Source organism: Channa argus, chromosome 3 (assembly GCF_033026475.1).
Source record: "Channa argus isolate prfri chromosome 3, Channa argus male v1.0, whole genome shotgun sequence".
Lineage (NCBI taxonomy): Eukaryota > Metazoa > Chordata > Actinopteri > Anabantiformes > Channidae > Channa > Channa argus.
The window spans coordinates 27,784,594-28,072,951 of record NC_090199.1 but is presented as its reverse complement, the minus strand read 5'-3'; the positions used below and the strand labels follow the sequence as shown (position 1 = coordinate 28,072,951).

General features: G+C 38.9%; 1 protein-coding gene across 6 annotated transcripts; it reads left to right on the top strand.

Moving 5' to 3' along the window:
* Nucleotides 1–69,124: 69,124 nt before the first annotated feature.
* sorcs1 (sortilin-related VPS10 domain containing receptor 1) lies at nucleotides 69,125–238,466 on the top strand. 6 transcript variants are annotated; one of them, XM_067499044.1, is made up of 29 exons: nucleotides 69,125–69,967; nucleotides 128,873–128,893; nucleotides 140,558–140,625; nucleotides 151,925–152,024; nucleotides 174,100–174,258; nucleotides 189,273–189,346; nucleotides 192,550–192,614; nucleotides 194,713–194,831; nucleotides 195,027–195,116; nucleotides 196,861–197,040; nucleotides 198,092–198,238; nucleotides 199,686–199,788; nucleotides 205,965–206,041; nucleotides 209,147–209,238; nucleotides 209,597–209,704; nucleotides 211,667–211,784; nucleotides 213,938–214,071; nucleotides 217,594–217,707; nucleotides 218,726–218,897; nucleotides 220,198–220,384; nucleotides 221,252–221,385; nucleotides 222,306–222,429; nucleotides 223,961–224,073; nucleotides 227,337–227,471; nucleotides 230,061–230,160; nucleotides 230,583–230,688; nucleotides 231,553–231,710; nucleotides 232,050–232,096; nucleotides 234,460–238,466. In XM_067499044.1, the coding sequence occupies exons 1-28, from the start codon at nucleotides 69,263–69,265 to the stop codon at nucleotides 232,085–232,087; spliced, it is 3,741 nt and encodes a 1,246-aa protein (XP_067355145.1). In that variant the 5' UTR covers nucleotides 69,125–69,262; the 3' UTR covers nucleotides 232,088–232,096; nucleotides 234,460–238,466. The 6 variants fall into 6 exon arrangements, 3 of the variants coding, with proteins under 3 accessions (XP_067355145.1, XP_067355143.1, XP_067355144.1); XR_010913932.1 differs by lacking the exon at nucleotides 232,050–232,096 and having other exon boundaries at nucleotides 231,557–231,710; nucleotides 234,460–238,465; XR_010913933.1 differs by lacking the exon at nucleotides 234,460–238,466 and having other exon boundaries at nucleotides 231,557–231,710; nucleotides 232,050–232,093.
* Nucleotides 238,467–288,358: the final 49,892 nt, after the last annotated feature.

The window sequence follows — 288,358 nt, the reverse complement described above, 5'->3', positions numbered from 1 at the left end:
CCTATGCAACTGTGCAGCCACGCCACTGTATCCCCTAATGAAGCGCGGATAGAAATTGCTGAAGCCAAGGAAGCAATGGAGCTGCTTGCTTCCTGAAGGGAGTGGCCATTCGAGGACTGCTGTGACCTTGCGCTGATCCATCCCGATGTCCCCAGGGGAGACAACCAAGCCGAGAAATGTGGTTTGGGTGGTGTGAAACACACTTCTTAGCCTTGACAAAAAGTTGGTTCTTCAGGAGTCGCGGGAGGAAAGCTCTGATGTGTTGCACATGGCTCACTGGGTCTGGGCAGAAAGTAAGAATGTCTTCCAGGTAGACAAAAACAAAAAGATGGATCATGTCCTTGAGTACTTCATTAATTAGGTTTTGGAAAATGGCAGGAGCATTGGTGAGGCATCACCAAATATTCAAAATGCCCACTGTGAGTGTTGAATGCCATCTTCCACTCGTCTCCTTCTCTAATGTGCTTCTCTAATGGTAGGCACTGCATAGATCTAGTTTAGTGAATATCTTAGCCCCCTTTAACGAGTAAAAAGCAGTGTGTTAAGAGAGGTAGAAGGTATGTATTTCTTACAGTGACCTGGTCTAATCCACGATAGTCAATACAGGGGCGGAATCCTCCATCCTTCTTGCCCACAAAAAAGAAGCCAGCACTCGCGGGGGAGGAGGACGGGCAGATGATGCCCGCTTCCAGCCCCTCCCCGAGATACCGTTCCATTGTCATCGTTCAATCTCTGCACAACCTCCGAAGACATGAAATCAGGCTTTGTGAGGGGGTAGAGGTGGCCCTTCTGTGGCTGTGCACCACAAAGGGGTTCAATGTCGCAATCGTAGGGCTGGTGAAGAGGTAAGGATTGTGCTTTAGCTTTACTGAAGACGGCACCAAGGTCATGATACTCAGCAGGGACAGTAGAAAGGTCCGGAAGAGCTGGAGAAGACTTAGGCAAAGGAGAACACACAGTAGCAGCATGCAGACAGTTCGACAGTATGGGCTCTAGGAGAGTATTCTACTGGAGGACCAGTCGATGTGGGGGGAGTGTTTTCACAACCACGGGCACCCCAAGATTACCGAGGGCTGCACAGAATCGACCAAATAAACCTCTGAAGACTTGAAATCCCCATCAGACCGGAGTCTGAGTGTAAGGAACTGACATGTACGCTACTGGGAGACGCGGAGCCTCAAAGAACATCTTGAGGGCGACTTAAAGGTTGACATGCAGCTCGCCAGGCGCCCCCTCACTGGCGAGCCATGTCTTTTGCCATCAGGACTTGATAAGGTGTCCAAAATAAAAACAAAGACCTCCCTCCACACACCTCTGCCATTCCGATGCCGACAACTTGCCTGTGCCCAGCTGCATGGGTTCCGGTGGGGAAGGAGGCTCGGTTGCCGATCGATCCACGAGGCCAGCTCAATAAGACTCTCCAAATCCTTGGGAAACTCCCGACCGGCCAATTCATTCTTAATGGGGCCAGCCAGCCAGTCTGAGGAGCTGGGAGGCTTCGGTACAGTGGGTAGCCACCGGATCAAAAACACTAATTAATTGAGAGGAGAAGTCTTTGAAAGAGAGGTAGTGAGCTGCATCGCGTTACCACCAGTGTTTTGCTCTGCCCCTTAGTAAACTAAGTGCATAAGCAACTTTACTATGTTCGGAGGAAAAATCTCGGGGAATAAATTCAAATTGGAGCCTGCAAGCGGACAGAAAGCGACGACACTCCACAGCACAACCATAAAAAGGGTCTGGCTGCCCTAGTTTAACAGTTGTGGAAGTGGGCTCAGATTTCTGCTCCATAAGCGAGACACGGTTGGGGAGAGCATGCACTCCAGACAAACAAAAATTGAGCTGGTCACTAAACTCTGCGAGTGGCCCCTCCGAGGGCTGCGGGTTTTCGCAAGCGGGGGGAGATTCTGCTGGGCTATTATGATATCTAGTCAAAGCACATCTAGAATATTTTTAAAAATTGTTTTGCTGGAAATTTGTTCCAAAAGTCATCATCTGTAAAGAGATCCTGTCAACACCTCCCACGAGGTCAGACTCACAACAGTTCAGAGATCATGTTTTTCTAAAGCTGCGGCTCACCTATATGACATTTATTTAGTCAACAAGTTCTGCTTTATCAGTAACTTTGGCAGAATTCTCATTAATTCTAATTTGATTCTTATTAAAACCTTTAGTACTAATAAGAGCATGATGGACTTTAAAAGATGCAAGAGCACAGCAGAGCAGAGGGAAGGCACTGGGCAGATCAGAGTGGATTGATTTTGTGTGCCATGGGTTTAAGTTGCATGTTGAAATAAACCTTAATTTGGAATTACATTTGCACCACATGGTCCTTAAGCTATCCAGCTAATTAACTGATTCTCTCTCTGGAGCACAGGTGGCATTTTTAGTGTTTCTGCGAAGAAGTCCATCCATTTATCCTGTTAAGAGTCACAGGGCTACTGGAGCTAGTCCCAGCAGTCACCTGGTAAGGACCAAGGTACACCCAGGGCAGGTCTTTTATGAACAAGTGCTCCAACCTAAATGCCCCTCAAGGTTCTTTGTCCCTACCCTCTTATCAACCCATAGAAGGGAGATTTCTTAAAATAACATCCTTTTGGCAGCAGGTGTCTGTTGAAATTTCACCAAAAAAGCAGCTGGTGTATTGAGCCTTCCCGGTCATAGAAACTATCATAAATACTTAGTTACCACTGTGTTGTTGAGTGGTTAAACCGCATGTCACTTACCTAACCATCCACCCTGACCTCCTCACAATGTTGTATTTCAGACTATGTCATTTATTTTCTCATTTACTCCACTAAGAACTAGTGCAGTGCCTCATAGCGCCCACCTATTATATATCACTGTTTCTCATAGTAACCTGTACAAAAAACATATGGACTTGAGTTGTCTAGGAGGAATTAGGATCCTGAGGATTTGGAGAATCTTATTGAGCTGGCCTCGCGAATCGATCGGCGTATAAGAGAGCGAGTCCAGGAGCGCCGCAGCGGCCGTAATGTGGAACGTCGCTCTCATTTTTATACAATAGGTAAAGTTGACAATATTTTTAACGCCCTGATCTCCTTATACAGAAGAGGAAAAGATGGTGCCAACTGCAAGCTGCAGCTGTAGCCTTCGAACTGGCTCCAATGTAAACCAAAGGTCACACCTCACTATATGGACATCTTTAATTAACTCCCACACACACACATACATATACTTACTTGCTTTCATAGCACAATAGGAATATATTATGGATAATAATATTTTATGTTTTTTTAATCTCCTGTTCTAACTTATATTTTTATCCTTTTGATGTTTCTGCCTCTTGCCCTGAATAGTTTTATGTGTCTTCCTGTGTAGCTGAAACCAGAGTAATCAGATCAGTCTCATAAATACCAGCGTAATAAATGATTAATCATGATTTATGGGATATTAATGTATAATTAAAAACTTAAATAAATGACAACTGGTAAATTGATTGCAATTCACAGCTATTTTCTAGTTATAACACAATAGGATTTAAAATGACAATGAAAAAACTATGTAATGAAGACAAATGGAATACTCTGCTGGTCCGGGGTTAACATCAATCTGACTGTTCAATACTATTCAGTGAATATCTTAAGGAGTTCCATAAATGTGTGTGTTAAAACTAAGAATTTAAAAGTTTAACAAGGTGCTCACTTATGTTTGTGTTTTCTAAATTGAGTTGAGAACAATATGGTAAATATTAAGTGCCTATATTCGAATCAAAGTGTTTATTGTTATGTGCACAGTGAGGAAAACATGTTTCCCTGTACAATGAAATTCTCCCTTTGCTGTCAACAGTGAATGCCAAATACAAGCAGTTAAAATTAATTTAAACTAGATAATAGTGGAAATAGGAATAGAAATATGGACTATTTACAACTGTATGTGCATAGTAAGTGTGCAAATGACATGTGCAACAGACACTAATGTTCAAGCAGTAACTCCAGTGCAATTTGTAACACATGCAAGTTTAATGGAACAGCATTATAATACTAAAAAAGGAACAATAACGTTAACAAATGTGCAAACTGAGATGAAGCATTCAGTAAAATGTGCATATCGAGAGAGCATTCAGTCCATCTGCTCTACGGGATGGATGAGGCCAGACTGTGTCTACTGGCTACCTGTTTCAAAGTTGAATAGCTGAGGGGAAGATGTAGTTCCTTAATCTGAAGGTCCTGCCTTTTACTCCTGTACCTTCGGCCTGAGGATAGAAGTGTGAACAATCATTGTCGGAAATGGATGGGGTCCTTAAGGATGGAGGCAACTCTCCATCCAGAAGTCTTCAGCACTCTCTGCGGACCACCACGGTAGCGCAGCCATTCCACACGGTGATGCAGCTGGTCAAGATGTTCTCAACAGTACAGCTGTAGAAGTTGCTGAGGATCTTAACATACACCAATTAGGCATAACATTATGACCACCTGTGCAATTAAGTGCAATCCAATACAGTGTCTCTGCCATAATTCTCAGTCTTTAAACTGACATGGAACAAAAGGTGATAATTCTACTATGTGTTTATTGTAGAGGTCATAGTGGGTGGTGGAGTTGTACTAGAGGGGATTATAAGAAGAGGTGGTTTTAATGTTTTGGCCAGCTAATTCATTTAAAATTATTCTGACCAGCCTAGTCAGTGACACTGACCTGCTGTAGGAAATGTATGCAGGGATCAAAATAAGAAACAAGCAGGATTTGAGAAAGATATTCCTTATGAACCCTTCACCAAAGGTTCTGTATTTCTAACATCTGTGGTTAAATTACTGTGTAAGTGTACAATATACCAAACTTTATTACAACAGTCATGGGTAACATTCTTAAATACAAAATTCAAGTCTCCTAAACTTTTACTTTTCCAAATTTTTGTTCTATGAATTCCTTCTGTAGACCACACCTTTTGCTTACTGAGATAAGGTTTATCAGACATACCTGTGATATAAGACAGCAACCTATAATGGATAAAAGAACATGATTCATGGCTTCCAAACAGGTACTAGTGTCACAGAATGCAGCGAGTGAGATGGGGTAGTCTGATGGAAAGAAGATATTAGGGCTGAGCGATGTGTTGTTGGTAGACTCAGGCATCTGACGGGTCATTTGACAGCGATCCAGAGCCTCAGAGAGGCTTTCACAACATGCTGGATATTGCTGCTACCAATGCCTGTATGCTGTACTTGGATATGCACGGGTGAAAACATCCCCAGAAGGGCCCAGGAGCTGCACACTGAATGGATGGCATCCAAAGTGGCACCATGCGTGAATGAGGGCGCAATACAAGCGAGTAAAACTTTTGCTAAATGTGGCCACACACTAAAAGGGTGTTCAGCCGATTATGAATGTGATTTGGTTGTGTCGAATGGTTGCACATAGTTGATTCTGGTCAGTGCCAGTCTGGCTCAGTCGCTGTTGACAGTCGGCAGAGGAAATTATTAAGTGTGTGCTGTGTAGAGATTTTAGTTTTTAGGATCCAGTCGCTGTCAGTTGTTCTAACGTATCCTTGTTTTATTGTTATTTTCCCTTGATTTCCCTCTGTAGGCTCTTTAGTCCACATTGTTCTCTCCATCACATCGATGATTTTGCTGTATTTTTCATTTTTTGTTATTTAACACACAAATTAAACTACGTTAAAGAGGAAAAACGTGATATGGTGATGTCAGTGAAGGACTTCAGTTCACCAAGACTTAGAAAGGTTAGTTTAATGATTGCCTCTCCGAATCGAAATGTGAATAAAAAACAGCTGAACGCAGTGACAGAAAATGAATCAGTAGCTACAAGGCTGCTTATGAGCAAGGCATTAAACCTTCACGGCACAAAACAAGGACTTTTATTTCAGCAGGCTACTTTGCATTTCATGGAACTGGGCTGCAGTCATGACTCAGGAGGAACAGGTCATCCAGTAACTGCAGGAATAGATTTTTTCCACCAAAAAGTAAGACTTTTACTGCAACCCAAATGACACGTTTTATATTTGCAGAAGGGTTCATATTGTAGTATTTGCTGATCATTACCAGTGACTCAACAAGTGCTCGGTAATAACTTTCAAAGACGACTGTCAAACTCCTGAGTGTTTCAAACAAACACTGGCATTTGCAATTGCTCATCAATGCCATATCCTGCCATCAGTGTGAGACTAGTGATTCTAGCTACATAATAAAACTAATTTTCAAACCATTAAAATTAGATAGCTAAGTCCCTTTTTATTACACTCCCCATGCTGGGATGTTACCGCTTAGGAGACATTTCTGCAATTAGCCCGCTGCTCCTGAAAGTCTATTGTCTGAAATAAATACAGGCCTTTGTGAAAGGTAAAAGGGAAACTCAGCTTTCATTTCCTGGTATTTATACATGGATCAAATAAACAACCTACTGTAGAAGTTGATGCAATTTCTGTCAGATCACACAAATTTTAAACATTTTTTTCTGTGAAAATCACACTTAGATGATTCCTCTTGCTTTTAGCCTTAAGCTTTACCTGTGAAAGTTGTTTTTCCTACTAATAAGGTTACATCAACGTGACGACCATGGGCTACTTTTGGACAATACAGTTCATTTTAAATGTCCTGAAGCACTTTGAAAAAAATCTAGAAGACGACAGCCAGTTACATCAGGAGTAAGGGTATCACAGTACACAGTTTTTAAAGGACTTGTTTCTTTTGGATTTAGTTTGTCTAGTACATGTAAATGAACAGCATTAAACTTCTTTCTGACTTTGCTATTAAAATATCACTTGGAAATTGTTATCATGGTCAACCTGCTTTTCCAAAAATCCTTCATCTGACTTCCTAATGATGAAAAATGGCTTTAGTTTATGACTTACCCATATTAAAATATTTTTCTCTTTCTTGCTATAAAACTTCTCCAGATAACATCACCCAGAGTTTTATAGCTAGGAGAGAAATGTTTTAAACTAAACTAAAGCCATAGAAAGCAAGATAAAAATTGAAGTTGTCCTTTAAATCCAAATGTCCTCAGTATACAAGACACACAATAATTTTGCCTCCTGTCTTTGCAGTCCTTCTGGGGAAGAGTGTATATATTTTGATAAGTCTGGTTTTCTTTTTTCTGAATTATATAGTTTTCATAACTTTTTCCTTTTCAATTGGAATTACATTTGTGAACTCCACATTCCATGACAACTTCAAACACACATGTGCTTTATTTATTCTATTTTTTCAAATGTATAGCTTCTTCATACTAATTTTCAACAAGTGACCAAGGTTCAACAAAGTTTAAATTGTAATTATGATGTATTAATTAAAATGTATTAAATTCTCCTAAGAGCCTTGGTAGTCAGACAATACTTTGTTTTTATACTCAGAAGAAATATACAACTTAATGTTTCAGTTGTTCATATTTCCAGGTGTTTGTTCACAGGTGGCTTTGATTGACCGGTATCTGGATGACCAGCATGTTGAACAGCCTGTGGTGATGATGCCAAGCAGCATGGCTCACCTTCAGGATGTGAGAACAGAGTTTTTGCAGATGTTTTTTATGTTATTAAGAACTGTGTGCAGGTTACAAACTGCACATATCAGTGATGGGAGTTTCGGCTCTTTTAAAAGATTTGGCTCTTTTGTCTAAGCTCACTTGAAAAAGACACCTCTTACGGCTCCCAAACGGCTCTTAATTTAGTTATAATTATAGTTATAATTATGAATTATAATCATTTTTATGCATTTCTTTATTACAAAAAAAATACACAATTACTATCATTTAACATTTCGATAAACTATTAATGAACAAGTAAAACAGCAAACAAATAGAACAAATAAAGGGTAAAGTCTTAACATTATGATGTGTCTGCTCCTCTTTCTTCTTTTAAATAATGGTGTAATCTAACTCTGTCCTCCCATGTTATTGGCCGCATAGTGTGCCCATCAAAATAACGTCCCACTCCAGTCTATATGGGCGGCCGAAGGTTCAGCTCTCCCAGATGGGAGTTGGCTCTTCTCGTTCACTACGCAGAATCGGCTCTTTTGTTTCGTTTTTAATAAATAAATAAATCCCATGAAAGCCCTGGTCACGCCATTTAGAAATATTATGGGTAGTGTTCATAAAGACTCACCTTCATTTACATGTTAAATGCATAACGTGTACTGTGAGTGGTTTTAAAGTTGCTTAAAGACGCCATGTTATGCATAATTGTACGTTTTTGATTTTCACGAGCTCTACTCAAATTCTTTGCGATTATTCACCTTTTTTCTTATAATGGGGATTTACACGTTACTTCTTCAGCTCTGGTTGAAACAGTTCCTCATGGTGTTAATCCTATTGAGGTACTTACAGTATAGGTATGTGAAAAAATGTCTTGCCTGCTACAAGTGCGTCTTTTTGTTACACGTGCAGTAACTTAACGCGCTTCGACTAAGTAATCAAAGCAAAATGCACTGCCCTCCTTTCTTGCAAAAACGCAGTCAAATGTTCAGTTGAGACTTTAACAGTCCCACTAAATTGTGTCAAAGTTCCAGTGCAATATTTTCTACCAATTGTGTGAATGTTTGTCTCATGTGACCATGGCTCTTTCTTTAAATTGAAATTTGCAACATAGAAAACTTGGAAATGAGGACCCGCTGAATTATATTTGTGACAGTGTGACTTCTAAGTCCATTCCGAGTTTCACATGTTGTCTCCATTGGTTTGTTTTTTGCAGATATAAAACATGATTTGTGTTTGCATTTATCCAGGTCATTTTGAAAGTAACGAGTATGGGGTGAAAATGTTCCACATATTCCCCTTGAGAGCTCCTCAAAACTGAGACTAGGCTGTGTTAATAGCAGTCAAAGTGGATATAAATACACCTTTTGCCAAGACACAGTATGTGGAGCTATTTCTTAGAAGACAAATATACAGTGAGACAACCTATATTTTTATGCTTGTCACACAAAATCAAATCCAGATGTGAAGTACAACATTACGGTTTGTATCATGTTTTAACTGCATTTCTGATTGTAAGTTTGAAAGACACTGACTTGATTTAGCTGTTTAACTTAAGAGCAAGAACATGTTTACCTAGGACATCTTTTCACATATATTTCTGTAAATCAACACCCGCTTTAAAAACATGTTCTGTAGGACCCCCCTCAACCTGGGTGCACTCTGTTGGGCGCTGTCACAACCAGGCCTGTACACCATACCTGGTTTGTTCTACCCATAGGCAATAAAGAACTTTACAGCTTTTCTGTCTGCTAACTGATCAATGGAAGCTACTTGGAAATTACATATTATTTGTTGTGGTACATCTGGCCAATCTGGGGTCTGCTCTTGGGACAGTTTTTATACTGCATTGCTTATATTTATTCATAATTGTCCATTTCCTAATATACAGTAAGAATGTATGAATAGACCTATACACCTATAGTAGGGTGGAATTCGCATGTATCAATGTCTATAATTCCAAATCTGGTCATTGTTTTGCTTAGTTTTTTTGACATCTGTTGTGTCTCTCAATATTCCTCTATACCAGTCCTATAGCAAACTACCAGTGTGGATCAACAGTTAGACCAAACCTTAATGTAGTTTAGCTCAATAAGAGCTGCAAGAAGACTGTCAAGGCACAGACCCAAGATTGATTCCTGAGTCTCATGTTGGGTTTAGACAAGAAAACCACTAACATTAGGGTTAGAGAATAATCATGATCAATCACCAATTTAAAGAATCAATCCTCAATTGTTTAAAAGCAATTCAGCATCTATGTATCCATTATCTGTCACCGCTTAACCTATGTGGGTTGCGAGAGGGTTGGAGCCTATCCCAGCTGTCATCAGGCAAGAGCAGGGTTACAACCTGGACAAATCGCCAGTTTATTGTAGGGCCACAGAGAGACACACACAGACAGACAACCATTCACACCTACAGGCAATTTTAGATTCACCAATTAGCCTAACATGTAGGTTTTTGGACTGTAGGAGGAAATCCACAGAGGCACAGGGAGAAAGTGCAAACTCCGCACAGAATGGCTGACCGGGGTATCAACCCCAACCTTCTGGCTGTGAGGCGGCAGCGCTAACCACTCCACCAAACAGACAAAACACAAGCAAATTAAAAAAACGTTTTCAATTTGACAACACAGGCAGAACAGAAAGGCACTGCAAAAGCCACAACACAATGCAAATGGCTCCAAGAACAACTAAAAATATATTTACAAATCTAAATGTCCGTCACTCTTTAGTACCTCCTGGCAACATGACAGTTGTCTACAATTGTTCAGGGGGCAGCGCATTTCTGTTTGCGTTGTGGCTTTTTGCAGCACGTTTCTTGCCGTCAAACTGCCAAAGTAGTTTTTTTTCTTGTGTTTTGTCTATTTGTAAGTGTTTCCTCAGATTGCAGTGCTTTGAACTGTCAGGGCCATCGTATGTTACTGTCTAAACACAGCCATAAAATGTTTTAATAACCATAAAATATTTGAATAACAATAACAAACTGGACACTGTATTGCAGGATCACATTTTTCAGCAAAAAAGGAAAAACAGGATAATTTACTACAAGATTATCTTGGCAGACAAAAATACGCTGTCTAGTAACATTTATTATTCAGTATTAATGGATTCATCAATTGCTATTTATGTTACATGTCAACACATTCTCCTTATATTCACAGGAAACAGAATGTGGTGGTAATGATGTTCTGTGGTAAAACTAATTGCATTTGCTTTCTACTTGTATGGAAACATAACTTTAAGGACACACATTTTTAAAGTGGCCAGGGAATGTCTTTGTGAAAAGCATGGAAAGAACTGACAGAGGCACAAAATCTTACAATTGTATGTTTTTACTTTTTTCTTCAACAAATGTTTAAATATTGACAACAATTGTCACACAGTTCCAACCAAAATATCAACTGGCCTCTGAAACTGCACTGCACTGCACAAAATTAACATACACTATATTGCCAAGTATTCGCTCACCTGCCTTTAGACCCATATGAACTTCAGTGACATCCCATTCTTAATCCATAGGGTTTAATATGACGTCGGCCCACCCTTTGCAGCTATAACAGCTTCAACTCTTCTGGGAAGTGTGTTTATGAAATACATAATACACAGTGCTCGCAGTCTTCGCTCTAATTCATCCCAAAGGTTTTCTATTGGGTTGAGGTCAGGACTCTGTGCAGGCCAGTCAAGTTCTTCCACACCAAACTCACTCATCCATGTCTTTATGGACCTTGCTTTGTGCACCTGAATACATTTATTTGGATGGGTGAGTGAATACTTTTGGCAAGTGTATGTAATTGCATATGCTGTTCAGTAAACATTAGAGCTATTGCTTTAATGATGATTAATATAAACAATAATTAAAATTTACTTTTCCACATACTTGTTTTTAACTTCCCTAGAAGTATTAAATTCTGACTATGAATACTGTAGCATTACCCATTATTAGGGAGATCTGAGGCTGCAGGGTGCATAAAAGTTAAATCCTAACCACTAAATCCCATGTGGAGCTATTAAACACTCCATGCTTTACAAACATAGTTAAACAAACTTGAGTGCAGCTGAAAGTTTCCAAAAAAAAAAAAGCTGCCAGATCTGTTAGCCATTCTGAAGAAAATGTCAGCTTGTTGAGAATATATTTACCCAGTTGGGTTGCGTGTTACAAGCTGATTAATTAAAAGCATGTTTCTAAATCCCAAAGACTATGTTGTGATCGGTCAACAGGACTATTTTGGAGAGTTTGAAGGAAGAGGTCTTATATTGTCAACGTGTCCTTGTCCCAGCCAATGAAAGGATTAAGCAGAGGGATCAGGGAGTGTGTCTGTGCATGAATCAAAGCCTTGTTCAAATACAGATGCACTGTTCTGATTTCAAATGAGACATGAAAGTACCAACTACTTTGATAGTATAATGCACATCCCTCTTTTGTAGTTTTCCAAGGACCTTGTGGAAAAGCTAGCTGTCACCAAGCAACAGCAGGTGCAAATGGAATATCATGTCTTGTTTGAAAGTATGACTTAACAGATGATGAAGAAATGAACAGAGTCTGCATAGTCTAAATAAAAGATTGCTTTGATTCAAACAAGTCTGACACCAGAAAAGTACAACACAGGAGCGGCCTTGCATTACCTGCATACTTAATTTCTCACAGGTCAGTCAATTAAGTTTCATCTTACACAGAGTTCTGTGCTGGTGTATTTTTAGACAGGCAGAGTGTCCCTGTTGATGGATAAATTAACTTGACTGACTGACATTATTAACTTGTTAATGTATTAACTTAACCTACTGGTGATCACTCAAATTTGGAATCTTGGGGGAACCTTCAGTTCAGATTATGTCATCTTGTTGCTCATACTATGGAGGTCGTAATCATGGTCAACCTGCTTTGCCAGAGCTCGTCCAGATGACATCATCTGAACTCCTAATGATGAATAACTCCTCGGGGTGTTGTCTTCGGGAGGAGTTTTTTAGATAGAAGCTGAGAAATATTTTAGTATAAGGAGGAGGTTTAAAAGCATTAATATACATTTACACTCTAAACTAAAACTATAGAGAGCAAGTGAAAAATTGGGGAAGTTGCCCTTTAAGGTGTAGTGTTTGGTTTGATTTGGTTATATGTGCTGTTTCTCCATGGTGCTACATCTTTTTAAATCATTTGTGATAATTACCTCACTACAACACACTTGACATTACTGTAGTGTACTCCTACACACCTACAATTCAAGCTGAAAGGAGCTTTTGTGTGAACATTGGGTTGAATAATGACAAAATAGCTGTGGGCTGCTAATTGGTCTTGCAATTATAAAGCTATATTTTTTGGCTCTGGAGTGGTGCTTTGCTACTAATCCAGTGAGGGTTTAAACATGAGACATTTGTCAAAAATTGCTCCCTCAATTAAATTTGCCAATGACGTCAATAGTTTTCTTATGATTCTTCTCGACAATTTGTTTGTGACAGCTCGCTCCACCACCTGATTGGGTATTGACATGTGGTGATTAAAATGTCCGGTTTAGGTCTCATCTCGGTCCGTCAGTGTGGCTGGACGCCAGACCAGACCCTCCAACCCCCCCATGCAGAATGGACCATGGCTTTTCGATCAATTAACCACCCCTTTTAAGGGCATTATATGTAATTGCATGTAAATTGGGTTCAATCCCATTTGATGGCCACCCTATTTCACCTGACCCATGTACATCCAAATGAATCACATTTAAATTCTATGGCTTTATTTGACACTTCTATTTCCTTGGTGAATGAATCAATTACTAGCTGAGTGACCTTCCATGTGCAGTATGAACGTCTCACAATGAGACATTTACATGCATATTTTATTTACCTGTATAGTTTTATTGATGATACCCTGCATAGAGCAGAATCATCAGTAAACCACAGTGTTATTACTCCTACAGTATTGATCCTAAGCAATGTAACCTCATTGAACGGCTTAGTTAGGCATCTTAGAAAGTGTGAATCAGCAGAAAACTAAAAGTGTTATGGGGCAATGTAATTGTACAGAGGGAGCAGTCTGTCAGCTGCTTCGCCATGATTCTTACTTGTTTATGAATCCTCGGAGGTGTAAAGGTTAAGAACTGTCATCAGATTAGCCATTGATTTCAATTAGCACCGCTTGCTACTAAACAACCTTTGTCTGTCTGCGATCACTGACTAATATTGATCCCCAGACTTGTTCCATTACATTTGATTGCCACCGGCCCACTGTCAGTTGGGCAACCTGTTTACCAGTTCTGTGCAATTGTTCTATGGATGGGGCTCTGACACCATGTCCAATCAGATTCCTGTGAAAGAATGCTAATGATGTTAGGCCATACAAAGAAAAAGAGGGTGCTTCACAGGAATTTAAAATAAAAGGCCAATGCAGGTTAGCATTAATAATACAGCTGCCCATGCAGTTTATGAGGGCTGAACTATTATTTTCATTGTGGAGTAAACTGTTTATTAGATTTATTGTATGATCAACCAAATAACTATACCACCTAGAATGTAAAAGGCTTTTGGTTTACTTAGTGAACCCTTGGATTCTCATCCGCGTTGTTACTGTCTGACACTATAGTGACTTTCAAAAATGGAGATTCATGTGGCAGCTATAATTAAGCAATTGTGGATGTTTTAGGCTCCAAGCACCTGTCACATTCTAGGCCACTATGTTTTTGTGTGTCTGTGCTACAAATAATGTCAACTGAAATTGAGTGGACTGTCTTGAAAATGAGCTTGTAAATGTTAAACAGGAGCCAATTTTATTGAAATTACTGTAAGACGGAAGACATCAGAGATGATGGTCTATATGACCACTGAACCGATTGAGGGAGAAGGAAAGTCAATTTTTTGTGCTTGTTCAAAATCTGACCAATCACAGTTCTTGTCTGCATGTTGATTTGGCAAATTTTCCGGATGCAACCCTCCCCAATTTCTACTGGGCTTGGGACCGGCACTTCATGGCTGGGGATGGGCTGTTTCTTTCCCAGGGCCACAAACCTCTAGATCTCAGTTAATAATACAAACAATCACATGAGAACACTATGACAATTCTACTTATGTCTGAGCAGAAGGATTACTTTATATTGCAGCCTTGACTCAGCATTACTACTCTCAAAACATCCCCATCTGTACTGGTTTTAATGAAATACAAAGAGTTACAACACAATAGAATACAATTAATACCTTCAAATACCTTCAAAATGCCTCGTAATGGGGCCGTGGGAACCAAAATGAGTTAATAAAAGTCTCAGATTAGTTTATTGATTCCGTTAGAGTGACACCTATACGTATTCACTTTTATAAGGCTTTGTAAAGCACAATGTGGCTCTTCAGGTGGAAACCTTTATGAGCTTTTGCCTCTCTCCCAGTGTAGGGCTTATTGGACCTCTTGAATAGCTGTCACATTCTCAATCATGTTAGGAGATCATGAATCATTCAGTCCATGTTGATTGAATTTAAGAAATGTCTAGCAGGGTTATACGGAGTGCCACTCAGGGACATTTCTAGTGTTTTAATCTGGAACTGAGCCGTCATCCCCTGCCCCACCCACCATAGAGGAAAGGTTGGGTGGGAAAAGAAACTAATGTCAAGAGACCCAGGAGTAGCTCTTGTTCTGTGAAGAGATCTCTAAATATTCCCCACCATTGAAATCTGAAAGTATGAAAAAGCATCTTCCTATGGTGTTTAAAGGCTTAAGTTGCAGGGAGGTGTATGCTTTGTATTTCTAATACATTCAGGGGTACTATCATGTTGAAGGGAGACTGTGGGAATTCACCAAATTATAAAAAGGTAAACATAGACTATTATTAATATCTAGTTATGTATTTAGAATAACCTGTATGTTCCTAAGTCTCTAAAACAACATAAGCAAAAGGTTAAATTGATTTGTTTTAGTTGGAACTGCTGAAATTACTGAGTAGAGTATAGGTACCTGGATGTAACTCAAGTTCTGTGCATATCCTCTTATAGACATGGGGTGATCTCATAGCCAAATTGTTCATGTGCATCCTGGAGAATTAAGTGCCCCACACACACATCTTTAATTGAAATGGAAGAGAGAGGGAAACCTTGTACCTCAAAGCTGAAGTTTATTTAGCCACAACTGTCGTCACTACTAAACTATCTGAATAAACTTAATCCTAAGGATGGATCCATTTGAACTGATCCATTGTCTTTTTACATGACCTAATAGTCATAGAGACCAATTGTAGAAAAGCTGTAATTATGGAATAAAGTAAATAAATGTTGGTGAAGATGTGCAAAGTTGGGCTAAAATAAAAATGGCAAAGGGACCATTTTTTTGGCCTCTCAATGAAAAACTAAACAAAACATTTTAAAAATGAACAATAAAACTGAAACCATATGAACACTCTTTATGGAGATGCAGAATGTATAACGCTCAGTTACAGTAGCATATGTCATATGAAGTACATTCAACAATAATACTACAGAATATATATGTATTGATATATTTCTTTTTAACAATATAATAATGTGTAAAATTAAAGGAGTTGCTCATGGTGACATCCACATTGAATCAATCTTGTCTTTGCGCTCATTCTTTTGGTTCACTCACTAGCAGGAACCAGTGGTATATACTGTAGATTTTGCCATAGATGTCATAGTAGGATTGAGCTGTGGTAGCCTAGCTTATGTTCTCGAGGCTCTAGAACTATGACTCTGTTAGTGTAGGGATGTTGGTGTACTTTTCGAAACAGGTTGGTTTTTGGTAAAAAAAAAAAATGTTTTCAAAATTTTCATTATGTTTGTCTATGCCCTAAGGTGACAAACATAAAAGTCAAACTAGGAAATCCGAGAATGTCAGACAGTCGATACTCAAAGTTTGGTTTGGTACCATTCTTTGGTGCTGCTTGAAGAGTTGAAAAAAGGTCACAAAGCTTGTTCCTATTCCTGAAGAAGTAAAAAACTGCTGCTTTGTCCAGTCCCTTTGCGTTACATGTTAAGGCTTATGGTACCTGTTTGCATTGGTGACCAACATACAGAGCTTTTCGTGTAGTTCGATGATACTTTAAAACTTGAGCAATGATGTAGCAATGACCAGACACAGGACTTTTTCGCAGGATGTGTAGCTCATATGGGTACCATAGTGAAGAAGTACACTGTTGTCACGGTTTGTACTGGTTTGTTTTTTTAGTAGTTTGTCTTGGAACTGAACTTTACCCTGACGTTTTAGTGCCTAACCCTACCCCATGTTGTCTCTTAACATAACCTCACCCTGAAGTTCTTTTCCCTAAACCTAACGCAGCTTTTGTGTATATAGAAAGTAATTCCCCTGGCATCAAATAGTGGTGCACCTAAAGCGTCCAATAGTAACACCAAAGGGTACCTGTGGCATCAATTTGATATGCCAAAGGATGTAAAAAGCGATGCAGTGTGGGGTAGTTGGGGTAGAGTTACGCATCAGTGTAATCACTAACTCCAATCCTGTGACTGTGCGAGAGCTCTTCTCTTAAAACACAAAAAGCCACGTGGTAATGTTAGTATGCTCGGGGATGGATTGGTAAAGCTGAACAGGCCAAGAGGGGAACAATCATGCTCAAGCACAATAGAAGGCAACTTTGTGTAGTGTGATTAAGACTTTAATGGTCCCATTTCTGACTTGATTGTTTAAATGACTTTCAGCTGTCAGATTTGGAAATCGACGTGAGCTATGACGACAGTATGAGCAAGTGTTTGAAAAGATCATGAGGTGGGCATGGAGACCAATTAGTGTATTCATAATGAGAACCACACTCCTAATTGTGAGCTTTTTAAAACAATATTACATCCTCGTCTAGTAAACTTCTGACTTTCTCTTTTCATTTGTATGTTTCTGTTAAATGAAATGAACAGACCTTGCGGTAGCCAAGCCAAAGAGTGCAGAGCAAAGTGAAGGGAAACCCTGCCGTGACGTGGACCAAACAGAGCAGATGGAAGATTGGTAGACCTTTTTCACACTTTCGTATTTCTCAATAGGAAGAACCTGCGAACATTTTGCTTAACTTGATCTTTTCTAGCATGCCAAAATGGTGCAAAAACAAAAAAAACTTGTCCTTTCACTCGCTTCCAAACGATCAAAAACTTAGAAAAAAAGATGGGTGCAGGCGATCACGTGAGTTGAATGACATAGTTTTACGTTGTATGTTGATAGTCAGTACTTCCCTCTGGATCATTATATTAAAGCAGGCAGCACTTGGATAGAAATTGAAGTTGTCCCAAGCCGCTTTTCGTGGAACAACTTTGTCGCAACACAGAAAGAGCAGAAGTTCTACGAAGGGGAAAGTAAACATTTAGTCTCCGAGGAAACGTTCTACTCTTTGCCGCTGTGATTGTGGAAGCTGCCGCTGTGATTGTGGAAGCTGCCACTGACGCTACTCAACTGGACCATGAATATGTTTCCTACCCTCTGCAAGTAATAAATATTAACCTTAAATGATATATAACATTGGCAGTGATGGAATATAAATGGTTATCCTGGCAGAATTTTAATCTGTTTTCATTTTTAGTCTGTTTTTTGGGCTCTAATTTAAAACTAACCAACTTGTCCTGTAAGTTAAAGCCTGTAAGCTTCACATACTTCTACATAAGCTATTACTCATAACAGTAATTTTACAAAACAAAACATTACATAAAACATGTTTCTCTAAAATGCAATCTGTGTACAGGACAAATTAAGCGATTATAGTGGTGGTAGTTTTTATCAAGCATGTCTCATGAAATTATTCTGACATGGTGTTGAAATACATCAACCTGGCAAACTGTCCTGCTTTATAAATGTTTCTCCTCGTAACTATACAAATACAGTAATTTTATTCATTAACAGAGGACAATCCATTGTCACTGCGTTGCACAGTGTAGCCAAGCTAAGCTAAGCAGAGCCAAGCTACAGGTCAGTTGCCAAGAGTCCTTTGTAGCCTCTGGTCCCAGTGAATACTAAATATAGGAGGTACTTAAGCTCACTTATCTAGTTTAGTCCCACAGTTGAAAATACAGTATGTAAGACATCAAATATGACCTAGAGAAAAACAACCAAAATTTCAGATTCAGATTTATTCCCAAAAAGGGCAATTCATTAAATCGAATAAATAAATGAACATCACCACCATCTTAATAATAAAACAAGACCAAGCAAAGTACACAGCTCAGTGGCTACTTAAGGGGAAGAAGGCAGGTCCCCTGTTACAGCAAGGGGGCCTAGACAAATGTATGCTGGCCTTTGTTAACATTCAGTTGCCTGATAGCAGAAGCAATACAGGAATTTATGTATCTATTTGTTTTCCATGCTTGTGCATATTAATGGAGGCATAATTGTGAATCCCCCTCTGCCTTTAACTTACCTCCTGCAAAATTGTTTTTGTTGGACTCAAGTGATCTTGGTGCAGACCTTAACAATATTATGTAAGCAGTTTTTGACTTTCACAGAAAGCCCATTTTACTAAACCACAAATTAAATGGTTAAACAACTCTTTAAAAGGGTTTGATACAGTATAAGATGAAATTACCTTACGGACCCACAAACAGTTCAGTTTTCCTAAGTAGATGGATTCGATTATGATCCTCTTTGGCAATACTGTTAGTATTCTTTTTAAATTTCGGTTAAGAGTCAAACACTGTACCCAGATTCTAGGGGGGGTTGTACAGTTTGTACATCTCCACGTGTATGAGGCTTGGTATCAGTTTAACCCCAACCTTCTTCAAATCTATAATTAGTTCTTTTGTTTTAGCCACATTTCAAACTATTGTAATCGCACCATTTAACAAATTTGAGAAGAGTACAGCCCTGAAGGAGAGACAAGAGTGCTATCGTCCCGAGACGTCCTGTAACTATCTGTGTACAAGATAAAAGGCAGGGGAAAGAGGACAGAGGCTTGAATTGAGCCTGTGTTTGAAGTAATGCAATGTGTCTCTTCGAATATGCCTGCTGCAGTCTAATAAGAAATTGAAAAGAAACAATAAAATCTGATTAGGTGACTTTAAATGACAATGACTCAAAATGCAGTTGTATCTTATTAGAAGTTGAACTAAAATACACAAATAAAAGTCTTGGGGATAATTGTGGTTGTTCTAAATGTTGGTACACTCAAGGATGAAAAGCTTTTGCATCCTCTGGTTTATCAGCCCGGTTGGCAAATTGTAACAGATCCAATTTACCATCAATTATGGAGAGGATTTTATCTAAAAACAACCACGTTTTGAATTAATACCTTCATTTAAATCCAAGGTAGAATGGTGACCATGACAACATCCTTATTTTTAAAAGTAAATTTCTCAACCACATTGTGTCACTGTTTTAATAATTTTGTAAAATCATTTTAAAATAAAGAAATTACCCAATATAGATCCATGGCACCTATGACTTCAATATTGAACATATGTCAGGAATTTTACAGTAATACATTAATGATGTTTTTATTATACAGTATCTTAAAGAACATATACTGCTGAAACACTTCACAGCACTAACACAAACGGTGCATGAGAACAGGTTACTAGCTCAATATAGCAAGGTCAGCTGCCATTGTGTCTTGCAATGACACTGTTAAATGCCCGAGGTACCAAAACATTAGAAAGGTAGAAATGTGCTATGTAAGTGCAAAGCATAATGGTCCTTTCAGAGTGTTTCACCTTCTACAGGTTCATTTCCTGTGTCTGTTTATAGCATAAACCTTTTGATGAAATCTTTGATTGGCTGTGTAAGATACAAAATATATATACTTCCATTATTGGTATACACTTATCTTGTGTAGGATCATGGGGGGCTACGGGCAATTTAGAATCAACAGTTAATCTAATGTCTTTGGACTGTGGGAGGAAACCAGAGCACCTGGAGGAAACGTACACAGAAAGGCCACAGTTCATCAGGATTTGAACCATGAATCCTCTAGTTGTGAATCAGCAGCACTAACCACTCGACCATCACGCTGCCAGATACAAAAAATAAAAAAAACTAACCCCTAAATAAAAAAATAAGTAAAACTTAACTTGCATTTACTTTTGGCAGATTCCCATACGCCATACAAATACAGATTGTTACATTTGCCATTATGAAATAAGATGTACAAACTGTAACCTAAATTGAGAAAATCTGACACAATATTTCCCATTTTTACAAAGATATTGAAAATGACCAAGTGGTTCCCCTTCTGCAGCATAAAAAAATGCGCCCTGTGCATGTTTTGCATGGTTACAGCGGGTGGATCTCTAAACAATGCTTTTGAGATATATTTTGACATCGAAAGAGCAATTTAGAAGCGGAAGCAGAAAATGCTTTTTTGCAAACTTTACCCTGCAAAACAGAAGTATTAACTGTCAGGAACAAGTGTCTGAATGTTTGTCCGTCTTTGAGCAGAGAGAGAGATCAATCGAGAGCCACTAATTGGCTTGTATTTTCTGATGTCTTCCTCTGACATTTAGCTGCAGCATGTGCTCTCTTCTTTGCTCATCGGTGCTGCCATGATAGATGTATCTGTGCCACTTGTTTAGCCGCTTTGTCAGTGGACAGATGAAAGAGGGGGGGAAAAAAAGCAATAAAATAATGAAATAAATGGCTGGTGCATACAGAAATAGCCATCCTGCCTTAGTTCTTAGCTGAGTGCTCATTTGAAGCAATTATTCATTAAAAGAAGGCTGAGTGAGCCAGTGTAGAAATCAATTACAATATTTTTTTGCCTCTGCTTGTGTTCAGAAATACTACTAATGAGCCGCATGGATTCCATCTGACTCCAGTCTAGGCTACAGCTTAGTTTGCACTTTGACTCTCACTTTCTTCTTTTTTTTGCTGCCTCTTTTCCTGCATGTGTACACATGGACGCGCACATGCTCAAAGCTGTCAGGACTCAAAGCCATTTAGCAGCCAATACCAATGCAGAGAAATCCCAGTAATTAAAACCAGGAGGGCTAATCAGGGTTTTGTGACTTTGTGGAATGAACACACACAGATGGTGTAAGTCATACTAAAACGCAACCCCTTCACCACCACCTTTTACACATTACAAAATGCTGAGCAGGTACAACTTATCAACATTCTCATTAACCTAACCCCCCCCCCCAAAAAAACGTCAATACGAAGCTTTAATTAACCCTGCATTGTCGTAGAGCAGACGCACTCGGAATCCTATAGAATTCTCCTTGTTGATGCTGCAGCCCAGTGGACAGAAAATATGTGCAGATTTTTAAAGACATCGTCAGTATGACTGTCCATTCAGTTCTGCCAAAATGATATCCTTGGTATCCTCATGCAACACACACACACACAAGAAAGATGAATGTTTTCATCCATATTAAAGCCTTCTCAAAAGATCCCTTTGGGGGGAAATAGTTCACCTCTTCAACTCTGGTGGGGGAAAGTGGTTAGTATTCTCTATGATAGATTACAGGCTCTATCATCCTCCCCTTGAAAGCCAGGCACACAGCGTGGTAGGGGTGCCACCATATTAGATAAAGGCATCTTACCGTCTGGCTTTAATTTGAATATGCTTTTAACGCTTAAAAAGTGAGCGTGTGAGTGGTCTCTGAGTTGGCTAATGAGCATATCGGTAATGCTGGTCATTGCTGCATAGTAAATATGAAACATCCAGGCCTATTATTATGCACTGGGGTCAACAGGTCAAGCTTGTTATTCTATTACATGTTCATTATAAACTCTGACATTAACCTCCAATTAAAATCCTTATGTGACATAACATATAGCTAAATTGTGTTTACAAGACCTCATAGGACCATGAATTATTTTATTTATTTATTTGCATGCATGTGTCACAGGCTAAGAATAAAATGATAAATCTAAACTGGTGTAACACAGTTGATAACATCAGTACACTAAATATTTATGATGGGAGGCAGCAACACTTTTTATATTGTTGGTTCTTAGCATTTTTAGTTCTTGGTGACCAGGGTTTTGTAACCATACACTATGACAGCACACAAATGTTTCTTAATTAAAAGTGGAAATGCTTAAAAAATATTTACCTTATTTAACTATTTAGTACTTTTGATGCAGAATGGCACACTTTACATACATCGATGCTGTAATATTGCTTAACAGACTTTCCAACACATTCTCATTCCACAGCATCAGATATTGACGCTTCCTAAGGCGTCAAATTGTGTTGCATTTTTACATCCTTTGGCCTATCAGTTTGACGCCAGGTACACTTTGGAATTATTATTGGATGCTCCAAGTGCACCACTATTTGATGCCATGGGAACAATCGCATCTGATATTGATGCCACAGATACACTTTGGTGTTCATATTAGATGCTCCAGCAGCATCAACATTTCAAGCTACTGGAACAGTTAAAAGGAAAACAACTTCAGGGTAAGGTTACGTTAAGTGACAACAGTTAGAGTTAGATACAAAACCTTCAGGGCAAGATTATGTTAGAAGAAAAATTACATAAAAACAAAATGCTAAAAACAGTGAAAATGGCAGACACATACTTAGTAGTAACCACGTGCGCCATGTTGTGTAACAATCTCACATTTAAATTTATATTTGTATATCTTATTTTTATTCCGTTAGTTTTGGTTTAATTTTAATTGTAATTCATTTTATTCAAAGGATGATGAATGGATGTGTGTGAAGTTATTATTCAGAATTTTCATTGCACTTTTGTGCAGTGACAATAAAGTTGAAAGTTAGAATCGAACCCTGGTCTCCAGTGGAAAAGTCTTGTGTCTTGTTGAAGCATGAAGTACCGCATCCACCTCCCTATGAATATTTATCTCTTCATAAACTACTGCTTTGGGCATCAACTTTTCAAGCATCAGGGTTTCTAACTGCTCCAAGAGTTGATCAACAACGCAAACTGCCATTCATATATATAGTGTAAAAATTTACAAAAAAAGCTCTCTGTGATGCCAGAACAGCATATTATTCATCATTAATAGAAGAAAACAAGAACAACCCCCGGTTTTTGTTCAGCACTGTAGCCAGGCTGACTAAGAGCCATAGTTCTGTTGAGTCTAGTTTTCCCTTTATAGGAATAATTTGTATGACGGCTTTTAGTCAGGATTTAGAGAACCAATACTTTTTACTTTATATATGTCTCCTTTAGGCAACATTATTAGAAAACACTCCATAAATTTCCACTGTTATGCTGATGATACCCAACTATATTTATATATGGAACCAGATGAAAATAATCAGTTAATAAAGAATTTCCAAAGGTAGAATGGGAGGTAGAGCCTTTAGCTATCAAGCTCCTCTCCTGTGGAACCAGCTCCCAGTTCAGATTCGGGAAGCAGACACCCTCTCCACTTTTGTCTAGGCTTAAAACCTTCCTCTTTAATAAAGCATATAGTTAGTTATAGTTATGCTGCTATAGGCTTAGACTGGTGGGGAACGCACCCTCCGATGAGCTCCTTTCCTCCTCTTGACCCTCTCTCCTCTCCTCTCACCCCGCAATTGTCACTGTATGTCATTAACTCTGTGTGTTTTCTCCCGTAGTTGTCTTTGTCCTTCTCTGTCCTCCCTTCTCTGTCCCTTTCTGTAGGTGTCCCCGGCTTTGAAGCTGTGTGTCTTCCAGCGTGCAGCTACTGGTCCTACCAACCTGCCAGATGTTTTGTTGTTGCTTTTTGTTGATCTGTTCTTTTCTCTCTTCACTTTCCACTCACCCCAACCGGTCGAGGCAGATGGCCGTCCACCCTGAGCCTGGTTCTGGTGGAGGTTTCTTCTATTAAAGGGAGTTTTTCCTCTCCACTGTTGCCTATGGCTTGCTCCAGGGGGAATTGTTGGGTTCTCTTTATACATCTTTATAATCTTGACTTTATTCTGTAAAGTGTCCTGTGATGACTTTGTTGTGAATTGGCGCTATATAAATAAAGTTGAATTGAAGTTGAATTGCAAACTGGTATTCTAAGCACCGGCAAGTAACACAGGAGGGACTGGACAAAGCACTGTTTTTCAATGCGCCAGGAATTATACGAACTGGTTTTTCACACTGTGATCGATAGTTTTGTTATACTTTATTATATATAACTAATTCAATTCTTATAACTACCTAGTATAGTATCAAAGAAAGTGGAGTAAAAGTACAACACTTGCTTCTGAAATGAAGCAAATTTGAATTATGAAGTAGTAGCATAAAGTGAGTATTGTTCATATTTTTGGGACACTGGGTTTGTTAGTTTTAATGTAGTTGTTTCCAAAGAAATTAAGTTTTAAGATTTTCCAATATATGAATTATTCTTGTTTTTATGTTAAAATATAGGTTTTACAGATGCTTGCTAAGTAGAGTCATACACCATTCCAACAGGGATTAGCTTCAAGTTTCAACAACTGTCCTCGCTTACACCGTTTCTCCAGCCCTGCTTCCTTTTTCCCAGCTTTTATTTTGTAGTCCCTCAGCACCACTTCCTGTTTATAGTCACTTTACATACCTCATTAATCCTGTGGCCCTGTCTACTTTACCCTCCGCTAGAGTCACTCCCTGCCAGATCCTCATCAGAGCTCACCTGACTTAGATCTCATTTCCTGCACACAGCTACTCCACGTCATTGACTCTTGCTGTATAAAGATTAATTGTGAGTTGGTTTCGGCCTTTGGTTTAGTTTATCTATTGCTTCTTAGTTTTGACTACTCCCTGGCTGTTTTGTTCTCCTAGTATGCTTCTTGTTTTCTCTTCTCAGTGTACTAGATCACCCTTAATCTGTCTTTACGTGTACTTCGGGTTTTTGCCTTCTTTTATGTTTAGTACTTAGTGTGATGGAAATTATCCTTCTTGGAAGAATTATTATAGAACTCAGCGTGATGAACCATCTCAGTTTAATACATGCCGGCATGGAGAAGAACACATGGATGTTGGTGTCTTCTTCTGACTTGTATCTCTCAAACCCCTTCTATTTATACTCAAACCCAAGAAAGGAACCACCTTCACAAAACATGACTAAAGTAACCAGTTGCACGCAGTTGACAGTCATCACTCTTGCGCTTTCTAGGTTATCTGAAGATGTCAGTTGAGAAACAATAAAACCCTTACATTGCACCTTCTTGTAGCTCTTGTGAACCCAGGACTCACTATCTACCACATTGCTTTGGGCCTTGTAACAACAAAGTGCCTACTGTGATCTTAAGCCGTCCTCTAAACACGACCCACCCTGTGACCTCTTCAATAAGCCTATCTCGGTGGACTATTTGCTAATTATCTAACCATTATTTATCATTTATCAATTATCAAAACATTATTTTATTCCCCCACACTAGTCTGTTAGTCTTCTAGTTAATTTCACTCTGGTGTATGTTTAATCTCTAGTACGTCTGCCCGGTTCACGTTTAGATTGTTTGATTATTCTATTCAGTGAATTTCCCAATGTTTAGGTTTTGACTTCTTTGTTTTAGATTCATGTCATTCTGTCCTGACTGATTTTTAGTTACCAGCCATGAATAGCGAATAGCTCTGTAATTGTTCCGATGAGAAAAACCCTCATGCTTTCGTCACTTCTCTTGTACACTGATTCACTAATCCAAACAGACTATTACAATGGTCTCTCTCAGTACTGGTTGATGTTGAGTGCAACAACTATTGTTACAATTTGAATTAAGACAGACCCAAGTGAAGAGACCGTGAGGAGGAGTGAGCTAATAAACCAGTTTATTGAAAAGGATCACTAAAATGAACAAAGATGTCTCCTAAACGAAGGGTACAAAATACAACACAACAGATAACCGAACACTCTGAGCTAGACGGAAACTGTGAAATTAAACATAGAGCACAAACCAAAATGAATGCTAGAGAGAGATGACTAAGGAAGCAAAAAGCAACAGACCAAACATAGACAAGCAGTTACCCCATAAACCTAAATGAACACCCAGAAAAGTTACTAAGAACAAATTACCAAACAGACAAAACATGTACTACAGACAAAAACAACAAACCTTAAATAAACACTTGGGAGAATGAATGAAACAAATAAAGGACCCACCAGACCTCAGACCAAAAGTAACAGGGAAAACAGAGTTCAAATCTCAAGATGATCACGATCTAGGTGTGCAGTCAGTGAGTAAAACAAGTATCTGTGGGGGGAAGCTGGACCTAAATAGTGAGGGGAACAGATGCAAACAATAATGAGTGATAACGAAATGTAAAGCTAAAGGAAACGACTAGGAACAGGAAGCAGGGAAAGGGGGCTACAAAACACAAATGAAGGGCAGGAAGTAGAACTGAGAGCCAGATCATGACAGCTATGTTGACAGATGCTCAACAATGGTCCAACATTGGCCAGCAGCCATTAGCTTGGTATGTCACGTAAAGATGAGGTTCGAGGAATCAAAACAATTGTAGGTAGGTAAATATTAACATGTTTAACATGTAGTCAGTATTTATAGCAATGAATCAGAACTTTTGAGCATTTTCTTACAAAAATCACATTAAAAATAAAAATATGAGCAGACTGTTCTATGCTCTATTGTCTCCTTTGTTATTCATCTTCATCACATGGGTAACTACAGACAAGTATCTTACACTAGCCCTGCCAGTGCCATGCTTCACAGCCTTAAAGGACCCCCAACGCATTCTCAAATCTTGTGTCTCAAATATCTGAACAGAGATAATCAGTGGCCATTAATGTTGATGTGCCATGCTAAATCCTTATTTAGAGGTCATACAAGTCTGACACTCCCTCTGTAGACGATGCTGGTGTTTACTTTAGCTGTTCAATGACAATTAGTCCACTATGCCACATTGTGCTGCAAGTTTGTGATTTAAATACTGAACATGAGCAAAATTTGATTCTCACTCCCCCAAGTCTATCAAAAGATGTTTCCGCCTGGTTGCTTTTAATACATCAGCAATGTGGAGCTACAATGGGAGGATTTTTGTAGGTGTAGGGGAGGTCTAGATTTATGACTTATGCCCACCACATTCACTTCTTTCTCTAGGCCTGAGATTAAGTTCTAATGTAGCAGCTCAGACATGGCTGTGTCTGTATGGAATCAATATCTCCTAATTTGGTGAAATTGAGTTTTGGGAGCAAAGTGGAGAGATCAAAGCACTGGTGAACTTACTGTAACTCCAGCATCATTTCAACACAAAATTAAAATGGCCGTTGTCTCATTCTAGACTCTACAAACATCTGTTGTGCAGGATGCTAAGACATAACATATATAAAATGCACCAACAAGACTGACTTATTAAAGTATTTGCAAGTTGGCTGAATTTTTTTCAACCCAACCTGCTCAACATCAATTTCAGATCGGTCATGCTATATAACTATGTTCTCATAAAGTACAAGCTGAATTAACAGTTGCCGATGGTACTCTGTTGTTGTGTTCAGGGACAGTACAGAGTGTAGGTCATCTGTGTTGGAAGCATTCAGAGTGCAACATGCAATTCCTATACTGTAAGTAGGCCATACTTTTTGTTACTGTATCACAGCTCCTGGTGTTATACAATGTTCACAATGTATAAAAGGACAAGTAAAAGTATTTCAGCAATATTTATTTTCTGTGAAACTGGACTCTGCAGGGCTATATGCAATAATTAATTGATAAAATGATACAAAAATAAAATAAAAGTAAAAGCAAAGTAAATCTAACATTTAATTGAGATATATAAATAATAAGTACTGTAGTAGTAATAATGAATTTTAACATTTCAAGTAAAAAATAAAAATATAAACCTGAATAGGCTTAACCCGTGTAAAAGTAAATTTGAATATCTTTAAAGAACTGAATGTATCACAGTTGGCTTGGAGATAGCTTATTTTCTGAAGCAGAGTTGCTAAATTTAGTGTGTCAATTTTTTTTCAAATCTAATTTTGTGCTTTGTTTCACAGTGGCATTTTACATTCCCACTTTTAACCACTGCCACCATCTCCGAGCAGATGAGACACAGCAGTTTTGAGCTTCCTAAGGGAAGGGTGAACATGTACGCCTCAGTCCATTCCGGATTAGAAGCCCAGTTCAAAAGCCTTGTCTCCCCACTTCTCACTTTATAGTTTTCTCTTCCTATCACTGTCACAGCTGCTGTTTTCACTTGAAATACAGGTTTTCCGCGCCTCTATTCATAGTATGTATACTCTGCCTGTAATTGGCTGATGAGTACTACTTAATATGAAATGATTAATTTGTTGACTTTTATGGGAGTCTATACATTCCACATCAGGCTGAGGCAGGGATCCCTCTGTTGTGGTTCTTGAGGTTTCTTCCATTTGTGTCCTTAGTTGAGTTGAGGCTCTAAGGACAGAGGTTGTTCACCTTTGACATGAGGTGATTTGGACTTATTTGATATTACTTTATAATATTGATCAGTTTTCTTTCACGCTGATAGAAAGCACCTTAAATGGGCATGTTATAGGGAACAAATACAACTGACTGGGTTATTATCTTCTAAATACAATTTCCACATTAGCTGCACTAAATGTGCATTTCTGCCCTCTCTTCACTTTGTATCTCTGCATTGCAAATACCAATCCACAATTTCCAGCTGGATTTACATATAAAACTGTGCTGACTCCAAATACACAGAGGGAGTGTAACAAATGAAAAATTTTGCACTCTGTATAGACCCTGTGGATAACTGACCTGTTCCGATAAGCGTTCTCCCTGTATTTTCAAACAGGGCTTTGGGCAGAGTCTATCCTAGCTGTTCTCTAATCTTCCCTGCTAACACTGTCTGCACACTGAAAACATGTCGGCATTTGGATCAGCTCACAGGACTATGTGGCAGGCCCAGAACAGATCGAAGCGGTGCACACACACAATCATCAGTGCTGTTTGGTGTTTATTTGTTTTGCCCTGTTTCTAGCAGCTCTTTCACTTCTCGATGCACCTCGATAAAAAAAATAGACTTTCAACAATAGATACTTTTGTCTTTACCAGTAATTGATAAACTGATCCTCTTTCAGCTTCGTATTAGTGTATCCGAAGTTTTCTAGCTATATCCTTTCCAAAAAAGCAGTGAAGCACAAAAATTCCATTAAGAAAATTTTTGATTATTGGAAATCAAAGTCACGGGAGGTTAATAAGTGGATTTCTAAGTAGATTTCTAATAATGTCCACCAACTGGTCTGATAAACATCTGTCTTCTGTTTGACATTTTTGAAATCCTTCCTCCTTTCCTTCCCTATATCTACTACCTTTTAGGCCTTAAAGGTGCCTCTATATGGTTTTGAGCTGCAATGGAATGGAGTATTAACCTTGAATTCACAGTAGTTGCAATCTGTAAAAATGGTTTTCAATAGTAACCCAGACTCACAACATCAACAAGAAAAAACATATGACCTCCATAGCAACTTCACAAACAGCTTTAGTAGCATTGATCTGCATGCAGGCTCTGTGTTGCAAAACTTGATCAATACTACATTTGATTTGACATTTGATAACCCAGTGAGGACTCTTATTGCATTCATTTCATTTTGACTTTATTAAAGAATTGCTTTGTCTCCTGTAATTGCCTCAACCAGAGTGGTCGAAGTGTGTTCAAAATGTCAAATCTTGTTCTCTTTGGTTATCTGGTTATTGGAAGTTTCAATACATTTCCTATGAACCTGTGAGCACATCCTCACCCAAACTAAATGACTACCATGGCTGAAAAATAGCAATAACCTCACTTTTTTTTTTTTTTGTTCGTTCAGCTTATCCCATAAGTTCAGGCTGCCCACAGTGGATCATTAGTCTGGATGTTGATTTGGCAAAGTTTTTAGGCCGGATGCCCTTCCTGACACTACACTCACCAATTTCTGCTGTGCAGAAAAAAAAATGAAAACAGCAGCGCTACTTTTAAACTGTAGATGTCCCATTATTACTTCATTTCATTTGTTCAACAGTTCTGGAACTCCTTTGTATTATTTTTGGATTCATAATCCTCCAAATTTTTTCAGTAAGTTACAGGTCCAGACAGCAGACAGGTCAATTTATCACCTGGACTCTTTTACTGTGGAGCCATGCTGTTGTAATACATGCAGATTGTGCATTGTTGATTTTAGCATTGTGTTGCTAAATAAAAAAGCAATGCCTGCTCTACAAATATGCTGTTTGAATGATATTGGTCTGTCACCTTGTATCAGGATTCTCTGAATCCTACAAAATGAAGCTGCAATTTTATATTGAGAAACAATCTGAAGCTGAACAAGCCCACACGGCCTGATTAGTGAACACCGCCCCCATTCTTTACTTCTGAAAGACACAACCCAACTGGGATGTTTTTTTTTTATCCAACAAATTTCTATTTACTTAGTTATTTATTTATTTAGCATTTTTCCTGTCTTATGTTGTCGCTTTCCCATGTTTTTTAAATTAGTTGCTGGCATATATAATTTAAAATAAGTATATTAAGATAATGAATATATTTGAAGTTTTAACTATTACCTATTGCATTCTGTTTAAATTTACATTTGTACGGCATGAAAACCACAGTGTCTCTGCTGAAGCCATCCACCCCACTATTCACAAAAGCCACAGTATAAGACTCAGAATATTATTAAAATACTCTATCAAACTTATTTCAAAAATAATAGGGTCATACTTTACACACTGTACAATTGATAGAAACTTGGTTTATGTTCCTGCATTGAATCTACACAGAGGCTACTCCTTTGTGAGCGTTTATATTTGTGCCTTAGTGTGTTTCCTACAGATTGTTGGGGTTTTTCACCCACTGTAGACATTTTGATTTGTTATTTTAAAACAATGGTCACTGAAACTGAGCAGATAATGTTGAGTTGGAGCAGTTCTTGAACAGCAGTTACTTTAATTGAAATTACTACATGGCAGGACAGAGAGTAGGCATCGGACAAGAGGGTCTGTATGACCACTGAGTGTACTATGGTGTGTGAAACCATCAATGCATCAATAATAGAACAATATCATATTCATGGATGAAAAATGAGCCATTCTGCAAAAATACAACTTTTGATACTTTGAGCAAATACTTAGGTAACATTTAGAATGCAGGACATTTTCTTTTTACTTAAGTAAATAACATGAGTAACTTCTTTTATGACTAATCACAGAACCTGTATAGATTTTAGTTTTAACAGGCTGCAGAATTTAAAAGAATGCTGTTGTAACATACAGTACAGACACATCAAATACATCTGGCCTTGTAGGCACTTGACACGCTGTTAAAGGCATGTTACCATGTGCACTCAAATACTTCTTTCTCCTATATTTAAAAGCATATCTGTAGTGTCCATTTTCCTTGCAGCTCTTGTACATGTTGCTGAGTATTTGTTCTGGTAATCACAGGTACGACTCATTCATTCTTGCCTCTGGGACTCTACTGAAGGCCATTCATGAATGCTAGCATTGAAAAGAAGTGTTTGAAATTTCAATGGAAATCTAAAGCCTAACAGAAATGAAAAATCATAGTCTGCACGATAACACCGCAAACATTTCAAGGCAAATCTCATATCCTTTGAAGACGACACAGAGAAAAAAGATTGATATGCTGCTACATGCAGTAGTCCCTGAATAACCTTTATCTGATTTTCATTCAATTTCCCTTCACGATTACATACAAACTTAAGTATTGCAGAGCATCAGTCATTTTGTATCTTTCAAAATGCATCATCATATAAATTTCAGTGCACACAGATAATTCAAACATCTATCCATAGATCATCAGTAAACCACTTCCTCTTTGATAGATGATGACCCCACCACCACCCCCTCCTCCTTCCTCCTCTCCCATTTTGTTTGTTGTGTCCTCCTAATCCTGTTTAAAAGAATCCATTACCTCCTCTCCTCTTGCAACATCCCACATTCCTCTCAAGGCCCCTGACACTGACGACTGATGATGAATCAACAACACATTCTTCTGTAACCTTCCAAACACAAGCGGCTTGTTGAGTACAGTCTTCCTGTCTCCCTTCGCTTCCCTCTACCCTCCTCCTTGTGAACAGGACTGCCAGACAGGGAAAGGCATTTCATACACATCGACAACTCAAGCGCCCAATTTAAAGGGGAGATCTGGGAGTTGAGTTTGCAGCAAAGGTCCCATAATTGGCACCCTTCTCGTCTTATTAAAGGGAAAAGCAGTGTGGTGGATCCCCAGAGCTAGATTGTGGCCTTTATTAGAATTGTGTGTAAACAGAACCACACACAGAGATGTATAAGGACATTACTCATCACAGCGGTTTTGTTCTCAAGCAGCAAATTAAAGTAATTAACTGTTGTTAATGAAACTGATATGGGTTGCAACATAACTCACATGACAATTGCTTAGTTAAAACAGTGAGCGAAGTATAGAGCAAGTATAACATATAATAATTATAGGTTAAAGCAGCTGTTTCCCTTTGCTTACTATGTGTTTCTAAAGTGGAGATGATACACAAACCAGTTATCATAGGCATCACACAATGTGCTTCGAATGGTGCACAAATTTGTAATGAAGAAATGCAAAATCCCCAAAAATAAATTTGAAAGTTGTCCAACTACATAAAGAGAAGAGAAAAATAATGACCAAAAATGGAAACCAAATGACTTCAAACAATGTGAGGAGTGGCAGACCCTTTACCTGTCTACACCGGGCCCATTGTCTCATAACCTAAACATGCCTACCAGTAAATTCTCATGCTAGAACACAAATTCTGCTAAAGTCAAGTCATGAATATAATTACTGTATTAAAAAAACATTTAAGATTCCGATTATGTTTCGTGCCAAACGTTCAAGCTCTTTTTGTTTCTTGTTCAAATTTGCAAAGAACTCTATTTCTCATTAAACCATTTTTTTTTTATTTATGCTCAGCCTTGAAAACACTTAATGCAGAGTTCTGCGATGCCCCTGGACAGACAGGGTTGATAGATTCACAGCTCCTGTCAGCCGCCTCTTCTGCTTCAGTAAAGCGCGCTGGTTTAACAAGTTTGTGCCATTCAATGCTCAAGGACTTAATCCCCCAGGGGAGCCAACAAATTTACTTTCAAAAAAGAAAAAAAACGAAAAAGTGTTTTCACTTTGACCGTTCAGTGATTCTCTTGACTTGTCTGCATTGTTCTGAGCCACACTAGCGATGAAGAGGACTATTCAAGATCAGCCACCCCCACTAAACTCAAGCTCCCAGCAGTCCCACAGCCACTGCAGCCCCACCCCGACTACTTCTTGGTTGTGCTTGCAGCTGCTTTTTTCCCTTCATGAACCCTGTTGAGAATCTGCTGACATGTGAAAAAATTTGACAATTAGCAGTTTGCAGTTTGTTAAAGTAAGTGTGTTGCAGTAACAGCAAGTTAATATTTCCCTCACCAGCTGAGTACCAGGGTGGAGACCCTGAAAAGGCACTAGAGAGGGTTTGATGGAGATGGCACATGCGCAATTATCATGTTACCCATAGGGTTTTCTTTAAAAGCCTCTTTTTTAAACAGTGGCTATTAGCTCTGTGAGCAAATTGTCAGGCTCTAAACACTTATGCACTGTGTATATCACCTACTCTGTGTAAGCTCTGCAACCCTTTTGCACCAACACTAGTTTCTTTATAATGTATCACTGTATGGTGAATGGTTTATTTAAAATGTGCCTTTATTCTTTTGTGCCTTACAGTTGAGGATATTGTGAAACGCATCTTCGAGTGAAGTTGAGTCACTGCATTGTTAGAGAACCAGTGTTTGCATAATTCTGGCTGTCAGGCCTGCAAAGACTGCCAGCAGAGGCATAGAGTTATCTGGCAGAGTGACTGTATGTGATCACAGACAGCCAGAACAATGGGCCATGGTCTTTACAGGAGAAATCCATCACAAGTAACAGCTAAGTGTGTTTTCTGTGTGTCTGGATACTTGCTTTCTTTAGATGCTCTTCAGTAAAAAATAATTGAATCTGATCTTCAAAGCAGTTTATTGCAGTACTGTGCTCAATAAAGCTTTCCTATATATCGTGTAACCACATGATACAGTGGCTATTAGGAGCTGTTGCAGGTGTGATACGAGATGCTGATGATGATAAACTGATGTTAATGATCTCTGACAAACTTATGAGCTATCATTCAGCAAAGGAAAATATCCTGAAGTCATGCATTTAACTGCATTCAATAACTCATTTTTACAAAAGGAGCATATTCTATTTGAAGACTTCTGCTTATGCCGTGCAAGGTACAGTACATGATGCTTTTATACGAATGTACTGGCCACATTTATTTTTCATCCTTTTTCTCTCCTGTTTCTTTTTGTGAGCAAATGTAAGAAGGAGCAGGAAAACTCACTTTTGGCTTTCATTTTTTTTCTGTATCAGCCTGAATATGTTGGAACTAAAGTGGCTCTGAGGTGCAAAACACAACATTGCAGTGTACACAACATTTCCGAAGACAAAAACACATTTGATGCTACAAGGCCAAGTTTAAACTGCATTTGAAAGGATGATTCAAAATTATAAAAAGGTGTGTCAAAGAAGGGCAATTATATTATCCCACTCTTAATAACATGGCCACATATCAACATGCTGTCACCCTGACAACATGCTTGAAAGAAGCAGGAGTGCGTAGAAATAGCTGTTACGGTAAGTCTGACTTAGACCCAAAAACAGCCTAGGCGGGATTAAAAAGGCTACTGCCAATCAGTGACAAGAGCGAGCAGCCGTGCCTCCCTCCATAGCACCAATCCAGGATGAGGCAATGACAGGGAAGGAGGGCGGCCATTCTGCACAGAGGAAGACAGGGTTAGAACAACAATAACAAAAGCACAAAACTCCAAGACCTTGACATAGCCCCCCCTCTACATCCGGCTTCCAGACTGACGACAGGTCTGGTCAGGGTGATCCCGGTGAAACTGAGCGAGTGATTCCTTGTCAAGGATGTGATGCTCAGGAACCCACTGGCGCTCCTCTGGACCATAGCCCTCCCAGTCTACCAGGTACTGCAGTCCCCGACCCCTTCTCCTAGAGGGCTGTAGAGAGAGGCGGAACCTGTCCAAAAAACAGAGCCCACCTAGCCTGGCGAGGGTTAAGCCTTTTAGCAGTTCACATATATTCTAGATTCTTGTGGTCAGTCCAAACAAGGAACTGTTGTTCTTAGCTTGACTGCTAAGAGTTCCCTGTTCCCCGTGACGTAGTTCCTCTCCGCAGGAGTGAGCTTGCAGGAGAAATACACGCAGGGGTGTACCTTGTTATGGGATGCCCACTGAGATAACACCACCGCCACCCCGCATTACGACGAATCTACCTCCATAATAAACTGTTTGGAGGGATCGGGCTGCGTTAAGATGGGGGCGGTAGAGAAGCGTCGCTTAAGTTCTGAGAATGCCTTAGCAGCACTCTCATCCCAGACAAAACGTACCTTAGAGGAGGTGAGCCTATGCAACGGTGCAGCCACGTCACTGTAGCCCCTAATGAAGTGCCAGTAAAATTGGAGAAGCAAATGAAGCGCTGGAGCTGCTTGCTTCCTGCAGGGACCAGCCATTCGAGGACCGCTCTGATCTTGCGCTGATCCATCCCGATGGCCCTAGGGGAGACAACCAAGCTGAGAAATGTGGTTTGGGTGGTATGAAACTCACACTTCTCTGCTTTGACGAAAAGCTGGTTCTCCAGGAGTCGCTGCAGGACAGCTCTGACGTGTTGCACATGGCCCACCGGGTCTGGGGAGAAAATAAGAATGTCGTCCAGGTAGACAAAAACAAAGCGATGGATCATGTCCTTGAGTACATCATTAATTAGATTTTAGAAAACAGCAGGAGCATTGGTGAGGCCAAAAGGCATCACCAAATATTCAAAATGCCCACTGTGAGTGTTGAATGCCGTCTTCCACTCGTCTCCTTCTCTAATGTGCTTCTCTAATGGTAGGCACTGCAGAGATCTAGCTTAGTGAATATCTTAGCCCCCTTTAACAAGTCAAAAACAGTGTGTACGAGAGGTAGAAGATATGTATTCCTTACAGTGACCTGGTATAATCCACGATAGTCAATACATGGGCGGAGTCCTCCATCCTTCTTACCCACAAAAAAGAAGATACCTCCCCGAGATACCGTTCCATTGCCTCTCGCTCTGTCTTCGTAAAGGGGTAGAGGTGGCCCTTGGGCGGCTGTACACCAGGAAGGAGTTCGATGGCGCAGCCATAGGGCTTGTGACGTGGTAACAATTGTGCCTTACCTTTACTGAAGACGGCACCGAGGTCATGATACTCAGCAGGGACAGTAGAAAGGTTTGAAGGAGCTGGAGAAGACTTAGGCAAAGGAGAGCACACAGTAGCAGCATCCAGACAGTTTAATAGACAGCATGGGCTCCAGGAGAGAATTCTACCGGAGGACCAGTCTATGTGGGGGGAGTGTTTACACAACCACGGGAAGCCCAACATTACAGGTGGCTGCACAGAATCGACCACATAAAAGGAAGAAGTCTCACAGTGGTTTCCTGACAGAGTTATTTTAACAGCTACCGTGCGTGCAGAAATGTGGTGAATGAGGGACCCATTAATTGGGGTCGAGAGCGACATTCCACATTACGCCCGCTGCAGCGCTCCTGGACTGCTCTCTTATATGCCGAGTGATCCGTGAGGCCAGGTCAATAAGACTCTCCAAATCCTCGGGAATCTCCCAACCCGCCAATTCATCCTTAACGGGGCCAGCCAAACCGTCATAAAAGACATCAACTAACGCATCTCTGGTCCACCGGCTGCTGGCAGCCAGCGTGCAGAACTCAACCGCTTAGTCCGAGACAGTGCGAGTACCCTGGGACAGTCTGAGGAGCTGGTAGGCTGCAGTACGGTGGGTAGCCACCGGATCAAAAACGCTAATTAATTGAGAGGAGAAGTCTTTGAGGCAGTGAGCCGCCTCGCGTTCCCACCCTGCAAGCCCTTAGTGTTTCTCTCTGCGCCTTAGTAAACTAAGCGCATAAGCAACTTTACTACGTTCGGAGGAAAAATCTTGGGGATTAAATTCAAATTGGAGCCTGCAAGCGGACGACATTCTACAGCACAACCATCAATAGGCTCCTGCTGCTCTAGTCTAACAGTTAGGGAAGTGGGCTCAGGTTTATGCTCCATAAGCAAGACACAGTTGCGGAGAGCATGCACCCCAGTCAAACAAAACTAGAGCCGGTCCTTAAACTCTGGGAGCGGCCCCTCTGAGGGCAGTGGGGTTTTGCAAGCAACGTACGCAAGCAAACAAGACGTACCAAACTAGAGTGAGCCCCTAGGCAGGCTTAAAAAGGCTACTGCCAATCAGTGACACGTGCGGGCAGCTGTGCTTCCCTCCACAGGACCAATCAGGGATGAGGCAATGACAGGCAAGGAGGGCAGCCACAGAGGGAGACTGGGTTACAACAATAATAACAAAAGCACAAAACTCCAAGACCTTGACAATAGCAGCTTCACTTCAAAAAGTCTCAAAGCACCATGTGATCAGAGCTACTTCGACATGCCAGCTGATGGGAAACAGACCTGAAAGCAAAATGTGAACTGTGTTGACAGGGTCTTGTGGATGCTTGGCGAACTGAATCCATGTGGGACCCTTTCTTTCACATGTTGTAGATGTATATGACGAAAGTGGCGTTTTATTCTGCCACCCAACCCCAAAATCAGCAGCATCATTCGAATATGTGGATGAGCTGATGATGGAAGCCAAGACAGTTGAAGTGTTGTTTAATTATTAATTGTTGTTGAGTCAAATCAAATCAAATTGCCAATACTTAGCCTAGATCTCAAGTCAAAAATGGACCTCAGACATCGTCTGTCCATGGACCTGTAAATAAAATAAGGAAAAACTAAAGCCAAACAGAAAAAAAACCCCAAAGTGAAGCCCCGGAAAGAGCGACAGAGAAGGGATCCCTCTACCAAAGTACATTCTTTATTTAAAGAAAGAAATGTATGTCATAATGCATTACATTTACATGCTGAATTGACAAGAAGGCATGAAACATTAACGATTTGTTTTAGAGAGCCTTTCACAAACTCTTTGCAATCAATCAGAACTAAAAAGTCTGTAGCCATTTAATACAACTTCAGAATTCTGAAATTTTAAAAAAAAATGCAAAATCTCATAATTGTTAATTCCCTTAAATCTTTATTTTTCTTGCAAAAGAACAAATAAAATACTTTTAGTGTTATGCTGGGAAAAAATAGCATGGGGTCAAGAATTTCTCCAATTTTAATGCCCCAAAATGTTATGTATATCTTCTCTTTTGGCTCAATGAATTTGTTGAAATAGCGTGACCATGTGGCATCGCACACAGGAATCTTTTTAAATGTGCATCTTTATAACATCACACTACAAAATGGCAGATACCATTAATTGCGATTGAGGCAAAATAGTTCCAGTTTCACATCCATTTTTTAAATGCCCAAACACAGCACTTTGGTTAGTGGCACCAAAACATCATGGGTAGGTTAGGGTTAGGCACTAAATAAAGATGTTAGGGTTAGTAAAAAAAAGTCATGGTCTACCTTTAAAATTAGTAATCCCTCAACACAAATTTGCAAAGAATTCAGGTCTTTCACCATCTACAAAACATAATATTGGGAAAAGCTTCTGGAACTCTGTAGACATCTTAGTGTGTAATGGCCAAAACCAGAGACCAGAAATGCAAACTTCAAATTTCAAACTTCAAAAGACCATACAGACTGTCAGGCAAGGGTGAATTGAATATATTTGGACTAAGTGACAGCAAGGTCACCAAGAATGACCTGGATTATTGATCTCTTGCAACTGGATTCAGATGGTTTTTAGACCCCCCCCTTCACTTTTTTCCAATTTTATTAAACCTTAGGGGTCTACAGTTGTTTTTGATTTTAACATAATGTACAACATCAAAAGACGTTTCCCATTAATCTAATCTAAGTTGCAGCGTAATACTACAATTGTTTAAATTTCCATTTTTCTCTTTAATTTGCACTTAGTGCCCCAAAGTGACGAAGTAAAAACTGAATTTTAGAAATGTCTGTAAAATTATAAAAAGAAGACATGAAATCAGAAGACATCTTGGAAAATGTAATATACCTGTAACTGTAACATAAAGGGTACTTAGAGGTGTTACAAGTGTGTACTACATATAACAAACTGTTATGCACTTTTAAACTGCATTTAGGGCAAATATATTTTCATTCACAGTCTTGGCAAACTTCACTCCATCCATTAGAAAGATGACATAAAGACATAAAGAAAGCTGTTATGTTGTATAGTTTCACCACCTTCCTTTTAATCAACCCCCTGTTTAGCATCATAGTCAGTATATCTACTTTTAATTAATGGTTTAATCGACTAGAAATTAGCATGTATTGTAGTAGTAATAAGAGACTATAAAGGAAGTACTCATTTACATAACTATCCACTAGTGGACTCTTGAACTTAGAGTCAGATACATAATACATGATGAATAACAATATAGTAAAACACTCTTGTCAGTGCTGTACAACCTTTTAAAACCTGCAGAGCCACTAAAATGAACAAATATAGAATTGTTGAAATAAAAAAATCACATACAATTAAAGTCCTAAAAGTCAATAACGTTTTGTCATTCATTTTACTGAATGAGTGTAATTAAAGTGGTCCTCAGTTTTAATCAAGGAAGTGTTTTGTCAACCTGCAGCATGTACCAAATGTACTGTATAGTGCACCTTCGGGATTTAAAATTTATCGACCAGATGTTTTCATGTTGGCAAGCCACACCAGCCCTACATAGTACTTTTGGACATTAAAATTGTTATCATGCATGACAACTAATATCCATGCATCTTTACAAATGATTGGAGAGGAAAAAACACTGAGGCATGAGGCAGGTAATAGATGGACATAGAGAGAGAGAGACAAACAGAGATGGCAGTTGGAGGAAGTAGAGACGCAACTTCGTGGCCCTAGATTTTGTGCCAAAGGACGAGTGTCAGAAGCAGTGACATAAATGATGTATGTCTGCAGACCCATCAATAACATCCAAAGAGGTCCTAATGGAGGTATAAAACTGGACAGATAAGACGTTTCGCTTGGAGCTTTCATAAATCAGCCACTCAGAATGACCTACATAAAAGTGAGCGGCACTGACAGGCTGCATAAATTACAAATGGACGCGGGAGGAAGTATGACTGTTATTGTAATTATCATGAAACTCCTGGATACCTTAAGCACATGTACTAAATATCCTGGTAAAATGCATGAGGCTTTACGGGAGATGTGATGCATAAATCATTTATAGTCTTACTGTTGCATCTTTATAATACAGCAACACAGACCATGCAGGCAGCTCAACTCCTCACCAGTTGCTGTCAATGAATTTAAATTCTGCAAACCTGATCAAACAGTGAATCATAACAGATGTTAAATCTTGCACATGTGCAGTAGGTTTTTTCACCTGTATGTGTTTATGTGAGGGGTTGAGCTCTCATTCGACCTTGAGCTGGTAATAACTTTGCATCAGAGCTAAATATGAGTAGAGTCTATTCCATTTTGGAGGCTACTGCCATTTAAGGCAGAGAGCGATATTAGCACCAGTCACCTCAATCTAACGGCAAAATAACCTTTGAAGGCCCCAAACATTTCTACAATAAGCAAGAGGTTGAAGATGAATAGTGTTACTGCCTCATGTTGCCTGTAATGCCTTAAGTCACTATTTATTCTGCTCTCACGTCATGTTGGCAGAAAACTGAAGACTGGGAAGATCTCTTAATCTTCTAACATCAGAGCATTCACACATTACTTGAAGATGAAATAGTCACTTTGTCACAGCAGAGAAAAGCTGGTGATTTTCTACATGTTTAATAAAATCAACAAATCCCACAGTGTCTCCTCACCATAACGTCTGTAAATCCAGAACCTGCGTCACACAGATGGCATTGGGTGGCGTGTTCTTACTCATGAAAAATGGGACTGTAGTATTTTTACAACAAAGAGCTTGAAAGGCATGACAATACTTTTTACTTGATTCTTTCTTGTAGAAATCTATTTCAGAAACTGTAAAAAGTGATGATCATCCTGAGCCTTCCAAGCTGTTTTTTTGAGAAAATAAAATACCACAGTCACATTAAATATCTCACCTGGTGCAGTAATGTGACTCACTGATGTGTTAATACATTTTCAAATATGTCATGACCAGACATTATTAATTCCTAGTTTTAGTCATTTTATGTTTTTTTTTGACACTTAACCTTTTGAGCCTGAGAGATCAGTGTTAAAACAAGTTTATGTGTTGTAAGTGATACAGATCATGTGGTTATATTAGTTTTGAATGCTGCATTTTATTCAGATGATACTGCCGGTGACGATACTCATCTGTGCATTCATACAGACTGTAATTACAAAGCAGAAGAATGGGGCATAGGTTTGTGGCTGTGATTCAGTTATTGAGATATTAGACATTTATCCGATAAAATAAGGAAAAACTTAATAAATGTCTCCAAAGGTGACAACTTAAAGGAAAACCTAAGTGGAGAAACATGATGAAAGTGCCACCATGTACAGGACACAAAAGGGTAACTTAAGGGTTTGATGACTATGAAAATGATGTGAATCTTGTGGCTTTCACAGTCAACAGATCTCAACCAAATGAACACCTATAGGAGACTTTGGACTAATGTGTCGCTGTGTTGTTTTTAATGAAAAGCGCATTATAAGTTACATGTATTATTATTATTGACTTGTTTCTTGAAACAAGAGTTTTTTTTAACAGTATTGGGGCTTAGGTGGTTTCTCTTTTTTTAGAGAACCTCCCCGGCGTCATATGTAACATTACTAGCCTTGCCTGTTATTCTCCATTTAGTTTTGTCATACTGTTTTCTTTTTTAGAGACTTATATCTTGTTTTTATTTTATTGCAATGGCTGTTAGACACCTCAAGACTATTTTAGTTGTCTTTTGTACATTTTACCTAAACCTTGTTATTCACATAATACAGAAGAATTATTTAACTTCAGTGTTTTTCTTTTTATGCTGCTTCCTCTACTCGTAGCGAGACATCCAGATATGCAGAACGATCCAATTTTACCATTCTTATCTGGCAGTAGGTCATGTGTGAAACCTAACAATTCTAAATGAAGTGTAACATTTTATGTATACACTGTGTACAGTGCATTAGCCTTTAAATAACTGCAGAAGCAGCTGACTAAAGTCATCTTCCATCTATGGTTGTTAACGGCAACAAAGTTGCTACTTTAGAACTGTGCTGTTGTTTGGAAGTAATGAGCAGCCCCCCAGTCAGCCTATTAAGATACTATTAAGCTGTCCTGGCCTGGGATAACATGGTTCAGCAATATATGACTGCATATACAATATGTGGCTTCAGTTCCTAAAGATGCTATGGAAGACTTGCTATATGGAATTGAAACATTGGTTGGTCAGTTCATCACTGGCTAGGGATAAAAATGGTAGATCAATGGGTAGAGCAGCAGGATAAGAGGGAGAAGTTGTAGGATCAAAACTGAGCCTACCCACCATGTGTGTCCTTAAGCACCTCAGCGCCAGCTCCCCAGGTGCCGCCCCATGGCTGCCCACTGCTCCCCCAGGGGGATGTGTTAGATACAGAGAAATAATTTAATTGTACCTGTATGTGCTCAATGACAATAAAGGTTGTGTGTGAATGTGGCAATTATGTTTATTGTTAACAAAGTGTAGAAAAGATTCCTGAAGTAGCTTAAAATGTTGCTTATGTTTATAGAAGGTGCCTGAACCTTTTCCTTCAGTAGGTTATTTAACATTAACCTACAACAAGTATAGCTGAGCTGTGGTTAACGCTATTCAGTAACAAACACTTTTTTATCACTGCATCAAAGAAAACACAATGTACTATATTAAAAGGATTTTAAATATTAACAATAACCTAACTAGACGCAGAATTTTGCTTGCTAATGAGTAGAGCACAGCAGTTCTCCAAAACTGGATTTGATTTTAAAACCACCATTTTCTTCTAACCTTGACCAATTAAACTCAATTACAAATGTGGCCCAGGTTTGTGGAGTAACAATTCTGCCCACTTTATGATCACCATCTCCCCCAAGCACCTTCTACTTCTAGTATAAAATTTGACTTCGAGACCATATGGAGCTGTAATGTCAACAGTTTCTGTCAATTAAAAACTGAAACGCTTTGATGCAATTTTACTTTCAATTCCATTTAAGCAGGTAGTTAAACCAGCAACTCTGCACTCAGAATCCAGCTTCATTTGCAGCTGTGAAACTCAGAGGGAGTGCTGTCTCATCTCCCACAGCATTCATTTTTAACAGCACAGCTCATTTCCCAAAGAGGCTGGAGAAAAAGAAACGTCATGGATGTGCCCCCCCCCCCCCCCCAAAAAAAAACAAAAAAACGGTGACCTTCTTCTACATAAAGAGCTGGTGAAGTTATTTCTCTATAGCGAATGTCACCTTCCTCGCATCTCCTATTTCTGCTTTAACTTGAGCAATCGAGTGAAGCTGACTTGGAGAATTGTTTTGCACTAAACTTCTAAGAGGAGAAAGAGCTGTGCGCTCACGACAGCTTGGCTAAGAAGAAGTTTGTCCAGCTCCTTAACAAGATCTGTCCATGCCTGAGCAATTGGAGAGGCAGCTGTTCGTAGCCAGTCCGAGTGAGAGCCATGGCTTTTTACACCAAGAAATTAGAAGTGATGGAGGAAGGAGAGGGTAGAGAAGGAAAGGAGGAGATAATTAGAAAGCAAGACAGAGACTGAGGTGAGAGCAGGCAGTGACGAAAGGAAAGATGGAGGGGGAAAAAAGTCAGCAAGGGAGGAAGACAGAAACACATAAAGGAGGAGAGAGACCAATGGAGACAGTTTGAGCTAAAAACCATTTAGAGCTAAGCTAAATGCCAACTAAGAATAGACTTTGAATCAATCAAGTCCTGCTATCTGGCTGGAGAATTAATACATCCTCTAGAAAGCACGGCCTTCCCCCTAAAGCCTGAACTAAGGCATATTTTTTTTAGAAAGCTCTTAAAAAATTATCAAAACCCTGAGGAGAACTTGCTCAGGAAGACAGATTAGATTCAGATGACGTGCTACAAAGATCAATGTGTTCACAACAACATCTGATAAGAGAGGGACAATAAAAAATATTTGCAACCAAAAGTCACCTCTGACTAGGTTGCTTGAGCGGGGAAGTGCATTTAAAGCCAACTTGTTTCCTCATAAGCAAAGCACTTGCTTTCATGCACTTTCTTTGCAAGTATCGCACCTTCTCTGGAGGTTTGACAGCTTGGCTAGGTCCCTCTACATCTCCTCAGAGTTAGTCTGATCTTCTGTAAGAGAGGGATGATGTGAAAAAAGGAAGCCCCTGTAGGCATCCGTGCTCAGTAACAAAGGCTGCATTTGAGCAATCGAAGGAAATACATGGGCTGTCTATTTCTCTTCATGCATAGCTGCATTTAGAATTAACTCCAGTTTCTTGGCATATGCGAAGACAAACCAGCAGGGCTAAAAGACGTCTAACAGATAGTGCCCCATGCATTTCGCACAAAACTTCTGTGAGAACTAGTTCACTTCCTAATTGTCAGTCTAGGTAAAAACATTTTGCTTCTCATGCTTTTAAAAAATGTGACAAATTGTTGCCTAATTAGCTGAGAGTTTTTTTTTTTTTTACTCGATAAAACATTTATCATAGAGCTCTAATTGTCGGTGCAGGTTTTTTTTAAGATAATGGCTTCAAAGACAGTTACTTTCAGCCTGCTTCAAATATGCATGCAGGAAGAGTTTAAACAGATTTTTTAAGCTGTTGCCACCACATGCTTGAAAAAAAGCCCATTTTGTTTTTTTCTGCCATTGATAAAATAATGGATGTCACATGAAACTTGGCCCTGAAAAAAATCCAGTGTCTCATTTATCACTCTTAATCATTTCCTCCAGATTTCTCAAGACCACATTTATTGAATGCATCTATCTTTCTCTCATTGGGGCTGTGGACAAAGACAGATAGCTCCAGCTGGCAGATTTAAGGACTTCCCAGGCCTAACAGAGCACGACCGATGCTACTTAATTCTTTTAAATTTTACCACTTGTCCATCCAAGCTTACATTTTTCCAACCGCTTGAGTCATTTACAAAACATGCATAGATAGATGCATGCATGCATATAAATACAGACAGGGTTTTTGTTAAGACTTAAAAAATGAATTATATTTCATACTAGACAAGTAATTTTGATGACAGTATATATGATTATCTTTAAGGTTGAGCTGAGCTGTGAACTGCTTCCTATGTGGCCAGGAGGTACCTGCTCCACATGTCAGTAGGTCATTATCATGCAATATGATGCGCCAACATGGGGTTTGGGTTGTAGTACAGCAAATGCGTGACTATCATTATGACTGGGAGAGAAAACAAGAATGGTAGGGTTCATGAAAGATCATGGGGTGAGTTGCAATTCACAAACGGGATCGGAACCACGTCTGGACATTTTCCACATGTATAGCACACAGTAGGAAATTGTCCATGTTGGATGTGTTCTTAAACACTAGAAATATGATTTCTTTTGATGGGTGGGCCCAGGTAGACCATGCAGGAAGCAGGATTATAACACAAGTGTGCCATGGGAATCAGTATTTTGTTTACAGTACATCAAAGTGGCATCAGCTGCATTAAAAAAAAAAACTGTCAACACGCCCACTTGCACTCTGTGAATTCACTACTCTATTCATCCATGAGCTCAATTGGACATTTTACAGACTTTGTATTAGGGAGATAGTAGGGCAAAGTCTGTTTATTGTCTATGTTATCTGATTCAGACATCTCCATTCTCACATGCAGCTCCTCTGGGTGATGTCCAGAGCAGTTCGGGATTGCAGTGCACGTCTGCAAACAGCTTTAGACTAGGAAAAAAAATAAAAAACAAAGGCTGGTCTGTGACTTCTTTGAGTCTCTGCTGGTTCCCTGACAGTCTCAAAGTGGAGTGTCGAAATAGGGAACTGCTTCTATCCAAGTAACAATTCAAGCATGTAACCCCCCCATAAAGCCACAAATTGCCATTATTAGACCTTAGAGTGGTCTTGCATGATTACCTTAGACTGGCATCGCATAAGGTGTATATTCAGAAAATGTGCCTATCGCCTTAGTTAGTGCTTCAAGCCCTCCTAATTAGTTAATCCAGCCATAAATATTCAAGATTGACTTTGGATATTTAACAAATTGAAATTCATTATTTTTAATTTTTGTTCTGGCTGATTTCTTTTGTTATTCCCATGCTGTCAGTGGAGCACATCTTTGATGGTAAGTATGATGGAGTAAATACATTATACCTTTATACATATACAACCCAAAAAGTTGTAAAATGTAAATAAAGACAGAATGTGATGAGTTGCAAATATCATCTTCACATATTTTATTCACAATAGAACATAAACAACATATCATATGTTAAAAATGAGACATTTTACCATTTCATGGAAAATATTAGCTCATTTTGAATTTGATGGCAGCGACACATTTCCAAAATGTTAGAACAGGGGCAACAAAAGGCTGAAAAACAACTGGAGAAGCATTTGGCAACTAATTAGGTTAATTGACAGCCGGTCAGTAACATGACTGGGTATAAAAGGAACATTTCAGAGCGGCAGAGCCTCTGGAATGTAAAAATGGGCAGAGGTTCACAAATCTGCCAGAAACTGACGCTAAAAATTTTGAAATTTTAAGAAACAAAAATTGTTTCCTAAAAAAAAATATGAAGACTTTGAAGATCACACCATCTACAGTATATAATACAATTAAAAGATTCAGAGAATCAGGAGAAATCTCTTTATGCAAGTGACAAGGGCGAAGGTCTAAACTGAATGCGTGTGATCTTCGGGGCCTTAGGTGACACTGCATTAAAAACAGGCATGAGTCTCTACTGGACATCACTGCATGGGCTCAGGAACACTTCCACAAATCACTGTCATAGTGATTTCTGTACATAGAGGTTTTAGAGCAACATATGCTCCCATTAACACAGCATCTCTTTCAGGAAGGGCCTTGCACATTTCAGCAAGACAATGCTAAACTACATACTGCATCCATCACAACAGCATGGCTTCACAGGAGAAGAGTCTGGGTGCTGAACTGGCCTGCCTGCAGTCAGGACCTATCATCAATAGAAAACATTTGGTGCATCATAAAACAAAAAATTCAGGCAAGATTGAACCAGGACTGCTGAGCGGCTAGAATCCCGCTTCAGACAAGGATGGGACAACATTCATCCTCTAAAACTCCAGCAACTGGTCTCCTCACTTCCCAAACATTTGCAGATAGTTATTAAAATTAGAGGGGATGTTGCACAATGATAAACATCACCCTGTTCCAACTTTTTTGGGACGTGTTGATTCCATCAAATTCAAGATGAGCTAATATTTTCCATGAAATGGTAAAATGTCTCAGTTTCAACATCTGATTTGTTCTTTATGTTCTAATGTGAATAAAATATGGGTTGATCAGATTTGTGAATTATTCCATTCTGTTTTTGTTTATATTTTACACATTGTCACACATTCTTACAAATTCTCTTTTTACAATTTTGGAGAATTGGAGTTGTACAAACAAATGTGTACAAACTCCACAAAGTATAGGGGAACGGTGATCCATTTGCTTTTGCAGAATATGTTTTCAGAATTATCTTTTCAGCTTTTATTTGATGTTATTTACCCCTTGCAGAGCATGACTGATTTAAAGGATCCTCGCTACAGTACATGATAGGGGACAAAGAAAGACTAAACTTTATGAAAATATCCTCTGATGCAGTTCAGCTATAGGCAAAAGGTAATCACATCATCTTTAGTCCAACTGAAACAAAAGGAGATAATCAGTTTAAAAATGAGATAAAGCCTACTATGAATTAACATCAGAATCTGTAGCAGGATTTTTAAGTTTTGGCCCCAAAATGTCACTGTTTAGTTTCACTCTCACAGCTCTTAGGGTCACAGCAGGCAGCTGTTTAACAAAAAAAAAAATAAATAAAAAAAATAAAAAAAATCCTCTCTGCACAATATCTGGTGAACAAAGTGGAACATTTAGCGGCTAAAAAGCCAGATATTTCCCTCAAAAGTTGGTAGAAACAAAAGACAGCACAATTAAAACAATTACTGCAGGCTGACAACTAACCAAACATGTGTGTGTTCGTTCTGATTGTGGTCAAGTTTAATCATTTAGAATGTTTATAATACACAATCAACACTAAAATTACACTGACCAACAACATGGAGACAAAAATCTCTCTTATAAATATTTCGTATCCACCATGCATCTACACTGACCACCTTCGTACATAGACTTCGTGAGGAAAAGAATTTGGTTATGTCAGATAAACATACAATAACTGACAGTGGAATCACATTTAAAGTTGCCATGAACTCTTTTAACCCACATCATGAAGCATAACCCACAACAATTCTTCTCTTTTAGCTCTGTATTTAGTCTCTACCAACTCTTGAGGGAAATATCTGACTTTATAGCTGTTAAATGCCCCACTTTGTTCAGTTACTGTGTCTGTCAGCTTTTTGTTGACAGACAGCTGGTGTAGAGTGGATTTTTTTTTAGAACCTTTCTTTTCCCTCCCTTAAAAACAGATTCCTGCTGTGGCCCTAAAAGCTGTATAAGAGGGAAACTAAAAAGTGACATTTTGGGGCCAAAACTCAATAAAAAATGGTCTTAAACATGAGGAATGCTGCACATTCGGATGTGAATTCATTGTAGGTGAGCAACATCTGTCTCTGTTCTTACACTGTTGTCGTTGTCAGCATTTGATATTCAGATCAGAAACCATTTACACCTGAACGCTGCACGTACTGAAAACATAATTCATATTTTTATTATAAATATTTCTGGCTACTCTGATGTATCATTAGAGAAACTGCTAACAACACAAACATTGACCAAAAATAAGCTCTAGAATCAGGAATGACTCTGACCGGAGAATTTCAATCTGTGCTCCTGATCATAGACTACAGCAGGTTTTAATCCTTATCAACCATAAATATGAAAAAATGTTTCACTTGACTGCAAATCTCTATTATTCATGCATCACTCCCATAGTCCCCGTACACAAGTCTTTTCCTTCTGTATGTGGCCAGCCAGAGGTCAAAACCCTCATTACAAGATGTAACAGAAGGTTTGTGAGAAGGAAAGTTTTATGCCTTGTACTGAATTATAATATCTTTGATTTGATCTTTGATATTTTTTTAACATGTGGGGAAGTCCTCTGGTTCTTTTACCACAGTGCTGCTCATGCTGTGAAGAAATACTTTCCTGTTTTGCCTCTAGTACCATTTCACTATGTAATCACCTAGCTCATGAAAATTGCAAAGGTGGTGAATAATTTAAAGTGGCTGCGTTAAAAATGATGTGTTCTACGGTGTCATAACGATGGTGGTCCAGACACAGGGAAGAAGATAGTGAAGTAGATAAAAAGAATCTGGGTGCAACATTTTTCTTTGTCGCTCGTTTACAGCGTTCACATTACGCATTCCTCTGTTTCCAATATCTCTTTATTGTTCCTTAAGGGCACGCTTAAATTGAGATGACGACCAATTTACTGTTTTCAGTAGCAAAAGAATGGAACATACTCTACGTGTGGTATTACCAATTTTAATCTCATGTGCACATGTTCAGCACCAGAAATAAACTGAGAAATGTTCCACGATTGACCCAAAGTACGACAAACAAGCAGTTTGAAGTCACACCATTTGTCCTTGCAAGCTGTACAAAAAAACCCAAGTGAAGGACAGAATATTGAACTAAGCTGTTGAGCCACATGGGAGTCCTGCAGTGATTTTATTTGATTAACTGCAGCCATGAAAACACAAGTCACAAGGGTCTGCTCCAGTCAAACCCTTCATAAAGAAAACACCATGTATTAAATAAATATTGTTTTGTCTGGGGGAGAATAGAGAGTAATATTTCTGCTGATGTAATAGGCCGGTTGCTTTTTGTGTTGCATGGTAATCGAGCGGATAATGGTTGATTTTACAGCAGTTTATGTATTAGACATAATGTGTTAAGAGCAGATAATATAACCAGTGACGCATTGCAAAAATTAAGGGTTGATTAAAGGAAATACACTGAGAATGAAACGTGAAATCGTCCGCTTAAAAAAAATCAAAATCCATCTTAAAAACTAGTTTGCTTGCTGTTCCTACAGAAAGATCAAAGACTGGTGAAGCCTCATTAAGTCACTAATATACTTTACAGTTTATATTTCGCTTATAAAACATAGATAAAAACTGCCTTTCTGTGAAAAGTATCAATGAACCTAAAAATCCTAGACTGAAGAAATATAATGAAAAATCACAACGCACATTACTAAAAACCTCTCTTGAATATGTGACTCATTTCACTCCATTCAGTTGAGCAGAATTGCTATATTAATTGTGAATGTAAACTTGTTTATTTAAAGTGACTGAAAACTTTATTTTAAGGTAAAGTGCGTAATTTTAATCACTAAACATTGTGATATCTTTGGTTATGGCTCTAAGATGGTGGTGCTACTGTAGCAAACTGAGATTCAAAGATGTCTCTTTTTGATCGTCTTGGAACAAAACAGAGCCTGTGAAATATTTAGTGTAAAAAATTTAGACCTATGACTGCTGGTATGACTGGTGTCTTTTGACAACAAATAGGAAAATGAGCATGAAGTGACTCAAATATCAATGCAATATTTGGCACTAAGATGGTGGTAAACTGAAAAAAAAATTACTTTGAGCTCTTATTTTCAAGAGACAAGTTCACAGTCTTCTTCTCCTTGGATTGTTTTCTTGGATGAATACCACTACTGCAAGGCCTCAATTATAAGCTTTACTAGCTTGGCTTCAGTGTTTACATCTGTAGCAGAACATGTGGACACTGGTGTTCACCTTTCTGTTTGACTTGATTTGGACCCAAGTTGATTCTTAGCCAAGTTTATTCGATTCATTTGCACAGCGTGGCTTTCAATAAACTTAACAGGAGATTGCTGAAATGCAGACGGTCTATAGATGGCTTCAAGCATGCATAGCTAAATAGGCGACAATCAAATTTAAACCACGGAAAAAAAATTTGCGGGGTGTTATGTATTAAGATAAGCTCAGCTGACGTTTGGACTGATGGGTTGTGGTTTTGTGATATTTGACCTTATTGTATTTTTTATTTTATTTGGCTCTAATTTCATGGCATCCACACCTACATATGTTAATAAACATAGAACATAGCACCTTTTGTTGGGTGACCCAGGGTTGAAGGTATCGCAGTACACAATTTGAAAAGAAAGAAAACTTCATGAGCAGTAATACAGAGCCAATACCATAAGATGTAAACACACAGCAGTAAAAACGAGAAAGTGAGGTTGGAAGGGAAATGAGCCACAAAAGTTGTTGAATACTTTTGTTCCAATTAAAGATGCTATGTTTTATGTTACGTAATGTAGACCAACTTGATAAATTACAACTTATGAACATTTGCTTTATAGCCATCGTTTGATCTTACACTGAAATGTCTTTGGTGCTTTATTTATTTACAGTTTAAAATATTATATCAAGTGCTATAGTGAAAACACCACTGCACAGCTACTGTTCTGTCTCTGTAACTCTATGTAATCACATTGTTGACTGTTCTGTTATCTGTTATCTATGCATAAATTTATTTATTACATTTATTAGATAAATGAGCATCTTCTTTGAATGAGCACTTGACATTTAAGTTGAGATTGTTGAAGTTTTAAGAATACTAACCTGCTCCCAGTGGGTCGGGTGAGCACCTTTGGGGGCAGCCACTGCCACCTTTGTATGAATGGAGAAATGAGGAGCAACAATGAAAAGCACATAGGATAAAATTGCTATATAAGCAGCCATTTACCTTTTTTACCATGGTTCAGAAGCTTTAGATTTTAATAGGTTCAGTAGTTTCTTATCATGTACCATGTTCATGGTTACAACCCCCATCCCCGAAAAGGATTTTAGTTTTCAGACATATAGCTTACTGGCATTATGATAAAATGAAACTGTAAATGGGGATTTTGAAGGCCTGGTTTCAGATACATTGATATGATTGACATGATTTTTTTTGTCCACGGCTGCTTTACACTGTATGAAATTTTGTTCCATCTGAAAGCGGTGGGGCACATGCGCTGGTGCACACTGGGGTTGCGTGTGACCATTCACTGTGATTAAATCTCGGATTAAATCATGTGCAAATGCCACAATAATGCAACAAGAAAACCACATATCTTTCCACTCATGTTTACTACTTGTCAAAATATAAAAGTCTAAACATTTATTATAAGTTTGATGTGGGAAACTGAGTAGACAGAGTAAACTGAGTAAACATCAGAGTAGGACAATCTGCTGTACTTCCAATTGTCCTTTGGCAAAAAACAACTGAGGGTCTCACATGCATCAAAAAGCCCTGAAATACTCAATTTAAGACTATTACGATATTGTCAACAGTGTCCAAAGCTGTCATCACACCAAACAATGGCTACTATGAGGAACCTAAAACATATTTTGTTTACTCTTTACCTGCTAGATAATTCCATATCTGTTATGTAATAGTTTTAATGCCCTAAGGTACAAAATAAGAAATGACCGGAACAAAGCAAAAAACATTTAATCAGACGTTTTGTCGAAACTTCTAATTTGTACTTTATATTTGTGTGTCTTTGCTATTTACAGATTATGAGGTGTCTGTAAATTCATCCCATTCTTCTAAATTTAATATTTTAAGAAGGCTCGAGTGATTTTTTTACTAATTAGGTACAAGCATGCAGCTCTTTGAACAGATTTGATTTTTGGTGGTCAAAGGTCAAAGGTCACCATGACTTCACATCTATCCTAATCTTGTAAATGTTATGTTACAGGAACCTCTTGATTTTTTTTGTATTTTCTTTTTTGATATACAGCACTTTATTAATCCCCATGGTGGAAAAAGGTCAAGGTCACTGTGACAACCTGTCCTATTCCTTCATTACATATGGCAGAAACGTGCACTTAAGCTCTCTTCCCACATGCACTGCAACCCAGAACTTTTCTAGACATTACCCAGATGAGGTGCACGTGAGAATGCAAATAGCTGCATTATTATCCGACGTGTTCTAGCGAGTCCGCTATTACAATGTCTGGGTGCTGCTCAAATGAACCCATGTGTGGATATATTAACAAATAGTCCAGAGGATTTCAAGCAAGATAGCAGCCATGTTGATGATGTTTCTATGCATGTCACTGACATGGCTCCTTTCTTTTAATGTCCTTTTTTTAATTGCACAGCTTACATGTGATGTAAACAAAACACCCCTGAATGAAACCAAGCAACTTTCTCTACAAAATGTCCAGACCTGATTCTATTCTTTTTTTAAATAGGGCAGCTGACAAGTACACCTAAAAATGTACTGTAACTGTTTCTTTTATGTGATTGTAATTGTCAGTTGATTTGTTTTTTATTGCTTTTTTGCTGTATAGTTTTTGCATAATGTAGAGTATGCAAAGTATTTGGAACTGCCTCAGCGTATGTTTAGGTCTTGCAGCTGTGCAACATTAGCCCAGCACAGAGCCCTTTATTTATAGCTGGCACTTTAGGGGTATTATTCTGTGAGACTGTGAGATCTTGTGTACTTTAATGATGATCATTACACAAAGTGACATACATGGTTGCTGTAGTAAGGAAGTAGGTGTGTGACATTATTACCGCATGTAGCTTTTTATTGTAGTGTAATTTATGTTGTAACTTAACCTTACCTAAAACTTTTAGTGCCTAACTCTAACCTGTGTTATCCTGGCCTTAAAGTTGTTACCTCTAACCCTAACGCAGATTTGTGCGTAAAGTCGCTCCCGTGGCATCACGTGGCTGTACTCCTAGAGCCACCAATACTGTATCAGTATCCAAAATGATACGCCAAAGGATCTGACAAGACGTGTGTCAGTATTTGACACACAGAAAATCAGCCCAAAATGTAAAAGAGCTGATTGTGAAAGAAAAGGATCAATCCTAATATCATCAGGAAAAGGTTAAATTTAGATTAAAGGTTCAGAATAAACCTATTGTTCAGTTAAAAAAAGAACTACAATTTATCTTAGAATATGGACTTTAATTTACCTACTTGTTGGTGTTACTAAAGAGTCAGAACAGTTTGGGGTTCTCTGGCTTTGTTTTCCAGGATCTTCACTCATCACCAAGGATGCAAGCAGCTTTACAGCAGTTAGGAGTAGCGGGAGAAGCAGACTCAGCTAGCAGATAGGATTTTGCACTGTGAGAAAATTGCCTACACTTAATATTCAGGTGTGAAACTTGACACGTTTGTTTATAGAGATAATAAAATATACTAAACCAATAATGCTTTTCCATTGCTGGGGCAACATTGATGTGTTATGTCTCTATTTTTACAGTTAGGCTTTCAAGAGCCGGGCTCCTGTAAATTAGAGAACCCTTCTTCCCTCTTCTTGAAGACAGGTCGAAGCTTGTTACTGTGGTCAGGAATCTGTCTCTGCTCTCTGTGTGTGCTAACATTGCTGGACATAATTGCAAGGGGGGAAATGGTTTAAACTCCCAGCTGGAAAATGAATTAAAACAGCCCCACAGTTAGATCTGGGGGCTTGTTCAGCACCACTGAAACTGCCCAGTGACCAGTAGGTGGAGATACTTGGCGCTCAGCAGGCAGGTGTAAAAGTGTGTAACTGTGCAGAATTGAGTGTGAGGCAAAGTGTACACTGTCAGCAAAGCCCTGCACAATAGAAAAAACATGCCGAAAAGCTTTCAAAGCATTCTTAGCAGAAATTAAACCTATGAGGATAACTTATGTCATCAGTGTAATCAGCATAAGAAGTAGTTAGTGCTTGCAACAATTACAAGTTTCGTAATTATATCATGACCTTTTGACATTTCTTCCTGCGTGTTTTTTTTTTTTTTCACATCTCTGTGTCATTGTGAGGTTTCGACTGAAAACTCAGCAGACACTGCACTTCTCGCTCTGATCCAGTCACCGAGCCAGGGGTTGTAAAATGCCATCGCATTAACGATGCCTCCAGGGTATAGACAGGGCCCTGGATCTCGATGCAGCATGTTTGCTAAACACTGCCTGGTCACATCACTCCTGCCGCGTGCCGCTGGCTGCCCTGGTGTCATATCCAGGCTGGTTAATAGCCTTATAGCTACAGCATCACTTTAATTACTTTGATGTAATGAACTCAACAAATGAGCCTTCTATCAGTTCACCACCAAAGAAATCCTGCTTAGATGGGGAATGTAGCCACTTAGTTCAGTGGGACATCACAGATGCACACAAGGATTTATTTGACTTTTACAGCGAAGAGACAAGTGAAATATTGCAAGTGATATATTCTATGTGATGCACCATGCATTCAATATTTTTTAATGATTGGATTTCCTCCTGAATATGAGGTGTGTGTTTGCCTGTGCTGAATATTTCCTATAATATTCATGTTATCATCATCTTTCACCATAGACTAATTCAAAAACACACAGTACTAAGAATCTGAAATAAAGAGTAATATGGGTAAATTAGGCAAAGTTGCCTGTATGTAATCTTCAAATATACATCAATATGAGAGATCTGATGCCATTCTGCTCTTTATTAGAATGCAAAAATAGTCTAAGGAAGGTTTTCTGTTGTGTGTTGTTATATATCCATTAATTTCTACCCAAGGTTATTTTCCCTGAAGTTTCAAAATAATAGGTGTTCTGTTTAGTATTCTTCTCCATTGCCCTCTAGCACAGACGCATTCATCATCGTGCATTAGCTAAAAAAGAAAATTACGTATATGGTCTAATGATTAAAGCAGTATATCTATGTTTTATAATTAAACTGAAAACAGGTAGCATAAGAAAGGTAAAATATTAATTATGTTATTAAAAAACAAGTTTCCAGAGGAGTGGGGACACTGTGTAAAATGTGAATAAAGAGAATGATTTGATTTGCAAATCCTTTGAAAGTTATTTCTGATTGGAAATGTAAATATAAATAAATAAATAGATAGGTTTGATTGGATATTTTGTTGTTGTACTATTTGCTTTTTATTAATTTGATGCTAGAAACATATTTTTTAAAAGTGTTGGGTACGGGGACAACAAAAGACTGTAAATGTTGTGAATTGGCAATAGCACAGTATCTTAATTTCATGAGTCATTTCAGAAAGAAAGAATGGGGTGAGGTTTGTCACCCTTAGGAAAAAATTAATTCGGTTCCTTGAGAATAATGTTTCTCAATGTAATATGGCAAATAGTTTGGGGATTTTATCAGTTTATACAGTTTATAATATCATTAAAACATTTAGAATATCCAGAGGAATCTGTGTAGACAGGGGGCAAGGCCAAAACCTAGATTTGAATGGTCATTATCTACAGGCCCTAAGGCAGCACTGCATTAAAAACAGACATGAATCTTTAGTGGAAATCACTGCATAGGCTCAGGAACACCTCTAAAAACCACTGCCAGTAAACTAATGCGAATTAAAAAACTGCATGCAAAGAAATAACACTATGTAAACAAGGTCGAGGAGCACTGCTGCCATTATGATTTTGAGTTTATTCACTGTGGACTGAGGTAAAGTGGAAAACTGTCCAGTGACTTTGTTGAAAACCATGATTTTGTGTCTTCCACGCTAAAGAGGAAATGGAGCAACTAACTTATTATCAGCGTACAGATAGATAAAATTGGCAACCACTACACTATACAGTCAAGAAGCATGTTCACAACCACACTCCTGAGCTAGTTGCTGTGGTTGCTGTGCTGTGGTAACTTACTCATTTTCATTTCCTCATTTATACATCGCAGGACAGCAGTCAGATTAGGGTCAACCTGCATTCAAACTTTGACTATACATCACTGTGAGTTACAATAATCTTTACATTTAGAAATATAATGAGTAATTATGTATCGTAATGGGTTACATTGTTAAAACACTCTTATCATAATTTGCAAATCCTCTTGGACTAATGAGATGACGTGGAAATAGGAATGGCTTTATTGCAGCTGAACGTCTTTACGTTTGAATATTATTATTATAAAATTTTAGGCTAAATTGAACTAAAAGCACAATAGAACACCAGATGTTTCTCATTCTCCCATTTTACACCACAACATGAACCTGCTACTCTTAATTATAGACTTCTGACTTCATGGTATTGTGGAGTTGGGACGCTCTTGTACAAATACTGCAAACCTTTTACCTTTAACTAGTGCTTTAGTGTTCTTCCTTTTTACCCACAGTGCTCCTGTAGTGCATCAACATATTTTTCAACTGGGGATCAATAAAGTCAAATGTTTTATCTTAAAAACGAATTGGTGAATATAAGCCACTTATATAATCCTAAAGTTTTACATGATTGAATATTTAATAAATGAAGTTGAACAAGACCATTGAACATATACAATTTTACATTCTCTTTAAATTCAATGGCTTTTCAAATGCAAATCAGCAAAAACCATTAGTTATCAGACTACAGGATTTCAATTGGAGTGTCATTAAAGTGTTATTTTACTGACTGCTTTTCAATTCAGGTTTGCTCACAGCTTTGACATTTAAAGATAAATATACATTAATGTCACATATTAATATTTTTAGAGTCACTGCACAGAACCAGCTGTTATGCTCTTTATTTACTTGTTGCCATGGTGTTTCGTAGTTTCCAATCTCTGGTTTAATCAACACAGAGTTCAAGGTTATGTTCAGAGTTTGTTAAACCATTGATAGATCTGCTTTCTGAAATTGCCACCTCTCTTTCATAATCATTGTGGCAACAAAATTGTAAAAATCATGTTTTGACATGATTCGGGTTTGTTGAAATTTTTGTAATAAACTCGACACAAAAATCCCTTAACAGACTGTCGTATCACTGAAAAGCTCGGACATTCAGTAACTCAAATTCTTACAGCTGGAACTCAGGCAACTCAGAGTTCCTGATGTTGACAGTGAAAAGAGTGAAAAATGTTCACAAAACAATAATAGATAAAACAAAGATATCAAGGTAGGTGAAGATAATCTATCACCTGATGTAGACCAGAGACTGGACAAAAAAAAGAATAAATGTACATACAGTAAGAAGTTTGTTAAGATTATTGTTGTGTTTTGCTTGCACTTAATATGAATGTGTATCTAAATTGTGTCTATATGTAAATGGGGTGACGGTGATGGTGACGACCTCACAGCTGTTAGCCTTTCCTCAGATACCAGCACTCTACATAGGGAGGCAAGATGGAGCACTTATGCCATTATTCCTTTCCTTTTGCTTTTAATTGGTAACCCTTATTTTTGTTCGTAAAGTTTGTATTGTAGTTAGTAGCTTCTTAAGCATATTGATGGTTTAGCCTGGTGAAAGTTTGTGAGCTGCCATTTATGTTGATATTGGTTTGTCATATTTATTTTAGTTCTAGAATAGCACCTGTGGGATGGCAGCCAGTTTCATCAGCTTTCATTTTCTCTGTAGTGACCGAAATGGACTCACTGGGACTTCTGAACACGGTGTTTGTAAGTGACCTTTTTGAAGGCATGCAGTATTATTTGCACATGGCAACTGTTAGTACCCCTTCAAAATGCAGGTCTTGGGTTTCTTCCTTTATTATGGTGAATGTACGATCTGCTGCTAAAAATAGTAATAAGTTAGCATCTTCTGAGAAGGTTTTCTCCACCCTGAGATCTATTTTCTGCTCTAACATTTAACACATAGTGAATAAACACAATAGTAACTGTCTACAGTACGTAGCTTTTCTCACAGCTTGGCGCCCAACATGCAGTCGGTTGATGCACACAAATTATGCACATGAATAAAATAAATGTGCTTTTATTCCTGTATTTCGTTGGGCTCTGTTGATGCACTCAGCTATTCTGTTTGTACTTCAGCATTTCGTTAATGGTGATGACTTCGTTCCCAAAGATTGTTTAGAGCCCATGCCTACAAAAACTGCAAAGTGATCTGGTGACCTTAGCAACCTGCTGATATATCCCATCCTAATAGGAACGACAGATTGACTGTTTTGCTCGCAAAAGTCTTTTTTATAAAGTCATAGATTGCAGTGCAGAGCCACTGCCAAAACCACAACTCTCCCCAATAACTCGAGGGGCTGACAGGGGTGTCTGTTTAGTCATAAATATGCATAGTGAACTCAGTGTGTTATATGCACAGCCATCGTGGCTGTAGTTTACGGTGAACCTCTTTCAGAAACAAGCATGTAATTTATTTGACTCAGGTGAAGGAATCCGAGGCGCAGGGGTAATTGTCACCAGTTTTAGAGTGATTTGCTTTTGCTTATTTCAGTGCAGTGATGCGTTGGGCCATTTTGGTGACTGTAAACAATGGATTGTATTTCACAGAACAACACAGGACAACATGCACGTTTCCTTCATCAGTTCATTGATTAAATTATATTTCTCTTTTCCCTCACGACTCGCCAAGTGAGTCATGCACTGGTATAGAAATTCCCAGGAGCACTCGCCCCTTGATAGAACAGATGTGTCCTAATATCCAGGCCAGCATATTTTCAGTAATTGCAGCTAATATTTTGGATACAGCAGACATGGAAGATATGTAGGTTGTTCTGGAGACATGTCTCTGATGTTTAACAAGAGCCAGGGACATCAAATTTGAGCTCTTTAGCTGGAAGCAACCATGCACAGTAAATCTTAAACCTCCAGCCTTCCTCTCTAATTACATGTAAAACATATACCATACGTGTCTTAAAAAGGTGTTCTGACCACACATATTGACATAATGTTACCAATTAAATTCAGTAAACAACCTAATTTACAAACCCACTTTGCAGCAAGTTGGGAATTTTATATGCAATACAAACTAAGACCTGTGATTTTTAACTTGGCTTCTCACTTTATTTACATCAAAATGGGCAAAGAAAATGTTACCACTGAGTAATTACAGTTTGTAAACATAAGCACATTTAGAGTTTGATGTCAGTGTTTCTGTTGTAGGTGAGTGTAACATGATGGGGTATAAAAGAAACATCCACCAAAGGCTCAGTCTAGCCAAGCAAGATGGATTGTGCCAAACCTTCTGAGAGAATTGTCAGTGAAGATCACAAAAAAAAATGAGGTATTTCACCATCTACAGTTTATTATACTGTGATGAGAGCCAGGAACTCTGGGGAAAGTTCACTGCATAAAAGGTAGAAACCAGTTTTGAATGTGCATAAACTCTGAGCAATCAGGTGACACTGCATGAGAAACCATTACACACTGTGATGAACTACACTCACATAGGCTAAGAAGTACTTTGGAAAACTGTTACTTAACACTGTTAACTGCTGCATCCCGGAATGAAACCTTCAGCTCTATTATGCAATGAGGAAGCGGCACACGACAGCAGACTTCTCTGGGCCCAAGCTCATGACCAAGTGACCGAAACAGATGCCAGACGAGTCCACATTTCAGCTTGTTCTGAAGTTGTTGTTAAAAGTTCAAGGAAACTGAATCAGAGATTTTAGTTTTTACTGCATTTTAGAAAAAACTCCAACTTTTGCTTAAGTAGGATTTCTGCCTTTAAGCTTTGAAGACAAGCAGGATTCTGTTGCTTCTTCATGTGATTATTCAGCAACATCTCACATCATGGAATGGATGCTTATAGCTGGTGAGAAGAAAGGCAGACTTATTAAACATGCTCCAACTGAAATAAAAGACCACCCACCATCTTGCAATTATGCTGCGGTCTCTGCCTCAAATTACATCTTAATTGAACTTTTCAAAATCCTACCAATGCAAACTATTCCATGGGTCAAAGTTGACTGGGAAGCAAAGGGCACTGAAACTTAAAGGCATCATTAGCACAGTTGCTCTCATAATTATCCTCTTATGCTGGTGGCTCTGCCCAGATGTGAGTTGAATAACAAATGTTTTCATATGCATGGAGGTGCATGTTATTGAGTGGTGTGCAATTTGTGAATCAGTTATCTGCCAAAAAAAGTGTATAAATGACCAGAAAATGAATGTTGGCCCAAAAAAATCTAGACGTCAAGGTAAATTCAGTGAGATGATGTAATCACCAAAACTTGCTTTAACACAAAATTGTATTTACTGTATAATTTACTGTATATTGGTGTAGATAGTAATACACTATTGTATTGGTAATATTTATATACAAATTATGAGGCAGCAAAAACAGAAAAAAGAGTGAATGTTGTATTTATAGTACACAGATGCTGCTGCTTCAGCTAAAAACTGGCTTGATGAAAGTGAATTAAATTAAATTATTGCTGGCAAAATAAAATAATAAGCTGACTAAAGTTAGAACATAGAGCTGAGAAACTGCTGAGTTGGGCAACATGTTTGGATTTTCACCATGATACATGTCACATTACACATACTATATTCAGGTTTATTAATAACAATTTTATTCAGACCAGCTTTAAAGCTACTCAAGTGAAATTTGTAAAATTAAGGGAAGTTCTGTGTCCAATTGTCCAGCAACATTTCTAATCTCACAACAACTTTTTTTAGTCTCAGACTTCAAGCTTTCCTCAACAATGGCTCCGTGTGACAGGGAAGTGATGCTGGACGTTTCAAATAATGCTTCCTTCCTTGGTTTGAAGCATCAATGAGTAAAAAAAAGAGATTTGTCTATTTAGATAAAAGATTTTTCACATTTTCATGAATAAGTCATCTGGAGCACAACAGCTCAGGTAAACACAGAAGCAAGGCGAGCTCCAGCTGCAGTGGAAGAATTGTAACAGATTGTTCGTTTCTAGTCTACTGACTCCTGATCTGCTCGGCTTTCTCTCAGAGAAGTCTCAGGCACTTTGAACATTCAGCACAGTGGCCTGAAATGAAATTCATTAATAATAATTGTTGCTATACTCTAAGGATACTGGTAACCTTCCTGAGCAGCTAATATTAATATTTCAGCCATTGTGGGGAAGCTTTTAAAGCAGTCATTCATTTGGATTTTAAATGGATTAAGACAGATCTTGTTCACCCTCGTACCTGGCCTTTCAGTCGTGCACTTCTTATGACTAATGCTGATATGAGAACTAAAAGTGTTTCAGGAAACGGCAGCGACAGCCTTAGAAACTGCTCTTGCACCACACTGCCTCTATTCTTCTTGACGGAATGAACAGAAAAAAGTCACTAGGATGAATAGATGCTAATGGCATATCTGGGCTGAATAACTGTGGTGAATAAACAGCAGGTGGATTCAGTTTCTGCTCTAAATATTAGAAGCACAACTGATTATGTGTGTGTCCAATCACCAGCACTTTATGGAAGAGTTGTTACACCCTGGCAAGAGGGCGGGGGTGGCTGGTGGTGGGGGGGATTTCTAGAAAGGCAGAACACATCTCAGAAGAATCTGAATGCAGCTGGTGAGAGCTGGCTTTGTGTGTAAAATATGCACATTTCCTAAACTGTATGAATGAAGTCACTGTGTAGCGAAACGCCTCCTTTAGCAAAGAGAAAATCCGTCGTTCTCCTTCTGTTGTTTGCTGACTATTACAGTTTTAACAAGCCACAATAGCTGCTTCATTGGGTTGTTAGGTGCATTACAAAAAAAAAAAAAAAAAACCCAAAAAAACATCAATTTGTGTCTTTTATATTTGCCTTAAGTGAATTAAGGAGAGTGCAATAAGAATTGAGACTTGGCCCCAAATGTGCTTTAGGAACCTGGGCACTGGGGCATAAACTGCTCTAAGATAAAGCCCAGTGTGAGGGGAATGAATAAGAGCCACTCTTTGCTAACAAGAAGAGGAAAAAAGTGTGCTAGAAATGTCCGTGTGTGTGTGATGGAACACAGGTTTTTCACAGGATATTTACAAATGTCGTACATTTAGATTGACAGGTTACTGTACGTCTTGCTCGAGATTTACTCAGCAGCATCTACGTTCATTTATGGATATCCCTCGCTGCCATAATTTCCGGGGGCTTCATCTCCATCTTAAAAAAAGGATTATCCAATTACTGCCTTTCAAACGTTGTGACAGTATGGAGCAGAGCCGCGGTCCGTCTGGCTCAGCCAATTTGGGACACCACTTGAAATTCAATTGGAATTGGAAATGAAATCCCAACTATCCAATGGTCTATTTCTGTCGGCAGTTTTTTTTTTTCTTTTTTTTTTTTTTCTTTTTGGCCTTGTGAAGGATTGGCTTTGATTTAGGCTGCTGTCTGCATCTTAGAAACAGAAACTCATATTGTTATGGGTGGGTGGTTTTGCAATTAATGGCAGCCATAGACACAAACATGCCAAAAAAAAAAGTGTTGGAAATTGAAAGATGCTGAACTCAGATGCTGAACCCCTTTCCATGAGTCCACAACAAACTGATTGCTCCTGACCCCATGTCCGCTCTCTGCTGTGGATGAATACCAATAAACTATGTTACTGGGAAACCTTTTTTTTTTTTTTTTTTGAGTAACTTTCTATTTGAGTCGACCACAGGGAATATAAAAGACCCATTTACTTAATCCCCTTCTTCCGTCCTTTTGCTTTTGTTTTTTTCTTCTTTCTTTTCAACTCCCACTTGTTCACCTAGAACTCTTAAAACACAAACTCTGCTTTTACATTTATTGGGCTTCTTTTGACTCCGGCTCTCTTGTTAGGAACAGGAATGCTTTGGGTGGGAACAAAAGTACATGGCTGTTTGTTGCACAAGAGTCCAGCTCTTGTTTGTATTAATGCTCAAAAGCTTTTACTGGGCTGAGGTTTACTGGGAGCTGAGCAATGGAGGAGAAGCAATGTTGTAAAAGTTGCGACAAGAGAGTTTATGAGTCCGTGTCATGGTTCGATCGAATGACTTAAATAATATGAAGCCATGGCATTGAGGGAAATAAAAAAGTTACACAAGGACTGCAAGTTTGGAGGGTATTTTTTAAAATGTGTAGTATTTATCTGAACAACCAGACAAACTACAGACTCTAATGTGACTTCCTACAATGGCAATAAATACAAATGTGCAAACAGTATGCATAGGTATATTTTCAACTGTGTATCTAAAAAAGGTTTTTAATTATTCTCTCTTTAGCCTTTGTGATACTAGAGATCATACAGTGCCCAAAACAAATAGTTTTCCCCATTAATGTTTTTCCTGTCACTTTTTTTACGTCACTGAATCATGTTTTCTTTAATTTGGCTTATTTGTCTCTGATCAACAGAAAAAGAGTCTTTTATCTGGAAGTGAAAAAAAAAAAGAAAAGCTCTACAAAGTAATCTAAAAAAAGAAAAACTATGAACTACAATTAGCTATAATTCATTCATGTCTAATAGAAAGTCAACTAAATCATCACTGTTTGCACAATTTTGTTTGAAATGCTTTTAGTCTGAGGCCATTTAATTTATCTTAGATGTATTTAAAGCACAAATTCAAAATTACATTCAGGGTCCAAAATATAAATACACACATCTGGCATTTGAGTAAATGTCCCTAAGCAAATTTGACCTTTACTAGACACTTTACATGTGTATGTATCATTTTGATCCTTTGTTGATGTCAGAAGGCAAGAATTCCATCTGCATCTGGAAGGTAGAGTTACTGGTGAATCAGTAACCTGGCACCTCGAAGACAAAAGGACACTGAACGCAACTCTATGAAAAGATTTTTGAAAAAGAGAAGTCCTGGGTTGGAACATTAATTTGTAAATGCAGAGAAAAATTGTGTTGACTGTCACTGGCTTTCACATGAGTTACTGAGCCCATTCAGTCAGTTCCACCACAGAATCATGTCTGTTCTTAATGCAGTTCTGCAAAGATCCAAAGATCACCAACATTCAATTTTGTATGCCTATAGAGATTTCTCTGGACTCTCAGAATCAATGTTTTTTTTTCTTTTTTTGGGGGGGGGGGGCATTTTGATCATTTTACAGTTTTGCACCCAGGGACGAACACAGGGAATTTGAGGGGAAATATTACGTGTGGCATTTGTTCCTATATGACCCGAAGAACCATTTTTAAATATCACTCCCATGTACAGAGGCAGGCATCTACTGGTGTTTTTGTTGATTATACTAGATGAAGAGTTTAATTGAATATTTGGAGTGAGGTTGCTAAGTGTGCAGACTTTGGTAACTCATTTGACTATTATTGGGATTCTTTGCTGTGTGGTGAAGGGACCATCAGATGCCATTTGTTGGCAAAGCCCGGTGGGCGGGAGGGATTGTAGACCTGGATGATCGTGTTTAGGTAAAAAGCTGCTATTGAGTTGACCACTCTCTAAGTGCGATCTGAAGAATGGTGTGATATGTGTCATTTTTTCTTTTATCAAAAATAAGATGTGCTGCTGCATTTTTGATCATCTGGAGAGGTTTGATTGTACAGCTGGTCGCCCTCATCATTGCTTTGGACATCAAATATTCAAGTGTTGGGGTTTCCGTTGTACTACACTGAAAGCTCCGAGCATTGCTCAGCGAAGCAAACGGTACGCAAACGGAGCGTCAGCATATAATGCAAAGAAACTGGACAAAGTCGTGCTTTTTGACACCTTAAGAATGAGAACGGGCTAGTTTGTGAGAAGGCAAACCCTATCAGAGGTGACTCATTTCTGTCACAAGATGCTTTTACTGTAAATCAACCAAAAAGACCCCATGTTTGATGTTAACCATAAGTCATCACATCATCATAAGACACCATCCCCACCATGAAAGGACAGATCCCCAGAGCTTGATGCTGCCACCAACATGCATCTCTGCAGCAGGTCCTGGAAGGCTTGGTGCAGTCTTCAAGAGAACTGCAACTTGAGAGAAGTTTTATTTTTCAGCCAGACAAAGACCCCAAGCTTACAGCCGTAGCTACACAGAAATGGTTTAAAGATAACAGTGTTAATGCTGTGGAATGATCAAAGCTCAAACCTCAATCCAATTGAGAATTTGTGGCTCGACTTGAAAAGGGCTGTTTACTCTCCATACCTGTGCAACCTGAAAGAGCTTGAGTAATTGTTTTGTAAAGAAGAATGGGAACAATATTGCAGTGTCCAGATGTTCAAAGCTGCTTGGGAGCTATCACAAAGGCTCAATGCTGTAACTGCTGCCAAATGTCCATCTGCTAATTGCTGACTTGTACTTATGCAGTCACTTGCTATTACTTCGGAGAGATCTGTTTCATTTTACATGAAAGAGCCTTTTTCTGTTGATCAGTAAAGCTGTTATCTGACCTCATTTTTGCTTCCAAGAACATTTACCTCCAGTGCCTGAAACTCACCATGTTGTGTATTCATAGAGGGGGGTACATACAAATCAGACAACTCAGGCCTGCATATTGCCTCCTGCAACATCCTCAAAAATCCATTTCTGCTATTGGCAGGACATCGATTCCCTGTGAATGGATGGTGAGCTCAGGCGGGGACAAGAGATGATGTGGCGTGAGACTGTTACTGCAGGAGACACACACACACACAAACACACACACCAGAGAAGTGGTTGATAAGTGTCTGTGAGCCATGTGGGCCCTGTCCATTGCAGCACCATTAATCCAATACAATATGTCTGCTTAATGCTGTGTGCCATGAGGAAGGCAACACTTATCATCTTTAACGTCTCGGGTACGACACAGCTGGGGAGGATGGCTCCAAAAAAGGGAGAAAGAAGAAGTGTATAATCAGACTTTACTTTAAGTGTGTAATTTAAAGGGTCATTTCATCCAAATTACAAAAAAACATACATTTTTTCTCACCTCGAGTGCAATCTAACCCTGCAGACTGGCTTGCTCTCTGTATTTAGCTGTAAACATGCATTTTGAGGCAGGGCACTAGATTAAGGACCTACATTGGCTTTAGTTTCATTTCACACAAAGCCAAATATTATTTTGAACTAAGTGTGGTCCCTTAGTTCTGTTTCTTAACACATTCAGTACAAGATGTGATCATGTGGATCTTAATCCTCCTTTCACCCTTGGAGATTTGTTTTGTGCTTTTTTGTTTTTAAAGAACAACTCTTTTTGACTGGAGCTTTTGGTTTTGTTTTTTTTTTTTTTTTTTTTTTTTTGAATATATGCTGCAGCCTATGTAGATGTTCTCTCTCTATTTTGGAGTTGGTCAAGCAGATTCAACATCTTTGGATGTACTTGACTCAGATTTGGTTTTATACATGTCGAACTTAGCTAGCTTATTGTTGTAGATAAACGTAGGAGGAAATTGTCTGTATTATTATGATGAACTGAAGTGGTGAGTGTAATCTAGAAAAGTCTATCTAGAGACAAAGCAATTTCAATAAAGGAATATACTTCAAAACCCCAATACTAAACAAGAAGCCCAGTGTTTTGTTACCTACCTATCCACTCTGACTAAATGGACTTTCGATTATGTCACTAACTGCCATTTTTGCTCTCCTCATATTTACAATGGCTGCTAGATTAAGTTACCATATGTATTGATGATAATAAACCTACCGAACTACTGGTACAGTGTCGGTGACCTACTGGACCATGACAATGACTGATAACTGACCACTATATAGCATAATATGCCTCTGATGCCACTCAGGTTGACAGGTGAAGCACCAAGAACAGCTATGCATGATCAGAACCTTGGACAGCGCCTCATAATTTAACCTGACACTACAGGAACTACATGGTGTTTAACTTGTGGTGCTCGGTTTGGATGCCATTTGACATGTATTGAGCAGTGGAAAGGGGGGAGCTTAAGCTCGCCCTGGAAATGCTACCTTCCCACCTAAATCCTACCTACCTAGTATATATACTATTACTAATTAAGCTTCCCCAGCTTCCCCAGCCACAACCGTCTCTGAATGACACAACACTAATAGTAATAAAGAAATGAAAACATTTTTTATTTTTTATTTTATGGACGAGCAGCACTGAGCCATAATCACCACAGATGGGCCATTATCAACATAGGACTGTTTTAAAACCAATGTGTTTATGCGAACACATAAGGCAACATGTGTTAAGAGGAAACATGGTCTCAACAGACACACAAATAAGTACCCTTTGCTGGCGTTTGACACTAATTATATACTCTTCTATCATAATTGGTGGCAGCATAGAGATGTTTTCCTTGTGGTAAAATGAATCACCTCTCAAGGCACAATCTGCCCATTTTATTCTCTCGTGGCAGCATCCTCTGCTGTGAACTAGAAAGCAACCAGCTGTTTCAGTAGTCTGTAACCATTTCAATATCCTTTACGCTACTAAGTGCTCATATGCAATCACCATAACCTCTGGTCATTAGAGACAGTAAACTGCAGTGTCGAGGAGATGAACTTCCAGCGTCATTGTTTCCACTAGTTTACTCTCACTTTAGATGCTCTGAATTGTTGCTGTAAACAGTTAAACATGATGTCTTTCTTCAGAACATTGAAATATTCATGATTCAATCCAGGTTGCATGTGATACCTTGCATGTGATTCTCCAGCTCAGGCCCAAGCTGCTGCTTTGGTGCATATGCAATAAATGCAAAGCCATCATTTTCTCCAGTATGGAGGCAGGACCAGATGCAGAATCTGTTAAGTAAAAATCCCATGTTCCTATGTGGGCTGTTGAATTCTTTATTAGTGTTTAATAAGTCATAGGATCTGCCATCCCTGACACTGCACTTAATTGGGAACATATTAATATGTTCCAATTACCAGAAAGCCCTGCTGAGACTTATAAGTATTGAAACTAAACAGGTTCGTCACAGGTAAAATAATTCAGTTTCATTTGCTAAATTAAACGATTTACTTTCCTTGCAGGGAGACTGCTGAAAAAAATCTGCATCAGAAAAAAAGGTACCAGTAATAGCTTCTCAGAAAATGTGGCTGTGAGCAGAAATAAAAGAACAGCAGAACAAAATGACTGTATTACTGACTGCTTTAATTATAGCCGAGCATATGGTGGAAAATAACAAATATGCAGAAAGACAGTGGCAACATTATCCTCCATCTCTCAGTCTGGATCCACAGCTCCTCCCCCGTGTGTGCGGGGCTTCATTTGATCAAATCCTTCAACTTGGAGCACTTAAGCTCAGCCGCACTTTTTACAACACTGCATTTGGGCAACGCCACAACTTGCGCAGCAGTTCCTCTTCAACAGCCGAGCAGCAATTTACACCCCGACAAGGCAGAGAGAAGAGTGTGCGTGTGTGTGAGTGTGTGTGGGGGGGAGAAAGGATTTCTTGCATCTACAGCATCCTTCTCTGCCACCAGCAATGGAGAGGGGGGTCTTATTTTGCCCAAAGTGGCACAGTGCGCTTTGGTTTTTGATGATGCTGTGTTTATTTCACGCCGCCAAAGCTGAGATAACTTGCAGGTCATGCCAGCCTGGGAACAAGTGGCGTCCACGGGAATTACTGCTGAAATTTGACACAAGTGTGTCCGCAACAGGGTCGAAACGAGAAGTTTTTGGACACGGAGACGGGGCAGGGAGAATCGGGGCTGCAAGTGCCGAGAGTCGCCGGCTCCATTGTGCAGCTGGGTCCGCTGAATGCGCGTCAGATCGGGCAGAGGACAGGGAGCCAAGGCAGAAACGGAATACAGATAACATGCGCGCAAAAGATGACATTGGTGTGAACGACACTGCCAAGATTAAAGTTTCACATTTGAAAATGAGTGGTCAGAAGAAGAGCAGGGATGGTGCTGGTTTCACCAACCGGCACAGAAAACGCGCCAGAAGGAGCAGTGGCGACGGTAGAGTAAGAACACCAGTTCCAGCCCAGAGTCAAGCCCCGGGAGAGGACAGCAGCTCGGCGGCTGGACGCAGAGTGAAGCGCTCCGAATCGCGCTGGAGCGGAGAGGAGCGGAGAGCCGCCGGTCAGAGGCAGGAGGAGCCAAAACTTAATAGTTCGACGTTTGCTTTGACTGGGGATTCATCTCACAACCAGGCTATGGTACACTGGTCCGGCCAGAACAGCAGTGTAAGTGATTTATTCTGTTCACTTTAAGCATCATGTGCGTGAATCCACAGAGGAGGGAAATGTGCGCTTATGTGGGCCGTCAGGTGTACGCGCACCGCCCTCAGGAGAAGCACGTCTTTGTGGAAGATGAATGCGTTTGTGTGTCTGTGTGTCTGTGTGTGAGAGAGAGAGAGGCTGAGAGAGAGTCCAAAAGACATGCAGATTACTTGTGAGATTGAAATTTTACATCCAAGTTTTGAAATCAAACAACTGCCTGACATTAGGTTTCACCGGGGGCTTCTGTGTAATAATCGATTTTAGGATAGAATAATATCCAAAGAACCACCAGTCAGCTGTCTGTTTCTGTTATTTAGAAGATAATATGCCTCTTTTATTGGTAGTGGTGGTTTGGGGGTGAGTGGGTGGGGGCTTTGTCTCAGGAGCTTCTTCAGTCCAACCAACTGAATTGATGTCTGGGTAAAGCTGCTCATGTGAAGCACGGAGCATCTCTGACCAGAGGGCAGGATTTTCAAGTAGAGCTGCAGGTTGTGGGAGAGGTTAAGCAATTTCACTCTTCGTCCTTCCTTTTCTAAAGAGAGGTTTCCTGAGCCACAGGCCTAAAGCCCCTGCAAACTTTGGAGCTGACGAGTAATCTATCCTCTTTGCGTTTTTGCTTGTTAAGCGTCCATCTTTTTCATGTAATGGCAGGATCGAGAAGATCAGGGTTTTGTTGCGGGATGTGGGGATGGGGGATTCACAGGTGTTTCAGCAGGACTGGGGCACATTTCCAGATCAGATGACCAGAGCAAATGCACCAGGGCTGGGCACCAAACCTAACTAAAATAAAATGTATTCCGAATACTAAATAAAAACAGATTTATAAACACGTTATATATTCAAAATAATATATAGGTTTAACAAATTTTATTGGAATTGAAAATTATTTATTTTTTTATTCACTGTCTAATAATTAGGCCTGTGATAGTCTGGTAACCCAGTACAGAACATCCTCATCAACATCCATCAACGTAAAATCCAGAGAAATTTATATAAACATTCAGCAGCTGATCATATACAGTATTTGTGTGTGTTACTTTGCTGAATCAATACGTTACACAAGAGGACGAGGCTAAGTCAGAATTTATAGAAAAAAAAATCTGAATTGGGATAAAGGAGAGATTTTTTCATAGTGGCCCTAAACCGCCTTCTGAAATTCATCAGCTTGTTTAGCTCTAAATGATTGTTATTATATACGGCATAATTTATTCCAGTTATGCAGTTAGAATCCAATCAGTTATGTCCAATAATTTGAAAAGAAACATTTCAATCGTGTAATTCCAAATCCTTTAGGAGCCTCTGTTTGTTTAGAGCATTAATTTGTGTTGCTGTACTGTTGTACTAATGTTTTACTCCTGCTGAATGTGTACTTCTGCGTAGTGTCATCCATGGTGCTACACAATTTGAGTACTTGTGTAACCAGCTGCCTTTTATGCTTCATTTATGTTGCATCTTGAGAGACAACAAACAAGGAAAGTAGACACGGAAAAAGAGAGAGTGAAAAGAGTTTTCTGAATTTGAGCACAAATCTTTACAAAAACACTTTATATTCTAACCTCACTGATAATCTAAGCCTATAGATCGCTATAATCTTTTATTAACATAGTGAGAAGAAAGTATTTGTGAAGATTTACCAAACAAAAAAAAAAAAAAACCTCTGGGCCACAGTTCAAATATATTCATTTGCTTTGAGGGATGATGTCTTGAAATGACTGCTTATTCCTTTTCTACATTGAAAATGTAATTAGCATAGAGTGAGAATCGAAAGCAATAAAACATATGAAAAAATTATAAAATCAGCTTTGGTGAAAATGGTCTGCCTGGAAAAAAAAAAAGGAAAAAGAAAAAAACAACAACAACACAACCACCGCTCCCAAAATTAAGTTCTCAGGCTGGTTTTACATGAGCCCATGTCCTGACTGCTCTACAGCTCCACAGCTCGGTGTTACACCCACACCACTTAGCCCTGTCTAACAAAACCTATTACAGTCAAACACATATCAGCAGCTGCCATGCCCTCCACTTCGCTTCTGAAATTCCATCCTGTGCCCTAGGTGTTTCTGTGGGTTTGACAAACTACTGTGGTTCACCACAAAAAGTGACCTTACAGTGAAGGCAGGAAAGAAAACCCTGAAAATGTCAGAAACACTTAAGAGGATTTTTGTTTTTTCCATTTGCACCTCTTATTCTCGCTCTTCTACTTCTATCAATTTGTGTTTACCCCACAAACAAAACAGTCATTACTATTTAGCATCCCGACGTGACTACAAGCTCAACCATGAATCATGCCCTTATTTTTTCCAATTGAGGGAAAATACTTACTCGATGTGTGCGAGAATAGAGGATCCTGCATTAAATATGTAGAGTTGTTGCCATAAGCGGCAACAGACGTCCTTGGTCTTTACAATCCGAGGCGCTGTATAAATAAACAGATGAGTCAACAACATGCCACAGAGCTGAAGTAAAAAGGATACAGATTAGGGCTCTGCTGCTCTTAATATTTAACCTTTAAGGCATTTACAAAGCATGTCTTCTAACCATCCCACATTACTGGAAGCCTGGATGTCAGATTGATTAGAGGTTATAATTATGGCTCATGATGCATTTGGCCATAGAAGCGTATGAGCATAATACAGCAAATATAGAATAAAAAGACACGTATTATTAATAAAAAAGTACACACAAAGAAGGAGCAGCTGAATGGACTGTACTGGCTTTATTAAATGATGGCAGAATGTCATAATAAAAAGAGCAGATTGGAAAGACACCTCAGGCTGAAACCACTATGCCCTTGGTTTGTGCTCGCACATTAATTTGCAAAGAGTTATTAGCAGCGCTGTAAAAAGAAAAAAAGTGTGTTGTGTTTACATAAAGTTGCCTTCAATGCCAAAGGTTATTAATTCAAACTTTACTTTAAGCAAAGTTTTCATTATGATCAAGTCCGTGCCTCTGATCATGAACCGAGGTTTGTGCCACACTAGACAATGACCCGCGGCTTAACCTTCTGTGAACCGAAGCCCCCTCGAGAACAAGTCAACCCACAGTGTTTCATCAAGTGCTGTGCTGTTTTTGTCTTTTGTTTTTAATAGCAGTAGCATAGCGGTTTTAGGTTGTTGATTATAGATCAAGAGATTGTGTTGTTTCTGCAATGAGCAAAAAAATGGTGAAAAGATACATCTTGCTGCTTAGCGACATCTAGCTGTTGTAGTCAATGTGAGACTGTGATGTACTATTTCAAGTCTTGGGGTCGTGGACACAGGAGATGAGGGTTTGTGTTCAGTGTGAAACAACAGTTTTTTTTCTTCTTGCAAAAGTCACATGAAATCTTCCTTAATGTCGCATTATATGTCACATGACATGACATTAAGAAAGTACACATTCTTAGGGCACACTGACTTTTTTTGCCAACTGTAACATACTTTGTAGTACCTAACTCTAGCCTACACCTAGCCTCGATGAGTGATACTGTGTGCACATTGTAAATCCTGTTCTGAGTGGCGTAAAAGCTGTAAAGAACAGTATCTTCCATGTTGTAGTGGGATTTCGAAAAGGGGTGCAATTTCAACAGTTGCCTGCCTCCGTACACTATTTGAACAAATAGTTCATTGATTCTTTGGAGAGGGTAGGTGCAAAAAGACATCCGTGGGCCGTTAAAGTTGAAGGACGTGTGATAAAATAAACCGGGATTCAATGTAAAACAACGAAGAGGTTGCTCCAATCCATGCTTTCCGCTAAGTTCCCAATAATACATGTTAATGAATAACTGGAATGCTGATGTTTTGTGTGTCGAATGTGGATCAGAAAGGGCATCTGTGAGATCTACATCATGTAGTTTATTTCCTAAATGTTGCATATTGTAGCTTTAAAGTCCATTTGGTGCAGGTATCAAACATACTCTTTTTTTTTTTCAATGATTTGAGCATCAGTATGTCTGACTGTCATGTGACATAAAAGGTACTGTCCATGACTTTGGCTAAAGACAAATGCATCCCTGCATTCAGTACCTACAGCCCCCACAATTCATGCACGTGCATTGCCTTGGCGACAAAAAGCTCCGAGACAAGAGCTGGTCCAACACATGTCCATCATCACATCAGATACTTTTACCATGTCAAACTCAATGTAATATCAGAAATGAAGAAAGTGATTGACTTAATTAAAGCGCACAGTTAACAATGGGACCAAACTAATGGTCAAATTCAGAGGGACCAGCTCCAGAATGTTTTCCCACTACAACCTTCAGCTGCTAAAGCTTAAGTCACTAAAAAAGCATTTAGGTTTAAACTAGCTAGTCATCTGAATGTCTGTGGCAAAGAAATAACTGCCAGGTCTTGATTTATCATCATTTGGTGATTTACACCTGTTGGAATCTAGCTTTAAGTCGACAGCAGGCCTTTAAAAACACGGTTCGCAGTGAAATGCGAATGCGGCTTCTTGCACTGAGACCCACGCTGCTGAAGGCCACTTAGTGTATGTCCTGACGATCTGAATATAAAAGCTATCCTAAACACAGCTGCCGATCTTTGTCACCATTTTCACTCACATGAACAGACGCACAGTGGTTTTGTCACTATATAGGACGCCGCTCATTATCAGTACACACCTGTGCCTCAATCTGTAGCAAAATCGTATAGTAGCCCCTGAATGTCTGAGCCACCAAAAAAAAACCACCCAAATATTTCATCTATTTACATCAACATATTAGCATTATACACGCCAGCCTTTAACAATCAAACCTGATCTTCAATTACTGAAGCTGGGGGCAAGAAATACAAGCCTGCAAACAAATACCTGCTGAGTTTATGCTACTGGCAGAGCAGCACCGAGAGGAGAAAAAGGTTACAGGCAAAGAGCAGTCTCACCATGGGGTCTGGGGGTTATAGCTCACATAGGTGTAAAGGATGCCCAGGGAAAGCATCGTATGTCAGTCAGATGGATTTGAGCTGACACACTGTCTATCAGTTAAAGACGTTTACTCCTGGGCTTCCGGAGAGAGACACAGTGCATGTCCCTCTGGAATGGTTCCAACAAAAGGGAAGTGAGTAAATTATAACATGAAACCCTACAGAGACAACACTAATCTTAGTTTACTTGCATAGACACACGAGTAGTGTTTCAAGAGATTTTGCCACCGATTAATGAGGAGTCGGGTCACGTGACACATTTTGAAGCGTCGTGAGAAACTCACTCACCTATGCTGTCTCGCACTACTTCTCTAGGTGTTAGGGAATCTATTTATGGTTGTGTAGGCATTCTCGTGTCCATGGTAACACGCTTCATCTTCAACCCCAAAACTGATCTAATTAAACTCACATCTCTGATATAGACTGGCAAAATCTCTGCAACATCAAGTTGAGTCAGAGGTTAGATGACAGCATTGTGCATTGGCACATGACTCCAGAGTTGGGAATGTCTTTCACTTGGTTCACCACTTTGGTCGAGAGTGAAATACCAGTGTGAGGTGTATTTGCCATGTCTTTCGCAACTGACTTTTCCCAGTAGGCCAAAGTTTTTTTCTGTATAATATATTAACATTTACTGGATTGATTAATGCAGAAGCTGAGAACGGCTATGGGTGCTGTTATCTTTTTTTTTTTTGTGCTGTTATGTCAGGATAACGGAAGACTTATCTCGTTAGCTCAGGACAAAAACTTTGTTTTCTCATCACAACAAGAGAATTTAACAAAATCCAAAGAACTGTCCCAGCTTTTGTAGATCACATCTAACGCATTAGCCTTCAAAGTCTGTGTAATAAAATTGTTATGTTGCTATGGCTCAACAGTGAAATAAACCATACAGTTTTAAAAAAATTATATTTCAAGATGAAAGGGCTCAAGTCAAAGTAAACTCATGCGTAGAAATGTTGGATTAACTTGAAATTAATAGAACCATACTACACTGCGTTAAATAGAAAATCTTAGTTGATTTCACTGACATCCTCTATGATTCTTCACAGTGTGTGTTTATGCATGTAACCATGTGATGTATGTTTAAGTCTTCTTGCGTATGCGTCTTCCTGTGTAACCGTAGACAAACACTAGAGCTGCAAACTGTTCCTCACATAGTCGCTATGCCGCCTGTTTGGACATTTTGAAGGAGCTAATATTTTCCAGTTCAGTAAATGTTAACATTTTGTATTTATATGCACAGCATCATCAAGTAACATATGGCTACCTTAACCTTTAAAGGGGCAGTGGTGGCCTAATGGTAAGAGAGTTGAACTTGTGACCAGACAGTTGCAGTCCCTCAGATCAGCTGGATTAAACCTGGTTCTGACAAATAAGCTCTGTGGGGCCTTGAGCAACTGCTCCAGTTGAGAATGTAATCAGGACAAAAGAGAAGTAGCCTCTCAGTCAAACTACGGTGAATAAATAAAGGTTTAAAGCAGCATTTCTCTAAGAAAGAGAAGTTAAAACAGGAACCTCTGTTTTTCACAGGTTTGTCGACCAACTTCATCGAACGGAATCTGTACGTTTGCTCATCTTTCTTTGTAGCCTATTGTGTTAGTGGACTGAAGAAATGGCATTTATCAACTATCCCACGTATACAAATACTCAGATGTCAAAAACATTCAGATCAATTTCTTATGTAATGTAGTTTTAAAAAAGGCTGTTCTTCTTCAACGTGTGTGTGTAGCATTACAAAACACATCCAGATTTAAACAGCTGAACAATTTCACAGGTGTAAAAGCAGCTCTTCTAAAGAGAAACAGTTTTTCTTTCTTCTTTGCACTATGAAAGATTTGAGAGAAGGTTTACAGAGTAATTGACCTGCACATTACCTTTGCATTCGGTTTCTTCTCACCTTCAGCTTTTACTGTTCCATAATCTGAACAAACAAAAAAAAGTGTTCACTTTGAAGGTGAAAATTGGATCTCAGCTATGCTTATTATATATATCTATGCTTATATTCTGCAGATTGTTTTTCATGTAACTTAAAAATATAGACTTGCATGGCTGATCATTGCTTTTTCTTTGTTTTGTTTAGCTTTATCTTTGAGAAATATATACTCCTTCAAGAGTCTTCTCATTATGGAATTGTTGACTTTAAGCCTCAGTCTTACAAAGTTTGACTCATGAAACAAAAAATATGTCAGATTTGTCTGCTTTTATTTTCTTAAATGTTGGAAATTTTGAAAAACAAACTGTGCCTATTTGTTACAAAAAGTCATTCATTATATACTGTATAATAGTTGACGAAGAAAAGAGTTACATATAAGTACACAAATGTGACAATGTGGGTCTGATGAAGAAGTTTTAGTTACATAATCTGCCTATTCCTGTGCTTTTATTTTCTAAATGTATGTTATAAATGTATTGCCACATTTTCTCCATCTCTTCCAGTAGTTCCAGTGTCTTTGAAACATTAATCTTGCTCATAATGCTGCAATTACAACATACACTTCTTAATCACGCTGTGAACAACCAATTTCAATACTGACAGAATCTAATCTATCTATCTATCTATCTATCTATCTATCTATAAATTATATATGTATTAATGTATATTTATTATAACAATAATAATAGTTACAACAAGCATTGCTAAACCCACTGTATGGGCTAAGTGATCCTTCGGGTATGTGCCTGGGAGGGATCAGGCAGGCGGACGCTGTCACGGTCTGTTGAGCAGTGCTTACTTGCCATCAGGCTGCATATGTCCATAAACAAACTAGCTTCCCAGTCCCTCTCTCTTTCTTTCTAGAACAACAATCCCAGGTGAAATACTCACAAATAAGTCATTATTTCCTTTAGTCTTCCTGTAGGCAGGTTCTTGACAAAAAATATACACTTTGTGGGTAATACGTCAGGCCTATCTCAGTCGAGACCCGCAAGCCCTCAGGAACACACACTTTATTTCAGTAAGGACCCTCAGGCGCTCCTGAGAGTATTGCTCCGATTGCTCCCACCTTTCTGTTTCTGCCTCTTAAGTTCTTTTTCAATCATGCAACATTATTTCTACTTGTGTTTTTGCCCACTCAATTTGTGGCCCATTCAGTTTACAGTCAGTGGGGAGAATTTGGATTGTGGTTGTTGGAATCCATTCACACACAGCGTGGATCATGGCAGTGTTGAAAAGTAACAAAGTACATGTACCTTGTTATGATACACTAGTACATTTTTTGCTTATCTGTGCACTTAAGTAGCTTTAACTAAAGCTACTTTCAGCAAGTATCTCTGCTTTTTACTTCATTACATTTGTAATCAAAAGTTGTTTCGTTACAGTCACATTACTTTACACATTTCATAATTTATCACTTTTTCAGTTTTTTTTATAAAAAAAATTCAAAAGTGAGATAAAAACCCCTTCACTAAACCAGCCCCTCCTTTCATGACCTTATTTAAAAGAGTTATTTGAGAAATTAGCAGCACTCAGAGTGGGCCAGTATGCAGTAATTTTACTCTTCAGGTGCCAGTGTTGGGCCTGACTGCTGTGATCAGTACATCAGCGCATTCAGCTAAAGTGAAAACCCTTGGAATAATGGTCTATTTTCAGACATGAAGCTACTGAATTTATGGTAAAATGATCATTGAATACGGTGTCAAATTCACCCTTTCTTGTCAAAGTAGTAAATTAGCTTAACAACCAGTGCTTCAAATGCTTCCTAAGCGTAAAACTACCATTGTCCACCTGTCGTTCTCTTTGTGCCATGTGTGCAGGCAGAGGGAGATCATTTAAAGCAGTGGAAAGTGAGTTTTTGGTGTAACTGCACTGAGAAGTCAGGCAGAGTGTCCCTGTTGATTGGTAAATTATTATGATTGACTATCATCTTAACCTACTAGTGATCACTGGAATCTGGAATCTTGGAGGAACCTTCATTTCAGATTGTGTCATCGCATTGCTCATACTAAGGAGGTTGAAATCATGGTCAACCTGCTTTGCAAGAGCTCCCCCAGATGACATCACCTGGAGGTGTTTTTCAGCTAGAATCAGAGAAATATCCAAAATCTAAAATTTTTAAGTGGGAACCATTTGTAGGGAAACTACAGTAGGAAATACATTGATATATAGTCAGTGATTTTAGCAGAATAATCTGTAATCTTTAAAATAGCTCAATGCACTGAAAAGGAAAAGGGAGAAAAAGTCAAGCAAACGCTTCAAGTAAATTAGAAATTTACTTAATTATTGAGTATAGAGTAAATTTTGTTTGTGTATTTGTAATTTTACTTAAATACATTTTTGAGTATTTTATCCTGCAATGGATCATGGAGACCCTAATTACTTGGAGCTGATGGTTTATGGTAAACCCTTGTTATTTAGTTTCCTTTTTCTATACATTATTTATGTAGTAATACAGTATTTGTGTACTTTTTAACTTGCTCATGATAGTAGTTATTTTGCTTAGGAGAACAGTAGAATTTTATCCAGCTGAATCCATTTCTAGCATGAGAAATCTCTAAAACTCAACTGATAGGCGAAATTGTTTTTTTATTGGCTAAGAAGGCAGCGGTATTAAAACTTTTACTGGTCACCTAATTATTGTTCACTATTAATTTCAACCTGAGCTTTAGATGAGCAGCATTAAATGTTGATTGGGTTGAAAAATTGGCTGTAATTAACTGCTCCACCTCTAGTACTGGAGATTCTTAGTCTAAGTTGATTAACTCAGACTGTAAAAATAATATATATATATATAAACTGTGGTCATCATTGTGTGTACTTTTTACTTTTTTCAGTTTTTTTGTATATTACTCCTTTTATTTTATCCACTTTAAAGAAACTCCGTCTCTTTCAAACAAGACATATCAGTACTTCCATAATACGGAGGTTCTGACCCAGAAGCCCCGCTGCCCCTTTGATCCTGGACCTGGTAGGCTCCATCCATATATATGTAAAAGTTTAAATGGAAAGTTCCTTCAGAATGACTCAGCCCTCCATTGGTAGAGTAAATCTACAAAGAGAGGAGCTAGGCTGAGGCTGGTGTCCACATCCACATCATGGCAAACGTATGTCGTCGGCCCTGACTTGGAGCTTCAGCATTGCATGCCATCAGAAAGTAAAGGTATGCTATGGCGAGATGCACATCTTTCATGATCTCAAAATTAACATCTTTGAGTGTTTCCATGATTTTAGTTGATGCTGTGGAAAACCAAATGTTCACAAGGTAAAAAAAAATCTGTTTTTGGTCAGGGATGATTAGGCGCCAGTTTGTCCCCTAATTGACAACTTTTTAAATCCTCCAGAATTACACCAAGTGCGTGAACAAGTGATCAGGGTTGGTGCTTTATTTGTTGTCTGTCAGAAAGCATTTATATCCCCTGCTCTTATTGTCTCATAAAAAATAAAAAAATAAATAAATACAAATGTAGTATGAGGTTTAATAATTTTTGAGTAAATTTGTACGTTTCGTTCTAAAGAGATGACAGTTTCCAAAAGTGTAACCCACCACCTTAAAGTCAAACTACCATCCTGGAAAGAAGTGTATAGGATGAAAGAATTGGCAGAAAGTAAATATTGATTTACTTTCCTGAGACCTAGTGGTGATATGCTATATAATCCAGACTAGCTGTTTTCTTCTTATACCAACCATTATGTAATGCATGTAAATAAATGCTTCTTTAATTTTAATTGCAACTGCAAATATATTTTGTAGGGGACGTAACTGGAAATGTCAATCTCCTATTGACTGCAGGGTTAGTGGTTTGGAACCGATTCACCCTGGCTTTTGTCAAATTGACCCTGACCAAGACACTGAATTGCCAACTGCCAAACCCCAACTGTTAAGGTTCTGCAAGCCAGCTTACACCTGAGTAGTGGGACTAAAGCTGGCAAACCTAGATGCTGTTAGATTCTTGCATCAAAAGGAACGTCTGGCAGAAAAAACTTCTGCCAAATCAATGTGAAGACCACTTGATCCACTGTAGAAATCCCTAGTAATAAAAACATTTTATGATTACAAGTCTAAGACTTGAGACTGCAAAATACAAGGTCATTTGTACAAGTAGCACAAAAATTACAAAACAGCACGTTGATTTGGCACGAGTTTTTTCACCGGATGCCCTTCCTTTGGTAGCTTGCCACACCTGGTGGAGTGGGATTCAAGCCTGCAGCCTTCTGCATCCCAACCTGATGCTCTATCCATTAAATGACCGGCCCCCCCAAAAGCCGAATGACACATTGTTAGGTCTAGCAGCTACAAAAAACAAGACGTAATAAATACTATGTTTGGCGTGGGTTTTGGTTGGGCATATTGCATGCACCAGCATTTTTGACTGTTTAAGATTAAAAGTTGGTATCGATGTAAGAGATGACATCAGCCATTTTGGTGCCTGGTGCCAAAGAGGTGCCATTTCAATAGTCAACCATACCACCATGGGGCTGCTCTCTACACTTAGCTTTACATTTAGTCATTTAGCAGACTGTTGTATCCAAAGCGACTCATAAGTGAGGTACAAGGCAGCAAAAATCTAAGTAAGTTTTTTATTTTTCATAGATTTAAGTGCATAGGAAGTTACGCTTTCTCAACCAATGCTTCTGTACATTGGATGAGATATTATGGACCAACGACATACTGAATATGATGCTCTGGATCAAGTTCTTGTTAGTCTATTTGTCTTTCTCCAATCTCAAACTAAATGCTTTCCTATTTGTTGGCACCATCTTGATCTTTGTACACATACCCATCCACCCCACCATCATTGCTAGAAGCCATTGACAAATGCAGCGCTTCAAATATTGTTTGTCAGTTTACAGTAGTTGCATTGGATTGCAATGTTAAGGAGATGGGATTGACGATACTTAGAGTAGACTGAGTTCTGTTAAGATCAATCTGTCGCTCAAATCTTCAGTTTTTCAAAATCTTCCTGTTTCTTTAACAATGAACCACTTCTGACAACAACAGCCAAGTTTAACTCTGTCTTCGGGGCAAGTTATATATGCTGCACTCTATGTATCTCTGTATAGGCTAGAGTGCCATTATCTCTCCACAGACATCAGTGCACTGTATTTTGTGCTGTGGCTGCTGACATTACTCCAGCTGCCCCCACTACCCTATGATGTGATTGACACTTTGATGTGAATGATGGTGATCGAGGTGATTGGTGTGTGGGAGAGAGGAAACTCTGCACACTATTAGGATAGAACTGAAGCATGGCCAAGAGGCTGAGCTGTGAGCTGAAGCACACTCACAGATCAGATTTTGTCTGGACATTTCATGACAGTTAGGGGAGCAAATGTAATTTATACATGACACAGAGTGTATTAGTCAAGAGCAAGCAGTTAAAATGACACTGGAATATCTGAAAATAGTCAGATTTGCAGGATGCAGTTTATGGTAAAACCCTCTGATTAAAGATTTTCAGTCTGAGGCACAAGGATTCAATTGCTGGTCATGGTGTTTATATATTATCTGCCCCTTTAAAAACCTCTTCCTCCTCATAGCAATTCAGATCGACATGGATTATTCTCACAGCTGTTGCAAGGTGCTCAGAGGTCTTATTTCTGGAGGCTGAGTCCCATCTCACCCAGGGATCTGGTTCAGAATTGCACGGGACATTCCTGTGACACAAATTGAATCTGTGGCAATCTGTAAACCGCAGGAACATGTCTGAAAGTGAAGGGAAAAAAAAGGGTTTTCTTTTTTTGTTCTTTTTAGAGCTGATCACGTTGACTGAGAAAAGCAGATAAGATGGTGCCCGTCAAGTTAATTGACCAAATCTGATCAAATATGGAGACACGGGGAAGTAGAAACAGCCCAGAAAGAACTCGAATAACACAAAGAAAAATAATAAATGGATGATTCTTTCTTTTTGAACACGTTTTTGATAAGCAGATTTTTTTTCTCCTGTCTGTCTGTATGTGTAACAGAATAAGACTTTAAAAACAGACTTTATGTTGCCCACTCATGTTCTTGAAATTGACATGGTGCATACCAAACACTTTGTGTTCAAAAGTGAAAACAACTGAGCCTTTTTCTTTGTCTTTACAACAGCCCACACACTTCCTTGCTCTGCATGCACAGATGACCCAACGTAGCGATTCACAAATCTTTAATGAGTCCGTATCACATTGTTATTCCTGATGATCAATGTGTTTTCCTGCGTCCTTACACAAACGCTGCATAAAAAAAAAAAAAAAACTACAATAGAAAGAACGTTACTTAGAACTTATGCCGATTCATTTCATTTTTTACTCACATGTTTCTTATCTTGCTTGGTGGTGAAGTTCACAAAATTTTTCTCTTCTGTGCAAGCTGCCAAGTTTCTTAAGGGCTGGTGTAGGGCACACGTTGTGGGTGTGCATCCTTGTATGTGTTTATCTATACGTATGCGTATGCTGTATCAGCAGCAGCAGAACCCCTGAGCAAATCGCCTTCTGTCAGCCACTGAAGAATAAAAATTTAAGTTCACCATTTTTAAAAATTATTAAAGCCTTGTTTTTTGAAAATTCACAACTTTGTATTTATAAACGTTCTTACAAAGGTTACACAAAATTGTCCTTGATGTTCCTAACTGTGTAATTGCAATCCATGAAACATGACTGTAAATGAATCGAAAACATGGCATTTAAAATGCTTGCTTCAGTGTGACTAATTCCCGAGTTAACACCTCTGTTTTGCGAAAGTGCATAATCTCACATTAGAGCTGCAAATCAACACAATGAATTTTAATTGGTAATGCAGAAGTCAGACTACACACTACAATCCTAAATAGACACTTAAAGCCGATCCTGTAATTATTCTGTTTGTTGATGGAGAGATAATATACTGAGTCTTTGTAGAGAGGTTGAGCTGTCATACAGCTGTCATAAATATTCCCCACAGATTACAGACATGCAGCCCTTTATTAACTATCATGCTGGGAGTAGCAGGATTCGTATAAACAAATGTTGTTAGACAGACGGCAAGCATGCAGTTTGAAATTCTTTTGCCTGTGTGTCCAGTGGATTTCAACATTGATTATCAATCGATAAAAAAACAATTACCAGTTGTTAGGAGTTTTATATAGAATGTAAATCAAAATGATTTGCAATGATTTGGAAATAATTTGAAAGCTTTTTTATGTTACCCGTTTTATCAAATGTATTAAAATCAAATTGTATTTCTGGGCATAGAATTTGTATGTATCTTTAATTATCTCTAATTGAATGGGTAACTTGCATAAATAGAGGCGCAAAGAATATACGTTTTGGAGCATGATATTCTTCCATCCAAACAACATATTTTTGCGGCAGGAACTTGCTTATTTCAGCAGGTCAATTTTAATTCACCCAATGTTCCCATGAAGTACTGCACAGAAGAATGGGTCACAGGTTGAAATATTTAAAAGAAAACATTTTGGTTTCACTTTGTTAAGTTCATAGTGACAGTTAGATTGAAAGTAGCAGTTTGGTTGCTATGTATTTACTCTTTTCTGTGAGTTATTCCTTTTTTTAGTCTAAATCTCTTTACAAATTGGTTCATCGGCAGCAATATAAGTCACGCTCTGTAATTGGATAACTTGTGAAGCAACATATTACCGGGAGCATTTTCTTTACTTTGAGTCATAACATATGTGGTATTATAGACGTCAGCTCGTATTGACAACTCATCGATTTTGTGCTTTATTAGTTGGCCTGTTATTTATATTCACACAGAAAAAAACATGAATATTCAAATAAAAGTTTCAGTTAGTTTGAATATGGGAACTGCCAAAATGTGTTCATAGTTTTCACCAAAAAATGATTTGCACAGCTGAAAGCATATTTTGAAAGCCATTTGTCAGCACCTGCTGCCGTAGTTTTTGTAGCTGATATGTGTTGCTCTACAAATATCATCACTTTGGGCATATGTGACAAAAGATGTTGCACTTTTTGTGTTTCATAAGCTGTTCTTCTGTTTTTCTTTTCTTACTTTTATTTATTTATTTATTTCTTACTGAAGAACATAAGAAATAACAAATGGAAGAAAATAATAAGGACTTCGAAACATGTGGAGTTGAAATTTACCTCGTTGACTTTTGGCTCAAGTTCAGCATTTTTTCTGCCACTGGCAATGCTCTGTCTGAGATGTCCCTCTATATTAAGTATCAGCCATACTTTCCCAGACAAGGAAATCACGTCCTGCATTTTGGCAGACTCCATCTGTGTATAGAGTCATCCCTGAAAAGACGCACTGGGGACAGATGAAGACATCTGGAGATACAGTATTTGTCACATCTGCTAATGTCCAAACACATTTACCTCAACCCCGTCATTACCATATAAATTACCATATCCCTCAGATAATGCTTTGATCCGTCCAGGTCCTCAACACCGCGCTTCTTCCAGCCAGCTTTCAGCCATCACAGTCCATTAGACAGTACCAAAGTAAGGCTGTTGACACCGTTGCTAGACTAGCAGCACTGGATCATACCTAGAAAATTTCCATCTGCTTTTAACACCTTCGAAAGACTCGAAGAGAAGTTAGCATATACTTAAAATAATCTCAACTAACGGGTGAAAGTATTTGAGCAGCTGTTGAAGCTTGGCCTGCACAAACAGAACCCTGCAAAAAGCCTGCAAACATTTCTACAGCAATAGCTTTTTATATACTGTACCCTTTTTGCCCTTCAATGTGAAATGCCTGTGCAGAAAATGTTTAGTTTTTTTTTTTTTACATTGAGCTTTAATATTGATCAAAGAACAGCAACACAGGATGAATAGCAGAAAAGAGTGGAGTTGGTGCCTTGGAAATGTATATCATCTGGAAGATCCACATGATCATTCTCAACCTTTGGAGGTGTGTCCGACTTTGGGACTTCTAGCCTGTACTCGGCATAGATGTTTTGGTACACTATGCCAGCCACTTATTCATGACGTTCCATGTATGGCCTTCCTGCTAGCATCTTCCTCTCGCTGTTATGTGCCGGATTATCTAAGGGGCATATATATATAATTATATAAGGTCTTCTATGATGTTTAATGTATTTACACTTTAGGTGTAAATAACTAAATCTATGAGCCAGTTGTTTTCAGTCTACAGTAAAAACGTAATAATGAGTCTGCAGTGGTTACACATTTTTTCAGGTTTTTGATGTCTCTCTCTTTTTTCTTTATTCTACCATCTGTGATATGTGATAAATAAACAATATATATTTTGGTTAATTTTGATGTAAAGCAACAGACTACAGATAGTGTGATGATGTATTTGATAGGTGACAACATCAGACATTAGTTCATTAGTATTTCCGATCTTTCTGTTAGACATCAGTAACACTGGGGTCTAATTAATTCATCCCCTCAACAGTGAGACAGTCCAGGGGGCAACGAGGACTTCATAAAGCAGGAATATATTAAACCAGGAATCCTTCCCACTGATGAGATGGAGTGAAATGGAATCGGCCCACTCCAGGTTAGGAAAACGTGCGCCTGTCATGCCTAATTGAACAATTCCTCTGTGCGGCGTACCTTTCAAACTTTCTGCTGTCGAGGTAATGCACAGAGTGTCGAAAGAAAGCTCGAGTTCAACCATATGAGATAAGGGGAATCTCGATATGATTATCTTGTGAGCAGTGGTAGGCACTTCTTTGACTTACCTCTGGACCCAGTGGTGTGATGTGGAGCTGTATGACAGTGGGAGGCAGATGAGAGGAGTAGCTCAGTAAATCTGGGACACTGCCTTCATTATCCTGTATTTAATCACTTTAATTTCCAAAATGATTGTGTAGATCTGCTCAAGCAGCAGTGGTTTTGAGGCAGGAAGAATCAATGCTGATTAGTAGTTTCTTTGGTGGTAAAATTTCCTAATTGACCCCAGTCCTTTGTTAGACATGCCATTAGAAGCATTAGTGCAGTAACAAACACAAATATAACCCCACAATGGATTAGTATGATGCTAGTCTGCAAATATATTTTCCATCAATAAACTAATCCTTTTAATGAGGGTACCAAGTACCAAGTCTGGCATAGAGGGCTCTTTTTTTTTTCAGTTCGTGCAGGCCATTAGGAAACGTTATGACAGACTACAGTGGTTCATTCTTCACTACAGGTTGACAGCTCAGCTAGAAGGCTAATGTTGGCTGCGGTTCAAATATGTTGTAAATCTCTGTAGTCTAACTACTCTGTTTCAGCAGAGTAGTTAGACAACTCCTGGTCTCTCTACAGTTGGCACCAGTGGGACACATAGATTTTATAGGAGGGGATGGAGAAGCAGGTAAGGGAGGGTGGTGGTGATGGCTGGTTTGGTGACATGAGTGGCCAAAAAGAAAAATTCAACTAGTAGAAGTTGAATAGTCTCTGTGCATTTTTAGAACTTCTCTGTATAGGTACAAATGTTGTACAACAATCAGGCACAACATTGTGACCCCGTATGCAATTGAATGCAATTCAATACAGTGGCCCTGGCATATATTCTACTTTTACAAGGTTATACTTTCTCAGTTATAAGTTGAAGCTCTCAGTAAGTTGACATATAGTTATAAGCAGAAGGGGCTTGGATGTTTTGGTCCAAGTAGAATTCATTGCAGAGCCACTGTGTTGGATTGCATTCAATTGCACAGGGGGTCTTAATTGCATCTCTGATGGGTGTAGTGGTTGTTGTTGTTGTAGAAATGTCAGAAAGTAGTGAGGACTTGACATTGTTACTTTTGGTCTCTTCATGGAATTTGGTGAAAGTAGCAAACACACACAACAGCTTTTCGTTTAGGCCTTCAAAAGGCACTTTTTTACACTTTTTACGTGTATTTTCTTTGGTGTAAATTTGTTGTAGTGAATTATTCCAGATTCTTGGGGCCATCAATGTTACAAGCTTTTTATGAGCGTGAGATGCACAGGGGAATCCAGCAGAAAACTGCTCTTTGAACTTCCTTTGCTCTGTTTGGTAACCTTCCATCCAGAGGACCTTCATGCTGAGTGGGCCCATCCAAATCAAAGTGGTATCTTTCCATACTTGGCAAACTACCAAGGCATGCCTTGCCAGCTTTACCAGGTGCCTGTGGCCCCAGCATAGGGGCCGGATTCAGGTAGAGCTCTTCGGGCCAGATGGCCCTTCCATGGGGCTACATTACTCAGCCCTCCCACTGAGCCCTTCTGCAGACCACAGGCCGTAAAAATGAAGAATTTTAAAAAGGGCATAAATGCACGGCTACAAACAGAACTTAGATCAGGAACAAATACATGCTGTAGTCAAAATCACATATATCAAAATTCTCAGAAATATCCATCTTGTTAGATATTACTGTCTGCCCTCGTTGAAATGGAAATGGTAGCTATTCTTCACAGCAAATGGCCAATCAGAAGAGATTTAAATTCAAGGTCCATCTGTGCACTCAGCCAAAGCATTGGCCATGTAGTCCCTTTTCAACACGTCTTCCAGCGGTTGATTGCTGTAAATCAAGGAAGGGACAATCAATGGTCAAATGACAGACTGCACTGCAGCGTATCGTGCTGAGAGAAGTTGGGGCTCGGAGTGATCTGGCCACTCTCTCTACACTAAACACGCTCCCTCCGCAGGCCTCTACAAGGTCAAGGTTACAGGCAAAAGAAACTGTACAAGCATCAATTTACCCCGTATCTGTAAAAAGCATATCAGTCTGAGGCTCGTGTGAAACATCCCCAGGGCGGCACATGGCCGGTCTGTTAATAAAATGTTATCCGTCTCCAGATGGAGATGTGTGCTCAGATAGCAAGTTAAATGGTTTTTATTACAAGCATATACGATTTCTGAAATAGATTGCATTCATATATTTTTGTGTATTTTGTTTTGAACTACTAACTTAGGTCGATTCTAACTTTTTAACTTAGGCTGATTTTAAATTTGGTGAGTAGTTAATGAGGTGTTTTTCTTGATGTGGGAAGTTAAAAGCTTTTTCCTATTTTTGCTGTTTTTGTTGAGTTTTCCACCTCTTAAATTAAAAGTCGACCCTTTAAAAGAAGCCACTAACCACAACATGGCACCTCTCACATTTTCCTGTTAAAAAAAAAAATAACAGGAACATTGTTTGCTTTGTGTGGGGGTACTTCCTTACATCTCCCTCTCTCCCTCCTTCTACCCGTTCTTTTTTCCATCTCACTCTGCTGTCAGATGTTGACTGAATCAGGTTAGATAGGGAGATGGGAGGTGCAGAAAACAGAAGCATCACTGATGAAAATGACAATGCATCTGCCCCGTTTCAGATATTGAGATGCACAAACCTGCTTCCTTCCTCGGAAAAACATGGTCTTATGTAACCCATAAGAAAGAGGAAGAGAGAGAAACGTGCAAGTGTGCACTGCAGGTGTGCAGGAGTAATTGGGATGGGAAAGTGTTTTAACTATGGATTAAACCCTTACAAGCAGTGACTACTGAAATATTAATGCAAGTCAGAGAAATTCTAACAATTTCAAATCTAAGGATATTGCAATACAAATGTTTTCTGATTTGCTGGCAGCACTGACACAAAAGGTAATAAAGCACTTTGCAGATAGTGTTGCAATGACAGAACACTCTGCAGGCTTTATTTGATGTGACTGTGACATTTACTGATTTGTTATTCAAATAAAGACTGACACAATGAGCACAGATAGTCTTGACATTAAAGGAGCTCTATCCATCTGCCTGTTGTTGGCATTGCCAGAGTGTGTTTTCTCACCCACAATACCTTACCCTACCTGTTTGTAGCCAGTGTGCTCACCATGTACTTGAATCACCTCCCAGCATAAGATGATAATTAGTGGAGTGCAGAGCAGTAGGGATGACATGAATAGCCAGAGTGAGTAGTTATACATTAGTGGAAAAAAGCGACTGTAATCTATTTTCTTCTGATGACTGCACTCAAGGATTCTGAAATAGATTTAACATCCTTGGTTACACTGTGTTTTGACAATCCATTATTTTATCTTACTCAAGGTCACAGAGAGTAGGATGAGCAAACAGAAACAACATTTTGGTTTCCAAAAAGCTGAGGGAGTGAACCACACATCGAAAAAATGAAAAACTATACAGTATAATCCAAAAGAAATAGAATAGTATACAATGAGTATAATAGAATGTGTACTGTGCCAACCCTGTTTCCTAAAAGTTACTATGAATCTAAACTTGAAATGTAATTATGTTTGCGAAGGAAACAAAATCACTGGATGGATTTTGTACTGCAGCTTATTTATTGAATTATTAAAGTGCTAAATTTTTTAACAGAAAGTGAGGTAGGGTGGATGCTACAATGCACAGGGTGACTTTCACACAGCTAAGTATGACTCCTGACTATGTGTGGATTTAGGCAAGAACTTTGGTTATATGTGTTTATGCAGAATTCGATGAATATGACATTATGCGTCCATCGCCCTAATTTTGAAACTGGTAACAATGGAGCTGATTTTAAATGCATAACACGTAAACACACATTGAGTTATGTTTCTCGTAATTACGAGACACGGGACTTAGGGATCTCATAAATATAAGAAAAGAATTTCCTAGATTAATCCATGTTTTCAGGATGTCTTCAGTGACACAGTAGTTCTGTCAAAATTTTCAATACTTCCAAAACTCGATAGTAAAGCAGAACTGTCGATAGATAATTTGGTGGTTTTAGCTTTTCACAGTGTCAAAAAAATGGCTGTACACTTCACTTTAGACTGTAAAGCGAGATTCAATTTGCAGCCGACTCTTCGTCTACGTTACTTCCTCTTTCCTCTAATTGGTCCGTCTTTGAATCGCCTAAATAAAATTGAGATTAAAACCATAGTGTCATTGTCAAATAATGACAAATTAATAACCATTCTTACTTTTCTACACATTTTGATCTCTGGATCTTAAATTATTATTAGAAAAACGTGTCTCGTCGAAAGATAAGGTCGCATTTTTTTTTTTCCTTTGGTAGACGCAAAGCCCCTTCTATAATTGTACACTACTGAGTTAATTAACACAACTAAAATCATGGTGCATGCTGCTTGGCGACATCTAGCAGTTGTAGTAAATGTTAGACTGTCATCCAGTTTTTAGACCCAACATTTGTAAAGAGGCAGGCTGGGATGGTTCACAAAGTAAACCAGAGTTTGTGAAACAATTGGTATTGTCATTGTTGCAACCATCCACATGATGCACATCATGTTAGATCTTTATAGTCTTGAATTTATTCTGTAAAGTGCCTTGAGATGACTTTGTTTGTGAATTTGCGCTATATAAATAAAGTTATATTGAATTGAATTGAATTGAATTGAATTTACATTAAGGAAGTACTGATTTTTAAGGCAAACTGCAACTTTTTTACTTACCATAACATGATTTTTGTGCCTAACTCTAAGTAAACCTCTGTATATCTGCAGTTCAAATCACGCTTTTCTGAGGTTTTAGAGCAACCTGCTGGCCTACTGGGTAGAGCATCAAGGTTAGATGCAAAAGTCTGCAGGATTAAATACCAGCCCATGCATCAAGTGTGTCCTTAAGCCAGACATTCAGTGCTAGTTCCCTGGGCACCTCATGCGGCTGCCTATTGTTCCCCCCAAGGGGATGTTTTAAATGCATAGAAAACATTTCATGTATGTGCAACATGTTCATGTTTTCATTGACCACAATAAAGCTTCTGTAAACATAATTTCTTTCCACCGTTCTGTTGTATGATGCCTAAAGGGATGCAATTCAAACCGACAACTGCCTCTGTTGTGGCCCACAATAAAGGATGCAAACGGGTCTAGTCCGTCAGGTTTGTATCGAGACGAGGACCAACGAGTTCGATAGACCCATAACCAAGGTCTGTCTTCTCCAAGGATCCGAGTGAGACAGTGTGTAAAGACTGATCTCCTACAGGGTGTGTTAAGTGCTGGTAACCTCTGGCACCAGAAGAAAGAAGAAAGAACACCATAGAATATTAGTCAGGATGTTTGTGGGTTATTGTATGATTAGTTTTGTGTTTGTGCAGTAATTTAGTAATTGTTTCCAACATTAAATGTTTCTAATATTGGAGCACAATTAGGGGCCCGGGTATGTATGAGCCAACCAAGGGTCCAAAGACACATCACAAACACACATTACATAAAACAAATAACTAAACTATTTGTTTTATGTAATGTGTTTGTGATGTGTCTGTGTGCTGATAATGTCATTAGTGACATCATGTGACCTTGATAGTTTGCCTTGATGGTTGCCTTTGTAGTTTACCTTTAAGTTTAAGGAAACAATGCAATGCTAAGGGTTTGTTAAAGAGAGATGCAGTTCAGCTCAGCTACTGAAGGATGCAGACGTGACACAGTAACTACAGCAGAGGAACTCTGACTACAAGAAAGGTGTGGACCTCAACACGTTAGAAGAAAAGGGTTCTGTGTGGAGCTGTAGAGGCACACGGTTCCTTAACGAGTTCTGCGAGTCCTGTGAGTTCTATGAGTCCGGACATACTTTGAGAAACTTGTTTGATGAAACAGCTAGTGAACGGGGTTGTGAGCTCACTGTGCTTAAAGTTGTATGTACAATTGATCTGTCATCGGCTAAGTTGAGAAGCAAGTACAGTAACTATTCAGTGTTTGTCTAACAACGATCTCCGGAGTGAAGTATGTGCTGAAGCATCAGGAGCATCAGATTCGAGTAAGATCACCTCTACGGGCAGAATAGTTTGAAGACTTGCTATTTTGGCTTTTTATGCTGCCCCTGATTGGCTAAAAGAATCTACGGATGCAGTTAAAAAAAAATGTCACCAAGGTTTTAACATTGGCTGATTTTGTTAAATAGTGAATCATTAAATAAAAAGCCAGTTTACAGAACATTAAATAAATCTGTTATGGCTTCAGACTGCAAACTAGCTTCCAAACATTTAAATGTGTTAAATGGATAAAATATATGAAATTCGAACCGTATGGGTTTTAGTACCAAAAGTACTGCTAAACACTGAGCCTTCATACATCATGGCAAGAGTTTGAAAACTTCCAACACTCTCTGATTAACAGAAATACACAAGTTTAATTGAACGTTTACACATTTTTACAGATGAAAACATAAAGACAGTTGTTTATTGCCATTAGGATGACGCTGGCCTTGAAGAAAGTTCCAGAGCAATTATGCAGCACCGGCATTGACTCATAGAAAGGTTTTTTCCCCACTAAACAACTGAACAAGGTCTAGACTTGTTTGTAGCTATTCGAATCTATTTTTATCTCAGGGAAACTTTTTATTTCCCCTCTCTGTTATCTTGGGGAGACTTTTTTGTTGTTTTTATATGTGCTTTGCATGCAATAGCTTCCGCTTCTCCACCTGGGAATCTGAAATATTGCTGGTTCGAGCACTTTTACTTCATCTCTTGGCGGGAAATTTGCAGCTCGGCAGCTTTTTGTGTAAGAGTCTGTTTCAGTGCCACTGAGGCACATCAAGCAGAGCGGAATGTCTTGGTTTATTCAGGTTGTTACTTTTTTTTTTTCACTGTCCTTAAACTTGACTGTTGGGATTTCTTAAGCTCGACATTGTGATGGGGCAGGCGTTCAGAAAAAGTATTGTGCCTAATGAGATTTCCTTGTGCTTTTCCCTTTGCCTTGGGGCTTGCAAAAGTCTTACTTGGTTCAAGTGGAGGTTTTATTACCGTATTCCTCAATCGAAGTGCTTCTTCAAATTCACACCTGAAGCAAATTCCAGCCTGTTTGATCCTTCAGCGCTGCACTGATGAGTCGATCTGAGAGGGAAAAAAATAAAAAAATAAAGCGCTTCGCTCTCAGATGATGGAGCATTCTGTGTCTACCAGCACTTGGCAGGTTTTAATTGCAAGTGAAACTAGGATCAGGTCAGAATGATGTAAGCATTGTGTTTTTACATTGTGTAGCATAAGGAATTTTCTGTCTTGTCAACTATGATGCATATGGAAAAGATAATTAGAGCAGCTTTAATTAGTATACGACTTAATGACAGATGGCAGCGTCTTGCTATGTTGATAATATATTAAAAAGGATGATTTTTAAATCTTACCCCTCTGAAGGTTTCATTTGCTTCATAATAAAGTCTCAGCTATTGTTGCACTTTATTTTGTTTTTATTAATTTTTTTTTGCATTGTTATTTTGGCTTCTGGCTGTTTCACGGAGGACACAGAGAGCAGGTACATTGTGATGCATTTGGGAACACTTTGCCATTTGCACATGCAGTCATACTATATAACCCACCATAACTAGAGCCTATGCATGAGTTGTTCTGGTAATGACATCACAGATAAAACAGATATCTTCTTCAGCATCCATGAGATTATTGAACTTTTGGCTAATGAAATTCACACGGGAGGAGAATAGAAGCAGTTTTTTTTTCATGATCATCAATCATAAATCTGTTAATTTTCGTGATTAATGTTCATTCTTCATTCCTAGCTTCATTCTCCTTTCCTATTTCTGCCTGTCTTTATACATATACTTGGGATAGTTCCACCTAAAGCAATGTCACAGCAAGGATATATCAAGGCTGTATTTCTTTTATGACTATGAATGTAGCAGAAATTAATGCATATTTAGTAGCCTTTAATACTACAATTATTTTGTACTTAATGACATGAAATGTTGATTTAGAAACAGTTTATTGGCATGAGAAAGTGATGCCCTAATTCCCCACTTCACACAGGAACAGTTTAGTGAATGATCCTGGCAGTGGCTCAGTGTGAAGACAGACCACAGGTCTGGAGGGTGTCTGGACTGAAAAGCTGTTCTAAATTACAATGAAAGAGATGCTCTACTGTGGCAACACCAAACAGGATAAGGCAAAAACAATGGAGTACAAATTAGGCACAACGGAAGATAAATATGGGCGTTGCAGTTCACATACACTCATCGGGATCAGACTGTCATGGTAATACTGAGCTTCTTTTTCCTGAGGCAGAATGATACAACATACATCTTTAACAAATGCAAAACCCAAGAATCTAGAGCACAGGGTTGAATTTATTTGGGTTTTACTGACGAGACAATACAAAAATATATACAGTTCACCTTATAGGCATTGAAGGTGTTAGATATTTGACCAATTGTCCTAACAGATTTGGTAGAGTTTAAATCAATCTGTTGGTTTTGTGACACAGACCTTACTAAACATATTTGTGATAGGGTTGATGTCAGGACCATTCCAAAGGCTTTGGTGGCATTTTCCCAAGTGTCTCAAGTTTCAACCCTCTAGCAGATAGTTTGAAGTTATGAGGAATAGTTTTCTTCTTCATTATTTCACCTATTCTGTAAAATTGTAGTAAATTACCCTCAGATCGTGTGTGCTTCATAAGGAACAGTGTTCTTAGGATTGATTTTCTCACCTTTGCTCCTCCAAACATACATCTGGATATTGTGGCCAAATAACTCAATCTTTGTCCCGCCTGACCATAAAACATTTTTCTTTATGGAGCTGATATCGGAAGAGTATTTTTTTTGTTGTTGTTGGACAGCAACTTTTTCACTTAAGGGAGTTATACAACCCCAATTCAAAAGCAGTTGGATCAATGTGTAAAACATAAATAAAAACAGAATGTAATGGTTCGCAAATCTCATCAACCCATATTTTATTCGCAACAGAATATAAATGACATACGAGATGTTGAAACTGAGACATTTTATGGAAAATATTAGCTCATTTTGATTTTGATGGCAGACATACATTGCAACAAAGTTGGAAGAGGAGCAACAAAAGGTTGGAAAAGCAATTGCTGCAAATAAAAATCAAAAACAAATGGAGGAGCATTTGACAACTAATTAGATTAATTGGCAACAGGTCAGTAACATGACTATATGACTATAAAAGGAGCATTTCAGAGAGGCAGAGCCTCACGAGGAATCTCTTTGTGCAAGGGACAAGGCAGAATGTCAAAGCTGGCCGAAGGTAAAATTCGGGCCCTCAGGTGGCACTGCATTAAAAACAGGCCTGATTCTCCACTGGACATCACTGCATGGTCTCAGGACCACCGTGAAATCCACAAATGTAAGTTAAAGCTGTATCAAAGAATTTAAAATGGTCTATTACTACTCAAAACGCTTTACACTACTTCTCATTCATCCATTCACACTCGCACAGGGTAGCTGCTGTGCAGTTTCCCAACACACTTACAGGAGAAACTAAGTTTGGGTGATCGGAGGAGCCGGGGATCAAACCAGCAACTGTGCGTTTGATGGACGACTGCTCTACTTCTTGCACCACAGTCGCACTCATGTTAATTATGTTCTTTTGTGAGTAAAATAATGCGTTAATGAGATTTGCGAATTATTAAATTCAGTTTTTATTTACATTTTACACATCGTCCCAACTTTGAAATTTGGGGTTGTTGAACTTACATAACTGTAGACAGTGACACTGGTGTTCCAGCAGTAGCCTTTCATGACAGAACTGTAGAATTCCTGTGATGTTCATGACCATCCAATCAAACCAATGTCCTCTGAACTGAGCGACACAGTTTGAGTCTTCGTCCAGACTTTGGAAAGTGGCTCCACCTCCCAGTAACAACTTATGTACAGTTATTTGAACTGATGATCTTAGTATCTGCATGTCACACTTGTGTAAATCTCTTTCTATCCTCTTTCTTAGATCTGCACTCAGTTCCTTGGACTCCATAAATGTAAGCCTAAAGGGAAATATTGTAGCATCTTGCCATTCACAAACCCTCAAACTGTGGCTGGAACATAAAGCAATGTGGTTTTTTAATCATTTTTAGTTATTTTATTTTGCTGAGTGCGAAAAAAACAGAAAAGGTCTAGTTAATGAAGAGGATGTGTCTGTGTTGTTGCTGTGCTGATCAGCACCATGGACAGGAATCTCTACACCTTTCCCCTGCTGAGTTCTGCCTTCCTGCCCTGGTCTCCGCCCAGACTCACCTGTTCTGCATCCCCTGGAATCGCCTGCTGCATATGAGCTTGCTGATCCCCCCTCGCCTCTTATGAGATTTTCTTGTCAGCGCACACAAAATTGTACTTGATTCTCTGAGGAGAACCTCAATCCCTATTCCAACATTCAAGCCTTGTCTTCATTCTCACCCTGCCACTCAGGAACTTTCCTTTAAGATCTGGTCGGTTGTTGAATTATTAGTCTGCTCTTAGTTTTTGACATGAGTTTGCTTTAGCTTCACCCTGATTAACTTTTGTGTTCTGACCTGGCAAGGACAATTATGCACTATGTGAATATGGTTCTGGAGATTTTCACTACGTGGTTTTTACGTGAGATTATTAAAACATTGCCATTACTCATCCAAAATTATTATAGGTTGTCTTTCCAGAGTGACTTCCTGCTTTTGCTTGTGTAGTTCAAAAAAAGAGTATGTTTTGTATTTATTTTGTTTGCAGTGGCCGCAACATGCCGCCATATTTGATGGCAAGTTTAACCTACGCAAAATATATTAGAATGAAAAATATCGCGTTCTTGCTATACTGCATTTAAGTGACAGCTGATGTGATATAGAATGCCGTAGCATGACTTATGCATTAAGGCACCCTAGCTGCACCCTCAATCACCCAGTTGATGTTGTTGGCTGTAATTATGATGCAGCCGGATAATTTCTACGTTGATGTTCAATAGCTGTTTTATCTAAATTGAGAGGTCAAAGTAGGAGAAGGCGTCATCGAACTTACATGTAGACACATAGGTCCTCACTGAAACAGAGATGTGTGATTAGCGGCACTCTGTTCTGATTCACAATTACACACTGTGTGTGACAAATTGAAAAATTGGATACAATGGAAAATGAGAAAGTCCCAGTCTAACTTCATTTAGCTCTAAATTGGACTGACATCTGTTTGTCTTTTCTTTTATGTGAACTGGCATGATGCAGCTTCCCCCCCCTTTCCCCATGTGGGGATGATAATCCGGCTCTTTGCTGCCATTTAAATAGCATGTAGCACTGATCCCTGCAATGTGCAACTGTGTGATACTTTTCTCTGATCTTGTGCCTAGAGGGCCATAACTTTGTTTCTTTTTTCAGTAAGTCAGTGGCATTTTCTTATTCTGACTCCAGCTTGTACGTGCTCAAAAAAAAGAGAAAAGAGTGTGTATATTCATCAGTCATTGTGTGTGGTCATTACATCAAGTTAGACACCCAGAAGGTGCTGTTTTTTTCTTTTGTTTTGTTTTTTTCACACCACCTTGTTGCATTGGGGAAGATTTATCTTGTTCTGTAGTTCGGTTTTGACATTTTTTTTAATTACTTCGTGCAGAATTATGGGCAACTTCACTTCACACAAAACTTGGATTAAATCAGCATGTGGCACGTTTACTATGTCATAGTCAAATATACTGTGTCCCCATCGGGTGTCTGGTTTTAAAATACTAATTGAATTATTGTTTGTCACAGGTCTTAATAAAAGTAAAGCTATTTCTGTTTCTTTGATATGACTGTAACTGCCTAAAATATATACACATGAGTAAGTGACAACACTATGAAAAGGCATTAAGAGTAGTATAACCTTGAGTAAATGTATTTGACACTTGTTGAATAGAGGTTTCATTTAACCTCTATAGAGTGTGAATGGAAGTTGTTTTCTTTTGCTCATGACAACTAAATTTCTACGCACAGAAAATCTGTACTAGCTGTGTCCATTGTTTTAATGTTAGGGTCAGGGTAAAGTCCACATCCCCCTACCTGTACATGCATTTTAATGTAAGGGTCAAGGAGTGTATTTAGAAAAAAAAAGTTCTAATTTATATTCTACAATTTAATTTGTCCTTTTTGATAAATTAACTAAAATGAACTTTAATTGATTTCTGATGAAGGAACGTTCATACTAGCTAACCTTACATTAAATATTATATAAATAGTACATCAAGGTCGTTTGTGTCTACTCTCCTGTACAACAACTGCATCTCTTAAAGTAGCACCTAATGCCAGTTCGAAAGGTTTGGTCTGTGACAATTGCACAGTGCTAATTTAAAATTAATTGAAGCTATGCTTAACCTTGATGGGCTACCAAGTAGGCAAGTAACAGACCAAAGTGCTTTCTGTGGCACATAAAATGTTGTAGCATGCCACTAAATATACTATTGCTCTTGATGGGAAGAATACTGTGAGATTCTGCACCATTGCAACACATGTTCACTGAAAACGGGCATTGGGTCAGGTGTGGAGGAAGGCTTATTCCTGTCCAGTGGTCCAACAATTATCCACTTAAGAGGTCATTGTATGACAAATCACTGAACATTTATTGTTTGAAGGGTGCTTTCTCCAAGTTTCCACAGATGTTCAATATGATGTTTTGTTCTTAGCCATTTTTGCTTTTTTTTTTTAGCTGTGTGTTTTTGGTCATTATCCTGTTGGAGGACCAAGCTTTTTGACACTGGGCAGCACATTTGGCTCCATAATGCCTTGATAGTCTTGAGATTTCATTGCCCCCAGCACAGATACAAGACAAGTAGCCCCAGAACATAACTGACCCTCCTACATTGAATCCTTTGTTACTTAATTTTTCTGTCTGTGAACATAAAGCTGATGCTTGCGAAAAAAAATCCAGTTTTTTCTTTTAGCTGTCCAAAGGACATTCTCCCAGAAACTTTGTGGCTTGTGAATATGCATTTTGGCAAATTCCAGTGTCGCTTTTTATGACTTCCTTTTACCTGTGGAGTCCTCCTTGTCTTCCATTAAGTCCACTTTGGCCTAAACAGCGACGGATGGTGCAATCTGACACTGATGTACCTTGACTTTGGAGTTCATCTCTAATCTTTGTGGTCCAGTTGTTCTGGGCTCTATGGTTACCCTGCATATTGTCGGCCTCTTCAATTTGTCATCAATTTTTCCTCTTGCGGCCACATTCAGGGAGGTTGGCTTCAGTTCAGTGGACCTTAAACTACCGAATATGTGCAGCTGTAGTCCCGGGAACATCAAGCTGCTTGGAGATGGTCTTATAGCTTTAATAAGTTTTTCTAGAATGCTCTTTTGTAATATCCTGAGAGAACTCTCTCTCTTTAGTCTTCTGTGGTCCATGTTCAGTGTGGTACACACCACGATACCAAACAGCACAGTGACTCCTTTCACCCTCTAAATAGGAAGACTGACTGATTACAAGTATGAAGACCTCTGTGATGTTAATTACAGGAGATACAAAACAATGTCTGATTTTTATTAGTTAATTTTCAGTAAATTTACATTCTTACTTTGGTCAGTTTCAAGTTATCTCTGAGACCGGTATGGGATTTTCTCACTTTACCAACAGTTTTGTCCACATGTGTATCCAATATTTCACATAACAGACTGACAATCCCCAGCTCCACAAAAGTGGAGCTTTAATGAGAACTAGAACTACTAGAAGTATGGAGCAATATTCTAAAAAGATATTTAAAAGCTATCTTTGGTGTTTTAATGATGTGGTGCAATCCAAACTCTCTAACAGATGTTCAGTTGGTTTGAGATGGTTGTTAACAAATGGCTTACAACAATGTCATGTGCAAATGTGTGTGTCATGTGCCCCGTTGTAGCATTTTATAGATGGAGGCACTGTTATCCCGTCTCTTCACTCATTTCTTTAGATTTTCCCATCTGTACATTGATAACAGTAAAAGACTGTAATACACACTCATATGGCTCATGATTCTTAACCTAGTTCTACTGGTTTATGGCTGATGTTGCCACTATGAGAAGGCTCACAGCATCAAACATTTTTCTTATTTTTTTTATTCTTGTGTACTTTTCAGGAGAACGCTGGTCAAAAAACGTTTTGCAGTGGTTCAACAGGAGTTTGAATAGAGGCCCTTTGTCTGGACCAGCTGTTTAACGGGGATAACAGACAGCTCTGCGCTGAGCTGAAGCTGATTCCACTTTGGGTTTGTTTTCCCTATTTAAAAGCTGCAGAGACTAGAGCTTTATGGACAATTGCATTACTATGCATAATTACAACACATTATGCAGCATCATTTGTCATCCTGAGCTAAATAGCTCATCAGACAAATGTTTGGTCTCTCGGTTGTTACTTCATTTGTAGTAATATCAAGTTTTCTTTTCGGATGAGCAGCAAAGTCTGTCAAGTCATTTGTAAAGATTAGGCTGTGTTCACACCAAGGAGGTTGTGATGTTGTACTGTGCGTAAAGGTAGTTGATCTAAAGTATATTTGTTATATATTTTTATATATATTTGTAACCTTTTTAAAGATGCTTTTTAGGGCACTGAAATATTAACATTTTACTAGTTAAAAATAAAAGCCTGCATATTTCTTAAACTCTTTCTTCTCCTAAACAGGGATCAGGTGTTGGGAAATAGTTGATAAAAACAGCAGCTTTCTCAGATGTTTTTATTTTTTTATTTTATTATTTTTTTTAGAACACCTTGATTAAATATGAATGTGAATGTAGCATGAATGAAAAATTGCAGAGATCTGCCAACACTTTCCCTACACCATGTTAATATATTCATAAAGCTATCATATTTAAAGAAACATTTCATTATTTATAGTCCTGAGTTGCTGAAGCTTTTGAACTGTATTTTAAAACATTGTACCAGGCTGTTACAGACCTACTTCCTTTCTAAAGTCATGGTTTTTATAAAGTTATATTCCGCCAGAGATGTCCTGGGGAACATAAATAAAAAAAAAAATAATTGTAAAATCAAATCTGACAACTCATTCAAGACCTTGGACATGAAATGATCACAGCTTAGAGATACAATATACAACTTACAATCTGCCACACTCGGCAGTCTGCAGTCCTTCAGGTAGTCATAGTTATCAAATTACAAAAAATAACTAAGCAGAAATTGTTGCTGTTCTGCAGTTGGTCAGTCGAGTGAGCTCCGCTAAAATCACTCTAGAAGCAAATATCTCCGCTCTGCTGCCAGTGCTGTTTGGTGAGTCTGTGTCACAGGAGGATTCCACCACAAAACTCCACAGTAGGATTGGTGTTGTAGCCTAGTGAACAATGTAGCTTTAAGCTAGTAGTGAATTCCACTCTATTCTATAACTGCCTAAAACAAAATGTGTTGGTCCATCCATCTATAAAAGCAATACATAAATAGCCATTTAATACTAAAATTGCATATGCTAGTCCAGACTGTGGGATTGCTAACATTAATTAACGTTAACGTTAATTAAAGATCAAGGACTTTCAGCTTGTCCCTTTAGGGGTTGCCACAGTGGAATTTGGCATGAGATTTTATTTTTGTTTTTTTAAATTTATTTTTATATTATTTATGTCCTTGTTGCCGCAACCCTCCCATTTTTATCCGGGCCAGGTACCGACACCAAGTTGGCCTTTGGTGGCTGGATGGGGCCTCACCTGGTGGGGTGGGATTCAATCCCGTAGCCTTCTGTATCCCAACCCTTTAACATGGATAGAACAGATAAATAGATAGACACTATTTTTTTTATATGTTGATAAAACATTAAAGAATAAAAATAATACTTCTGCAATTCTTATTAAAATGTTTCAGTAAGTCGTCGTAGAGATTGTCTAGTATTTTATGTGCTAACAAAACTTCTTTAGTGAACTGAAGGACGAACTAATATTTTCCATGAAATGGTAAATTGTCTCACGTTCAACATCTGATATGTTGTTTATGTTCTATTCTGACTAAAATGTGTTTTGCAAATCATTGAATTTTTTATTTATTTATTTATATTTTCACATCTACCCAACCTTTTTGGAATTGGGGTTGTATTCAACATTATATCTTTCCATCTTTAAACGGCAAAAACATATTTCCTATACATGAGAAATAGCTGGTATTCATTTATCTTCCCGTCTGCTGGCATAATGTGTAGTTAGTGGCTTCATTAAAGATTTAAACCTTCTTTCAGTGAGCTGTTCCAAAAGACTCCAAATTTAACACAATGAGTTCATTTGGCTTAAACTAGCAGCCAGGTTTTGTTGTTTAGAGTAGTTTCCAAATACCATTTTGGAGGCTGGTGGCCAAACAATTGCTTTTCTCACTGACCTTTAAAATAGATGGAAGTGATGTTGCAGAAAACAGCCTTAAAAAAAAAAAAAAAAAAAAAAAAACACTGCCAGTTTTTACCCATGTTTTACACAGTTTTCACCTCCTGCCCTTCAACCACTTTTAGCAGGTAACTTGGGTGCTGATTGTGTTTAGAAAGGCAGTGAGGAAGTTAATAGTACACTGTCTGCAACACTGTACTCCAGCCTGCAATTAAGGGCTGAGTATAAGGAGACAACAAGAGAAAAACGAAGATTGTTGAAATGTGTTTATGTTCGGAGAACATTACGTTTTCATAAGCCAATTATATATTGTTATGTAATGTTACTTAAACTACACAATAACTATTGCGATTCTACTAATAACATTCTAAAGGTAATGTTGATTGGGTTTATGGTCTGTCCAAAATGTCTTCAATATTAGGTTTGGATGCAGAATAGTCAGCTGCAGATGAATTGCCCTAGATCCCCAGGCCCTTCATTTGTCAGCACTAATGACCACAGTTCCCTCCTTCCCACTCTGCTGTTGTTTTACCTGTAATAATGGATCGATTTGTGACTCTGAGGCAAAGCAGCTGTGAGTGAGAGAGAGAAAGTTTGCATTGAACTCATTAAAGTTTATATTATCCAGTGTTTAGCACACTGATTATAGCAAAAAGAGCCATCTGCTTGGGGGAGCGATGCTCCCATCACATCCCATTACTTTGTATAATTTACCAAACAAAGTTTGTAGCTCCTGTCAAAAATCACCAAGCCTGAAGGGGTAGGGTAGAGGTTTGTTCTCTTTGTGATGTATAAGTTGTAAGTGTACAAGTAAAACAATATTATGTAGATGTGGTTTCATGGGGTCCTCCTTGGTGCTCTCTGGTGCCCCAATTAATAGAATTAGCCATTTATCTGTGTTTCCAAATTGGATTGACATACTGAGAAATGAGATTGACTTGTTTCTCATTAAATGCCAGAATCGTAGGGCTGTCCTGGAGGGCCTGCTTCTTCCGGATGGAATTATCATAATTCTCTTTAGCTATGTAAGCATGGTTTTTAGGATTATAATGACAGCTGGTTGTTTTTAAACACAGTATTTACTCACCTCCTCTTTTAAGTTTTAGGTCATTCAAGCTTCCTAAACCTAACCAAACGTTAATGTAGCGAACATGCCAGTGACCTCACAGCAGTCTGTTAATCACTTGTCATAGTCCTCATCTTACTCTCCAATGCCTTGCTGTGTTTCTGCCTTCATCCCATGCAGCCTTTTGTCATTCAGTCTTGCTGAATGACTCCTGCTTCTCCTTCCCAGTTTCACCAAGCACTTCTGTGTTCTCTTTTCCTCTCTTTATCACCTGTTTGCGCCCTCCCCACCCACACTTATCAATTTCTCATCGATTCAATAACCACTAAGTATACAGTGTATACATGCCAGCATGCAGCATTCTGTATTTGTTAGAAGCTGTCACTGCATGGCTCTCCAGGTTGGCATTGCCTGTTTCCTTCTGGTCTTTGTCTCTTTCACTTGGGTATTTCTAACCGAACTGTTTCAGTTCTGTTTTCTCAGCATTCATTTCTAACGGCAATATCTGGATCTTTGGCTTCTAAATGCTCTGAAATCAGTTAGAACTTTGATCGTGTGGTGGTGGACAGGTCGCAAACAGGGAATTTATCAGTGCCCTTTTTCTAAAAGATGCTGTTGTTTTGTGGCAGAAACAGCTGATTAAATGGTGTACTAGGCAAAGACAATAACAGAAAAAAGGTCAAAACAGTAAAATTAACCATTAAACAAGACAATTTAAAATAAAGTCAAATTAACTTCTATTATAATTATTTTTAGACAAGAAGGGACATGAAACAAGGGCAATAAAACATAAGAGCATGATACCACTAAATAACATTTTTTTCAAAAGCCAGGCCAAAAAAGTGGGTTTAATTGTGCTTTTAAAGACCTCAGGACTTTCTGTTGTTCTCAGTGTTCCAGATATCTCACCAAAAGTTCTTGTCTTTTTACATGTCCTAAAACATGTCCTCAAGCCAGAGGATCTGAGAGCACAGGCGGGTTCATACACTGGAAGCATGTCAGACAATTAGGCTTGTGCAAGACCAGGAAGTGCTTTTAAAACAAGGAAAAAGTGGACAAGCAACCAGTGTAATGACTTTAAAACGGGTGTAATTTGTTCTCAACCAGTGAAAATGCTCATTTGAATTAATATTTTAACTGTTATTTTAGTTATTGTAGAGAGCAGTAAAAAAAAAAGCGAGTCATTCAGGTGTGAGGGCGTTTAACGTGCTTGGAAACGAAAAATCCCCCTGACAAAATAGCTTAAAGTCTGACACAGATTTGCATTAAAAAACGATTTAGATTCTTGAGTTCCCCAGCTGAACAAAATCTAATGGGCAGCAAACTGGCTGACTGTTATCCTTACCAGAAACAAGATTAACAATGAATTAGAGCTCCATTCTTCAAACGTCCTGCCTCAGTCTGAAGCAGCTGATGGTCTTACATCATTTCTGTCTTTGAGGAGACTTTGCACAGTGCTTAGGAATTAAGTTCTAGGATTTGAAAAAAAAAATTCAAATACGTTACCACTGTTTTTCCTACACATCTGGATTTACTGCAGAGCAGACTTTAAAGGCCTGTTGTGTTGTCAACCGCTTTATTTAGAAGTCAATATTGCTGTCTGATGTAAGTGCACGCTCCACTCGTTTCTGCTAATAAAGCCAGCAGCTTTGTAGGGATAAAAAATGTTCATTACCTTTCAAAGTTCAGTGGGTTTTTATCTGTCCTGTTAAGAGGGTTTTAAGTGCCTTGTTAAGTTGCCCATTAATTCAGGCCGTATTGATCTCTCATGGCCGCTGGACGGCACGCCAAATATCATATTTTTTAAAACTTCCACTTGACTCTGTAAAATGCTTACATGCTAATTGTTTTTGAAATGTTGGACCTCCTGTACCTCCTTCTAACCACAAATGATCAATATTGTGTGATATTTCTCTGCATGTGGTCATTATTTGTGCCGCCGTTGCTATCACTGCGTACTGGGTTTTGTTGCAAAGCTTTTGCTTGTCTCTGGGGTTTTACACTGTTAGTTAAATTTGCCACAGAAGAAGGGACAGTACTAAGTGACACTTTTTAACGCCTCGGAAATGAGAACAGACTGGCTATCCTGCTGAAAGTAACCCAAAGAGGACTGTGGTCATAAGGGGATGGACATGGTCAACAACAATTTTCAGGGAGGCTGTGGCATTTAAATAATAACCTCTTGTTAAAGGCCCAAACTGTGCCAGGAAAATACCCCCCACACATTAAACCAACACCATCAGGCTGAACCATTAATACAAGGCAGGATGGATCCATGCTTTTATTTTGTTTACACCAAATTCTACCATCTGAATGCCGCAGCAGAAATCAAAACTCATCAAACCAGTTTTTTCCAGTGTTCTTTTGGCCAAGTTTGGTGAGCCCATGCGAATTGTAGCCTCGGCTTTCTTGATCTTGGCTGATTGGGCTGCACCCAGTGTGGTCTTCATCTGCTTCAAGGTTTGACATTCAAAGATTCTCTTCTCTATACCTCAACTGTAATGATTGGTTATGTAAGTTGCTGTTGTCTGGCCATTCTCCTCATTTTCAACCAGAGACATGCCACTCACTGGATATTTTCCCTTTTACAGAGCCTTTTCTATAAACTCTAGACATGGTTGTGCGTGAAAATCCCATTACATCACCAGTTTCTGAAAGACTTGGACACAGCCCATCTGGCACCAGCAACCATGCCATGTTTAAAGAAACTTGAATCATTTTTTGGCTGATCCTGATGCTCATTTTAAACTTCAGCAGATTGACTTGACCATGTGAACATGCCTTATGCATTGCACTGCTGCCATGTGATTGGCTGATTAGATATTTTTTTAATGAGCAGTTAAACAGGTGTATCTAATTAAGTGTGTGGCACATTCAGTACATATACACATAGATAGTTAACTGAAACCTATAACAATAAATGGTAAATGGTCTGCACTTATATATCGCTTTTCTACCTATTGGCACTCAAAGTGCTTTACACTGCTGCTTATTCACCCATTCACACTCACAATCACACACACTCACACACCGATGGGGCAGCTGCTATGCAACACTCACCGGGAGCAACTAAGATGGGGTTCAGTGTCTTGCTCAAGGACACTTCAACACGTGACCGGAGGAGCTGGAGATTGAACCAACAACTGTGAGATTGTTGGACGACAGCTCTACCTTCCTAAATGTGATTTTCATTTTTCAGTCAGGCATCTGTACCGTTCCAGGTCTGTATATTATACAGTATATTGTCACTTCTGACCATGAGAATCCATAGAACACAAGTGCAATAGGCTGGGAGTCCTGCTGGATGAAAAAGGGGAAGCAGGCACTAACAGAGTTGGCTGCCCCCTTGGTATTTTAGTAATGCTCAGCTATTTGAAATATTTTTACAACTGTATCAAGTTGTCTTCCTTCCTTCCTTCCGTCCTTGAGTAGATTTGAAGTGCAGCATGTGGCAGCTTTTGTTCTGAGAGCCTCTTCTAAACCAAGACCTCTTTTCCTAAAATTAAATGAACTTTATCACAGCTGAATTAGCATATTCATTCACAAAAGTCTGCTCATTCTAAAAGTTTCTTGAATGAAGCACACAGAAGATATGATGATAATAAATAGTCTGCACTTACATAGCATTTTTCTACCTATTGGCACTCAAAGTGCTTTACACTGCTTCTTATTCACCCATTCACACTCACATACATCGATGGGGGAGCTGCTATGTAGCTGGCCAACACTCACCGGGAGCAACTAAGTTGGGGCTCAGTGTCTTTCTTAAGGACACTTCAACAAGTGACCAGAGGATCCAGGGCTTGAACCAACAACTGTGAGATTGGTGGACAACCGGTCTATCTTCCTGCGTCACAGTCGCCCTGAAGTGTAATACTCGATTCACATTGGTTTTGAATTTAATCAGCTAACTAAGAAGATGCTTCTCCATTAACTGGACACTTTGGGGACCAAGCTGTCCCTGTTGTAAAGCTTTGGCTAAATGATTACTACTATTACTTACTATTACCAACTATTTGTGATTGAACAAATTAGCTTTAAATTGTGACTGGTTGCTTATGTGCATCTACAGCATCTTGTTGTGACATAAGACTCCACACGACAGTGAGATATTAAATGTAAAGTGTAAGGTGTATAAAGCAAAATGATCTTATGAAAACACAATTTTATCTAGGTTGTTACTTTTGTTTGCAAGAGCAGAAATTTACATTACATGTTAATAAAAGATCTAAATATTTGTAAAAGATTAAACACTCTTTGTGGTATAGCATCATGATTAATCCAGGGGCACCGGGGGTCCGGCCAGCAGCCAAGGCTCTTGCCTGCAGCAGGAGGGACTTCAGGGATAGACCTGTCCTTTTTAACCACAAAGAAGAACAATGACCTGTCTAGAGTGATTGATTTGCCGGAACTGGCAGCTGGACGACATATTTCCATTTCTTCCCTCTCCTCCAGCTGAATGTGCAGGGGGGACTTGTGAAGGTCAGCCTGGCAGGCATCATTCACAAGTCACTGCCAGGAGTACTCTACACACACATCAGTAACACTTCTAAGCTTTTATTGACATAGAGACAAGTGTGTCTTCAGAATGTGCAGAATTAGTTTAACTTCAATGCAAGTATATCTCAGACAAAATTCAATTAGAGCACAGGAATGGTGGGTTTATTTTGAAATCATCTAAAGACTCCATCATTGTTCAAAGAACTGTTACTAGCTAGACACACCACTGCACTGGATGACATGTTTCTGCCTCTCAAAAAATGTGGAATCCATCTTAGTAAGTTTTTTCCCTAATTTCATTATGATGGAATATTTTGGAAATGCTGAACTCTTGACTATAAACCTATTCACTAATGAGGGACGGTTCAAACATCAGGACAAAAGCCTTTTGGACAAACTTTGTCAAAAAGACACAGGACTTTCCAGACGGAGACCAGGGTATGACACCAGTGCGCTTTAATGATGATCATTGCACAACATGATGCACATTTCTGTAGTAAGAGTGTGTGTGTGTGTGTGTGTGTGTGTGACATATTCGCTGTATGTAGTGTTTTATTTTTATGCAGTTTGTCTTCTAACTAAACTTAAGGTTAAGTTGCCCATGTCTCTTAGTGTGATGTTATCAAGTTGTTTTTCCTAAAACTAAAGCGATTTTGTGTAGATGTAAAGTTACTCCTACGACATCAAATGGCGTCCAATAGTGATGCCAAAGAGTATCTGCGGCATCAATATGATAAAAAGATATGTCAACAGCCAAGCAGCATAACGTCACGACAGTCTATAGGTGGTTATGATCTCAAACGGTGGTGTAACATGTACTGATTATAAACTAATTTTACATAAAATGTATACTCTCAGGAATTGCAGAGTTATGGATGCTTAAGTGTTGCTTTTCTATTCTGTTAGCAATAAATAGCAACAGTTAGGAAACTGATTCAGTCCAATCCCTTATTTTGAATGGGATTCACCATGCTGTCTTTGGTTGGCTAAACACTGGGCCTGGGAAAAACTCAAACACCAACATTTAGTGAAAAAAATATTGTGTTCATACATTGTTGATTGTAGACACGAGTGTAAAAATCAAAGCCTAATCGACAGGTTATATGATTTAGCACAGGAACAATTTAGAACATTTTGTCAGGCATTAAGACAAAAAATACATTTTTATTTTGTTCTGCCAAAAATATGCAGCTGTTGCCTCTGGACTTATAAACTTCTTTTGGAGGAAAATGACACTGAAACATGATCGTCCTTTGGTGGAAATGATTGATACCACACGTTGGAAGGAGCTAAATTGCCACAATTTGTTTAGATCCTCGGCAGAGAATATTTTGCATTAATAAAACATTATCAATCATTAGCATGGGACTGTGTGTGAGCCTGTGTGTAAATTAGTTTGCCATTTTTAGTCAGAGATGTGCCTCCCATGAAAACCAAAACACATATGTCTTGTCATTTACAATCTGCCCAAGTCTGGAAATTTGAATAAGCCAAATAAAACGTGTTAGCATGCTCGAGGCTCGGTGCTTATCATAATTCTAGGAGGAGTGCTGACAACATGGTTAAAAGCCCCCCCCCCCGGTATTACAGCTTATTACCACCGACTGTAAGTTTTTTTCATTTTTTATCATCACACTGTCAAGTGATGAGGCTACATGTTAAATATGTCATTACGTAAAAGACAAATAGGTGATGTGATTCTATGACCCCATTTTTATATGTCTCAATGGTACATCAGCTGTAGCTTTTCCTATTTTCAAACTTTCTCTTTCTGTTCCTCCCAAAAAATGATGACAACAGAAAGCACCATAAACAAACCCGAGGCAGGATACCAAAAAAAAGAGAGAAGAAAAACCCTTAGTTGAGAAGTGGATAAACATGGCATCGCTGTCATTCACACTGTTACTCAATTTTTGCTGTTCCCATCTGATAAATACAGAGAACAGGAGAAACTTGAGCAAATAATTAGTCTCTGTAAGGACAAGAGTAATAAAAGGAAATGTAAACTTAGGTGAGGACAGGAATGAGACAGTTTTTGTAAAGTTTTTTTTGTATTCAGAGAAAATAGGGCTTCTCCTACCTGTGGTATTTGCTTACATTTGCTTTCATTTAAGTATAACGCTCACATTTCCAGAAAAGTTGGGATATTGCGTAAAATGTAAATAAAAATATTGAAATGATGACTGAATGACTGAATTTTGAAATGGACTGTGTTCAATGTTTGACGTTAGGGGATTTTGTCGAATTTTTCTTTGTGGGCCTAAAAACTCAATTTTAAAAAACAAATATGCAGGTGTTTCCATTCTGCATTTGATCAAATTAAGTAAAATAGAATAAATTATGTTTTATTATAATATGATTTACTCTTGTTCATTGTATTACTAAAAGATGTTCATAACAGATTATGTTTTCTTGCACCTGCAAATTTTCTGACATTATGACTGGATATTGTTATAGATAGGTTTCAAATAATGTCCTAATTTTATTCTGTTTATTTATGTGCATTTTACACACTGTCCCGACTTTTCTGTAGATGGGGTTTGAATACAGTAATTAGTAGAACAGGTGGGTACCATGGTAAACTGTATTTCCTCTCTCTCTCTCGTTTTTAGATCATTTCTACTATATAGACTTATTGGTCTTTTAAAATGACTGACATGCATGAAAAACCCTTCATTTTTACTCTAAAATATTCTCCTAAATACTCTGCTACTTTCTCACTGAGTGACCGAAAATTTAACACAGTCTTTCAGCTGGAACACCTGCAAAGAAATCCCCCTCACACTTGTCTACACACAACATCCCAGAACTGGGAAAATATGCTTTTATTGATAATCTGCAGCATTAAAGATTCAACTCTCTGGCTGCAAAAAGGCAATGTTTACGTTCAGTCACTCGTCCAACTTCCTGTCTTCTTGAAGCAAGCAGTCTCCTCCCTTCATACTCTAGCTCATATGGAGAATGCTGCTTCCTGCATCTTGGCAGTCTCTGATGCTTCCCACATGCAAATTATATAGATGCTATGACATGTAGGTCATGCCGGTGTCATGCCAATGACTTTGACTTTACTCCTCCCAAGACTCTCACGTGGTCTTATCTTGGAAACGGATCCAAGCAGTGCTCACCATGAGGAGCTTAGGTGCTGTATTCTGCAGAGGAACACTATGCATCATTCACTTATGCCTCGACACTGAAAAGGTAAGAGCCTGCAATCTGGCTCAGTGAGGAAGAGATGTAGTCATGTCTGTATTTCAGTATTTGTAAAGGTGCCTCTTGTGGCAAATCACAAGACCTCATGCTGTCTCATTGAGTTCCCAGGGCTTTTAGAAAGCTCCCACTGAGCTGAAAGCCTTTTGCACAATTTATGGTCAGGTCACAGATGATTAAAGAAAATCGGGGGGTTTGGGGGGGAACTGAAATTTATTCTTACACCACAAATGAGAAGTTGTTAACTTTTTCAATCTTTGTTTTACTTGAGCTCCTCCAAGACATCTCTACAATAAAAGACGAGATCAGAAATGTCTAATAGTTTTCCGTCTTTAGGCATTTTTTATAGAATTTGAATGCTCTTCTTATTGAAGGCAATTTCACTGCAGCATATGAAAAATTTACAAGCCTCAACTGTGTAATGCAGGTTCATGTTGTGTAGAGTGTGAAGCTAACCACAGTCCTATCAACCCCAGAGAGACCCCTCTCATTGGAGCACTACTGACAGCTTCCAACAAGCCAGTGATTCCATCCACTTCAAGGTATTGTGTTTAAGATAAGGTCCGGGTAGAGATGAAAAGGGGGGGGGGGGGGGGGGGACAGAACATTTTCTTTTGTTATCAACCATGCCTGTGGCTGCATGGAATTTCCCGTGAGGACAGGAGTGTAAACAAAATGTAGGAGCTAACTGAGTGAATGAACTGGCTTCACATGGTATCATGGGACTTTAAACCAAAACCTTCCTTGGTGTCGGAAGCCATTCAGCCCTCAGAGGGCTTAATTCCATCAACACATGCAGAGTGTCCTCCATTTGTAAAGCTCTATAGTGTTACTTCCTGAATGGAAGACTTCTATCTATAAGTCTGCTCCCGTTAGACCTCATCATGGCTTTCAAATCAAATCATCCGGACAAAAATAATCCCTAGTTATGTTTAGGGTTCTGTGCTGATGTATGTAATGGGGCTACATTGTTTCCAAATTGGATCAGAGATTTCAGTCTTTCTTTGTGCTCCCTTAAGTCCTAGGGATATTGGAGAGGGCCTTAAGAAGCAGGCTAGAGTTAACGCCTTGTCAGCAGTAAAGGATTCCTTCTAATCTATTTGATCTCATTAAAATTCTCTATAGCAGACTGTCGTGCTACAGCTGGCCGTTTACAGCTGTCAGTCTTCAGAACATATTTACAGCATGTGTACCCCAGATTTTAAGTTAAAAGGGTTCATCTATGTGGAATAGAACAGTGAGGCCTGCAAATGCTTTCTTGTATTCCCAGAAAACAAGATTTAAGTTCCTTTACTAGGGGGGTAGACTGTGTATTGTTGTCTGCTGGTTTGTTTGACTTGCAATGATTTGCAAATCAGTCAAACAAATATGTTTGACTGTACAAACTCATCATATAAAATATGAAACTTTGACAGATTTTTTTAAATATATGCTCTTTTTGAATGTGATCATAGGAACAAATTTCATTAAAATTGAAGCATAGGCAACAAAAGATTTGAAAAGTTGTACAACTCATAGTTAATAGTGATCTGTTGCAAATGAAAACAATCATAAATGAGTAATAAAGAGCAGAAAAGAAACTTTCAGAAGTAGGGATGGGACGTTCATTAATTTACAAAAAAAAAAAAGCCTGTATTCTTAAGCTGTTGTTTTTTTTTTAAGGGTCGCCACAGCGGATCATTGTCCACATGTTGATTTGGCACAGTTTTTACACCGGACGCCCTTCCTGACGCAACCCTCCCCAATTTCTACCACTTCGACATATAGCCAGGGCCGGGGATCGAACCACTGACCCCGTGGTCGTGGGACGACTGCCTTCACCAACTGAGCTTAAAATCTAAAAAATGTATTCATTTAAGGTCCATAAGATCAATAAAAGGTTTAGTGAAATCTTTGTAGGCAAGGGACAAGACTAAAAATGAATAGTGAAGTGCAGTGAATACAAATTGTCACTGTATCCATACATGTACAATAACTCTATCATACAAAGAAACAACTGTATATAAACAAGATCCAAAAACATTGCTGCCTTTAACCCTAAACCACCAAGCCCCTAGTCCATTTTAACAAATCTAAGGCTGAAATAGATTAATGAAATGCAAAAGGCTGCAGGTTCAAATCCCACCTAGCCACCAATGGCCACCATGGTGCCAGTCCCGAGCCTGGATAAAAAATGGGAGGGTCAGCTTATACCTTGACTTCTAGGTCACCCTAGCGGATCATTGTCCGCATGTTGATTTGGCACCCTTTGTACACTGGATGCCCTTCCTGACAAAACTATCCCCAATTTCAACCTAGCTTGGACCGACATTGCACAGCTAGGGACTGGAATGGGCTGTTAGGGGTTCGGTGTCTTGCTCAGAGACACTTTGACATATAGCCGGGACAGGGGATCAAACCACTGACCCTGTGGTCCATGGACGACTGCCTTACTAAATTTTGGTTTATTACTAATTTTACATATTTGACTTACTCTAGAATGAATCGTACAAAGAACTATTTGCCTTTATATTGCAAAATAAGCTTAGTATATTTTCAGATTCTGTGTACATTGATGCAGATTCGAGTCTAGAGGCTGAATAAACATCTTCTCTTGATAGAACACCAAATTGTGGATCCATGATGGAGCTCTTCCTGCTCTAAGTCTTTTTCCATTTTAATATAAATTCTATATAAAGATACGTGGCCTTAGTTGTGCCCTGCTGGAAATCATGAGTGACTATATAAAGTATCTTTAAGGGTATTCTCATAAAATGTCTTTCAGGTAAGTTGCAAAGACAGCAGCTTGGTGCCAGTGGGGAGAGAATGACTTTGGTGTCTGGCAGAAGTCCCCACTCCCCCAGTGGGACAGGATAGAATTTACATAACTAACATCTTGATTTGCTGTAAAGTGAAATTAGGGCCTGCGCTATGTTCAATTAACTCCACGGATCTTCTTGTAATTAAAACTCGGCGGTCCCCCACTGTTCAATAACTCTGTGCCAGAAGAGAGAGACAGAAAGGTGGGGTGGAAGACTGAGAGAGTGCAGGTTGATAGAGAGCGAGGGGAAGAACGAAAGAGAGGGGGGAAAAAAGTGGAAAGATAAACTGCTGCTTCATCATGTTTTCATCAGATATGACCTTGGCAGTCATAATGGTGAAGCAGAAGATATCGCTGGACAAGAGCCACACTATCCATAAGTTGAAAGTTAATGTGAGGAGCATCAGGCACGCTGGCCCCTTTATAGCGCCCTTGCCAGCTGTTGTATGGAGATCAGTGACTGCTTTGCTGGCCCCTAATGAGATGTATCTCCCTAAACTGATTACATATGGGAGGGATTAAGTTTTGCCGCATAATGTTAAGTACTTCTGCTTTTAAGTTAACTAACTATTTACTATTCCATCACAAGTCCCTTGCTCTTTGGTAATTGCTGTTAAAGCATTTAAGAGGATATTGGACTAAATGTTGCATTTTGTTTTGTTATTTCCTATCTCTCTGTAGGGATTACAAAAAGACAAAGTGAGCCTGTTCTTCAATAATACCTCTTAGATCCCTGTTTTAGATTTTTGTCCAGTCATTAAGCATTACTCAGTTATGTTCCGGTGCTGTCTCATGACTAAGCTGTGATTCATTATACACATAAACTCCTGTGTCATGATGAGCTGCTATGCTAAACCTTGCAGCTTAGCTCCCCTTGCTTTTCTTTTATGCAACACATTCACCTTTGTTACACATTTGCCTGGAAATTGCAAAGTGACAGAAAGGCAGTGTCTGTAGTCTCTCCTTTTCCCATACGATGCATCTAAAGTGGCTGTTTTATGGGATCAGCTAGAGAATTTTAACTAAGCTATAGTCCCCAAATTGATAAAATTGCCTCCAAATGTACTGCAATGTTTAATTCATGAGCAATAATATGCTGGTAATAAATCTGAATATAAGAGAAAGAGCCCAGAAATTCAGCCGTATAACACTGCTCTATTTTTTTTACATTCTTTCACTCATTTCCAAAATTGTGCTTGTAAAAATATTTTGAACAGCATAGTTCTTATAAATTTAAAATAAAATGCACTGCATTACTTAAAAAAAAAAATGCATTTGAAAAATATATGTTGCACCTCTTTCATTATCACCAAAGATATTTTCCTTTTAAGTCCATGAACTTGCTGAAAAAAAATGTTTGAGTATGGAGCTAAAGACCAGCTCAGCCATGTTAATTTTGTGCATGTTCTGCTTACACCTGCAATTTCTGGTTCTCTGGTTCTCCGGCTTATTATAGAAGCTGGGTTGAGTGTGTGTGTACACATAGTGTGATGTGTGTGTGTGTAATATAAATATTTATATATATAATTATAAAAAATAAAAGATCAATGCTACATCCATCTCTGTTGGATCAGCAAAGCAAACACACAGCTGCTTGTGAGCTGTTTGTGCACTTAGGGAAATAATGAACATTTTGCCTTCTAAAGTCCATCTGCTGTATGTATGTAAGTCCATGACCTACATACATAATCAGATGTCTTAAAAATGTTTTAAAAATTACAATTATAGCCAAAAATGTATTAAAACATAGAGTCCGGTGTTTCAATCAGTTGAATCACATCAGATGTGAGTCTGGGTGTCGCCCTGCTTTAATTAAAGAAAAGTAATCTAGGATTTTCATTATTAAATTCCGATCTTGAGCGCTTTGACTCCCTAATTCAATAGATGATGTACAAATGGGGAACATTCAACACCATAGTCACTTCCCTCACCTCTGGTGATGGTAACAAACAGACACACCAAAATGTGCAATAGACCAGGAGGTCACAAGGAACCCAAGGATAACGTCTAGGATACTAAAGGCCACTTTTGCCGTGGCAGAGCTGAAAGGAGGAAGCCACTACTTTGCAAAAACTTAATTGCTAGCCATCTACAGCTTACTGAAGGCCAAGTCGATAAACTAGAAGGCAGCTGGAAAGCACTGTTATTTTGTCTCATTTAGTCAATGGGTTTCCCTTAATCTAGTTTCAGGGCTTGTGTGAAAATCTTATTACATTGTTTAGGCCCAAACAAACTATTCTCTATTTCTGCACATGTTGTTGTGTGTCCAGACATGATTCAATCACTGGTAGAAATAGGTTTAGGCTGCTAATGTGTATCAGACAGTATCTTCAAAAGGATTGTTAAAATCAGCTGTCTTGACAGCGTCTGTCCGCTTGGGACTGTCAGTAGAAGCAGAGTCCTGCCGTGAAGCCCTGCTCATGGATATCATAGATTTGCTGACAGTAATGGGGGGTGTGGGGGGTGGTGGTGGTGGGGGTGAGGAGCAAACTGCAAGATACAGCCTAATGGCCACAGTGAGGCATCCCTCTTTGAGTGTTTTTTCTTAATCACAAGAAAAGTTAATCCTCAATCAATGAAAATGTAAAGCAGCGGCTTTCTGTTCTATTTGTGCTGATAGCAGCTTAAAGCATTGCTATTGAGGGGCTCAGACCGCATTAGCAAGTGTCTGGCACGACTCCTAGTCATGTCTCACCCAGTGCACACACACAGGGGGGGGGAAAGCTTCCTTTTTTTCATTTTTGGACTCCCCTGGAATAGTGAGGAGGTGCATCTTTAAATGACCTACGTTTTCTCCAAATGCTACCTTGTGAAAGCTGTTAGAGACGACCTGATGTAATTTTGATGCATGTTTTTCTTTGTTATATTATTCAGGAGTTAACAATACATATTAGCATGTAATACATAATGAATGCTATTTCCAAGGTTCCTGTATCAAACTCCCCTGTCTTCTGTTTTCCCCTTTAATGTCTTATGATCGGGGGTGTGCATGTTGGTGTAGCAATATTTTGTTTTGCTGACACCAACAACTCTGCTAAGTCATGAAAATGCACTGCAGCTTGTTATGTTAATACTTTGTCAGCTGTAGCATGTCAGACCCTGATAAGGAAAGTTGGGACATTATTCACCCTTGAATCTTTATGGCTCTCACTAAGCAGCCCCCCTTTAGAGGTCTCTAAGAAAGGCATCATCAAAGGGAATCAGGCTGTGGAATAATACGCAACATTAAAGTTGCATTCTGCACTTCTCAGAGAGCATTGATGATAAACTGCAGCTTAAACTCATTTATGCTTGGATGATTTTCCCCCCGAGTCAGAAGGACTAGACACGGGGGAAAAAAAACTCCAAACATACGTATCATTGGAGCAACACTAAACCTTTAGTAACTCATGCTATGCACTGAAATGGCATTGTCCTGTTAGATGGCAGAGCATCTTGTTAATGCTGTGGCTCAGTGGGTTCATGTGAACACTGGTCATTTTTTCTGCTATAAATCAAATCTCCTCAAAGAATGTCTCAAAGCTAATACAGAGCCCCTCCACCTTGGCATCATCATAATCAGATTTGCCACCTGTTTGCGTAGCGGCTGGGACATTTTTTACCATTGCGACATCTAATTATGTGTCATCCGATGCTATTTTTTTGATAACATTATGGAATTGTTGGGAAGGCTTGCAGGATTTTCATTAAATTTAGGTTGGCATGCTCAGAGAATAATTCACTTCATTTGGGTAAAATTGACAGATACATTCCTTGTGTGGCTGAAAACCCTTTGAAGCATTTAACGGACATCTCTGTTGTTTTGCAGAGAATATTTTAGGTATTAATATCTTGGTAAAATATTTGTTGCATTTTACGGAGTTACTTAAAGTAATGATTTTGTTCAAGTTATGTCCCTGCTAGTTTCTAAACTAAACCATTTCATGCTGGTTTATTCCACAGTGTTAGCAATAAAAAACTAATAGATTCCATATAGCTGCAAGTCTGACTTAGGCCCCTTTGTTGCATCTCACCCTCCCACCCATTGAGCCATATTAACCTTTCTGTCTCCTCACTTTTTTGTCCTTTCGGCTTATCCGGTGAGTTCAGGGTCACCACAGTGGATCATTGTCCACATGTTGATTTGGCACAGTTCTTGCGCCAGATGCCCTTCCATGATGCAACCCTCCCCAATTTCTACCGGGCTTGCACCGGCATTGCACAGCTGGAGATGGGAAGGGGCTGTTGGGGGGATTCAGTGCCCAGAGAAACTTCAACATATGGTCGGGACCGGGGATTGAACCACTGACCCTGTGGTCTGTGGATGAATGCCTTACCAACTGAGCTCCTGTCTCCTCACTGATGACTAAAAATGCAAATATCCCCCCAAAATGTATTTTGATACGTTTATGCTGACGTTCCAATTGAATGGATTATCATGGCGTTTTCAAGTAAAATCAAAAGGCGGTTTGCTCCTGACAAATAGTATCTCTAACTATGGCAACCGGAGTTTGGTAAAATGGCAACAAAAGGACCTAGTTAGGATTGTGGAACCATCATGTTTAGTTACGTCAAGGAACAAAGACAATGGGTTAAGTTTAGGCACAAAAACTACCAGGTTAGGTTTAGTAAAACATAATTATTTCTGTGCTGGTACATAACTATTGTTGTTGTGGTTACAATACTAAACTGGTTTATTTTGCTGAAAGTAGTTGGGCTCGTGTTTTGCTAGAGGACATAGAACAGTCTCTCACATTTATTGGTGGAACCTACTGACTTTAGTGATCCCAAGAATTTTCTTCGTAAAATGTATATTTTAGTTTTGGGTTTTTAACTTTGGCAATGAGTTCATTTTTAAAAATGTGTGCGTAAATAAATGCAATGACATAAACCTCGGTAGCACTTTGTATTAATCAGTACAAACAAGCAAATGTTGGCATGGTTGGCATATTGGATGGGTCAACAAGACACAGAAGCCCACAGGAGTCCACGATTCGACTCTAGAGTGAGAAATTTTGGACTTTAATGATCATTGTATTACATTATGCACGTTTGTTATAGTAAGGAAATAAGTGTGTAACATGTATGTAGGTAGTTCATGTTTTTAGTCCATGTATTTTATCTTTTACTTAACCTTCCCCTGAAACCATGGTGCCACACTAAGCAAGTTGTGGTTGTACGTGAAAGTCAAGATGTTTCTACAACTGTAACAGCATTTTAAAAGGTCCAAGAGGCAAGTGTAATTGTTTTTATGTGGTGTCCAGTAGTGATGGCAAAGGGTACCTACAGTAAAACATGTTAATATTTAACATCTGAGGAAATGTTGGCACAGCCTCAAAGAGCTACTAACATGGCTATTTACTCTATTTTTTGATTTAGTTCTAAGAGGAAGGCTTGATAAACTCAATGTTGTCATTAAAACCTTTGCACCTTTAGGTAGTTGTCAGTTTAAATCCTTTCTTAAAGCTCAAAAAATGCCACTTGGTCAGTTGAAAAATGTAAATGCAAAAATGGATTATAACCTAAAATTATCATTAGAACAACTGTCAAAGGGCCCAAATAGAGTCAAAGTGGTAACATTTAGAATTTAGTAATTTAATGTAGAGTTAAACTATATTTTTGGCCAAGCTGTTGGTGGTAACACTTTTCAAAAAAACTATTTAATGGGTCAGCTTTTCAGATGTAGAATCCTCGTTGAGAGTCTGTCAGTGAGTGCATGCCAGCAGTGAAAAAAGAAAGGCGAGCTATAAATTGTTTTGGAAAAGCAGCCCGGGGAATGCTTCATCAGTGCCAGAGCTTGTTGAAAATTGAAGCAGACTGAATGTGTCTGAACTTAGACAGATGAGATATCAAATTGGCGGGCAGGAGTGTGATAATCAGGGAATTGGAGAGGGAAAATTGCATCAGAATGGAATCATAAGCCTGACCAGAAGTGAGGATTTGCTGATCCCTGACCTTCTGTTTCAGAACTGAGGATTTTAAGTAATGAGATCTATGCGGTGAAACAACTCCGATCAGACCACCGGGTTTTAGAGTGCTGGGAGGAGAGTGTCTGTCACTGCAAAAAAGCACAGCCAATGGATTTAACACATATGTGCTATGGCAGCACTGAAAGACAGGACGGGTTAAGGAGGAAGAATGAAAATAGGAAAGGCATTTTGCTGCAATAAATAGACCTTGCATGAAAGTATAATGCGCTGGAGTGAATGCACAGTGTTTGATGTGGAATATGTTATCCACTGACCTTCTGTCACAGGAAACAGCTGCTTGAAAAAGGGAAAAAGTAGAAATAAATGAGATTATTTTAGTGCATCTTACAGCTTCGTTAGATTTCACTAACTGCTGGGTCTTTCTTTCATCTCCCTCAGTATGTTGTCAGGTTTTTTTGTTTTTTCTTTCAAATAAACAGGTATTGTTTCCTCTCTAGTGAATCATTTAGAACACCGCAAGGTTGAAATTGTCATGCAGTGCAGACGCCACAATTAGCAGGTTGTGTTGGTAGTGATAAACAAGCCAACTGACGGATTCCTGTGAAGGCAAAGCTCCTCATTCCTTCACTTTCTAATATTATCTGTTTCATTTCATGGACACTGAGAGCAGCTTAGCAATATCATAGTAATAATAAGACTCCAAGTGTAAACCTCTAGTCGAACATCCGTCCTTTCTCTCCTAATCGCCTTCTAATTGGTCCTCAGATGTTATTTTGGCTGGAAATGATCCCGACTTAAAAAGAGAGAGTTTGTCAGCCAGACGCTGAACATCCTCACATTCATTCTGCCTTTATCAGTGGAGTGATTAGATCATGTTTGAAGAAAGTTGCAGCAGAATTAAACAGCTTGAGATGTAGAATTACAAATTGTCAGCAGTGCAGAGAAACCTTTTCACTGACATCATTTAGTTCATAATTAGTCTAAATAATTAACCTAATTGGACTAATTTGCCTCATTATCTCCCTTTCACAGGCTCTTTGTGGCTTGGTGGCACATGTTTTCTAATTTATGAGAAGGTACTTACAAATAATCTAACAAACAGTAACGTGGAGTATATCTGTTGACTGAATGTGTAGGTTACAATAATTTGTTACATTTTCTCTAAGACTTAATAATAACCCAGTACACCTCTAATCACAATAACGAAATATATTATTTGTATTAATTATCTTTTATAGCACAATTTTAAATTGTAATAAAATACATGGTAATAATTATTATAATGATTGTTATTATTATCACTTTTACATCCAGCTGACATCTTCTGCAGTCACTCTCCTTTTATCTCACAATTGGGAACGGAAAGATCTGTCCCTTTAGCTGCTAAATGCGCCACTATTTTTACTAGCTACAGTATTTAAGTCTGTCTGCCTCTAAGTGCTGAGCAGTTAGCCTATTCTGGTTTTATCTGACTATTTTTGTGCTGAAAACAACTGCATGCTGAAGCTGGAAGTGGTGCTGATGAGAGCAAAATGAAAAGGGTGAAGAAAAAAAAGGCTCAAAAAGCTCTGTACAGCTAAGAACTGCAGAGTTATGTGATATGTGAGTGTTTCTGTTTTGTTTTTGAGTTCACCAATATGAGCAAGACTTTTTACGTTACACATCATTCTAGCTCGCTTTAATATTAAAAAATAAAGACTCTTCAAAAGATCTCTACACTGTAAGGACTAATGTTATTTACCAATATTAATTAAGGTTACGGTGTGCAACACTTTTCACATATTGTTTAATAGAAGTATGTTCCAACACCTTGTTTTAATGTGGAGATGTGAAAGCCTCCAATTAATCACAAAACAGCACTGGAAGATTGGCAATAACATTCACTTCTAAAAGCATTTTGAGCGAGGCTCACCTTACTGACCAATTAGAAAAAAGCATTGTTTCTCTTTTTGATTAGTAAGTATTATAGTCTTGTCATTATTAATAAACTTAATTTGCACAATTTTAACTTAAATGGCGGCCTGGTGGTTCAATGGGTAAAACATCAGGTTGGGATGCAGAAGGCCGCTAGATCAAATCCCACCCCACCAGGTGTGGCCCCGCCCAGCCATCAAGGGCTACCTTGGTGCTGGTTCTGAGCCCCAGTAAAAAGGGGAGGGTTGCCGCAGGAAGGGCATCCAGCATAAAAAAAAGAACTCATGCCAAATCAACGTGTGGAACACTTTCTTGCTTTCACAACCCCTGAATGAGGTTAGGACTCATTCCTAGTTTACCAAGATATTCATAATTGCGATGTTGATTTGTGAATTAACAAATTAACATTGTTTTGTGTAAATCTAACTTAAACTACAAAGCCATGATGGTACTGCACCAGTGGGAGGTAGCAGTCCACTCAACTGTGCCTAGTCTAATAGACTAGACTAGACTAATAGAATACTATTAGTGACTTTATAAGCTGTGTCTCAATTCTCAAAGGCTGATTTTGAAGACTAATTGTGTCACTCTGCAACAAAATCTAGTTCAATCTGCAATCTAGTTCCCCAGGCAACCACCTGGCAACCAAGACTCCAAGGGTTGGGTCCTTCTCAACCCAACATATCCCACAATCTTTTTTAGGAGTTAGTTATGGATGTCAGAGGACAGACTATCTAATTTCAGTTAGGTATTTGCAATCTACATAGTCTGCAAAGACAACATGCCTACAATGTTTTATCATGTTTAGACGTCCAAAGGATGCAGCCCCCAAATATAGACACAGCTATAGTCTAGAGCTTGACTGATGGCTACTGGAAAACCAACCTTTGTTGGAATAGTTAAAAACACGCAGTAAAACATATGGAAGCATTAAGCTTACGTTGATACACAAACAATACATAACATAAGTTTAGGCATATATACAACATGGTTAGTGGTTAGTAAAAAGATGCAGGACCTTTGCGATCATGATTACAATCACAACACATAATTAATGTTATGAAAGGCTCATGAATTTTTAAAAAATTGCATAGTTCACCCTGGAATCAAACATTGTCTCCTGTGAGAAAAAGCCTTGGTTTCATGGTTCCCAACACATATTTTTTCTGATTGGATTTACAGATTTTCTCTATAGCTATTGATTGTTCATTCCATAATTACTAGAAGTTTCCTACCTACAACCTACAACATTACTATTACTGATAATATTGTCCTGGCAAAATTGACATGTGGCCTTGGTTTTTACACTCTCTTAAGCTTTAATACGGCAATATTTAAAAGACCATCTCCTCTACAGAAGAACAGCCTACTGAGTAAGTACACATTTAACTGAAGGACACGATGCCCAGATAACACCAAAGCAGTCCTAAAAGATTAAAACTTACGAGACACGTGTACATCTTGAGGCCTCTGATTTGGCCCCATCACATGCAGCCACCATAGAGACCAGTACTAGAGGTCCTTAAAACAATGACACTGTCCTGTGTTGACGGGCTGTGTTCTGCTTGCTCCAGTTAGCTCTTGCCTGCAGCTCACCACAGAAGTCTGTCAAACATCAGTGTACAAAACTGACTTGTCCTGCTATTGAATGTCTGCTTAAAGAGATGGGGATGATTGGAGGGAATGGTGGAAGACAGTAAAATGCTAGAAGACAAGAAACTGGCTAAAACAACCACAGGGAGGGGTTCTACCTTAAATGAAATTGGTTGGACGGAGAGCGAGGAGCCACACACTGTGAAGATTGACTCTAGATTGCAGAGCAGAGTGTAGACGTGGTAAGACAGGCAGATTGTGAGCACTGGAAAAAAGCTAAAAAAAAAAAAAAAAACAGACTTCCTAGCTGTTGAGCTACTGCTCACCAACCCAGTGAAGCACTGACTGATGTTAAGCCCTCACACCAGATGAGTCCTGTCTTCTGCACAAGCCTTCCGAACCATAAGTCTCCCCTGCTGCTAATGCATGTTTCAAAAAATGTAAAATAAATACACACATTAACAGATAAAAACTCAAACATTTTCCTCACCATAGCGATCCATCCTATCCTGACAGGATGAACTGTTACTTTACCAACGTACAGTTTCATCTGCAACCCATCCACTTTTTGTGTCAATAAGAGATTAGCTGTAGGTGTGTTTGTGTAAGTGTCAAAGTGATTTTGGACTCCAAACGATAACAACAGTGTTTGTTGTTATGTGTAAATAAACTGTTGTTTGCTAATACAATATCATGTACAATTCATATTTAAAATGACAATATGTCAAGCAGATTAAACACAAATGACTTAACTAAAAAAGTATCCCGGTGATGATGAAATTTACTGTTCTTGGCGTTTTATTGAATTTTTCAAAACTGTTCAAACAAATTAAATTCTCAAACCACAAAAACAAGCAATAGTGAATCAATATTACATGTTACAAGTACAGAGGATCTTCATCAAGAGACATTTTGATTTTTATAAATGGGCTAAACATTGTGACTGACCTGAATCCAAATCACAAATTTCTAGGACCACTTTTTCCTTTTATCAATCATAAACAATAAGTCATAGTGTTCTTATAACAACCTGTGCAGCTTCCCTGATCTTTACATGTTTCATTGTTGTTGCCATGTTTGTAGACACCATTCTTGGTCTGGTACAGGAGGATTCTATAATCATTTTCTACCAACAAAGCATGAATTGCTCTTTTTTTCTAGATCTATTTCAATCAGTGAACCAACTCGGAGATGATGCCAATGAAGCAGTGTGGTCAATGCTGTCTTCAAAAAATTCTGTTCCTATGCAACTTAACGGCAAAAGCAAAAAAAAAAAAGTTTATATAGGAAACATAATCACTTGATGGATCAACTTCCAATAGAATGTACTTGGACCAAATAAAGGGCTACAGTAACAGATATTGATGTAACCAGAAAGCCTCATTTAAACATTTCATTGTTATTGCTGCTTAGTTGCATAGAAACATCATTTAGAGAAGACGAGGTTGGACTGGGTGAAGCCAGGGTAATATTTAGGACTGATCCGCTGTGCTGGAACTGAGTCCTTTGAGGCGCAGTCATTCCAAAAGATGTACAGGGGCACACGCCGTCTCATTTCCTTGTGGGACAGTTTGCTCTCTCATGTTGTCTGTGTACCTTGTCAGATTTATGGAATCTTTCAACTTTTGACCAACCCATCACACCACCTTACCGATACATAAATAAATTCAATAGTTTGACTGCTATCGCACACTAGTTCTCATTTAACACACAGTATCACACATGAGTATTAATTACTGTCCCTCCTCAAGTGTTAAGACATTTTTTAATTATACAATGTAAATATGCAAACAGTGAAACTGACCAGTCCAAATATCTGTAAGTGCTAATAATGCATGTGTGGTAGGACAAGAAAACGAATTGAGCCCTTGCACTATTAGGTGCTTGTCCATCCTTTGCTAATCACAGTATCTTGTGGATACACAACAGTAATTACATTTCACTGAACACACAGAACATGAAGTACAATAAGGCCCCTTCATTCATTTTTCTCCAACCAGGGAGAACATTTGAAAATGTCATTTACTCAGCAGAAATGTGCAGATTTTCCAGGGCTCGTCAAAGCCCACAAATCAATCTGCTCATAACTATTTGACAAATTAGGCAATGACCTTTTCACAAACTCACGTTCTGATTTGATCATAGTCCGTTTCAAGTTTCGTTTCATTAAGTCTATATTGACACTGATGCTCCGGCTCCTGCTTTTCCAATGCAATAGTCCGAAAAAAGGGGTATTGTCTTTCAGAGCTTTAAGTCATTTTACATAAAAAAAAAAAAAAAAAAAAAAAACGCCCACAGGAGACAGATTTGGTTGTTCTGGAAACTATCAATATTCACTAAAGTTATCATCCACTCACTACTCCACTTTGTAAAAAAAAAATAAAAAACATAAATCAAATTACAGTTGCAAGGTCAGCATCCATTATTTTATTGTGGTTCTTATACCATATGACAAAGGCCAAAAAGTCATTTTTGATCAAAACTTACAGAGCTGTCAGTGATAATTCCTTTCACCATTATCGGCTTTTAGCTTACCTAAGGATGTAGCTGTTGGTTTTAGCTGACATCATACATTCCTACTCCTTCACTCTACTGTTTCTGGAGAGCAGAGCTTAGCTTTTGTTTTGTGGCTATAAGAAGTTACAGTAAGCAATAAATGTACTTGAAGATAACGGAGTGAGAAATGATGGTTTACCAATAAATTTGCGGTTTATTGCTTTCTACAGTGCAGCAGTATTTAGAGTTCGCTCCTGTGCTCCACATTCTCTCTGACATTCGCTCAGTCAGCCCCTTTTATTAATTTATATATTTACTTGGAACAGGGCCAGTTTAAAATTGTCCATTGGCTTCCACTTGTTAATGCAAGCTCAAATATCAAATTGAACAGTGTTGGAGCTTTCTATGTTTAATCATAGATCAACACATTTACTTCCTTTGAAGTTACCTTTAGTATGGATTTTATTTTACATGTGCCCAGTTCCTTAGCTTAATCTTCCAAACTCAAAACCTGCGGACCTTCTTCTTAAAGTCAGAACTAATCTTGCCAGTCTAACCTCACTCAGAGATTGTTGACACATTCCTAAAATCAGTGTGACTCCTTCCAGCATTAGGACTGTAGCAGGAACAGCCATTCTTTTCCCACACAGCAAGGGCTCTAAACTCAAATGCTATCTCATAGATATGGCACTGGTTTTCAGTGCAGTCACACTGACGCAATATGCCTGAACCCAACTCTTCACACTAGTCACCTGAACCAGACTTTGCATTGCTTGTGCACTGCACAGATTAGTAACTTTATTGTAGACAGGGTTGCTTCATTACTTGTTCATCATGGTTGGGGTTGGATGACACACATTAATAAACTAGACAGTCGGCAACATTGCAATGGGTAATACACTGGTTTTCGTTGTTTTGTCAAGCACGATATGTGCATAATTTGGCGTTAGTGGTAACAAATACTGAACATTTGTTTGCTGTTGCTGACAGTTATATTGAAAATATTGAGATATTATTATATTCAATTATAACTTGGCAGTTGAAGAAGACTGTAAGATATCCTCCACATAACTTCAACAGTGTGAGAAGCCCATCAGCTCTATTGAACTGAGGTTTACAGTAGGTCATTTACACCTTGCTGACAGACCACATCAGACAGACATTGATCATGTTTACTCATGTCCTCTACATTAACATGCAGGTAATGGCACCCATTCAGATCAATGGGTCTGACTGCACAGCCTACAAATGGATTCTGTGGTTAGAAGCCACTGAGCGTCCACAGATGATACTTAAAGAGAGAAACGACTCAATTCCTCTGATTCGCCTGCTTTCCTTCCACTTTCAGCTCTGCCAAGCTTGCTCATTTGTTGTTAGATTTATTCCTATAATAGGGAGCCAGCATGCCTTCTGCCACAGCTTGTACATGCACACTGCAGCCAAGGCCATGGCTGGCTCAACTGCCTGGCCTTGAATGACTTCCTGTGTGGGCTGGGTTGAATTCTCGGTTAGCACCAGTATCATGAGGAGATGGATGGATGCCGATGATAACTCAACCCAAGTGTGACAGTTTGTTTAGCCAGGTAGATCAAAACCAGTGCATCTCTTGAACCCACTAGCTGCAGGTCTGTAGATATGTTTGAGAGCAGCATATGCTGTCCAATTGTATCCTTCTGACAACCATGTTGCCAAAGATACAGCTGTCTACAGTGTGTACAGTGAATCCAGGCTCCTTGGAGACGGCGCTTGATCATCTAATTACCGTGGTGTTGAGACAAGGTCATGACCAGTGTGATTACAATTTACATTCCTGTACTACCCCTTTCTTTTAACAGACGTGTGAACTGCAGCCCTGAAAAGCCTGTTTACCCTTTGTTTTATTATCTATCTCATTTTCTATCTTCACTTTAAATGCTGTCGTTCTCTCTTAACGCTGATATCCAGCGCAAATGAATTACATGTATAATGTGAGTAATTTTCACAGTGCTTTGATGACAGAGAAGGAGCAGAAGACAAATAACAAAAGAAGCCACTGTCGGCTGTGCATTGTTGTCTGTGTTGATTAGGCTGTAGAGGAGGTAAGGTGAGCGACTCTGAAGTAGTGCTGCTTTTTTTTATCAACACACTCTTGTCTAATCACCTTTAATCAAATGCAAATGATGAGAATAGGGAATCTTTAATTCAGAATAATGGGAACAAAGGGAGAGATAGAAGGAAACATATGAGCTTGTTAGTTACCACCATTGGTTTGCTCTTCAGGCGGGTCCTGGGGGGCTTCTTTTAATCTAGCATTGCCTTGGGCAAAAGCAACGCAGCCCTAAAACATCGGAACTGGATGAAATTAAGCAAAATCAATGAGACTTAAATCTCTTTGAGAAAGTTGACAAATTCTTCCCCCCCCCTCCATCCCCCCCTCTGTTACCACAGTATCATGGCCGGGGATGGTGTTATTTTAAATTCTTTTATAGGCCTATTACACAATTAGCCAGCCAGTGGTACGCCCTGACAATGACAATTTGAATAATTAATCTCCTTTAGCAGCAAGATTCTTCTGCATCAGTTTATCATAATCTATCTACTGTACATGCATACGAAAACAGATTTTAAAGTAAGCGAAAATAATGATGTGACAGAGACCTCCCTGATGTTCTAAATGTTTTTTTTTTTTTTTTCAGGCTACAGCTGCATCTCCTCTGGTATTGTGCCTTCATTACATTATAACCCTGAACCCATTTCTGCAGTGATTGTCAGATTCAGACTCCTTCACTTTTGTACTTTTTACTGCATGCAATTGTATTATATAATAGTGGGGAAAAAAAGGCATTTTTTTGCTCAACAATCTATGCAGGATATTCCATGATGACAAAAACAAAATACTAATTTAAATAAGTTATAAAAAAGAGGCCTCTGGTAGTTTTTGCAGCTCATAATTATCTTGTGTAAGTTTATTGCAATTTTTTTCTGCCATATCTTTCAAAGATTAGAGCGGAAGTGTCGTTCTTTTGGTCGTTTTACAGATGTTCTCTGGGGTTTAAGAGATTTGCCCTAAAGACACTCCAGTACTGTGTTGACCATTGTTTTGGATCATGGCACAACTGGAAGATGAGCCACCACCCCAGTCTTGGATCTCGTGCACTCCGGAGCATGAGAGAGGAGAAAAAGCATGATGCTGCCACCGCCATCCTTCATCGTAGGGATGGCGTTGAAACAGAAGAGCAGTTCTTGGTGTATGCCAGACAAAGTGCTTGGAGTTCTGGCCAAAGACCACCGAACTGTTGTCCTTCAACGGTTGTTGTGTTGTGACAAACTCCAAACAGTCTGTGGCTTCTGTCTCATTACTTTACCACAAATGTCTGATTGATGAATTCTCCCTTTTGCCAGGCTCTCCCATCTCTACAGAAAAGTTCTGTGATGTTTGGATTTCTGGTCACTTTCCTGAGCATTGCTTCTTTCCCAATTACTCAGTTTGACAGGCAACTCTAGGAAAAGTCCTGACGGATCCAGACTTGTTATATTTCAGTATTTTTGAGAAGACTGTACTCCTGGGAACACTCAGAGCTATATAAATTGTTTTATACATATGCCCTATGCACACACACAGGAGTCTGAAGCCACGATATATATATGTTTGTTTCAATGATATTAATAGTGATATGGCTCTCAAACATTACATTTACTAGGTTAGTATCGCACTTTTTAGGTTGTTCAGCTTTTCATTCACTGCAGTGAGCACATTAGAGTGATGTTCTGTCTGTTATCAGCAGAATGACTTTCTTTTTAATAATTTTGTTAAGTGTTATCTCTCCCTTATGACAGACTGTAAAACTGATTTATTACCTAAATATACATTCTTTTCAGGCAGAGCTTTGAAAAGTTTTCACAAGCTAGATGTACATGGGAAAGTACATGACACAGAGGTCATACGTTTTAGGCCAACTATATTTTATTCAGGGCACTTGTGTGGTTGTCGAGTTTTGAAGTGAGAATATACCAATCAACTACGACATTAACACTCGGGGGCCTAATAATGTGATGGAGGACCATGGTCAGAACGGCCACTCTGAGAAGTCTGCAGCTACACAGCCCCATCCAGAGGTGGTAGAAGTACACAAACTGAGTTTTCAAGTAAAAGTGAAAGTATTGGCCTAAACCGTTCTTCACTTAGAGTATCACTTTAAATTACTTTTAATTAAGCCGATTATCTACAGTTTACTTAAAGTAAAAAACTAAACATACTCCAGTAACAAAACAGTACTGATTATGGTATTTATGGGAAAAAATATACAGTAATTAATAAAAATAAGGGTCAGGGGTCATTGTTGGTAAAGGTGAAGCTGATTTTAACGACTATATATGCTGATAGGTGGATAACCCATAATTACTGTTCAAAACCAACCCTGTCTCCTAAAACTAAACTACAAACATAATTTCAACAACATTCTGTTTCCTGTGAACATAATGAAAATATGTTCACATGCAAACTAAATGGCCAGTTGCAAATATGTTGTTACTGGTCATAGCAATAAAAGGTTTTCAGACAACATAATTTTAAGTGACTATGTATCGGACTAATATACAATCTTGCAGCAAAATGTCCGGTTTTATTTTTCTGCCATAATATGCGATCCTGCAGTACAATGTCTAGTTTCTGTGACTACAGTGTGGTATTTTATGGTTGTGAGTAGGTACTTAAAGCAGCTGGTTAGAGTCAGAGGAAGATCAAGAGCTGGTGGGCAAATATAAGTGTATGTGTTTTATCGCATTTAAACCTGTGACTGAAGGGTTTAGGCAAGAGAACATTAACTGCAGGGTTAAATAGATATCGTGGATAAGACTCTGGAACCACGCTCGGGCTTTTGGCTTGACGGTCCAGACCACCACCAGCTTTCACTTAATAAAAGCACAGTTTCATTCATTCAAAAAATACGTTGCATTAGAACATAACGTTTAAGTCATTATGTTTGCTACAAAAACATAATCGCGTTTGTAGTTTAGTTGTATATCAATGTAATTTTTATGCGACAGGGTTGTAAAAATACTTAGAAATGTGTTTCTTTTCATTTCTACTTTAAGTAGTTATGAAATGTGCAAAAGTTTAGACTTGGTTAGCACCTTCTTTGGCAAATATCACAGCTTGCAAACCATGTTTGAGTCCGTCTGTTCTTGATTTTAGAATTTTCATCCATCTGTTAAAGAGCAATTAGTTTATAGAGATGTTTAGGCTGTCTAGCAAACCTAGCATGTCCAAGATCTATTCAACGATTTTCAGTGATGTTCAAGTCAAGGGATTGTGAGGCCCATTCCACATGTGTATCCTGAAGGTATCATGATCTGGCTCTCAGTTCTACTTCCTGCCCTGGACATTTATTTTGTAGCCCCCTTCCCCCGCTTTCTGTTTCTTGTCCTTTCCTCTAGCTTTACCTTTCGTTATCACTCGTTGTGTGCACCTGTTCCCCTCACTATCTATGACCAGCTTTCCCTTCAGCTCCCTGTCAGATCATCATCTCACTCCTGGCACACCTAGCTCATGATGTACCTGACGTGTCATTATCTGTATAATCCCGTTTCTCTGCAACTTTGGTCTGAGTTTTGTTTTCATTTGTTTTCCCGAGGGTTCATTTAAGATGTGTGGTGTCTTTGTTTGTAGTTTAGGTTTAGAGGTTTCCCTATAATTTTTCTAGTATTCATTTTGGTTCGTGTTCTAAGTCGATTCCCTTGATTCCGTGAAGCTCAGTGTATTCTGTTACCTGTCATGTTTTTTTTTTTTGTACCCTCCTGTTAGGAGCGATTTCTGTTAATTATTAATTTGTAAAATAAACTTGTTCATTAGTGTTAATCTTTCCTGTTGTTGCCACAGAAAAATATGCATGCACCCCATGGTGGTTGTCATGGTGCTCTTGTCAACTGTTGCTGCTTTTTTTCCCCCAAAACAAATACTTGGTGTCTGTGACCAAAGAGCGCAGTTTAAACATCACCATTCATAATTCTTCTTTCTAAATTAAAAGTCAAATTCCTCAGTTTTAGGATGTGATATGTTTTCTTTGTACTATTAACAATCAATAACACTGTTAAAGTTGTTAATACTGTTAAAATCGTACGTACATTTTTACACAGCATCCCAACTTTTCTGGAAATAGGGTTTGTAGATATCTTTTTATCTGTATATATTTATTGATAGTGATAACTGTATGCAAGAGGCACAGAATAAATTATGGTTTGCACAGTCCCTCAGAAACAGACACATTTCCTTATGCACTGGCATATACACGCATTTGTTTCCCCTTTTATAATCCATAGTATGACAGGAGACTCTTGAAGTGACATCAACAAAACTAAATTTGCAGTAATTATAATTTATGTTTTCAAATTCCTCTTCATACTTTAATGCTTATTACTAGTAAGTATCCCCTTAATGTCTTGCTCAAGCCTTTCATGTCCCAAAATGCATCAGCATCTTCACATTGAAAGATTGGCCACTTAATTGGCAATAATTTCCATACACAGAATTCATATGATACTGTGGAAGAGACTGAACAAGTTGCAATGCGAGAGAAGAAGGAATTAGGAGCAGCAAATGGCTAAAGAACAAGGAAATAATTGATGTGAATTCATATCTTCATAAATCAACAAACAAAACAAAGGTGACAGGCCTGCATAGATCAAACAAGTAACACAAGAAACTGCAGGCAGTCACAGAAGCTCCAGGGTTCCTCAGTATTCTATTAGCATCTCTGCAAACATCACACATCCAAAAATAATCTGCTCCAATGGAATCGAAAATAGAAAATGTATATGTTTTCTCTTATCGCATGACTAAAACTGGAGAAATTAGATTTTATTGATGGCATAACACATTCCACAGTGTGGCTGTGTGTTTTAAAATATACTTGTACTGCATGTTCGAATAAAGACAGAAGGAAATTAGTCTAAATTAGGCCAGAGAGAAGACTGATTATTTGCTGACTAATAAGCAGCCCAGATTGAACATCAGCATGAAACTGCATATATAATCTCTGAGGGATATGCAGCTGACTTGCCTTGATCAATTTTGAATCCAATGAAGACATATTATTTTTAGATGTGTAACAAGTAGCTGTAAACCCTGTTTCCCAGGTATGTTTCACTTCTATATTAATGATAGGCACAAGTGGTGGAACTTCTAAAAGAGGATGTGACAGTCTAACCCACAGAGAAGAGTGCTCCTTGCTCAATGATCCCCCATGAGGGTGACAGTTTGAGGTTTTGCGAAATGTCGCCAGGTGAAGCCTGTTTACATCGTTACATGTGCATATCGCATTGTTTCCTCAATCCTGAGTCTTCCTGACAGAATGAACCTATTGATCAAAAAGAAACTATAAACAGTTCATTAAATGCATAGTCCTAGCAAGGAACTATTTTTGTTGCTATGAATATGCATCATCTTCAGTGCTCAGATCATTTCCTTTATTTCTTTTTTTTTTTTTTTTTTTTTTTTTTTTACCAGTAATGAAACTGTGCAAAAAAGATCTGTTCCCTGGAGAAATCTAGTCTCACGTGATTACAAAAATGAGATGTGAGAAAAACAAATAGCTTATAATGCCCTGCGGAACATGAACCCGGTGCATTTCCCAATTTTGGAAGCTTTAGAATGCGTGTTAATACTCTGCCTTTCATATTTGTTTATTCTGCCTTCTTATGCCCCAGGAAATGGTAATTGTTGTTTGTATATGCATCTTTGGGAATTTTGATCCATGATATTTTCTCTCCTCTATCCAAGGACAATTACCAAACAGTATATGAGATAACGGTGTTTGCTAGCAGCAAAGGCATACTTCTGATTAAAAAGAAATAGTGGGGAGATATTTCAAACACCTAAAGCTTTGCACAGACACAGTTGTTACTGATCCTCACCCAGAGCCCAGTCTTCCATTTGCATGACTAATAGCACGGCACTTTTTTCTTTTACATTTGAAAACCTAAAAAAAAAAAAAAAAAAATCTTTGTCTTTGAACTGTTCTCTGCACAACCATGTCCACTGTTGACTTTGTTGTTAAGGTTATGGTCTGAAAAATGAAAAAAAAAAAACAACCTCTAAAACTGTAGAGGTTTATATTCGCTGATGAAAATGACCATCTGTAATGAACAGGTACTATATTTGGGCAAAGTCTCGCAGCTAAACTGAACATGACAACCACGTAGGATGTATCCAAGGTTTTAAAGGGGGTTTGTTGTCTATAGCCATGCTTTGTTCCTAAACGTAACCATGTTTATTTAGTGCTAACCAGAAAGCTATGCACAATTGTAATGCAGCATTTGAGAATTTCTGGTGAAAAATAGTGGAGACACCATATGTCATTTTGGTGGCTGAGACCAAAGAGATGCGATTTCAATGCATGTCTGCTGGAATGGGGTGGGTGGGTTGGTGCTACTTTAACAACAGTGGTTCTGCAACATGACAAATATCAATCTACACCTTGAGATTGAACACAGCAGCTCAACAGAAGTTTTGTCAATTTGCATCGTGACAAATTGGAAGGCTCCATGTCCAGTGCCAAAAGAACAGAGAAACATATTGTAACCACCCACAAAATCACTACACAATTAAAAATACTATGCTTTGAAAACTTCAAACAACGAAGGTGATGATCTCTTCACAAAAAATGCATTGTGTGCAACTAGTGAGCTAAGTCAAAAGGAAACATAGAACGGTGAGCATACAAAGGATGCATGGATGCATTATGGGAACTGAATACACAATTAAATGTGGCACATGATTTGGGATAAAATGTCATAAAAATAATTAAATAATTTAATTAAATAATCCTGAGCCTGATCATAGACAGAGCAACTTGGAGGGTTTGTGATGCTCAGACATAATTCCACTGAAATATCAATGTCACAGCTTGCAAACCATGTTATGTCAATAATACCCTTGAAAGTTAAATAAATTAATAAATGTTCATCCAAAAACTGAGAAAAAGTATTAATCAAAAGCATACCCTCATCTCTGTGTAGTTTGGATTGCAGTTGATATAAGTTTAACCACTTAATAATTATGAGTTGTTATCCCCCATGGCTATGATTCAGTAGGCCACTACTACCTACCAGTAACCTAGTAGGTGTGGTTTTGGGTGGTTTGGGCGGATGGCTGGAAGACAAAATACAGGAGTTTTAACTAAGAGATACTAGTTTGTTTTCTGTTTCAAACTATATATTGCAACTTTAGTTAATGTTGCTAACCCCTTGTGGTGTTTATAAACAGAATGACTAGTGAATCGTGTGATTAAAATTTTTTTTTATCAACTTTTTTTTTTAAACATCACAGTACAGAAAGTACATTATGTTAATACTGTAGTTGGAACTACACACGGAGTCCTAACTATTAATTATGAAGTCTGGAACCTCCAGAGAACCTTTGCATTTTATATTGAGTTGTCAACCACACACTACAACCAACAACAAGCTGGAACAACTTTACATTACAACCAAATAAATGTGACACAAGCTGAGGTGTTTTGTCATTCGTGTTGTTGTTTTTGCAGAAAGTTACAGTTTGCTGCCCAACTTTTTTTTTTCCCAGCAACTTGCCACCAAGATAGCAATGGTTTTCCTGTATGTTTCTCTTGTTATCTTGACTTGAGCAGGCAAAGATGACTGGTGATCCTGAAACCACTGTTCCAAGTTAGATATCTTCTGACACGATGGCAGCCACTGTTTGATCAGTGGATATCAGTCTCAGTCTACAGGTTTCTGCCCGTTTTTTGGTGCATATACTGTACATTTTGGATGTCATCTCACTTTTCGTTCATGTAGCCTCCATGGCAACATTTTGACTCACTGTTGTCCAAAGTTGAGTGGGCAGGTGCTATACTGGTATAGCTTTACTTGAGACAAGGTTGCATGCTAGCTGAGTGGAGCTTATAACTGCAGAATTGTAAAGCATCTGTTAATTGCAGAAGTTCTATTCTGGAACTAACCAGCTAGATCCTCTGTCATTCGGATGCTTTCATGGTCTTCTGCACATCTCCAAACTGTCAGAAATGAATGTGTGTCCACCCAGGGTCTCTGCTGGCCCTAGTGGAGGGGAACCTTCCCTCATTGTAGTATTTACAGTAGGAGAAGCCCACGGGCCTAATTGGCATGGTCAGTGATGGAGCATATGCACTTTCCAGTGGGAACCCATCTGACAAGGCCACTCGCTGATGACTGCCCACATAGTCTCCATATGTGGCAGACAGAAGGGCCTGCACGCATGCTGCCCTTCAACTAATGAAGCCAAGTCACCCGGGTTCTACCTCTGCCTTTAATCTAGAGGCTGGACCCAAAATCGCTACCTTTTACTGTGTGTATGTGCACCTACAAATATGCACACACAAACAAGCCATTAGGTGGCAATTCAGTGTTGTAAAACCATCCCCTACATCCAAAGGGATACACTGACCCCCCCCCCCCCCCCCCCCCACACACACACACACACACACACACATAGAAACACAAACACAGAGTGACTCAGATGTTAAAAACATAATAGTACCATTAGCCTCACCTTCACCCCTCTCTCCCACATACTCCCCTACACACATGTAGACTCACAACAGACAAACTGGTGTGGAGATGTGATAAGAGAAAGAACTAAGTAATGTGTGGGGAAGAGAAAGAGGGAGAAGAGGCATGCTGTGAGTGTGAATTCAGCCTCCAGCTGGGCAGCTAAATGGACTTGGTCAGTCATTAGCATGCAAAGGTCTAGTCCGGACATTTAAGGTTATTCATTCCCCAGGCTAATTCTCATCATGCTGAAAACACCCAGCTACTTCCTCTTCTCTTCACTCTTGATCAATGTTTTTTTACTTTTGTGTGTGTGTGTGTGTGTGTGTGTGTGTGTGCTTCTTTGATGTTGTCCTGGTGGCTATTTTCCACAACACACCCTCGACTGCGCTCCAGAACCCTGCCGGCCACAGGTCGGCCGAGTGCACTGCACGTTTCGAGTGTTTCGAAGGGGGGCTGCAGATGTTGCCACATACTTAATAAGCCTGATCACAGGAGCCCCAACCTTGCAATGTAATTCCACTACCCAAGGTGCATCTGTTCCTGCTGCACTCAGTGGAACCCCGTGCTGGTGGAACTGTTTCACAAAGTCACACAAGTCATACAGTGGCTCAGCTGCTGCTTCAATAACAGCGAGTGATGGTATCGATGGCAGCCAGGCCAAGGGGAAACAGAAACTGAGATATTGGCCATGTGCAACAGGATGTATGACTTAAAGGCATCAAATATGATTTATATGGACTTAGGTTGTTTATTTTACGCCATGCACTGGAGAATTTCTGTTTTACCTGCCCTGTCCATACAGATGAATTCCCTTTAGCAATGCTGGGATATGGATGTAGCAGAGCATCACAAGCGAACTGATAACAGCATCTCCTGTCCACCCACAGCATATCACCTGACCATTGTGCTTAGGGGTCAGAACAAACTATCCCCCGGTGGTTTTCACATACCATTACAAAATGAAACATAACTCATGAGCAAGACAAGGAAGGACGCTACACAACTGTAAAGGCTAAGTTTGACACAAAACTGCTGCATTCCCTCTGAAGATTTTCTGGCCTGTTCTGCTTCTTCTGGAATATTATCCATTTTAAGAGTACACCTCGAGTCACAAAGTAAATAGATTGTGAGTTTCCATGCTGCTTAACTTTTTTCTTTTTACGCTTAGAGCGAAATGTGGTGTTTCTGCCTGTGTTTCTCCCCGGAGACTTTGGCTGACCCACTTTCCCTCATCCCGTGCACCTTGAGGATTTTAACGGAACAAGGAATATTTACAGTGGGTTATTTAAATACGTCTGATATGATTAAGTAATGACTTTGGAACAATTAGAGAGAGCTACATTAAGCGGTGTAATGTATAGTTTTAATGCAGCTTTCAGAAGCTCACATTGTGGTGTAGGTGTCGCTCTCTGGTGTTAAAGGAGTTCAGATTTGTTCCGGCAGAGATGCGTCTGTGTGGAAATACACTATTGCCTCAGCTTACACAGTTTCCAGTATTACAAAATTACAAAAAGTATTTAAAGTAGCTTGATAGAAGACAAAATTGCTAACACTGGCAAAAAAGAAAATCTTACTGTTTTTTTAGTTTAGGGATTGTTCTTCACTTGCACTTGCAGTTTAAACATTTGTTCAAACTTTTGAGCTCAGTACCTGCAGGCGAAACCGTGCTCCTGTAAAATATGACTTGGGAGGTCATTTGTAGAAGCAGTGGAAAACAACCAACGTTACCACAGGGTGACGCATAGTTATTGTAGTGAACATAACACAGTCGCCTAGTATTTGGATTCAAAAAAGCTTGCAAAGGGCAGCGGGTCGGGGTTGATGGCAGATCAGCAGCCTGTAAGTACAATGTGAAATGTCTGGTTTGTTGCTTTGTTATTATAGCAAGTCAAGTGATGTCAGTTGTTTAATGTGACAAATCCGTTATCTAAGCCTTGCAAGTTATAATAATAGTAATAGGTTTGTTGCCGTAGGCATATGCGATTAATTAGCAGGTCCTCACAAAACATTTAAAACTGATATACTTCATATCAAGTTTAAGAGTAGGAAGTCTCTCAATACATCACAGTTTCACTACATGTAATCTGATTTACAACTGCAAACATGAATTTTACAAAATAAAATGAACAGACCTGCTGCATATTAAGCAAATATTAGTGTTATTAAAAGTGCAGTGTGTGACATTTAACAGCTTTTTCAGTAGAAATTGCATAGAGTTTTTTTTTTTTTTTAACTTTAGCTTAGAATGAGCCTTTTGTATCTACAGAGAGAGCAAGTCCCCTTTCACAGAGGCTACAATGTTGTGCTGACATGTTTCTATAGTAGCACAAAACAGACAAAGCAAACACTCAGACAGGGAGTTGTAGTTTTTCCTGTTGAAGTAGCAGCTAGAATTTTCTAGCCAGCTTGGTGTCAGAAAGAAATTTATTTTACAGAACAAAGCATTTTTTAAAATGTATAATGTAAACCTAGGCTGGTGAAAAAAGTTAACTATTTCATGAGCAGTGATGATTAAGTAATACTTTTAAAAGGGTAAACTACAGTATTTACATTTGGAGTAGGAAATTCCCTCCAAATGAGTGCTGATAATTTGTCTCTTTTTCTGTATACTATGGAGTGATGCACATGTGTCGGCTTTTCCAGCAAGTTCAGGGTCGCCACAGCGGATGATTGGTCCGCACGGTGAATTGGGCAATTTTTACCCCAGCCGCAACCATCCCTAATTTTACCAGGCTTGGGACCAGCACTGCACGGCTGGGAATGGGGATGGGCTGTTGGGGGTTAGGTATCTTGCCCAGGGACACTTCAACATGTGGTCAAACCTCCGACCCTATGGTCTACCAACTAAGCTACTGGCGCAGCAATGTAATATTTATTTATTGTAACTTATATTCTTTTTATTTTATTCTTTTAGATATATCTAAAAAAAGCCTGAGCTATGATGTGCCACACTCAGATCACTATTGATAATTACACATGATATTTTGTCAAATTGATCGTAACCTCACATCTTCCGTATGTAAATCGAAATTTAACTTGCAGGAATAAAAATAAATCAAAAGTATAAACCTTCCAGAAAAGTTGGGCTTTTTCTAAAATGGAAATGTCATTTTCCTTGAACTTTCATCTGACAAAAGTACAAAGGGAAGACTATTATTCTTTTCACTGTCCAAATAAATTGTATTTTGTAATGATGAGCAAATGTAGAATTTGATGCCTGCAACCAAATCCAAAAGTAGTTATAATTTCACCAAATATTACAGTTCTGTGTGACTGCAAAAATGAGGTTACTTGGTAACAGAGAAGATTTTTGTAAATGGTTGAAGTTTTATATGGTTTTGTAAGACTGAGGCTGTGATGAATATGTGCTTAACAGTCTTTAACAGTGTCTGCCAGTGCATCCACAAATGCAACCATCCATTCATCCATTATCTGTAACCACTTATCCTGGGTGGCATGGGGCGTTGAACTTATTCCAGCTGTCATTAGGCCAGGGGCGGGATACACCCTGGACAGGTCAGAAATGCAAACTGAAACTCTTATTACACACGGAGTAAACTTTTAGAGTGAATAAAAATACGACAGATTTTAGTTTTGACTGCATTTTAGAAAAAGTCCCAACGTTTCTGGAAAAGGAGTTGTCATTCATGATTTTTTTCTGACCCTGACTGAGTACAAACTGAGGAAAATGGGTTTTCAAAGACCAAATTATGCAATGGTTTCCTCAAATGATCACTGCTTTATGTCCCGGATTGGCTCTGATGCTGTTTAATTTCCTCTCCATGTGATCATCGGGACTGTGTACTGATTGCACTGTTTTCCTTGTTCTGCAGGTGATTTTGATGCTGACCAAACTATTTGACTTCAACCTCAACAGCGTGACTGAGAGCTCATTATGGAGGTAAGCTTTTCATGCTACACGAGATCCTGACATTTTGAAAAAAAGCTTCAAAGCTTAAAAAGAGGCAACAGACACTGAAAGATTTTTCAAATGACGAGCCCAAAAAGCTGACTGTCCCCAATTGCTTTTTAATGTCTCTGGGCAGCAGAAATCTCTCAGATGAAAGTGGCTAATCAATGCCACAGGACATAGCAGTGTTATCCAGCAAATTACCTTAACCAGCCTTGAACACAGTGCAGCCTGGCTTGGAGCGTCAGCCTCGTATCTGCCTCAGTTCTCATGTAATTTTGGTAGATGCCTGCTAGGAAGGAAGACGGCTGCAACAATGTCTTGAAAAAAGTTGCCGTTAACCAAAGATCTGCTGCATTAATGATCATTATAAAACATATTTTTCATTATTGTTGGCTATGGAAGGTACAGAAGACATGAAAAGCTCTAAAGGTCTCAGATTGAGGAAGGATGACTATAAATGAAATAGAAAAATGCAAAGAATCAACATGGTGCTTTTCAGTGATCTTAATTCCACAAACCCTGTTTGTCAGCTCTGTGATGTTTCAAATTGAGATTGGAAATTTGAAAAGGCTACAGATGGAACTTATGTCTGAAAATGTGTCACACACACACACACACACATACAAATGAAATTCAACTGTGCAAATATTGACAACTGAAAGGTTAACTGAAGCTACAATTAAAAAAATAAAGTGTGATGGAAAATTCCATCTTCCTTTTCAGCTTTTAACTTGCTAAATGTTTCCAATTCCACCAGAGGCTTTGTGTTTACTGTGGTGTAATCGAGGCTGTGCTGTTTTGCAAGTTTTACTCAAACCCACCGAAGTGGATTATAAATTCTAGTGGAGGTCCCAAAGTTTGTAAACACACCACATATGTCAAGAAAAAAATACATAAAAAAAATATGCATAACACATTGAGACGATGATGGTCTGTTTGATGTAATGGTGCCGTTATAAAAAACATGGCATTTTGGATTAGTATGTTTCATTTGGCATGAGCATCATGCAGCTTCTGTGAAGTTCTGAAACAAACTCACACTGCATATGAGATTCTGAGTGTCAGTTAAAGAGGATATACTTTATACACTTAAAGAAGGTGAGAGGGGGATAGACATAAAACCAAGACTTTGAGAAGTTAATACCAGTTGAAATAGGTATTCATAAGTTGCATATAGTTTCATATAATGTGAGAAACCAGCTTGCTTAGAAAAGTTCCGCTGTGGTGACTCCTGAAGGGACAAGCTGAAATCCGTTGATCCATCAACCTGTACCTGTATATTAAAGTTTATACTGTACTTGCCAGCTTATGAAAGTACAGACATATGGTTCACTGCTTGAATTCTGCCTACATTCCCAGGCTGACAAGGGGAAAAACAAATACATTTCTGTGTCTGCCCATTAGAAGTCAGGTTAATACTGGGTGTGTGTTCTTCTTTAAAGAAAATATACGTATAATTATTAAAGATATATCTGCACTAAACAGGCTTATACTAACTTTACTCCCATTTTTTATGGGAGGGTTTGGCCTTCTGCAATTCTGATGCTGTACCAGTGAGTCACCAAGCCCCATTTGATTGATACTTAAAATACACAATTTAAAAATATGTTTCCAAACTGCAGATAGAGCTCAATTCTTTCTCTCAGCTGTTGCCATACTTTTATTTAACATGGATAACTAGAAAGCTGAACACAACATGCTGTTTAGTGTTGTAATTTTGTAAGTGTACTGTAAAATTATTACTAGAAGAAAATTCAATTATGTACTATAAAAGCCTTTATAGCAAAAGACTAAATTGTTAGAGTATTGGGTCAGGATGCAGAAGGTGGCGGCATCAAATCCCAACTCCCCCCATGTGTGGCCCCGTCCAGCGTACGGAGCACATTCTGCTGTAGTGACCCCTGAAGAGACAAGCCAATAGCCATTGATCCATCAGTACACATGGAAAACATTTGGGTTTGACATCATAAGACGAATAAGAAACGAGATCTAAATTTCAGTTTTTATTTCCAGACCTCAGAGAAAAAGCAAAATCAGTCAGCTGTTGAACGGGTAGACAGCATTTGAGAAATATTGTGAGAGCTGTAAAGAAAGACCCTAAAACAACTGTTAGTGACATCAGCAATTACCTCCAGAGGGCAGCAGTGGAGGTGTCACAATCTACTGTTCGCTGAAGACCTCATGAACAAAAGTACAGAGGCTACGCCAGAAGATAAAAACCACTCATCAGTGTGAAGAATAGGAAGGCCAGGCTGGAATATGAAAAAAACAAGTACAAAGATGCGTCTCAAAGTTTTATGGACAGATGAGATTAAGCGTAACCTATACCAAAGTGGTGAAAAGGATCTGCTCATGATCCCACACAAGCAAGCTCATCAGTGAAACACAGTGAAGGTAATGTCATGGCTTGGGTTGGCATTGCTTCTTCTGGGATGGGCTTATTAATCTTCATTCATATTGCAACACAGGATGGCAGCAGCAAAATGAAATTAGAAGTCTACAGAAACATTTAGTCTGCCAATTTAAAGAAAGATGCAAACAAACTGATTGGGAGATCCTTCACTATGCAGGAAGATAGTAACCAACACAAAAAAAAAACAAAACACAGGATTTCATCGGGGGGCAGGAAGTGGAAGGTTTAAGCCTGGCCATCAATCTACAGGCTTAAACCCTATGGAGTATTTTTTTTTACCTGCTAAAAAGGAGACTGAATGAAGCAAACACCCCAAAACAAACAAGTGAAAGAGGCTGTGGTGAAATCCTGGAAAAGCATGACAAAAGAAGAATGCAAACGTATAATGATGTCAATGGGTCACAAGCTTGATGCAGTTATTGCAAGCAAAACAATTGCAACTAGATATTGAGTCTTGGACTTAAAATACATTAAAGTGAAAAATGTGTGGGTTCAATCAAAATGTGCTGTCTTCTAAGCTGTGTATCTGATCCAGATGTAAATACCTGGAAATAAAAGCTGAAATGTAGATCTCTTGTCTCATATCAATCTTTGGATTTCAAACCTAAATGTTTTCAGTCTTCAGGAAAAATAAAGGAATTGGCCTCACTGTTTCAATACTTTGGGGGGGAGTGTAAGTTTACTTTCAGTACAGTTTGTTTGCTAGAGACAGAGACATAAAATGATCACATACAAATGTGTACAAAGAAGAATGATCAGAAGTCAAGAAGTGGGATTAGGGTTGGGATATTAAAATTATTATTATTATGCATTTTCTGAAAAACAGCTGTCAGTAATTCTGCCACACAATATTATCAGAGTTGATGAGGGTGGGTATATCCTTGAACTATGGACTCAAGCAGTCTACTGTAGCTTGCTGTCAACTAATTCTGTAATTTTATGTTTGTGTTTCTCTAAAAATAAAAACATTGCTAATACCTGAATTAATGTTACATAAGCAGATTGTTTGCACATATTGTGGAAAGTTGAATCCATAGATGTCTGGATTCCTTTGGTTTGAGACAAATTAACTAAAATTATGTGAATTAATTCCAAACTTATAAAAAAAAAAACATCTTGTGGGTTTTATATAGCTGTGCTGCCAGATTATCTCGAATATTGACTGTTGTTACTTGAGAAAAGTTATTTCCATTTTCTCTTTTGTCCTGTTCTCCATGAAGAAGAAAAAAAAGGCAGCAGGTTCACAGAGCAAACAATGTACAGCCTTTTCCACACAGACTGCCTCAAGGCTTAAGCTCTCACCCACAGCTGTGCTAAATGTACCATTATATGATACCTCTTGGAGGCCCAAGTGAGGCTATTGCTCTGTGTCTCTCATGATACCACATTACCCTCGTAATGGTGCATCTACTACTGACGTTTCACTCGCGCTATTATAAATCTGATGCCTTGAGAAAACAGAACTTCTAGTAATGGATGGATGATTAAAGGTGCATGTGGATAAGCAGACAGATTGACAGAAAGACAGATGAGTGAACAGATGATGTGCATTTTGAGACACTGAAGAGGATAATGAGAGTGCAGAACATTAGTGGGCAATTTACAGCCAGGAAGATAGACAGAGCAGCAAAGCAATAGATAAGTGCATTTAAGATTGGCCAATTGGTCTGCCAGAAACCCAGCACTCCACGGGGAGAGTTTGGAACTAAACTATACTCACCTCTGCTTGCCGAGGTCCCAAACAGCAGCTTAAGGTAACAGCTTTAAACTTTTATATCTACAAATCATGTGACATGATGTGAGCTTGTAGTGCCCACCTGTCTGCTACTGCTTTAAACTAAAGGACATGAGAAGCAACATTTTTCAACTTGGAATAGTTTTTTTTAATTTATCAGTCCATTGTGTTCGCCAGGGCCCAAACGTTAATACTTAAACTGGGCTTATACTTAAGTCTTAAGTCTCTAAGACTGGATTCAATTTCAATTCACACCAGCCAGGAAGTATTCTTTTTTTTTTTACTCATAAAGTCTCAATATGAAGAAATCTGCTCAAGTTGTTTCAAAGAATGAGATAAATGTGAGGTCACAGTGACTTGTGATGTGATGGATGTGATGGAAACTCCAACCTCCACAATCTATTCACCATTTCCAGTGGACATTTGTCCCAAATTTGAATAAATTCTATTGAGTTTTTATTTTTAATTTACAAGACAACCTAACAACCTGTTGATTTTGTGGCAGAGTAACAATGTAATTTGTGAAACAGTCAAGTCACACAGCTTCATTAAAAAAATGACAAGAAGCGTTTCCATTCATCCATGTCTCTGTTGTTAATCTCCAACCACATTGATAAGAATAGGATCTTGGACCCCATGCAAAAGTGGTCCACATATGATATGATTTATGGTAATTCGATTGGAATCACTTGAAAGCAAAAACATCACATTTGGGCCTTTTCATTTGTAATGTGAACATGGCAACACAACCAAATGTGAGGCCCCAGCCTAACAGAAAGTCTATATTTTGAGTATAATTCATCCATTTCTGATTGTTAGCTTTCAGGTTTCTCAGATTGAACGTTACACAAATTTTACAATATCTGAAAATTAAACTCTATAGTTCCATTTAATCAACCCCGTTTCCTTAAAAGGTGCATTTCTGTGCATACAAGCCTCAAATGCAACATTTGGTTTCTAAACTTAGCCACACAAAGTAGTCAAACTCAGGTCTGTAGTGTGACACGGCTGCATGCCAACCACCCACCCAAACTACCTACTTGTTACGTTCCACTTATAAAAGCACTTCATGCATTAAACGTGATCCATCCAGTGCATTATGTTCCTTACAAAAATTCTATTGCAGTTGCACGAATATCTTTTTTAAAAGACATTTTTGTTTGACAAAAGACAAAATAAGAAAAATAACCTCTACTGTCCAGTGCTGTCAACTGTGTGCGATGTTATAAATTCCATAAGACTTGAAATCAAGCTAAGCGTGACCCTAACTTGTTTTTGTCATCAATATGAAAAAAAATCGTAATCAATTCGCAACTGTAGAGGACCAACATCGGTATGAAAACTCACTCTTGTAGACATAAAATACCAAGGGTTTAAGATGAGTTTCTGAGACAAAGAAGATCAGTGATTGCTCATCAGGAACACAAATTCACAGCTCACTCATGTTTCTGCAGATTTTACTGAGGAAGTAACTTGTCTGTTCGGATAAAATGTAAGGATGCTCTTACAATCCTCAACCTAACATCTGACAACACACTCTACTCTAATGTAGCTTTAAGAATGGACGTTTGCCACCAAACCTGACAGGCAGGAAGATGATGGAAAGGGATTGCAAATCTAGGGAGGGAGAGAGGGTGGGAGGGAAGGGTATGATTTAGCCTGCTACTGAAGATATACTGTTGTAGTATGGTGAGGTTTTCATAAATTCATCCTGGAACACGCAGCACAGCTGCCATTTGTCTAGTGTCTTAAGCAGTACTGCTGGTGATGTCTGCACACTACCACAGACAGTCACATCCTGTTAACTATTTTAAGATACCTGTAGCTCTCACCCTGCAAACCATAATTAATCAAACTCCCCATGGATAATGTACATGCTGTGTAGCAGCTGCCTATCAATGTACAGTATAGTAGACTGTGGGAAATTTAATTGAAATTCCATTTTATAAGCCCTTAAAGAACTTACCATAGACATAATTCTAATCTACTGCAGAGCAACAGAAAGGGGACATTGAGTGAAGAAGGTTTTAGGCTTGTGAGTAGGTGAGTGAAATAGTGTTTCAGGATTTAATAGGAAATAGATCAATCAGTCCCCTAGCATGTACAGTATAGATTCCATTTCCTCAGTAAGCCACATCACTGCTAAAGTACTGATATTATTCTTGCATGTGTCTACAATGTTTAATTAAGTCCCCCCCTTGTTTAATCCAACATGTCCGCATGTCTGAAGAATTGGCTCACCTCAAGCCCCTGCAGAGCCAACATCATCAAATCGGATGAAATCACAGCAGTGTGGGTCAGAGCTTCATTTCACGCCCACACATAATCACCGAACAGCATTTCAAAAGCCGGTAGCAAGGTGGAGAAGTTTTACTCACTGTCATCGTCCTTGAGAAACTCAGTTTGCCATTTGATGCATCATCACCATCTCCCTGGGATTTGAAGGGGTCAGGCCATTTTACTGGTTCATGTTGAAAGTTTGCTACCGCTAAGAATAAGTCAATGGTCTCTAAATCAGATGATTCTGTGACAGGGACCCCTAAGGAGCTGATCAATTGCTTGATGATGTCATTGTCTGATGGTCTTGAGTGTTGATGATATAGGACCTATCCAGGAAAGGTTCAGGCAATGCTCACTACTGAAACCGTCCATTAATCAATTTTCTGCGACTTACCCAAAGTCAGGTCTGAGAGCAGCAGGTTCAGCCATGTAGTCCAGTTTCTACTGTGGGTCCCCAAGAGTACCCCAGGCCAGAATACGATATTTAATCTAACCAGTGTTTCTTGGGTTAGCGCTAGTACTCTCCAATCGGTAGAACTTGTTTAGTCAGGTTCAGTCAAAGTCTGGTTTGTTTTATTCAACATGTTCTTGCTCCGTTCCTAAACGAGATTTGTTTGTTTGTGGGGATAATGTGGTCCAGCCTCAGTCAGTCCAGGATTGGCAGGTTTTTATGTAAATAGCTGACTGACAGTACGTCCTCTTTGAAATTGTGTATTGGTGTTATGTTTTCAAAATGTTTTTCAAAGTGCATTCAGTACTCTGCTGGGATTTGTGTTTTACTCTTTTTGTATTGCCTTGAGGGTTATGAGGAAATGCAGATTGTATGATTGTTGTTTTGCTGCATGTCACAGTGCAGGTTTTTACTCATCGGGATATTTACTAGTCAAGAAATCAAGGACTCTCATTCTTTTGGTTCACTTCAATGTTTGTGCGTGAAAGGAAAATGGACCCAGTTAATAAACTGGTCCACTGATTAAGACCATAGCAAACAAGCCTTAGGAGAGAATGCCCTTAGAGAGGAAGGGGTCACGCAGCCCCCCCTTGACCAGAAGCTGCTTTAACTGCCTTTTTGATGCATAGGAGCAGTGGCTGTACTCAAAAATCCTTTCAGTTGTCTGAACTTCATGCCCTGTGTTTAAGGCTACCCTACACTTTACCCTACTCTTTTCTGCCATTTATATTCTTTCGGTCATTACCCAAACCTCACGACCTTAGGTGAAGGTAGGAACCTAGACTAACTATACTGAACTGACTGTTCTGTTGACACTTCAGTGATCTCTCTGTCAATCTTGCCTTCCATGTTACCTTAGAATCAAACCACGATAAATCTCAAAGGGCTAGTAAATGAGACAAAATTGCCAGTGTTGCCATGAATATTTTTTTATTTCCATGGCTGTTTGTACATTTTGTGTGAGGCTCCTTGAGAACTCTCATCCCATCAAATAAGGACATTAGTTTGGATTTAACAGCTACATGTAAAGAAGGTGAAGAGGGAGAGGGAGGGAAAAAAAATCATTCGATGTGAGTGATTGCTTCATTTGAAGTTGCTTGAGGGATTCTGCAGGCTCTGTGCTGCATTTTTAAATTTGCATGCTTTAGGCTTTTTCTCTATCTTCATGTGAAATTAGAATAGCTCCTTGATTGAGCCTCAGGCCACCCAAAATAAATTAGACCTGACAGCTCAGATAAGTTGCTCAAACTTTCAGAGACAGTCTGAAATCCTAAATTTCAATAGAACACAAATTTTGCATTAGGACTTTAAGCAACATTTCAATATTTCAGCACGCATTCAGAGATGGTCTTGATTTAACTGGTTGAAGCTGGTTTATCAGCTCTTTTTGATGTAAATTATGTGCCTCTGCTTGCCAGTCATAGCAGGAAAAAACACTACTCCAGTTTCCAATGAAAGTTATTATTGGAACACATAAATGGTCCTTAATCTTAAATTGTGACAAATAGTAATGTCAACATACAGTAAGCTGAAAATATTTACTTGGTGGAAAAATAAGGAATGTGACACAAAACCGTTGTCTTCAGACTTCATGACAAAAAAATCAAGAACATTATAATAAAATAAACATAAAAAAATAAAAATGACAGAATTGTACAGTACAGTAGTGGCATAAATTCCTCAGATTTCCATTGAATTAAATTTCAATTTGTTGAAATTAATTGCCTGTGCCTGTGGAACACATGTAATATACCTAAACAAGGGGTCACAGTATCAAGCTGGCAAAGAAAGTCTTTAAACATTCAGCATTTTCATAGATCTAAAGGATCTGTAACACAAAACAAGAGAAATGTTTGCAATAGAGCTGCAGCGATACAAGACATGGTCTGTTAATTTCTGTACTTCTTTTACGCAATGTTTATATGTCTTTCATCACAACTTTAACCTTTTAAACACCATCTTCCCTTTATAATAACCTTTAATAATTTAGGAATTAATAATTAATTAATTAATTAATTATTAATTCAAGCAATTCCCAGTGAATTCTGTGCAATGAAATTTAACAGATCATAAAAATGCTGCATCAGGTATTACAGTTGTTTGGTTTATGCTGCCATGCAATACTGTATTTTAGGCCACAATAATCACAAAACAATATCCACAAAATCATGAAGGGACTGAAAATTGTTGGATACATTGTGACATTTTACTTTGAGTTACAGGAGCGGCAAGCAACTGAAGAAAAAACAAATAGCTACAGTGTACAATACATGATTAAGATGGAATCCTATTCAGTTCTGCCATCAAATTTTATGTTTGGAGTTGAAAAGTACTCCCAACATAATAGAATAGTTTTGAATACGAGAAAATATTTCAATGCTGTTTCAAGATTTTAAATAAAGAAGATTTTTACAAGATTGGAAAAGATTTATTGTTAGTTTTGAAATTTAATGTCGCCACAATCTGTTGTCATCTCAGTTTGCTTTGTAAATTTTTAACTACATCAGATTTTTAACACTGTCCGATTAAGAAAATTTGTATTTTTTGTGCAGTTTTTTTACATGAAAAAACTTGCATAACTACCTTCATTAATATCGCATATGCTTAATATTGAAAATCAGAGCAGACAGCTACGAAATTTAGTAGTCAGTATTCAGGAGACAAAATGGGATAAAATTGAATAAAAATGTATATAACGTAGATTTTTTTCAAATGACTTTAGTGTGATGCAGTGTTGACACAAATTAAGTTATAAACTGAATGAGTTTATGATACTACAACAATTCAAATTTAAACATTTTAACGATGGTTCTCTCATCAATGGGCAAGGATATAAAGAATTAAAAATGTATCCTGTGAATCCCAATCTTATGTGTTTCTGGCATTTAAACACTGGAGTCTTCCACAGAAGACTGGGGTTCAACTATAGTGTGAGATTGTTTGACAATGTGGCACATGTGGTTACTATAGTAAGGAAGTACTTATGTGCCATTGTCACTGTTTTCTCTCATTTTTTTGGTTTTTGCCCCCATTATTCATTTTAAATAAGGTGGCCAAAACATTAGATCCACCTCTTTTGACAATGCACTCCAGTACGACTCCACTACCCACTTTGACCTCAATACCTAATAAGAGAGAATCCTAAAATCTAAAAAATGAGAAAAGAACCTTATAAAAGTAGAATTCATGGCAGACACACAGTGTTGGATTGCATTAAATTCCACATGTGCTCATAATGTTTTGATTGGTTAGGTGGGGAAAATGTGATTGGACCAGAAACAGGAAGTGACTGCAAAATAAAAGTCTTGAAGGGGGAAGTGAAGTAGGAATCCGGACAATTTTATGTTTATTTTGTATCCAAACATGGCAAAACAACTATTTTTGCAGATTCTATTTTTGTGCCAAGGACCAAAGGGGGGCAATTTCAACAGAAGCCTGCTGCCATGGGGGTCCTGTTTTAACAAACATGTCTAGAAGTTTAGTGTACTGTTGAGCTACCATACACAGTACAAAAGTATGTGTACAAAAGTAGAGAATATTTACCTGAATTTTTCTCTCTCATCAACTTTAAAGAACTTTATAGTGGGTTTTAAATACACACAAGTACTAATGCAGCTTGGAAATTATGTTTTTTGGCTCCAAACTAGGTAGTGAATACAAGCACACACACACGTGCGCATAAACACACACAAAACAGTTATTTTGAGCAAAAAAAATCTCAATGCCTCCATGTGATACATGTTGCTCTGTAACAGCTTGATGAGACCAATTGTTACCAATTTGCCCAGATCAACTCCGGAAGCAACGATGCCAATGTTCTGTTCACAACGTACCAAGTGGCCAGTTAAATCAGTTGTTTCAGTTCTCTTGCTTTTCTTACCAACTTTGAGAGTTTTTTACAGTGTAAACCTGTGTGTGTGTTCATGTGTTAATTTGGTTTAATTAACACATAATTTGGCCATAAAAATGTGTGTTTACAGTTTCCATATTTGCTTTACAAATTACTTAGTTACAAGTTACAAGTTTGTACCAAAAGTAGTAGATAGAGAATTTATTTTTGAGGCTGCTTGTTTTAATCCATGGCAACTGAAACAATGTATTTTGTTCTGTACTCAATATATTTTGGCATCACATCAATTCTTTTAGGTTTTGTATTGTCAAAGAAAATCACTTGTAATGATGCCTAAACTGCGCATGTGTTGCTTGTATTATAAATAAACCAGCTAAAGGTGGCACACGGTCATCCTAATGATGTGACCCCTGCGGTTCATGTTGCTGTGTTGAGAACAAAAGGAACTTAATTACGTCAGGGCTCTTTCACCCTCTCGCGCTGAATTCTCAAGAGGGACTTTTAATTGCAACAAGTCATTTATCAAGTGTTTATCAGACCTTTCTGATTAAATTTCAGGTCAACTGACTACGGAGCAACGTACCAGAAGCTGAATGACAAAGTAGGAGCAAAGACGATACTCAGTTATTTGTACGTGAGCCCTAACAACAAGAGGAAGGTAATACTTTCTTTTATTTCCCTTAAATGTGATAACTCTCCTGTGAAAATAATAATCAAACACTGCGTTAAGTTAAACACAGGCAGATACTGACGTTCTCTGACTCACTGCACAGTTTGATGTGTGGTTTTTCATCTGTCAGGACTATGTCACTAAGATGCATTGAACAGCAGTTCATTTGTCAACATGTGAAATCCACCTGGCTGACAGCAAACAATATACTTTCCAATTTCTAAAATGCATGGCTTGGCTAAAGCTTCTCTATTTCTTTCTGTCTTTCGGAGACCAAATCAATTACAAGCCAGATGAAAAGGGGTAAAATAAGAGGGTGGATTCATATTTGCAGCGATTCCTTCAGGCGGTGCCCTTGTATTTTCTTGAGGTTGGGTCAATTTATGGTCATAACCATCTGTCTGTGTTTACTTCATTTGTTCACCTTTTTTCCTTTACATGACTGTAATTAGGAAGGTTTGTTTAGTCTTAATTACCGTGCTGTGTAATAGTGAAAATGAATGTAGCCCCACCTCAGTTCAGAATCTGATCCAGGTAAGGGGTCTGCGATCCTGAGATCAGTAAAAGCTTTGGGGCCAACTGGTGATAGAGTGAGTGAAAAACACACAGTTTTTTTTTTTTTTGAAAGGGCCATATAGATTAATATTACAATTGTTTACAATATTAGATTGGACAGTGCAGTGTCATTGCATTCCAGCAAAAGTTAAGCCAGACTTAACACTTCCACTGGACGGTAATGTGTTCTTATCTTCTGGATTCCTCTGCATTACCACGTGTGGTGTTCTTCGATTGAACCCTCTCAAATGAAGAGCATAGTTTCTCTTTTGTGTTAATACATAATGTATTTGCATGTTTTATGTGATATCACTATGGAATAAATACAAACTTTAATAAAACTCACACCTAATTCCAAAACGAACCTGTAAATGGACGAGTTGAATAAAGAGCCAGTTAGTTTTTAATTAGTTTTCTCAGCCGGAACTGGAGTTGGATGAGGTTACAGAGACAAGCTCTGTGCAGGCTTTAAACAAATTAAAGGCAGCATATCAACAAATGGTGAGTGCTAACTAGTGTTTCTGTGCTCAGGTCCATTTGGGTCAATTTACTCAGATTCTATTACAGTTCTAATCCATTAGGGGTTTGGGAAATAGTTTTTTAAGAATAATCCTTTACCTATTTCCATTTCAGGGTTTGTGTAAAACCATAATGGTTCAAAACATATTTGACTGAGGATCTTTTTGTCATGGCTTTATTTGGTTTTTAGTGCAGCTGGAAACAATGTGCCAACAATGCCGAAAAAGAAACATCTCTCCTCTACCATTGTAATAGACATGTTAGACAACAGCCCAACAAATCCAGTAAAAATTCCTTGCTACTCGATTCTCTGGACGCTAATAACTCAGTGACATCATGTCGGGTTCCTCATCGCTTTTATGTTGCCTATTTTCAGCACATTCTCAGGTTCAATGTGATTTGTTTAGAGTTTTCATTGTCCATCTATTCTTTAAGTAAACTTGCTTAATCTTGGAGCCTCTGTGACTCTGGTATTATATTCAAATAAATGGCACCCATTGAATTGAGGTGAGGGATACAGGCAGAACTTCCTTATTCACTGTTTATTTCTTGCCTTTACTTGTAGATTGGATTAACAATTGCAAGTTCTGTGGGACCTTGGCAAAGCCAAACAAGGCAACTTTGAAGCTTTTCTAATGGGGCTCCACTGCAAATGGACAACAGAGAAGCACAATTGCCTTAGGGTGCAAGAAACCAGATAGCTCAACAACACCAGGCCCCTCAGTTCAATCATACAGAGTGACATGCAGATGAAGATGTGAAAAAAAAAAAAAATAATAACACTTGACGGGTTGTTAATTTATTTTCACACACAGAGAGATGCCAGTATGTCTTTCATGTATCCACTGGGGCGCAAACAAATTGACAGGCACACACACGCACTGTCAGACCCACAGATATACAAATGCACAGTATCTCAGTGTCACTCCCATCTACATACAAGCACTATACTCATTATCTTTGTCTTGCACATATTGGCAAATTCTCTGGGTCCTTTTTCTCACTCGCACTCATCCTCATCTGGCCAAAGTCACCTCATGAGGTCGTTGAAAAAAGTTGGATGCATAAAAATTTGAGAGAAAACTTAGCTTTTATCTGGTCATTGAAACGGGAACGGCAGGAGAGGAAATATTGTTAAATCAATAGGGTTTATCCGTCTGTCTTTTCCTATGCAACTAACCGCAAAAACATTTTTAAGGGACTGTATTCAGCGGGTAATTATGTTTCAATGCAACATGTTTAGTTTCAATCGATGAAACGTTACATTTATTAATAGAAAGGGAGTCATAAAGAGGTTGTTAAGAAGGATGTTGCATCTACAAAGCACCTGATTCTTACAATCCAGACACCAGTTAGATTTCAGAGCCCCGTGTGTGGTTAAGTCTACGCAAGAAGCCCTTAAGTTAAACGACATGGTTTTGTTTAAAGATAATAAACAAGTTGTGAGTGCGAAGTACTTTTTTCTCTGTTAAGCCAGAGCCAAATCTTTTTCTTTTTCAACTGTATGCTGTACATGAATACAAGCATAACATTGAATAACACTAGAAACTAGTAATGTTGTACTAATATGTTATTCTAATATGCTGATATAAAATAAAGTTAATTTCAGTTATATTTCCTATATAAACACAGTTGCAGTTTATTGTATAAAAACATAATTTTTTTAGGAAGCTTTTTGAAACGATGCTGAGACATTTGTTACGTTCAGTATCACATGGTCACACTGAGTATGAAGATGTCTAAATATAGTTAAGTTGCTAGAATAGGTTCTGTACTGTGTGTTTGTGTTTGAGGCTAAAAAAGAAAAAAGGTTAAACATGTCATGCAAACTTTCTTTTTCTTTTTTAATCAAGTAATTACCATCTCATCAATATGCATCTAAATTTAAAAAAAATTTATCTCCTATGTACGATGTGGAACTGAGGTAAAAAGAGATGCTCCAGGCACCGGAATAAACTCATTATTTTAAACTCTGTGTAGCCAGTGTTGAGAGAAAGTGAAAAACTTTAGAAATAAAATGTATTTTGTGGACAGAATGGGGATTAGTGGCTGGCTGTTGGGTACACACATTCACAACTCATTCATGTTTCTGTCAGGGTAATTACCGGTTGACTGAACGGGCTGCTGCTCTCTCCACTCACTGAACACATTGGGCCGAGACAGCCTCAGCAACACGAGAGCGCACACACTGCAGAATGTTGGAGAGAAAAGAGCTAAGGGCGGCTCAAAACCTCCCTAGGTTCCGTGCTAGGTGTTCTTTTAGCAAAAAGAAAGTTGGCGAAGGAGATTCAAAAGTTGCCAGATAAAGTAAGAAAGTCATAATCAGCCATTATTTCTTACATAATGACATAATGAATAATACATAATTTCGAATGCTGTTGCTGCACATATGTAGCCACCGGAAACAAGTAACTGGAGCTTCAATGTGAAGGCACCACTGAGAACTCAACACAATGTATCAGAACAGCAGGATTGTGTCTAAGAATGTTTTTAAACCTACCTCGTTTAGTTGGGTTGAATCATCCAAACTGAGCCCTTTTCTTTGCTGTTGTCTCAGTCTGGTCTCAAATAAACACTTGAGAGGTTCCTATAAGAATATGCTTCAACGTTGATTCGACCCAAAACAGCAAAAATCCCCTTTCGGCTCATCCCGTAAGTTCAGGGTCGCCACGTCGGATCATTGTCCGCATGTTGACTTGGCCTTTTTTCTTTTTACGCCGGATGCCCTGACGCAACCCTCCCCAATTTTCTACCAGGCTCGGACTGGCACTGCACAGCTGGGGATGGAAATGGGCATTCGATCCAAAACAACATGTTTTAGCTAAAAAGGTAGTTGACAACTCATGTTCTTTACATAATACATAATTACATAATTTGCAAAGGGCAGTCAAAGTAACAAACTAATCAAAAATCACCACGTTTATGAACAAATTTTAATTATGAAGGTGTCCCATTTTGTATAGAATTTGTTTTCTGTTTTTTTTTTTCATTTTCAGTTTTGGAGACCTTTTTTTAGATTTTTTTCTAAAAAATCTAAAAGATTTTCTACGAAATTATGATGCATGACTTCTAGAATACTTACGGCGACTGTGGTGCAGGAAGGTAGAGCGGTTGTCCACCAATCTCACAGTAGTTGGTTCAATCCCCGTCTCCTCTGGTCACATGTCAAAGTGTCCTTAAGCAAGACACTGAACCCCAACTTAGTTGCTACCGGTGAGTGTTGGCCAGCTGCATAGCAGCTCCCCCATCGGTGTATGAGTGTGTGTGTGATTGTGAGTGTGAATGGGTAAATAAGAAGCAGTGTAAAGCGCTTTGAGTGCCAATAGGTAGAAAAGCGATATATAAGTGCAGACCATTTACGATTTACCAGCAGTACAAAACAGCTTCTGCTTGCTTTCTTGTTCCTGCTGCAGATCTGTTTAACCAAAAAGCAGATAAGATCATTCCCACTCTAGAAATTTTGTTGGTTCGCTTAGATTTATTTCTATGTGTGACAGGAATTCAAATCAAAGGATAAATGGACAAAGTTTACAATCCAGTCCAATGATTCAGTCCAGAGCAAACAGACTACAGGTTTGAAAATGACCTAAGAATGCTAATGGATTCATTCATTTTTCAAACATAGCTGGAGGGAAGTGGCTTAGCTTTATCATAGACAAATTATATTTAAAACAATCTTCCAATATCCTGACCTACTCATCAACCGTACACAATGCAAACGCTAACTACTAGTTATGCTCTGTCCTACTTTGTTTACTAAACAGAGCTTAGCTTATCCCCGCACATCTGATTTCATGTTTGGGTATGACAACAATAATTTAATAGCAAACACTTTCACATTGATTCACACCAATTTTATCTTTTTCATACTCCTGGCTGATTAACTGAAGTAATGGGGAAAAAAAATCTATTTCAGCATTGTAATTTGAATAAATTGTCCACATATATAATGACAATATAGTTGATATCATTTTTCACCCTTAACTGAAATGTTTATCCTATTTCCCAGTAGTATTTTATGACAAAGAACAGTCGCCGCCCTGTCTCTGTATAGATGCAAAGCGCAGTTCATCGAACACAGGGAAGGAAAAATGTCTCATGTTTCCAGTCCATTCAGAGTATTAAGCAGTTTCTTTTCAACAGTTCTGAAGTTACCAAAACTAGTGCATTTTTTTGCAATAAAGTCCTTTCCAGAAACACGTTAAATAACATGCTTGCTTTATGTTATAAAAATTTTGGTGGCAACTTTTGCTACAAACATACACATCAAACCAACCAGCTGCAGCTGGAAGCGTTTGTGGCAGGTTTGCTTGTGTACAGATTGAAAGTGAATGCAAAGGAATTGCAATCAACACTGCTAGTGTGTCTAAAATGAAATGCATTAATAAAATAATACAGGGGGGGGGGGGGGGGGGGGGGGATAAGGAAAACAAACATGGATGAACTTTCTTTCTTACTCAAACTTGCAGACACAGTCTGTTCCTCCCTTCCACAAGCACTTAATTCCAAGCACACGCACAAACGCTTGTGTGGGAGGGAAGCAAAGAATGGAGGTTCGTCACTCTTGCTGTCACCCCCGGCATGGTGCCATGTGACCGCTGCTGGTGGCAGACAAAAGCCCCTCTCTTCACCCAGCAGTGCAAGTAAATCAGGCCTCTGTGGCTGCAGGGGGATAGATGGAGTAAAGCAGCGGGGGGACGGAGAGGGAGGAATAGAGAGAAACAGCACAGAGAGCGAAAGAGAGTGAGTGGAGGATATGAAAGGGGAGAAAGACGGCAAATAAACTGACAGAGTGCAAGTGAGCGTGGAAGAGTGGAGAAGGGAGGAAAATCTGGAAAAAGTGACAGAGCAAAAATAAAAATAGGGAGAGAGAGAGAGAGAGTGAGAGGGAGATGGCCCAGGGGTCACCCATGGAGAAACAGACTGACAACACAGCAATTACATCAATTTTCATATTGTGGCTTCATACTGAGCCTGTACGTGAGAGAACATGTCTCGAGCACACATTAGTGGAAATTTGGGGTTTTAGCCTGAGATTTTGTGAGAGGGCACATTATTATAGTAAATGGCTGGGGATGGTGAGTGCTGGTTAAAAAAAATAAATAAATAAATAAATAAAACCTCACAAATTGCAGCCTCATACAAAACAGTATTATCTCTAATGGTTTGAAAACAAAGAATTTGAGGGAATTTTCCCAGGAATGTGCATGAGTGTCAAATGAATTCAGTCTCTGCTCTCAGTCTGCGACTCCTCTTTAAAGAACACATAACTGTTTTTTTTTGTTTTTTGTTTTTTATGTACTGAACAATACAACCGAGGCCTTACTGTGAAAATACTTGAATCACCCTGCGATTGTTGTGTTTGTGTGTGTCTGTGCAAGCATGTGTTTGCATGCATAGCATTGCAAAAACAATTAGGGCCTTGTGTACACCCTGGTCTGCCACAACAGGAAGGTGGGTGGAATATGAATTCACCTCACATGAGACCTCTCCCACTGCGGAGCTTCAAAGACTTTTGTTCATTGTCTCCCTTTTGGATATAAGTACAGACATAAAAGTGAACATTAATGTTTCATAACCCTCGAACTGTCCTCAAAATGGCAATGTCAAACAGAATCCATAAACGATCAGACAAAAGGTCCACAGACTTGAAGCTTGATGCAAAAATGATAGGGGAATTTCATACATAAATACTCAACATTATGTAATATTGATGCATTTCTCCACAGTAGACAAGCGCTTCACCTTAGGGGAAGGTTAAGCTATATGGAACTTAAAAGTTAGTGAACCCTCAAGAATTTTCTCTATTTCTGCATAAATGTGTCATAAAACATAATCAGACTTTTATGGATTTGCAACAAAATGGAAGCCAATTAAAAAAGTAAAAAATGGTACACATACTGTATCCTGTTGATTTATATATTGTGGAAAATTATACAGTATTTAAGTTCTGCAGAATTACTTTATAGGGGATTTATGTTTGGTTTTAAATGGGAAATTAGAGTCACAAAAGAGATTTATTAAGACATTAGAAAAAGAGCTGGTGTTACTTCCAACAAAGTTTACACCAAGAGCAAGGTGTAGAATACCCTGGGAGATGACGAGGAATCCCAGGATAATGTCCAGCTAAAGGCATCTCTTGCAGTGGGTAAGATCAGTGCTCATGAGTGTAACATCAGGAGAACACGAAGCAACAATAGTGTAGAGCTGACAGGAGTAAGTTCCTACTCTTCAAGAAAATGATTTGCTACAATTTGCCGTTTACCAATTATTTCTTATGGAGTTTGGATGTGGGGTTCGTTCTTACGTAAGAAAAGAAGATGTCTCTCTCTCATCTAAGCAGATGTGTCAGAGAGATGGCAGAAATTTGCGATAAGACAGTGGAGTAATCTGATGGAACGGACAGGAAGAACTGTGTGTCGTCGGCATAGCAATGATAGAAAAAGACATGCGAGTGAATTTATTGAACCCAGAAGTTGTTAAATGGAGGAAAGTAGAGGACTAAAAACTTTTGCCCTACGTTACACCAGTGGAGAGGCAGTGAAAGATAGCTAAGACCTAAAGCAGGCCAAAGCTGTACCACAGATGCCCAAGTCTGAGTGCGAAACACACACTTGAAAGTGACTTTCATTAGGGATTGTTGCACAGATACAAAAGATTCTCTCTGCATTGATCCCTAACATGCCATGAATTTAGACTTACTGTCACAAGTACAATTTATATCAAGCCTCCAGTAGAGACTGCGACTTGTACTCACTACCTTTGCCTGCCTGACCGTCCTGACAAATATTTAAATATATATGTTTTGATAATTTTCACAAATACATGAATAAGTGTAATGTTTTGGTTTAACTGGATTGCGGAGTAACCTGGAGATTAACGCCTGATTTTATTTGTTCCTTTTGCCTGGACATTTTTATATAAATATAAATGTCATAATGGATGAGGAGGTGTTGTGTTGTAATGGGTCAGATTTGGGCATAATGTCATGTGTGGACTGCAGTAAATTATGCAATAAATGGAAAAATAATGAATAGAGTCAGAAAAATATGCATGATTTTGAATAGCTTTTAAACAGCCAAAGCATTTCATAGAAAATGGATTTAAAAGTAGCTCATGACATAATCAGCAATCACAAGACAGAGGAAAATACAATAGAACAACAAAAAAATAGCCTAAACCCTAATGCACTACATGAAGAAAAAGCAGAGAGCAATACAATCAAGTGATGCCTGTCCTATGTTACTTTTTTTGCTCTAGCTTAGAGCTGGTTTCTTGGCACTAGATGCTGATAGACACTCTTTTCTTCACAGCTCTCTGAAGATGGACAAGCTTCTTACTGTAACTGCAGCTAGATCATGCTATTAGGCATAAATGCAGAGCTGTCTCTCCCGAGCTTCTGGTGTTTTCCTCTGGTGCTGGGGGCTATTGCAGAGGGGAAGAGGGGGCGGTGTATCCCACTGTCTGATGCTGCGAACCAAACAAAGTTTGCTAAAGTTGCATAAGAATAAGTTGGTGGATTGGTATCATTGTAGCGCACACAAAGGTCATCTGCATGGTTTTAGGACACAGTCTTTGGATGACTTAAAGATTTTTGTAATGCAAGCAAACACCCCTTAAGGTGCTGATTTTGTATAAATGCAACAGGAGGACACACTAGTTTATTAGTTTAAAGTGCAACCCAACACGTTCTTTAACATAGACGTCAATAGTTGAGCATTTTCCATAATGCCAGGAGGAATCTCATTTCTTGACATTTTTCCACACGGCAGACACAGTCGAGTTTGCTACCTTCTTCAGGGGCTGGAGGTATGCACACTGTCACCTGCAGCACCTCATCTAACACCTTACTGTGGCTTCTCTTTCATGTTCAATTACTACCATGCTATATTGAAAATTGATCCACTGTCACAGAGATGGCAAATTGATGATGAATGATTAGTGTTAAACAGCTTTACAAATCCATTATGTCTAATCTGGTTTCTTCACCATAAAAGCGAGCCTGTGTTTTTCAAATTAAAAAAAAAAAAAAAGATCAATGGCTCTTGGCTTGTCCCTTCAGGGGTCGCTACAGCAGAACATGTTCCACACATTGATTTGTCATGAGTTTTTTATGCTGTATGCCCTTCCTGCCACAACGCTTCCATTTTTTCGAGGCTTGGGACTGGCGCCAAGGTGACCCTAGGTGGCTGGGAGGAGCCACACCTGGTGGGGTGGGATTGGAGCCTTCTGCCTTGTGCATCCCAACCCTATGCTCTACCCACTGAGCCATGGGCCCCTTGTTTTGCAAATTAAAGAGGCAATATACTTACATTTCCAAAATCAGCTTATTTTTCATGCAGTGCTACTTCTTTACCTTAGTATGAAACAGTTCATTTTTGCTCCTCTATTTTGTTAGCTTGCAGCCGGCCGGTGGGCTGGGCAGACCGATGAGCCATGCACGTAATGTGAGAACAGGTCAGAGAACAGCGCAACCTTGTGCTTTGTATGTGTGCAGACTCAAAGTTCTGTTTATGGACCAAAAATATTCAAATGTCGAACCATCAGGGCTCAGGAAGAATTTGAGAGGGTTCAGAGAAAGTTTCTGTGAGCTGCCAGAAAGCAATTGCAAAGTCTGGCAACAGTTAAAGAACCAGATTGTTTTTTTGTTTTGTTTTTTTGTTCTATAATACATATGAAACAGGAAAAGCATAATATGGTCTCTTTAAATGCTTTTATAGCGGAGGCAGTAGGACATGTTGGGCAGTAATGCTTCTCTGCATTATGGTAAAGGGAGTGAACAATGATCATCTAGGCTGTTTGCAAATTTAAATCGGAGTCATCAGTGGCAGACTGTGCTATTATTAATTCAAGATTCCAGATTCAAACAACTTTACTGATCCCATAGGGAAATTGTTAAAACTGCTCTCCACGTGAAAAGTAGGAAAGAAAACAAAATGTCTTCCAATAAACCAAGACAATAACAATAGACAAGTACATGTACAAGCTACTGATCAATACATAAGAAAAAACCCAGCTAGATGTGTAAACATAAATGAAATTAAAACAATACTATTTGTCCATTTTAACCTTTCAGTCCCTCTCGTTTTTACAGAAGAGGGATGAGTTGAACAGTTTAATGGCCACTGGGCATCTCCTGTGTTGTTCTGTAGAGCACTTGACTGTGATCAGTCTCTGGCTGAACGTGCTCCTCTGTGCAACCAGCACCCAGTGGAGTGGGTGGGAGGGACTGTCCAGGATTGAGAGGAGTTTGGACAACATTCTCCTCTCAGCCACAACATGCAGAGGGTCGAGCTTCTCCCCCAGAACAGAACCAGCCCTCTCTAGTTTGTCCAGTCTGTTAGTGTCTGCCACCTTCACATTGCTGCCTTAGCAAACCACAGCATAGAAAATGGAGCTGGCTACTACAGACTCATAGAACATCTGTAGCATAGTGCTGCAGATGGTGGCAGGACTCTGAGTTGTACCTGAAGTCAGAGATACACAGGGTGAAGAGAAAGGGAGCTAGAACTGTCCCCTGGGGAGCATCTGTGCTGCAAGTCACAGTGTCCAACAGTTCGGACATACTGGGGTCGGTCAGTGAGTTAGTCCAAAATCCAGGAAACCATGCACCCATGGTTCCCTGGATTTCAACAAGCATCTTTTATTTCTCCCCCAGCAGGACAGGCGGGATTGTGATCAAAGCACTGGAAAAGTCAAAGAACATAATGCTTACAGATACATCAGGCTTATCCAGGGTGGTGTAGATGTGGTTTTAGCAGGCACCTACCCCAGGTGAGGCTGATAAGAAAACTTGAGTGGGTCCAGAGATGGCTTCACCAGAGGCCAGAGGAATTCCAGGGAAAAAAAGGACTGCAAATAAAAATGTCCCACATTGAAACTATGTATTGGTAAGCAAACATATTTTAAGCATCAGCTGCTGAAAATTACTTATTTGGCTAACACTGGAATTGTTGCTGTGATCTTGATGAATTTGTGCAGTGTAAAAAGGGACAATGACAGCACCAAGGTGCAAAACAGTCTGCAACACTGCTCCCACAGGCCATAATTTTTTATACCCCTCAGGTATGTTTTTATAAAAGTGCACATGTTTATGTATTTTAGCAGAGCTATTAGTTTAAAATATATCCAACACACACATAAATTACATTAAACAATTGTGATCAGATTTTGAATAATTAACATAAAAATAATACCCCAGAAATTTAAATAATAATAAGGTATTATTAATTTAGGTTCAAATAAACTGCAGGCACAGTCTCAGTACAGTGGACTCAAGGAGAGCAAAGTGATATACAAACTATCTTTAGAGTGTAAGTGAAGTACTAGCAGCCTGTTTCTGCTGGTAAACATATCTGATGATATTTGGCAGTACTTTTCAAATTCTTACATAGTTTTTAAAATTTCATTGTTTACAAATTCAGGTGAAAGGAGAACAGACAGACCGTTGCTAAAATGATTGTAAACTTGTAGAATTTATAATTAATTTAATAGGGCCAGAGTATTGCTATGCCACGTCTATGCACACATGTTCAATGACCAAAAAGAAGCAGGAAGAAGGAAAAACATTATTATATACATTTTCATAAGCGGGAAATCATCAGTATCGTCACCAGCTTCACAATAACATGTCCACTTGCACTGGTCTTTAACAAACACTGTGTTTGAAGACGTGTTTCTGCATGAATGCACTCATCAGAGAAAAATGTCATTAGTTTCTCCATCACATCAACTACTGGAGCAGTTGTTGACTCTTTCTAGACTAAGATTTGTTCCTTTGATGACAGCTCCAAACTGAACAGATGTACTGTAACTTTTGGTCACAGCAGAAAAGGGGAGATATTCCCCCTGAGACTGCAAACATCTGAACATGAGTTACAGATTATTGATGGAAAAAGTGATATTTAGAAAGGGAGCATGAAACTTTAAATATACAAATCTCATTGCCAGAAAGTTTGGGACATGTAATATGTAAATAGAGTATATAATGACTTGCAAAACATTTGAAGCCTTTGTTTAAATAGTTCAAAGACACTATATCAAATATTAAAACTGATTTTTTTATTTATTTATTTTTTTTTGTTTTTTGTTGTTGTTTTTGTTTTTTTAAATGGTTGGGATTGGGCCAACAAAACGTGGATAAGTTCCTTAATACTAGAAAATAAGGTGAAATGACGGGTTAAACAGGTCAATATCAGGATTGGACATAAAAAGAACATCTCAAGGAAGTTGAGTCTTTAACACCTAAATATGAAAGACGTTCATCACTCTGTAAAAAAAAATGCATGTAAAACCCTAAGGAAATTTCTCAATGTAATATTGCAAAGAATTTTATCATCTACAATTTATAATTGTAACATTTCGGACAGAACAGAGAATCCAGAGAAATTTCTCTGGGAAGGGAAAAGGGAAGTGATGTGTCTTTTTTTGTCTCCTGGCCTTTTAAGGAAACAATGCATGCCAACTGAATCTCAGCGAATCAACCATGCTTTGCTGGCTGGAACGCCACGCACACAGCAGTAGTAATGCAATCAAGGACAAGCTAACGGATGAGGGTTTCGTTTGAGGTGGTGAGGAGTGGAGCCGGGGAGTGGAGGTGTGGGAGGGGTGGATGGTTGGTTGGCGGTACTGGAAAGGGACGCAACATCTGTCAGCCCTAAGGCGCAATCTCCAAATGGCTGCAGCGGGAGACAAACGCCCAGGAGCCTCTAAGAAGACACAGCGACAGAGGAGGAGAGACAGAAACACAGACAGAGAGATGGAGGGAGCTGGAGACAGGTTTGACAGAGTGTGAGACACAGAGGTAGAACAGGGGAGAGAAGGCGAGTTGTAAAGAAGATGGGATGGGTAGATCTCGCTGCGCTGTGGGATTCCATCAATATTCTTTCACGTGCCTTTACGGGACATTGGCCACATTTTCAGCATGGGAGTGAAACCCATACAATTCAAAGAGCCTGACACCATGATTAGGAAGCCAACATTGTTTTCTGAATAAAAGACTCCACCAAATGGCATATGTTGTTATGTGATTTATTGATGATCACTGTGAAGAATTCATTATTTCAACAGCTCAGCACAGATCAAGATGTCTAAACTGGGAACGCTCCTAGTTAATTATCTAAACGGATCTTGTTTGTCTTGTCTGCATTCATTCATACATAATGACGCCGTAGCTCTTCACTCCACTTCCATGCCCTCCAAATTGTGCATGGCCAAGGGGGGGGGGGGGGGGGGGGGGGGGGGGGAGCTACTGGAGCTGGCTATCTGAGATAGAAACCCAATTATACTGAAAAGCGGAAGCGGACACGCTTATTGTTTGTCAGGGTTTGGCAGAGGATCTCGTTGAGCTAAAATGTCAGGTACTTTTCAATTAGCCTGAGCTTAAATGCCTCCAGTTTAGAGACAAGAGTTTGGTTTAATAAGATGGATCAAACCGTTAAAAGCACCTGGTTGATGCGGTGGACAAGGCAGCCGAGAAAAAAGGAGTAATAATTATGAATATGTGCGTCAACTCTTTTTGCTTTCATGTCCTGCACTTAGAGCCATGCACATCAATAGAGTTTGATACCTAGTGTTTGTCATGAATATTCATGGCGGGAAGTAGCAAGAGTGATTTGATTTGCTAGGAACTGTCAGTGCACACAGTTTGCTAAGTTAACATCGTTCCACATGAATACATAGAGACCTAAGAGGTACTGTTAACTCATTAGTAGTACTGCCACTATCCCCTGATGTCTGTTAGCATCAGTGTTAGAACTATTTTATTAAGTGGCAACTGACAGTGAATGGCAGTGGCATATTAACTTAATCTATGACAAGTGCAAGCACTGATCATGATCCAGGTCATAATAGCTCAAGAGTCTACCAGGGGATGAAATACATATTTTTCAAATGTTTCATATTTTTCAGTTCAAATGTTTCACCAACTCATTTTTTAAAAAAAGCTTCCAATATAATAGGATTTACTAACACAATAACATTTTCAAATGTATGGTTGGAGGAAGATGGCTTACGATGCATTCAGAAAGATTCAGAGACTTTTAAACACTTTTAAATTAAATTCTACTTAATCTTAATTCCAATTTGCCTTATTCTTCCCCTAGCTGCCAATGGCTATGTTCCATACTGCTCTATACCAACTCTTAAACTGAAAGTCTAGATATAACCTTCTCAGGACCCAGAAGCAACGTCAGATCATGGCAAACACTTGGATGTGGGTAAAAATGGGTAATTCCAAATCCATGTGTTTTATGATCTGCCACCAATCTGGGTAAAACTGGAGTTATAGTTCTATATCACTAGATTATGTCTAGTTTTAGAGCCAACCCCAATTAAGAATTGGATACTGAGTACCTCATTGACCAAAATGACTTGCAGTTTTTGTGTCTTGAAAACAGATTTTTCACTGCGAACCATGAGTGAGCACACAATCTCAGCAGCACTGTATTCGTTTCTCATAACACACCCATGCCACTCACAAATCTTTCTCCAGTCTATTCAGGTGAGCATTTGCACATTTGATCCTTTTACTGGCTTTCAACACACATAAATGGGAATAGATCAGTCTAATTATATAGTTCTTTTAGATTTCAAATGTATAATTTTGGGGTTTGTTTGTGATGCTGAAATTTTTGCCCATTTTCTGTGACTTTTCAGTTTATTTTGGGGCGTTTATGTGATGAATGCAGAATTTACAATACCCCAAGTGATCACTATGTCATCCAGGTATAATTTTATTATTTTTGTTTAGTGCTGCAACTGCATTTCTGGAGAGGTCAGTTCAATTCCACTTTATTTATATAGTGCAAATTCACAATAAATCTCAATAATCACAGTAAGGTCCTTTTCACTAACAAACCCTGAAAGTCTTGAGTTTTGAATGAAGACTAAATTACCCCATGTTTCACATCATTGTGTAAGACATAAACTCAGTTATATTAATCTGGTGTCATAGGGAACTCAGGACTCACAGGACTGTAAATGGCTGCTGGTGACCCATTGCATTAAATATCAAATCGAGGCTACAAATTGAGTACATTTAGTTGGGGATAGAGAAAAAACTATTTTTTTTTGCTTAAAACAAATACTTGATCAAGTTTAGGGAGGCTCTCCTGTCATCGATGGTGGTCACAATGCTGAGTGTTGGCAGGGAACAGGAAATGAACAACAACAGTCTTTTTCTTCTGAAAATAGAACCTGCAGTTGTTTAGAGTTCAAGCAAATGACACAGAACATTGTATATTTCAACTACTTTTTGTAGTATTTGGCCACATAGACAGTTTTATGTACAGCTTTTTTTGAGAGATGCAGCTTTGTTACACGGTCTGTGGATAATACTGCCTAACCTCCAAAGACACCTTGCTCTTTGAGTGGTTTCTAATGTCTTTTTTATCAATGTTTGGAGCATCTCTGTGAAATTCCACTCCACCTCCACCTTCCACCTTTATTGTGTTTGGGTGACAGCCAAAATTGTAGAGGCAGGTATGTCAAAACCTTGGCACATAAAAATGAAACTATCTGCATAGCTGATGCCACAAGGGGCAAAAGAGAAATATTCTTTTCCCTTTTTTTGTGGGTGAACTGATCCTTTCTCTGGGTTCTGGCCCTGGCCAAGGGGAGATGTTGAGACCTTTAGCTGGTCCAGCACATGTTTACGACTGACATTTATCAACCCCTTGCGAATACTTTACTCTCTCCCCACTAGACCTTCTCCTCCTCTTCTCCTCTGACTGCCCTTTGGCTTCAGTTATGAGGCTCAGTACCTCAGGCTTAAGTACAACCTGAATCTAATGTTTGTTTGCCCTCAGCCTTGCATGATTTATATTTCTTCATAGTACATACATGGTGCTTCATCAAACGCAGAGAGCTGAAAAATAAGTAGAAACAATTTTCCAAAGTAATTTGTCTTTCTGTGGCTGGTTCTTTAAGAAACACCTTGAAGCACTTGCTTTGGAGAACAGCTTAAACATATAAGACGTTCACAAAGATAGGTTAGGACATTTTGCTGGGTAAAAAATGCTGTAAACACATTTGACTTCAACAGGAATTCTCAGACACACAGTCACATAGAAGCTGGCAGCCACCAAGAAGGCGCTTCTCACATAATAGGATAAATGTGAACCAGCCCTGACCACCAGTTTAGCTGTGCTCTGTCATGTAAAATTGATTTCAAATATAACACAGCAGCTGGCTCCTGGGTTCCTACTGACTCTGTCAATCTTAGTTTGAAATTCTAACCTCGGGTGCATCATTCTTTGTTGGTAAATTGCTATTTTTTGCAGAGAAATCAAACCAAACATGAAGTCAGTAAAACCAGCTGATTAACTTGTTTTAAATCCTTTCCCACCAAGTAGCATTGTCACTATAACACTAGAAAAGGACTTGTTCCAAACAGAATAAATCTTAAGCGCTTTTCTTTGTTGCCTGTTTTGAATGCTTTCCAATAAGAACCCTCCTAAAGTCTGACAGTCACAAAAAAAAGTCTATTTATTGCAGAGTATTGCAGCAAATTAGGCACAGATTTATAGAGAGCAGTCATAATCCCATTTACTGTGTGACTGTGTGAAATGGGAAATATGAAGCTAATTTCATTAATATTCTATCTCCCAGTATTTACAGTACTGCAGCAGAATTAACTCAAGTATTCCTTACACATATCTTAAATGTCCTCCAGTCTGCACATATACGCTTCATTAACCTTTGTCATTTTCAACCTTTTTGGCCACATAATTCGCAGCCTCTCGTGCACACACGTGCACGCACCCACACACATAAATTGCATTGTTGCACAGGGTGAAATGTTATTCTCATTCTGTAATTGTGCAAATGCAAATTACTTTATTTAAACACCGCTGATAAGAACAGTTTTAAGACTAGGACCTCTTTTTATTCACAAACCATTTCAGATTCATTAGTGGTACATTGTTAATGAGACATTGATAAGATTTGTTAGCAATGAGCCTACTATATGTGAAGATGGATACATATAAAGAGGTTCACAAACCTGATTGCAAGTTGAAATAATAGTGCAGAGATATTCACTTCTAAACGTTTATGATTCAGGCTCATGATTCTAACCAAAAAGAGAATTTCATGAATTTCTGTTTGGCTGGTTGACCCCACCAACATTCTTATTTACTGCAATAAAACAGATGTAAAATAAAATTAATAAACAATAACATATAAGACTAATATTTGAAGAAGATGCTAGCTGTCTTTCCTGGTGATGCTCTGCCAGGGCTTTACTGCAGCTCTCTTCACTTCCGGCTTGTTATTTGGCATGTTTTGCCTTCAGCAAGTGAAGCGCAGCTTGGTTGGATTCCAGTCAAGTGATAGACTTGGCCATTGCAAAACTGTTTTGCCTTAGCCTAGAGTTGCTGTTGCAGTATGGTGCAAGTTTGTCCATCTGTACTATGAAACTGAGTTTTGAAGCAGTTAGCTGAATCTTGGGAGATGATACAGACCTAAATAGTTGCATATGCATCCAAGATTACCTCGAAAAGAGGTTTAAGTGATCGGGTCACACTCTGTCTTGGTGGTCATTCAAATTTTAAAAGCTCAAATAGGGTCTAAGTGAGCTAACCTTTAAGATATTTATTTCTAACCCTTTTGGGGATTTGGGCACATAACAACTCTAACACAGTATCTAACAGGGTTCTGGCAAATCTGTTAATGTGCACAGACGTTGAACAACATTATTATGTCAAGTTTTGTGTGACTGGCCACCAGAGGAGGAGGTCTGAAGTAAAAAGTTGTTAATAGTCCAGAACACAATACATTGTTGTAAAAAGTTTTTACAGGAAATATTTGCATTTTACATTGGCAGCATTTACACTACATATTTATAAGTGTTAAAAGTACACGTTGCTTGCTGGTAATCTGAAAGTAATTAAAAATCAACATCTTATTAGTTTCTCTTTACCTGTTTAACAAAACAGGCGTTATAACTGCAACAAAAGAACTTGTAGTTTTACATAGCTTGGAGAGGCTTTTGCCCTTAAAACAATATTAATAGCTGCCTGCAGCTGGATCTGAGAATTCAATAACAATGATGCATATTGTAGATACAGATTGACAACAAAGGCTAAAAAGCACACTAACCACTTCAGAAATTGTTTTTATTATAAGTATTGATTGGTTGGCTTTTAAGTAATAGTTGCCCCTTAAATGTTTGTCCATGTCATTGCCAGTTAGTGAAAACAAAAAGCTTTCAATATACGGAGTTATGAAATATAGAAAAGAATGACATTTTCTTAGCTGATAAAGATGCGCTTTTTCCACCGGTATTTTCTTCTCGATCTGAACTCTGAAGTCCTTTTTTCTCAAGGTTTTTAAGATAGATTATTCCTTTATTTCATAAGATGAAATAAGATAAAGCTGGGCATTTAGCAAACATAATAGACTGTACAACATAAGTTAAGGGATCACAAATTTTGTTTTGAGCATCGACTGCAGGAAATCTGCAGATTGAGCATATATATATGTATATATATATATATATATATATATATACATATATATATATAGTGTCCCTTTAAGCATCCATTCACCAAATCAGTGGCCAATTATAAATATGTCTCAAATCTCAGATATTGTTTGCTGCAGTTCCAGAGAGTGAGCAAAACAGTAAGTGAGATTAGCAGTTTAGAGCTCATTGGAATGTACTGGTCAGCATGTGAGCTCACATATGAGGCATTATATCTGCCTTCTGTGATTAATGAACTGGTGTTAGTAGGTCCGCCCACAATGGCTGCTGTTACCCAAAAAAATGCTGACAAATGACTCAAAAGCATAAGAAACCAGCTGTAAGATGGAATACTGAGAAGGATGTTGACTGTGAAATGGTAGATTCTTATTGTCGCTGTCGTCTGACGGCACGATGGGTGCACAGAGACTGTCGTGCAAAAAGGCCAGGCCTAAACCAAATGTAAGCTTGTGTGTGATACAGTGCTTTCTCTGCACCTGCTCAACAACTTTTATTGACCATAAGGCGTCACACAAGCTCCTTTTGCACAGCCCATTACAGGTAGGATTATTCTGTCTTCTATGAAAGCCAGACAGCACAACCAGCACAGAGGGGTCATTGTTGAGATTGTGGTCAAATTGCTCTTAAGGAAGGGTCAACTTAACACCAAAACGCATCTCAATTTAAAAAAGGGTTGAAGACTTGCGGTGGCCCTGAGAGCTCAAAGCACAGCAATATGAGAAAACAGATGCAAATATACAATGTAAAAAACAACTTATTTAATTTGACAATACAGGCGCAGCATTTAGAAACGCGCAGCAAAAGCCGCAACACAACAGGAGCAACTAAAAATACATTTACAAATCTAAATGTCTATTACTTTTTAGTTTCCCCGGAAAACATTGCTGTGACAGTTGTCCAACGGTTCCAGGGGACAGTAAAAAGTGGTGGACGTTTAGTTGCACGTGTTTTCTCAGATTGTTGTGCTTTGAGCTCTCGGGGCCATCATATCCATGGGACTATGCAAGATAAGATAAGACGTTATTGATCCCACAGTAGGGAAATTCATCTATTCCAGCAACAAAAAAATAAAGCACCAGATATTACACCTCACATTAAAAAGAATATTGCAAAAGAGCACAAACGTTTCGTAACAGAGACAAAAGTTACTCCCATAACAACCATACATACACACACACACAAACATTGAACTCTCATTTGTGTATCACTGTATTACTGTGCTGTCCAGTCTAAAAGCTGCGATAGTGCTCCTTCTTACACTGGGGCTGTGTCAGTCTTGTGCTGAAGGAGCTGCTCAGAGCCTCCAACAGTGTGATGCAGGGGGTGGGAGGTGTTATCCATGGTGGTCACCAGGTCTGACATGCATGTTTTGCAATGATGGTACATTACCTGCACTACCTTTACTGAGAGATATGCTTTGCTTTGAGAAGCAGTGTAAAGCACTTTGAGTACCAATAGGTAGAAAAGCGTTGTATAAGTGCAGACCATTTATTATCTAAACAATCTGAATTCTACTCTATATATGATGTATAATGTGATTACTTCCTTTGCCGTAAGGAGATGGTTTTCAGACCTTTAATCTGATCATACAGTGATAACACAGCTTAAGTTAAAGCGTATGCTTATGCTAAAGTTTAAGATTTTATATTGTATAGTATGTTGTGAAAGATTATTGCTTCTCCTGCCAGGGGCACCTGCAGAAAATTCCGAATGGCCTTCCTAAGGGGTAGCCAATGATTTTTATAGGAGCTACATGATTAAATACCAAGTCAGAGATAAATACATAGGACCTATCTGCACAGTGACTATGTTTAAATGTAATGTATGATTTATCACACAGATTATGAAATAAAAATCTAATTTGATCTTGCCTCATAACCTCTGCTAAGACCAACAAAGAAATATTTGTTCTTTTACTAGAGGAAAAAGGCTTCTATAGATTATAGCCTGCCTGGTTATGAGGTACAATAATAAAGGGGGGTTTACTATTCATAGTCACAAACCTTAATTTTTCTCTATGTCATTATATACATTTGTTTAATTTGTTCCCTGCTTAGAATAAAAATGCTATTTTTTATATTGGATCTGTATATTTTAGTGAACATTTTAGTGAAGGCTTTTGGCTTGTCCCTTTAGGGGTCGCCATTTTTATTCCGGATGCCCTTCTGCCGCAACCCTCCCATTTTTACCGAGCCTTGCACCAAGGTGGCCCTCGGTGGCTGGGCGGAGGCAAATAAGGGATCAAACTGGACCATTGGACTGTAGACTTAAACGACAAGAGCAAAGAGCAGGTTCTTGCTGGATTCATATAGACATGAACTCTCACTTCATTCATTCGACTTGTAATTTCAATTCAAAATTTTGGCAAAGCAAATACTGTTGTACTCTTTGGCATAAAACCATATTGCTGCTCATGATTTGCATTTTTAATTTGGCATGTGTTTTTTGTCAGACGCCCTTCCTGACACAACCCTCTGCATTTATCCAGACTTGGGACTGGCACAAGAAGACACTGGTTTGTGCCCCCTTGTGGTTACATTCGATTTACATTTGATAGTTCCTGAACTTTCAGAAAATAATATCCATCTTGGCTCTTGTGGTAGAAGCCGAAGTAGATGATCCTTATCCCAGGAAAAAGTTGTTTTAGTGGGAAAGGGGCATTAGTTTACACGGGGTGTTTTTATTCCTGACAGTGTTGTTAGTAGACTTACTGTAAGAAAACACATGTATGTAGTTAAATGCAGCATCAGGCCTCATAAACATACATACACAGACCCACATGTGTGCATCTTCCAGGTCTATGCTACTGTTCACTGCCACTAATTATAAGCACGCGTGTGTCTTGAGGTTTGCTGTTACAATTATACTGTATTAGCATTTAATATTATCCAGGGATTTCTTTGTGATTTTCCTGGGGACTGTGCAAGAATTTAGCAAAAAAAAATAAATAAATGAATAAATAGTTGGACCTCTAAGACAAGAAAGAAGCTCATGGGAAATTTGTGCTTTCAAGGCCTGACTGAGCATAGCTGGTGAGAATGAAGACAGAGAGAGACCAACATCAGAAACCTCAATGATGGGCCACACACACACACACACACGCACACACACACACACAAACACATTTGCGTGATGCACTACACTAACACACTGAAATTATTATTTGAGATATGGGATCATCAGTGGAGAACTGACTGCTGATGACATGTTTAACATGCTAATCTACAGCCACAGTTGTAGTAATGTGCTTTGTAGCTCAGATATGCTAATCAGTCTTGATTGACTTGTCTCTGTGTTTCCTATCTTCTCAATACTGCAGACACACACATACACAAGTGGGTGAACTGCAGGGAAATAGGGAGTAATCCAGTAAAATGACTGAATAATAAATTTTTTTTTACTAAATCTGTTGCAGCGTCTTTCGTTTTTCTGAGGTGGCTAAAGTAGGCAGGAAATATTGTTCCTGCTGACAGTTTCCTAATTATATCCCTTTGTTCTCATCAGATCATGCTGCTTACTGATCCAGAAGTGGAGAGCAGTCTGCTGATCAGCTCAGATGAAGGAGCGACCTACCAAAAATACCGGCTGAACTTCTACATCCTTAGCCTGCTGTTTCACCCAGAGCAAGAGGACTGGATTCTGGCCTACAGCCACGATCAAAAGGTGAGAGAACAGGTGGAGGCTAGTCTAGTAGTTGGCTGTATCTCTGATAAGCTCAGTGTTGAGTCAGATGAGCAGCAAGAATTGGAGGATGCAGTGCCTGTGAGCTAGTTATATAAATGTGAGATCCTGTTGCACAAGAAAAAAGAAACATAAGTATGGATTGTATGATTCAGGTAGCTCAAAATTCACATATTATTTTCAGTTGGTAAGAAAAAAAAAGAGGGGAAAGTATGGTTTTGAATTTAAAAAATCTAAAGCTGGATCTAAAGTCTAACCTTTTACAACTAAATTCTTATAGCAAACAAAATTAACCTTTTTAAAATCCAAATGATAGATTGAAATAATTATTACTAAAACTGTTATTTAAGAATGTATTAGGGTGAAATTTTGTCAAAGTCCGTTATGCAAACATACTGTAGATCTGTGTTCTATGTTCTTACCCTCTTGTACGGGACCTTTTGTTAAAAAAAGTGCCCCTCACTAAGGTTGCAGCATTTGTGGTTTCTATTGTGCGGTTCTTATGGTCCCTGAATGCATCCCTTATAGACACGTCCACTTGAACCGTGACATAGACGGTGGATGAGGGAGAGCCGGATACTGACCAGAGTGAGGGAACATAAATCTGGCGAACGAAGCATTTGCTGCTCACATTCATGTTCTTCAGTCGCAAAATGATCAATTCAAATCACTAGTGGTGTCCACAGCTAAAAATAATCTTGGTAACATTTGATTTGTCTTTCCTATTTTTTGCTCATTGATACAAATTTTCAATCGACACTAGTTCCAGTTTTCCACACCAGAGAAAAGATTTGGAACAGCATTTCTCTTCTTGACTTTGGTGACATTGCCCGATATAAATATATGTAGCATCCATATATTTTGTATATTTTTATAAATAGTTGCCGGCTTGAAGCCAGACACATACACATGCTCCTGACTTTTCTGCTGTCTCTCCTTCTTACCCCAAATACTGCAGTAGTTCTTCTTACATTTGTTCAGCAAAGCTTCTCTGCAGTTCTGTACAAACCTTCCCCCATCAAATTTGGAGGAAACTGAATTCTGTTATCTTCTGTTGATAATTGTGAGAGCAACAGGTTTGTAAAAGTTCAGTGAATTTATGTTATTCATCAGTTTGCATCCTGGCAAATATTAAGATCATTTATGCGTTAAAATAAATATAAATATTTAATAAATAAATATTTTTAAGACAGTGGGTTGGAGCATCAAGAGGGTGAGGAAAGCAGTGAGGGAGGTAGAGAGAGAGAGAGAGAGACACTTTTATCACTAATAACAGTAATCCATCCTCCTGTATAGAATAAGTACATCTTCATTTTACAGAGTGCTATGGTTCACAGAAAAGCATGTCATAAGTGGTGGTCACATCACTTTAGTCGACCCTAAAGTGTGTAGGTAAGCTCAGGCAGACAGTCAGGAAAAGACTTAACTAATCCAGTCTGGACCTGAAAGAAAGACGAGAGAGATACGTTGTCTCCACCACCTACAAATTGATGAAAGGCACGTTATTATTATTAAGTTGTTATTAAAATAATTACTAATATGCTGATATTTAGACCAAATTTAGTATGATTATTTGTAAATTTTCAGTATTTTATAACCAGTGGTGATTCAGCTGTGAGATTGGCACTTATTTGACTATTCAGGGTCCCCACTACAATACACCATTCAACAAAACAAGATGGTGTTCAATGAACAGCATTCTTTCAACACGATCATGCACAACTCTGGTCATACATAGCGTTAGGATGATCAGTCAGGTGAAAAACAAGTAAAACAAATGTTTTTTCATCAAAGTATTTAATGCACATTTAGCCAGTACTAATGTATCTTTATCTTCACAAGTAACAAAATGGTCAACGAGTGTACAAAAACTTATAGTAAAATAACAACAATTATATTGGATTGGATATTGGTGCAAAGGTTTGCATCCCCTATTGATAAACTTTAAAAAAAAAAAAGAAAATAAAAAAGACTGTCAACACTCAGTGCTTGATGAGTGGCACCAGGTGTGTTAAATTAGGTTTGCACTTCAAATTTCCAAGTGGGAAGATCTCCAAGGTGACAGTTTGCTGAGAGCAACAAAAACAATGGGATCAGGGAAACATCTTTGAGATGACCTAACAAATAATTTGTTACCATAATCCAGAAATGTAAGAAACCTGGATACACTTAGACAATTTACTCTAAAATAACTAGAAGAAACTTTAGAAAACTTGGTGAAAAGCTATATAACAATTCAAAACAAACCTCAAGGGACCTTACAAAGTCCTTACAGCTAGCTGGAATAAAAGTCCACATCTCCATCAAGCAATCTGCCAAAGTTAGAACAATTCTAACGAGGTTCCTCGAGGTTATAAAAGTAAAGAGAGGCGATTCAAAGTATTAGAGAACCTCATATAAAGGAGAATGCAAACTTCAGGAATGATATTATTTGTAATTTTTTATAACTTATAATTTATTTATTATAACTTTTTAAACACTGCTTGACCATTTTGATTATGAAAGAACATTTGTACTAGCTGAATGTGCTTTGAATATTATGTTGATAGTGAAACAATGTTTGCTTTATTATCTTATTCTTTGACACATAATGATTAAAAAAAAACAAAAAACAAAAAAGTGACAACGGAGCTGCTTGTGTTTAGGCACAATGTTAAACATTTTTATTAAAAATCATGTTCATATTTCTAAGGGTATCAGATTTGTGTGTGTGTGTGCATGTGCGTGTTTGTGCGTGTGTTTGTGTTTGTGTATGGCAAATACCAATAGAGTATTTTATAGGCACTACAAAACACCTGCAGTTGTATTAGTTATTCTTCAAACGTTTTTTTATGAACTATACTTTTGAAATCACTCTTCTACAGCTTAGAGAGTGTTTAAATGGTTTTCAAACACCGTTCCAATATAGGAGGTGATGTGCGAGCCAAAATACAGTAATTTCATATGGGGATGGTTAGACAGAGAAAGAAATGAGACAGGTGCAATTTGCATGTATTTTAAAATGACTGTTTGATTTAAGAAAATGCTTTCAGTTTTTTTTTCAGCTGTGATGAATGATGAAGGCATTCTTCATTGCTGAAGTGGATTTGTGTTTGTGTGTGTGTTTCCCCTGCCTTTAAGTGAACTTCCTCGAATGAACATCACATTTTTGCTGTGTATTGAGCACAATCCTGCATACAGCACACACATATACACTTTTACCACGTAGCCCCACAGTTCACTGTGCGATGATTCCAAGACACCCGAAGCTGCTAAACAACATCACATTTGTAATTCATTTTCAAGTTAAGTTCTCACTTTAGTTGAACTTCTTTAAAATTCATCTATGACTCCAAATTACTGACTGTACGTTATCCTGGGGAAATGTAGTGCAGTGAGTTAGTGTAGATATGAATCTGGGCTTTTATTCCTCCCTTTAAAAAATGATGATCATTTTACATATAAACAAATATAGAAAAGAATTTTAACTTGGCATTTGAGTCAACCTTTCATACTGATTCTTTGGACCATGTCTACATTCGTACATACTGCCTCCAGCAAATAGCCATATGCTTGCTCTCTCATTTCGACACTAACCAAGGCTTTTGCCTTCTACCGCCTACTGGGCTTTTATAAGCTACAAAACTAAGTGCCAGCAATCAGATTGAAAGCAATATATCCTAAAACTGTTAACATTTCTTGAGGACTGTGTGAAAGAGATTAGCATGCTTTAAGCAGTGCGGGTGGTGACTGACACGTTTCCCCCCTTAGGGGCCCAGTGCAGCTGTGGGTCTGCTCACTGCTGAGACAGTTCAGCACGAACCCGTATGCTCTACTTGACCTCGCTCCGCTCGGCCTCTGCTGGTACTGGCTTCTGTACAAACCCGCTGTCCTCGACTCTTCTCGTACAGGCTCCTTGTGTGCTGGAGAATACCAAGAAGACCACACGGGGACTTTGGGCCCTGGCAGATTTGTTCATGTACCGGGTCAAACATTTCACTGAGTGTCTGGGTAGCCCTTTACTATACCTGGTCACTTGTGTCGTTTATTAATTCTAAGTCATTCCTTATTTTATATCAGCACATTTATGACAAATATAACAGTAAAACATGTCCTGATATCATATGTTGTCAGTATTATGTTGATTGTAGCCTGATCATTTAGGACAGAGTAATACTTTGGATAATAAAGCAGCCTGGACCTAGCAACACTACAAGAAATAAGCATGAGTTCTGAGTTTTTAAATGAATTAGGTTTTAGAATCATGCTAATAAAAGCAGTATTTTGTTCTGAACCATTGGGGGCTTGCTGAGGGAAGTCTGATTGGGTATTCATGTCTTCTTAACATGGTTTTGTCAAAATTTGTAAAACTCAAAAACTTTCTTTTCTGAAGTCACTATTCCAATGCTTTGCCTGCTCTCTGTCATGCACATGTGTCTGAACTTGTCTGAAGCTGTGAACCCTTGACTTGCTCTTGGGTTCCCCTCTTCTGACGAGCAGTGCACTTGAAAACCTAAGTCTCATGGGAAATTATGTTACTTAAAGGCTGTGACAAACCAAAATATTAGGTAAACAAAAAGTCAATTTTTCAAAAACCTTTAGACATCAAGAGAGTAACACAAAATATTGTCAAAAATGCTCCGTTCTGAGGCTGGATTTTTAGTTATTAGCAATGTTTCCTTTTTGTTTCAACACTGCACAAAAAATTGGCTAAAACATCTGGGTCTAGACAGGGTTTTTTACCTGATAGGCCTGTGGTACATAGCCTGTTTCTAAAGACAGATTGATGATATCTAATACGAATGTATCTATTAAGGGTAAAGCTTCCTTGAGCAGTTTAGTTGAAATAGGGTCTAGCAGACAGGTTGTTATTTTAGATGAGATAATAATTGAAGTTAGCTAATGCATGTTCTCTTTGCGCTTGCATGGGTTCCTCCTGCAGTCTAAGGATGTATGCATGTGAATAGTTGTCTCTCTCTCTGTGTGTTGGCCCTGAGATAGACTGGCAACCTGATAGATTGGAGAGTAGGGGAAGATTGGGAGCCCCCCTGTGACTCTAAAAGGATAAGTAGCTACAGATAATGGATGAATGCAGCCAAATATAGAGAACTTCTTGAAGAAAACCTGCTGCAGACTGCATGAAACCTGAGCCTGGGGCGGTGGTTCACTGTTTAACCTGGCAACGACCTGAAACAAGCAGCCAAGGCAACACTGGAGTGGCTGTATCCATCCATCCATCCAGTGGTTACAGGACTACTCTCCTTGAATGGTCCAACCAAATCTGATGACAACCGATGCCAACAAGACTTAGAACTGAATTTGCATCTGGGAGATTTGACTAGTTGATTTAATTAGATTGAAATATATTGATACGTTTCTAAAGATTGATGAAAACAGTACAATTTCTTCAATTTAAAAACAGATTTACAACAGTAAAATGTGCAAAAAATTAAGGGAAATAAATACTTTCTGAATCAAATGCATAGTACAAGCAACCAGAGGTGCTCCATGCCAGCAGGCAAGGCAGGCAGCTGCTTGGGGCCCTAGGCCAGTAGGGGGCCCCCGAGGGCTGACAAAAGTTAAACTATGTACAGCACTAAATATGTGCGAAGTTTGCAATAACACTACCAGTCTCAGACCACTCTTAAAAGACCCCAACTCTCACTCTGTTGCAAGTAGCACATGATTCAGTGTAAATAAATAGGTCTGATTAAACAACGAAAACCAGCTGACAAAAATGAGGAGGAGTCATTAGGAGACAAGTGGAGCAGCGGACACAATAACAATTAAATATAATGCTAGGTTATGGAATTTAGATGCAAAGAAATTTAGACAAGTTTACTATAAATTACTGATGTACTACTGTAAGTGAAGTTATTGGGGTGGCAGTGGCGCAGTTGGTAGAGTGGCTGCCTACTGACTATAGGGTCAGAGGTTGATTCCCCACTCCCCACAACCCCATGACGAAGTTTCCCAGGGCAAGACGCTGAACCCCCAACAGCCCATCGCCAGCATCGCGCAGTGCCGGGCCCAGGCCCGTTAGAAACTGGGGAGCGCTGTGTTAAGACGGGCATGCGGCCTAAAGACTGTGCCAAATCAACATGCAGACAAATGATCCGCTGTGACGAGCCTCAACGTACGGGATAAGCCCAAAGGACAAAAAAAAAAAAGAAATTACTGTAAGTTATTGTGCTATGTGCAGTGGTATATGTTTTATTGTATTTTTCCGAATTTTAGGCAATGTGGATTTATGAGGCATACATTTTTGCCTAGGGCTCCAGCAGACTCTAGGATTGCCACTGCAAGCAACATATGTAGAGTGAAGGAGAAGAAAACTCCTCACAGGCCTTGGAGCAGGAAAATAAAAAAATCCAGAAGCTCTTATAGACATTCTATAAAACTATTTTCATGTTACATTGAAGGGCTTTCAAGGAAAAATGGAATACGAGTCTCTTGAGTCTCTTATTTTTTATATAAAACCAACAGTTGAAAGATTCTGTTTCAAAAAGGATTTTTGGTACTTGGTCTGAAGGATACATATTTTTCAGCAAATCTAGTTTAATTTACCAACATTGACACACAAGGCCTTTAAAAGTTTATTCATTTCACAGCAACAAGAGCAGATGAGTTAGCACAGGTCATCTGTTAATCGCAAGGTTGGTGTTTCAATCCCTGTCTCCCCATGTATACATGTTGCAGTGTCCTTGGGCAAGACATAATGCAATGCACCTGTGTGTGTGTGTGTGTGTGTGTGTGTGTGTGTGTGTGTGTGTGTGAGATTATGTATGGGTGTAATAGGAAAAACTTGATGGATGTCTAAAATGTAGACCTGTCTAATACCAGATACACATTGGCTTAACAAAAAATTATATTTGAGTGAGGACAAAGAAGAAAAAAAAACAAAACACAAGCCCTTTACACATTTTATTTATTAAAGGCGGGTTTACTACGCCACACACTGTCTCGACATTCTGTATATAAGGTACCAAACCTTTAACCCTAAAAAGGAATGTGAAGTTCTGATGACATTTTAAAATGTATAATATTTAGATTTTATCGTAAGACCAGCTACCAGGGTTGCAATAAAGTCTCTCACTTGCACACTGGAAGACAATCAGCATTTTGGGCCATGATTCCGTGCTTCCGAAACAAGGGATGATGCTATGCTGTAGGAAAATACCATGCACAAGCAGTTGGTTGAATGCAGCCGAAGAAGGTGGTTGGTTTTTAAGTGACATACCCCAGTGTCTTACTACCTCTGCCTATTCCTGAGCTGCAGGTCATATTAGTCCCAGAGAGTCTCCCTGTTTCCCCTCCACTTTGTTTGAGTCAGAATCAAGTTGTACAATGTGCAAAACTAGTTAGAGCACATCACAGTTTAACCACCCATATTGTTGTTACAGTGACCTATATCAGACCCACACACTATGAAGCTGATACCGGAGAGCTGGTACCTGTTTAAAATAAACACTTTTTTTAAAACTTAGTAAAATCTGACAGAGGTGGCTTACAGAACAGCCAGCTGAAGACCAGTACGATGGGGTTTCTGTGTAAAAAGGACTATACAGTCAATGGATGTTTCAGGTCTTAGGTTACCCTTCCTTTTTCTGCAGCTTTGGCAATGGTCTCAGTGGCTTCTCCTTTTTGCACTTCTTTGATTACTTAAAGAGTGAGTGATCCCGAGACTGGCCTGTAAAGACCCCGCAGCCCACCTCAGTGGGCCCACAGCAGGCCTTCTACCCATTCCTTCTACATTCTCTATTTGAGATGCTTGCACTCATGTGCCACCTCTATCAAGTATTTCTAGGGGACGGTAATTTCCAACATGACCACCAGCTTGAAACAGTCAATTGATCCGAAGGTTGTCCTTGCGGTGTGTACCGGAAACATAAGTTGGTTCCTTAGGTCAATGTTCAGCTGCCAGTCACGAGCCAAGAGCAACAGCCCAGATAAGGCACTGAGCTGTGCCTTAAGTGTTCCTCCGGCCCTAATAAGAATTTAGTTTTATAGATTTTACAAACATTTTTTTCAACATTATTAAAGCAAAAGAGTGGCACTTAATGCTCTGAGTTCCGTATGTCAGGCAGCAGTTTTTCAGGCAGCAGTTACTCAGGCAGTAGTCTCTCTTAAGCTTTGACTGATTCAGACTGTGGCAACAGAAGCTTAAACTTTACATTTACTTTAGTTTTTGTTCTAGGTACCGGACAAGTCAAATCCAGTGCAGTAATTTCCAGAAAGTCTCAAATATGCAAATCCTTATTATGGTGTATAAACAAAGCATATTTGAGCATATTTTAATTTTGTACTGTTCAATAAGTGGAATGTAGCAATGCAATACTTTGCAGATACAGTTATGGGGCGACTGTGGCGCAGGAAGGTCGAGCAGTTGTCTACCAATCTCAGTTGTTGGTTCAATGTTGTTGGTTCACATGTCAAAGTGTCCTTGAGCAACACACTGAACCCCAACTTAGTTACTCCTGGCGAGCATTGGCCATGTGCATAACCACTCCCCCATCGGTGTATGAGTGGTGTGTGTGTGTGTGTGAGTGCAAATGGGTGAATAAAAAGCAGTGTAAAGTGCTATATAAGTGCAGACCAATTTAAATTCAGACATATAGAATTTACAAGCAACAGCATACTTAATAAAGGTTCAATAATTGAAAAAAATCTCATAGTACTGTAAGGGATCCCCAAGAAATATAAATGTATAAAGAGAAAATTCATGTTTTTCCCTTGTGAGCTATTGTAACCAGCCACTAGCGGCTCCTAGCATTAGTACAAACACAAAGACAAGCTGTTTCTTTTTAAAGTTGAAACATTATAGAGGCCTCAAGAGGAAATAAGAAAAAAAAACAAGTCTATATAATCAACATACTTAAGTGTTGTTAATTATCTTCAATTTCTGACCCCAGTGGGAACCATAGGCCATCTGTACAAGATTACGTTAGACTAAGCAGGCTGCATTTTATCTGTGGGCGTAGGTGTCTTGTTTCATGTACCAGTCAGAAAATGAAATGCACTTATGGAAGTCAAGTCGGAAGAAGGGAGTGTGTATTTAAAGCTTATTAGATGCTTAAACACAGCACAGGATTTTATAACTGGAACAATTTCCCAGCAGCAGCAGTTTTATCTTTGGTTGTGATGATTTCGAGGTGTACAGCAGAAAAACTGTGGTCACATTAAAAAGCAATGGATCGTTCACTTGTTTAAATCCAAAACACTAGGCCAGCGACAGGTGCAATTCATTGTCAGCGAGACCTGGGTATGTGAGCAAAAGTCAGATGGAGGCTAAACAAGATCATTTTGTATGGAAAACAACCATGCAGTCAGAAGAGAGAATGTAAAATGAGCTTAACTAAACGCGCCTCCAGAACTACACATCTTAGTTCACAGGTACTGTACATCCCAGGTCTTTTATGAGCTTCATCGTTTTTCTAATTTGAATCTTTTTCTTGATCTCAGACTCTCCCACTGAACACGTGACGGGAAAGAAAAGTAGGGAACGTGTTTTTAGAGGCATGAGAAGTACCCTAAACCATCTTCTGATGAAGACAGCTCAGCCAGATCCGCTATAATTCAGTTTTTAGTTATGTGGTAGCTTTTATTTGAATTTTGCATTTGCTCTTATGCACGCTATCCATATATTAATTATAGTGGGTCACACATTTACCCCCCTTTGCAGTTTTTTCCAATCTGCTTTCGAACTTTGACAAATGTATATTTATTAATTTAGAAATTAACCATATGTGGACATGCTGTTTACTATTAGAAGCTGAAGGCATATGCGCACTCGAAAAACAACAAACCATCGTAGAGTCTGACGGCCTCAGTCAAAGTACAGTAGCTAGAAGCCCTTAATCTTCACATGGTTATCAACTGTGGTTATCAACTGAAGGGCCCCAACTTAGGGTGCATTTGGGGAAACTGCTGTGCAATGTATACTGCTTTTGTGGGAAGTTTAAGGGAGGGGTTAGTTGCAATTGCAAAATCTGTCAAAATTCACTGGAGTCTAGCTTTTCCCTCATTTTTGAGGGGACCCAAAATTTGCCTGCTTTTCATCTCCTAACAGATAGTTTCTCAGCAATGCAATTTTTGTTATTTACTTCCACATTTATTCACATTCTTTTTGAAAATTCAATATGCAGTAGTCAGAAAATAGTTTGTGAGTATGTTTCATCGTTTTGTATAAATTATTAGATGTTTTAGATTTATGTAAATATACAGTAAACATTTTGCATTGAAATATTTCTAACCAGCAAACAGTGATTTCCAGCCTCATCGGACGACATGTAGGAATGGGTTTCCAATAAAACTGTCTCTGTCAGGTAAAAGACTTCTGGAAAGCGGGTCTTGTGTGTGCTTGGTTTTCTATTCTTAAACACTGCGAGAGGCACCTGGCTGTGGATAAAGAGCAGAAAGGCTGAGAAGATAAACAACTTTTAACATTAGCCAGAAGTTTGTGAGCTTTTCCCACTGGTTAGTGTTTTCAGGCTGTTCCTTAGAACTATTGCCTAACACTAACTACTCAACCTTATTGTCTGACCCTAAGCATCTTCATCTCATGGTGCAACTCCTGTCTAATATCTAATACTTCCTGCTGAGGTTGATACTCTACTATCCAGATCGTCCTGAACATTGCTACTCTCCTCTTGATTCTTACACCTCAGAATGATATAAGAGGCTTTTGAATGTTAGTCTTTAGAAGTACCCCACAAACACTTAAATGCATGTCACCTTCCCAGCTAACATTATTATGTCAGCAAACGTTGAACCAAATCAGCCCCTGTGGAGTCAGTTCCTGCTGTGTTATAAACACACTCCCCTGTTGAAATGACTAAAAGGGAGCTGCATTTTTGTTCCACACCTAAAAAAGCACTGCCTGAATGTGGCCTGAGAACATGACCTCATACACACAGCTGTTCACCCGCATACTCACCCCCTTCCCCTCAATCACATACATCCCCCCAACATGTTCCAATTGCCTCACCTCCCTTTTGTCATTTTTTGATTGAGGGATCATAGGAGGTTGCAGAGGCTGCACCAGCCCCTCCACCTCTATTCAACTCCCAGGTCTCTTACTCTCTGCCTTTTCACTGTCACTTGCTTGGCTACGTACTAACTTGCTGTGGAAGGATAATTAGTCAAAGTGATTTCCGGCCCCCCTCTCTGACCCCCCCCCCCCCACACACACACACACACACACACACACACACTTGCATCTGCTTAGTGCAGCTTGCCGTGGAAGTCATGGAAATGTCATCGCCTGTGCCGTTTGTCTTTCCTGTTTTAATGTGAGAATATACACATACCAGATGCAGCAGTCGCAGTAAATATATAGTAAGCGCTGTGGAGCGGTCCAATGAACCGAATAGGAATTGAGAACAATGAACTGTATCATCCTCAAGATGCAGGAAAGTCTAATAAAATCTAATAGTGTAATAAAAAAATTGACAGAAAAGCACTCTCTGTATAAAAAAAAAAGGATTATTGATTTGACAGCAGAGATCCTCTATGGCAGGTGCTCTCCTGGATGCTTTTTAAATGCAGTCCTACACTTCACTCTCTGGGAAAGAGTAAATAAATACAATTAGAAAACAAATTAATATAAACAAACAGAGTCACATTTTTTTGTTACCCGCTAATAAATTATTGTTTACACACTATGCATGGCTGCTCATGCTTAAAATGGAAAAATTCCAGAGCAAAGCACTGAAATACATTTAATGCCTCATTAAACAACAGCTGTAAGCTACAGAATAAACAGCTTTGCCTTTGTGCTCTGTCAGAGAATGCAGGTGTTATCAGAGACAAAAGGACCCCAGTAAGGATATATCCCTGTGTCGAAGCTCTTCATTTAGAGAGCAACAGAATATACAGGGAAAAAAAAACACACTCAGCCTATTTTATTTGATTAGAACCAGCACTTGAAGTGGTAGATAATTCAAGTTAGTTTCTCATTGTCTTAACGGTACAACATGCAGTCAAGCAGGTAGTTTTACTTTTAAGTAGTTAGAGGAACAGCAATCAGCCATAACATTAATACCACCTGCTGCTTTGAATATATAAATATTGTTTTTATAAAAATATTCTGAGGTTTTTCAACAGGGTTAACCACATGTCAACACATAAAGTGGTTAAAATTAGCTCCAGCTTTACCAACAGTGATCTTCATTTTCATTATGTATTTTACATGTTCTGCCATAAATACCATAATCTGTATTGTTCATTAGTGGAGTCCTTTTACTGTTGTACTAATAAAATATAGGTGTTCTACTTAAGTAAAACATTGCACTTGTAGTAGACATTTGTTTTAGGCCAATACTAGTGAGTTTGTGTACTTGCCCTCACAGTGTGTAGCTGCAGAGTGGCCATGCTGACCCTGGTTCTGTGTAATTGTAGAGGTGATCTTACTCGAATCTGACGCTCCTGATGCTTCAGAACACACTTCACTCCGGAGATCGTTGTTAGACAAACACTGAACATTTATTGTACTTGCTTCTCAACCAATGACAGATCAATTGTACATACAACTTCAAGCACAGTGATCTCACAAGCACGTTCACTAGCAGTTTCATCAAACAAGTTTCTCAAAGTATGTCTGAACTCACAGAACTCACAGAACTCGTTAAGAAACCGTGTGCCTCTACAGCTACACACAGAACCTTTTTCTTCTACCTTGTTGAGATCCACACCTTTCTTGTAGTCAGTTCCTCTGCTCCAGCTCCCGTGTCACATCTGCACCCTTCAGTAGCTGAGCTGAACTGTCCCTCTCAATGACAAACCCCTTAGCATTGCAAGCTTAAGGCAACCATCAAAGGCAACATATGATGTCACTAATGACATCATAAGTACACAGACACATATCACAAACACACATTACATAAAACAATTACATTACACACAGAAACGCATTACATAAAACCAATAACTAAACTGTGGACCCTTGGTTGGCTCATTCAGTAATATTATTAAAACTGCCAGCATTAATGATATGGCTGATCAGTGTAATTATGATTTTGTCTCCAACCTAATACTATGGTAAATTAAATTTGTGTTTTTGAAAAAAGAAATCTAAACCTCCAATAAAGCTATTCTGTTTGACTTTTGTTTTCAGTCCGGAAAAACCTGAATGTCACATATTTGTTATATTGTTCTAATAATTATGTTCGTATACTGTTTTAGTTAGTAGTGTATTTCTAGTATTATTCTTTCTGAATTGACTGGTATAAAGCAATGCTGATTAATGGTCTGTTATCGGTTGATACTATGCCCATGCCCATGGGTCAGTAGGCCCCCTACTACCCACCAGTAGACCAGTAGGTTTATTATCACTGAAACATGTGGTAGGATCTAGTAAATATAAGTGGCAGTTGGTGTCCTCATAGAACGGTGTGCATAGGTAGGTTAAAAAAAACTTTTTCAATCAGGAATTAACATCAGAATAAATTTGTAATGTTTTAGCAAAAAAAAAAAAAGGCTCTTGGTCTTGTGGTGCCATAGTCTGTCATGTGTTGCTTTTCTGTAAACTTTTGCTATGTTCTCATTGATTATTACATTTTTATTACACTTAGCCTTAAAGTACCTAATAATTAGTGTTTATGTGTTGTGTGGCTTTTAGCTAATAATTTATGGTATTGTTGGTAATCACAGATACCTCGTATAATAAATACTTTACAGAATAATGTTGGTAAAAATAAAAAAATAAAAATGTTTTTTTAAATAGTTTTTAACAATGTAGGTCCAATTGTATATATCAGTGGGGCATTGTAAAATCTGTCCAAGAACTGCAGATGAAAATTATCTTAGATGAACTTTTGCACATTTACAGAAATGTTTTCCTATTTACTGTTAGTCCCTTTTGTAATTCAATTTGAACCCAAATCACAATGTTTTTCATAACTGTAAATATTTTAATTGAGAATTTGGGAATTTATTCAAATGTAAAACATCCACTTGGATTCAAAGATGAACTGATCAAAATTGGACAGTCAAAGGTCAAGCGTACTGTGGCCACACGTCTTTGCCATTCGTTGTAACGCAATATCTCATATCTTACAATTTGGTACAAATATCTACTTGGCCTGAAAAATGAACTAATTAGATTTTGGTGGCCAAAGATCACTGTCCATTATGTAAACATGATCTCTCAGGGTGGCCTCGAGGAAAATGTGGCACATTTGGCACAAACGTCCAATTGGACGTCACGTTCACATTTTTTGAGTCAGAGGTTTAATGCATTCAACTTAAATCAACAGAGAAAGGACCATCTGATATCTCAATGGAACAATCATGGGAACAAATTAAGACACTTGGGGTATCATTTTATGGATAGTTAGTTCCATTACACAGAGGTTTCACATGTTTTCCCCAGCCTCTCTGTGTGCCAGGGTAGAATCTCAGCAATCCAGTAACGTTCTTCCTAGTCAACAATGGCTGTATTGAGACCATCCACCAGACTCTGTGTCCTCCCCTCTTCTCTCTCTGCCAGTTACAGAGAAAGAAGAGTTAAAATATGGCACATTTTTCTAGTAAAGGAAGACTTGCAGCTTCAACATCTTTACAGTCCCATTCTGTGTTCATTGTGTGTGTGTTTGGTCTTTGTGAGGTCCCTGCTGCAATGGATAGTCATGTGAGAAAACAGAGAGTGCTTGTATTTCTAAATGTCCTTAAAGTCATGTTATTCCTCTGCAGTTTGAATCCTATTGGATACATTTTATTATAATTTAGTGGTCTCAAATTGACAAAAGCTTGTAAATATTCTTTGCTGTGTCTGTACGTGTATAAGACATGTGAGAGGGAGCTGTTCTCCCACACCTTGTTACACTGCTGTTAAAGGATGACTAAGGTACGAAGTTAATAGATATGTGTCCAGAGCAAAATCCTGTACAAATGCATATTACTTGGAAAGCACCATAATATATGTTGGATGGCTGCTTTTGCACAAAATGCAAAATGTGATCTGCTGTTAAGATGATATATGAGCAAACAATTACTCAAGCCTGGTTCTTTTGTTACAGCTCTACAGCTCGGTGGAGTTTGGGAGAAGGTGGCAACTGGTGCATGAGAGAGTGGCTCCTAATCGTTTCTACTGGTGAGTACAGAGTTTTGGGTGCAGTTAAATTCTGGGCAATAATAAAACAAAAACTATCCACATGTGTACTTCAGACCTAGTATGTACTGGAATATGTTACTGTATATGCTAGTTGTTAAATGTAACTGATATTGTTTTATATATACATATATGAAAACTAAAAGATTTTCAAAGACAGGATACAGTTTACACATTAAAAATGTTTTTACCAACATATTTCAAATTTTTTGATAGTCTGGGAGAAGCACACGTAGTGAATGAGAAAACTGTAGGCAACACACTTACATCCTGTGCATAAACAAATAAAGCAGCAACCACAAACTTTTCCTTTTTATCTTAACAATTTGCACATAAAAGAACAAAAGACAAAACAAGTGTGTATGTGTAAGGCGAGGTAAGATGTCAAAAAAAGTACTTTCAGGTATTGCACCATTATTGGAAGATCAGTCCATACAAATAGTTCTCAGTTCTCGTAGTTCTCAGACAAAAGTGTATGTTAACTGTAGCAAACTGCCGTTTAGGCCAACTTGCAGTTTATCGTTCACTTTTCAGATGAACCCACACTTTTAAGGTGAAAACTTTTTTAAACAAATACTTATAAAACCTTTACATTTTATAAGGTTTAGCTGAGAAAATCAGTAATTAAAATGAGTAACCAGCAACTATCATTATCCTTATCGTGTTTTTTCTATCTGATACCTTTATTATTAGGGGTTGGTCTGATACTTTACATTTACTTTGCCTCAATGTTCAGTGTGCAGTATCTGACATTTGAAACGTTGGTTATAACACCTTAAGTGTCAGTAAAGGTGCTCCAGACCAGCATTGACATGTATTGGTTGCTTTAAATATTGTGGTAAACATAAAGGGAATAATCTATAATCATAACAATGTGCCTAGTATTTAAGATGTACAGTGACACTGGAAGAAAACTGTTTGTAAGATCTTTGTTAACACGTAATTATCGATAAATTATTACCTCAACGTTTCCTCAATGGATGTAGCTATTATCAGTATCTATGCAGCAAAAAGTGATCACTTAAAACAGATATTTAATTTCTAGATAGTATATATTTAAACTTGGACCATTACCAACATAAACCTTAGATGACTACAATTGAAACTTAAACTAATGAGTAATAGAAAAGGACTTTAAAAAAAAAATGGACTTAAGTACTTTCTTAGAAAGTGCACAAATACATTATCACTAACCTAAAATGGTTACAATTATGGATAATGGATAACGGATTTGATCTTTAACTGAGCATTAGTTGTACAGTTGCAGCAAAACAAGTAAACCTGCTGGGACACATCAACATGGACATTCGATAGTTGTATTTTTACGCAGTGTGATAATGTTCTCAGTTGAACCCAAATGAAAAGTTTTGACATTGCAAATGTCCTGGACAGATGATGTCACTGCCTCTCCAAAAAGCGAGCAGCAGATGAGCCACGGAGGTTTTTAAGATTTTCATTATTCATGTGTCTGACATGCCTGATCTTCTTCTGTGGCAGACGATTACATTATCTGACCAACAGTGTTCAGCTTTGGAAGGCAGCTTCAAATCAGTTGTAGGTGCAATCTAAGACTGTATTGTATTACCATGACATGAAATAAACAACAGGAAGGTCAGAGACTCTAATATTGTAGTTTCTCACTGTGACACTATGTTCCCATCTCAACTGTTAAATATTCAGTTAAGACTTTCCTTTAATTATTACATTGAATATCCGTGTTGTCTTCCGTGTTTTCTTCAGCTTAACACTTTCACCACCATCGCACAGGTGCCATCCAACTCAGTGGTACTGTATCTAGTATATCTCACAGTAACTAATACGTAACAAAAAGCTTTCACCTCACCAAACTGCGAAGAAGCTGACAGGGTAGTAACAAGCTGGGCAGCCAGGAGTGAAGTGAGCCTGGAGGGCTGATGCTGCAGAAACCATCAGAGTTCTATTTTGGGACGCACACTGTGCGGTAGATTTGTGGTGCTAGCCCTTGTAATAGGGCTGCAGATGGAGCTTAAGTTTGCTGTACACGTGGACACCAACATGTAAGGAAGATGAAGAGTCGAAGCTCATTTACAATTTGGTCAATCAGAGCTGTACTCGGTCACACACTGCTCTAAAATTCCACCACATTCTGCTATAATCAGTTTGCGAGCTCAGTGCAGCCGTGAAATGTTTTGCATATGACATTAGAAATCTTTACCAAAACATCTGGAGCTGTCTGCATTGTACAGTATGTTATACGTTTGCAAGGCAACAGCTCCATCTCATGACATGGAGTGCTATTTTTTCCCATTCGTTCTCATGTCGAGACCCCTCAGCTGTCCAAACCAGTATCATACACCCACAGAAGAAAATACTCAAGGCCCAAACTTTCAATCTGAGCTTTGCCTTCCATCGACAAGTGGTTTAAACATAGGAGGTTAAACAAACCATCTCACTCCACTAACTCTAAAAGTTATTCTTTGCCTGCCTATTGGGTACCTGAAGGGATCATTCAAAGATAATGCAAATGTACTTCGGATAGTATTCTGGAAGTAGGCCGTCCTATTTACAGTTGTGTTTCATCCGGCAAATCACCAATAAGTGTAATAATTTGAACCTACGTTGGTCTTTGTCTTTCACAGTGTCTGCTACACACAGACCCACTTATTTCTCTTCCGGTGTATGTGCGTGCTACCAGTCGACATATTCTCTCCGTTTCTTTCTCTCCCCAGTCACTCCCTACCTTCCACATGTGCTGCCTTCGCTTCTCTTCTGATCCCCCAGTCTTTTTAATACATATTTAATGCCATAATGATTATATGCTACTCTGTCTGCGGGCATTCCTACTGTAGCCCGGAAATCAATTGCTTTCCCTTTTCTAATGATGTCGGGAAACGTCCTCCCCCATCTTTCCGGGGTAAAAAAGGACCTTCTGTGGGCTCTGGACAATTAGATCACATAGTCCTTTTTTTACATGACACAAATTGCCATCAACAAAGACGGAGAAACAGTAATACCCGGAGCCAATTCCTTCTGATGTTTACCACACCTGTCATAGCACTTGACTTAACCTCTCTGTAGTTATAAATGTGTCTGACTTTGCAGCATGCAATCTCCCAGGGCAGACAGTAACTATAGAGTAGTTGGCTTCTGCCTGGAGGCAAAAGACCAATGGTGATGTTCCTGAAACACATTTGTCTGCCTTTCAGGTCGAAAATGGGTCTGGACAAAGAGCCTGGTTTAATTCACCTGGAAACCAGCATCTCTGAAGGACGTGAGTAATTGAATTCCGAGTTCAGCGCTCCATTTTCTGGTGTCTTTGTACTGTATCGTAAATGTTGTGCTAAAGCAGAGAGGAATTGGAAGTTGTGTGGACAATTCTGCTGATGGCTAATGCAAAAGGAAAGGAGAAATGGCCGAGTCTGGGGACACACAATGACAACGGAGAGAAAAGTAATGCATATATTAGAAGGTTTTTAAAAGCAGGCGATTTAGTGACATGCTCGTGTGTGGAGAAATAGTTCTCAGTTCGCGTTTGCCTGAATGACAGCGATCACTTCGATATTGTGTGTTGAAGTATTTACCATCTCACTTGATTTGCTTACTGAAACTGTCAGAATCCTTTAAAAAAAAGTTTTACTTTATTTCACTATATATATTATTCTGTCCAGGCAATTTAGTGCTTGCATTTGCAATCAGTGCACAGTAAAAAGATCCTGAAATTCTGTTTTAAAGGCGAGTTCTCTTCTAAAACTAACACACAAAACAAATATATATGACTCAATAGGTACAGTGTGTATGATTTATATGGATCTGTTAGCAGAAATGAATCATGGTGTTCACAATCATGTTTTTATTAATGTGTTATCACCCGAAAATAGAAATTGCTCGTCTTTTTTAAATTACAATGGATATAAGTCCCCTTTCACAGACTGAGCCATGTTGCACCATCATCTTTCCACAGTAGATCAGATTAGACAAACACATGGCTTTAACATTTTGTGTTTTCACATTAACTTAGAATATGTTGGCTATGCATAATAAGGAGACCAAACAAACAAACAAACAAAAAAACAACAACACTGGTTTTGTTTCTTTGTTTGTTGTTTGGTTGGTTGGTTGGTTTGCACAGATTATATAATTATATAATATAGTAATTCTATATATAAAAACCTATACTGCTTCCTGTCTCTGTCTTTATATTGATATGAAAAAATCCTAGGTATTGTTAACTACAAAATGCTTCCATTATGCTGGGTAACGGTAATATTTACAATTTTACATAGAGGCTATGACCTAAACTTTCAAACACTTAATAGGCAAAAAATATTTGAATTTCTAAAAATATAGGTCCCTAAGTAAGCTCATCACTTAACATATTCTCACACTTTGGATAAGCACAGGTGGAGTGTGGACAGTATTCAGATGGTTGCAATTGACAACCTCACACCTGGATGCCCATGTGTTAGACATTGCACCTTTAACCTGTAAAAACATCTCCTGATTGTAGGCTGATGAAGTCACCAGAGGGTGTAGCAACGGTAACTTCTGCCCAATCCCAATTCCTTTTGTAGGCCTACCCCTTCCTTTTGAGTGGTACGGAAAATTGGAATTTTGCCTTGGTTTGGCATGGAGTTGCAAAAAGACATGGGTATTAACCAGACAGTGTTTAAAAAAATATAGTAATTGGGGAATTATGGGAAATGTACAGTAGTAGTACCTAGTATTTCTGAAGCTTAGCCCAAACTTCTTGTTAAAACTAAGAATATCTTCGCTTCGGCTACTATAATTTTAACCATTATTGTTGTCATATGTCTCTTTTGATCCCTTTAACTTTATAAAGGCATTATACAACATTGAAAGAGAGCACCTTTACTATGATAATATATTAGATATTATATAATATGCTTTCCATTTGACTTAGCTTTCAAAAAGCCTTTAATGTATTTGTGCTGCCTTTCTGTTGGAAAACTGTTAGAGGCCAACACAATTGTGAATAGACAATCATACAAACCCACATAGCAAAGATCTGTCACATCAGATGCTACAGTCACGTAGCTAAAGACTATCACTATTGATCATGTGCGTTTGGAGAAAGCCGTCACATATTTGGCAGAGGGTAACATGTGGTGACAGGCTCTCTCCAAGTGTTGCGATTGAAGGCAAAGAAAGCAATTGGCCTCTGTGGCCATCTGTCTTCCCCTCTGCCCGCCGCCGCCCGTACTGGGACCACTTTATTGACACAAGTAATGTAGGAACCAAAAGAGGCCGCCTGGCTCTGGGTGAAGGCTGCCTTTCTTCATTGGCTAATGCCAATGCTGATGCCATGGCTTGATGTGTGTGTGTGTGTGTGTGTGTTTGTGTGGGAGCAGAGGCACTGTACGTCACCTGCAAGCTGCAGAACTGCACAGATGCCAACAAGGGCAAACCATTCCCCGGCTACATTGACCCCAATTCTCTGGTGGTGCAAGATGAGTATGTGTTTGTCCAGGTAGGTAATTGTTCAGTTTGTTCAGTGAAAAACATTAAAGCAGAAAGTGTGAGGATTTTATTGGAGTTTTTTCAAGGTTATTTTTGAGAGGCGTTATTAGCACAGCCTTATGTGTCCTTCTGCTGTGAAAAATGCTTTATCTGTTTTTCTATGTGTCTCCAAAATGTTTTCACTCAACGTCTTCGTCACCTTAAGGTGTCAACTGCGGGGAGGCCAATCTATTATGTGTCTGCTAAAAGAGATGTCTTCACTCCAATGAAGCTGCCCAAGTACACTCTCCCCAAGGTAACACAGACACCACCAGGTTGAACATATGTTAAAAATGAACAAATCCACATGAGATTTTGATTAGGAAATAATTAATCCTCTGTAAAGTTCCTTATCTTATCACTGGTGAGAATATGTGAGACAAATTTCAAATTTAATTGCTAGTGCTGTAGCTTGTGGAAGGTTTCTGCAATCAAAGGCACACAGATACAGGCTTCCGGCTCCGTTTGCTACGTGGGCTAAAATTACAGTAAAGCGTCGGTTCATCTCTGGCTCTGCATGAGACTCACTTTGTTATTTCTGGACAAATCAAGGCCAAAATTAGCTCACACAGTGTTCGCACAATTGTTATTCCGTGCTGCTACTTGTGCACATGGCCTTTCTTGTCACGCCCCCCTTGACAATTAAACATGTTTTATTCAATCAAGCCATAGGCTCCCCCCCCCCCGGTTGCCATCGGCTCGCTGCAAGGTGTTATTGGCACAGTCAGAGGTAGATGAAGCATACAACCAAACAGCATGGTCTCAGTTGCACAATCTCTGCCCGTTAAGCCTGTCAGAGTGTTAATGATTGCTGTATCCTCTTTAAAAGTTAAAGTACAGGAATAGAAGATGTAGCAGTGTAGCAGTGATTATTTAATGTGTTTAAGCTCGATCGGGTATTTTAACAAAATAAGACGAGAACATTTTAGTAACACTTAAATAAAAGGTTACATTATTTAACAATAGTTAATGCAGTAATAAGAATTATTGCCCTATAGAATAGTGTTCATATGCATTGGAACGGCAGTCAGATGCATCAACCCAGGCATTCGTGAACGGCAAATGCCTTTTGCAACATCTATAAACGATGCCTGGCAAGGTAAAATGTAATTAAACAGGGACTGAACACCAAACAGACTCATGAAATCATAAAATATTTGGCTTTTGATAAATAGGTTTGAGGATTGAGACAAAAATGTAGGCAATCATTACTCTTGAACAAACATTTATACAAACAGCTTTTCTCTTAATAAAGTTGTATAACATTAATAACATTAACTAATGTTACTAAACCTTAATTTTAGGTTTGCTAGTTACTAAACTTTAATCAACATTTGTTAGTTAGTTACATTACTTAACTGTTGATAATACTTACTACCATATTCATTAATAGGGTTATAGTCTGTTAAATTATGTATAATGTAACATCTTTTTAATGTTAACACCGTTAGTAAGTCATTATTGGGCAAGTATTTATTGCTAACTATTAATTCATGCTTATTACTGCATTGGTTCCTGGTAATTGACCGTCAATATACATTGTTACAAGTGTCCTTTTTTCCTTTTGCATACTGTATGGGATCATTCTTTTGGTTTTTGAAGTTTTAAACACTGCACCTGTGTCTGGCCACAAAAAAAAATTGTATTCTTGTATTCCTGTGCCATGACAGATCAAACTTGCATATCTGTCTCTTAACCCAGTTTTTTTAGTTTGTAATAAGAAGTTTTTCTAAACTTTGAGCAACTTCGGTGATGTATTTTCCTCCACAGTCAGCCCTATCTTGCACCTTGTCATCAGACATTGACTTTTACTTATTATTACTGCGTATTCCTGTTTCTTTGTATAATCATATACAAAGTCAACATATCTGGATAAAACAGTTCTTATTACATAAAGTACTGAACTACAGCACAGAGGTAAACACATATATTGTAACAAGACAGATACTGTATATTATACAGCATATTACTGTAATCTCATAATGGTCTTCCTTTGTCAGGACCTCCATGTGATCAGTACGGATGAAAACCGTGTTGTGGCAGCTGTACAGGAGTGGAACCAGAATGAAACCTACAACCTGTACGTGTCAGACACATCGGGGGTTTACTACACTCTGGCTCTGGAGAACGTGGTCAGCAGCATGGGTCCGGAGGGCAATGTCATGGTTGACTTGTATGAGGTAAACAACAATCATCTAGTAATCTAATATAAACAAATCTAATCCCTGCTTTAAGTAGCACCATGTCAAGCCGAGCTGGAAGTAGAACGAGTCTGACTTCGGTTTGATTGGTATGCTAAACACTAGGCCTATTTTTACCCTCTACGTCTGCAGTATTCATTTTGGCCAATTTCTTCTTTTTAAATAACAGCAAAAGAATGGCATCAAATAAAGCCGTGCTTGATGAGTGCCCAGCCTGCAAGTTTATTATGAATGCTGATCAATATTTTAGAGCTAGGAGGCAGAAATGATGAAATGGACTTGTTTTGTCATTTTAGAAACGAACCCTGCTGCTGTAGGCCTACAGTTTTCAGAGCACATTGTGTGAATACAAAGCAGCTTCAAAGTGCTGACATCAACAGAGGCATAAGGGGATTGTGCCAGGGTTATAGATTTTTTGGGGGGAGCCTGAGATTATTTCTTTCTTTGATGAATAACTGCAGATATTACTTCACAACATGCACTCATTCTATAAAGATGGGGAAAAATTGGATGTTATAAGGGCTAAGTTCTGGAATTTAGGTTGGATTTTTTAAGACATTTCAGCAGCGAATGTAGGCTAAAACTATTTGTGAATAAAATGATGAAGTTATCGATGATCATGCTCATGTCTATGGCCTCTGCAGTAGAATTAAATGACCTGATCTTGATTGTGGCCACCACCCACAATGTGGGATATGTTAAATCTCTCCTCCAAATGAGATTGAAGTGTCTGTCAGTTTCTAAAATGTTGAGTTTCATTGCATGATGTGACCTGTCACTTAATGCAGTGTCCCTGAGCTGCTCTTTGAAGGCTCCAACACTGAGTCAGATTCATTTAAGACAAACATTAATTACTCACAAATCCCCAGACAGTCGATCATTTCCCACCTATTGTTTGTGGCTATATTTGGTTTTGCTTGGAGTACAGAACAGGTAAGCTGTGTTGCTCCCGGGGGCATGTGATTTACTTTTGCACGTGACTTGAAGATATCAAAATGAACAGTGAGCTGTTGTTTTTCTAATTTCCCAGGTAGCAGGAATAAAAGGGATGTTCCTAGCCAACAAGAAGACAGATAACCAAGTGAAGACGCACATCACCTACAACAGAGGCAGAGACTGGAGGTTACTGCAGGCTCCCAGCAAAGACCTGAGGGGCAACAGTATTCACTGTTTGCTGGTGAGAGTCTTGGCATCTGCAAGCATTCATACATGTTTTTAGAAATGTGCACTTCCATCAAAGGCAGGCCTTGACAGGAGTTGACTGATCCCAGCAGCAATGAGAAGCTGAACTCAGAAAGAGCAGCGCCCGTCAAAGCCGAGTGCTCTGAGGCTGCTGAGCTGAAAGGTCAGCCATTTTGATTCAGTCCAATAAGCTGACCTCTCATTTAAGATACACAGAGAGAAAGAGGTGTCAGACAGAAAAGCAGAGCTTTCCTTTTTTCTTTTTTCTCATTTTTACTTCAACTCCGAAAAGTTGGGGGCTTTCTACAAATCTAGTTGAATTGAGCTTTCATTCCTTAGCTCCAAATTTAAAATAAAGAATCAAATTTTCTACTTGTTTCTTTTACTGTAGCAACTTATATATGTGTTGTTCACTATTTACTTAAATTTGCAGTGTGCAGTAAAAAAATAATAATAACATAATAGAGACATGATATAATATTACATTTTTTGTTTATATATTTTTATCTTATTATTGTTTTACATTATTTGCCTGGTAAACATTTAACCTGTGCCTTATAGTCACAAGTCCATTTACTCAGAGAGTGACTTCAAGAATTTTCAACTTGTGTCCTGTGGCTCTACTTTGGGGAATACATGTATGTATGAAGACAAAAGTTCTGATAAACAAATCTGTAATTATGATTTTGGTGTTTCTGTAATCAGAAATTTAAAGAGGAAACTGAAGAGTCCCATTGGACCCTGATCTATCGGGAAGCATTCCAGGCCATAAGGGTTTACTTTTAGCAAGTAAATTGTAGTTTTAATGTAGAAACATTTAAATCTGAGAGGTCTGTAAAATAAATTGAGTAAAAGCATAACTTTCTGCTTTGAATAGTGGTGGTATAGTATCAGGTATCAAGCTACTGTACATGACTTGGAAATATTGAAGTATATTTATATTAAAAAAAATGACCGCAGTACTTATTTATAGTCTACCTCTTTTGTATTTTAGCACATTATCTGCAAGGTACAGTAGCACATTAATTCTTAACATCACCTTAAATGAAAAAAAACGTAAGAAAAGATCATCTGTTTTTGATGAACCAGTTAGTAATTCTTTGTCATGCTTTGCCTTCTACTCATATTATACAGTCATTTGTCAGGAAATGTCACTTTTAATAAACCCCTAAACAGCCCGTCACAACATGGCCTGCAACACTGGCATTTTCTGGGTTGTAATGAGAATTGTGTCGGTAAAGGTTAACCCAATCAAAATTAATGGTGAGCCCGGCCAATGGGGAAATGGTGTTTGTGATCAAACTTATGACTAGGGAGAGGTGCTGAATCCAAGTTGATGTCATTTTTATTCCACAGCATCTTTTGAAGGCTTTCACTGATGATGTTGGCTCAGTTTGATAAATGAGTTTGCAATTTGTTATTTTTTATTTTTTTTCTTGCAGCCATACTGCTCGTTACATCTCCATCTTCATGTGTCTGCAAACCCCTACACATCTGGAAACATTGCCAGCAGGGACTCTGCACCGGGAATCATTGTCGCATCAGGTGGGTGAGAAAGAATCTCATTTAGTGGCACGTTATTTCTATTTGTTTCTCTTTCTTTTAACAATTCTCAATTATCGTTATTTAGTTTTTCTATATTATCTTATAGGTAAATGTTTTTTTTTGATTAAAATTAAGTTACAGATGCTGCACAAAGGAAGTCAAAAATGCTAAATTAGTCCCATAATGTGTGGTTTCAAATAGTACAAGACAACAAAGATGACATGGAAAGACCTATGTGGTTTTCTACAAGTCATTTTTTATCAGCAGTGCCAGTCACAATCGAGTCATGTATCTCCTTTTTTTGGAATCCCTCTCTTCCACCCATGGATGCATTAGATATCAGTACGTTAACTCGAAGAGACAAAGACCACGGAAATCACTAAGACAGACAAAGCCAAAAGAGATCTGCCTCCTTCAGTTAACTATAAATCTTGGCACTTAACATTTCTATTTAGTGATGTTTCCAATATGGCTCTGCAGTTTTGAATGCTGTGCTCTTCTATGAAATTATAAATGGCTGTTTTTAGTTCTTTTTAACTTGTCTGTGTTCAGTGTTTTCAATGTGTCGTCAGCTCACCTTTGAACGGGGCAAATGACAAGACAACAGACAGTTAGAGCACTAAGAACTATAATGGACATTGTTTAGCCCTCTGAGCATCAATATTTCCAAGCACACAGGAGACAAAACAATGATTCTCATTGACTCAGTGTGGAGAAAAGAAAGACATGGAAGACTATGAGATCAGCAGCCCCTTGGGTGAATTCACACCTCAGTGATATTTACTCCTGCATGGACCAGCACTGTCAGCAACACATCAGCACATGCCTCAGGTGTGTGGAGAAGGCCAAGCTCACACCAGAAGTGTGCGGTTTTTGACCTGTTATGAAACATAAATTAAGCAGATTTTAAGAGTGTGGGAATAAAAAAAGATTTCCCTTTGATCGCATGTCAGTATTTAAGAATCAAACAAAAAAAAGGACAACAAAGGTAAAAAGAGCAAATGTTTGAGGTTGTAAATTAACCAACAACAGTCGGTGTAGCAGTGGGTTACAATACTAGTGAGAAGTATATATTTTTTTGCCTCCCAAAGTTGGCCACGATAGCAGTATAACACAATTTATAGCTTTTTCCTGAAATCCGAGGATACACTGGACATTGGAAGTTCAAGAGGATAATAATCTTAGATATATGATCAGCCTGGTTGTAAACAGCTATGATCGATTAGCTGAATGTTTGACTTTGACCTAATAGCAGCAAGTGTACACTGGCTTGCATAAAGTAACTTGGAATTCAATTTTTTTATATTTACCTTTAAAAAATGTGGTTTCTAAGAGTTTCCATTGTAAAATTAGCACCTCAATGTGAGTATAAACTAGACAAGTGTGATGGTTTGATTGTGGTTTACTTCTGAGAGCAGTCTTCTACTGTGGACATTTTTTAGTCAAGTCAAGTCAAGTCAAGTGGCTTTTATTGTCATTTCTACTATACACAGTGGTACACAGTACACAGTAGAAACGAGATAACGTTCCTCCAAGAACCAAGGTGCTACAAACAACACAAGCTATAATAAAGTGCATCGAGTGCAACCAAGTGCAAACAGTGCAGACGAAAAAACAGTACAGACGGACAGTGTAGACAGACAACACAAGTAACACAGGACAGGACACAAGACACAAGACCCAAGACAGTGCCGACCAGTAAACCTACTGTATACTATTTTACAGTACAGTACAGTTCAGTTAAGTGTGCTAGGGGTGTTAAAAAAAAGAGCAGCATGTAAACGGTATAGTGCATTTAAATGTCCAGCATGTAAAAAAAGTGCAATTGCATTGGAATGTGCAAAAAAAAAAAACAGCAGGTAAACAGTGTAGTGCAGTAAATGTAGAATGATAAAAGTAAATAAATAATAAATAAGTGGTGGTGGAATGAGATGAGTAGTGAGTGATGAGAATGTGCTGAGTTCGGTTTGTAGTGTGTTTAAGTTCTATTTCAGTTCTGTGTGTTGAGGAGCCTGATGGCTTGTGGGAAAAAACTGTTGCATAGTCTGGATGTGGTGGCCCGAATGCTTCGGAACCTCTTTCCTGATGGCAGGAGTGTGAAGAGTGTGTGTGATGGGTGTGTGGGGTCGTCCACAATGCTGTTGGCTTTGCGGATGCAGCGTGTGGTGTAAATGTGCATGATAGAGGGCAGAGAGACTCCGATGATCTTCTCAGCTGTCCTCACTATCCTCTGTAGGGTCTTGCGATCCGCGACGGTGCAGTTCCCAAACCAGGCAGTGATGCAGCTGCTCAGGATGCTCTCAATGGTCCCTCTGTAGAACATGGTCAGGATGGGGGGAGGGAGATGGGCTTTCCTCAGCCTTCTCAGGAAGTAGAGACGCTGCTGGGCCTTCTTGGTGATGGAGCTGGTGTTGACTGACCAGGTGAGGTTGTCCGCCAGATGAACACCAAGGAATTTGGTGCTCTTGACCACCTCCACTGAGGATCCATCGATGATCAATGGAGAATGGTCACCCTGTGCTCTCCTGAAGTCCACAACCATCTCTTTAGTTTTGTCAACGTTCAGAGACAGGTTGTTTGCTCCACACCAGGCTGTTAATCGTTGCACCTCCTCTCTGTAGGCTGACTCGTCGTTCTTGCTGATTAGACCCACCACGGTCGTGTCATCAGCAAACTTGACTATGTGGTTTGAGCTGTGCATTGCTACACAGTCGTGCGTCAGCAGAGTGAACAGCAGAGGGCTGAGCACACAGCCCTGAGGGGCTCCAGTGCTCAGTGTGGTGGTGCTGGAGATGTTGTTCCCGATCCGGACTGACTGGGGTCTCCCTGTCAGGAAGTCCAGAATCCAGTTGCAGAGGGAGGTGTTCAGGCCCAGTATGCTCAATTTCTCAGTCAGGTGCTGAGGGATGATTGTGTTGAATGCTGAGCTGAAGTCAATGAACAGCATTCGTACGTATGAGTCCTTACTGTCCAGGTGGGTGAGGGCCAGATGGAGGGTCGTGGAGAGGGCATCGTCCGTGGAACGATTTGGACGATACGCAAACTGCATGGGGTCCAGGGAGGTTGGGAGTTGGGTCTTAATGTGCCTCATGACGAGCCTCTCGAAGCACTTCATCACGATGGGTGTGAGCGCGACGGGACGGTAGTCATTGAGGCAGGAGACAGTAGACTTCTTAGGCACAGGCACGATGGTCGTTGCCTTGAGGCACGTAGGAACAACGTTGCTGCTCAGGGAGATGTTGAAGATGTCTGTGAAGACATCCGCTAGCTGTTCTGCGCACTCCCTGAGCACTCTGCCAGGAATGTTGTCTGGTCCAGCAGACTTCCGTGGGTTAACTCTGCATAGAGTTTTCCTCACTTCAGCTGTGGTTAGACAGAGCACCTGGTCACTGGGAGGTGGAGTGGACTTCCTCGCCTTCACGTTGTTCTGTGCCTCAAACCGGGCGTAGAAGTGGTTCAGCGCATCTGGGAGGGAGGCGTCACGGTCACAATCAGGTGAAGTTGTCTTGTAGTTCGTGATCGCCTGGATGCCCTGCCACATGCGCCGGGTGTCTCCCAGTCTTCGACTTATGTTGCTGATCTTCATACTTAGGAATGCGTGATTTTCAGCAACAATACAAAGTTAATGAAAGTTTACATATAGTGATGTTGGCCACATTTTTAAGTTTGCTGAAAGATAAAGCCAAATTATGTTTGTCCTAATCAGCTTGACAAACTCTAGTAGTAAAAAAAATTCGTCACTGCTGCCTACAGACAACAATCATGCCCACTGTTTCTGCAGACAGGCAGTGGAAATTAAACACTACTCACACACACACACAGACACATGCGCGCACGCACGTGCACACACCCGACTGCTGTCAACACGTCAACACAACTCAAGAAACAGCTTGCATTCAAACACAGTCATTCCAATAATACACATTTTAGTAAAAAGCGATACGGTTCTAGTGTCGCTATTTCATGCAACACTACATTTTCCTCTTCACATTTTCATCTTACTACAATTCATATCATAATTGTGAATAAATACATTAAGTTGAAGATTTTAATATACCGATTGAAAGATAATACAATCAGAGGGGATAAAACAAAGTAAAGTCTAAACTGTCCATTATAGTTCTTAATGTAGCAGTTGCAGCTTCAAATTAATAACACAAAATATATTCAATACAGAGAATGTAAAATTAACATAATTCAGTGTAAATTGTTCAGGGACACAGGCACCATCTCGTGAGGATTTTGGACTTTCTGCCATGATTCTAAACAAAGTTGCCCCAGAGCAGTTGGTGTGTCTTACTGCCATAGTAGGTCAGTAAAGAAATGCCACCTTACCTTTGGGAGTAAAACTGTACTTAAATTACCAGGTCTTGCATTAAGGCAATGAAAAACTCTTCCTGTATATATAGTTATTTCTAGTTATTAGTTTCCAAACATTGCTGCTATTGCCAACTCCATTAAATTTTAATGGATTTAAACAACTTTTTATCCAAACAAAAGATACTTAACCCCTTCTAACCACTGTAGCAAGCACAGGTGAACACACCACATAGATCATATGATGGTGGCAGCATCCCCCAACAATTTAAACTATTTTCTACAAGTAATGTAAAGGAAAAACTGTATTTGTATAATACTACACACTGCATACGGTATGTACTGTATTATCTAAATAAAATTTGTACCATTACTTTTTGTACTTTGTGTGGGGGTGGCAGAGGCTCCACGCCTACCAACCATAGGGTTGGAAGTTTGCTCCCGCTCTTCCCGACCACAAATTGAAGTGTCCCTGGGCGAGACACTGAACCCCTAACAGCCCATCCTCATCCCCAGCCGAGCAGTGCAGGTGCCAAACCCGGTAGAAATTGGGAAGGGTTCTCAGGAAGGGCATCTGGCGTAATAAAAACTGTGCCACATCAACATTCAGACAAATGATCCGCTGTCGCAACCCTGAACTCACAGGATAAGCTGAAGCTTTCTGTACTTTGTATATATTTTAAAGCTCATACAGCACAAAAGCACTTTTTCCTTTGAAATGTCCATTGAGAATAAATTTATTTGAGTTACAATAATGTATAACCAGTTCATTATCTTAGCAATTCTGTTCTCTTCTTCTTATTGCAACTGAACTGTAGTTCTTTTCTTTTCCAGAGAAAATCAAATATTTCTGTCATCTAGACCAAAAGAACAGAGTTAGCGAGTCTGTGACACTGCTTTGCTCAGGGGGGTTTGAGGCAATTTTACAAACTCTCTTCCACTCATTCACATCCCATATTTCTCACTCTCTGTTGCCTTTGCTGGATCTGCTGAAGTCTCCCTAAGTTAGTACTTCAAACAAGTTTGGCTCTAAACCACAATCTTGGCCACCATTGGAAGCAGAAGACTCCAGGGGACTAGAGTAATTCTCACATCTTTCAGTGTCTGTTGGTAAAAAAGACACAGAGATGAAATGCCAGGCAGCACATGCAAGATTTAGTAATCATCATCCTGTGCCATTTCAATGACAGCTACAGTACACTGGATTTATATTTACACAATTGGGGAGAAAGATATCAGGACACTGCAGCAATGCATGCGTTGCTTTTAATAGAACCCTTTAACATCAGGCTGGTAGTTTTAGTGAGCTTGACCCTGCATGAAAGTTTTAAATGTCTTGGGCTATGGCCACATGTGACATGTACACAAAATAGAGTTTTTCAACTGCAGTTCTGTGACTCTCTAAATGTTGGGATTATGAACCAAAATGTGTTTCACTGTGAGCGTGAAATATGGGATGGCCGTGCCTCTGATAGACTCACAGTGCTTTCCAGTCTTGTTTCGAACCACCTGGCACCAATTATAGGCTAAATTAAAGCAATTACTGCAGCCTTCACAGCATTAGGAAAGTGCGTCTTAATATGGTCAGAATTACTGGAAGATAAATACAGCAATCTGGATTTATTGGTTAATTTAGGAGTATGGGCAAATGTCGCACTGCACAGTAGATCTTGCAGAGCACTGTAATTATAGCCCCAGTCTGCAGCTGCAGGCTGGAGCCTTCTTTGTCACCAGTGCTGCTCCAATGGCGCTTTATAAAATTCGGAGCTTTATTTCATCTCGATGAGAATTCATTTCCCACGTCTGTATTATGCAGTGTTCCTACCTCAAACACTGTTGTTTGTCTGTCATACTTGTAGGCTCGATTGGTGCAGAGCTGACCACCAGCAATGTCAGTGTGTTCATCACCTCAGATGCAGGAAACACATGGAGACAGGTGAGGATGCTCCTTTATATAATATAGTAGGAGAGAATATTCTTGTCTCCTTGTTTAAGAATGCAAACTATGACAACACTGCAGCCATTGTGCTTATTTTCCTTTATTTTTCATAAGATGAATCAACAGTATTAGTAGAAACAGCATTTGCCTTTAAGCTTCAAGTCAGTGAATGGACGTTTCACATGGCAGCAGCTGACTGACATTTGACAGCTGCCGTTGCTAGGAGCCATGCTGTCAATGTCGGTGGTGTACTGACTGAAGAATCTCAGACTATAATGTCTATATGCTAACAACACTGACAGAAGACATTTTTCCCTTTGATTAGTTGTTGTTAAATGGTCAGTTATCAGTCATAATGTAATTATTATTCAGTAGGCCACCTACCAGCTACCAGAAGGCCAGTATGTTCACTGTTATGTGTAATTAATGTAATTCGTCAACACGTATGATGTTTTCATCATGAAACACACCGTTTTCCCACAGAACTGTCGCGTTCAGTTCCGTCAGCTTTCTATTTCTACAGCAGCCCTGCTGTGTGCTGTTGTGGTGGGTCCATAGCACCCACCACAGTGTCAGAGAGCAACAATGGCAATAAGAGCAGGGCTCTCACGAGTATGAACACAGTGATTGTTTCGGTCAGACTGCAGACACCCACAGCGTACACAGCATAAAGTATATGACTATATCTTATTATTTGTAGTACAGATTCATAGTGGCCGGCTTAATCTTGAACAACCCAAAACTGTCATTCAGCATATGGGGAACCATGTTCTGCATTATTGTCCTCACCTGCTATTTAATAACTGCACACTAGTCAGTGTATAATTATTAAATGGTGATTATAAAATAAAATCTTAATTTCATTCAGCACCTGCTTGCAGTGCATGTCGGTGGTTACTACCTTACTTACAATTTATCCATTCTCCCAGTCCCACACCTTTCCAAAAACCTTAGAACATCCTAATAGCAAAAAAATCGAGTGCACTTAACTGACTTTTAGATCTTAATTTATTAATAATCCTACACGTACCAGTTTGGGAGCAACCTGTTTTGTATGATATGCAACAGTCTCCTGGTTCAAATACCAGGTGTGTCCTTGAATGAGACACTTGTGGTCATACAATTTCTTATTTTTTTGATCCCATGTTTCCTACCTGTATGTGGATGATAAAAAATCTTAGTTTAAATGAATTTTAATAATACAACCATATTGTAGCAGCTATTGTCCAGAGCATCTAACTGTGGGAGCTAAGGCTGAGTTAATTTAACTAATCTAGGCTACGTGCCTAGCTTGGGTGCTAGCAGGATACAATGGGAGCGAACTTCCAAAAAGAGCAGGCGGAAGAGAGAACACTCGTGCCCAATATACAACACGACCCCAAGTGTGTCCAGCTGATTAGCATGAGTCAGAACATTGCATTTTTACACATTTTACAGCTGCCGAGATCGCTGACTTTATTTTGGAATTACCAAACTGGGGCCCATCACCGCAAGGGTCCCTCCTATACACAACACTTTTTCCCATGGAGCCGGCCAACACAGACACCACGTATGACGTAACAAAGACAACTAACAGAACCAAAACATGTAAACACATCTTGAATTTTTAAAGTAATGCAAACTACACACATTCAACACTTTAAACACACAGAACTATTTACATGTCTCTACCCATAGTGCTCCGGGGCCCACTATGCCAGTCCACTAGCTGGTTAGCTAGCCGGGCCGTTACACAGCCCACCTAACAGGGTTCAGTCTCCCCACAACCCTCAGTCATTCTATAGTCCCGCAATGAAGTCCCTTAAATGTCTTTATAGCGGTCCACCCTCGGTGCCAGGCTACATCCTGAGTCCGTCATTGTCCATCTTGCCACTAGGGGTGGACTGCTATAAAGACATTTAAGGGACATGTTCAGTCTCCAGGTTTGGGGACATGGGATGGTACGGTGCAAACCGATCACTGTGCTGCACCATCCTTCAGCTCCGGCCCGGCGAGCGTCTTCCTAGGACCCTGGAGGCAGCTGATTGATCACACCAAGGCGCCCCTTACTCTGGGCCGCAACCAATCTCAGGCTCTAGGTTGGACCAAAACCCCAGTGGACCAAAGTCCACCCTCCTAAACATCAGTGAGCATGTTTTCACCCTGGCCGGTGCAGGGTCTTGTGGTCTTATTCCTGAAAGACACACACAGTCTCTCTGTGGAATGTCCATCAGCCACTCAAAAGTGGTGGGGGCATTGCATAGTCCAAAAGCCTTACCTTGAACTGCAAGAGTCCTAACTCTATGGTAAAAGCAGTCTTTGGCTGGGCCTCCAGTGCTAGCTCTACTTGCCAGTACTCTGCACAAGTCCAAGGAGCACATAGTCCAAGGCATCATCAATGCGGGGAAGCAGCCCCGCCTTCCCCCGCAGGAAGGTGTGGAGGCTCAGCTCATCTTGTGCCGTGGCCGGGAAAGTGGGCTTGCCGCGCTGGGTGTAGAGCTGCACTACTTACACAACACTCCACTCCCCCACAGTGCCGGCCAACACATACGTATGACATAACAAAAACAACTAACAGAACCAAAACATCTAAACACACCTTGAATTGTCAAAGTATTGAAAACTACACACATTGATCTGTGGCCCCGGGGCCCATTATGCCAGTCCACTAGCTGGTTAGCGTTATAATATATTTTAAAAGTGATTTGTGTTTTGTAAGATGCTGAATCCTTTGCACATGACTGTATTCAAAATGCTTTGCTCGTAGACAGGTACATGTGTGATAATTCATTAATTAATAATCCTAAAGTCCATTTGGCTGCACTTGAAGTTTTGGTTTTAAAGATTTAGTATTTTCCTGCTCTAGTCTTGTACCCTGTGTTGGTGAGTGCACCGCTGTCTACAGAATTATCATCTTTTGATTCATTAAAACTTTTTGTCTTGCTCTGTTGCTAATTAAAATGTGGCATATTAAAGCAAGAAATAGCAAATTGTAACCATGATGTATACTGTGTGTGTTTGTGTGTGATGTGTTGTTTGTTTACTTCAATGATGCAGCACGGTAGTGTGTATGTAACAAGCCACTGCAGAGCGAATGATCTCTCTGTGTTTTTCTGCCTGCAGATCTTTGATGAGGAGTATGCAGTTCTTTATCTCGACCAAGGAGGAGCCTTCGTCGCAATAAGACACACTCCTCTTCCCATCCGTCACCTGTGGTGAGTCATTATGACAGAGATGGCATTTGTCACAGCGTGACTAATTCCCTCGGAGGAAGTTCTAAGTTTTAAGTTAGTCAAACAAAGGCAAATGAGTTTGTCTTCAGACTGGGGGATGATATTACTCGGGCTAGAAAAACCTGCCAGCCATGGAAAAATCTGCTTTCACAATTGTCATTTAGTTTCACCTTTCTGTGTTTGAAGCCATAATGAGTGTGGCTTCCACTGATCAGTGTTCACACAGCAGAGTACCTTCAGCGTTGCACTGAATACAAAATAAAGTTGTTAGACAACTCTCAGGGCCATTAGCTTGTGCACACAGTCTGGTCCCTTGTGCAACAGCTGTTTGTGTTCCCAGGTTGAGCTTTGACGAAGGACGGCAGTGGAACAAGTATGGCTTCACCAACACACCTCTGTTTGTGGACGGGGTGCTGGGAGAGCCTGGGGAAGAGACCCTTATCATGACGTGAGTGATTTGTCAATGCTGAAATATATCAGTGAACCTGAAAAATCAAAGTTACAATAAATGAACTTGCTGTGTGTGTGTGTGTGTGTGTGTGTGTGTGTGTATGCATGCTGCTCTATTTGCATCTACACCCGAGCATGCTTGACCTCCTTTCCATCCATCCAATATCTGTGGTTTGCGGGGGGGCTGGAGCATATTCCAGGCAAAGTACATCCTGAAAAGGTTGACAGTCTATCTAATGGCCAACACAGAGAAACAGACACAGACAGACAATCACCCATTAACCTAACATGCATGTCTTTGGACTGTGGTAGGAAAGTGAAGTACCTAAAGGAAACCCACGGAAGCACAAGAACGGGCACTCCACGCAGAGAGGCGACTGTTTTTCTTGAAAAAAAAAAAAAAAATCTCTCAAGGTCGGTCCAACATCAAATCTGTCTGTCTCCAGATTATGAACACAGGAGATCAGTGCTTTAATAGTGTGACTGTCCATTTAAAGAACACGAAGAAAAAAATGGTTGGACATTCTTGAGAAAATAGAGAAATAACTTTGTTTTTAAAAAAAAAAGTTTTGACAGCATTGAAAAGTTGGAAGAGCAGCCAGGCTGATATGCCATGTCCTAAGAAAGCACATTTATGAAGATTCCTTTTGTGTTCTTTCACATTTATTATTAGATGAACCCAGAGGTGAAGAGCGTGCAAACATTATGACACAGCACTAGCACTTTATTGCAGCTACAATGTAGGACTTTGAGATGTGTTACCTACAGGTTTCCACAGCCATTACTTCAATGTTTCATGACACCTGTCATAAATGACAGAGTGACAGTAAGCTCTGTAGTCAGCTCTGCAGGAGAGTGAAAGGGCACAGCTGGAAAGACAGAGAGAGAGAGAGAGAGAATTTGAAAACACAGAGAAACAGTCTCAACCGGACGAAAAGAAGCAGCGGGGAACAGGGCGACGCTGACAGTCCAACTTCTCTAAGATGGAGCCTCTCCGCTGGCAGACAACCCATTAGTTTTCATAACACTATCATGCACTGTTTTCTTATCAGTTTGTACTCATTTTACTGTAAGTGCCTGTCACGGTTCGGCGCCCACAGAGCTAATTGACAGATTGATTGTGATAAATATGCTGTGGTAAGAATAGAGGGGAGGGGTCGGTGCAGAGAAACACACCCATTCAATTTAGCAGGAGATGGAAAATTTATTTGGTTAGTTTCATAACCTTGGATTCTGTTTTGTTTGTAATCAGTGGGAAAAAAAGTAGACATTCATTCTGATTACACTTTCAGAAGAAATAAGTTGATGACCTATTGCAAAAATGTCTAAAAGTTTGATTTTAACTTTGTATTCCTTTAGAATATTTTAATTTCAACGTGACTCATTTTGTATCTCTCATTTTGTGTTTGTAGTGGGTCTCTGAAGTCTTTTAAGTCATTTTGACTCTATTTGTAGTCATTTTATGTCCTTGTGTCTTTTTATTTTTTTGGTAATTTCAAGTCCCTTTATAGTTTCGAGTCCCTATGCAACCGTTTAATGTCTAATTTTTTGGATTTTTGTGTCTCTTTGTGTGTATTTTTCCTGTCTCAATTGTGAACCATAATGAGTTTTATGGTTTCAAACAGGAGATATATTAGATTTATAGACATTGTGCCCAATAGAGTGTGTGTGTATGTGTGAATATACACACACCAATTGGCCATTTCATTACGTACACCTGTCCAATCTAAAACAATTCAACACGGCAGCTCTTACAAGGTTCTAATTTCTCAGGTTTTGAGTTGAAACTGCCATAAAGGTATTAATTCTACCCTTCGTTTTTTTTTGGTTTGGTTTTTTGGTAAGATACTGTACAAAAACAAATTGCAAGTCTGCCTTTATCCTTAAACACTGTTTCTTCGTGACTATTATCTGTAGGATGTTTTGGATGTAACAAGCAGCATGCGTGGCTATTTTCCAGGATATTCGGCCACGTCAGTCATCGCTCAGAGTGGCAGCTGGTGAAAATAGACTTCAGATCCATCTTTAACAAGAGGTGCACAGAGGCGGATTATCAGACGTGGCATCTACATGATCAGGTACAGATCCCGTGCCAGCACCAAAATTGAAGACTTCACTTGTTTATCACACATGCTAAAAGTGTTGTTGCCAAGCTTAAATTAAAGGAACATTTTATTTTTTATAGAAGCTGAAGGATCGATGTGCATTTTATATAATATTTTTGTCAGTGTACTCAATTTTTTTATGGTTTGTAGTTATTAATAAATTGCAGATTTTTATTTAAAATCAATATTTACTATAAAAGTGATTCATTCAGTATTTCCAACATATTATTGTATTTACTCTGTTGTGACTCATACATTTAAGATACTTGCGGTACAAAGCTCCATCACTAACAATGTCTGCAATTCCTTAGACAGAGGACAAGGCTGCCTATGCTTATAATGTCTCTGTGATTGTTGAGTAATGTGTTAATCTTGTTTTATTACTGTGCTCAACAACTGGCATAGACGGAGAGTGGGTCAGAGTGAGCCCAAGGCACCAGCACGTGCCCTGGGCTCAGTCCTCACTCCTTTTTGTAGCTGGAGCAGCAGACCCCTATGAGATTGCTGGTTATTTCAGATCTGTTTCAGTGACATTTTGCAGGTTAAGCAGAGCAATTGTTGCTGTTGGTTGGACACTGGAAATTCCTGACATGTACAGAGTTGTGAATGATTAATATCAAATTATCACCTAATAGATACTTAATATTTCAGTCTACAATAAAGGCAACCTTACGATGGGGGAATGATTTTCCCTTTGCCTCAATACATCACATTTTAATGCCTATTCTATAACCAGTGTGCACTGCATAGTAAACAGGGAGTGACACAGCCTTTATTAAACACATCTATCAACACATATTATAAGAAATTATTGGTTTATGCCATGTACACCACAGTTTTTATTGCAGACACTTAAAAGTGCAGAAAGTATGCAAGGAGTGATTTTGAGTTGCGTCTCCATTCTGCTGCATAAACAAAAGCCCTGAGCTTCATGAGCTGTTATTTTGAAATAAGACGTCAATCCCTCCACTGAATATCAAATCATGGAAAGTCTGTTGAGCGTTGCTTCTTAAACTTTAGTTTGTAGAGAGTTTAGCTCAACTGGGGCCTAGTCATCAAACACTAGGCTTCATAGTCAGGATGATGTGCAATCACCAGCTGACCAGCTCTGCTTTTAAGCCTGGCTGTGCAGCGGGTGAACATAAAGCTGGACGTCTCTCAGCTCCCAGAGCACTTATGCAGATCCTTTACTGTTTTCTCTACTGAAGCTCTGAGTGAACCCACCCCATACTAATGCATAAAAAAAACCCCAACCTGGCTGAGCCTGAACTGGAGCCAGAGACAGACTGTGCCTTCATTCATGGGTCCAGTGCTGTAATTGGTTTAGACACCCATATGCTCAGAGCAGGCTAGTGATCAAAACACATAGCACAGAAGACGACAAGAGCCCAAGCCAACGTCAGGGCTAACCTGCGTAAGTGTTGATGTACTGCAGGTCCAAGACGGCTGCAGAGATAAAACCTTCAGAACACAGGAAACTTTTTGTGTTTTAAGACTACTGGAGAAGTTAGGGACATTTCAGGAGCTGGAAGTCTGTTTTTAGGCATCTCACTACTGACACCTAATGCACAAGGACAGAATTTTCTGGTTTTAAAAAATAACAGAGCAGGAGTGTAGGATGGAGGTTGCAGAAAAGTAGGCTGGTGTTATCCTCTCATCTTTTATTTTTTTTTTAACTCCAACTGATTTCCTGTTCACTTCCTCTGCATAGATCTGTGGCTAAAAATGGATGGGAAGCTGGCAGGTTTTTGTGTCTGAAGCTGCTTCTTATTCATGTATTTCAATATCCTCTCCCCCATAAGAAAAAAAAAAAAAAAAGACCCTAAAAAAAGAAGTCAAGCATTACATTCTGCAGAGAGACACTTGCAATGAAGTAACAGTTGTTGAGTTTAGCAAACCACACAGCTCGAGCCCTGTAAATACCCGCTGAACAGGAAAGCACAACGAGCTGAAATGAAGCTAAGGCAACGCTGCTTTTCACACACCAGTGTGATACACACATGGTTGGTTGCATTGTGTAAATTATTTATGGTGGCCAATGTTACAAAAGCAGCTTGTTTATTTCTTTTTTTTTAAGCTCCCTGTGACTTTTTTTCCCTGATTCTCTTATGAATTTGGGTCTGCAGGGTGAGCCGTGCCTCATGGGCGTGAAAAGAATCTACCGGAAGCTAAAGCCTACGTCCAGGTGTGTTATGGGTAAGACATACTCTGTGTCGATGACATCAGGCCCCTGCGACTGCACGGAGGCTGACTTTGAATGGTAATTACATGTTTCTTTAACAATCTCATTCCCATCTTCATTCTCACCGTGTGCAACGGATGTAAAAGTAAAATTCCACCAAGTTTTAAAAAGCCAAGTTGAGATCTCCAAGTGTGTAATGTTTTTGTCAGCTCTGGAGGGAGCATTTCTGAAAGTATAAATAGGATGTCAAAGAGGTTATCTCAGTTTGGGTTTGGAGAATGAAAACTTTAAATGTAAAGTTTTGGGGTTGGAAACTGGGGCACAGAATTTACGATGCAGGTGTTGTCAAGACAGAGAACGTCTAATATAAAGATGTACTTTAGCTGCGTCATGCGCTACATAAAATGTACAGTTTTCGTATTTTGATCAAAAGTAGAGACGAAAAGTCAGGATATCTCACCCTCTGTTGTTTCAACTTTGAAGTGCAATATTTCAAATTAAATATTTCGTTTAAATGCTTTACTAAGGGATTTAAGGCTTTGGATGGAAATTCTGAGGTAATATCAAGAATAGGGTAGCTATTCGTAACAAGCTATAAAAGATGACTGAGGTCTGTTTGTGCCCAAATGCAGCTTAAAGTTACTGTACGTAACTTGTTTTAAATATATCTTACTGTGGAGAGGTGCTGTTGCTTCCTGTGAAGTCAGACTCACAGAACAGCACACTAGAGGCAGTGCAGATATTTACTTCAAAAGGTTTTTGAGTAAACACTTTATAAGTGAATCCATTATGTAAAAAAGACAAGAACATTAACTTACAAAATATTCATAACCCACTGAACCATAAAATAAACAAACAAAAGTACAAATAAACAACATACTTAACTTTGTGGCATTTGATTTGTATTTTAAGCATTACTTCATTTGTATTTTTGATTTTCTTTTGTTTTTTACGTCAAAATAATATTTTCAATGTAATAATATTGGATGCATTAGTCATATTTTCAATGTGTTTATCATCCAGTTTAATTGTTTGTGGTCATATATAAAGGAATAGATTAATCATTGCTTGGTTCCTCCCCACAAAACAAAAACATGATTGTGGGCAGGATTGCATAAAACAATTTTAATTGAAATAATTTATACACCTGTCTCTAAGAAAGTGATATTAAATTTCAAGTAAACTGTTTTCCTTTAATAACATCACCTGGTAGTTTTAACGTACTGTAAAAACTTACATTTGATTTGTTTTTCATGCGTTTATAATGAAGCCACTTATACTTTTATAAAAACAAAAAACACACACATGATTTTTCCCCCATTTATTCTGACCTGTTTATGTGCATATTGCAGCTGGCATCTCAGTCTTAATAAATCCTAAGCAAAATTACCAGTAAAGCATATTTTATAAGTAAAAGCATTAAAAAATATGCTTTTAAATTAAATGTTTCCCAAAAAAGTACGTGAAGCGTTTTACCAAATTGTGAGAATTACAGTAAATAATATGATTTGTTGTAAAATGTTCTCTTCTGTATTAGGTGAAATATACTGAAAATTCATGAATTACATTGTTGAAGAAAGGAGACAATTGTTACATTATTGAATATGACCAAAATCAACTTTTTAAATACTGAGAAAGGGGAACACTTAATAGTTAAACAACAAGGTAGGTAAAAACATAGAAAAAAAATTTAAATGCCACAATGTTACTTTATATTGATAATAAAGATTTCCAGTGATCTTGTTTTCTCTTGCAACCATAAGAGAAGTTTAACAATTTTTGCTTTATCAGTAAGTTTTGCAGCTTTCTTACTTATTGTCATCTGAAAATTCAACATTCAAGATTAAGAGAACTTTATTGATCCCATGGGGAAATTGTGTTGCCTTGTTACAGCTGCTCTTAAAAGTCGAAAAATAAAGAAAGGAAAGGATAATGATTAATACCTGAAAGGCTGAGTTTGGTAAAACGAGAGTTTAGAAAAAGTTTCTGCATCAAAATCCATTAGAATCCGTTTGAAATTGTACTAATTTGATTTCCATTTTCAGTTCAGGGCGATAATCATAAGTAAACCCAGGTTTTCCCAATTACTACATTCTAATAGTACACAGTAAAATGCATTAGAATTACAGTCAGTACAGCATAGTTACAGTACAGGGACACAACATCCATCAGGATTTAGAGAATCAAAAGTTAAGTGAATAAAGTGTAAATATCTTTAGGCTGTAAGAGGAAAATAGACAAGTCACATAAATTATTTAGTTTTTAAAAAGTTAGAGTGATCAGAAACTCAACAGCTGATGTCCACACTGTGGATCATCATTTGGTGGGCACATAACAAAAGTGTGATCAACAAATGACTGAAGCTAAGTTTTAACCATGGTATTTCTTACTCATTTACCACTAGCGCTTAGCTTTTATCAATTGTAGAAATGCATTTGCCAGGCTTCAAGGAAACTGGGTTTAAGCAAGGGATTAAAAGATAAGAGCTCACCGTCATGGAAAACCTCCTCCAGATTATAATTGCAGAGCAGCACTGGCAGATTCTCTCGCTGGCTGCTGCTGTTAAATGAAAACCAGTCAAACATGTACCTGTGTGTGTGTGTGTGTGTGTGTGTGCGCGTGTGTGGCTACAGTTGTAAGTGGCAGTTTGAGTTTTACACCATGGGGATCTTTACAGGATACTCCTCACTTTCTGACAAACCTTTAAAGCACTGTTTTGAGGCTGGTTGGTTTTAAAAATACTGTTGAAGTAGAAGTTAGGAGGTAGGTGAGAGTTGGGCTTAAGCTTATTTGTGTGGATTGATGTAAATTTGTTAAAAAGTCAGGGCATGCATAATATCAGTGAGAGCAATCAGTCATTTGGTGTCTTACATATTTAATTCATCGAGAATACTTTAGAGAATCTGTTTTGACTTTGACGTGAGGAGGCTTTTTTTTTTTCTGTCGATCGAAGTAAAGAAAAGCCAAAATAAATCGATCATAAATTCATGTTCAAACCTTCAGAGGGGATATATAATTTATATAGATACTTTGTGAGTAATTCGCAGCTGCTTCTGACACTTTTTATCACAGCTGCAGCTACAGAAATCATTTTTCAACCCGCTTTCTTTGAGTTATTAGCAATATTAAGGTTGCTTTTTTTCCCCCTTTGCTTTGGTTCCAAATCTGTGGGTCTCTTGAGTGAATCCACTCTTGGAATAAGCACCATCAAAACTATAAATCACCAAGCCTAATAGCTTTCATTAACAATCACAACACTTTTGCATCTGTGTGCATGTCCCACTAATTGGGACAATTTGTCCCTATCATTTTGGGGACACGGCGCTGCTCTGCTTTCTAATTTGTAGGACAAACAACTCATGGGCTGCATTTAAAGAAGCATCTCCAGTGGTACAGAGCAGTCTCTGTATAGCTACTGTGTAGTCAATACAAAAGTGACTCCAAAAAACTTTTAACTTCAAAAATGTCTTAAATACAATGGAGGTATTTTCAGGTCAGTGTATCCAGATTTGTCCTCTTGTAATAATAAAAAAGAATGTGTGCACTGAACTAGTTTGCCTGTTTATTATTATTATTTGTTTTTTTTTTGGACAACCACAGTGATTATGGCTATGAGAGACGAACTGACGGCAGGTGCACCCCAGCCTTTTGGTTCCATCCGTCATCGATGTCCAGGAGTTGTACCACAGGAATGAGTTTCCTCAACAGCACAGGGTAAACAGGACACGGCAAAAGCAGCAACAATACACAGTGTCAGTAGTCACCAGGCATGTGAAGAAGGGAGGGCGCTGGGGGCTCAAGCCCTGGTCTTTTTCCAAAGTTGCTCCTTCAAGCACTGATTAACCTTTGGGATTTTTGCGTTTTCTTCCTATTAGTTATGCCTCAATTGATTTGGCACAAAAACATTTGTATAATTTCAGTATTACAAGGTACAAACAAATAATTTATATCTGTAATTTAAGCACAAGAGTTGTTTAAATATGCTGATGTATGCTTTTATCACGGAACGTCATGCATTTGTCTTTATCTCACTGCTCTCGTGTTTCTATGTATTAGAATATTTGTGCAAATGTTAATTTGCAAATGTTAATTCAAATTCATCAGTTTTTGTCACTGGAATTTAATTTTTTAGTTTATCAAAATCCTCCGGCCCCTCCCAAATTGTGAGGATATAGACCTGACTTTGGGGACTTATTTGATGACCATCATAACCAGTAAGTCTAGGATTTCACAGACATTTTTTTGTATGTAAGCAAGCTCTGACCGACACCTCTGGTCAGGACTTCAAGGCCATTACAGAGTGTAGGTCCCATTTGCAGATTAGTTGTGGTAATTGAAAAAAAGTTCCTGCAAGTTCTGCAAGTTTCTGGAGGAGCTGGATGACAGTTGATGTGAGTTGACAGGGAAGTTGGCCAATAGGGACACACTTCCATAAATCACTTTGTAGAATTATCTGGAAACAGCTTTTTACGATTCCCTGACATCTGCCATTATGGTGCTGTGTCTGGCTACCATGTAACACCTGCCCCCATTTTGTGATTCTTGGGACAGGGCTTCCTGTTAAGTGGCAGGAATTTTGTGCAAAAAGCTGCAACTTTTGAAATCCACTTCATGAGATCAATTTGAAAGGCTGAATCCTTATTTTGTCTTCAGGTAGATATTTGAATGCATTGTTGCTTTTTTATGTGTCACATATATACATCTGTAATCTTTTTGGGTTTTCCACCTTCAGCTACAGGAAAGTGGTCTCTAATAACTGTTCGGCTGGAGTCAGTGTGGAGTACACAGCCAGAAAGCAGCAGTGTCCCCTTCAAGCCCCGAAAGGTCTCCACCTGGTCACCAGTGAGGGCACGCTGACAGCTACATTAGGCACCAATGTCACTTTCCTTGTTTTTCTGGAGGAGGTAAGATGTTTCCTGTATTCCTCAAAAAGCCTCATGGACTGACACAGTAGTGTCTCTATGGAGACAAAAAGCAGTAATGCTCAGCTCTGGTCGTATTATACACTTAGCTTGCATTTTGTCTGTTGGCTTACAAACATATACAAAAATAGAGTAATTACAGTATTTACTATTAAGATTTAAGACAGATTTTTGTCCAAAGCCCCACTAGTGCCCTTTATGTTCACAAGGACATAAATGTTTTAATGTGACACAAAAGCTTAGATGAGAATGATCTAAAAATTGTGCTATGTGTAGAGCAATTAACCCCTAAGATAATTCCCCCTTAGTAACCATAACCCTAGTGTGTGATGTTATGCAAATCATTTGAAACCTGTTTGTGATTGCAAAAAGTACATGGATACATTTAAAATAAATTTGCAAATTTTCAGTTAGATGCCAGCAACATGTTTGTTTGTTATTTGTTGTTGTTTTTTAAGTTGCAACAAGGCAACAAACAATTACAGATAGTGACAGTGGCAACAAAGACTGGAATTAATGAGTATTGCTAAAAACAAACCAACTGGTGGAACATCTTGCAGTTAATGAGGTTAATTGGCAACAGGTTAGTATATTATAGCTATAGCTTAAGTAACACAATGTAAATTTAAATTGCAGCCCACACGGTTTTGCAATATATGACGAAAGGGTCAATAAAATTGGCAAAAGGCTATAAAACATTACTGATAAACTAAAAATGTTGTTTCATTGATAATGTAAATCTGTTTTCAATCATCTGTTTTTTCCAGCTTAGTTGATTTGACCAGGTTAAACAAAAATTATAGAAAATAAAGTTCTTTGTAATTTTTGACCAAAAAAACCTTTGTTTAACTTAAACATCGTGGATGCAGAGTCCTACACTGGTGGCCCCCAAACCTGTGCAGGACTCTATTGGTGGACACATCTACTGTATGAGTTGACAACACTCTTTGCTTTGAAAGTGTTAGGCTTTAGCTATGAAGTAATGTCTTCACATTATCTTTCTCTGTAATATTCAAAAAATATTAAAAAGAAACTGCTGAAAACAGAACTCTTCCGCATCTTCCTATGCACTTAAATCTCTTAAAAAAAATAAAAAAATTTCTGCTCTTGCATCTCTTGAACTGTGAACACTTTTCTGATAGGACTTTGCTTTGATGTTTTCTCCTTGACTTAGATTTTTGCTGCTTTGTACCTCACTTGTAAGTCGCTTTGGATAAAAGCTAAATGACTAAATGTAAATGTAAATGTAATTGTGATTTCCTGAACGTCTTTCTCTGCACAGGGTGACGGGGCGAGGACGAGCATCACGCTGGACTTCGGAGATGGCCGTGCACAGACCTATTCCAACGTGAGCTCCATTGAAGACGGAATCAAACACATCTATAAAGACGTGGGAATCTACAGGGTCACTGCCACAGGGGAGAACAGTCTCGGCTCGGAGACTGCTGTGCTCTACCTGCACGTAACATGTGAGATACTGCTGAAGTTCTAAGATCTGTGTCTACAAACACAGTGGCCTGTAGATGCAAAACAGAATATTTCCCCAAAACACAATGACATTTCAGATTACAGAAGAACACAACACTACTCGCTCCTGATTGGACACAACTGTTCACAGTTATTCTGTCCAATCAGAAAGCAGCAGTTTTATCCTTCCCTACCTGCCCTGTAATCTCACAGTTGTTGAGTTCTCTGAAATGTTGTTCTTTTCCAATTCTGTTATGTAGAAATCATTGTGTTTTGCATCTACACTGTAAAGCTTCCTCCATGTCTGTGCTTACTTGGTCCCTCTGCTTTCCACTTTTTATCACACTGAGTGTACATGCGGCTGTCAGCTCGTACACGAGCGCGCAGCACGTTGTCTACTTTATCTCCTCGCCCCCGCCCCCTCCCATAACCACGCAAACAAGTGAGTTAGAACAAATCCCATCACACTTCAACTCAAGTCAGCTTATGCCTCACAGCCACTCAAGCCCACGCGAGCCTCACATGTAACAGGGCTGACCACCCCCGGTGTATTCAGGGAGTGACAGATGCAACGGAGCTGACTTATTGATCAGGGAGCACCACAGCTCACGCCAATCTGTCAATCCTATGTGCCAGCCATACAAATAGACACACCACAGGCTCAGGAGTGCCATGGATGAAAAATAACACACAGATGGCAGCTAGCACTGGAGAGAAATCTGAACAAACTCACTGCCCCCACCCCCCCCATAGAACGCCTTATTTTTTTGTCATTTGAAACAATAAAGTTTTTATTTCTCTCCTTTTTTTTACACATTCTGCTTCAGTACATTGAGTTCACTCTGTGATGTATATATGTGCCTGAGTAGGTCAGCTGGAGTATATCCATCTCTCAGCTCCCTTTGTGGCGGTGAGGAGTAAGGAAGTGAACCTGACTGCTGTGCTCTGGCCCAGCCAAGTGGGAACGGTCACCTACATCTGGTGGATCGGAAATAACACTGAGGTACTGTACTGTACCCTTTCCCACTTCTCTCCGAGCTCTTACTTCTGTTACACCTATGCACATCTGCATTTAAGTAGGTTGCTGAGTCTTCTGCACCAAAATGTGAGAATCGTTATTTTGCTGAGATATTTTTTGTTCACCCAGGTTACAAAAAGTGTGGCTTTATTAATCAGCTTTGATAATAAAACATTTCAAAGCGGACAAATGGGAGCCATCTAAGGTGTGAAGCTGCAAGTTGGAATTGATCAATCTCACCCAGGTGAAGGGTCACAAAAGCAGTGTTATGGGTCCAAAATTAAAACATCTGCCTTTAAAACTTTTGCTGTAAGCAGAAGTAAGCAGAATTTCTTTTGTGCAAGACACACACAAAAAAAACCCCGTCTTTCATCGATCTGGACCAACAGAAAGCAGTGTATGCCAGAAGCTCTGTCTGTGGAAATGCTCCACTCCCCCTTATCTGTCTCCATAATTGTAGCTGTGTAAATGTGTTTGTTCAGCACCAACAGGGGCCTTCCACAAGGACAGCCAGTTATGTCAGCTGGTAATAAACCGCAGCAGTATTAGCATTTTATAGTTATTTGAAGAACAAATGGAGACGTGAGTAATGACAGCAAGGAGCTACCGGTGTCACACAGGGAACTCTCAGCGGGGCCACACTACTGTGCGCACAGATACACAAACACACACACAGAACAGATTGTTCCAAAGTGCTGTGTGTGTGTGTGTGTGTGTGTGTGTGTGTGTGTGTGTGTGTGTGTGTGTGTGTGTGTGTGTCTTTTAGAACGCTGACACCTCTGTAGTGTAAATAACAGCAGTGTGAGATGTTAACCAGCCATTGATAAGGAAACCTCTCTGGAAGCCACTGACTCTGACACTCTCTCTCTCTCTCTCTCTCTCCCTCTCTCTCTCTCCCCCACCAGCCAGTAATCACCCTGGAAGGAAGTGTAGCATGCACATTCTCCCGGGAAGGCATCAATACAGTAACTGTGCAGGTGTCTGCAGGGAATACTATTCTGCAGGACAGAAAAAGCATCGCCGTCCACGGTGAGCCCACTGTCTGACTCCATCTCCACTGGGATGCTGCAGCTCTGTTAACACACTGACAATTGTCAGAGTATCACTTTACCTTATAAGATACAAATAAACATCATTATTACAGATTAATTCAACTCAGTTGCAATTCCTATATCTAAATAACAGCTATCCAAATGCTACAAAAAATGCCAGATAGAATATATTTTAGATTATATATTTAAAATAAGCTTTTGTAGTGTGAGAGTGGAAGCATATGGTACAGTACTGCAGAAATATTTCACTTCTAAGAGCACTTTAAGTGAGGCTCATCCCACTGACCAATCATAGACTAGCAAAGATTTCTGCTTGATTAGTAAGTTCATTAGCAAAGTACACCTATATCAGTAGCTCAGTGGCAGTGGCTGACCACAGGGCCCGTGGTTCAATCCCCGGTCCCGGCTATATGTCGAAGTGTCTCCCGGCAAGACCCTGAAGGGTTGCGTCAGGAAGGGCATCCGGTGTAAAAAAACTGCCAAATCAACATGCAGACAATGAACCAATGTGGTGACCCTGAACTCACAGTATAAGCCAAAAGGACAAAAAAAAAAAAAACAGCATCCAGGAATATGGCAATGTAACTACAACTACGAATCTGGTGCAAAGCATCTTGTCTTAATCTAGTTAACTAAACTAAATTGTATCCTGTCAACTGTAGAAGTAAATCATAGATTATATATTGATTTTGTGTAGAAACTTTAACCTACTGTGGTTAAATTACTATTATTCAACATTCTTATCACTATTGTTGTTTGTTGAAGCACCGTCCTATTTACATTAGAAAGCCAGTGCATCCCCCAAAATCCTCAGCGGGTTTCAGCAACTTGACAGGGAAACTATCTGAGAAACACAAAAAAGGGAATTTTATACTAGAAAGACCCAGATCACTACCAGTGTAAGGACTGGAGGAAAGGAATCTTCACAGGAGTAACGGCTTACAGCTTGAAAAACCTCTTTCAAACCCAGTATTTATATTAGCACCCAACTGATGTTTAAAGACAGACAAATTGTGAACCTCTCCTTTAAAGCTGTGATATGCAAATTACCCTAGTCATAGTGTAATACTCTAATCAGTCCACTCTTCTGAGTGCAGCCCTCCCTCTGCCTGCTCCACTATTCTCTTCTACCATCTGCGACACATTGCCAAGCTCTGCACATCATTGTCATTATCGCAGTACAATAAATAGTAGGCTGCAAAACTTATTAATCAAGCAAGCTGAAACTGTTGAAATTCTTTTTTAGAAGCAAATATCTCTGTGATGCTGCTACTCCTGTTAAATAAGTCTGACTCTTCCGCATGGAACAACTTGAATAGTTAAACAAGAGTGAAGCACGTTCTGTGTGTATAAATGCCATCAGGGGCAAATTCAGCAATTTTGTTTAAAACTACTACTCAGTCCTTTTTTACAAAGTAGATTTCTGGGACGGAATATAAGGTGACTGTTACTGCTTTAGATCAGCTGCATTTAGTGGTAGATCTCACACTTTATTTTCCTCCCTGCAGAATATTTCCGTTCTCATCTGCTCGCCTTTTCTTCCAACCTGGACGACCACAATCCAGATGTTGCAGAATGGAGGCTGGATGTGAGCCGGGTCATCAAGAACTCTCTGATCCAGGTAAAGTTCTCTCAGGTCTCACAGAAACCATGGTGTTTAATCTTGACGCCTGACTGGACCTCTGCCAGTGTATGAGCGGAAAGCAACCTTCCCAAGGCTTTGAGACATGAATCTGACTTTTATGATGATAAATGACAAGACAAGAGGGCGAAGAGGGGGAAAAATATAGTTCAAGAGCATGCTGATTGCAGTGTCTTGCACACAGTCTGTGAGTTCAGGGACATACAGTAGCAAGGTTTTGGATGTTGAAGTGTACAGAAGAATAAATGTCAATATGAGCCTAATGTGTGTTCGGAACTGACCTGAAGGGAGGCTTGGAGTTTAATGTTTTGTGACCTGTCAAGTGTAAAACATAATTCAAATCCACACAGATCATATCGGGAACAGATTTTGCCTCATTATCTCGGCATCTTTTACATCATTCCAGGAACGTCCTGATTCCTTGGAGGAAGCGATCTGCTCCTTGCATCATATTTTCACACCTTTTTTTTTTCTTCTTTTTCATCCTGCAAAATCTAAATTGATGCCAGAAATACACCCGACTCTTCAATCTTCAGTGAACATGTCTGTTTTGTTATTTGTTACTGACATCATTTCTTCATGACAACCTCACCAGCCTGGAAGGCAGGACACGAAAAATAAATAAAAAATAAATAAATAAAAGCTATCAGATGAAAATCTGACATGATAGCTTCAATCATTCACACTCACAGCCTTCACTGCAGAAAAATCTATGCAAAAGTTGGGCCGAAAAGCCAGAGGATCTGGCCAAATTCATTAAAACAACTGAGGACATTGCATGCTGTCTATTTGTTGTCTATTTCTGTCATCTTATATGCCCCAAAATCCATAATGATGCAGCTACGTGATTCTGTTATTATTGTTAATGAGCTTAGGTTTAACGTTTTGTGATATCCTGGTCCACTGCCACACAAAATGCCACTCGAACCAGGGAGCAACACTTTTTTTTTCACAATGTTACCGATAATGTAGTACAAATACTAATATTGCTCACTATTTATTATATTACTATATAATGGCAGGCAAACCTAAATGAGTTGTAAGCATTTTCTGGTACACTAGCAGTGATTTTGCCGAGCAGTTGATGATGATAAATTCATCTGTTTTCCTAAATCCTAAAAATCTTTTCTATCCTAAAAGCTTAGTTTTATCTTTCCTAGATGTCTCCTGTCAACTCTATCTGCTATAAATGATGTTACTATACCACAGAGCTTCAGCCACACAGTTTTGTGGAGCGTGTGGTGTTGATAGAGAATGTGAAGTTAGGTTACGCCATGTTAATTGCTGGAAATGGGCACAGTCTTGTGATGTACGTGGTCTGTTTACCTGTGCTTGCTACAAGGTTAGAATGGATTACCCACATATCTTTTTTTGGCTACATTTGATGGAAATCCGAACACATGCAGAGGAAGAAGAGGTTTCCTATCTGGAGAAGATGCAATAGCAAGTAATTGAATTGTGAATTGTGAATTGTGACGACCATTTTTTTGTCTAGAGGTTCAAAGTTGAGGAGGAGCACAGATTGACAGTGAACCGATGTCGCCTTATTTGGTAATAGGAGGATGTGTGTGGACAGTGCAATCAGCGCACCTGACTTTGTCTTCTCTTACTAACTCTTACTTGTGCAAATTTTTTTTTAAATAATGGCTCAGTAGCCATTCAAAATGGCTTAAGGTTTTGATTTAGGGGGTGGGCGTTAGTGGGTTTATCTAAATAATCACTAAGATAATTAATGTGTTGGGCTAACATTTCCTCTCCTTACTCACTCACTACACACTGCTGCTTTCATTTGCACTTGATCAGCCAGGGAGGACGGAGCCACTAAATAGTGTGTTTAGGCACGGTAATGGACAAACAGAAACTAAGTCAACTAGTTATGAGGAACTTCTTGTAAAAGGAAGTGAGAGTGGACGTAGGACAGGCAGTGAATATTAGATTTATGTAATAATAATTAGATTAATTTAAAAGAACAGGTAAGTAGGACTCACTAGTTTTTATTCTTTCACACAAAAAATGTGGTTCTTTTTTAACTTAACATCACGAGAATAATTTTTTCCATATACGCGTAAATATTGTGTGTGGATTAGATGTTGATTCAGCAAATCTCACAGCTGGCCTGGTTGCAGCGTGGTGTGCTATCAAATAATTAGATCACTTAGCAATAAGCAAGTACCTGACAAGAACAGCAATATGTAATGTATTTCATTCTTAGAACTAAGGTAAAAACATAAAAAATAAACAATTATATACATGTATATAATTCATATATATGTGTGTGTGTATAGCATACTATTTAATAGACTAATTAATTCATGGCTTCTTGGGAAAAAAAACACATTATTCCTCTCGACAAATTCTAAGCAAAACACTATAAGAGGCTGTAAAGGTACCTGTTAGACAAGATGCAGTATCATATCAACAGTTTTTGGCAAAGACGACTTTGCTAATATTTATTTGTGCTTTTCTGCAGCCACACGACAGTAAATTTTTATATAAAAGTCTGTATTCAAAAAAAGAAGGTATCACGAACAAAAGAACAGGACTTTTCACCAGGGATAACACAAACCTAATTCAGGCACCAATTCTGGCACCCCTGGGCTATCTAGCCTAGTTAAGCAATCCAACTATAGAACCAATATAATCTGAAATTTGGCACTCCTATAAAATACTTGGAGGAATAATAATAATAATTTAAATAAAACGATAGTCATTTTGGGAAATGTGCACCCTGTAGCTTCTGGGTTTTTTTTGCCAACTGCTCCCAGCCAAGAAACAATCTGCGTGTGTGATATAGCTAATTTAGGTTTTTCAGTGTTTCTATGTTTCTAACAATGTAAGCTGTTAGTCAGTGAGCTTTAGACCAGCCAGTCAGTTTTTTTTCTGTTAATGTGCCAAACTAACATGGGGATAAATGATGCTCTGTGGTGACCCTGAACTCACAGGATAAGCTGAAAGGACAAAGAAGGACAAAGAAAAACGAAAAAAACTGTGAACAAGACTAAAAGGAGAAAACATATTGCCCAAAATGCTCAACCGTTTCTTTAACAAACAAACTAAAACTTCAAATTCTGTCTAAATAATTCTGAATTTGACCAAGTATTTAGTGTCATCTGATGGTACTTGACAGTTTTTAAAACATGGTGCTATGAAAACATTTCAGTCAGAACCAGGGAAGTTTTGAGCTTGCATGTCCAGCCCAGCCGGTAACTGTTCTTTCTTTTTGTCCCCCCCACCCACCACAGGCAACAGGCGTGAGAGAGGATCAGCTTTTGGTCACCGTCCTACCAGGTTTACCCACCACAGCAGAGTTTTTTCTCCTGCCTGACAAACAGTTAACTGAGGGGAAACCGGTAAAGAACTCTGCTCATTTAGATCAGGTGAGACAACATCTGCTCCATCTGTACATTATTTGTATAGGTGGATTGATTTCACCCTGTCATCTTGACACAAAGCCCATTTTTTGACATATTCTTTCAGCTTTATGAGTCATGGCTTTTTTTTTTTTTTTTGAGCAACAGTTTGTCCTGTAATTGCTTCCTGGCAAAACAAATTCATGTTCCTCCTTCCTCCAGCAGATGTCAGTATCGATCTACAGAAGTGTTTCCAGGTTTTTCCATGGGTCTAATTCTAGAACATGCCTGAGGAACCACTGCAATAGACTCATCAATAAGCTTGACAAGTATTAACAAGTTATCATGGGGAATGACTCTGAAAGTCCCTCAAGTCACATCCTGTGGGGTGTTGAGGGGTGGTGGGGGTGATGGTGGGATGCCGGAGTCTTGAAAGAGCCTGAAAAGCCAGACAAAGAAGTTGTCGCGGTTGATCAGTTCATTAAATCATCTGCGTATCAAGATGGACCAAATTAGCTCTGAGCCTCACATATTAGACAATGACTGATAATAATGCCGGGTCCGATCCCCATGGGAAGAAATCCAGGGGCATGTGTACGGTAGGAAACTGTAAAGGAAATCAATTAGATTTGCATCTTCTCTCTCTTCAAACGCACCTGGTTGATCACCCGCAAAGATCCTCTCCCCTACAAGTCAGTGATAAATCTTCATTCAAGGTTGGCATCTTAAAAAGTGCAGAGCACACTCGGCTTATTAGAATGTATAATAGATTTACTGACCCTGGTATACAGTGGGAAAAAGTAATTAGTCATAGCATAGTCTAAATTTAAACTACTAAGATTATAAAGGGAGATGAAGGACTAAAGAAATTACTCATATCACACTTAATTTGGCAAATGAGGCAGATAAGATAAATGAAGCTTCTGCAGAGCAAAAAAAAAAAGAGCTCTGCAGAAAAATTAAGGGTTTTTGTTTAATTTTGTTTTATGTACATGTGCAGATAAACTAGAGAAACAGTTTTATGAAAATGGAAAATCACTTTCTTACAGAGAGACATTTAATTTTTAGTCTTAGGGTAGAGATTTATAATTTTGTGAATGAAGGAATCCATGTGAGGAAATGGATTGAGAGTAAGTGAAATTGGATTCCGGATTTCTATAGTTTTGCTTCAGGTCAAAGTAATCTACCTGATTTATATCAAAGGTAGATGTTCTCAGTGCAGAGGGTTGCCAGTCTGGAAAGCAGAGATCAAATGAGGCTGCATTGTATGCATTATGCAGCACAGTGGGAAGGTCCTACACGCAAAGACTTACATAAACAGGAAGGCTCAGATGGGGTTAGTGGTTGAGGCAGTGAGGTTTTATTGGGTCAGGGGCACTTAGAAATAAGTTAGTTCGACTGCCCTGAAATAAATGCTACTCAATGTTTTTACATAACATTGGATTGAATAACTGGGTAACGTAAAGGGTGTCACTCGCAGTGTCTCACCCTAAGCCACAGAATACGGCATTAACCGCATAGAACAAAAGATTACTTAAAAGTATTTTAGCTATCATTTCAGTCTTCATTAAAAATCCACTGACCTACACCAAGGAGCAGGTGTAAACAAAGCAGAGCATTTTAGCTGCTAACATGTGGTTTTTTTTTTTTATGTGTTGCTTTACATCAACACAGACATACAATACAAGGAAACAAAGGCCAAATGTCTCTTTTGAAAATAGGGATTTTCCATTTCCACATTAGGGATAAAGCCTGTGGAAAATTAAGCAAATTAGCCCAAAGACCAAATGTGTAATGATTGGTTGCTTTTTATCCCATTACCATATATCCATTTCACTGTTGGTCCATTGCTACCTACTACTTTTCTTTTTGTACTTAGTAACTCTACATGTGTTTCTACTGAATGAACAAGAGTCTATCTTGAGGTCCAAGATGTAGTTCTACCACGTCAAAGTCTTTGGTGCCAGTTCCTGAACCATCACACTTCTATCGAACTGGGTGGGGCCTGCAGTGTTGAATTTCACTGAAAGGTCAAATACCACCCAGCAATTTAGCACATAAAGCAACTGACTGTTGATTATAGCTTTCAAGTACAAATTAAGATAGTAGGAAGTAAATGTCAGAAGTGGGAAGAGTGTGTTCAACCCTCCCAGGGCATTGGCACTACTGGGGAAATACAAATTATAATTAACTTTTACCCCAGAGAAGGTTCCTGATACAGAAGTAGAGGAACTAAATTCCTTAAATTGTTACTTTACTCCTTTCACAAAATAGTAAAAAAAAAACTACTTTCAGTACTGACAGTCTCAGCAATCATTCGCATACTGACTCCACAGTCATTCACACCAGAGCACTTTCAGAAATGCTGTCAAGGGCAGGTGATATTTGGAATCAATTATTTGTCAGTCTGACATTAAAAAAAATGACTGAATGCGTACAAAGATTGATCAGGCCTACAAACAAATTTGCTTTCAAATGTCAGAATGACAAGTAATAAATGACAAGTCAAAACCAAAGCCGCTCCATAATCTTGGTTGCTGCCTTTCTCGCCAGCTGTTGCTTGTTTTGTAAAACATAAAATCATGTTGAAATAATTCTTCATCTGTGTCCCAACAGCTCTCTGAGGTTTTGCTCAGCGCCTTGAATCAAAACCTTGTCCAGTTCACTCTGCGGCCGGGGGTCCAAGTCACCGTATATGCGGCACACCTCTCAGCAGGTAAACAAAGCTCAGGAGGTACTTCCTGTAGTAAGTGGGACAGAAAATAAAGTATGTATAGACTTTCAGTAGACAGACACAGAGGACAGTCAGGTATATTTTCTTATATTTGCTGCCCCCATCAACTAATAACCAAAACCCTGTGTCTGATTGGCTCCCACCATGTAGCTACACAGAGACATTCAGAGAGTGAGCATCGTTACAAGTATGTGTGCCTCTTCCTAATGGGGATGCTGCTACTGTCCTAAAGGGGCTTATAAGATAAAGAGTAAGAAGTCCATACTACTGTGTATTAAAATGACTTACATAGGTGTCATTTTTCCTGTGCACTGCTGACTGCATGATTCAGCTGGGTGAAAATACAGGTTGCATTTTTTTATGTTGTTTATGTCATATGGCTCTTGTCTTTCCTGTCTTTGCAGCACCGCTAGTGGACACCAGTGAGAACCACAGTGGCTCTGCCATGTTAATGCTGCTATCAGTAGTGGTTTTGGGCTTGGCTGTATTTGTCATCTATAAATTCAAGAGGTAAAGTGCTCATGAAATGTCATGTCTTATATAGTCGTCACACTGTAGGTGTTAGGTGTTGAAAGCATAAAGCATGCGGAAGCATCCTGACAGCACACTAAACAAAAGCTGCCTGCAAGGCTACACAGAAGGTTGATAGCTGCCTGTCAAACATTTTTGCCGGCGTACCCAGTGCTCCTCGGTGGAGGATTGGCTTTCCCATACAGACATCTGTGGGGGATGCTGTGGAAATTCTATTCTCAGGTCATTCTTTGCAATGGAAATGTCAGTCAGCCTTCAGCTGCTATCAATATTGAGCCCTTTGAAAGTAGGCAGTTGACCTTTCTGAAATGTTAAATTATGTCTCCTCGCCAAGGTGCAGTTTCATAGGAAAAGGGCATCGAGGGGTCATGAAAATTTGCAGACAAGCAGAGACAGAATGAAACTTCAGATTTGAAGACTTTTTGTCTGAATGCACAGATAGAAAATCAGTACCAGGGGGGCCTGGGGGCTCAATGGGTAGAGGATTGGGTTGGGATCCAAAGAGGCGTAGGATCGAATCCCACCACACCAGGTGTGGCCCTGCCCGGCTATTTAGGGCTACCTTGGTGCTGATCCCAAGCCTGGATAAAATGGGTTGGGAGGGTTGCGGCAGGAAGGGCATCCGGCGTAAAAACATGCCAAATCGACGTGTGGGGAACATGTTCCGCCGTGGTGATCCTTGAAGGGACAAAGCCGTTGATTGACAGGGGCAAAGCCGTTGATTGACAGGCAGAAAGCCACTAGGTAAACAAGTTATGATGCGTTCTAGTTAGATGCCCTAACTGTGCCTTTGCTGTCTTTGTTACCTTTATTCCTTTGCCTCACTGTAAATCTTTTCTCAAGGAAGATCCCAGGCCTCAACGTCTATGCGCAGATGCAGAACGAAAAAGAACAAGAAATGATGAGTCCAGCTAATCCAACAGAAGCCACGCCCAGCTCACAGCAGGACTTGGTGCATTCTTTGGAGATTCTGGACACGGAGTTTAACTCACGGCCCGGCGGTAAATATTAACTGCATCTTGAGTCTCATCTGTGGTTTGCATTAAAATGCATTTTCCTCCACTGTTTTTTTCATAGCTAAGACTTTTAGGGCCACTATAAAAACTTTTAAATGATCTATTCCCCTCAGAATTAAGAGTTGTCTCATATTTATGACTTTAATACATTTTATCTTTAATGTCAAGATTCAGAGTTTAAAGTTTCAAATCAATCAAAAAAAAAAAGAAACTAATCAGAAAGCAAACATTTGTGTGGCCCTAATCTGCTTCCATACATGTCGTTATTGTCACTTGTTGTTTTATGAGGTTCATCGTGTGCTTCTTTGTGTTTTTTTTTCTCAGAAGTTAAGTGGTCCGGGCAAGGGGTGAATGACAGCTAAACTAAATGAGTATGATGAAAAAAAAATACAATTACTCCTCAGCAGTACAAATAACACATTGTTCTGTGAGCTGCATTTTAATCTTCTGAGAATAGTGACAAATGTGACAAATGAAAGGCAACAATTTACAGTGGGCTAGAATGGTGATGTTACACCAAAGCCCCTGAAACATCTCAAGTTTACACAGAATACATTTCAGCATGTGTCACTAAGGCCATATGATTTATATCATTTTCATATTAATAAATCTTCATATCAAACTATTCATAAAACGACATACATTTCTACATCTCATCTCAGTATTATTTAGCTTATTCAGGATATTCCTCTCATTTGTTGCATGTCTGTATATTCTCATAATATGTCACTGAAATAAACTAATATAACATGTATTTCCATTAGGAAGTATAGATATTAGGACTGACCAATATTGGAAAATATTTAATTCCGCTCTCTTTTTTTAATTTATTAAAAAAAAAAAACTCTGTATACACAAACTCAATACAAACGATGTTTAAAAGATGTATTTAAATGATATGCTGTTCCCCAGTAACTAGGGCCATGTGTGCCATGTTGACAAGGACAAATATTACTAGAAAAACTTCTCTGTTACATATTGCATACATCTAAAAATAATATTCGGAGCAGCTCTGCAACAATAATAAAAATGCCCAACCATAATCATTGCATATTGGACTTAAAATGTTCTCAAAACACAGGTGGCCCACACTCAATGTTCCGTCAGGGCACCGTCACACAGTTGCTAGCAGGTAGCTAATGCTACGGTTTCAATAGAGACAGTGTTTTACCGTCTTTTAGCGTCTCCGAGGAATCTAAGACAGCTGACATCACTGGCATAACTCTAGAGGAATGTTGCCGCTGCTGCCTTTTAAGTGACAGCAGAGCGGCGAGTGGTAATACAGAGTTTTTGAGTAGGCATTTTTCCCATCATTCAAAAAAACAATTCTGATCAAATTTTTTCAACATATCAGCCAACCCTGATAGAAACTGATATAAGGCCAGTAGGGTATGCTAGCTAAAATGTATATTATGTACCTGTCATTTTGCTGATTTGATAATTCTTCTTAGCTAATTTTAGAGTATGTTTTAACATTTACCTTAGCATGTTGGAATTTTCACATGTGGTTGCATTGGTTTTGCAACTGTACATTGTCTCACTTTAGTATCTGCTTTTCATTTCCTATTTTCTTCTGTTTATCCATAATATTTTTCATTGTCTTTACTAACTAAAATTTGCATGAGTGTTGCAGAAACTATTTTGAAGTTAAACAAGCTTGAATGCTGCACTAATCAGTAGCTTTTTTGGGTTTACATTGTCTGAAATTAATATTAGCCCTTTTCCACTGAAGCAGTTTAAAGGCTGGTTCAGAGCCAGTTCCTGATTACGAACCAGATTTTCACATTTTGACAAACAAAAATCTGGAAAACTGGTTCCAGAGGGGCATCCAGAGGGGCATCTGTTTGCTGGTCTACAACCAAGAACCATTAACATACAACATTAAGTTGTTCCTGTGATTCATTCACGAGAATCGAAAGGACGTGAGGTTGCAGTAACCCTGACCTTTGCATCAACACCTTGGTGTTCCTGTGATTGTATTTATTAGACAGACACAAAGGTCACCGTGACCTTGACGTTTGACCTGTGAGTCTAAAAGTTCATCCTCATCCTGATATTTAACCTCAAGGCAATCCTACAGTGTCTCGTTCACAAGAATGGGACAAGACATGATGCCATGGTGACATTGACCTTTGGCCACCAAACCTGAAGCTTGTTTTAAATATGAAGAAATTCCCTCAAGGCTACTTGTGATAGTGTTTACACAAAAATGAGACAAGCAACCAGACAACATAAACCTCTGGCTACAACTAGTGCCGTCATGGAGGTTAACGTTGACATAATACTTTGTTAAGGAGTAGTATCAAACCCTAAATAACAATAAAAATAATAAGATTATCAATAGCAGTAGTCTTCCATGATGTGCCACTACTTTATCCTGGAGAAAAGCAGGTTCTTGGAAGGTTAGGAAGTTGAACTAATTACAAACTGTCCCTATAGCACCTACCAAGAACTTGCACCTAGTTGGCATTGCCTGAAAAGATGTACAATAGCCACGAAACCACAGTGAACTGGTAGCGATCAGTTCTATATTCTACGTTCTATTTTGTCACATGTTATGTCCTGGCAGTTGGACAGATCTTATTAGGGATTCATGCCCTCAGATGTCCCCCAAAATGGTTTTATAAAGATATTATTTAAAGAAAAGATGAAAGTATGTTTGCTAGTGTATTTGAAATGCAATCATCTAAATTTTCTTGTAGATTTACTGTTCTCTTTTGTATTTTTCTTTTAGGATGTATGAAACCTCATGTACATGTGAAATTCTCCACAGAACTCCCCACATACATCGTCTGAACTCTGGACTGGACTACCACTCCATCTGCGTCATGGATATTTTTTTTACCATTTGGAACACAATGGTTTGAAGCTTTATACCTGTGCATGTTGGACCCTGCTGACACATACTGTGCTCTGTTCAAACCAGAAGAAACTGTGTACAGGTTTTTCCTTTTCTTTGAACATTACATCAGAAAGATTAAGACGTTTTAAAAAAAAGTTTAATTTATTTCTAAAAGTCATAATCCAGAGAGAACGCCAGCATGAGAGGGAAAAAAAAACGTAATAAAGCATCAATGTTTTGGTTTTGCTTACATATTTGAGATTGGTTTGCTGTTCTATGAGGCTAACAGCAGTAGTGTATTATTTATTCATATGAATATACTTTAACAAAGTATGTTATTGAAGTGAATTACACATTTATTTTGTAAATCATGAATGTCTATGTTAGAAATTTGTGTATTTTAATAACAAATGTCATACTAAACAGAAATGCTGTAAAATATGAATAGGGTACTTCGAAGCTTTTGGTCCATTGTCTCTTGGAAAGCTGATTTATGGCACAATATACATTTTCTACTGAAATGTTTTTCTTTTCTTATTTTCATTTATTAACAACAGTGCAGGGTTTGCTTTGGGGGATTAATTGAAACTTTGGCATAATTAAATGCTTCTGACACTATTTATGATACATACCAGTTTGTAAAATGTTTTGTGCTTCAGAATATGAGACCACTTGATTGCTAAGGTGCTAGAATCCACCTTCTGATTGCAAGTGATACCCAAATATTACCAGAGCTTTTGAGGAATATGCTAAGAAAGGAAGGGATGACACGAGTACCATCCCACTAAGAAAAAAGTATTTCTAAGTCCCTGATTACAGCCAGCATCCCTGGAGGCACAGTACATTTTTAAAAAGGCAAATATTTATGGTGACACTTGGAATGAGATACGGCCGTGGCAGAATCCAAAGACCATGGCAGTGAGAACGAGAGAGAGAGAGGTTAAGAGAGATGGAGATGTGCTTTTTGGAGATGTGATACATTAGGAGCATTCTACGGGACAGAATAAGAAGAGGGTGATTTCTTGAATCCTTAATGTGGTCAGTCAAGCTCAAGCTCAAGACCGGCTGGGGCTGGTGACACATTTAGGCTAATGTCCTCACCCACTCTCGAGCAGCAGCCATCTTCGATCCAGCTCATTATACTGCACATCCTGTAGGAGCAGGAGAACTAGAGCGCAGATGCTACAAAGCTATACAGCTGGTTAGATTTTTCAGAGAAAAGCTCTGTGGTACTTTATGTACAAAATCTGACAGATGTAAATGTCAGATTGATGCCTTTCAATTTTTTATTTTTATTTTTTAACCGTGTGGAAATACAGAGGGAGTGTGGATATTTTCTACACGTTCAGTCCTAGCTGTGCAGACCTTGCAACAGTAGATGGACCACTTGCACTGGACCACGCATTCAAAGAGCTGAGAATGTAAGTGGACCATATGGAAGAGCAATGATTACATTCTGACATGCAACACACACCAGCTGCTTTGTGTAGCATTGCTTTGTTTAACCTGCAAAACTGTGGGGGCAGCTGGGAGTCAGGTGGTAGAGCACGTTTTCCACCAACTGCAGGGCCAACAGTTCAAATTCCACCTCCTCCAAACCACAGGTCCACATGTGTCCTTGAATCCCATGTTGCTCATGTGCATGTCCCAATTACGATGCACTGGATAAAAGCATGTATCAAATGACCAATGGAATTTTGTGTCGAGTAAGAAATTAAACACAATTCATTTTCAATGGGACGCAATGATAAAACAATAGAAAGGGGTCAAAAGTTGAACACTTTTTCAATTGTAACCTTACTTATAAATGGGAGTGAACTTCCCGGAGAGTGATTTGATCTGATAGAAAACAAAATACTTCTGATATCTGATGAGAATCTGATTATACCTACTGGGGAACTATTTACAAAGGCAGCGTTGGGAATGACATTTGAGAAAATTTTTATCCAGGTTATTGATTTATTCATATAGTCATAGTTAAGTCATAGTTATTAGAAGTCCACCATTATGTAAAGACACAAGGTGGGATGCAAGGTGGGATTTAACCGTGAATTGAATAACACTGCTGTTTTTCTGGAGCGTTGATGCACATCAGCTCAGTGAAATAGGTTGGTGGCATACTGTATAAATACAAAGGCGTGTTCACTCAATGGGCAAATGTCTGTGGAGATTCCCAGAGATCCAGGTCATGGTTTTCCGAACGGTGCTACTCAATGGTAACTAGACTGGCTTGAGGTTCTTAGAGACATTAAGTCTGTCATTATGTGGAAAAGCATCTTCAATCATGACTGACTGGTTGGGAGGTATTCCAGCTCTAGGGTTGTTTACACCTTGAGGATTGTTGAGGTCAATGTTTGACGACCCTCCCTTAACGAAGGTCACTTATGATCCCTTCCTAGACTACACTTGCGTGATTGGAATAAGCGCCTTCAATGACCCTCAAGATGTCAAAGACTTCATGACTTCACCATGAGGGTAAACACCTGGAACTGCCAACCAGTGGATCAGGGCTGAAGAACCTTTTCAAATGAGAAGCAAGACCTTAAGCAAATCCAGTTGTCATTAAGTAGCACTTTTAGGAGTTTGTGTGGACATTCATTACCTGCTGTAGTCACTACACTGTACCACAACAAAGGAGTTCATTTTGCCAACATGTCCTAATGTGTTTCTTGCTTCGTTGTTCATAACTAAGTCCTAGTGGATTATTAAAGAACTGGGAATCCAACGCCCATGATGATCAGCTTTTTAGCTACTTCTAACAAATATACATGATTCAGTTTTACTATGGTCTTCAGACCGTCTAGTTGTTGCTCCCAGTTTGCACAAGTACAAATCCATGGTGAGTTTCTGGCTGCCCTTTTAGCCCTGTGTGTTGCTCTTAAAGAGTGAAATTTACGTAAGGACTTAACTATGATCTGTTGTAGCAATTCGATTTTTTTTAGAACACCTGTCATAAATCATATTAAAGGAACATGTTTCTATTTCCCAGCTGCACGCTGAAATGATTTTGATGATTCAGCTTCCATCTTCATTCCCATTGTAGCTGTGTGTTTGTTGCAGGACAGAATTTGCACTCAGCTATGAGGTGATTTATCTTGTGCGATTCAGTGGTACTGTAAGGGTGATTTAACATGCTGGATTTTTGTGAATCAGCACCATAAATTCCCAACACCAAAGGAAATTTCTTTTCAAGCTTTGCAAAGTAATGAAGCAAACTTGTTTCCTGGGAGGCTTAGTTAATGATTTGGACTCCGAAAATGAATTCCCACCTCTCTCTGCCCGCCTCTGATTGATAGAGACATACAGTACAGTAGCCTGTGACTGCAGCACAGACCCATGGTCAAAAACAACAGAGCGCTAATCCCAACCCCAGGGAACATGAAGTGACCCTGGCTAGAAAAGATCAGGAGGTCTGTCATAAAAAGAGCACCTTCTGCTTTGGAGTTTCACTGGGAGAAGGACAGATTGGACAGACAGGAAGTCCTGCTAACAAGAGGGATATCTGGCCTCGGGCTAAAGATGAGCTGTCATGTGACAGCACCCAGGGCTGTGGGAAACACGATGAAGTTGCAGACTGGCTTTTAAGCTACACTCTCCCCCTCTATCTTCTCATCCCCGCAGAATTAGCAAGATTATTATTTTTGTAGAGAAATATTAATAAAGATTAAAAAAAGAGTTTTACTACTGTACAGTTTTTGTATAAGAACAGACAGTAAAGTGTTAGTGTTTTTGTTTGACCTCAACTGTGCTGTGTGTAATTGTTTTATGCATTTACAATCATATTTATTAAATGGAAAGAAGTCTGTTAATTGTGTTCCCAATTTCTTACAATATTTATAAAGAAGTACTGTGTACAGTATTTGCAAAAATAATCAACTTATAAAGGAAATAAATCAAGTATGAGTTGTTATTTTTCCTGCACATGCTTTTACATGTATTTCCACAGTGTCACTAAGTAAACAAACAACAAAAAAAACAAATGCAACCATCTTTACAAACAGATCTAAGTACCCAAAACTGAAGAGAGAACAAATAAATGCATCGCTGTAATTTGTCATTTGACATTTGGTTTTCAGGTGCTGGTATGTTGCATTTCCATGTCAACTTAGCTTTAGAGACCTGAACTAAATTGGCACAGGTGAAGTGGTTTAGAATATGTTCTGTCTGCAATTCATTATACACAGTAAAAAAAATAATTACAGTCTAATTAGCATGTTTTACTCTTGCATGTATTCATTTAGCCCGTATGGCAAGTTTGTGTACTGCCCCAAGCAATATACTGTACATATGCAAAATGTGTTTTATACAAAAGAATATTTAAAACAAAAATACTTTATTAAGACACTTTAATTATGCTAGGTTTGCTTTATTTAATTAAATCTACAGGTTGCACCGTGATTACTAAAGAACAGATATCAGATATCAGTGTGTTTCTTAGGCCTACATTTTGTGAATGCATTCAGGTCAGATTTTGTTGACTTGGTATGTGTGGTGACAAGCAGTGTAGGACAGCAGCCGGGCTATATGTTATTATGACGTTAACAACAGAATAAAGTTGTTTCTCATAATAACAGGAAACCATCTCGTAATAAAAATAAACTGTTGTTTATTGCAATAATCTATAAAATATCTCGTTAAATCATGAAAGTATCTTGTAAAAATAAGTATCTTGGTATAACAAGAGTGAGCAGAGTTTGGTTTTCTCAGGGTGGAAACAGATCTGAAGATGACAGTTAATAGACACTTAAAATTCAATGCCATAGAACATCATAATCCAATTGTGACCTTGTGAGCTTCTAGAGACAGTACCCAGGGAGAACCAATGCTGCAACTGCTGCTGAAGGGGCTTCTTCAAAATATTCTACAAAATATTAAATAAAGTGACGCTTAATATTTATGTACATTTTACATTTCTTTTATTTGTATTTTGTACATGGTTTAAGTGAGATATTATACGTTATGTGTAGACTCATTGGTAAAAATGGCATTATTTCCATTTTCAAATAAATCTACAACAAAACATAGTAAAATGATGTATGGTGAAACATCTGCAAACTCATGGAAGATGCACCACGTCTTTTTTTTTAACCTGATAGTGTTAGGATTCACGGTCAATCCTTCACAGTGTAGCAAGTATTTATTCACAACAGCAAACAAACCACTGAAACTGCTCATCATTTACTTTAGCTTCACCTCTGGTATTGGCAGCTCACCAATACCAGGTGGCCACTAAATAGCGCCCAGATGAACTACATTTACATTTACATTTAGACGCTTTTATCCAAAGCGACTTACAAGTGAGTTACAAAGCAGCGAAAATCTAAGTCAAGGAAAAAAACATCAAAGCAAAGTCCTATCAGAAAAGTTTTTACATTTCACGAGATGCAAGTGCGAGAAAGAGCAGAAAGGAAGTTTCCAAAAGTTTTATATAGATTTAAGTGCATAGGAAGATTCTGTTTTCAGCAGTTTTTTGAATGTTGGGAGTGAGTTTGTTGAGTGCGCACCAACCATTGTGGGATCATTGCGCTAAAAAGTTTTGCTTAGTGTCTTCTGTGCGGTGCTGGGACCACCAGACGTCGTTCGTTGGCAGACCGCAGCGGACGGGAAGGATTGTAGACTTGAATGAGTGAGTTGAGGTCCAGCGATTAACTACAGATTAACTATAGCGATTAAATTCCAATAGTTTCCAAATACCTTGCTCAGTCATTTGCCCGACAATGTCAAAATGTCCAATGTTACTGCATTTTAGCCAAATTGAGAAACATATTTTATCTGCTACAAACAAGCTACATGGATGTATTAACTGTTAATAACAGAGGGAAACTTTGAGGGAAACTTTACTCTAGAACTGATAGGTTTTAGCTAAGTGTCATTGTTCCAGCAGGGGGCAGCACAGTGTGGAGTGGTTAGCGCTGCTGCCTCACAACTTGAATGTCCCCAGTTCAAATCATCGGCAGGCTGTGTGGAGTTTGCATGTTGTTCCTGTGTTTGCGTGGTGCTTGCATGTTAACCTAACATGCATGTTAGGTTAACTGGTAACTAGGTTAATTGGTAACCCGTGTGAATGTGAGTGTGTGGTGTGAGATAGACTGGCCACCTTTCCAGGGAGCAGCCCACCTCTTGCCCTTTAACAGCTGGCATAGGCTCCGGCACCCCATAACCCTAAACAGGATAAGAGGTTGCAGATAATGGATGGATGGATGCTGTTGCAGGTGAAGGTTTTGCAGGTGTCCATTGGTGTCATTGGTAAGACGTGAGGAGATTCCATGGTTTGCACTGAACAGGATCTGTGTAACATCCCCAGCCATCTTCATACCCTTTCTGATACCCTGGAATAGATACAACTAAGAATATTTTACATTTTATTCACTACTTTCATGAAACCCGAAGGAAAATTTGCCCCTAAAATTTTTAGTATATAAAATCTATGAGTGATTTGAATAATTTAAACAAACAAAAAAATAAATGATGGCCCACCATTTAATTTTGTCATAGACAATAAATCTGTAATTAAGCCTTAACCACAAAATACAGAAAAAACATTTTTTTAAATAAAAAATAAGTCAAAATTAAGTACAACTGTTTATCATCATATGTTCAGCATATGTGTCAGTCTAGTCATGTGTCATCATCTAGTGTGTCAGTGCTCTCTAATACATAGTTCTCAATGATGTAGAGCATTGATTGTACACATCAGAAATTAATGCTACGCATACACAGGATGCAATCACGCCAATTGCTGGTAGGCCACTTTCAAAATATCTCATCTGAAGCTTCAAGTCACAAGCTGACGTTCTCCACACCTGCATCCGCATGCCCATCATTTCTTTTGTTATTCCCCGTTTCTCTGCCATGATCTCAAAATTAAACTCTTTGAACATTGCCATGGCTTCTATTGAAGTTTATGAGGGGATGATTGGGTCAGAGTGTGCCCCCCTGTGGCTAAGCTATTAAATCCTGCAGACACACACAGACTTCGCAAGGGGGTATGTAAAGAATGAAAAAGCGAAGGTTGCGTTCATGCATCGTGCCTTTCAGTCTATAAGGCATGATGATGGTATTGCAGGTTAGTGTTGTCCTGTTTTCACAGCTGTTAGGTTTAGAGGTAAATGGTCTTCACTTATATAGAGCTTTTCTACCTCATTAGTTCTCAAAAAGCTTTGCACCGCTTTTCATTCACCCATTCGCAATCACAATCATAATCACACACACACACACACCAACACTCACCGGGCTCAGTGTCTTGCACAAGGACACTGACATTTGACTGGAGGAGCCGGGGTTCAAAACCAACAACCCTGGGGTTGGTGGACAACTCTTACCTCCTAAATCGCAGTTACCCTACGTTGTAATGTTAATTTAGGTTTACGCAAAGCACCCAGGTGTGATAGTCCATTATGTGCTAAGCAACGAGTGTATTTCCTCTTGTTTATTTCCCCAACTGTACTACTGGAGCATCCAAAAGTAATGCAAAAAGGTATCCATGGCGTCAAAAGGATATGTGAAAGGATGGAAAGAAGCGATGCAATTTGATACCTTAGGAAGCCTCATTATCTGACACTGAGGGATGAGAATGTGTCGATTAAACCTGAACCGAGTCCAAGTTTGTCACAAATTGCTTCAGGAAATATGACCACAACTAAAACTGACAAAAATCTGGGAGCAGTTTTAAGTGTAAGTCTAACATAGCTTTTACACATAGGGATAAAAAAAAGTGTAGGCCAGTGAAAAGTGTCCATTGTGTGTTAATAGCCAACAATGCCTCCATGTTACCCATAGAGAGCACTACCGACTCAGCAGATACAGCCCAGATACTTAACATAATTTCATTTGAATGTAAAAAATAAATAAAACAAGTTGTGCTCCTCTCTCACCTGCTCTCCTGATGCTAGTTTAGACTTTGTTAGGCAGAAAGGATATGCTCATAAATAGGCATAATTGAGATAGAATCATTAAAGATGAAGATGTTAATTTCAGCATGGATATAACCTTACCAAGTTTCAGTGGAGAATATAATGATGCTGAAGTGAGTGATGTTGCAGAAAGGATAGGAGTAATCACGGCAGTTTTTTTTTATATGTTTCCTAAAATAGCTGTGGTTGGAGAGAGGCAGCAGTGATAATGATGATGGCTACAGCAATGGCAAAACTAATACAGCCTGATTGTTTGACTGATTCATATCAATGCTGCTAGTGCAGAGTGCATAGCTCTGCTGAGGCATTCAGGGAACATATATCATTTGTATAACAGTGAGGATGAATGTGTTACTCACTGAGAAGGGTCATGGTATTTTGCATGATGCACATTTCCAAAGGGTTTTGTTGTCCTTAACCACAAAGAAGAGAGACAGGCCACAGGGCAGCGTCATCACTGATGTTTACTGATGCTATTTTTGCTGACGAGAAGGGGGACTGCATTAGGAATCGGAGCATTGGAAATGGGAGGTGGGGGTGGGGGTGGGGGTGGTTGACCGCCTCTTTAATCGTTCTCAGTCAGAAGAAGCCCGAGTGCCCAGGGGAGAGAGAAGATTACCAAGAGATCAATTCCTAAACGGAGCTGGCTGTGCTGACATCTCAAGGTAGTGCAGCGTAGTGGCCCCGTGGGACCTGGCTGCCAATACAGACTGGTATTACTGCAGATTTAGTGTGAAGGAGACTCAGAGAGAGGCGAGGAGACGCTTTTGGTCAACATAAATAGCAGGAGGATTACATCAGGTTTTATGGAGTTAACAAGGTTGGGACTCAAAGAGGTGAGTTCCTGCTAGATCAGGTGAGTTTTACCGTCAAAAAATAATAAAGAAATTATTGGGTCTTGCTGTACGTATGTACAAGTATGAATGAGAAGAAATAAAGAAATTAGTGCACTGTTCTCGCTATTATTTATTTGTATCTAGTAAAATATTAAAAACAATGCAACAGAACCCATATATTCCTCCAAATATGAAGCTATTAGTTTTCAGGACTATAGTTAAATCTGTTATTAACATCATTTACCTTATTTAAATTGTGTTTTTATCCAACATAACAACTTACAAGATGATATCTTAAGATACATTTTAAGCTTTTTTGACTTTGGGACTGAACCATTATCTGGATCCTCATAGTTGTGAAACAACTACATAAATCCTACAGCACAAAGCAGTTTTAGCAGCAAACAAAAAACGACAGTTGGGCCCTACATGTAATAGTTTACACACAGATACACTGCATGAAAAGTGGGATTTTCATCAGTAAAAGGCACTGTAAATTTAAAGTTAGGGTTAATCCATGTTCACAGGAATTTGTAGGCAGCACAGAAAACTGCCAAGAACTGATGCAGAGGTTGAAATTCTGGCAGTTTTATGAGTGAGAGGCTTGGTAGCTGACAGACCAGCATCTAGGTCTAAAGGCAGAATTATACTTCTACGTAAACCTTGAGATGCACCTATTATGGGAAACTGCAGACCGCAGAACCCATCATACATACCTCCCAAACATGTTGTACAGAGATGTGTGCTAAACAAGCTGATCGAATAATGATGGGAGTCGGGATCAAAACGGGAATCGAACCAGAAAGAAGAAGAAAGGAAGAGTAGAAGAAACAACTTACCCGTTCATACCGGTCTAGATGTTTACACTGATTTTGTGCTCTCTACTTCTGTGAAATTTAGTTAAGTAGACCACACACAGCAGAGCATCGTGTCAAGGAACCGTTCTCGCAGAGGTCGGGAGAAAGCTCATCAGATCCTTTCCATATTATTGTTGAAATCTACGGTTACCTGTGCAGACACTGAGCGCTGTGGATTGTGGAACACGCCAATTTATTTTTTGTTTCAGGATTGTTTCTTCATTTTCAGCAAATTAAGGTTAGTAAATGCAATACTGCCCAGTTGTGGACATCTGCATATTTCATGTAGAGTAAGTATAAAAGAAACACGTGCAAACATTTCCAGCATCAACATCGACGTTGACATTTATCAACAAAGAAGCATAATTCAGTCTTAAGGGGCATGTTTCACATGTAGGGGGATTGTGGGTGGTCAGGAGGTTACACCTTATTCCAAAAGGTACTACCCCAGGTTTAATAAAACAAAGCTTAAATAGATTAGCAATAGTCAATGATTTTATTAAAAAACAATATTCACAAAACACAAGATATTTAAATAATGCAGAAGTAGCAACTGCTGTGGGATAACTGAGGAACTGGAATGAAGAAGAACTGAGGCAGGGGTAGCAATACTTTGAAAAAATACAAATTGAAAATAAGGTGTAGTATGAAGGATAACAGTTTATTTTTAATTTTGGGGGACAATAATTTGGTTGATAAGTTGTCCTGAGTCACACTCCTGTTCAGAAGGTGGCGGTAATGCGCCCTCTGTGACTTGCAAACCACCGAAAAGAAGAAGGAGTTGAAGAAAACCAGCGTATACTCAGCTATATCTGTCTATGGAACCAGATGAAAAAAAATCAGTTAATAAAGCTTCAAGCATGCCAACAAGACATTAAGGCCTGGATGTCCCACAATCATTTACTTCTAAACTCAGACAAAACTGAAGTCATGGTCAACTTTATATAAATAAAGTTGAGTTGAATTGAAAAAGATGAATTGAAAAGAAGAAAACTACAACAAAGAAGAAGACGAAAGACAAAGAAAAAGAAGAAGACAACAACAAAGACAAAGAATCTGAATCCAATTTATGCAGACATGACTCAACAAATCCAGAAAACAGAGGACAGGATGGCTGCTTTGGAAACCAGAGTTAACTGTAGCCCAAGTTTGGAGGAAATTAAGAGGGAAAGCTTGGAGCAAAATCCCCAAATCACTGTAAGAAACTATTCTGTGACATTTGTATTATTGCTTAAGGAGGCAGAGGAAACGCTAAGAGACAGTAGGAGTCAAAGAGAAGAGAGGAAGTTCCTAGGAAAGTTATACATGCTATCAGATGAACGTTCATAGGCATTTTGTGGTATCGATCCTCACAGCGCAACTTGCACAACTGTCAAGGCTCCACTAAGTTTCTTGTTTCAGCGAAACAATGCCAAACCACAGTCTGAAACAGTTTGGCTTCACAGTAAAAGATTCTAAGCGTGAAAATGATCAACATGCAGAGAAATATTAGCCCACCATGCTACCACAGTTTAAAAGTTGGAATCTATCTGCTGGCTTTGCTCTTTTTAGGTTTCCTTCAGCTACTCCAGTTTCCTCCCACAGTTCAAAGACCTACATGACAGGTTAATTGGTGACCCTAAATTGCCCATACATAGCTGCGAATTGTCTGTCTGTGTATGTCTCTCAGTGTTGGTCTTGGACTGGAGATCTGTCCAGGGTGTACCCGCCTTTCACCCAGCGACAGCTGGCATAGGCTCCAGCCACCCACCTCCTCCCATTGTTTCACTATTACACATCAACTATATTGACCTTTTTAGCAAATGAAGAGTCTGTTGTCCTTTTGTATGCAGGCATAATTGTAATTGTTCCCATTTGTTTCAAGTAGTTCATTTTTTGACGTCAAGTCCAATTAAAAGCTGATAATGACGAGGACACATTACATTTTAGGTCCATGTAGAAAATAGACCCAGTTAGCTCAAGACTGGGTGTTTGTAGTTTGGTGCTGGTGATAGAATGTGATTGTGTATGTACTCAGAGACCAGCTTGAGACATGCTCTCTCTTACTTTGCTCTAAGCAGGTTCAGTGTTTGGGCATCAAGGCAGCCTGTTGTCATTCCCAAGGCATCAAAAAATTTCACTTTGTCCTCTTCTTTTGCAATATATGCTGATGCTTAAGCAAATTAAACTAAGAAAGGGACGAAACTGATGCCCTGTCCCAGTGTGGTAGCATTGCAGTGTAACTTTGCATATCATCATATCAAAATTCTTGTTTTTTGCCACAGTTAGCTCAAGATCACAGCGACTACTAATCATTTCTCAGTGCAAATGTTCAGCTGCAGAAATACATGTAAATGGGGAAATATGTTTTGTGGAAAATGATAGAAACGATAGAACAATTGTAAATGATGACATTACCTTGCAGAACCCTTTTTAAAGTTTGTTATTTTGCTTTTTTGTCGTGCAAAATTTTTGTATGGGTTCAGTCTCATAGCGTCATTCGCTATATTTTTAGATTGCAGCTCTTTTCATAATGAAGCTTAAATTGGCACTACACCCTAAAGTCATCACTGTACACACAAGTTTCTACAAAAATAATTTTTCAGGTTACATTTTGCTTTTTTTGTCAGTTTGGACTTTCAAGTTTAGTTCAGCTGAATCCTGTGATGACTCCTTAAACAGGAGAGATGACTCTGAGGACATGACTCTGGTAACAAAAAATTGCAGTCAGGAAAGGTATAGGTATTAGTGATTGTAAGACCTGCTATTTTGTTCTAGATTTTGGAAGATAACATCTAAAAATCATAATTCTTATTGTTGTTCAATCATGCTTTTATTCTGTGAACAGCACTGATGCTGCTCTAGTCAAAGTTATAAATGACTTGCTGCTGCTGGAATTTGTTATACTTGGAGATTCTACCCCCATGTGCTCCTGTTTTGTGGCATCTATTCTCAGGCCTGTCTTTGTGTGCCCTGATAAAGTTAGGACCATTGATGTCATGCTATATGAAAAAGATCCAGAAGGAAACTTTAGATAACAGTGAGACAAAATGGGGATTCCAGAGACCCTCACCAAAGGATTTAAAATTTCTTTGAGACATGACATGTTCAAAATCTGGGGGGAAATCGCCACAGGACAGTGATGTTAAGACTGGTTAAACTATCTGACCTGGCCTATTAAAATGCTTTTTAAAAATCAAGTGGGCATCAAGCTCCCTGGAGTTGGCGGCTTCACTTATCTCAGCACATTAGTGGGGATAAGGGTGAGTCTGCAGGTGTTTCTTTTTAAATCTTAGAAAACTAACTTCACTTGAGTAATGTCCTCTTTGGGCTTTGAAAGTACATTTTAACATGTCTGTTGCATAGATGTGATGGAATGGGGCGGCTGTGGCTCAGGGGGGAAGACGGGTCGTCCACTAATTACACTGTGATTTAATAATGGTCTTAACCCCAAATTATCCCTAATAGGCTCAAAGGAAAGCCATTTTGCTTACCACGGTCTTCTCTTTGTCATCTAAGATGTAAATCACATTTTGAGCTTAGTGAAGTTTTTGCTAAACCTGCCTTAAAGTGAAAATTGGAACCACAGCAAACCTGAAATAATTTGTTCTTGAAATAATGTATTGCAGATAGAGCCATATAAACATGGAAAGATGATTAAGTCACTGGTTTTAAATATAATTATATATAATTTATATATAATTGAATATAAGTACATTTTGTTTTAATGGTTAGTCTGAAAGTTTTAGTTCATGTTTCTATTTTTGGCACCTGCACAAAGACATACTTTGTCTCATTAAGACAGTGTTAAGCAGCTGATTGGCCGAGGCTGAGAGTGGACTGGTTTCCATTAAAACAGATCGAAATCAGCTGATGGGTGTGTTTGTGTCTTTTAAAAGTAAAAAAAAAACCCCAAATGTTGCTTTGTTAAAGGTTCTGGGCAGTGTTGGAAGCTTTAGCTTGAACTTTGTCCCAACACTGTAAATTCTCATTCAGGAATGTTGTGGAATCTATACTGTCTATACTTTTTAAATTAACAAATAGCTGTATTTTTTAAGCTATATTGACTTTACACTTTTAGATTTAACAGCAGAATTTATAAATGAGTTGTTCGACTTTTAGTCTTAACATAAAATAAGTTAAATGAACAATTTTGTTTTTATAAAAAATCACTGTGATAAAGTTGGTGTTTAATTTAGTTGCTTAACATCTTAGCATTATTTTATTTTTTGTTATTATTTTTTATTTGATTATTTTTTTATTGCTGACTAACAAAAATGTGGGTCACACACATTAAGTTATTATATTATAAGTATAAGTTCTTAACTACCAGAACTATGGTAGTTAAGAACTACCATACTTAGTTTTATGGGTCATTAAATCCATGTTCACGTCCATCCAACATAGAAATGATTCTGGACATTGACTCCCCCATCTGTCCAGTGTCTGGTTTAGTTACTAACACATGATCATTAAACAATTCAACACAGGCAGCGGATGGAGCTGGTAGTTTATTTTAAACTAATCTAATCATGTTTTACAGAATGATCTCTGGTTAATAAACAGTTCTAAACAACACTGAACTACATTTACATTTAGTCATTTAGTCATTTAGCAGACGCTTTTATCCAAAGCGACTTACAAGTGAGGTACAAGGCAGAAAAAATCTAAGTCAAGGAGAAAATATCAAAGCAAAGTCCTATCAGAAAAGTGTTCACAGTTCACGAGGTGCAAGTGCGAGAAGGAGCAGAAATTTTATTTTAAGAGTAGAGTCCACGTTGGATACACAGTAGCCGATGATGAAGCCAGGCTCTAGCGTAACTCTCATAGCCTCTCTACCGGTGTGCCGCAGGGTTCAGTTCTTGGTCCTCTTCTTTTTTCTGTCTATACTGCATCCCTGGCTTCTATCATTCAATCACATGGTCTTTCCTATCACTGCTATGGTGATGACACACAGCTCCTCCTGTCCTTTCCACCAGATGACTCCACTGCCTCATCATGCATTTCTGACTATCTCTTAGACATCTCTGCCTGGATGAGAGAGAGACATCTTCAGCTCAACCTCTCCAAGACTGAAGTCCTCGTCTTCCCAGCCAGATAGCCAATTTTTATAAATGTAGCCAGCCATCTCTGTCATCGTCTTTTTCCAGCTTTGAACTTGACCTGTTTGAACTGGGTCGCTCTCAACCTGTGCTGTGTGCAGTTATTTATCCACCCAAATACAATAAGGACTTTTTTAATGTAAGTAATCTGTATGATCGAGACCTTATTATTGATTTTAATGTGCAGGTGTGCTGTCCAAACAAAACAATGTCCAAGGACTTTTTAAGCCTTTTTGACTTTTTTAATTTTCTTCAGCAAGTTTCAGATGAGCCCAGCTCCTGGTTTTATTCCACCTGCCAAACAGCACTAGATGCTTTGGCTCCATTAAAATCCAGGCAGCCTAAAGTTAAAGCTGAGCTGTGGCTGAATCATCCAACTCGGGCTGTCAGACGCCAGTGCCGAAAAGCTGAACGAAAGGGGAAGAAGGACAAGCTGCAGGTGTCATTCCAAATTTTAAAGGACTGTCGTTATCAGGCAATTGTAAAAGAGGCAAAAAGGGAACACTTTTCAAATATCATCCTGTCCAACTGTCACAAGCCTCATGTTTTGTTTAACACCATAGATGTTGTTCTTAATGCCCCTGTGAAAAGTTTCTTAAGTTTTTTGTAAATAGGTGAATAATGTGAGGGCTCTTATATCAAAACCTGCTTCTGACCCATCAGTGTCAGTGTTGTGCCCTGTAACTTTTCACCAGTTTGAGCCTGTGACTTTGTCTTTTTTATATGAGACTGTTAGACATCTGAAGCCCTCAGGTTCCACCACTGATGTGGTTCCACCACAGTTTTTTATAGAAGTTACCACTACTCGGGGGCTTTCTGTTCTTGGTTTTAATAACAGCCTTGCCTCCGGTGTCTTCCCAAGACACTGCAAACGTGCTACAGTACAGCCACTGATTACAAATCCAGGCCTGAATTCCTCTATGTGGCCCATTTCTAAACTTTTATATGTCCAATTGAAGGAATTTTAGAGGAAAACAGCATTCTTGAGGTTTTCCAGTCTGGCTTTAAATCGTTTCACAGCACTGAATCTGCACGACTGAGGGTTTCTAAGGAAATCCTCTTAGCTAAAGACGCTGGGGAATCTGCGGTCTTGGTGCTACTGGATATTACTGCTGCTTTTGACACAGTAGATCATAGCATTTTGATTTCTCATTAAGAGCAATGGATAGGCCTTCTTGGCACTACTCTGGAGTGGCTTAGGTCAGACTTGGCAGAGAGAACTTTTTGTGTACAAATTGATAATGTCCAGTCCTCTTCTGGGCGACTGTGGTGCAGGAAGGTAGAGTGGTTGTCCACCAATCTCGCAGTTGGTGGTTCAATCCCTGGCACCTCCGGTCACAGGTTGAAGTGTCCTTCAGCAAGACACTGAACTCCAACTTTGTTGTTCCTGGTGAGTGTTGGCCAGCTGCATAGCAGCTCCCCCATCGGTGTATGAGTGTTTGTGTGATTGTTTGTGTAAATGGGTAAATAAGAAGCAGTGTAAAGTGCCTTGAGTGCCAATAGGTAGAAAAGCGCTATATAAGTGCAGTGCAGACCATTTACCGTTCTGTTCCTCTGTTGTATGGGGTTTGGCAGGGCTAAATTCTTGGGCCTCTGCTTTTTTCCCTCTATCTGCTTCCCCTTGGCTCCATTCTAAGAAATCATAATTGTCCTTTCCACTGGTATGCAGATGACATTCGGATATATGTGCCACTGAGGCAGAAAGAATGGAGTGTCTTGAGGAATTAGGAGTCTGGATGGCTCCTATTTCCTCCATTTGAATGAAAAAATGACAGAGGTTATTGTCTTTGTTTCCAAACACCAGCAATGGGCTTATAGACCTGGGCCCTTTGACACAATTTGTTAAACCTACTGTCACAAATTTGGGTGTTGAGGTGGACAAGGGTTTTAGCTTGGACGGGCAGGTTAGTGCAGTGGTGAAATCCAGCTTCTTTCATTTAAGACCATTGGCAAAAGTTAAATCATATTTGTCAAAAAGCACTTTGAGACAGTGATTAATGCTTTTGTCACAACTCGGCTGGATTAGTGTAATTCTCTGTATTTTGGTGTCTCTCACTTGTCCCTGGCATAATCTGGTACAAAATGCAGCTGCAAATTTAACTGGAACAAGGAAGAGAGAGCACATCACCCCGGTTTTAGCATCGCTGCACTGGCTGCCTGTTCATCTTAGAGTTCATTTTAAAATTATTTTATTTGTTTTTAAGTCCTTAAATGTACTTGCCCCGCCCCACCTTTCTGAACTAATATATCTGCACTCCCCACCGGGTCGCTCAGGTCTGCTGACCAGCTGCTCCTGGACGTGCCAAGGACACAGCAGAAGCTCAGGGGAGACGGAGCATTTGCTGTTGCAGGCCCCAATTTGTGGAATGCACTGCCTTTGCAAGTTAGACAGGTCTCCTCACTGTCTATTTTTAAAATCAAAGCTGAAAACTCAAAAAACTCACACACATATATATATATATATATATATATATATATATATATATATATATACACACACATATATACATATATACATATACATACACATACACACACACACGCATTATATATATATATATATATATACATACACATACACACACACACACGCATTATATATATATATATATAATGCGTGTGTGTGTATGTGTATGTATATGTATATATGTATATATGTGTGTGTATTTGTATTTATTTTGGCTTTACCATTTTGAACTGTTAGGCACTTTGGTCAGTTTTTGCTGTTTTTTAAAGTGCTTTATAAATAAAGTCGGCTTGGCTTGGATTAAAATATTGCAGATATGCACACCAACAAATTTAAGATGCAGACAAGGCTAAAGAATAGATCACAGCATTTGATATGGAAATGCAGCATAAGCACAGTGTATTAGCTTTGCATTTGCATTCTGCTGATCACCCCTTAATTCATAGCAGAGGCGGTTTCTGTAAGTTTTCCTTTTTGGCATGCACCAGGCAGCTGTAAAGGATCTTTTGTTTTGACTGCAAAGGGCAGATTTGTCTCTTGGCTTTAGCATAAATAGGAGCTGACAATAAAATATAGCCTACAGGAAAATTAAGCATTGACTGAGAATGAGAAGAAGCATTGCTAGTGTATCGCTGTAGGCTGATTTACATAAAAAAATGTGTGTGTTTGTTTGTGTGTGTATGTGTGTGTACAGTTTGTGGTTGTTACGGTGCAGACAAGACAATGCCTGTCAAATTGTAACATCATTTCTTTTTCTTTATGGGGGGTGGGGGAGTACATTTAGATCTGCAAGCATGCTTTATGCCGACCTTCTCTTTGTCTGGAGTAAGATTTGACCTCGGCCCAGAAACATTAGCATACCCTGCCCAGGACTCCAGCTGGCTTTTCTTAATGGTTCTCTTCAAATGAATCTCACCAAGCTAAATCTTCAGCTCCATGGACCTGATGAAGTTATAATTCCTTCTGCCATTAATTCCGGTCATAACGATGGAACACAGGCACGCACACCAAGTCTTTCATTTGAAACACCTCAGTCAGTCTGTGTTTGGTTTCACGGTAGATGTGCCTGGCGATGCAAACAATGCAAATACGTACAGTGACAGTGTTTAATTAAAATCCCCATCAGAGGTTCATTCTCTGATACAGGTAGGTACATTCTCATCTGTGTTTGTGAATGAACTGTGGAAGGTGAGCATCTCTAATCTAAAGGTGTGAGAGCCACTATTACATAGTTTATCATGGATGCATAGTAACATGCACACAATGATTGTTTGGATTATTCTGAGACTGATCAAATATTGTAACTGGCTGAATATATAGCAATATATACTTGATTATATTGCTTATGCTATGATAGGGTGGCACAAATGCACCCAATTAAAGTGAAGAATTCAGGAGCTTTAATGGCTGAATTGTCACTTATTTCTCTTATTTTACACAACCTTCTTGAAGTCATGACCACTGTTTTTTTTTGCAACTGGCTTCAAAATGCACCAATTTTTTACTTTCTTTGGTGCCACAGGTGCCCTTTTGCCATTACTATTGGACAGTAGTGTCACCATTTGATGGCCCACGAATGACTTTATATCCACACAAATACTGCGTTAGTAATAGGTATGAAAACTTCTGGGTTAGATGAAGATAAGAGATATATGACAAAAACAAAACGCTACAATTTATGTTTTGTATTGTAACCTCCTGTGGCACATTGTGTTACGATCACCATTAAAGTACACAACGACTCTGTCCTGTGTCTTGTACCATCTACCATGAAACTTTTTCACTTTATTTATTACCTTATTGTTTTAGTCTTAAAATGTTGAAGTGTCACAGATTTTTATAGTACTACACTGAGACGTCGATCACAGACACAAAGAAGTACCTTTAATTGAGCCATCAATACTAAGCCGAAGTAACACTTAGTAAGACCAACTGCGAAATCAGATATGCAAGAATAAGCCCATCTCTGAGTTTATCTATAGTTTATATTTTAGCTAGGTGAAGAGTAAGGCGGGATGTTGGAATGGAAATGTACTTTAAATAGTCCCTCCACAAAATTGCAATGTTGCGATCCCTACAATTAGTTCAACCAGTCGCCCTGTGAGTGAAAGATCTCCACAGCCATCATGGGTTTTTAGAAAAGCTGTTGTGAAATGAGGCAACAATCACAAAAGTCTAAACACTGTGTGATGAAGCTGTAAAACAGGTACACTTGTAACCATGTTTCTTGCTATTGCTCAGTTTTAAACATCAGTTCAAAAGTGAAGCATCAATGATGCAAATATCACTGCCCTTAAATGAGAAGCAATGACATGTATGGACCCAAGTGGTAAAGTGCTGAATAATGAGTTTAGCTATTTCCACAAGGGTAAAAATTTGGCCTTCTAGAGGGAACAGCCCCGAAGACAAGTCGCTGTACCCTAAAGCTACAATAATCTTTTCTAGCTACTTCTAATGTTTTAATAATTTTCTGAGAGTGCAGCATTTATGTTAAACAATCCAGCAGGAACATGTGTTTATATGCACATGGATGGCCATAACAGATCACTGTTGGTGGGGTCATGTCTTTTTTTTTTAACTCTGTCTCAATGCGGCCTTAGTAGCAGCGAACCCCCTGAAGGGTTTTATACAGTGTATTTTATAGCTTCTGAATTTAACTTTATTTTTATCTGTAAAAAAATAAATATATATGTAGTTCTTGGATATGTGACACCTTGAGCTGTCCATGAATAGTTGCTCACATGTCAAATACATCAGTGATTTTGACCTTAAAATGATGTCAAAAAGCCACACGTAGCTTTAAATCTGATTTGTAGCGTCTTGCTTAGCAGACTTAACACTGTCACCTGCCTCCGCCAAAGTTTGTGACATCACATGCAGAGATCTGACAAGCAGTATACCTTTCCCTCAACAGGGGGAGATGTGGCTCTGTCATGTTCGGCTCAGTCCTGTGTCAGCGGAGGCAGCATCTCTCTGAAGCGCCTCAGCTCCACTGTGATGAATACAGACGCTCTGCCACACGCTCACGAACACACACAGGCTGCAGATCTGGTTTGAACTTGGCGTTTCTTTATATATTTAATAGGTTTTTCAACAGCTAGGTTGAATTCCCTTCAGTTTGCCACTTCCACTGACTGAGTTCATACACAGTGCATCATGGTTGTCTAAACAGGAAACACCTCATGACACCATGGGTTAAAGATCAAAAAAGGAAATTAAGAAAAAACTATAGCAACCAGGTTAATTGTTTTTAGAGTTGTACATTAGCTGAATATCATTGCATTGCCCACACAGAGCACATGTCAACGAGCCCATGAAGCCTTGGAGCTCTTTATAAATCAATTCAAAATTAGCAGGAGGAATTGTCATCTGTGATTTACCTGCACTGACATTATTAGGCTTTTAATGCTTCATTTATTCATGTCTCGTTTTGCTCAAACACTGGCCTCAGATAATGTTGCATACATTGACCCAGATTTACCTGAAACCCTTTTAGAATCAAACACTGCACCCTCTGCTGGATTGAAAGATGGCTCTGAAAATCTTGGTTTGCTACGTCTCAGTAGACAACAGTAAGAAGAATCAAACTATTTGTGGAAACTTAAAAGTAACTTAAAGCATCACTTTTATCTTTTTTCTTCCACTGGGTTGTTAATCCTCAACCCTTTCTCCTACAAATACAAACCATGAATAACACGGTATTTTAACTAAGCGAGAGAACTGCCAGTGGGGTGGTCGGTGTACAGTGCACAGGACTGTTAACCCAACGACATGGCTTTGCATCCCAAGTCCGCCCCGTGTCTGGCAAGGCTTAGACAAGAAAACCGCTGACTTTAGGGTTAGAGCAAGATCGTGGATGTGTTTAAAAGTGGAAAAACAGGATTTTGTGTAAAACGACTGTTCGATTTTTCTCTATTACACCAGCCCTCAACCTTCCTCTGAACCTAACCAGCTCCTGTTCCTGCCTAATCACAACCAGAAAATGCTTTAATAATGCTGTAGTACAAACAAACTGGATATTGTACTGCAGGATCACATGTTACTGCAGAAAATGAAACGAGATATTTTAGCGGCCAAACCTCAAACATTTACATTACATGACAACATATTGTCATTACGTTCACAGGAAACGGGAGATGTTAAATCCACCTTTGCTTCTCATCTGCCTCTGTTACAAACCTTTCTATCTGAGCCGTTTGTCATTTTGGTGCAGTTTGTCATTGGCGTGGCTCGCTGTTAGCATTCGATTCAGTTGTATCCAACAAGTTGTACGTTTCATGACTTTAATGGATGACTTGGCAGCTGGGAAACACCCATTGCAAAAAAAAAAAAAAACAAAAAAAAAAAAAACGATTTTTGCAGCATAATATTGTTAAAACTGCATTTGGAGCAGACAACACATAATGAATTGCTCTCTTACTCCCACAGCATGCCTCACTCTACCCTCTCTTACCTGTGACTTCATTCTCACCATTTTCTCTGCAGGTGTACAGATGTGTGGTCACACATCCACCCTTTTTCCATGCAGCTGTCCCTTTGGTGTCTGGGTTGGGTTTGTCCTGGGTCTAATGATGTTTGGATAGTCTTTTCAAGTCATCTGTCCTTGTCCTACCATTACTACCGCTCAACCTCTAGATTTAGCTAAATAGAAACAATGTAAATACTGAAACTGAGGCAATTTTAGTTGTTGGTTACACAGAGAACCTGAACCATTTTTTAAAACCAATGAGAATATTTACCTGTACAAATTAGGGTCATCTTCCTGTGTTTATTTTCTTGTTCTTGCTGCCGATCCATCTAACTATGGAGTACACAAGACAAATCATGAAAATGATATATCTATACATGAAAGAAAACAAATCAAGGTAAAAAAACAGACAAAACAATCTAAATCAGGCCTGAACAAAACAACTATGTGTTTGAAAATAAAACTATGGCCTAAACTAACGGCAGCATACAGACCCCTCATTTCTGTATCGGATGACAAGGTGAATGAAACTTCATATTTGGTTGGAAATCCCTTGTTTGCTGTAACTTTGTGGTGCTTGTGGCAAACTGACATATTCTTCAAATACCATCAAATAAAATTGTGAAATTCTGAACTTTTGTCATATCCATCTTTGGATCTTAAACCCAAATAACTTGAGTGTGCAGTAAAAACTAATGGATTGACCAGGCCATTCCAACATTTTTAAGGGCATTGTTCATTTATACTAACATACTAAAACCAGTATTGGAACTCTATCTATTATTAACTCGCTCCATTAAGCCCCATACACATCAAGATGTGATGTGCTCTTTGTTGTAACTAGCCAGTCTTAAATATAGTAGCTGTCCTTACAAACACCTTACAAGACCTGCTACTTTGGACGTGCTCTGACCCAGTCATCTAGCCTTCAAAATGTGGTCCCATGGTGGTACATTGATATATTTATGCTGGTGTTTAAAATAATCAATAAATGAATAAACTAAGTTGATTGTCTTTCTTTTTTTCAATATTGAAAATTTTACTACCACATGATATTAGATATTTAAAATAAAACTAGTACAACTAACGCACATTATTACTTTTCATTATATAGAAGACCTACAACATGGTTGCCAGCACTCCAGCAGTGAACCACACTCTGCATCATGCCCTGTAGCTGTGTTCTACAATTTTGGGAGCAAGCCAGCGTTCACCCTGCGCACCAAAAATCCACATGATAAGACAAAAGCTGTACTCTCTGCCTATGCATGCACAGCCTCATAAATGTGATAACCGCATTAGAGAGGTGGAACACTGACATAGATGCATTACTCAACACGGAGAACAGAGTTTTGCGGCCGTGTAGTTTACACTGCTCTCTGATAAACTGCTTCTCACTACCGCAGAAGCTCTACGAGAGAAAAGGAAGGAAAAGAACATGGTTTCAATGATGATGAGTGCTCAGCTTTCATCTCTTCTTAATAGAAACCAGCCAGATGAACCAATCAGCAGGTCACAAGAGGTCTGTCCTCCTTTCTGTCTCCTTGCTATCTCTGTCCATTTTTTATTTGTATTTTTTATTTTTGATGCTAAGTTTAGCCCTGCAAGGTGACAGACAGGAGACTATGAGCTGCCTTTCACTATTGTAGAAAAAAAAAACAGCATACGTAGATCATGGGTCAGGCACTAATTGTTTGGTATCGAAAAATGAAGCTGGATAATGGAGGGAGATGGACAGCTTGTGCAGGAACAGATCTTCAGTTTTACTTGTTGTTTTGACACTGCCCTGCAGGCTTAGGCAATGAGGAGAACTAAATATAGATTTAGATGACTGACACTGACATAGTGACACACACAGTTTTAACTTTTCTTTATATATATTTTTTTGGGGGGGGACTGTGTTGAGTATAATTGGGAAGTAATGTAAATCCACCATTTCACATCCTTCACATAGGCAGTTGTTTCCACCTCCCAATGTTTGTGTACAATGTATGCAACACAACATGGGTGTATCTGTATTGTGTATGCAACAAAATGTACTTTCAGAAGTCCAAATGTGTTCCAGCTTAGTGCATTAGATGGCACTGTGCACATGTGCTGTGAGAACTACCACAGCACTATGCCGGGATCAAACTCCACAAATATCATTTATGATCAGTTATTGACTGTGTTGTGTATTTAGACTTCAACGCATCAGGCGAGCTTTGTTGCCCAGGGAACAGGTCTAAAAACAGGCTGCACAATTGCACACGGTGTAATTTGCTCCCTATTCAATGTCTCTTAAGGCGAGTCACTAATGCATACAGCAGCTGAGTTGAGTCAGCAAAGGTCACCAAAGATGACACTACACTCTGAGTGAATTAACGCAGGGTCCCTGCCAGGGCCAGGTGCTGAGCCGTTAGCCCTTGTTGGCTTGCTGCCAGACAATAAAAGTCAAGTCTTGGGAACTGATTTCCGGTAAAAGCCAAGTCTTACTTAAACACTGTGCTGACCAGGTAATGCAGCGGTTGAATAAAATGTGAGCCTGATTAGACATTCTCAGCACACCTGTTTGCCACGATCTGTGTGGTACAGCTGGACCAGGACCTCAGAGATCCATCCAGACTGAGTTATGGTCCATTTTATGGCTTTAAAATGTTGGTTTACCCAATTTAAATAAAAATATAAGAAACAAAATTCTCTAATTTCTCTCACTTATCTAGCCAGGCAAAAAAAGACCTGAGCTCTTCATGTGCTGCTGGCCAGCATTTGGCTCTTATCTCAGATAGCACTTGCTGTGATGACTGTATTATATAATAATACTGTAGTACATAACCATAGCTAAAACGTATGTACATACATGGTTACAGAATAAACATGTGCAGAATTCACTGATACCTCTCACTTTACATTTGTCTGTAATGGAAATGGCACTTACTAACAATAGTACTGGTGAGACAGTTGGGCACTGCTACAAGCACCCTAAAAAATGTTGCAAATGTATAATTTGCATGTGTAATATTAATGTAATGTATAGTATAGTGTATAGTAATGTTAATGTATTATTTTATTGAAGTTGTTCCTAAAATTATGAGAGAATAGTCAAATTCCTTTTTTCAATGGAAGTACTGTCTTCCAAATAAAGTTGACAGTTTTAAACGTCTAAACAATGTACTGTAGTATTGCAATTGCATGACCCTGGAGAACTAGCAAGGCCAAACTATTCATACTTTTTAGCCCACAGTTTTTTTTCATATGAAGTTTCCTCATATCATGTTAACTATCAGGAGAACTACTGACATTAACAACACATTTACATTTAGTCATTGGGTAAAAGCGACTCACACACAACTTGGGCTTCAGTGTTTTGCCCAAGGACACTATAATGTGTACACTAGAGGATTAAATCACAGATGCTGTGATAAGCAGATAATCTGCTAACCTCCTGAGCCATAGCTGTCACAAAACAGCTTGACATAATAAAGCATAAATATCAATGCAAATTCCAACGCTTCATTTTACTATGGGATTTGTTTGGAAATTTTGTAGTTGATCTAAAACAACCCTGATGATGTCAATGAACAGATGACATCTTGATGATGAACAGATGATGTCAATGAACAGATGACATCATCATTCTCAAACTTTTCTCAGTGTGGCAGTGTGTTGCATGATAAAGCTCATTCTAAATTGTTTTGATTCATGTAAGTTAAGGTAAGTTCTGTAAGTTTACACAAATAAATGTTTCTGTCCACCTCTTAATTCAAAATGCTACCATCATGCGTTAGATCATCAATAATTATGAGTAGGCCTGTTCCAGATGCAGCCATGCAGCCCAAACCATGACACTATACCTCCACTGTGCTTCACAGATGGGCTCATGACTGGTTTATGTGACATTTTTAACTAGACTGTAATACTCCACTCCTGCTCTTTTTGCTGATGTCATTTAATGCTTTTTCTTAGCTCTTACACAGAACAGGTGAGAAAAGGAAAACAATACCTGCTGAGGACAGAAACTTTGTAGGTTGCTCAGTACACAAGTGGTTTCTTTCTTTTTTTTAGTACCTTACAAATTGTTGCATTCGCTGTGCCCAATATGCTTCTTAATGTTTTTCCTCTTTTGTTAGATTAAACTTTTTTTTTTCTCCCATAGACAGCTCCCTAGCCTTCATGGTGATTTATCCTTTTTAAACAAACAGTTGTCATGGGTATAATTCAAGGCCAAATCCAACAGTAGTAGTTGTTTTGAAAAATCAATCTCACAGGACACACTTGAGCAACATGAACCATCTGTCAGTTAAGTGTTCCAATACTTTTGCTTATCTGATACAAGTGGTTGCCATCTATAACCGATTAATGTGTAGAGATGTTAATATAGCAGAGGTGAGCATATCTCAATGTTTAACTTATCAAAATCACATCATATAAAACAGTTAAATGTGACTGATGCATTCATAGATAATGGCTGCATGTCACTGAATATGCCTCATTTTATGCGGCACACTTCCTTTTAATGTCTGGCACTGAGTTTTACAGATGATTGTCTCACATGTAATAAATAGGAATATCAGGAAAATGACTCTTATACCATCCAGAGCTTGGGCTTGATCTTTTTAAACGAGCTCTGTCAAGTAGCCAGCGCTTGCGGCTGTGCACTCATGAATAAAAAGAGAAAATGGAAAGAGTTCTTTAAGCATTCAGGAGCTTTCCCGTATCGCGGTGGTAGGAGTATACATTTCATAGGCTTGAAAACGGCTGGTGTGAGTTCAATGACGCCATTGAATACTTGTCTTGAGAATAATAAAGCAGTGGCTTCCTGTTCAGTACATCTGTGATATTGCTCCAGACTTCATATGTTCAAAATAAGGGTTCATCCTCATATCAGCGACTCCATCTGTCTGTGCAGCCGCTCTGCACACACACACACACACACACACACACCATCATCAATGGAGTGGGCAGCTTAACAAAACCTATCCAAACAAGTTTGTGGAGCAGCTGAATTTGTTGACAATCCACATCAGGACTGTGTTTAAAGAAAAATGTCTGAAATCTCTCAGCCACACATGTTTTTGTGCCCTTTCATTCAACTGAGGCTTCTTATCTTTTATCATGAAGCTATGGTTATGAAAGTCTTAATATAAGCTGGGGCTTCATCAGAAATCTCACAAAAGGATCTTATTATCCTACTGAAATTGTAATGTCTAACATGTCTGTCTGCTTCCTCCTGTTTCTTGTTCAGTGGGTTAAAAAAAACAAACAGGACCAGAGGAGAGTAACAGTACAATTAAGACATCAAAAATAAAATTTCTTCTGAAGTTCAGAAGAGACCAATTTAAAATTCACCACTTAAAAACACATATTTAATAACAAAATGGCAGCCAAATGTTGATTCAGCTTCTTGTTGGTAAATGCTGTCAAGGGTTTCCTCCTCAACTCTGAAGATGAATTCATTTACAAATGAACTCTTCCACGTGCTCCTGTGCAGCTTGTGTTTTCTGTGTGTGTTTAATGGAAAAGAGCAAACAATCAAACACAAAAGATTAAATACTTGACACACCGGTCAAGCTGCACTTACTGTACATTTCCCTCGTAAACATGCTGGCCCTGAGCCATTACATCTCAGTAATGCCCAGAAGAACATGTCACGCTGTCTTGTTTGTATCTTAACCTTTCTTATACACTTCATGTGCAGACAGATGTATTTACACGTGCCAGCGTGGTGCACAATTTATCTTCATGCTGCAAAAGAGTGGGAAAACAGCTTTGTCCGTGGATGTGTTTGCACACCGTATAGATTAAAAGATGAGCGTTTGCACACAAACACAGCGCTCCTCCCTCACTTCTCTCTCATCAAAGCATTGTCAGTACACTGGTGTCAGAACTGTTTGCTTTTATTTGGAAGAGGAGTGGAAAATAGCACCGAACATCTTGTGCATTTATTTAGCAGTTTTAAGGCGAAGAATCCTGGCTGCTTTTGACAGTGAGCATAATAAAAAGACATGCTGCCACAGCAACTGGGACTAACAGGCTATTGCACATTTCCTCCACTGTGCAACAGAGAGTAATTATCTTTCTCTCTGGGAAATCAATTCCATATCATGGAGGGGTTTCCAGAGACTAGCTTGCCCCCCGAGTTTAAGCTGAGCATGATAATCACCACTGTACTACAGATCAGACTGTCCTACTTGCTCCTGCAGCCTCCCCTGACCCCCTGAACCTCCTTGGTAATGACATGTGCTGTAACAAAACTAGAGTCTACAGCCATGTTATCTGCTCTGAGTTGGGTAAATACTAACATCAGTGTGATCAACATGTTCTCATCCCACAATGTCAGATATCGGCGGTTCCAAATTGTGTTGCTTTGTACGTCCTTTGGCCTCTGGTTAAGATCATCGTTAATGGCACAACATCTCACAGTAGAGTCAAACCCTGGTCTCCTGTGGAAAAGTCCTATGTCTTGACATATTATGAGATTGAGAAGATGGCATTTTTTGGGTGTCTATTTATGGACTGATGATCACACTTAGCTCTGTTAAAAACACTTTGGGGAGAAATTGGGGAGGGTTGCATCAGGAAGGTCATCCGGCGTTGAAAAAAAAATGTGCCAAATTGACATCGACAAAACCTTGTTAGGCACTGATAAGAAGCTCTAGACCAGGGGTTTACCTGGGGGCCCAAAGGAGGCAGAGTCTGGGTGTGACTGGGCAACATCAGGTATTCCACAAAAAAAGCTTTGTTAAAAAAATCTAATTTTCTCAAACATCACTACTAACAGTTCTTTAATTTAAATGGGTTATTATGAACATGAACATGAACAGTTCTTCTGAACATGGCTTCTCTTGCTTACTTCTTGCTGCCAGCTCTTCCTCTCACATAGCTGAGCCACATTTGGCTTGAGGGAGGAACCAGTTGAGACCCTCAGTATGGCTTGAAGATGGGGTTAGCTTGTCTGCTTTTCCACTCACCTCCCTGAACTTGGCTTTGCACTGCAGGTCAATGAGCTCCATTTGAAGCACAGGAGGGGCATCTTCGACATTAAAGAAGAAGGGGTCATGTCTTTCATGATGACATGAACATCATAACATTCGTAGATGGTAGAAAGTACCAGGATAGCGAGAGCAAAAAATGCCACTGCTACCGGACCCCGTAGATTCAGCGGTACGTCCTAGCCAACACCAATGTTCCGTTGACTATATAACAAAGGCGGGTAAGCCCCCATTGAGGCTCCAGCCTGACTTTGAAACGGGACGGTGGGCGGGAGCTGGCTGAGTGGCCCCATCGGAGGTCCACTCCCCTCGGTGACATCGTCAACGGAACATCGGTGTTGGTCGTTAACGTCGGTAACATGGACTTCATCCAGCTCGAAGTCAAGAAGTAGTAATTCTATGACGGTTATGTGATGTTACATGGCGCTTCCATAGTTGTGCAATGTTTCTCTGCTTGCGTTAAGGCCAGTCGATGGCCCGCCCCCAGGAGCCATATACTACGTTGTGATTGGTAGGTTCGTTCAACTCCAGCTTGCACAGAAAAGGAACCTTCCACACACAACGTGCTAAAGTGCCACTCATACAAAATTTGCGGGCTGCACTAACATTAAGCTTTCATATCGTCCTGCGGGCGACCTGCAGGCAACTTTGAACTGCATTACATTTTGCATTACATATTTGCATAACTGCATTACATTACCACAACTGTGTGCTCCTCCGGTCACATGTCGAAGTTTCCTTGAGCAAAACACTGAACCCCAAATTACTCCCTGTGAGTCGTTGGCCAGTTGCATAGCAGTTCCCCCATCGGTGTATGAGTGTGTGTGTGATTGTGAGTGTGAATGGGTGAATAAGAAGCAGTGTAAAGCGCTTTGATTGCCAATAGGTAGAAAAGTGCAGACCATTTACCATTTATGTCCAGGCACAGTTAAGAACACTACTATAACAGTACCAGAGCCTCTTGCCACAAGGGAGGGGCTGAAAAAGTTCCGGGATGAGAGAGGTCGGTTTCAATGTTGGCTGCTCTTCTTCTGGTCCTGGGGATGCACAGCTCCTGGAGAGATGGGAAGTATGCGGCCTCGGGGGAATCCAGTGCTGATGGCCATTGAGAGATGTGCTTCCCCAGCCTCACAAACTGCCAACTGTCTGTCAGAGAAAGGAAGTCTGTAATCCACCTGCAAATGGTGTCAGGCATGTTTAGCTGGGACGGCTTGTCTCGGAGCAGAGCTGGAACGATTGTATTGAAAGCAAAATTGAAGTCCACAAACAGTATCCTGGCGTAAGATCCTGGGGAGTGCAGATGCTGGAGAATGAAGTGGAGGACCATGTTTACAGCATCATCTATAGATCTGTAGGCGAACTGCCCAGAAGGGGGTCTGTTACGTCGTTGAGGTGGGATAAGACTAGGTGCTCAAAAGGCTTCATGACCACAGAAGTCAGGGCAACAGGTCTGTAATCATTAAGTCCCATAATCCTTACCTTTTTAGGGGCTGGCAGGATTGGTGAGGTCTTAAAGCAGAGTGGCACATGGCAGAACTCCAGGTAGGTGTTTTTAAAATGTCTGTGAACACTGGAGACAACTGCTTGGCACAGTGCTTCAGGGTGAAGCGGGAGACACAGTTGGGGCCCGCAGTTTTATGAGGGGTCAGCCATTTAAACAGTCTATTCACATCTCCCTCTTTGACGGAGAGAGGTGGGCAGAGGGGAGGGGGACACTGAGGTGTGAAGCTAGGTGGGTGATCCAGGTGTTCCAGTGGTGGGGGGGCGGCTGCTGATCAGTGGTTGGTGGGGAGTATCATGTCTGTCCCATTGTCTTTCAAAGGGGAAGCAAAACTTATTCAGACTGTTGGCCTGGGGTGAATAAAATGCCTTTGTAGTTAACGATGAAGGCCTGCAGGTCCGGGGAGCAGTGCAAAGATGGTACTGAAACATCTTTGCACCAGCCACTGTTGATATAAAAACAGGTTCCACCTCCCTAGGTTTTGCCAGAAAGCTCTGAGTGTCTGTCCGCCCTGTAAATTTGAATTTCACTCAGCTGTAGCGCAAAGTCTGTATAGATCACACAGCAATGATGGTTGACATTTCTGGCAATTAGAAAATAGAATGTAGAAAAATACTGGATTGATAGCATTGCAATATGGTACATACGGCATAATGTATGCATGCATGTATGAGATCATTGATTCCCAGACCCTTTCCTTATGGCAAAGGTTAAACAGTTTTCTAGGGATTTTGTTTGTTTTTTGTTCCTAAGGAACAGGTTGTGGTGCTTGGGGAATTTGGACCAAAAATAAAAGAAATCAATAAATGGATGGATGGATAGTATATATCATACAGTACATCTGTAACCACTTATCCTGTTCAGGATTGCTTGGGGCTGGAGTCTATCCCCTGTCAAGGAAAGATTTAACTGAAAAATACCATTTTATGAAATGTTTATCTAGTCTTGAATTACTGAATTTGTCTTCAGACTTAAGAATTTGTATTAAAGGATAAATATAGGTAGTTTTGTATCTGTTTTTTTCTGTTGATTAAGAAGGCAGAAACACTAGTGCTACAGTGAGGCATGGTTACTTATCACAAAATAAATAGGATAAAAAATAAAATGTTACCTAAAGCTGTATCTGACACACTGATAACATCTGTAGTCTGACTTTAACAAGCTAATTGAGCTATTTTTGAGTCAGGCCATATGATTTTAAGTTTTGCAGCTCAAAACATTGAAATGACATCAAAGGAGTCTTTAAAAATGCACAGTATAATACATATAGGCAGAAGTCTCTTACCACATGTTTATTAATTCAGAAATGAATGACATACCCATGACACTGAATTTACAGAGGAATGTTACTGAATTTTTGTTGTTTGTGAACTATCACTTTTTTTAGGTGGAGTTGAGACAGATCATGTTTTAGAGAATTGTTATCACATTGAGGCAAACGTCTGAGTTAAAATGTACGAGTTAGGATACTAATACTTATTTTTACAACATTAAAAGGATGATAGAGTATTATTTATTCAAGGCGAGAAACAACATATATCTAATAACTCTATGAAATACTCAAAAAAAGAAAAATCAAGCAGCTTCTTTCAACTGCATTAGCGTTTGAACTTTTAGAGGAATGAATACAGTCTCTCTAACTTAGGGACAGAGATGCACCTCTCAGTCCTGCTGGTACAGCTGCTGTCTGTCTCAGCTACAGTCCAGTATCAAGTCCTCACTCGGTCCCCACCTCTGCTTTTTCTGAAGAACAATTCACACATACAGCTACAGTGTGATTCTTCTGCAAGGGAGTAGGCAGAGCATAGTCAAGGTTCTTCATTGTCTTCATTGGCCTAGCTTTTCTAGTCAACCTCCTGCCTGAGGGGAGGAGTTCAACTAGCTTATGGCCAGATGGGTGGGGTCCCCCATAATGCAGGCTTCGCTCCTGTATCTGCTGATGTAAGTGTCTTCAATGAAAGGGAGGCTGCTGCAAGTGATCTTCTGAGTGGCTTTCACCACTACTTGTCAGCAGCAGAGCAGTTCCCGTACCAAATGATGATGGAGAAGACCACCACTCACTGCTAGAAGCCTGAGGTGCTCCGGCCTGCCTCAACCTCCTGAGGAAATAAAGGCATTGATGGAGACTCTTTATGATGTTGGAGGTGTTAATGGTTCACATGCTATTAACTGTTTCCTGGATATATGGACTCCAAGATATTTGTAGCTGTGGAAATGGTCCACAGCTCCTGCTCCTATAAAAAAAAGCAGAGGAGGTGTGACTCAGTGTGTATTATAAGACCCACTACTGCTGTTTCACCTGCAAATTTCACAATACGGCTGCCCATGTATTTAAGCAAGCAGTCATATGTGAGTAACGTGTATATGTTTATGTTAAGAGTTGTTGTGGAAGTGACCATGTGGCTGGTTTATCAGAAAGTACAGGACCCAGTTGCAGAGAGAAGGTGTTAACCTGAGCAGTATTAGTTTGTTGAATAGGAGACACTAAATATCACGCTTTGTATTAAAGTGGACCCAAGTAAAGAGACGGTCAGAGGTAGTAAACTCATAAACCAGTTTATTGTAAAGAGAAAATCCAAGGATTAAAATATATTGCTCCTAAGAGGAGGCTATAAAAACGTATACGACAGGTAGCAAAACACTGAACTAAAATGCTAAACAGACTATAACCCCAACTAAACACAAGGGAAAATAAATAAGAAAACAAGATGAAAAAACAGACCGAAAATTAACCCTAAAAATTAAATTAACACTAGGGAACAAAACAAGACACGGACCAAATTTTGATACAAACAGAGATACCAAATTAACACTCGGGGAAAAAATGGGAGACAAAACTAGGGAGACATAATGAACAGAAACACCCCAAACCACAGACCAAAGTTGCCAGTAAACAGTGTCCAAATCACAGGAATGAACTTAGCAGGAGTGATGTAGCTCACGAGTTCAGTGTGTAGTGATGACTGATAACGAAAGGTGAAGCTGGTGAAAAGGACTGGGACAGGAAGGTGGAGTAAAGGGGCTACAAAATCCAGGGCAGGACACTAAAGTCCAGAAAGAACTACACAAGAATTCCTGCTCTCTAAGTGGGTGAGTTTAGAGTGGATGACATCTGACACTGTGTCTAATGCGTTATGTTTTTTTTTTCTATAGACTTATTAGTGTGGGTCTACTTTGATGTCAATGTTTATGTAGGACATTTAATGGACTATCTGAATGAAAGTCACAGGGCGATAGTCATTCATGCTTTTAGCTGCTGCAGTCTTTGGCACAGGCATAATTGTAGAAGTCTTAAGACACAACAGCACCACATGCTGAACTCCTGTGAGTTCATAAGCAAAGTCCCTCAAAACACCTTTTAGAATATAGGGCCTGCTTCTTTCTGGGGATAGATGTTTGAAATGTTCTCCCCAATTCCTCAGCAGATACTCTGAGAGGCAGCTCGACAAGGAGCGTCGGGCTGGGAGTGGAATTAGATGTGTCGAAACATGCATAGAATAGAGATGGATACCAGGGACACTCAACATCTCTTTTACTGTAATCAATGATGGTTCTTATGCCCTTACACATGCTGTGAGTGTCATTGGTGGAGAAGTGACCTGAATTCTAAGAGCATACTCTGCTGCTGCTCTATTAGCCTTCAGAGCAGGAGTCACAGGGGCACTGAGAACAACAAGAAGGAGTCTTGTGGCTGAAGTTGTGTCTCACGCTGTCAGGCGACACCACACTTTTTAATTTAGCCAGGATTTCTAGTTGGGGCGAATAACTATCCCCCGCGTGGTGGTGGGATTACATGTGACTTTCCATAGCTGTTACCTAAATTAAATCCAGTGCAAATGACAAAGGAACGATACAACATAGCTACAAACACTTCTCTAACACCAAGTCTTATGTAGAGATTTATATAAGTCCCCATGACCTGTTCTAAAATCCTGTTCAGGGTCGTGGGAAGCTGGAGCCTATTTCGGCTGTCATTGGTCGAAAGGGGGGTACAAATAGATATACTGTAAACAGGTCTACAGACTATCTTGGGGGAAACACAGAATGACATACACAGACAGACAACCATTCATACTCCCATTCACACCTACGGGCATGTTAGAGTTACCAGAAGTTACCAGTAAGCTGAAGTGCAATAGCAGCAAGATAGCAGGATATTCAGTTTTTGCATAAATAAATAAGTTAGTATTGTACAGTATTTTGCAGATGGATATGTACATAAACAGAAATTTAAAGAAAATGGATATATACAATGATGTACAAGGCTGTGGTGAGCTATAAACAGAAGTAATAAATAGATAATATACAACGATAAATAAGGCTAAGGTGGGCAGTAGTGCAATGGATATAGTACAAATAAATTATGAACAGAGGCTTTAAAGTAATAGTAGTGCAGTGTAAGTTATTGCATGTTTTGTAAGCTGCAGTAGTCCCTGTAAATGAACAGTTGGCAGTGCAAATGAGCAGTTTTGTGGTTCAGTAACATAAAAGTTATGTGTAAACAGTCCAGTAGTGAAATTGACATTGGGAAGGGGGGTGTCCAATGGGGGGGAGCAGTATGGGTCAGAGGGATCAGCGGGGTGCAGAGTTTAAAAAAGAGACAGCTCTGGGGAAAAAACTGTTCTTCAGTCTGCTAATCCTTATTTTGAGGCACCTGAAGTACCTGCCGGAGGGCAACAGAGAGAACAGTCTATGGGCGGGATGAGAGGAGTCCTTATAGATGCTGCGAACTTGACGCAGGCAGCGTTTCCTCTGGACGTCTTCCATGGCTGGAAGAGTAGTCCCTGTGATGCGCTGGGCGGTTTCACCACCTGCTGCAGTGCCTTGCGCTCTGCAACAGAGCAGTTCCCATACCAGACTGTGACACAGTTGATCAGGATACTTTCTATTGCACAGCGATAGAAGTTCACCAGAATATCCGAGGACAGCGGATTCTTCTTTAGTGTCCTCAAGAAGAAGAGGCGCAGGATCCTTCTTAACTAGACTGGAGGTGTTTATAGTCCTCAGAGATGTGGATCCTTAGGAACTTGTAACTGGAGACACTCTCAACAGCCGTTCCATTAATGTGGATGGTGTCATGTGTATCTCTTGACTCTTTACTGAAGTCCACAATGAGCTCCTTCATCTTGGAGGTGTTCAGGAGCACGTTGTCACTGCACAGTGTGGCCAGGTGCTGAATCTCCTCCCTGTAGGCAGTCTCATCGTTGTTGCTGATGAGACCAATCACCATTGTGTCATCTGCGAACTTGATGATGGTGTTAGATCCGTTTACAGGCTTGCAGTCAGAGGTGAAGAGGGAGTAGAGGAAGGGGCTCAGTACACAGCCCTGTGGTACACCAGTGTTGATTGTGGTAGTGTTGGAGCAGATGGATACGGATCGGACTTGCTGGGGTCTGTTGGTCAGGACCAGTTGCAGAGGGAGGTGTTGATGCCCAGGTCTACAAGTTTAGCTTATTAGCTTGGATGGAATGACCGTGTTGAAAGCTGAACTGAAGTCAACAAACAGCATATGTGCGTAAGTGTTCTTATTGTCCAGATGTGTTAGCACAGAGTGCAGTGCCATGGAAACGGCATCCTCTGTGCTCCTATTGCTGCAGTAGGCAAACTGGTGAGAGTCCAGTGTGGATGGCAGAGAGTCCTTCAGGTAGTTGTTCAGACACTTTGGGGTGGAGTGTTTTGGCACAGGCACGATGGAGGTGCTTTTAAAGCTTGTCGGCACAGCTGCTTGGGCAAAAGACGGGTTGAAAATGTCTGTGAAAACCCCAGCAACTGCTCAGCATATGCCTTGAGTACACGACCAGGAGAGCCACTGGTGGCCTGAGAAGCAAATGTACTCCAGTCTGTGTGTAGAAACCTTTCCTGGAGTGTGAAACCTACCCCCACAGGCCACACTTTGATGGTCCTTACTGATGGCTTCACACGATTGATGAGGGGTGCATATTTGGGGGTGAGGAACAAAGAATGATGATCTGACTGTCCTAGGTGGGGAAGGGGGGTTGTAATGTAAGCTCCAGACAAACTAGGGTTTTGCTCATGCTGGTGAAATTTGGGAAGCACTGCCTTTAGGTTTCAGTGATTAAAATTGTCCGCAACATTAAACGCAGCATCTGGGTGAGCGGTCTGTTGTTTACTGATGGCTGCGTGAAGTTCTTTCATAGCAAGCTTGGCATCAGCATCCGGGGGAACATAGGCTGCTGTTATAATGTTCGAAGTGAAGTCCCACGGCAGATAAAATGGTCTGCATTTAAACATGAGAAACTCAAGGTTGGCCAAACAATGACTCATGACAATAACAGAGTTTGTGCACCAAGCTTTGTTAACATAAATGCACAATCCACCACCACTGGTCTTGCCGGAGCCATCTTGTGTTCTGTCCTCCCGGAGTGTGTGGCATCCTGCTAGCTCGATGGTATTGTCCGGTATACCGCTGTGTAGCCATGTTTCTGTGAAGATAAAAACATTGCAGTTCGAAAGTCTCTTACTGTCGAATCTCCTCCATTTTGTTCACCCATTTTGCTTAGCTCTCATTCCTCCGCGCTCCCCCGTCTTTGTTTATGATCTTCCGCCCGGCAGGGTAGAGTGAATCGCCTCAGGTGTTCTGGCGATCTCAGGCAGGGGTTGAAGGTTTTCGAAAAAAAAAGTCTGGAATTCGCAAACCAATATCCAAAAGCTCAAATCGGATGTACGATGTTAAGGTACAGCTGTTCTGCACAAACAGAGCCAAGATGAGCAAGAGAAGTTCCGCAAAATTGCAAAATCTGGAGCGACCCCAGGCCTCGCAATTTGCTCGCGCCGCCATCTTGAGTCACAGAGCCACATTAAGAAGTGTCAGAAGAGTCAGAAAATACCCTCTACACACATATTTTTTCAGAGTTTACTCTCTGAAAATGATGAATAACTAAAATGACAAAAGACTGCAGTATCTTTCTTCTATCAATTTTGTAGGTATTACTGCTTTAACCTTTGCAGATAAAATGATCTGTCTAATTAATACGTCTGCTTATGTCCACTAAGTGACACTAACCCTGCATCAAGTAATTAGCCAACAAAAAAGCATGGTGACAGCAACCGTTCTGTTCATTGTCACTTGCTAGTTAATCAAGAAACCCTTCCATCATTTAGTCTAAAGCCCTTAAAAACACCTTCAGACTCTACTTGTTGTCATATAACAAGAGTTGAAATACATAACATTTGTGCTTGTGAGGAGAAAAAACACTTCCTTATCAAATGCCATATATTATGTCTCATGAGCATAGTTGAGATGGTTTGGTCTTAGAGAAACATTTTGGGATCATAAAACAGAGTCAAACCTGCTCCTGTATTGCAAATAAACTTGCTTTTAACACCTCAAGAAAACTGTGTCACATTTTTACAGCCAACTCCCAATTCCCATTGAGAGAAAAGAAGTCAAACTTCTTTCAAAGAAAATTTTTGGCCCTATGATTGAGTCAAAGCTGAACCGAGGTTGTCTTACACGTGGTGGTATGCAAAATCTGCATGCTATGTTGTATGCTATGTGCATCAACTTCAACTGCTCAATTTGTTGGATCTTTTGGAGATAAAGTCAGAGAGGCCAGATTGAGGTGGTCTGGACATGTTCAGAGGAGAAACTGTGAATATATCAGTAGAAGGACACTGAGGTTGGAGCTGCCAGGCAGGAGGTCTAGAGGAAGACCAAAGAGGAGGTTTATGGATATACTGAGAGAGGACATGAAGTTAGATGGTGTGAGTGAAGAGGATGCAGAGGACAGAGTTAGATGGAGGCACATGATTCACTGTGGCGACCCCTGAAAGGAAACAGCCGAAAGGAAAAGAAGAAGAGCCATGTTACCATCTATCACTTAGTAACAGTAAATAAAATGTAGTCCCTGTTATCCATTTTCCTGAGGTGCAAACTGGGGAGGGTCCAGCTTTTTCTCAACACAGAACAAAAAACTAAGCAGTGCTGCTTAGGAATACTGTAAAACATCATCTTACAACGCAAGACAAAATAAATTTTTATGAGAAGCCTTGGCCTCATGAGACTATTCATTTCCAGACACCAGAGCCACGAAGAAAAATGTCATACGACTCAATCAAGTTTGAAATTTATTGTATTAACCCTAGTCACTGAAGTTCTATTTCACTACTTTACAACCTGATAGTGAGATCAGTTTAAATTTAAGAATTGTTAAATCTTCTCAGTATCCAAACTATAAATAAATACACTATAAGTTATATGCCAGCTAAAGACATCAAATCTTGACACATTAACAACCTACTCACTTTGTTACATCTTATTTTCCAACAGCTATCTGGTTTACATAGTGAAGCACCTGATTTAAAAATTAAAGGTTGATGCTTGATTTATGCGCTTGTATAAATAAAAAATTAAACTGCTGAAAACGATGAGCTCAGCTGATGGTTTTACTATAGAAGATCTCGCATAGGTTCAGAGCTGAGACCCAATAAGTACAGAGACCTAGATTAACCCTTGTGTTATGTTCATATTTTGGTTACCTGCTCACTGGTTGCAGGTCTCAGGATTGAGGGGGACAACTAAGCAACAAAAATATAAGTATTCATATTATTATTAAGTATTAAAATGGATTTATAAATTGTTAGGCCATATTAATATGTTTTGGCAAAAAAAGCTATTTAGTTTGAAAAATGGTACAATCAAAGATTGTTCTTTATTTTTCAGTATTTGCCTTGAATAGACAGAAAATATATACAGAAATGCTCAGTACATATTGGCATAGATAAATTAGACTTCCAAACCTGTTATAGCATCCTATAGACATACCACCATTGCCCCCTAAACACCTCATGAGTGACAGACTTTGAGTGTGTGTTGAATAATTAACTTTAATGGACTTGACACATCTGTACTGGTCATTCTAGACCCACTAGATCTGAGCACCCTAGAGGGTCCCAAAGGGGACCCAAGCGAATAGAAGAGCCCCACGGTGTGCTTGGAAATCAGTTTCTTTAATCTCTCTCCTCCTCTCTCCATAAACAGATTTCTCTTCCAGATTATTGCAGTCCAGAATGACTTTCTCAATGGTCTCTGAAAATGAAAAGTTCAAATATGGTTTTCACTATCCTTATTTGAATCCTTTCTGGCTGCAGACAGTCTGGTTCTGTGTACAGACTCATTGAGAGTCTCTCATCCTCTTCATCAAATTTCCTGTCACACTTTGAATTTAAATAAACACAATCGTCATTTTGAAAATAGTCATGAGCTTCCAAAGCAGACATCCCTCTATACCAGCTTGCCCAAAAACAATTCTCTGGCCCTCTGAACATAAAATCTGTTTGCCATTACTCTACCTAACCCTTACCTTAATGATCACTAGTGATACAGTGCCACACATTGAGAAGCAACACACAAATATGCAAGGGGAAATGTGGAATCATGCTGGAAATGTAACATTTGTCACCTGTTGCTGTCAGTGACTATTCAATCACATAAATATATCCATCCCTTATCTGTAATTGTTTATCCTATTCAAGGTGACAGAGGTGGCTGGGGCCTATCCCAGCTGTCAATGGGCAAAGGCAGGGTCACCCTATGGACCACTCTAGGGATCGACTCTAATGTGATATGTAAGCTGTAATACTTATCATAACACTGATATTTTTCTTTTGATGTATGATACTTGATACTGTTGCCCCTCTGAAGAAAGCAATGTATCAGACGACGTGAGCCCCATGGTACAATTTACAAACCAGCAGATTAAAGGAGAAATCAAAACTTTTCTGATGCCTGCTTTAGGCAGCTTTTAGCTACATAAAATTCCATTGCTACAAAGGTGACACCCAACTATATTTGTCTATATATTTATTAACCAAACAGAAGCTTACTTAAAATATGTAAAGGTCTGACTCCCTCTATAATTTACTACTTCAGACTAATTTACTAAATTCAGACAAAACTGAAGTTATATTATTTGTGCCAGAAATATCTCTGAAATACACTGTCTAAACATATAATAAGGGGGGCGACTGTGGCACAGGAGGCTGAGCCCTCGTCCACCAATCCCACAGTTGTTGGTCCTCCGGTTACATGTCAAAGTGACCTTGACCAAGACTATGTACCACACCTTAGTTGCTCCTGGTGAGTGTAGGCCATCTGCATAGCAGCTTCCTGAACGGTGTGTGAGTGTGAATGGGTGAACGAAAAGCAGTGTAAAGGGCTTTGAGGGCCAATAGGTAGAAAAGCTCTATATAACTACAGACCATTTACCATAGTTATTTTAGAGAGCATAGCTTTGGTCCCTAGTACTACTGTGTGGAACCTGGGGGTTATTTTCGAGCAGGACATGTCTTTACCTCACACATAAAACAAATGTGTAGATCAGTATTTTTCCACCTTCAGAATGTTGCCAAAATAAGAGCATTCTGTCTCAAAGTGATGCTGAAAATCAAGTCTATACCTTTGTTACTTAATAATAATAATAATTATTATAATTATTATTATTATTAGTAGTAGTAGTAGTAAAAGTAGCAGTAGTATTAGTATTATTATTTAATACTCTTGTTTTGTGGGGCATGTTGTCACTGATTTGACTGTTTTTATCTTTTTTTGTCTTTGCTTGGTCCACTTTTCTTCATCTTTCAATCATCTGTAAAGCATTTGAATTACTTTAATTTGTATGAGAAGTGCTATATAAATAAAGTTTTGATTGACAAATTGGACAGATTGAACTATTGTAATTCCCTACAATTAGAATGTCCCAGTGAAAACCTACAATTAATCCAAGAGTAGTGACTAGAATTAGCTAGTGAGGTCATATATCTCCCTCATTAGTTTCTCTCCATTAGTACCACAACAATTTATCCCGCCCCTCCTTACATGCCCTCAATGGTCAAACACACTTCAATCTCAGAATGCAGGCTTGCTTGTGTTTCCTAAAGTTTGCAAAAGTAGAATGGGACGCAGAGCCTTTAGCTATCAAGCTCCTTACGTCTGAAACCAGCTCTTAATTGGAAAAGCAGACGCGCTCTCTCCCTTTAAGACTATAATTTCCTTTTTGGTAAAGCTGACTTAGAGCTTTAAATTCTGTGGCGAGACCACTGATGCACTTGCCATGCAATTTCCCTTGCCATTCAAGTTGTTTTGGAGAGGACTGCACATATAAAGAAAATTGAATAAAATGTTCATAGTAACAGTGAATTATATGCTGAGGTGTAAGTAAATAAACTGTGATCCTGTGTCGACACAAAGCGCAGCATGTGCAGCACATAGAGCTTTGTGTGATTCTGTTGTAACACCTGTGTTTGTAGTATGTAAGTGATGCATGCACCTGATATGGACACAACCATTTAGTTTGTTGCTGGTCTGTCAGTTTCTTCAGTTTATCAATAACATTTATAAAACCCATTTTTGTGTTTATAACATTATACATTATATATGACTTATTTGTACATTTTGCACCATTGTCAATTACAATAATTTCGTAAAGCTGACCACTGAGCAGGTGCTGTGTTGTGCAGGATGGCACAGCATAGCAGAGCAATGGGAGGCAGGCCTAGGTTGAGCAGAGTAGATTAATTTTGAGCTTCAGTTGCATATTGCAGCTGTAAAGTAGATCTAAACCTCAGTGACAGACTGGAAATTAAATTAAAAACAAAATTTTCCTTGGTCCTCTTTGGAGCCCTTTCACCTTCTGTTCCCAGGCAACTCAGCTCCATCACATTGAATCAAATAAAAACACATTTTGGAAGTGCATGTCTGCAAAACAGTAGTTTGTTTAATTTGTTTTTTGAATGATATATTAACTTCAGCTCAGTCAGGATCAGAGTTTTAATCACCAGTGACTTTTGCTTCCCCCACCTTTTGGAAATTCTAATTATCTCTACAGCACACCAAATTACCTGATACTATACACTGCAGTGCTAGTACCTAGTAATTACTGACAATTAATATACACTATGATATAATTCAATATACTATATTGGTAGGATCCTGAAGTTGGAGCTGCCAGGAAGGAGGTCTTAGAGGAAGTAAGTTGGTGTGGGAGAAGGAGGATGCAGAGGACAGGGTTAGATTGAGGCAGACAATTCACTGTGGTGACCCTTGAAAGGGAACAGCCGAAATGAAAAGAAGATTTAAATCAGTATGCATGTACTTTAACCGTACGTCATTGAGCAGGCTGATTTTGGTTTAATCCCTATTCGTAGTACAGTATTCCACCAGCATGTGGTATTTTATTTGTGATTTGTTTTTATTTGTGACAAGAACATATAACCATTATAATATAAGGATGTAAAAGTTGCAAAATGGCACACATTGTTTTTTCCAAAATTCAATAAGAATTTAAATGAAATAATAAAAACTAATAATATGTCAATGCAAGTAATAAAAAGTGTGCACTGTGCAAACTAATTCCCACCCACACCTTCAGCAATTATACAACACATCATCCATCCACCTATAATCTGTAACCGCTAATCTGTACTGTTCAGGGTCGCAGGTGGCTGGAGCCTATCCCAGCTCTCGCTGGGCATGAGGTAGGCTCCACCCTGAACAGGTCTTCACTATATTTCAGGGCCCGCACGGTAAGACATACACACACAGACAACCATTCACAGTCAACCCTATAGGCAATTTAGAATGAAATTTATTATCATATTATATCGGTTGACGTAAAATTCCAAAACAATGTTAAAATTCATTTTTTTCTTTTCTCATTAAAGGTAATTAATGTGTTCTTGACAAAGTGGAACTAAATTCTTCACTTTTAATGAAAAAGTTAGTATTTATTTTTTAGAAAACATATTAATGTCACCCATGTTTTTCCAAGTGGATGTTTTAACAGTATTTCAACCTGTTGGAAAAAAGATGAACAGTATTACTGTCAAATGTAACTTAACAGTGACTCGCACGTGGATTAATCAAGTCGGACTTTTGTGCTTGTATAAAGAAACTTGATGACATCTCCATCAAAAAGGGGGCTGTGAAGCAGAAAAAGTTGGAGCTGCAATGCACATTATAATGAAAAGCATGGGAAATGTTTGGGATGTGCACTGTAGGTGGTTGTTGGTGAGGCTACTGGAAACTGCGGCCTAATAACTTCAACTTATATTAAATCAAATTTTAGTTCATGGGGATGTTTTGTGAGAATAATCAAAACTAAGGAAGGAAGTAATGTTGCAACTGAACCTAGTACTTTTACTGAACATTAATAATACATTTACCACATACAAATTTAAATGAGCTTTAGCACAAAAAGCAAAAAGATGCTTAAAGCATCAATATGCTGCAGAAAATCCTTTTATTTAAAAGCTCTTTTGAACATCCAGGAACCAAGAATTCTGGAAAGAAAAGCCTTTTAATACCCAGTCTTTTTTTTTCTTTGTATGCATAAAACGATTCACCATTCTGAATGGAATATTGGGCTCCAACCCACTTTTAGCTACGTGTCTACAATCTCTAAAGCTGGATACTGCATGAATGTTTCCCTCTTAAATTCCTTGCTGTAAATAGGCCTTTGCAACTTAAAATGCAAACACCTTCTGCATCTCTAGGGCCAAGTCAATCAATCTCAGATTGGCAGGAGTAACAGATAATCATTAGAGGTGTCATCCAAAGGCTGTGATTAAAAGACCCAACTTCATTTTCCTGAGGGTCAGCTGTCAATGAACCGTGGCAGCACTCAGTCTTCAGTCCATTACATGGTCGGACTTCTAATAGAGACGATTTCAAATAGGACCATATTCTCATTTAATAGTATTAATAATATCAGTAAATGAAAGTAAAATTAATCAATGAAGAAATATTCTGAATATGCACGAGTTGTTTCCACCATAAAAAAATGAGAAACATAAAAATATACTTCCTGCAGAGCCTGCTGTAACAGCATGCCAGCATGTCAATCGGGGACTGAAGTAACTGACATTCTGCTCAGCGTGGGGTCTGTACTGCCGGATCCAAGATATACGTGAATTCATCACTTGGGGCTTATTTTCAGAGAACGCTGCAGATGGTGCTCAAACCTTTACAGGTTAAAAATGACACGCAGTTGGATGATTCTGGAATGTTCAACTTGTCCACAGTCTGTTCCTACTGAAGTGTGAACAATGTAGGCTGGAGGTTGATGTGCAGGCTGTAGGATTTATGACTTTATCTTGTTTGTTTGTTTATTGCATTGATTTTATAATTGCATCTGTGCAACTGTTTGATTTTACTGTACTTTTGCATTTCATTTAAAAAAATGGAACCTAGCAAGCTTTCTGTTCTTTTGGCATTTGCGTAGAAACATGGGTACAGGACACATGAGGAATAAGAGCAGATATGACATGCAACAAAGCTCCCCATCCAGAACCAGGGATGTTTTAGTTATGCGGCCATTGCTGTAACCATCCTGCTAAAATTATACTAAGTTATACTTTTCTGTTGGTACATGTAAACGTCAATGTGGACCTATACATTGAAGAAAACTATGAGTAACCATACCCACACATACCAAATCTTAATCTGTTGTGCAAATATGTGTGTGAAACAAGCTGATGGGATAATGTCGGGACTCTGGATGAAAGTGGGAACTACTTGTCTAGATGTTCACACTGATTCTTTTTCAACATATTTTTAAAATGTCAATACTAAAAAGCTGTTCTTTTATTAGAGTTCTACTTTCAGTGTGTGTTGTGTGCTGCAGCACTTCTGTCTGATTTGCTCCAGATATTTTGTATCAAATTTTTATATTTATGGTTTTAACATTTAGGCAGAGAGCAGAGAACAAGTCAGCTCGAGCTAAAGGACAGTGGTGTTAAAATCCAAGGAAAAGTGTCAGAATGGCCTCTAAGCAGTCTGCAGCTACACATCCCCGTAAACTGCGAAATGCGATATACTGTGTGCAGAGGTGTTAGAAGTACACAAACCAAATACTTGTCTCTGTAGTAGTAAAACCAGCACTACTTCAAATTCTTTACTCAAGTAAAAGTACTAAGTAGATTATCTAAATGTAACTTTAAGTACAAAAGTAGAAAAACTAAGAAAATTATGTATTTATTTATGGTATTTGTGTCAAAATGTACGGTAATTAAAAAGATAAGATCAAAGATCCCTGTTAATAGAGGTGGAGCTGATTTTTACCACTTTGTATTGACAGGTGCTTAACATTTATTGATGCATCAGCGGTTATTAGTTCATAGTAAACATATAAATACTATAAAATGCAAATTATAGAAAAAAAAAATATTTTAAAACCACTAGGTGATGTTAATGTGACTGGTCTGAGTATACAGGTTATACATGAGTTAGGTGAAAATCTTTGTATCCCCTTTCTTTACAAAGCAAAAAGATAATATATCAAGATGCACATAACAACAATAACAAATGGTCAAGCAGTGTAGAAAGTTATGGTAAAAAATGCATAGGTTTTCACCCATTTTGATTAAAAACACTTTTTATGTCCTCTTATAGCCTCCTCAGGTACCCTCTAAGCACCATTTGTATTCTTTCAGATGTAATTTTAGCCTATTAGTTATGGAGTAACTGTTGAAGTCTACCCAATTGCTTGGTTGTCTGAAAACCAATGGATAGATTTGAAGAAGTCTGTACACTGTCATCAGTCTGGAGACTGGGAAGGCCACAGTAAAAGATTCACCTTATTCCTTCTAAAATGTTTCTGAGTTCACTTTGCTTTGTTCTATGGATGGTTGCCTTGTTAAGTCTCATCAGACTACATAATCGTCTTCCAAAACTCATTTAGTTTGTTCACATTCTCTTTAGATTACTCCACGATTATGTCTACAATGGCTTCCCTTATACTTTCCCACAAATAATCCAGAACCTGTGCTGACTATGCTTCACTGTGGAGATGTGGACGTTTATTCCAGTTAGAGACTGGAAAGACTTTGTCAGGTCCCCTGAGGGTAGATTTGGGTCCATACATATTTCTAAAGCAAAAAGATTGGTACTTCTTTCAGCTATTTGTCTGTTTTTTGCTTTTTTGTTTACTTCTTGGAAGGGTCTTCATATGTGTCAACACTTCTTCCATTACTGGACTATGGTCTTCAAAGTTGGTACTTGAATGATAGTGTTTATGCCTAAACACTATCAAATCATTTTTATTGTTTTGGTTGCTCTCGGTAAACTGCTTGAGTCTCACCCTAAAGATCTACCCAAATTTAAAATGCAAGTCCAATTTAACACACCTGGTGCCACTCAACAAGCACTGAGTGTTGACTGAGCACTGAGTTTATTTATTTACTTTTTTAAGATTAGAAACCATGATTTTGCATAAAAAATTTAATAACAGTCAGCTGGTATAAATCTGGTATAATTTTTATCATCACAAATGACAAAAACTGTCAAGGACTATGAAAAAGATATTTAGAATTATGAGAAAGAATGAAGGCAATAGTTTCTAAGACCCTTTACTAACTCTGTAGATATTTATGTTCATTAAACACATTCCACACCAAGCGTTAGGGTTAACTTCTAACTCATCTTTACAGTACATTTTTTGTGTCTGTAATTCGTAGAGTCCCTGAGCTTATACTGTTATGGTATGTGGGTGAAGCTGATTTTATGTGTGTGTGTGTGTGTGTGTGTGTGGCCCCAGGATGTTGGGGCCTGTTCATTAGAAAGTTCAGGATTTAGCTGCATGATGCACTGCACAATGGTGTTAAATGCTGAGCTGTACAAACAGCAGTGTCACATACTGTATGTCTCCTGTTTCTCCAGTGTGATGAAGGTGTGTGCAGTGGTATTGTCTGTGGACCAGTACTGTTTGTCAGCAAACTGTAGAGGGTCTAATCAGTTTGGTTAGGGAGGAGGTATTGCTTTATGTGTCCTAAGGTGATGATAGGGGTTAGAGCTACTGCGTGGTAGTCATTATCGGTTGTAGTTTAAATTTATGTATTTAAATTTTTTTAAGAGATGGGCAAAGTAGTGGTCTTGGGGAGGCTTGTGGGCACCACAGGCTGAGCAGGACAGAAGTTGTAGATGTCTATAAAGACATTTGCCAGCTCAAACAAACATCCAACAGGACTCAAAGATAAACTGAAGAGTTTCAGGAGGTATAACATCAATGGTGAAGGTCACTGTGACCTGTGTCCTCACGGTATCACAATCACTTCAATAAAATAATTTCTAAAAATTGGAAAAAATATCAAGCAGGTCTTAAGGAGGAATGGTTTCCATCTAGTTGGGTCAAAGTTCAAGGCCACTGTGACCTCACATTTTTTCAAATATATTCTTGTGCTTGCGATATTGCTAAAACATTTTTTTGCTTAGAAGTTTGAAATCACTGTGGCTCCACATGCTTTACATTCTTTTGAACACAATATCACAAAATGTCCCTGAGATAATGTCTTCAAATTTTAAACAAACACCCAAAGTTCAAGGGTGAACTGATTCTGGTCAAAGGTCAAATTCAATGCACTCACATTTATCCCATTCTTGTCAGTACTAGATTTCAAAAATGCCTGAAGGGACACAAATATCCCCAAATGAATAAACTGATTAGAATGTGACTCTGGACAGACATGCACATACACTGCATCTTCACTGGTTCATATACCACCACTGTGGTCATTCTAGTTTTTTGTTGTTGTTGTAGATTTCATAAATGGTCAGTTTTACATTGCCAGTAGCCTAATGCAATATGATCATTACTCAGTACTGAGAAATAAAATCATATAACATTTAAATTTAAAGAAAGTAGACATGCAATTAACTTTAACACAGCAACATTCATTTAACCCTCCTTGCAAAACTCTGCACGGCATTTATTTCTTAGGGCCACAGAAATCCTGCCGTAAAGCTTTAAATCTCCCCAAACATATCGGTGACTGTTGTTTAGCATGTATAGGGAGCTGCATATGAAGAAGCAATATATTTTTTAAGTAAATAAATTCCAACTTCTAATAAGTTCAAACTTGAGGTTAAGAAAAAGTCAACAGAGAAGGGCTCTGCATGAAGAGCATAATTATTTTGATCTTTCCTTTTCATGCAGGTAAATCCTGAATGGGTTTAATAATCAAGCAATGTCAATGATAAAGCCTCTGAAAAGTGATAGAGAACCAATCAACCTAAGCATACAGTGTGCAGTGATGAGTAGGTTCGTATTAACCCTCAGTATTCCAATAAACTGTATATAGAGACCAATATTCCTGAAAAATATTAAAGGACACCTTCACTGATATTTAACTTGCTTCTTTTGGTTCTAGCTTGAGTAGACCATGTAAATAAATCAGTCATTAATCTTCCCTCTGACTCTACATTAAAATATCTCTCTACTTCCTGCGGAAAAATGCCTCCAGATGACATCACTTGGATACCCCTATAGTTCACATTGTGTTATCTTGTTGGTCACACTACGGAGTTTGTAATTATGGTCAACCTGCTTTTCCAGAGCTCCTCCAGATGACATCATCTGAACTCCTAATGATGAAAAGCTCCTTCGGGTGATGTCAGCTGGAGGAAACAGGGGAGTATTTTAAAATAGTCAGAGGGACGTTTGAAGGCATTAATGTACATTTACAATCTAAACTAAAGCCATAGAAAGCACGTTGAAAATTGGTGAAGTTGCCCTTTAAATGTGGCCTGAAGCTGGGAAAGAGCTTAGACCTCAGTAGGAGCAATTGTGTCATCTGAAAAAAAGAAACACTTGTTTGTGTATCTTGTAGTCTTTTGAAATACAAGTGTTAAAGGTCTGATGATAGAGTACATACACAAGAAAAGAATAAAACATTCTGGCACTAATGTTTATCCTGCATTACATGAACTCTGAGTTACAACAAAAAATAAAATAATGCCCCCTGCAAAAGCAACAAATCCTCCAACTTAACGAGCCACAAGTTATTTGTTTCTAAGTGCACAAACAATCCACGAGTGCCTCTTGAAATAGACCATCTGTTGGCCCAAATGACATAATAATGACTTTTTTTTACAGGACAGTCTTTGGAGAGTCTTTTTTAATTACAGTTTTTATGCTGTTAAAACAAACACTGAGAATATATAATGTACACCAGTTTCTAAGGCAACATGACAAGTCTCAACCAGACCAAAAAACAGTCCTCAATTTTGGCTTGATTCACAATAGACAATTTACAAATTACAAAAAATGAGCTGACTGTAGCCATTCTGGCGCCCTAGGCAAGATTATGGTTTGGCACCCACCAGCCCCCCCACCCTCACTGGGACCTCTCTTCTGTGTGCTCTTTTCTTCATTTTTGACATCTGTCAATGGGAACTGCTACGTCAGATGCGCAACCAACAACAAAGAAACAACAGATTTTCTTTGAGGTTCTTGCAGCAGCGCCTCTGCCAGCAGGTGGCGCCCTAGGCAGAGCCGGCTCTGATCCAAAACTTACTTATCAAGCAGGATTTATTGAAATTCTCTGATTGGTTACAAGGGCAAACCTCAATCAAACACTTTTAGATGTGAATGTCTTTGCACTGCTGGCAGTGTTTTCCAGTCCTCTCTACTTTAAACATTCAACATTTACAACCTTTTAAACTCTAAAGTCACTAAAATTGTCAAAACACTGAAATAATAAAAGTGCTCACACAATGTTTTATATAAACCATTACTTTTCATGTTAAAGTTTCCTCAGACTGTTTCTTCAACAGTGATTTAGAAAAAGCTGCAAATGCATCATCTCGACACAATTTATAACTTAGAGGAAGGATGATTTATGGCTAGTAATTGATCAAATGTCTCATGATAAGCCACATAAATGTTTAGCACCAACTTTTTGACAGTGGATCATCTTTACATTGTGATTACAGGGAGGAAAAAAAACATGTGAGTCTGACTGTGTACCAATAAAAGATTTTGAGTTCCACCCTTCTACATGTTGTGATGAATGGGAGCTAGGTAGCTAAAGCTGAGGTCATTCATCATGAGCTATGGTGTTAATTAATGTTGTAGGAGGTGAGCCAATGAGGCCTCTACATCAGCAAAAAAGAAAAGCAGTTTTTCCCCTCAGTCCCACAGAAGGATTGTCGATTAAAAATGTAACTGCAATGAGAATCACTCAGATCAGGAACTATAATACACATGGGAGATGGCAAAACACTCATGCACACATGCAGCGGGAAAACCAGCTAAGCTCTACTCTGACATACATATTAACAGCACTGATGTACAGTTTGCTGTGTTTCATTGTCGGTGAAATAAAGGTGTCATATGCAATGTATTAGCTTCACCGAGAAACTCTTATCAGCTTGAAATGTGAGCGGTTTTCCTAAAGACTTTTCATTGTATGATCTGTGTGAGGTTCCATGTTAAACAGTGAACTATTGTAAGTCATCTCAAATGGAACCTCAGCAAACAAACGTCATGATAATCACCATCAAGTTTTTGACATACAAGCAGCTTGTGGAAACATGTACACTCCTCAGAATCCATAAATAAAGGCTCTTGGTTAATGGAAGAAGTAAAATTCCATGTGTAGACCTCAATTATCTGTATTTACTGTCTTTTGTGTGTTTTGGGACTGTGGGAATCCATTGAATTTTTGACCTTATACATACACTATTTACATGAGATTAACTTGAAAAGAAATACACATTTGGGGAGTTACACTTACTTTCTCTTAGATCATACGATTTATACTGCTTTCATATCTGTTTAGTATGAAGCTGAAAGTATTGCTTAATCTAAATACTGACGATTGAGAACATGAGTGAATAAAGCTCTAAGCAAAGGCATATGCAAACTTGGCACCAAGGAAATGCTTAGGGTGAGTGGCAGGCATACAAAGACCAGCTTAATTAGGTTAAGACATAACCACATAACCTATGTTTAGAGAGTGATTTTCTTTTAAAGTAGCTAAATAAATGTATTTGAAGATGCTCTTTTTCTCTCTTAGGCCAGACCACAATCGTTTCCTAACCCTAATCAGATGCTAAACAAATTTTAATAAGGCTGTAATTACAGTTACAAAAACTGGATGATATACATGACTGACTAGATATATTTTGTAATAACATGTTAATGACTTTCCATTTAGCGAATTTAAAACATATCCCTATTATGTGAATTGAAAAGAGTTGTGTTTGCAGTTTAATTGTACAGATATATATTTATTAGGAGATGACAGGATTGTCCTATCTTTCTCTCAATAGACAGTAAGTAAACAAGTTTACCTTAATATTATGTATCTAAACGTTTGGTTGAAGATCATTATTTGTATTAATAATACAATTTATAATTAAACAGAAAAATAACCACAAAATTTTCCAGTTGGTGGGTGGTAGTAGTGGCCACACTACAGCCCATTTGCTCCTGGCTTTGACCTTTTAAACCTCTATTTTAGTACATATAATATTAACATATAAATCAGTTTCTTTTCTAAAAGGATTGTGACCCAAACCCTTTTTTGTTGAAATTAAAAAACAAACAAACAAACAAAAAAAGAGTTACATGAATGATATCCGAGCTCGCTTATGTTAGAACTAGCTGGTTAGAATGTCTGTGCCAGAACTTTTATACAACACAGCATAAGCATCATCTTAAGGGGTCATACTGTCGATAAGTCATCAAGTGCTTTCAGGATCATAATGAAAAATAACACAAGCTTTCAACTAGCTGTTTAGTTAACACATGCTGTTCTGGGGCAGATTGAGGTTGGATCACATCCTTTCATTATATGTAGCTGCCTGTCCTTTTCAGGGTCATGGAGGGCTGGAGTTTATTCTAGTTATCATTAGGTGAGAGGTGGTGTACATCCTGGAGAGTTCTCCAGTCTATTTCAAGGGAAACATAGAGAGACATATACGGACAGACAACCATTGACAGTTACACCTAAGGGCAATTTAGAGTCAACAATAAACCTAACACGCATGTTTTTGGACTGTGTGGAGGAAACCGGAGCACATGGAGGAAACCCACACGGAGAGAGCATTAAAAACACCCTACAGAAAGGTCACAGACAGCTGAGGATGTAAACCAGGAGCCTTTAGCTAACCACTCTACTACCACGGTGCCCTGGCTGGATCACATTCTCGTCACAAATAAACTTCTGCAGAATTGGTTTGGGACTGGCCCTTCAGTTTAATTGTTTTGATCCACACCCGAGTACAATGGCTGTGCTCAGACTTGCCCAAACAAACTGTAACGAGGAGGAGAAAAGAAAACCACTCCAACTGTCTTATACATTACACATTACCTGATCGACTTGCCAATCTTAGTTGTATTGCAAATATCACACATTTATCTTTCACAGTCATTGGTATATTGAATGAAGCCAATATTTGAACGACAGGCAGCCATCACTTTAAGAGATTGATGAAGCCAGCAATGTTATGTTTTTAAGTGGCTTCAAGGTCCAAATGTTAAGTGACAAGACTCAAGTTGCCAATCCTAACTCGTGATAAGCAAGTTAGAAAGAACACACACATCGTCTCAAATGTTTAACTATGCCTTTAAAAATGTTGGCAGACACTGGAGCAATGTATTTGACCTTGGTTTCACCTGGATAAAAGGTTGAGTGTAGGTTTGAGTCTGACAGTGTCGACAGAGTGGACACTTTCTGCTGTAAAATGGGGCAGATAATAAGCCCAGTCTATCGTAGAGCTAGCTTAAATGTCAAAATATAAGGAGAAAAAATGTAGAAGTGTCTTAAAGTCAGAACTAGGTGTAAGCGGATGCAAAAGGGCATCTGCTCAGAGCATTGTCAAAGACAAACAAGCCAATGATCCTTACTTTGACAGATGTAAAAAAAAATGAAACGCATTAGGTTTTATCTAAAGGTTATGAAAATCACACACTGTAGCAGGCTTCGCAGAAAGGGAAGCAGCACATTCATCAGAAAATAGATGCTTCTCTACTTTAATAAATTAAATTTAGCACAATAATACAACACGACTTCCTGCCTTTTGCCAAACATCAACTTTATTAGAGTTCATTAGTCACCACAAATTCAACCTGCATGCCCTTTAGGTGAACAAGAAGTCCAAGTCCGTGAGACAGCAGTGACAGATGAAAGTACAAATGTCTTAATAAATGTCGGGTCCCCCTCTTCAGATTCTTTTTGTTGAGTCACTAAATGCATCTTGCCTACTCAGCTCTAATCCTAAACAATTTATCCTTCTGTTTTGAAAAAATTTCACCTCCATTATTCATTTACAATCACCCATGCTCTGCTGCAAGACATTTTATTCTTTTTTTTAATACATCTATCTCTGAGCAAACCAGAGTCAAAGTCAGTACTGGGGCAGATATCAAGAAAGCAAATTATCAGCTGCCATCATCTCTCGGAGAGCATTATAAATATGGCATTTATCTCATAAGCGATCCACAAACCTCACTTTAATATATTCTCATTTGACAGCAGGCAAAGTGATAAATCTCTCCTTGGACCATTTTAGAAGAGGTAACTACAACATGGAGAAGCAACAACCAGAAATGAATAATTCATACAGTGGCAAAATGGTGCACCAATTACCCAGCACATTTATAGCACAGTTGTGTCCTGTCTTGCTTGCAGTTGAACATGGGCATGTTCGGGAAGACGGATGTCAGATCAAAGTTACTTTTCCCAAGACAGAGATAACACATACAGTAGTTATCAATTTCATTTTCTCCCATGCTATCTTTAAAGTGAATAGTACGCAATGCAGCGTGCTGCAGTAAAGCAATGAACTGCGCACTTTCAGAGTTTAGCATTTGGTCATCAGAGTAACCTGATAGTAGTTTTTTTGTTTTTGTCCTTTTGGCTTATCCTGTGAGTTCAGGGTCGCCACAGAGGATCATT

Bases quoted from the DNA above. Each gene is read 5' to 3' on its own strand.
- sorcs1 (XM_067499042.1), top strand. From the start codon at position 69,263: ATGGAGAGGGGGGTCTTATTTTGCCCAAAGTGGCACAGTGCGCTTTGG. The intron at 195,117-196,860 runs GTAACACAGACA...TTCCTTTGTCAG, and splicing joins CCAAGTACACTCTCCCCAAG to GACCTCCATGTGATCAGTAC. The intron at 209,239-209,596 runs GTGAGTCATTAT...TTGTGTTCCCAG, and splicing joins CTTCCCATCCGTCACCTGTG to GTTGAGCTTTGACGAAGGAC.